At 38.8% G+C, this 254,465-nt stretch overlaps 2 protein-coding genes, 1 non-coding gene and 1 pseudogene across 4 annotated transcripts; 1 reads left to right on the forward strand and 3 right to left on the reverse strand.

Moving 5' to 3' along the window:
* Positions 1-7,318: 7,318 nt before the first annotated feature.
* Positions 7,319-148,113, reverse strand: JADE3 (jade family PHD finger 3). Of its 2 annotated transcripts, none has more exons than XM_016218482.2 (11): positions 148,098-148,113; positions 77,945-78,001; positions 77,320-77,396; positions 58,870-59,027; positions 41,876-42,066; positions 38,263-38,474; positions 33,099-33,266; positions 30,294-30,410; positions 13,807-14,277; positions 12,204-12,321; positions 7,319-9,914 (listed from the first exon to the last, which is right to left on the reverse strand). In XM_016218482.2, exons 2-11 carry the CDS (start codon positions 77,988-77,990, stop codon positions 9,007-9,009), a joined length of 2,466 nt encoding a protein of 821 aa, XP_016073968.1. In that variant the 5' UTR covers positions 77,991-78,001; positions 148,098-148,113; the 3' UTR covers positions 7,319-9,006. The 2 variants fall into 2 exon arrangements, with proteins under 2 accessions (XP_016073968.1, XP_087685644.1); XM_087829518.1 differs by lacking the exon at positions 148,098-148,113 and adding an exon at positions 147,693-147,795.
* On the forward strand, positions 81,497-81,623 carry LOC148090581 (small nucleolar RNA SNORA27). The gene has a single exon (XR_015713771.1). It is a non-coding gene; the product is annotated as a small nucleolar RNA SNORA27 (small nucleolar RNA).
* LOC107541443 (14-3-3 protein theta pseudogene) lies at positions 93,032-93,882 on the reverse strand (annotated as a pseudogene).
* A 24,082-nt stretch (positions 148,114-172,195) lies between the features above and the next one.
* Positions 172,196-210,678, reverse strand: RP2 (RP2 activator of ARL3 GTPase). The gene is made up of 5 exons (XM_016218504.2): positions 210,404-210,678; positions 194,174-194,839; positions 189,082-189,196; positions 180,101-180,186; positions 172,196-176,770 (listed from the first exon to the last, which is right to left on the reverse strand). Exons 1-5 carry the CDS (start codon positions 210,503-210,505, stop codon positions 176,687-176,689), a joined length of 1,053 nt encoding a protein of 350 aa, XP_016073990.1. The 5' UTR covers positions 210,506-210,678; the 3' UTR covers positions 172,196-176,686.
* Positions 210,679-254,465: the final 43,787 nt, after the last annotated feature.

The following is a 254,465-nucleotide window of genomic DNA, read 5'->3' on the forward strand; positions in this document are numbered from 1 at the left end:
AGACTCCATTAGGTGTATAAATATTTTGCATGAGCTAATTATATGTCCCTCAAAATTGGCAGATACCATGAGTGGAGTTCAACAGTTCCAATGCAGTGTGTCTCTGGGGAAACAAACAATTGTAGCCGGGCATAGCTCCAATATTAGTTTTCATTCTTTATGGACTATGTTTTGCTGAAAGGGTTGTAATGACCTCAGTAGCAGCATTTTCTTGATGTGAGGTCAATTTCTAAACAACCAAAGTTTGGGGTTAGTAATGTGAGGGAAACTTAAGAACCAGAAGGGGCCTATCAATGGAACAGTTCCTTCTAAAGCAGGGATTTTCAACCGGTGAGCCGCAGGAAGTTTTAGAACATGCACTACCTGACTATTTAGTCAGGGGCACTGACCCCTTTTCCCGTAGATTGTCAAATAAAAAAATGACAATAGCCAACACAGCAATAGCCATCCAGTGTGAAGGAATCAAAATTATACCTATTTTTTGTCAGATCGGCAAAAAATATTTTTTGGTGTGCCGCAGAAAGTTAGTAGTTTATGTGCACCATGAGATGGAAAACGTTGAAAATTGCTGTTCTAAAGTGTTTAAAGGAAAAATGACTTTTACCATCAGTTAAATTCAGAGCGGTAGCTATGATCTCAGACAAATCTATCAGGTTTTGTTTTCTCTTAAGTGGGAGAAGCTCAGAGGGAGCCAATGGTCACAGGATGTATTAAGTAGTCTTTTAGTGGGTTACTGGAGAATGTAAAGTACAATATATAGGCAAGATGAGTGGCAGAGTAGAGACAGGAAAAGGCTGCAGAAGAATCAGAAAATTAACCTTGGGCAGAAGCTGTCCACTTCTGTAGTCAGCAGTTTCTGAAGGGTTCCTAAGAATCCTGTTTAGTGTCCCAATGGAATGGCTGTCCAGGAGTCAGGATAAGGTGATATATCTCTTTTGAGTTGGGAAACATGAACTTGAATATCAGTACCTTAGAGGGTTTTTTTGTTTTAAATATATTTTTATTGATTTCAGAGGGGAAGGGAGAGGGAGAGAGAGATAGAAACATTGATGATGAGAGAGTCATTGATCGGCTGCCTCCTGCACACCCGACTGGGGATCAAGCCCGCAACCCGGGCATGTGCCCTGACCGGGAATCAAACCACGATCTCCTGGATCCTAGGTTGATGCTCAGCTGCTGAGCCATGCTGGCTGGGGCGGTACCTTGGAGTTTCATTGCTGTGTCAGTTGCTAACAGTACCTGATGTCTTCTCCATGGTTTGAGATCATACAGAGGCAGCTTAGGTCAGTGTTTTAAAAATGCACCTTGTACCTGTTGGTGATAAAGCTGGAGGTATTGTATGAGTTCCCTGTGGCAATTAGTAATATTAGCTTGTAATAGGGTAGCGTCTAGGATTGGAAGTGCTTTCCAAATGTGTCAGGTAACCCAGTATTCACTCACAAGGAGATAACTTGTGGATCTTAGATGGGACAGATCTTGTTGCCATCAAGGAAAATACTTAAGGCCATGGATGTTGAAGGGGCTTTTGAGAGCTTTGATAATTTTGGTTCCATTAGTTTTCTGCACTTTCCTGAATTTATGGATGACAAGGATGGTACCATTCTAAGAACTAAAAATAAAAAATTATGTTCAGTGACAGTGTTTTGCATCTTCTCTCTTACTTAGAAACTGTCCAGGCATCTAAATATTACTTATTAATTGACTTAATCATTTACATAAGGTCTTACAGTTATTCTAGTTATGAGAAAAGAAGAGCTTAAATCCACGATAAAGAGTTTTTGACAAGACTGAGAGTCTTTAAAAATTAGTTTACCACTAGGATCTGGAAATTTCAATTTTAGCTACCATGTTAAACCCTTGTGATTTGTAGCAATTTTAAGATTTCATAAAATTAAACTTTAAAAAAGGTGTCTGCCCAGCCGGCTGTGGCTCAGCGGTTGAGCGTCGACCTAGGATCCAGGCGATCAGGGTTCGATTCCCGGTCAGGGCACATGCCCGGGTTGCGGGCTCGATCAATGACTCTCTCATCATTGATGTTTCTATCTCTCTCTCTCCCTCTCCTTTTCTCTCTCTGAAATCAATAAAGATATATTTAAAAAAATAAATAAATAAAAAAGGCGTCTGTTATCATTCCATTTAGTTGTTTGTATATATTCATGCGCGCGCACACACACACGTGCGCGCGAAGTTAAGGAAACAATGGTGACTTGACTCAAAACCAGTGTGGGAAATTCAGAGTTTAAGTAATTTCACCCTGGTTTTGTATAAACCAAAATATCGTGTTGGCATTATTTTTAAATGGTAAACTAATTCTTAAAGACTCTCAGTCATATCAAAAGCTCTTTATCTTGGAATTAAGTTCTTTTATTCTTTTCTTATAACTGGAAAAACAAAAGCTATTATGTAAATATACTTTTCAGTGTTGTCAAAAAGAAACATTTAATAACATTTTTTTTCTTTAACACATTTTTGACAGTTTATCTGGACTAGATATTCCTATGTGCATATAACAATGGAATATTTTTGTGATTGGTTAATCTTTAGTTTCCCAAGGGGGTAAAAGAGAGAGGAACAAACAAATTAACAGGGAGCCAGCTTCAGACAAAGAGGAAATTATCATTGTAAGAGGCTAGTTGGAAAGGGAACAATGTATAGCTATAGAAAACCCATTTTGACAAACACGAGAAAGGTAGAGAGAAATAGGTGAAAGATAGATATTGAGAGTCTAGCTGGTATAGACAGCAATTCAGGCCACTGACAATTTACCAATCTAAATAATTTTAAAGATATCAGTCATTAATCCTTGAAATATGGAAACGAAGCTAACATAGTCTCCTATGTTTAAAAAAAAGGACTTTATACTTTATACAAAAACAATCTCCTCATGAGGGTTTCTTCCCTTTTAGTTCTAAGGTACCTCTTAAATTAACAATTTCATTCATGTCAAAAATTCTCCAATGTGGCCATGGTAATTTCAAGTTGACCCTAGAGAAACTATGCCAGGTAGAGAACACGAGAGCAGGAAAATACAAAGGAAGTAGGTGTTTCGTAGAGGAGAGTTGCAATTTTAGATTCAGTAAACCCTGTGAGAGCTTCCATGGTGCTTGTGCAATCTTGTCTCTAGAGCCTGGCTGAAGGCCAACCATTACCTATCAGAGGCTGCATAAAATCTCCTGATTCCGGGCTGATGAAACAAAGTTCTTAGGGACACGACGACATAACTGAAGTCATTTTAAGGTTTTATTTTAATAGCTTTATTGACTCATAATAGACATGAAATAAACCGACATACACAGAACAACAATGTAATAGTTTTGACATATGCACACATGCCTGAAACCATTACCACCTTCAAGATAATGAATATATCCATCAGTCCCCAGTTTCCTCCTGCCCTTTTATCCCTCCTTTTAGCCCCTCCATGCTCACTCTCAGGAGGGAGTCTGTCACTCCAGACTATTTTCATTTCCTAGATTTTTATATACATGGAATTATACAGCATGTATTATTTTGTCTGGCTTTCACTCAGCATAATTATTTTAAGATTCATTTATGTTGCTGTGTGTAGTTTATTTCTTTTTATTACTAAGAGGTATTCCACTTGTATGTAAATACCACAACTTGGAAGCAAATGTTCATATAAAGACTAGCACATGAATATTCATAATAGCTTTGTGATTGCAGAAACTGAAACAACTCAAATGTCCAACACTTGGATGTGATAAACAAGTTATGGTATGGTCTTTTAATTTTAGCTATTCTAATAGGTGTGTAGTGGTGTCTCACTGTGGTTTTAATATGCATTTCCCTAATGATATTGAGCATCTTTTCATGTATGTGCCATTCATGTCTTCACCAACATGCCTACTGAAATTGTTTGCTCATTTTTAAAGTTACTTTCTTGTTATAAAGTTGTGAGTTTTGACATATCTGGATACCAGTCTTTTATCAGATAAACTACTTGCAAATCTTTTCTCCCATTCTGTGACTTTTCATACCATTAGCAGTCTTCCAAAAAGTAGCAGTTTTTAATTTTGATGAAGTCCTCTTTATCAATGTGTGCTTTTATGGAAAGGGCTTTTGTGTCATATCTAAGAAATCTTTACCTAACCAACGTCCTAAATGCTTTCTTTGCTTTTGTCTAGAATCTTTATAGTTTTAGGTTTTAAATTTAGGTCTTTGATCCATTTTTCATTAATTTTATATATGGTGTGAGGTATGAATTGGTTTTATTTTTTTACACATGGGTATCCAATTGTTCCACCACACTTTTTGGGAGACAGTCTTCTTTTCACTAAATTGCACTTTTGTTGAAAATCAGTTGCCCATTTATGCGTGAACCTACTTCTGAATTCATTCTGTTCCATTGATCTGTGTGTCTTTACACCAATTCTAGTTTTTTTAAAAAATATTTAAAAAAAAAAATATCTTTATTGATTTCAGAGAGAGGAAGGGAGAGGGGGAGATAGAAACATCAATGATGAGTCATTGATCGGCTGCCTCCTGCACGCCCCCTACTGGGGATGGAGCATGCAACCCGGGCATATGCCCTGACCAGGAGTCAGACCTTGACCTCCTGGATCCTAGATCGATGCTCAACGGCTGAGCCACACCGGCCAGGCAAATTCTACACTGTTTTGATTACTGATTGTAGCTTTATAATGTCTTGAATTCATTCTCCTCATTCTAAGCAGTTTTGCCTATTTTAGGGCCGTTGCACTTTCATATGAATTTTAAAATCGGTTTGCCAATCAATCCTCTACCCCCCCCCCTCCATAAACCCGGTGTGACTGAAATTGCATTGAATTTATATAGACCAATGTGGGGATAAATGACTTCTTAATAATATTGAGTCTTCTGACCCATGGACATGGTATATTTTCCCATTCACTTAGGTCTTCTATTTATCTCAGTAATGTTTTAAAGATGTCACTGTACAGGCCTTTCACACCTCTCCTAAGAATTTCATGTTTTGGTAATATGATAAATAGTATTATTTAAAAAAAATTCAATTTGATTGCTACTTTCCAGTATAAAAATACAACAGACTTTTGGAAATTGACCTTTTATCCTGCAGCCTTGCTAGACTCATTTATTAGTTTTGGTAGCTTTTCTGTGTGGATTCCATCTGGTTTTCTACATTGACAATCATGTCATCTGAGAATAAATTAAGTTTATTTCTTCTTTTCTAATCAGGATGCATTTCATTTTTTCTTCTTGCCCATCAGACTGGCTAGAAATTCCAGTACAATGCTGAAGAAAAGTAGTAAGTGGGGACATTCTTGCCTTATTCCTGATCTTAGGGGGAAAGCATTATTTTTCACCATTAAATATAATGTTAGTTAGCTGCAGGTTTTCCATAGATGTCCTTTATTGAGTTCAGGAAGTTCTCTTCTAAGTTTGCTGAGCGTTGTTATCAGGAATGTATATTGAATTTTGTCAAATGCTTTTTATGTATCTATTGAGATACGGTGGAATTACACTGATTGTTTTTGAATGTTAAATCAACCATGCATTTCTGGGATAAATCTCACTTGGTTGTTATGGAGTGAATGTTTGTGTCCTTCCCAAAATTCATATGTTGAAACCATAGCCCCCCATACGATGGCATTTGGAGGGGGGTCCTTTGGGAGGTAGTCAGGTTTCAATTAGGCCATGAAGGTGGGACCTTCACAATGGGATTAGTGCCCTTATAAGAGGAAAAGATCTCTCTCTCTCTCCATGAGTACACACCTAGAAAAGGCCATGTGAGCACACAAGAAGGTGGCTCTCTACTTAGACAAGAAGCGGACCCTTAACAGATATGGAATCTGCCAGCATCTTGATTTTGAACTTCCCAGATTCCAGATTGTGAGAAATAAATTTCTGTTGTTTAAGCCAGCCAGTTTAAACAACTTCAGTTTCTAGAAGCCACCTGCATTCAATCAAAAGTTATCCAGCCTGGCTGGGCATAGCTCAGTGGTTGAGTGTTGACTTAGGATGCAGGAGATGGAGGTTCGACTTACAGTCAGGGCATATGCCTGGGTTTCGGGCTCGATTCCCAGTAGGGGTCGTGCAGGAGGCAGCCAATCAATGATGACTCATCATTGATGTTTCTCTCTCTCTCTCTCTCTCTCCCTTCCTCTCTCTGAAATCAATAAAGGTATATTTTTTTTTAAAAAAGGTTATCCATTAATGGGAGGGGGAGGGAGTGGAGGAGAAAAGGGGAGAGAAACACCTTTGTATTCTCTTCACTAGTTATTTGTCAAATGACCTTTAGCAAATACATTTTTTAAGCATAATGAAAATGTTTATAATGGCCTCAAAATCCCCCCATGATACTACATAACCCCTATAACATTAATATACTCACATGACTTCAAATAGAATGAATATTATAAAGATGTATATTTAAGTAATGCCTGATTTAAGCCTTCTGCACTTTGTGACTGTAGATAGGATCCACTTCCCTGGTGATTATTTATTTATTTTTATTTAAATTAATTTTATTAAAAACATTTATTTTTTCCATCACCATTTATCCCCTCTATGCCCTCTTCCACCTCCACCCGTTCCCTGGTGATTTTTAAATGATGATCCTAAGGTTTTGTCTTATCAGCCTAGTGAACCCATGATTTCTGGTAGAGTTCAAGTTCCCAGAATTCTCTTTGGTCCCTGATATTGATATTAACCATGAATTTGTGCTTAGAAATATTAAATTCCTCCTCTTTCCATTCCCCCTACCATTTGTTTTGTTTAATGAGTAAGATTTTTTAAATATAAAAAGCACATATGTAAGATTTTCTAAAACCCATACGCCAACATAAAAAATTACCACACAGACAGTAGTTAGCAGTTTTCATAATTTAATGAAAAAGTATTGGTAAAAAGGTGACATCTGAAAAAAGACTGAGTTTATCTTGGAAAACTGGACTACATAAGACAAAATGAAAAAAATTAACAAAGAAGGTTAAGAGGTAATACTTCAAACAACAGTGAAATGTAGCAAATACATTTTGGGGCAATGGAAATTTACACAACTGAAGGCTCCTTCATTTGCTTAGGAAAATCCTGTAAAAATATTACAACTATATTTCCCTGACTGAAATGATTTTAGTCAATACTCTCCCAATGGCATTACACATGGAATTTTGGCTGAAGCACTTTTTCAATGTTTGCTTTTCCTCCCACTCACTCATAATGAAAAGGCATGATGGGATATAGGCTGCTGTACTGGCCTCTAACAGGAGTTTATAACACAGCTCCATTATCATTTCATTGCCCTGAAAGTGTCAAATTCATATCCACCCCAGGAGAACTTAAAAAAAAAAAAAAAAAAAAAAAAAAAAAGCACAGAAACCTAGTGCATAAATAGGAGAAATTCTATTCCTCCTTTGGATAATTCATAGCTTTTTCCATTCAAACAAAATACAGGACACCTCTCATACATGCTAGGGCATGTTCACACATGTACACAGGCATAAAAGAAACATGTTGAAGGTATGGCCAATGGATAGGCAAAATATAGAAGTTTTCAGAAAATGAGGCAAAAACAAAAGCAAAGAAATCCATGAACAAGGCTACAAGAACAAAAGAGAGGAGAGGAAATTGCTGAGTTTCCCACATTGAGGGATCCCTGCCTTTACCTACTACAGCTGGGCTGTTTTACCAGCAAGCAACTTTAAAACTCTAAATGGCCTCTTTTGTCTGAAAATCCCCATTATACTTTGCCAAACTAGAAGAGAATATTAACTTAAGGCTAAGAAGAAAAGAGAGCAGAGAATTATAGTTGGTTTCACATTTTAAAAATTGTAATGTTTCCCTTTCTTTAAATGGGAAGCAGACCTGTTTATCACCCCCCCCCCCCCAAATGTAATCATTCTCCTTCTCCCAGAAATTAATCAAGGCTGATAGTTTGGGAACCGGGTATAAGCAACTTCTGAAAAATGGCTCCAGCCCTTTTGTTTGGAAAATTGCTTCGGATTCAAAGTTGGTACAAAGCTAAATTATATCCATGTGTTAAACACATGCTTTCAAATTCTGTTTGACAATAAAAATCTGTCTCAAAATTAAAGCAGGTAAGAATACTTAACCTCTGTGCATTTTATTATATTTTAATTATACCTCAATAAAATTTTATAAACATTAAAGCAGGTATACAAAAACTGTCAGCCAAACTTATTTAAGTCAAACTTATTTGAAAACAGTAACACAAAAACCCTGACCTGGTACATATCCCCCAGAAATGGTCTCACTTTGGGAAAGGCTCTGGGATCCTTCACAAATGCCTACACTGAAAGAATCAGAGCATTTTCCTTGGAAGTAGTACTTTTGTAAACACTATCCACAAGTTAGCCTTTTATGCTTGTTAGCTGGGTGAAAGAGTTACAAGTGTGTCCCCAACAAGCATGTCTAGGAACAGGCACTGGACACTTAGAAGTATTAGTAGTATTGAATTGGTAAATTAAGATCCTCTGAAAGGAACTCAACCTTGTGCAGAGCAAAGGAAGAGGGTACTGAGTTTGACAGTATCTGAGATGTTGGTCCCTGGTCTTTCCCTGAGGAGGGTTTCCAGATACCAGTGGAGTTAGAAACTTCCTACAGACAGGAGCTCTAGGAGTCACATGCTGTAGCTTCAAAAGTAGTTTTAGTGTCTGATAATCATGGTATCTTGCAAACTCATTAACAATGCAAAAATTCTTAATACATACGTGCATCAATGTGTTAATATAACTGGGAAGCTGCCCTAAAGTATTTACTGAATAAATACTCTGGGCCCAGCTGTTCTCAATAGTCTCTGGCAAGAAAAACTTTTGGACAATCAGCAATTCTTATAATGTGCTTATGAAAACTAGACTTGAAACCATTTCAGAAACTGCAAGTCAATTAACTGCAGTTTAAAAGAACAACATTTTATTCTTTTCACCAAAATTCCTCCCCAACACATGCCAGAATCCTTTTGGTGTATGGGTTTTCCACAACACATGAGGCAAAGGCAAAGACCGAGTTATTCATGGAAGTTGTTAATCACCTCTGCATTGAACTGTGGGAGAAAGGATATGTCTTGCTTTTACCATGGCAATCCCGTCTAGAGTCATGGGGAGGATTCTCCCTGTCTGAGCTCTCTCTCTTTACCCTGACTTTCTCTTTATTCCCATCACTTTCTGCTTCTGAATCACTCAGCTCCAAATCTGGGCAATACCCATCGTTTTCCTGATATGGAGCTTTCCCTGCAGAACGCCTGACCAGCTGCTTGCCCCAGAGCTGTTCCCTGGGCTTAGCATTCTTAGTTGGCTTCCCATAGCACTGGAGGCCCTCTGTGGTCCTCACCCACCTGTTGGTGGACTCCTTAAAGGACCTGCTGAAGTGTTCCACAGGTTTTCTAAAGCTGCCCTGACTGGCCAAGTGGGAGCTGAGCATGGAATCCTGGCCACATAACATCTCACTCGAGCTGTCTTTTGGGGTGATATCCCCAGACCAGCTGCCCTCCAGGCCATTGGATTTGGCAAACTTGGAGTTAGGCTGACTTTTCCCATTCCCAATTAAGGACTGTCCATGCAGGGCAGCCTGGAGGACCAGAGGTTTTCCCAGTGACTGCCCATGATAGAACTCCGGAGATGGAGTTGTCCAAGCAGGACTGGGATCCTTTGATTCACTCCTAGAAAGGCCCAGACTGGTCAGGAAACGGTTATTCTTGCTTTCTAATGGATGCCTCGGGTACGATTTCATTCTCATTTCTAATGATTCCTGAGGCACTTGCGTGCTCCCCATACTGTGAACAGGGGAGTTGCTGTCAGGAGAGAGGGGTCCATGATCAGGCTCTGTGGAGCTGTTTCTGCAGTCTTCCGGGGCTGATCTGGGCATTTTTAACTTTAAGGTAATTCTTGGTGGTGGGTAAAACAATGAGTTTTCTAGTGCACTTGTCAAAGGAAGTCCTGAGATCAAAAAGAAAGATTCATTTTAACAACTGATTTAAATAACGGTGTAGAGATGACGGCAGAGTGAGTTCACATATCCACTCTTCTAAATGTTGAACAAGCACCTGTTTTTGATATGTATACATATCGCAGTATAGCATGGAGTGAACTGAACTAGAGGTTGGGGCAGGGGAAAACTCAGCAATGCCACTGTTTGCTGTGTGACTCTCGACCTTTTCACCTCTGCTCTTCCAGTCTGTAAAATGATCACAAAGACTAGTGTGCTGCTCTATCTCTGCCCCTTCCATTTCTGAAAGAATGTCACTAGCAATGACACACAAACAGGGTCCCCCTATTCATGTATCTGTAAGTGTGTGCATGTGTACAGGTACTGCACAGAACTTAGGATGTACTTTAAACATAGACATTTCAGACCCCATCCTTCAGTCACTCCTAGCCATCCTGAAGCAAGTCAAATATAAACCCTCAGGAACTTAGCACAGGCTTTGGTGGGTGAAGAGTATGTGAGTATAGGTTTTAACCTGGCATTAATAGAAGTAGTAGTGGGTAGTTCCTACGTATTTTATGTCCTTAACTTAAAAAGATTTCCTCACTATGAATAACCATCATGGAGGTATGGGTCAGGTTTTATAGTAGCAAGGCTGGCAGAAAAGAATCATGACATTCCTGCCAATGGCCTGGAATAAGCTTAGCCTGGGGAGTGCTGGCAATAGGTTACCTGGTTATGTCAATCTACAGACATATTTAGAATAGGTACTCCTCTCTAATTTTGAGTATTCTGAAATTAAAAGAACACTACCAAACAATTCCTCCTTGTGTATGGATTTGACCTTTGCCTATTACAATCTTAATGTAGCCTCCCAAAAATGACAGAGAGGACAGCTATTAGGTGCCCCAATGGGCAGAATTTGTCTCCTAAGGGTCCATGTTGAACACTCACAGCCCCCTTCTCTACTAGGGGCTGCCACCTGCTGATGCCACAAGCAGTTATGGGGCTGGTTCCCACCAATCAGAAGCCATATGGTCTGAGGGCCAACAGCATGCAGGGGTTCCTCCCTGCTGTCTTTTGGTTCTTCTTGTCTGTCATGGTGCTCTTGTGGCTAAGCAGCCCTGCTGCCTCCTGCTACACCATTCTGTTGTGACCCATGATACTCAAAAACACCCCAGTCTTTGATGCCTCCCTGACACCTCATTTCTGGGTGTCTTTCTTGCTCTACGGCTGGCCCTTGGCAGGAGCTGGATGTTGCACACTCTGCTCAGTGACCCCTGATTGTCCAAGCTCTGCCACCAACTTCTGTGGTAAATGAGGCTCGGGGAGGTTACAAATGTCACTGAACATGACTCATCATTCCAGCCAAGCCCCCCATGTGTAGGGCCTTGTAATTATGCTCAACTGCCTCTCTCACTAATGGGCAGCATACCTTGCAGGCAGGTATTCTGTCTTACTGATTACTCTCTTCTAGCTCAGTTCTTAGTCCACAGTAGGTGCTCAACAAATACAGGGGTTGGCAAAAGTAGGTTTACAGTTGTGAGTATGCAAAACAGATTTTATTCTTGTATTATTAATTAATTATTATATCTATTATTATTATTATTACTTTTAAAATGTTTTTATTGATTTCCAAGAGAGGGAAGGGGGGGGGGAGAGAAAAATCAATGATGAGAGTCATTGATTAGCTGCCTCCTGCACGCCCCCTACTGGGGGTTGAGCCCACAACCAGGACAGGTGCCCTGACTGGGAATCATACTGTGACCTCATGGGTTGATGCTCAACCACTGAGCGACACGAGCTGGGCTTAATTATTGTATTATTTATTATTAACCTACTTTTGCCTACCCCTGTATTAGTAAATAAATAAAGAGATAGAGACCCAGATCTCCTGAGTTCTGGCTAAGGATTTAACAGATTATTGTTATGATGGCTAAGCCTGGAATGAAATGTTTTCTGGAAACTAGGATTAGATATTGCCCTCTTGATTTCTAAATAAATCTGATGATTACAAAATAATTTCATGGCTCCATCTAATGGCGTCTAATATCTGTCTGGGACCTAGATTACCTGCCTTAGATCCGCAACTCCTCCAACCACACCCTGGGATTTTTTGTCTCATGAGTTGGCAGTTAAATGGGAATGTTATATCAGGGTTGGACTGGAACAAATGAGATACTGGACAAGAATTTTAAAAGATTTTTTAAGTGGAACAATTGACATACAGTTTAAATTGTTAAAGTGGGATGTAACCAGAATCTGTGTATTTTCTAGAATATCTTTGATTTATAGGTTACCTTCAGCCATTTCCTGGTTAAGAAGCTGGACTTGCAAACCGAAGATCTGTTCCTGAACTTTGTTGTATGACAGCTTCAGCTTCTCTCGCCTGCTTATCATGTAGCACAGGTTTCGGACCTGAAAGCCCAACCCCCAGCAAATAGAGATTTTTGTCATGTTATGCAAATCTGATAATTAAAATTGTTTAGCTAAAATTTAGAAAACTAAAGCCAGGTGGGCTGGCAGCAGGGGGGGGCGGTGAGGAGAGAAGACGAAACCCAAAACCTGCATGAGAACCACTCCACAGCAATTCAAACAGCATGGTTAGTCATTGCGTCATGGTTCCCATGTCAATCAGCAGCACAAGCAAAATTTTCCAAATCCACACTGCAGTGTCCTGAGCTCGATATTTATCTGTACACCAAGCTGGGAAGGCTGAATGATGATTTAACATTTCAGCCTTCCTTTTAGATCCCTGAGTAAACAATGGCAATGCTGGATCCAGTACAATTTTCTAATGAGTGATGGACCAGCAGGATAAAGGTCTGCTGGGAGACTGGAAGTGACATTTTTGTTTACTCTTTCAGCTCAGTCAAGTCTCCACAGCTACAAGGGTGAAATCCTCATTCTCTCATGCTCCCAACTGAACAAATTACTCAACCTTTCTGCACCCCAACTTGTTCATCCGTAAGTAGGGATAATAATAACACTTTCTTCATAGACATGTTAGGATTAAATGACTTAATATTTATAAAATTCTTAGAACAGTGCTGCTGCATAATAAGTGCTATATATGTGACTTAAAATTTAAGTGAGCCAACTTAGTTTCCTCCCAAATTCTGGTAGCAGAGAAAAAAACCAAGCCATCTCTATAATTATATTTGATTATAAAATTCTCCAGGGTAAACACAGAGCCTAACTTATGTTTGAATCCAATTTAGTAGATACCTGATATATATATGTCATGAGTTAAATGGAATTATCCGGTGCAGAGGCTCTCAACCAAGGATGATTTTGACCCGTAGGGGGCATTTGGTATTCTGGAAACATTTTTGGTTGTCACAACTGGGTATGCGTGTGTGTGTGTGTGTGTGTGTGTGTGTGTGTATGTGCGCGTTTGCTACTAGCATCTAGTGGGTAGAGAGCAGGGATGCTGCTATGCATCTTACAGTGTCTCCTACAACAAAGGACAGTCCCCTGGAACAAAGAATTATCCAGCACAAATGTCAACAGGGCTGAGTTGGAGAAACTCTGATTTAGTGCTTTCCTGACCAAAATTCATTCTTTCTTCAGCCTGCAGTCTTCTTAAGTGTGTCAGTAAAATATAACCGAGCCAATTTAGACTCAATGGTGAATAAAAAGTGAACCAAATGAGAATTTATTTCAGATTTAAGTTCATAAAGGATATAAGTGAGGGCTCTCCAATTCCCTGAATGTGCCTGCCAAAATTTAAACAGAGTTCAATGTCTGGGGCCACAACGAAATCAGAATATAAGGACACAGAAGCCCACACTATAAGTGAGCTGACCTTAAAAAAAAAAAATAAAAAAAAAAAAATGGAAGTGGGACTTCCATTTCTATGCAGACTGAGACCTACACATTAGTCACAGCTGGTCACCTTACCCGCTCTAGGTCTTGCCGTAGATGCATAAACATTCTCATGCGAGTGTGAATATTTTCCACTTTTGGCTGCACTAAGCCTTTTTCTTCATCCTCCTTCGGAGGAAATAATGGCTTATTGAAGTTGCTTTTCCGCTTCAGTTTCCAGTAGTTATATATAAAGTCCACAGTTGGTTTGGGCAGCCCCAGCTCTGTGGCCACATCTTCCACACTGACCAGGGTATAGAACTCCTCCTCCAGCTCCAGAAGTTTCTGCGTTCGCAGGCTGGTCTTCTCACTTTTGGCCTGGCTCTGCTCTGCAGCCCAGTATAGGGGGTACTCGGTCTCCCCGAGTTTCTGCCTGTTATGGCTGTGCTTGAGGCAGAAAGACTTAAACTTCACTTCATCCCCATCATCTAGGATGGTCTTCATCTCTAGGCTGTGCTCAAAGGCACAGGTGACATGGAAGGCAGTGGTGCAACTTTTCACTGAGCACTGCAGGAAGAAAAGATGTGTTAGGGCAGCAGGGCTGGGGAGGAAGGGGGAAGCCCTATATCCCTGGGCCTAAATTGGGAGCTCATAGGAAGCAAAGACAAGACAGGGATAAAGTTGGTACTGAATTGATCATGACAGAGGCTTTATAATTAACCCAGGAAATCTGCTGTTATAGAAAACAGCAAAACAGAGGCAAAAAACCAACCCCCCCCAAATTTTGAACTTTTCTTTAAGGTTTTAACTCAAGCATTAAATTTGAGAAGTCTTCCTTGGCCCCTGTAAAGAGTCATGCTGGCCCTAGCTGATTTGGCTCAGTAGTTAAGAGCATCAGCCCTTGGACTGAAGGGTCCCGTGTTCGATTCCAGTCAAGAGCATGTACCTCAGTTGCAGGCTCATTCCTTGGCCCTGGTCAGGGCATGTGTGGGAGGCAACCAATCGATGTTTCTCTCCCACATTGATGTTTCCTTCTCTCTCTCTCTTTGAAAAGCAATGGAAAAAATATCCTCAGGTGAGGATTAAAAAAAAAAAAAAATGCTTCTGCACAAATGAAAGAAAAACACACACAAAAGTCAGTATTATTGTCAGAGCATCTACTAGTTCTAAAAAGGCCACAGGGACTCCAATATCTAAGTAACCTAACTTTCTGAAATTGTTCTTGTAGAGCTGTGCTGCCCAACGTGGCATCCAACTAGCCAAAAATAGCTATTTGAATTTAATTAAAATTACACACAATTAAAAATTCAATTCCTTAGTCATGCTAGCCACATTCCAATCATACTGGGCAGCACAGATTCCCATCACTGCAGAAAGTTCTATTGGACAGTATGGTTACAGACAATCTGAAATTCTGTTTATAATATTTTGCCATTCACAGATGCAACACATTTGTTAAGTGTCGCTGTATAGCACACACTGAAGATTCATAAGGAGGCAGAGGGGGGAGAATCTGGCCCATGATTGCTGCACTCCTCTGCTTTAGTAGACTGAGAAATTCAACACCTAAGAGAATTCTGGCAACTATCAAAGCTTTAATGGGGAAGATTCCATTTAAACTAATTTCATAGGATAAAGAATCCCAGGGAGGGAATACAATTCTAAGATCATCTCGTCCAGCATCACATTTATTACTGCTTGTAGTTTCTTTACAGTACATGCTTTCTACCTCCACTGCCCCCCTCCAAACTTCTCCCGCTTTTCAGTTAAGTAGTAATCTAGCCACTTACTTCATTTCCAAGACAACCCACCCAGTGTTGGACAGCTCTGTTGGAAAAGTCTGTTACATTACCTTGAAATCTGTACCCTTAAAATTTTTATGTATTTGAAAAGTCACATGAAAATGAGGATGATGAAAGCGTAAATGTATGTTTTTCTGGGTACCTTTTGTCATTACTTGGCTAAGAAACTAGTTAGTCATTTAAAAAACAAGGAGTAGGCACGGTCAGTGTGGCGCAGTTGGATGAGCATTGTCCTAGGCACCAGAAGGTTGCCAGTGGGATTTCCAGTCAGGGCACATACCTAGGTTCCAGGTTCAATCCCTGGTTGGAGTGTGTGTGGGAAGCAACCCATCAATGTTTCTCTCACATCAATATTTCTTTCTCTCGCTCTCTTGCCATCTCTCTCTCTCTCTAAAAAAAACAAACCAATAAACATATCCTTGGGTGAGGATTAAAAATAAAAAACAAAATGTCTTTAAGAAACTCTACCATAAAATCCATCTAATTGAAAAAAAAAGGTCATTTTATGATATTTATAGCTGGAGGTCTATATATTGTGCTGGCAAATGAGAAATGACAATCAAGTTTTGATGCCAGTCAAAAACCTACTTAACTTTTTCCCAAAAACATGTATTTGACACATTCTATTAAACAAAGTTCCTTTGCAGATATCTCATTTATTTCTACTGTAACCACTTTGAATGATAGGGGAGATATTATGTCCATTTAAAAAACACCTTTATTGAGATATAATTGACATATCATAAAACTCTCCAGTTTTAAGCATACCTTTCAACGGTTTGTAGTATATTTACAGAGTTGTGCAATCATTGCCACTATGTAATTCCAGTACATTTAAAAACTCTCCAAAATAAATCTTGTGCCTATATGCAGTCACTTCCTGTTCCCAACCCCAGCCCAACACGACCACTAATCTACTTTGAGTTTCTATAGGTAAGTCTATTCTGGAATTTCTTATAAGTGGAATTGTATGCTATGTGGCCATTTGTGTCTGGCTTCTTTCACTTAGCATGTTTTCAAGGTTTATCCACGTTGTAGCATGTATCAGAATTTCATTCTTTTTAAACTATGACCAAATAATATTCCATTGTAGGGATATAGCACATTTGTTTATTCATTCATCAGTTGATGGTCATTTGGGTTGTTTGCACTTTTTGGCTATCTTGAAATAATGCTGCTATGAACATTTGTGTACAAGTTTTTGTGTGAGCATACTTTTTCATTTCTCTCTGGCAATGTGCAGTAAAGAATTAACCTTGCCCAAAGATTTGATCCCTTGTCCCCAGCTCCTGAGAGGTAATGTCTAAGACCTTGGAGTGTCTTGCCTGATAAGAGTGCCTTTATTGACCTAGGGGCTTTGAGCCATGTCAGATAGTCTAAGCTAACAACAGAATCTCTGGTGGTGGCATTGGGCTACATGGTATCAGCCTGACCTCTGGAGGGACCATGTGGATGGTCAGTCATGTCTACTCGGCCAACTGCTAATCTCTGAACACCAAAGCTTGGGTGAGCTTCCCTGGTTGTCAATATACTCTGGGTGTATTATTGCACATCATTGCTAGGAGAAATAAGCACTGTCCACAAGATTCCACTTGGAGAGGACAACTGGAAGGTCCATGCCTGGTCTCTCCTGCACCCTGCCCTATGTGCCTCTTCCCTTTGATTTTAATTTGTATCCTTTCATTCTAATAGACTGTAACCATGAGTATAATGGCTCTTCTGAGTTCTAGTGAATTAGTGAACCTGAGGGTAGTCTTGGAACCTCTTGAACTAAAGGTGTATACTTAAAAGTAGAACTGCTGGGCCATAGGGTAACTCTATGTCTAACCTTTTAAGGAACTTTCAGGCTCTGTTCCACAGTAGCTGCACATTTTACATTCCTATCAGCAGTGCACGAGGGTTCCAATTTTCCACTTTTTCTTATTTTTTAAAAAATATGTCTTTATTGATTTCAGAGAGAGGAAGGGAGAGAAACATCAATGATGAGAGAGTTATCGACTATTTGCCTCCTGCACGCCCCCCACTGGGAATCAAGCCTGCAACCCGGGCGTGTGCCCTGACTGGGAATCAAACCTCGATGTCCTGGATCACAGGTCAATGCTCAACCACTGGGCCACACTGGCCAGGCTTCTCCATATTCTTGCAAATAATTGTTATTGTCTGACTTTTTGAGTATCACAACCCTAGTTAGTGTGAAGTGGTATCTCGATGTGGTTTATTTACTTTTAAAGAGGGGAAAGAAATAATTTTCTACATAGTCTTCAGAAATTATAGAAGAGGAACAAGTTTTTAAAATACTTTCATTAGCCCGGCTGGGTGTGGTTCAGCAGTTGAGCATCGACCTATGATCCAGGAGATCATGGTTTAATTCCCTGGGTTGTGGGCTCGATTCCCAGTGTGGGGCATGCAGGAGGCAGCCGATCAATGACTATCTCATCATTGATGTTTCTCTCTCTCTCTTCCTCTCCCTCTGAAATCAATAAAGATATATTAAAAAAAATAAAATACTTTCATTAGAGGGGGACATGTAAGGGGAGTTTCTGTGAGATGAGAATTGGATCAGATAGGGTGGCTGGAATAAAAATCTTGAAAACAGAATACTAAAGATTGATTTAGGAGTTAAGGTGCTTCTTGCCTCTTTCAAGAAATATTTTGTCATCCCCAAAAAGGAAATAGTGTGTCTTCCTGAAAAACAGATGATACCTGCCTGGAACACCAAGGGCCTGGTGCATATGTCCTCAGAAATCCTTCTCCTTAATCCCCAATAATCCACGAACAGACAAATGGGTGGTATCAGAGCAATTTTCTCAAAACCTGTTCACTGAAACAATGTCATAAACAGCCCGAGCCAGCCTATGAAACCTGTTTCAGCCACTGTGTACTTAAACTCTAGCACCAACAGCAGCTACCAGTTCTTTTAATCTCTCATCCCTAAGGGTCTTTGAGGTCTGAGGAGAGATGTTACTTCACTATTATTTAATTTTTCCCATGTTCATATCTGGCCTCTCTTAATAGATCATAAACTTCTGAAGGCAGGGACTAGAAATGTCTTAGAACAAAACAATTTACATCGACAAACAAAATTTGGAATATATAAAAAAATTAAGGTGCTTTTCCTCTTTATTTGGTGCCCTTTAACCTCAACATTTAATTTCCTTCTCTACTAATACCACCTTTAATAGTCGTTGAGTAGATGTACTTGCATTTACTCACTTGTTGAAGATTTTCATTTGTTTTTTAAGAGGTCACTTCCTTCATAGTAGCTTAATGGTAAACTCCTGGTGGCTCACTGATTTATTCTGACTTCAATATACTTGCATGTGATTTCACATCTGCTCATATCCCTCTACTGTCAAAAGGGGCACCTACATTAGCATTAAATGTTTGATAATTCTATTCAGTTTGACTGGATGAATGCTAGGGCTTTCCATCAGCAAATACAGGTAGACTCCAGGGAATAATAATATAAATAATAATAAGTACAACTACTAGTACCACTAACATTTACTGAGTATTTACTATCTGTTAAGCACCGTGCTAAGTTCTTTACCACCTTATAAGTAGGTACTATTATCATCTCCATTTATAGATGTGGAAACTGAGGCACAGATATGGTAGATAACTTCCTGAAGACTACATAACAAGCAAGAGGTGGAATCAGGATTTGAACTCCAGGAGTCTGGCTCCAAAGGTTATATATATATTTTAAAATTTATCTTTAGTGTTGAAAGTATTACAGATGTCCCCCTTTCCTCTCCATTGATCCCCTCCACCCTGTACCCACCCCACCCCCAGGCCTTCCCCATACCAATGTCTGTGTCCATAGATTATGCATATAAGCATATAAGTTCTTTGATTAATCTCTCCCCCACCCCTGCCTTCCCTCTGAGATCCCTCAGTCTGTTCCATGCTTCTATGTCTTTGGATCTATTTTGTTCATCAGTTTATTTTGTTTATTAGATTCCACATATGAGTGAGATCATGTGGTACTTGTCTTTCTCTGATTGGCTTATTTCACTTAGCATAATACTGTCTAGTTCCCTCCATACTGTCCCAAAGGATAAAAGATCCTTCTTTTTTACAGCTGCATAGTATTCCAGGGTGTAAATGTACCACTTTTTTATGCATTCATCTTCTGACAGGCATTTGGGTTGTTTCCAGATCTTAGCTATTGTAAACTCCGCTGCTATGAACACAGGGGTGCATAAGTCTTTCTGATTCGTGTTTCGGGTTTCTTAGGCTTCTGCACAGCAAAAGAAACCATCAACAAAACAAAAAGGGGGCCCAGTGTATGGGAGGACATATTTGCCATTGACACATCTGATAAAGGGTTAATATCCAAAATATATAAGGAACTCATAAAACTTAACAAAAGGAAGACAAACAATCCAATTTAAAAATGGGCAAAGGACCTAAACAGGCACTTCTCCAAAGAGGACATAAGATGGCCAAGAGACATGAAAAAATGCTCAAAGTCACTAATCATCAGAGAGATGCAAATTAAAACCACAATGTGGTATCACCTCACACCTGTCAGAATGGCTACCATCAACAAATCAACTAATGACAAATACTGGCGAGGATGTGGAGAAAAGGGAACCCTAGTACACTGCTGGTGGGAATGCAGACTGGTGCAGCCACTATGGAAAACAATATGGAGTTTCCTCAAAAAATTAAAAATTGAACTGCCAAAGGTCATATTCTTTTTTTTTTTTTTAAATATCTTTATTGACTTCAGAGAAAGGAAAGGAGAGGGGGGGAGAGAGAGAAACATCAACAATGAGAGAGTCATTGATCGGCTGCAGCCCGCAACCCGGGCATGTGCCCTGATCGGGAATCGAACCCTGATCGCCTGGATCCTAGGTCGAAAGGTCATATTCTTAATCACTGTTCTTTCTTTCTTCTCAGGAAGTGCCTAAAGCATCTGGATCTAGATTGAATGGGGCTTACACATAAGACATATAAGGGCCCTACAGGAATTCTGAAAAGCTGGCAGAGAGACTGTGTCCAAGGTCTAGGCAAAACCCAGAGATGTCTGAGCATCTGATTTGAACCCAGTCTTTAGTATCTGTTCCAGGATTATCAGAGGCCTTCATGCTCAGGAGAAAGGTTTTAGCTCCCAGATACAGAAGGTATAGATATTGGCTAGTCTAGACCCCAAACCCAGCAGAGTTAGATTCTATCCCTGACCAGTGAATATTCTGAAATCAAAAGAAGAGAGATGCAGGTATTCCCACTGTCGGGAGATAGGAAGAATAAACACAATTCACAGACAGTTAAGAAATTTCCATAGAGAGTTTATAAAGAAAAATATCCCAAATATTTCACTAATCACAAAGACTATTAAATAAACCTCTGAAGAACAATGATGCTAATAAAACTCGACCCTTAGTGAATTATTGTACACTTTACCCTTGAACAACAATGGGTCTGAACTGCACAGGTCCACTTATATGTGGATTTTCTGATTGATTCATGCAGTTCAAACCTTCGCTGTTTAAGGGTCAACTCTGAGGTTGGGAATCCATGGATGTGGAGAGCTGACTGTAGTTATATGTGCATTTCTGACTGTGCAGGAAGTTGGCGCCCCTAACTTCTGCATGGTTCAAGGGGCACCTGTATTTGTTTACTATCTTTTCATTTCCATACAGAGAGCAAGATGCTAAATTACTAATGGGTTTGGAATTAAATTTACTTAGTGGTGGTTTAAAAGGAAAAAATGGTTTTGGTCTGTTTTCCCACAGGAACACTAGGTGTGAATCATGAAAAGCAAAGAACACTCATTAGTATAAGCAGAATGTAGGTGGAGAAAAGTACAACCACACTTAAGGTCACCTGAAGTTCACGCTCCTTCACCAGGGCAGGATCTTTAATGAAGTCTGGCACTGACACTGCACTTCCCCAAACCATAAAACTATTTCACACTTCTTTTCTTCTCACACCTCTAGACCCACCCACACCCTCAATCTCACCTGATGATCCTGCTTCCTGCCTCACTGAGGAAATGAAAACATTCAAAAGCCCGGCTGGCACGACTCAGTGGTTGAACATCGCCTTATGATCCAGAAGATCGCAGTTCAATTCCCAGTCATGGCACATGCCTGGGTTGCGGGCTCGATCCCCAGTGGGGGGCATGCAGGAGGCGGCGTATCAATGACTCATCATTGATGTTTCTCTCTTTCTCTCTCTCTCCCTTCCTCTCTGAAATCAATAAAGACATATAAAACAAAACAAAACAATCAAGAGCACTTCTGAAGACTTCCACCAGCACATCTACCTAATACTGCACCTACACACACTGCCTTCAAGCCTGTTACCTGGGAAGGACTATCTGCTCTTGCCTAAAGCCACCCCTCCAAGGCACGCTTCATCTGTCTCTCAACTACTGAAAAACCTCACTCCAGTAGTTTTTCCTCTCTACTGGGTCACTTCATTTGCATGCATACTGCTATGTTTTATGTTAATAAGTATGCACATATATTTCTTATTTCTTCCATCTTAAAGAAAAAACCTCTTTCCCTCACTTTTTTTGGACAGTTCCTACCCCATTTCTTTGCCCTAACCCACAGCAATGTAGCTTTTGCTCTTACTACTCCACCTAAACCGCTCATACAGATTACCAATAATCACACTGCTAAATTCAGGGGTCAATATGTAGTCCTCTTCTTACTTCAGCAGCCTTTTTACACCACTGAACTTTTCTTTCTCCTTGAAATGTTTTCTTCCCTTGATTTCTAGGATGCTATAGGCTCTTGGTTTTCCTTTTGTCTCCCTGGCAGCTCTTCCCAGTCTCTTCTGCTAGTTCTTCCTATTCTCCTTGACTTCTTAACACTGGAATACTTCAAGACCCAGTGCTGGGTACTGTTCTAGCTACACTCCCTCCCCCCAGGCTAAAGTTATCTATATGCCAATGACTCCCACATTTATGTCTTCAGTCCAAAACATCCCCCCAAACTCCAAACTCACATAGACAACTGCCAGTTCAACAATTCTACTAGGATATGTGATAGACACCTCAAACTTAAATGTCTAAAAAGGAACTCATTATCTTTTCCCCAAAATCTGTTCTAAATCTGCAGATTTATGGCACCTTCACCTTTACCACTGTTTGGGTCAAAAAGCCTGGAGGCATCCCCAACTCTTACCTTTCTCTCAGCTCATATCTGATCCATACTCAATTCTGTTGGCTTTACCTTCAACAGCCATCCAGAATCCAGCCACTTGCTACCACCTCCCGGACTATATCACTCCAGTCAAAGTCACGACTATCTCTCATGGATTATTTTACTAGCCTCCTAATTACTTGTCCTGTTTCTAACCTTCTTTCCTCACAGTCTGCTCAATTCTTTTTTTTATTATTGATTTCAAAGAGAAGAAGGGAGAGGGAGAGAGAGAAACATCAATGGTGTGAGAATCATTGATTGGCTGCCTCCTGCATGCCACATACTGGGGATCGAGCCCCAAACCCAGGTATGTGCCCTGACCGGGAATTGAACAGTGATCTCCTGGTTCATAGGTCGACACTCAAGCACTGAGCCACACCAGCCAAGTTCTTATCATCTATTCTAAATACAGCAGCCAGAGTACTCATTTTTGTTTTAACCTTTTACTATGGAAATTTATAAACCTATATAATAGCATAGAGAATACTATAATAAATCCCATGTAACCATCATCCAGCTTCAATAATTATTAGTGTATGACCAATCTTGTTTTATTTTTAACCCCATACTACCCCATCCTCCAGATTATTTTGAAGAAAATCTTAGACATCAAGTCATTCCACATAATAATCCCTTAAAAACATAAGTCAAGCACGTCACTTGGCAACTCAAAACTTGCCAATGTACCTGCCCCCCCCATCCCCGTTAAACTCAGAGTAAACCCAAAAGATCTCATATAGGCCCTGAAAGTCCTACATTAGGGGCTTGCAAACTATGGCCCAGAGACCAAATGAAGTCAGCTGCTTGTTTTGTGTGGCCCAAGAGCTAAGGATGGGAGCTAAGGGTGGTTTTCACATTTTTAAATGGTGGAAAAAATAAAAATATTTCATGACATGAAATAATATGAAATTTTACAGTCTACAAATAAAGTTTTATTGGATCACAGCCATGTTCATTTGCTTAAGTATTGTCTATGGCTGCTTTCATAGAAGAGTTGAGTAGTTGTGACAGAGACTGTATGACCCGCAAAGCCTAAAATATTTACTATCTGGCCATTTATAGAAAAAAATGCCAACTCCTGACCCAACCAATCAAGTCCCCATGTAATTTCTCTGGTAATCTCTTCCTGCATACTCCATTCCAGCCTCAGTGGCTTCTTTCCTGGTGCTCAAACAGGCCAGACACACTCCTATCTCAGGGGCTTTTTTTATTGGCTGGTCTCTCTACCTGGAGCATTTTTAGCCCAAATATCTGCCTCATTTTCTCTCACCTTCAAGTCTTTCTTCAGATGTCACCTCTACAATGGGTCCTACTCTGATCACTCTTAATTGGCAACACATGCTCCCTGTCCACACTTCCCATCTACTTACAATACTCCATATATTTCCTCTCCATAGCACTTATCATTTGCTAATGTGCTGTTTAATATCCATTGCATAGTATCTATTTCTCCCAACTAAAATGTAAGTTCCATGGTACAAGGTTCTTTGTTGGTTCATTTATAAATCCAGTGCCTAGAACAGTGCCTGGCATACAATTAGGCACTCGAATATTTGTTGAATAAATTTAATTCTTTATAATCAAAATTTTAAGTCTTAAGTTGGTAAGATCTTTAAAAAATGCAGAATCTAAACTCTACGTAATAAAAATAAGAACCACTGTTCTACAAATGAAAAACTTACTCCAGGATGTTTCATCTATCCATGTATTTATCTGCCTGTCATCCATCCATCAATCTAATTTTTATTGTCTGTTTGCCTTGTCATGGGTATGGAGGATCTAAGAACGAAACAGTCTGAGCCTACAGTCTCCTATGGAAGATAAAACTCGCAGATAAACTACTGTAATAGTGGGTAGAATATGGTAATGTGGGGTTGTAATGCAAACTCAGGTCTGCTAAGGTCAAGGGCAGTATTTTCTCTTACCATAGTTATGCTGCCAGTTACTAACTGTTGTAAAATTATCCTTTGAAACAGCAAAAATAAAGGGAAAATGCAGGTATTGCAATAAGAAAAGTAAGTTAACAAATGGATATAAATTCAATGTGCTATTACAAAATGACTAATAATTATGAAAACATGAAAAATATTTTATTTTTCAGTGGGGAGAATGCATGTTACAAACTAATCTATGATACAATATATTTATTCAGTAAACATCAATTGAGCACTGACAATGGGCAGGCACTCTCTTCCGTGCTAGGGGAAATTCAAAGAATAATGTACAGAGACAGGGAAGACGGCGGTACTCTGACAAGAAGCGGTGTGCCTTTGCTCCCAGCCATGGACTGGATTTACAGCTAAAATACTGCATAACCAGCTTGGAAAAACAAGGGAAATATACCTGATTGGACCTATTTCGAGTAAGGAGCACTGAAGAAACATCATAGAGTCTGGTAAGGGGGGGCATAAAAAGGGGAGTCCCCCCCTTAAGTGAGTGCTTGGCTGCGAGTCCCGAGGGTTAGAGGTTGCAAAGCTCCCTCCTCTTGGGAATGTGGACTGGCACCCAAAATCTGGGGTTTCAAACCTGGGGCAGAGGAGAAGGGAAGGAGAGCCCATGCATGGTGGGCAGAGGGAGCCAGGGGAACAGTGTGCCTGTGAAGAGGGGACTGTGCCTTCCCAGTGAAACACCATGCCTAATGGCGGCAGATGGGGCAGGAGACTTTCACCCAGGTGCTGACCTCAGGATAGGCTGTCCCACAGGGTGTGGCTTCCGAATAGAAAGGGGCCAGAGGGCTGTACTTAGCAGCGAAGTAAAGGGACCCTCTGCTTTCCTGTAAGGCACTGTGTAGAACCCCAGAAAGCATTTGAATTGTGTGGCCTGGGGAAGGGGAAGAGAGTCCTCCTGCCGCCAGAGACAGATTAGAGCTGCCAGCAGGGTGGATAGGGTCTCTAGCCACCGAAGCAGCCAGTGGGACTCCTGCTGCCAGAGAGAGGGACTAGAACTGCCCATGCAGCGAATCGGGGATTTTTGACCTGCTCTGAAGAGAGCCGAGATAGTGTGCATGAACTTCCCCAGCTTTACTGAGATCAGCTGTGCAGGAGACCTGCATGGGGCTGACTTTGTATCACCTCCCACTTGTATCCGAGGTGCAGGGGGGCCAGGACCTAGCAGGGGGGGTTCTCTGCCTGTTTGTAGCTTTGTGCGTTTTTAATTGCTGAACAGATGTTCACCTTTCTGGCTTGCACTGGGGAGACAGACCAGCAAAAGCTGGGGTTTGTGCCTGCATTGTGGAGAGTTTGAACTGAGCGTCCCGTGAGATCAGCCAACCAGATCTGGGAAAGGAGAGGCAGAGCATGCCAACCTCTCCCGCAGGCTAGGAGCGCCACCCCCAACGGGAAAGGGGCTGGTTCAGCTCATTGAAGCCCAAGATATTCTCCACAGGGTACAGTCCTGAGGGGGAAGGGAGAAGAGCTCACAGGACAACAATACAAGAATAAGACTCTCAGGGACTATTGTTTGGGAACTGGAGGGAAAGCTTAAAACCCCTTCTGGGGGCTAGGGAGGCAACGTAATCATCAGAGTCTCTTTTGATAAAACCCACTGATCCCAGGCTGCTGAAACTGCCCATATAGAAAGGCAACAGACTGAATTCAATCTAAATCTGCAGCAGGCCATTGTATGGGGAACTAGAATTGGACGATTTGGTAGAAAGAGAGGAGTTGGCTTTGAAGCAGAGACTAACTTCCCCACAGTGAGTGCCTGACAGTGATATCTCTAAGTAAGAGAAGCAATAGCCCGAGCTACACTAGCTAGCCTGCACCCTAGACTCTCTTCAGAAGACTCTGGAGAAAGCCCAGGCAACCACAAGGGGGAGGCAAAATAGCTGACAAGAGGAGGTGGTCCACAGAGAGCCTCAGACCAATCAGCTACATAAGGACACCAGAACTAAACCTAGACAGCTTGTGACATTGGCTGACACACAAGTACCTCCCAAAAGACCCGAAATCAGCACACAAAACAGTGAGCCTCAGACAACATAAGCTGCCCAGATGAAACCCATCTGGTTAACTTTTTAAAAATTTTTAATTTTTATTCGTTTTTAGAAAAAGAAAAAAATTTAAAAATTTTAAATTGATTTTAATTAACTTTTTTTAAGGATTCGTTTTATCTTGCTTTGCTTATTATTACTATTTTTTTTGGTTTTGTTTTTTTGTTCTGTTATCAAGATTTTCTTGACATTCTCTGCTTTACTGCTGAGATATTATTATAACCAATAAGTTTACTGCTTTTCTATGTTGTTTTCCCCATATCTCTTATTGGCCTCCTTCCCTGCCCTTCCTTTACCTCTCTGTCTCTTCTTGTTCCATTGGTATAACTTTTTTTTCCCTTTTCTCCCCTTTTAGTCTCTGTCTTCCTGTCTTTTTGTTTGTTTGTCTTTTTCTTTTTCAACTATTTTCCTTTTCTATTCTAGACCCTTATTTTTTTGCTCACCCTTCTTTCCTTTCAGAATCTTTTCTCTGCCCCTTTTATCTCTCAGTAGCTTCTCTACTTTTAAAAATTTTATTTTATTTTATTTTTTACTAGTAGCAATAATATCCTTTTCTCTCTTTTTTGCTTGAGTATTTGTTTTCTCTCTTTGGTTTCCCAATTCTACTTTCTCTTGGGATATTTTCATTGTGATTGTCAGGATATTTTGTAAGTTCTTGTTTATTGCCTGGCAGTTTGGCTTGCCCTTTTAGCACCTGTACAACAACTCACACTATGTGGAGGTGGCTAAGCCTCATAGTTACTCCCATGAATGGGTCAACAACAATCTAGACATAATCACAACCGGAGAGCCCAAAGAACCCACAAAAGGGACACCCACGAAAGGGACATCCCTAGAGCATATAGCACAGAAGCATAAGGAAAACACACCTCTGGGTCCCACTGGACATACACTACAAAATCCCACCCCACAAGACTGGGAGACAGCAAATATATCTAACATAGATACAGGCACTGTCACTTCCCATATAGTGGAATTTTCACTGATACATCTCCTAGGGCAAGAGAAACAAAATAAAAAATAGACAAATAGGACTACATCAAACGAAAAAGTTTCTACACAGCAAAAGAAATCAGCCTCAAAATACAAATGAACCCCATGGTATGGGAGAATATATTTGCTAAGGATGCATCTGATAAGGGGCTAATTTCCAAAGTGTACACAGAACTCATATACTCAACAAGAGGAAGACAAACAATCCAATTAAAAAATGGGCAAAGGACCTGAATAGACACTTCTCCAAAGAGGACATACAGATGACCCAGAGACATATGAAAAAATGCTCAACATTGCTAATTGTTAGAGAGACGCAAATTGAAACCACAATGAGGTATCACTTCACACCTGTAAGAATGGCTACCATTAACAAATCAACTAATGATATGTGCTGGCGAGGATGTGGAGAAAGGGGCACCCTGGTACACCGCTGATGGGAATGCAGACTGGTACAGCCATTATGGAAAACAGTATGGAGTTTCCTCAAAAAATTAAAAATGGAACTCCCTCTTGACCCAGTGATCTCACTTCTAGGAATATATCCTAAGGATCCTGAAACGCTAATCAGAAAGAATATACACACTCCTATGTTCACAGCAGCACAATTTACAATAGCTAAGATCTGGAAATAGTTCAAGTGCCCATCAGTAGATGAGTGTATAAAAAAGCTGTGGGACATTTACACCATGGAATACTATGCAGCTCTAAAGAAGAAGGCTCTTGTACCCTTTGGGACAGTATGGATGGACCTGGAGAATATTATGCTAAGTGAAATAAGCCAGGCAGAGAAAGACAAATATCACATGATCGCACTTATATGTGGAATTTAAACACAATAATCTGGTGAACAAAATAGATTCAGTGACATAGAAACATGGAACAGATTGATGAATCTCAGAGGGAAGGTAGGGATTGGTGGGTGAGTGGGTGGGGAGAGATTAACCAAAGAATTTACATGCATATATGCATAACCCATGGACACAGACAATATTGTGGTGGAGGCTTGGGTTTGGGAGTGGGTGTGTGGTGGAAGGGGTCAATAGGGAAAAAAGGGGACATCTGTAATATTTTGAACAATAACAAAAAGAGGGAAAAACACACACACACCAAACACACAGAAAAAAGAGATGTTGCAGTTTGCATTTCCATAACCTCTTTCATGGACACATTAGCTTGGAATTGTATGTACAGTGCGGTATCGAGAAACACATGCAATGTTACGGAGAGATAAGCATATACTTATAACCATACATATGTATGTAAACACATTTGTATAAGTAGAGAGAAAAGTGAGAAAATATAAATATAGACAGGTTAGTTTTGGTTAACCCAGGGAGAAGAAACTGGAGAATGGTGGGGATAAATGATTCATTTTTTTCCTTCATGCATTGTATTTTTATTATTATATCTAGCTGTTTTGCTCTTATAATTAAAAAAATTAGTAAACTTAAAACTTAAAAATAAAACAAACAAACAAACAAAAAACAAAGAATAATATACAACCTTGGCCCTGAAGGGGCTTACATATGGGGAGCATCCAGGAAAGAACTTAGAAAAACATAAACAGGCAATGTGTTAAAGTAGTAGACCCTGTGAAAATAGTTTTCCTTTAAAATTTTTTCCTTTATAACTGCTAATGTGCTGTAGTTAAAATAAATTATATTAGTAGGAAAAAGTTTTTAAAAAGCAAGATGGAATATCTAATTCTGTCAGATGTAAAAATGCATTAAAAAATTTAAAAGGGCCTTTGGGGTCCAGATTGTGTTTGTTAAATACTATTATACTATTTTCCAGTAAAAGAACCAGCATTATTTGGAGGAGTGGCTGATCCCAGATCTGGCGCAAGAAATCTACAAGATGATCCAGACAGCAAGGAACCTTCATGAAACACCTAGAGCCACTCTCCCTAAGCTATATCAGATGGCTCCTTTTCTGTGGAGAAGGTCAACAGGCAAATCTAACTCCAATTAGCCTGTAGCTTCTGTGCAGGAAGTCTGTGGAGTGGAAGGGTCAATCTCCAGCCTTTGCCTCTCCCAGTCCCATCTACCACCCCTAAATACTGCTATTGGGTGCACAAACTACTACTTCTACTTCAAGCAGCTGAATTCCTGTGACCCAGATGTCTCAGAAAACTTTACCTGCACTACCATATGCAACAAGTGTGACTATGAGAATGACTTTCAAATCTATCCACCAGAATTTATCCAATTAGAGGCATCTTTCCCTACCAAAGTGAGTTGCACTTAGCCCGGCAACAGGGAAGCTGAGTCTATGCATAGTCAATGGGTGAGCTAAACAAGAACATGGGATTGGTTGTCTCAGAGTGATGGCTTGTTTCCACTCAGAGTGGTGTCATTTTGCTTCAGAACTCACCTAATTAATCAAAGCTGACAGCAAAGGATGAAAATTAATTACCACTATGGACACTGAAAAGAATAAGCTGAAGGATTCAGAGGCTGTATCAAAAAAAAAAAAAAAAAAGTTTCAGAAATGGTCTGTACAATGGCACAGCCCTGGGAGTGAGTGAGTGATCTCCTGAGTAACCTTTCAGTTGACAGGATGCTCGTACTGGGAAGGCAAGTCTGGCTGATATAGTGTTAGCCCACTCCACCACTTCTCATGGGGACTTACCTGAATGCAAGCCCCTGTCTTCACCTTGCACAGGTAGCAGACTAAGGCCCATCGACTGGGCGGGATGTGGGAGATCTTCGTGATTGGTTCCATCCTTTCAGGACAACCAATGCTGACCTACAAATAAAATACCATCATAAGGCAGAGACACCAAGGCATTCCCAAAGTGCTTTTCACAAACAGTAAAGGATGTAACATGAAGCTCAGAATGTCAAAACAATGAGGTGAACCATGTCTCTTAAGGTTACTATGGAATCAAGAATAAATAAAACTTGTCTCTAGCCACTGCTCAGACCTTCAATCATTTCCAGTAATGTAAATGATTCATATATAGGATGAAAGGGCAGGAGTGAAGACTAGGCAGGGTTACCTTAATAAATCAAATATATCTACACTTTACTTAGGAACCAAAGAAAGTTACTAAAGAAAGAAATTAAAATTCACAAAATATAGCACCTTTCATCTTAGAGATGGTATCACATGCTTTGTTTTTTCATTTAATCAACTAAGGATGAAAAACAGAGGCAGTGACAAGCCTTTCAGTTCAATTTACAAAGAAGCATGACATTGTTGGAAAGTAGCAGCAATCTGTATAATGAAGAGATTGCAGCACATAAGTGGAAAGGATGGGGATAATAACATTTGTGAACTACAGTCTTTATAATCACATATCTATCATTAGCTTACTTTACTCTCTCAGCCAGAGTAGCTTCAAAGGGAAATTGGTCTTTGGGAGAGTGCTAACAGGAGAAGAATGTTTTTAAAAGGATGGAAATTTTTTTTATATGAAAATAACGGATCAAGCAACTTCTAGTAAAAAGTGTTTTCTTCTTTTTAAGTGTCTAAGAAAGAAACAACTTTAAAAAGTGAAAGACTATTGAATAAGGATAGTTAAACTAGTACAAATTCTGCCCACATCAAGAAATCAACAGTAGGAAGATAGCCCAAAAGGTACTAGACACTGGGTACTAGAAACCATAAGAAAATATGAATAGGTGAGGGTTCTTTTACCTTTTTTTTTTGGATCCTCATCTTTTACTTTTCTATTGCTTTTCAATAGAGGGAGGGAGACACATCGACGGGTTGCCTCCCGCATGCACCTGGGACAGGGACAGGATCAAGCCTGCAACTGAGGTACCTGCCCTTGGCCGGAACTGAACCCAGGACCCTTCCGTCCATGGGCTGATGCTCTAACCACTGAGCAAAACAGGCTAGGATGGCTTCTTTTACTTTTAAAGAACTCTTCCTGAGTCATGTTCCAGACTTTTATATGCTGAGCCTGCTCTATTAGCTGGGGGATTTGCTGCTGAAAAATAGTCACCCTCAACCAGAAACCTGAGAGTTCATTTCACATGTCTATAAGTTGGATGTTCTTAGTAAGAAAAAGAAACCACTACTCAAATATTTTGGAAAATACTGACTTCTATATTCATAAGAATATTAATATACCTAGAACTTTCAGTTTAACTCTGAGCTCGATTGTTGAATAACTCCCCCTGGAACTGACATTAACAAGAATAAAGGCAGAAAAGTTTTAAAGGCGAATGAATCACTGATACAGTATCATCAGCTCCCCCATGAACTGAATTCTGCAGTCTATCTAGTCCTTCAGTTAAACTGCCTGGTAAATTTGCTGGCTTGAATAGGGGTTAGGGAAAGAGGATGTGAGTGGGATGCCCAAACAGGTTAATGAAAAGGGCAGTCATAAGAAGGAACAGTTATGCCTGGAAGCCCCTTTTAATCAACTTAGTGTGCACATAACCCATCAGGAAATATCAGAAACTGAAAAACCAGATTAAATGAGGGATGAAGTTTTGAATAAAGAAGGTCTTAAATGTTAAGTCCAAGTTCTGAAAAGAGCTTCAAAAATCAAAGGGCACCCATCACAATGGTAAAAAGAGCTGTTGCTCACTTTATTTGTAATAGCTTAAAACTAGAAACAACTGGTGTCCATCAAAGGAGAATGGATAAATAAATCATGGTATAGCCAGACAATGGAATACTACTTAGTAATAGAAAGGAATGAATGTTGATACACACTACAACACAGAGTGCTAGCCAGACAGAAAAAAGAGCATACTGTATGATTGTATTTATATGAAGTTTGGAAACAGACAAAACTAATATAGTGATAAAAATCAATCTTGGGTAACAGGAACTGAGAGAAGGCCTGGAAAGTGGGTATGATGGATCTTTCTGGGATGTTCCATATCTTGGTCTGGGTTATGGTTACAGATGCACACATGTACAAATTCATGAAACCCTGCACTTAAGATTTCATATTTTAAAGTAAGTTTTACTTTAAAAAATCTGCTGCTTGCCCAGCTGGGCGTGGCTCAGCAGTTGAGTGTCGACCTAGGATCCAGGAGGCCACGGTTTGATTCCCGGTCAGGGCACATGCCTGGGTTGCTGGCTCAATCCCCAGTCAGGGGCGTGCAGGAGGCAGCTGATCAATGACGACTTTCTCATCATTGATGTTTCTATTTCTCTCTCTCTCCCTTCCTCTCTCTGAAATCAATAAAGATATATTAAAAGGAAATCTGCTGCTTATACCCTGGTCTTTTACGCTTCTCTCATACAAATTTATCCAATACCACTGGTAGTATTACCTACAAATTAATCATCATGGGCTTACTTGCTCACTTGCATCCAAGAAGGATATGAGGGAGCTCAAGTGAAAGCATTATCACCTCAGAAACATGGACAGGCATGAAGCATCTCCATGAAGCCTGAATCAGTCTGAATGTTGTGGGAAATGGGGACACTCTGGAGCAAATGACCTCACAGGCCTGGATGAGTTCTTACCTCTGGAATCCACAGGGCACAGCTGACATGAGCCCATTTAGTTCCTGTCTTGGTGGTCTTCATGGCTCCACCTTTCTTTGGACATAACAGGCATTGAGGATGAATGCCCAGGACACAGGAGCGACAAAGCCAGCTGCCTTCTGGGACCTTGAGGATGCCATAGCAGGCCTGAAGACAGGAGGAGAGAAGAGAATGGTTAGCATCTTCTCACCAGGGTCTATGTCTGTCTCTGGTACAGACACCAAGTACCTTCCCACCTTTAGGAAAAAGAGGCAATAAGGCCAAACAAGCTCATATCCAGGATTTAGCAATTTTAAAATAGAAAAGAAGGCAACTTGTAACAACTGTTCTAAGATCAGCATGTTTGTCTATAAGAACTGACTTCAAATATAAGAGAATAAGACTAGAAGGAAATACATGCAAAGGCTAGCCTAACTGTTATCTGAGTTTGGGAATTATGTATTTTTTTCTTTTTTGCCTCAGTTTTCTAAAGCTTCTTCAATGATTATTATAATTAGTCAGTCATACACTTACAGAATAACTTCTAAATGTCATGCAGTGTTATGATCAAGAAAAAAGTATTAAAAATAAATATAATGAAAGTTCTGAGGAGCAAATGTGCTGATGTTTAAAGAGCCTAACAGTGCCTGGTACATAAAAAAACACTCAGCAAATTGTAGCAATTACTTGCTCGGGTTGAAGAAAAAGGGTCTTGTGAATAAATCCTGAATTGAATATAACATTAGACTAATCACAATATTCCATAATGAGTTCTGGAAGCTGCTTCAAATCCTTTATGAAATGAAGTTGGACAAACAGATGAATTACTGGGGAGAAGGGGGAGATTAGTTTGCAAATTCCAGGTTTCCCTTTTACTACCTCTAATTTTGCCCACCCTTCCCTACTTACTGTTCTAGTCTCATCATTAGAGATGAAATCTGGGGGCCACTTGGCTTCCCATGTGGTCTAGCACAACCTTTACCACTGACTGATTCACCATGGCAGCTTCAAAATCTGTGCCTGACCCAGGAGGTTCACCCACAGCTCAGATTCAAGTCACAACAGTTACCATCATGTCACCCTCCCCTCAAAATGGCCCCCTTTCTGGACTCTCTATCCATATCACCATCATGTTTCCCAGCTTCCAGATCCAAATTCCTGGACTAATATTATCCACTTTCCTTCATCTATTGTCCCTGGGGTTTGCTAGGCCTCCCTACAGAGTGACCTCTAGAGTCTGACTCTCCTTCCCATCCCCACTACAATTGCTCCATCCAAGTCCTCATCATATCATGTATGCCTAGATTGATTTATTTCTGAATTCTCTTCCTCCCACTTCACACCTTCAATCCTTCCTCTGTTTGTCTGCCATATTCTTATTAAAACAATGATTTCATACCATGGCACAGAAATAAACCCTCTAGAAATTCCTCTGCTCTTACCCCCACTCCCATCTAAACCAGGAGTTGGCAGACTACTCAAGACCTGTTTTGTAAGGCCAACAAGCTGAGAATAGCTTTCATATTTTAAAAGGGATGTTGAAAATATGCAACAGGGACTATATGTGGCCCTCAAAGTCTAAAATATTTACTATTTGGTCCTTCAAAGAAAACGTTTGCTGGCCCCTGCTCTGAAGTCTGCTGCTCTTCACCTCACTTCTCAGGTAACTGCAGCCCCTCATGTCTGCTTTACTTCTTGATCCCCACCCTGTACTCAGTGTAGTTTCCCTCACCAGGTACGTAGTCCGCATCATGTAGTTTTCTCCACTTTGGCTGTTATGTTTCATCTCCTCAGTGAGATTAAAAAAAAAATTTTTTTTTAAATGGATATTTTTTCATTGCTTTTCAGAGAGTGGAAGGGAGAAAGGGAGGGAGGGAGGGAGAGAGAGAAACACTGATGTAAGAGAGACACATTGATTGGTTGCCTCCAGCACGCACCCCAACCAGGGCTGGGGATTGAGCCTGCAACCGAGGTATGTGCCCTTGGCTGGAATTGAACCTGGGGCCCTTCAGTCCTCAGGCTGATGTTCTAACCACAGAGCCAAACTGGCCAGGGCCCAATTTTCATATTTTTAAATGAAAAATTTTAAGTTCACTGTTAAAATCTGAAGTCTATTGATGTAAAACTCTCTTCTAAAGAACTGACTATAAGTATATTATAGGTAGAGAAGAAAAAACATTTGACCTAATATGGTGGCAGTAAAGAAGCAAAATCATGCTATCTTAATACAGATGTCAACATGTTCCCGATTCTGTTAAGGAGTAAACCAAATCTTCCAAATAATTTTAAGTCACTTTTCAGTCAACAGAGGGAGCTCTAACCTAAGTAGCTCTTTATCCTCACTTTGGAGGATCTTTTTTATATGAAACTTTATGTGGCACAACATCCAGTGTCAATACATACCAGCCTACATTCTGCAAGGCCTGGTGAGGTGTTATAGTCATCTTTTTCTACGTGATAAAAGGGCATCACTTACAGTCATTACAGAATATGTTTTCAAAACAAACAAAATACTCTTGAGGAGAATTATGATGCTACATTTCATTGCTAGTCAAAGAACCTGAAAATAATTCCTTAATATTTTGTCCCAACTGTCAAGGACAAATACAGAAAATACATACAGATGACCTTTGTACTATTCCTTTTAAGCTTTCTACAGATCCACAATCATTTATCTGAAAACCCTAAGGTGAGAAACATTAGGAAATTCAGGATTGCTCAGATCTTAGGAAAGTAATATAGTAATAAAGTAATATATGGTATATTACCTAACTCCCCAATGGGATGAGGGGTAGTACCACATAGCCAAATACATTAGCATTTCTCTAAAAATATATGGCTACAAAAAATGGTTTAAAGACTATAAATAGCCTCATACTGAGTGACTTCTAGTATTGCCCCTAAATCAGTTTTGGTGCCAAACTCAAGCAAAAATTCAGTTTTCAGAGCTTTAAAATTTTGGAATTGCAGAGAAGGGACTGTGGAACTGTATGGTGAGATACTTAAGTTCATACTTATATGGTAAAGATTTTCTAAGAGTGTAATATAAATAACAATAACCGGTAAAGATAAATTTTTGAAATTCAAAGTCCAGAGTGCTAACCATTACACCAGGGGCCACAAATTTTTGAAATTAAATCTTTCAAAGGACACAAGTAAAATGAAGAAAAAGACCCAATTGGTCACAAAATAATCTTGAGTACCTTCTAACACAGAACACTGTTAGGTGAGGTGACCCAGGTAATCAGTCTTAAGCCCTGGTTTCTATCACCTGTTATATAATCATTTTAGTCATTTTGTAGCCAGAATGATCTAAAATACAAATCTTACCCTTCAGCGTTGATGGGACAAAACTGAGGCTGCTTAATTTGTGAGATAAGGCCCTTTATATGTGTCCTTTATATCCCTCTCTACCCTCACTCTCCATGCCTTTCCTGCTCCACCTACCACTCTACGCAGTTCTGAACTGCTCAGAGTTGCCTCCAACATGCTTTGCCCACTCTTACTACCCTGTCTGGACATGTCTCCTCTCTGCCTGAACACATGCTGCTGTTTTATTTGGCATCTCCTTTTGACCAATAAGATTCAGCTTGGATGCTACCACCTGGAAGCCGTCCCTGACTCCCATCCTTCTCATGCACTTCCACAGCAGCATAGACTTCTAGCTACAAAAACACTTGGCATACTATGCTAAAGAGGCAGTTTCCTTATAGTCCCTACACCAGACTTTGATCTCCCTGGGGGCAAAGACCATGTCTGCCTCTACATCACTGACTATGTCTTCAATATGCAGCACAGTTCTGGTACATGGATGGTGCTATGTTCCTATTTGCTAGATAAGTTAATGAAACACACAACAGGTTCAGTAGAGTGAAAAATCACTAGGTAGAGTTCAAGAAAGAATTTGAACTGGATCTTGGAAGATATGTAGATCTTTCTGACAGCTGGAAGTGGGAGAAGGCATTTTAAATTGGGGTGTGGTTGAAACAGGAAGACAGGACAGTGTCAGGAATAAGGTGCTCCATTGAGTCACCTTATTTCAATGGAGCACAGGGCTCATGGGGGAAGAAAAGGAAAAAGCTGAAAATAATATTATCATCATAATTAATTAAAAAGGCAATGTAGTAGAAAGAATGACAAATAACTAGCTATAGGAACTTGGGTAAAGTCACTTCCGTCTCCTGGTATTACCTGTAAAACTGAGGTGTGGGACAGTCTTTTTTTTTCTCTTTAATATATCTTTATTGATTTCAGAGAGAGGAAAGGAGAGGGAGAGAGACAGACAGAAATATCAATGATGAAAGAGTCATTGACCGAGCCCACAACCCGGGCATGTGCCCTGACCAGGAATCGAACCCTGATCGCCTGGATCCTGGGTCGATGCTCAACCTCTGAGCCACACCCGGCCAGGTGGGACAGTCTTTTATAGTCCTCAGATTCTATGTTTCCTTTTAATCCTCACTTGAGGATATTTTTTCCATTGCTTTTCAGAGATAGTAGAAGGGAGAGAAAAGAGAAACATCAATGTGAGAGACACACTGATTGGTTGCCTCCCTCATGAGCTCTGACAAGGGCCAGGATCGAGCCTGCAATCAAGGTACGTGCCTCTGTTCAGAATTGAACCCGGGACCGGTCAGTCAGTGGGTCGGCTCTAACCACTGAGCCAAACCGGCTAGGGCAGATTCTATGGTTTTTAAAAGTGGAGTGGACCTAGCTTCCTGGGAGTGGTATATTTGGGGAGAGGTCTGGGTTCTAAGATAAGGGGTCTGGATTTCTAACTCCAGGAAGTATAAGTTCCCAAAATTACTGACCATGAGTGTAACCTGATGATGTAGTAGGGATTTGAAGGTAGAGGAGAGGCTCCAAGGCAGGCAGCAAGAAGACTGACTCCCCATGGGACTGTAAAAGTATCGAACAAGGCAATCTCAATGGCATGGGCATGAAGCAACATAATAATGACCTGGGTTTTACCCCTGGGGTAAATTCAGTAAGTCACCTTGGGATCTTAATAAGTATTGTTTCTAAAGGAATTAATGAACAGCCAGGCCAAATCTTTATTTTCTCCTTTAAATGCAAGCTGTTACCCAGATATAGATGCTGGAGACCATCACTGACCTTCAGCAAGGCTGACCGTGGGGAGGTGGCAGTCTCCACTCTCACTAACCTGATGCACACAGATGTTACACTTATCACAGAATACCATATCATTCCCTTCTTCACTGTCTGGAGACCGGCACACATCACAGATCACATCTTCATCATACTCTATGCCTAGCCCTTCCTCTGTCGCAATAGCATGGTTCATATTTTCATGGCATTGGCGTTCCAGGACTTCTACTGTCTTTTCCATAAGATTCTCATCAATTGGCTCACAGCCTGCACAGAAATACAAACAATTAACCCATCAGTCAGCTGTCATTCCCAAATCACCTCCTGTGAGCCCGGTGCAGGAGTGAGGAGATTTCAAAGAAACATTTACTAGAGCTACTCATAATATTTACCTATCATCGCATATTAGTGTTTGACACATGAAGGAGAAATATATTTCACCATATTCCTTGTAAGATATATTACTGACCCTTTCAATTTTCTGTTTAAATCCTAGCCAGTCTCTTCCTAAATCTGTTTTCTTTTATTTCTAGTGAGGGAGGACTTACACTGAGCTTAGTAATTTTGAATACTTTGTAATTTTGAACTCATAGCATAACAAAATAATTAGAATCACATAACTATTTGGATATAAATAATTCAGTATTAGCAAATTAGTCCCAATGAGAACATCTAATGGTTAAGCAAGGACATTTTCATACAAAAAGGTATTAAGTCATAAAAGAAAATTCTAGGTACTGTGTATGTGATTATACATATGAAATATTTTGTTTTTCAAACCTGACTAAAAAAATCCAGTATTTTCCAATGGCAAACGCCAATATGAAATAAACCTATTAGCATTTACAAAGATCTAACTGCACATTCTGATGTTATTTTTTTGCCTCCTGATTCCATTTCCTTCTGTACTTCTAATTTTTCTTAGTCTTCCATACTTAATAACCCAATATAAAAGATTCGTGGGGTGGATACTGATAAAAACAAAATATTTTTCTGCTGGGGGAGGAACTAATGATTTTGTGAGAACACCTTTGTATTTAACAGCTTATAAACTAGAAATAATTTTCAAAATGATCCAAAACAAATTTACCCAAGTATTGTACTTCATTTGTAGTATAAAATATCCTATGAAACTTTTGAAAATTCCACATAAACTACCTTTTAATGTTGTAGCCACTTATAAAATAAAAAAACTACCCAGATAATGTGTTTCATTTTTTTTCAGTCAAGACAAATTATACATTTTTTTTTCTCTCTCAGAGTGAAGGAGTTATAGTGTCTGGTTATAAGAGCACTTGAATTTACATTCCAACTTGACCTCATATTGGTTATGTAAACTTTGACAAGTTATTTATCCTCTTTAGGGCTTAGTTTCCTTATCTGTAGAATAAAGATAATGCCAAACTCACTGATCTCTTGTGAGGCGGAGATGAGGTAATAGTCATACACTGCTCACTATAGTGCCTGGTAATGTAGTAAGCACTCAATTTTTAAAATTCCTTAATCTGAGTAAAAAAATGCTTAATTTAATGTTGCTTTTATTTTAAGCTCTTAGAAGCCTCAGTATAATATCATTCACCCTAAAAGAATGCTTGAGATAAGGCAATCCTCTTTGAAAACACATCCAAGCCTAAATGTAATGTGGTATCCTGGATGGGATCCTGGAACAGAAAAAGGTCATTAGTAAAAAAAATTTAAAAAATGATGGAATTCCAACAAAGCCTGGAATTTAGTTAACAGTAATGTACCTGTGTTAGTTTCTTAGCTTTGACAAATGTACCATGGTAAAGTGAGACTTAAACATTAGGGGAAATGGAAACTGTGTGAGGGGTATACAGTAACTGTATTAAATGTGCAACTTTTCTGTAAATTTAAAACTATTCCTAAGTAAAAAAGTTTATTTAAAAAACTCATCCAAAGGGAATTAACTGAAAATTACCAAAGGGACCTTGTTATAAGGTGATGTCATGTCAAAGGCAGCGCTGTAATGACTGTAATGTATATGGATGTTATATGGTTCATAAACATCGCCCATTGAGCCATCAATCCACTTGATTATGCCCCCACACTCTGATTTTCCCTGTCAGTCTTTTATTCTCTTTTCTTTGTGGTTTCCACCCTAAATTAACCTCCCCTTCTCTTAGAAGACAGAGTAAGATCTTGAAGACATATAACGAAAAGTTTTAAGAAGCAAGTAGTAAGTATTGGTTACTGGAAGAATAAGTAACACCATTACGGCAAACTGGGTTTAATACAATTTTAATTTTTTTTCATATGCATTTAGATATCAATCTTGAAAGAAAGAAAGAAAGAAAGAGAGAGAGAGAGAGAAAGAGAGAGAGAGAGAGAGAGAGAAAGAAAGGAAGGAAGGAAGGAAGGAAGGAAGGAAGGAAGGAAGGAAGGAAGGAAGGAAGGAAGGAAGGAAAGAAAGAAAGAAAGAAAGAAAGAAAGAAAGAAAGAAAGAAAGAAAGAAAGAAAGAAAGAAAGAAAGAAAGAAAGGAAAGAAAGGAAAGGAAGAAAGGAAAGGAAGGAAGGAAGGAAGGAAGGAAGGAAGGAAGGAAGGAAGGAAGGAAGGAAGGAAGGAAGGAAGGAAAGAAAGAAAGAAAGAAAGAAAGAAAGAAAGAAAGAAAGAAAGAAAGAAAGAAAGAAGAAAGAAAGAAAGAAAGGGAGGGAGGGAGGGAGGGGGGAGGGAGGGAGGGAGAGAGAGAGAGAGAGAGAGAGAGAGGAGGGAGGGAAGAAAAGGAAAACCACTGATCCTTGTTATACTAACAATGAACAAATGTGATTCAAACAAAAATGCAATCAAATGTATCCTTCACTGTATCTCATATGGAGAATTAAAAACCACCCACAGTTCCACAGGACCAGTTGGACCTAAGCACTGCTCAGATTGAAGGCAGGTCAAAAAGAGCTGTGTGTTAAGTATGAAGTGAGTTTCCTCTCAGCCTAGGATTTCCCAGAATTGCTGATATGGTACTGTATGGCATACATTCTCTTTAAAATTATTTTTATGTTTACTTCTAAGTTTTTTTGTGTGTTTTTTTTTTTTTTTTTCCTTCATTTTATTTTTGAGAATTTCATGACAACTGTAGAACTCACTGGAGGTAGCTAATGACTGCTCTGGGGATGTTTTGCCCCAAGACTGTCATTCTTATTCTGAGCAGCAAAATTATAAGTCTTATATTAAGGTGTCCTAGTCACATCAAACTGTCAACTGTAGTGATGCTAATGCTAAAGTTGGAGCTTCTCTCCATCAGGAGGAGATGGTAGAGGGGCCACTACCCCTAGCCTCCTTCACTGATCTGAGTGCTTTGCAGGGCTGAGTGAGGAACCAGTCTCAGAATCCTTCTCAAACCAGAAGTCCAATCAGCCTCAATCACTCAGAATTGGGAAACAGCCTCATGAAACCTACATGCCATCCCTGATCTGTGCTATTCACCATGAATAAGGGAAGAAAAGGCCCGATTTAAATGTTAATGCTCTATTTCAATATGTTTATGCATTTCAAGATATGCCTCATTAAGATAAAATCAAAGAGAAAAATAAACAAAAAGGCCAGAAAAGGAAGGAAGCCACAAGATGAAAGCAAATGAAACGGTCCGGACAACTTAAAAAAAAAATTCACATGCCGAGTCAAGGAATAGCTTACTTGTGAGAAAACAACTTACCCATTTCTGCAAGATCTTCATTGAGTGACTGGAGCCAGAAGATGTCCATGTCGTCTAGGTCATAGCGGCATACAGATGCCGCCTGCTCCTTGATGTTGACATAGCCAGGCTCTGAGGTCCCTGGGTCGGAGCACTGGATGTACTTCCGGGGGCGGGTAAACAGAACATCCTTTACCTTATCAGCTACAATCCTAGAAAAGCAAAAGAAAGACACTAATAACAATCAACAAATGACAGATTGCAGGCCCTGACTGGATGGGCCCAACAGCACTCAGGCCATACAGTGGAGTTGAATGCTCTCCCTTTCTACCCTGTAGAAATCTCCTGCTCTGCCAACTGGGAGATATGATAGATTGCGTTCTAGAAAGCAAATGGTTCTACAGAATCAGTTTTGTCATCTCTGAACACTGACTGCTAGTGAAATGCTTCATTTACCCTCACGGCTCCCAGTTCCCTAAAACCATTTGTTCTAATAAAATGTTGCATTCTGTGTTCTTGGTGCAATGGCCACCAAGTTTATTTAGAGGGGGAAACCAAGGAAGGGGTGATATCTGCACAAAGGCACAGCCAGGTTCCATACCAAAGATATAGTTCAGCTCATGCTTTTCTGCCATGGAGGCAATACTGGATGGTGGTAAAGACTGCAGCCTACAGATTCACACAAGCCTGTTTTTTTCTGCCACTCGCTTATATGGTAATCTTGGGCAATTACTTAATTTCTATATGATTCAGTTTTCTTAGCTAAAAAATAAGGGTGATAATAAATTATAATAAAAAAGTATCAAACTTATATGAAATAATATAAAGTGCTTAGTATACAGTAAAAAATAAATGTTCAATGTCAGTGTCCACCACCCCAAGTCAAGTCTCCTTCCATCATCATTTATCCCCCCATACCCTCTTCTACCATGCCCCACCCCCCTTCACTTCTGGTAATCACCGTTCTGTTGTCTGTGTCTACGAATTTTTAAAATTTACTTAATTCTTTCACCTTTTTCACCCAGTCTTTTAACCCCCCTCCCCTCTGACAGCTGTCAGCCTGTTCTTTATCTATGTCTATTTTATTTGTTAGTTTATTTTGTTAATTAGATTCCACATATGAGTGAAATCACATGGTACTTGTCTTTTTCTGACTGGCTTATTTCCATTAGCATAATGCTCTCCAGATGCTGTATTATAGAATTGTACACCTGAAACCTATATAATTTTATTAACCAATGTCACCCCAATAAATTCAATAGAAATGCCATTGTTATTGCTGTTATATTTAGTATCTTCACTATTTATGTAGATGAGTTAAAGCCAAGAGGCACGGATTTACACAAACTTAACGCATTTCCCAACCATAAGTGATAGTGATCATAAGTCTGAGCCAGGGCTACATGATGGGAGTAAAGAGTCCCATTCTTCCATCAACTTCTCCAGTAGGCTGGAGCAAATCCATATTTCCCCTCACCCTTTCTGACACTTAAAAGCACAAGGCAAGGAAATCAAGCCAGGGAAGAAATTGAAGTTTCTCATACCAATGACCTATTCTACAACTGATGTTTTAGGTACTGTGTGAAGCATCAGAAAATATAACCAAGAGGAAATCTGGATTATTATTCCCTGGCAATTTTAAAGAACAGGGTAGGCCATCTAAAAAAAGAGAGAAAGAAATAGATATATATGGCATCATAAAATAATGAAAATTGTTTCTCTGGAAGGCTTCTGGAGCCAGTTTCTTTACTCTAGAGTTACTATATATGTAGAAGGATTCATAAAAACAAATGTATTCATATGAATACATATAAATATATAGGCCAAGTCCACTCTGTAAATACAGAGTAAATATCTCCTCCTAAGCATTCTTCCAAAAGCTTATGATTCCAAATAATATGTGATGAATAAAGTTACTAACTATACACATTTGCACATGTTCATTTTTCTACCATGTGGAGGTATTAAAGCCAAAGGGAACAAATATTTGAGGAAAAGAGCAGAACCCTAAAATATTAATTGAAGCTAAAAACTTGGGAACTGCTGTCAAAGGCCTGCTTCCAACTGAAATCAACCCAACTGAAAAGGGCAAGATAAGCATATGAATTCTCCAGAGACTATGAGATTAAATATGCTGTGCTTTTTTGGTGCATGGCATACAAGGAAATTATAGAATATCTAATTTTTTTAAGATTCATCTTTTTCTAAGAGGAAGAATATTTGATAACTACTCACATTTTATGTGGAACAAAGTAGACTAGAAGTGTTTTGTTTTTTTAAAATATACCGTTACTGATTTCAGAGAGAGGAAAGGAGAGAGAGAGAAAGAGAAAGGGAAAGAGAGAGAGAGAGAGAGAGAGACAGAAACATCAATGATGAGTCATTGGGGATCGAGCCTGCAACCCAGGCATGTGCCCTGACCAGGAATCAAACCCCAATCACCTGGATCCTAGGTCGACGCTCAACTGCTGAGCCACGCCTGGCCGGGCACTATAAGTGTTTTAAAATTTAATATTTATTAAGCTTCTGGAAGAAAATAAAGGAGAATATCTTTATAACCTTGGGACAGGGCAAAGATACTTTAAATAAGACAAAAGCCATTAACCATAAAGGAAGAGACTGAAAAACTTCTGTTTATCAACTATACAGAGTGGGGCAAAAGTTGTCTGTATGAAAATACAATAATAAATAAATAATAATAATAATACAAGAATAAACTCTGTTTTGCATACTCACAACTATTGCCCCACCCTGTATGTAACAAACTCCTACAAAACAACTAGAAAAAGACAGCTGCATTAAAAACTGGGCAAAAAACTTGAATAGACACTTGACAAATAAAGCTATCCAGATGGCAAGAAAACTTTTAAAAGGTTCTCAACCTCATTAGTTATCACAAAAATACAAATTGAAATCAATCACTATTACCTACCAGAATGGTTACACTTGAAGACTGACCAAAAATTGACAATACTAAGTGTTCACAAGGAATCTGAGCAAACAGACCTCTCATGCACTGCTGGTGGGAGTGTGAATTGGGACAATCACTTTGGTAAACTATTTGGCGGCTGATATTATAGCTGAACATATACATACCCTATGACCTTGCAAACTCATTCCTAAGAATATACTTAACAAACAAAAAAGTACACATATGTCTACCAAAAGATGAAGAAAAATGTCCATATTGGCATTTTTCATAAGTGAAAACTGGAAGCAACCCAATATCTATCAGGAGCAGAATGGATAAATAAAATGTGGTATATTCACACAATGGAATATGACACAGAAGTGAAACTTAATGATCTATTACATGCAATAGCATGGATTAATCTCACACTCACTGTGATGAACAATATGAAGTTCAAAAGTGGCAAAACGATCACCTATGGTGATGGAGGTCAGTTAGTGAGCAGGAACAGAAGGAGGGCTTTTAGGGTGTTGGTAATGTTCTATTTTTTAAAAAAATATATCTTTATTGATTTCAGAGAGAGGAAGGGAGAGGGGGAGAGAGAAACATCAATGATGATAGAATCAATGATTGGCTGCCTCCTGCATGCCCCCTAACAGGAATCGAGCCCGCAACCCTGGGGGCATGTGCCCTGACTAGGAATCGAACCATGATCTCCTGGATCATAGGTCAATGCTCAACCGCTGAGCCATGTCGGCTGGGCGGTGATGTTCTATTTCTTGATCTGGGTGGCAGTTAAATGAGTGTATTTAATTAATGAAAATTCATTGAGTTATACAGTTATACTTTGGTTACTTTTCTGTGTATATATTATACTTCAGTGTAAAATTTATAATAATGATAACAAATGATGTTATCTCATTTGTCTTTTCATATGTAACTAAAAAGGTCTGAATCTAAGGATTGAGTATATGACAATAAAAAGATTATAGACCAAACCAGTAAAACCAAAGGCAAGGAAACCCATGAGTAAAATGTAAAGTTAATACACGCTCACAAGGAGAAATTCTTGTATTTATAATGATAGAGAAGGTCTGTGAGAATTAGTGAAAAAAATATTACTTTGGAATTTTAAAAATGGAACTTTAATATCAAGTACATGTAACATTGCTGTAGCTGGAAGAAATCTCAGGATTATAACCTGGGTGATTTTCTTCTCTGGCCACTATACACTAGGTACTAGAGACATTGTTTTTTAAGAAAATTTATCTTTATTGTTGAAAGTATTACAGGTGTCCTCTTTTCTCTCTCCCATTGATCCCCTCCACCTGCATCCACTCCACCCCCACTCCTTCCCCATACCAATGTAGAGATACTCTTTGAATGGTCACCAAACCACTGACCAAATCAGCAAATGCTCTTAAGACTAGAAGTCTGAGTAATTTTGTTAGAATGATGTAGTAAGTGCAGTTTTCAATTTGGATGCTTGAGTGTAAAGGAATATTTTAGTAACCCTCTTGATGACTGACCTTTGGTGAAAAGATCCACAACCACACCTGCTTAGCCCCATAAGATGAAGGCCTATCCACCTGCTGTTCCTCAGGGATAGCTGGCCTACCTTTGGCTGCTACCTTTGGCCCATGTGAACACTGCTATGCCACTGAGGAGGCAAAAGGAAGCTGCAATCACTCTAACCTGACCTATGGTCTCTTCTGGTGTCTTATGCACAGTGAGTCCTCATTGTGGTTTCAGTTGATCTAAGTATTTTGTATTTAGAGACTATGCTTCATTTCCTAATGAGCGAATTAGAATCATTTGTGAATAGCACAGATATTGCACAAATACCATGTTTTTTTTGAAGCCTGGAAATAAAAGTTTTAAAAGCTAACCAAATCCTTGCAGTAATATCTCCAGTAGTAGTTTCCCAAGATGCCCCTTGTTAATCTTGCCACTCTGGGCTGACTGCTTCTTATCAGACTTCATGCCTCATCTATGAAACAGGACAATTACAACCTCTGTGACAGATCATATTTTCAAAATCCCACATGCTCTCCTACAATGTGATTTTGCCACTCCCGCATCAAGTGGTTAACACTACTTCCTCCCACTTTTGAATCTGGGAGGGCTTGTGACTGTTTTCACCAACAGAATATGGCAGAAGTGATGCTATGAGAATTGCAAGGCTGGGTGTTAAAGTGAATACAGACAGCTTTCACCTTGTTTGCTGAAACACATGTATGTGGAGCCCTGTGCCTTAGGCCTGTAAAAAGTCTGCCTATGCTGAGGTTGTCATGCTGTGAGGAAGCCAAAATCATATGGAGAAGCCACATGCAAACTTTCCATTATTCCAGCCCAGGTGACAGACATGTTAGTGAATAAGCCTGCAGATGATTCCAGTCCCCAGCTGCTGAGTCACCCTCAAACTTCAAGTCTTCCTAAGATGAGGTCATAAATGTTGTAGAACAGAGACAAACCATCCCCACTGTGCCCTGTCTGCATTCCCAACCCATAGAATCCATGAGTATGGTAACATAGTTGCTTGATGCTACTAAGTTTGGGGGCAACAGTAACCGGAAAAATAAGTTATACAGCAATAGTACTGGAAAAACTGTCAAAGCATAGTTTTAAACTTTAAATAAGATAAATGTGTGTATGAAAGTGCTCTGTACACTGTACTGCTTCTCATAATGGAAAGCAAGAATGGCAGACTGCTGCTGCCTAAAATGGAATGAGAAAGGAGCTGTGTGAAGAGTGGGGCAAGGAAAGTAGGGGAAGGGGAGGAACGATGACAAAATACAGTAGTGTAGTGGGAGGCAGGCAGGCTTGAGCTCCTTTTTTCACTAGGAGCTGTTCTTCCTTTGACTTACTATATGAAACGCAAATTATCTTTTGAAAGTAAAACTAAGATGATCGCCTTTAGTATTGAATATGGGTTGTCAGGCAATGAAGAATCAAAGACGACTGTAAGAATTTTGGCCTGAAAGACTGAAAACGCAGTCTTTCTTAAAGGATGGATGTACCATCAGTTAAATGTGTAAAACTACAGGACTAGTTTGGGAAGATCAGCAGTTCAGTTTGGGACATTTTAAGTCTGAGATGTCTACTGGACATGGAAATGGAAATGTTGAACTGGTGGTTATATAGTTGAGTTTAGTGAAAAAAGTATTGCTGTCCATAGCTCAGTTAGTACAACTTTTACACTCCAAGAAGAAATAAGGGCCTGTCTGAAAGTCAAATCATTCCCTTTTTCAGTATCATTAAAGACTCAGAGGTAGATGATGATACATTGTTAAGTGAAAAAAATCAAGCCCAGCTGGTGTGGCTCAGCAGCTGAGTGTCAACCTATACACCAGGAGGTTCCGGTTTGATTCCCGGTCAGGGCACATGCCTAGGTTGCGAGCTTGATCCCTAGCAGGGGGAGTGTAGGAGGTAGCCAATCGATGTTGATGTTGATGTTTCTATCTCTCTCTCCCTGTCCCTTTCTCTCTTAAAAAAAAAAAAAAAAAAAAAAAAAAAAAAAAAAAAAAATCAATAAAAAATTAAAAAAAAATCAAGAACGTTGCCATTTATTTACATATATGTATGAGTGTATAAGTATATATACTATACAGTTAATATTTTGTATTCTGATTATTTTTCTTTTTACAATAAATCAATAACTCTATAATTTTAAAAACATGCAAACACATACATGGTAAATACATCATTAGCCACTTGTGTGTCATACAACTTATAATGCATGCATCCTTTCAACCAAATATGAAACATTGTTTTCCTTCCATTAGAACCTTACTGCAATAGAAACTAATTTAAACATACAAATGAAAACCAACCCCCCCCCCGCCAAAAAAACCCTATCTTCAGCTTGTTTGTTAATAACTAGCATCAAAATCATCCAGCCTATCTAAAAACATGTAATGGGGGTCAATACCTTCTTTATTTGTTGAACTTACTTTCAAAAAATTCCTCATGGTAGTGAACAGACTTATCTAAGCAGCTGTAACTTACAGGGCAAGCTGGTTCCATAATTCTCTGTACTCCCTCATGCCCTCAGTCACCACATATACACACTACACTACACTGTGAGAGAAGAAAACTGCAGAAACAACAATGGCAAAGAGGAAAAAACCTAGTCCGAAAGCCAGAACAAAGATTCTGAAAGGATCTGTTCCACCTGCTCTATCGCATCTTTCACCTTCCCACCTTTTCAGTCATTTTTAGCAGCAATAGAGTAATTCTAGAACCCAAGGATAAGGTTTATGAATTTACATATGTCCAAAATTTCTTTTGTAAGCCCATTAGGAAATAAAATTCTTTTTTTATTTTTTAATTTTTAAATTGGTATTTTTTTTTTTTAATATATCTTTATTGATTTCAGAGAGAGGAAAGGAGAGGGGGAGAGAGATAGAAACATCAATGATGAGAGAGTCATTGATCAAGCCCGCAACTGGACATGTGCCCTGACCGGGAATCGAACCCTGATCGCCTGGATCCTAGGTCGATGCTCAACCGCTGAGCCACGCCCGGCCGGGCAAGGAAAGAAAATTCTGAAGTATTTTGACAATCTTGTAGATTAGGTAATAAATAAAAAGCAAGTGTTTAGTTTTATTAGTATTTAAGTTTCTTTAGTTGATTAATGTCTGTAGGCAGTAAGACAAGTAACTCAAATACAAACATTAAAAATATTACTATTGTGATGGATTAAAGATGATCACATATCCTTTGACAGTCTTTCTGTTGAGAGGTAGGGTCTATCTCCCTCTTGTTCAGTCTGGGCTCTCTGCAACTGCCCTAATAAAATATTGTGGGATGCTGTGTCAGTTCCTGAGCCCAGGCCTTGACACTAGTAGCTTCCACTTATCTCTTGGAATACCTCACTCTTGGAGCCCAGAGCTGCCATGTAAGAAGTGAGACTAACCTGCTGAGAGACATGTGAAGAGGTCCTAAGACCATATGGGATCTGGGCAGTGCAGATCATAGCATCAACTACCATCAGCGTTACAGTGCTAAATAAAATCAACAAGGCACCTGTGCCCACATAGCTTTGAGTTTGTAATGCCACTATCAACGAGTAGCAGAGAAATGCTATGTGATCATCAAACACTGTTTCCTTTTTCATCTAGGCCGGGGTGGGGAACCTTTTTTCTGCCAGGGGCAATTTGGATATTTATAACATCATTTGTGGGCCATACAAAATCATCAACCTAAAAATTAGCTATGAAAATAGCTCCTAGATTTATTGAATTTTGAGTCCCACCTGCAGTTGCCTTAGCAGGGCCAGACCAAGTGATTTTGTTGGCTGTACGTTCCCCACCCCTGATCTAGGCACACAGCAAGACTGCATTCCCCAGCCAACTTTGCAATTAGGTGGGCTATGTGAGTGAGTTCTGGCTTATGGCATATGGGTGGATAAGCCACTTTAAAGCCCAAATCTACCTGCATAACCCTCCACACTGTCTTTTCTTTTCCTGCAGACTGGATTTAGAAATTTGGGGGTAGAGAAGGGAGGGGGAAAGAACCTGGCAGATAGAGGAGCCACTCATAACAAAAAGTCTGAGTCCCTGAATGACTACATGTGGTAGAGGTGACTCACATCACAAACCCACATTGAATGGAGATGTACAAGAAATAAAACCTTCATTGTGTTAAGATGGTGAGACTTTTGGGGATGCTTGTCATAGCAAGTGGCCTATGTTGACTAATACATAATGGTAGAGAATTGTTTCCCAATATTTTTAGATATATTTTAACTTAACTATTGTATTACATTAGATTCATTCTTAAATTTCTCTAACAGATTTATACTAAGAATACTTGCTCCAAAGAAGTGAGATTTCCATCAGTAGAAAATAAAATAACTAACCAATAATGTTTTAATTTTAACAAACTAACATGGAGGAGTAAACTCAAAATAATTAAAATATTTTGTTTTTACACTTTTCATATGGTATTGTAAACTGTGATAATGTTCTGTATTAAAAATCTTTAGCACAGAAATAAGAAATGTCATCACACTTTCAATACACACTGATTCACAATTTTTAGAGCTTGGAAGGCAGGAAGACTTTTTAAATTGAATAATTATTAACATTTCTTCTTTATATGAAAGTAATACATGATCACTGAAGATATTGGTTTTAAATCTAAAAGCAATCACCATAAGGGTTTATTATGAAACATTTACATTAGTTTAGATTTGGCAGTTATGTTAGAAGAAAACACTTTAATATGTGGCTTTGAGAATAAAGGTATCTCTTTTTTTTAATAAGAGTTTTTGAGCCAACCTGATGATGTATGCTGGGGAGAAAGATCTCAAATGCTCCCAAAGCATATAATTTTAAAATGTCTATCTTTTAATTTTTATCTTTTAATTTCAAAAAATGTTTAAGTACTCTCTCAATAGTATAAATAACCAGTTACCAGACACCTTCTTAACTTCTAGGAGTTTTGCAACCTATGAAAAAAACAACAACAAAGACATACAGAAAGAAACAGTAACATAAAAAGTTATAAGAACATAAATGGTGTTTATTTCATATAGTGTGAGAAAAAAGTGACATATTTGGACAGAGCAAAGCATAAAGTAGAAAAATTAGCATCTCAGTTCAAGGTAGAAAAAAGTTTAAAAAGTCACCTAGATAGAAAGAGGAGATTAAAAAAAATAGAACGGGGATTTCTTGGTGATTCAAGAACTGTTTTCTTCCACAGTAGCCTGGATTATAAGGAACTCATGGAACCAAATGGTGAGTGGGGTTGAGGTATACAGTGTCTATCACTTTAAAAAAGTAAGCTGCTCAACAAATGAAGCTGGGACACCTGGATATCCACATGCAAAAGAATGAAGTTGAACCCTGAACACCTCACACCACATACAGAAATTAACTCAAATGGATCAAAGATCCAAATGTAAGAGACACAACTATAAAAATCTTAAAAAAATTGGTATAAAATTTCATGATCTTGGTTTAGGCAATGATTTCTTAGATCTGACACCAAAAAGACAAGTAACCAAAGGAAAAAATAGATAAACTGAACATCAAAATTAAAAACTTTGCCTTAGAGGACACCACAAAGAAACTGAAGACAACCCATAGAATGGAAGAAAATATTTGCAAATAAAAGACTTGTTTCTAGAATATGTAAATAAATTTTACAACTCAACAATAAAAAGACAAATACTCCAATTTTAAAATGGGGAAAAGATCTGAATAATTTCTCCGAAGATATACAGGGAGGGGAAAAAGTAGGTTTACAGTTGTGAGCACACAAAACACAGAGTTTATACTTGTATTATTTGCCCCACCCTGTATATAGGAACTATGCAGGGATGCACTATATAAAAATGAGACATTCTAGAACTGCTGATCTGGGGACTTTGTCTCCCTGTTCACTAAAGGGTCAGATTTTTAGTAGCCAAGGGCATCCATTCCAAAGCGAATGGGATGGAACATGAAGAGAACTGAGGATTCACTTTGGTTGTTTAAATAGCAGCATTTTTTCAGGAAGAGAAAAAAAGATCAATCTTGTATTTTTGGACTACATAAAGGCTTCTTCTTTTTGTAATAAAGTAGAAAAGCTCTCTTCCAAAAAGAATATACAACTGGCTAATAAACATATGAAGAATTGATGCTCAATATCCTTAGCCATCAGGCAAATAAAGATAGACAATAACAAGTATTGGTGAGGACATGGAGAAAATGGAACCCTCATACATGGCTGGTACGAATGTAAAATGTTGCAGATGCTGTGGAAAACAGTTTGATGGTTCCTCAAAGTGGTAAGGATCTGGTTACCACATAATCTAGTGATTCTAATCGTAGGTATATACCCAAGAGGAATGAAAACCTATGTCCACTCAAAAACTTGTATAAGAATGTTCATAGCAGCATTATTCATAATAGCCAAAACATGGAAACAACCCAAACATCTAACAATTGATTAACAGATGAACAAAATGTGATATATCCATATAATGAAATATTATTTGGCCATAGAAAGTAACAAAATACTGACATGCATTACAACATGGATGAACCTTGAAAATATTATGCTGAGTGCCCAGCTGGCGTGGCTCATTAGTTGAGCATGGAGGTTCGATTCCTGGTCAGGGCACATGCCCGGGTTGCAGGCTTGATCCCCAGCAGTGGGCATGCAGGAGGCAGCCGATCATTGATTCTCTCATATCACTGATGGTTCTTTCTCTCTCTCCCTCTGAAATCAATAAAAAGTAATATATATATTTAAAATATATCTTTATTGATTTCAGAGAGAGGAAGGAAGAGAGGGAGAGAGAGACAGAAACATCAATGATGAGAGAGTCATTGATCGGCTGCCTCCTGCACGCCCACGACTGGGGATTGAGCCCACAACCTAGGCATGTGCCCTGACAAGGAATCGAACCCCAATCGCCTGGATCCTAGGTTGACACTCAAGCGCTGAGCCAAGCCCGACTGGGCAATAAAAATGTATTTAAAAAAAGAAAATATTACGCTGAGTAAAAGTCATCAGACTAAAAGGCCACAGACTGAATGATTCCACTTATATGAGATGTCCAGAATAGGCAAATCTGTAGAGACAGAAAGTAGATTAGTGGTTTTTATGGACTGAATTGTGTCCTCCCCAAATTCATATGTTGAAGCCCTAACTCCCAGTGTGACTGAATTTGGAGATGGGGCCTACATGGAGATAAGGGTTAAGTGAGGTCACAAGGGTGGGGACCTAATCTGACAGGGTTGTCCTTATAAGAGGAGGAAGAAAAAAAAGAAGAGGAAGAGATACCAGATATCCTTCTCTCTTTCTCTCTGTGTGTGTGTGTGTGTGTGTGAACACAGAGGAAAGGCCATGTGAGGATACAGAGAGAAGGCAGCTGTATACAAGCAGGATGAGAGGCTTCACTGGACACCAACCCTGAAGGCAACTTGATCTTGGACTTCCTGCCTTCAAACTGGAATTACATAATGGTGATAGTTTCATAACTCTGTAAATACACTAAAAACCATCATACAACTTAAAAGGGTAAATTTTATGGTATGTGAATCCTATCTCGATAAAAAAATATATAAATTATATCTCAATTTTGAAAAATCTTACAAAAAAAAAAAGCAAGCAGCACATTTATAAAAGCCCATGGTGGTCATATGACAAACTTGGAACTTGACCTGATTGAGGAACTTAGTGAAATCCTCCTAGCTCCTACTTTTCTATTTTGATTTACAATGTTACTCATTAGTTGTAATGCATGCTTACTTACACTAAACTTTTCAATCAAGTGCTTGAGAAAGTGAAAAAATCTACTTACATTTAGTATAGGAATGGCAGGTGGTTAAAATGGAAGGTTCAGCCCTTCTTATTTGCTATTATTCCTTAATCTTACTTGTTTTTATGTCCTTCCCTTCCTATCTTCATCTTTGTTTTTCTTTAAAAATATATCTTTATTGATTTCAGAGAGAGGACGAGAGAGATATAGAAACATCAATGATGAGAGAGTCATAATTGATCATGCATGCCCTCCTGCATGCCCCCAACTGGGGATCGAGCCCCCAACCTGGGTATGTGCCCTGACTGGGAATAGAACCCCAATCTCCTGGATCCTAGGTCGATGCTCAACTGCTGAGCCACACCCAGCCAGGCCATCTTTGTTTTTCTTACCATATTATCTTTTGGTTCTTCACTAATTTTCTTTCCTAACATCCACCCATTTCCTCTTTGCTTCCTTTGTCTTACTCTCCTTATAATAATAAATGTGTCTTGAAAACCTACTACAGTGGTACCTCGGTTTTCTAATGTAATCTGTTCTGGAAGACCGTTCGAGTTCTGAAACATTCGAAAACTGAGGGATCAATAGCCGACAGCTAGGCCTCAGGATCTTGCCCTCAGCAGAAGCCATGTGGCATGTTCAACTTCCGAGGGATGTTGGAAATCGAAGCATTTACTTCTGGGTTTATAGCATTTGTAACCCAATATGTTCATTAATGGAGACGTTTGAAAACCGAGGTACCACTACTGTATTTGACAGTAGGGGTTCTGCTGTTAGGTACCCTGTAGTCACATCTTATCTTTCTTCCTTTTCTCTTCTAATCACACACCATTATGCCTCTCTTTATGTGCCCACTACCACACTTTCTTACCCATCTATATACTCCTCTATTTGTAATTACAGTACATATACATATACACATACATATATATATAAAATGAGTGTGTGAGTGTATATATATGTATATGATTTTTTATTAACATTATTGGGGTATAAGTGATATATATGAAACTGTATATCTTTTAAATGTACAAATTAATAAGTTCTGGCACACATATATATACATCTGTGCAACCAACATTACAACCAAGATAATGAATATATCCATCACCTCCAAGTTTCTTTGTGCCCTCCTGCTTAACTGTTCCCTTCCAAAAAACTACTGATCTGCTGTCATTACAGATTACAGGTAGTCCCTTGCTTTTGCACAGTGGTATGGTACTGTAAAAATGTGCAAGCAGAAACCGTGAAAAACAATCTTAATAATCAATGGGGAAAATTATGATTGTTCAGTGACCCTTAAAATTTTTGTCCAAACATTAAAAACTTATTGTTGGCTATAAATATATAGGGAAATAAAAAACAGTAAAACAAATGTGTATTAATAGACTATAATTTGAAACATTGAGAATTTAAAGTCTTCTTTATAAAAACTTAACAAGAGTAGCGTGTTTAGCCCGGCCGGGAGTGACTCAGCGGTTGAGCGTCGACCTACGATCCAGGCAATCAGGGTTCGATTCTGAGTCAGGGCACATGCCTGGGCTTGATCCCCAGTCGGGGGCATGCAGGAGGCAGCGGATCAATGACGATTCTCTCATCATTGATGGTTCTCTCTCTCTCCCTCTCCTTTCCTCTCTCTGAAATCAATAAAGATATATTTTTTTAAAAAAGAGTAGAGTGTTTGACTTCTTTTCATTGCATAACTTATGATACAGAGCAAGAGCCTTTTTTATGCCTTGACAAATTGTCACACTCCCTTCTAAATTTAGATCAGTTTCTAACATTTGGTCCTTTGTGCTTTCAACGTTGTAAAATATTTCTCAGAGTTCTTTTAATGTGCAGTTTTTGCTGGCACCATTTTCTCTGGGATATCTTTATTCTTTTCACCACAATCACTTTATTTATGTCCATAAGTTCACCTTCACTAATTCCTCTGGCTGCATATCTAGAGCCTCTCAACAACAGTGTATCCACATTCCCACAGTCAGCTATTTATTCTATAACTACATTTCATTTAATTCAAATTTCTCTTCCAGTGTTGTCACTTTTTATTTCTTTAACTGTTTGTTGGAACTCTCCAGGAAAATCCTCTGGGCCTGGAGGTATTTTTAGGGAGAGTTGTTAATTAAAAATTCAATTTCAGCCCAGTCGGGCGTGGCTCAGTGGTTGAGCGTCGACCTGGGATCCAGGCGATCAGGGTTCGATTCCCGGTCAGGGCACATGCCCGGGTTGCGGGCTCGATCAATGACTCTCTCATCATTGATGTCTCTATCTCTCTCTCTCCCTCTCCTTTCCTCTCTCTGAAACCAATAAAGATATATTTAAAAAAAAAATTCAATTTCATTAATAGTTATAGACTATTCAAATGATCTATTTCAGAGTGGGTCAGTTGTGGTAATTTGCTCAGGTAACCCTCAGGATGGCAGAAAAAAGATAACAGAGAAATAAAATACAGAATAAACACACAATAAAATAAAATAAAAATAAAATAGACTGGCCGGGCGTGGCTCAGAAGTTGACTTAGGATTCAGGCGGTCAGGGTTCGATTCCCAGTCAGGGCACATGCCCGGGTTGTGGGCTCGATCCCCAGTCGAGGGTGTGCAGAAGGCAGCCAATCAATGACTCTCTTATCACTGATGTTTCTATCTCTCTCTCTCCCTCTCCTTTCCTCTCTCTAAAGTCAATAAAGATATATTTAAAATAAATAAATAAAATGGCAGACTTAAGCCCTAGTCAATAATTACAGTAAGTGTTAATGGTCTAAACCCCTTAAGAGACAGAGATAGGCAGAGTGGATTAAAAAACATGACCTAGCCCGGCCGGGTGTGGCTCAGCGGTTGAGCGTCGACCTAGGATCCAGGCGATTGGGGTTCGATTCCCGGTCAGGGCACATGCCCAGGTTGCGGGCTGCAGCCGATCAATGACTCTCTCATCACTGATGTTTCTATCTCTCTCTCTCCCTCTCCTTTCCTCTCTCTGAAATCAATAAAGATATATCTAAAAAAAACAAAAAAAACATGACCTAAATATATGCTGTCTACAAAATCACACTTAAACTATAAGCATATAAGTAAGTAGAAAGTAAAATAAAGGAGAAAGATATATAATGCAAACATTATTCCAAAAAATGAAGGAGTGACTATATTAATTTCAGATTATCTGGTTCCTTATATGAATGTTTTTTTTACTGAAACTTGCACATTTTGGGTCTTATGCTATGAGACTCTGGATCTTTAAAGCTTCTGCTGTGACTGGCTTCCTCTGACACTGCTCTGGCTGGAGATCAGGTTAGGGGGGGATATCACCTCATTACTACTAGGTGGTTACAGAAGTTCTGATTCACCATTTGGCCTCTGTTGACATCCAAGGGGCAGGGACTCTCTGTTACGGCTGGGTGAGGCTGGGAGTTCTGGTTCTCCATTAAGCCTCCACTGATACCTCTCTCACTGGAATTGGAAAAAGCACCTTACTCCTGCTCCATATGTGGCCTCCTCCATTGACATCAAGGGAGGAGGAGGTGCTTTCATTAAAACTGGGAAGTGGTGAAAGTCCTGACTTTCTATTAAGTCTCCTCTAATGCTACCCTAGATGGGAAGGAGAGGGATGCATCATCACTGCCAGGTTGAGGTGGAAGTCTAGGCTCCCCACTGTTACTACTATGGTATATAAAAATACTGACAACAGGACATAAAAATGCCTGACTCTTGTATTCATTCATGATGCTGTTCTAATTTTTAGGAGGCAGGAAATGGTGTAGATGATGATGAGCTAGTAAGGCTCAGGATGTGTGTTGGGAAAGACTGGAGTTTTCCTTAACAGAGACAGTCTCTCTGTCGGTGGGACAGCCTAGGCTTGGGTTTCTAGAAGTGATTCAACAAGCATTTTTTCTGGACCATGACCAGGACCTAAGAACCTGGTGCTAGGGAAAGAGAATTCAAGGATGTGACCTCTGCCCTTTATGAACCTAATATGTACTAGAAATAGATGTACAATGAGATGTATAATTTCTCATAGTAAGCTGTCCCACCAGCCCCTTTATCTGTTGCTATCCTATCCCTTCCCTTCGCTTCCCTTCCTCTGCCCTCCCCTCTCTTACGTCACTCACTCACTCACTCACTCACATACTAAGCATTTTATTTCATACCAGCCTTTGTGAGAAGCACTGGAAACACAAAGATCAGTAACAAAAAATGGCTTCCAAAACCAGTCATTACTCTTGAGATGAACTTACTACTTCCTCTGGCAGAAAAGTCCTCTCCCCTTTCCACAAAACCCAAATCCTCTTCTACTTAAACTTTCTTCTCAAGTCTTTGCAACTGAAGGTTATGTGCTTGTAGTCAACTCAATTATTACAGTTATCCCCTTCCATCTGTGTTTATGCATTTTGCAAACTCTAAATGTTTTGGCCTTCTATTAATAGATGCTATCACTATAAGGTCCCAATTATAAGGAAACGACTTCTCATGGGGTTATGTATTAATAGGGTTATTATGGGGTTATATAATTAATGCTCTGTTTTTCCTCAAAGACTAATAAATGCTATTGATTATTGAGTCAGATCTGGAAATCCTGGTCTCCATAATCTTATCACATTTCAGGTTGGACCTCAAACAGTTTTATCCTATAAATAGACACATATTTTTTTCCCTAAATAAATGAGCTTGGCTTTCATTACTAACCTATCCTAGCCTGGTATACTCTGCCACTGGTCTGAGTGAACTGGTGAATGTGGCATATGATTTTGTATTATAAATGTGTAATTAGCCACTGAAAGTCTCTCCCCAAGCAGCACACAGATAACCATAAGAACATTCATTCCCTAAGTCAAAGATGCAAGCATGCAAATACCTGAGGGAAGGCTGTGGAAGAGTGTCTGGATTGGCTGGTACCTGGACTCCCTTTTCCCATTCTTCTTTCCACGTATCCGTAAAGAGGTAATAGCTGTCAGGATTAATGTGGTGAGAATCTGAAAGTTTCATGGCACTGATGAGATCCTTTCGGAATACCTGGGAAGACATTGCACACATCACAAAGGAACTAAAACCATTTAATGTTATTTTAAAAAGATCATCCCCACCAAATCTATACTTCAACAAGAGAGACATCTCTAACTTCTTATATGGCCAGATCAACTCTTATTTGGAAAGGGTTTGAAGTGTTGACAGGGAAGCCAGCTAGTTCTGGATTTAATAAAGAGTAAAGGGGTTCTTACTGAATTATTTTCTTGTGTTCCTTGAATTTAAATTAACAATACAGGTAACTCTAAAACAGTTTGTATAAAACAAGCAAGCCTTAACCCTCTAAAATTAAGCAACAAGTATCCCCTGATAAACTTATAATTGTTTATCTAGCCATCACCTTATTTTTGATTATTTATGCAGAAATAATTTTAGACTTACAAAATGTTACAAAAATAGTACAGAGCTCCCATACACTTTTCACATAGTTTCCTTTAATGTTAACATTGTATATAACCAGTATACAATTACCTAAACCAGAAAATTAACATTGTTACAATACTATTAATTAATTTACATACCTTATTCAAATTTTACTAGTTTCCCCCCTAGTGTCCTTCTGTTCCAGAATTCAATCCAGGACCCCACATTGCAATTAGTTGTTATGCCTCTTTAGTATCCTCCAATTTGTGACAGTTTTTCAGTCTTTCCAGACCTTGACACTACTGAAGATTTCTGTTCATGTATTTGATAGACTGTCCCTACAATTTCAGTTTGTGTGATGTTTTCTTATGATTAGACTGAGGTTACTTATTTTTTGGCAAAATACACAGAAATGACGCTGTGCCCTTCTCATTACATTATATTAGGGATATGTGATGCCATGATCACTGGGTTAAGGTAGATCTTGCTGGTTACTTCCACTGTTAAGATTACTGCATTTCCCTTTGTAATTAATAAATATCTTAGAGGAGATACTTTGAGATTATAAAAATATCCTGTTTCCAGATCAGGACCAGAAGCATGGATACATGGAACAGACTGACAGATCTCACAGGGGAGGGGGTGGAGGGGACTGGAAGAGATTAATCAAAAACATAGATGCACAGCGCCATGGACACAGACAATAGGGTGGTGAAGGCCTGGGGTGGGGTGGGGGCTGGGTGGAGGGGGGCAAAGGAGGGGAAAATGGGGGACATCTGGAATACTGTCAACAATAAACAAAACAAAAATCCTGTTTTTTCTCAAACTGTCATTGGCTAATTTTAGTATCCACTGTCCTTTCTCCCCATTTATCTTTTTATTTATATAATTATAGACTCATAGATATCTATTTTATTCTTTGGGTTATAATTCAGTATGTTATTGTTATTTATTTTGTTGCTGAAATAGTTCCACCTTTGGTAATGGGGAGCACTTTCAGATTGGCTCTCAATATATCCCATTAATTTGGGAGTATTTCCTATATTCCCATTATGTCCCAGGAATGTTTATATCCTCTACCTGGTTATAAAAGCTATTACTTGAGAGATTAAAGATGGCAGCAGACTGAGTGGAAGCTACACAGACCAAACTGGAATAACAACTAAAATATAGAAAAACCATCCTGAAAAATCAACTGCAACTGAAGATGATCTCGAGAGCACCCTCATAATCAAGGAGGAAAAGTGGAGACCACACAGAGGCTGGTAGGAAGTGTAGAGGCACGAGAGGGCTGGCTGGGTTCCCACAGGCAGCAGCTGAAGGTCCAGAGGGATATCTCAGCTGTGGGGGGTTTCCACTGAGGACTCAGGGGCCTAAACCTCAGGTGGGGCTTCCCAGCCGAGAGCACCAGAACGGAGAAAGGTACCCACATAACGTGTGGCTGTGAAAAGCAGCAGGGTTTCTCTCTGCTAGGAAGAGACAAGACAGCTGGAAATGCAGGCAATCCCCTTAAAGGGCCAACACACAAAGTTTTGTGTGCAGCCACTCACTTGGGCTCTATGAGAGGGAGGGCAGACTGGACTGGAGCTGTGTGAGGAGAATCTAGGGTTGTGGGCTCTGGTGATAGAGATCACAAGGCACCCATTTAGATTCCTGTGCTGAGTCATTTGCCCATACTGCAGAGGACATCTCTCTCAGGCAGACATTTTGCTGCTTTTGCCTGGGGGAGGGTGGGAAGCAATTGCCCCACCCTGCTAGAAAACCTCTCCCCTTACCTAGTGGAGTTTCTGCAGCCTGAGGCTCATTAAGAGACTGATAACAATCAGCCACCCCACCCTGCAGGCAAAGGCTGGCATCAGAGTGCTTTGAGTCTCTGCCTGATCTGCTTCTGGACCTGGGCCTTGAAAAAGCAGACTTTGGTGTGCATCCTGGTCCTGCCCAAATGCACCCAGCCCCAGCAGAGGAGACTTCAAGTCATGGGTTGTTGACAGCTCCAAACAGGGTGCTCAGGGCCAGTCACAAACTGTGTCTGACACTGGCCTGCACCAGAGACCCTCCAAAAAGACAGAGTCCTAGCAGATCCACCTAATACATTGAAACAAACCCTACAGGCAGTCAAAATGGGGAGACCAAAAAACAAGCCCCAAATGAAAGAACAGAAGTCTCCAGAAAAAGAGCTAAATGAAATAGAGATAAGCAATCTATCAGATATAGAGTTCAGAATGATGATTGTAAGGATGCTCAACAGCATGAAAAAAGATATGGAAACTACGAAGGAAATTAAGAATGACATAGCAGAAATAAAGAATACACTGGAAGGAATAAACAGCAGATTAAAGGAAGCTGAGGACAGGATCAGTGAATTAAAAGACAGTGTAGAAAAATGACTCAATCAGAGATCCAAAAAGAAAAAACAATTAAAAACAGGACAGTATAAGGGAGCTGTGGGACAACATGAAACGTAACAATAGTCACATCATAGGAGTGCCAGAAGAGGTCGAAAGTAAGCAGGAGTTAGAGAACCTGTTTGAAGAAATAATGGCAGAAAACCCCTAACCTGGTAAAGGAAAAAAGTCACACAAGTTCAGGAGGCACGGAGAGTCCCAAGCAAGAATCCAAAGAGGCACATGATCAGACACATCATAACTAAAATGTCAAAAAATCTTAAAGGCAGCAAGAGAAAAGCAATCTGTTACCTACAAAGGAGCTCCCATAAGGTTATCGGCTGACTTCTCATCAGAAACTCTACAGGCCAGAAGGAAATGGCATGAAATACTCAAGGTAATGCAAAACAAGGATCTGAAACCAAGGCTACTCTACCCAGCAAGGCTATCATTCAAAATAGATGGTGAAAGAAAGAGCTTCCCAGACAAAAAAAAGCTAAAAGGAGTTTATCTCCACCAAACCAGCATTGCAGGAAATGTCAAACGGACTGCTGTAATAATAAGAAGAAATACAGAGAGAAACACAGGCATAAAGAATTAAAATGGCAATAAATAAGGACCTATATAACCTTAAGGACTTTAAGGGAGAGATTAAGAGTAATTCAGTCATAGTTGTGGACTTTAACACCCCACTGACTTCACTGGATAGATCTTCCAGACAAAAAGTCAACACAGAAACAGTGACTCTAAATGCCACACTAGATCAGATGGATTTTATCAATATTTACAGAACATTTCACTCCAAAGCTGCAGAATATACATTCCTCTCAAGTGCACAGGGGTCACGCTCAAAGATCAACACTTTAGAAAACAAAACAAGTCTCTACAACTTCAAGATTGAAATCATATCAAGCATCTCAGATCACAAGGACATGAAATTAGAAGTCAACTACAGTAAAAACACTCAAAAACATTCAAGCACATGGGGGCTAAATAACATGTTATTATAAAATGAATGGGTTACCAATAAGATCAAGAAAGAAATCAAAAACTTCCTGGAAACAAGTAAAAATGAACACACAACAACCCCAAATCTATGGGACACAGTGAAAGCAGTCCTGAGAGGGAAGTTCACAGCACTACAGGCCTACCTCAAAAAGCAAGAAAAATGTTTAGTAAACTAACCCTACAACTTAAAGAATTAGAAAGCTCCCTTGTGAAGCTGTCAGGACCAGGGCTTTTGCTTGCTGGGAGTTTTTTTTATTACTGCTTCAATTTCATCAGTTATTAGCCTCTTCAGGTTTTCTGAGGCTTCCTGATTCAGTTTTACATGATTTCACTCATATGAGGAATCTAAGAAACAAAATAGACTGAGGAACAAAACAGATCCAGAGACATAGAAGCATGGAACAGACTGATGAATCTCAGTGGAAAGGCAGGGGTGGGGGAGTAGGTGGGGAGAGATTAATCAAAAAACTTATATGCATATATACATAACCCATGGTCACAGACAATAGGGTGGTGAAGACCTGGAGGGGGAGGGGCGGACATGGGGTGGAGGGGATCAACAGGGGGGGAAAAAGGGGGATATCTCATACTTTCAAGAATAAAGATAATTTTTTAAAAAAATCTATTACTTTTATATGTTAACTTCATATTCTGCTATCTTACTAAATTTTTTCATTGCCCGAGTTAGTTTTATCATTGATTTTCCTACCGTTTCCCAGATATACTATCATATCATCTGCAAACAGAGAAAGTTTTACATCTTCTTTACCTAGTCTTATGTTTCTAATTGGTTTCTCTTGTTTAATTGCATTGGCTAATACTTATATTAATATTTGGAATAGTAATGGGGATAGGGCATATTTGTCTTCCTGAAATTAGTGAAAATGTCTCTAGTGTTTCCTCATTAAATAAGATACTAGGTTGAAGACTATGGTATATATATATTTCATAATGTTAACAAAGTATCTTACAGTTCCTATTTTTTGCATGTTTTATACTGACTGGGTATTGAATTTTGTTAAAGGCTTCTTCAGTATATATGGAAATAAGTATATAATTTTTCCTTAGAGATATTAATATGCTATATGATAATACTGGATTCTTTAATACTGAAACTTTCATTTCTAGAATGAATGTCATTTGGTAGTGATATATTATTTTCTTAATATGGTATTATATGCTGTTTTCTAGTATTTTATTTAACGTGGAGTTAAATTATCCATGGAGTGATATTTATCTGCAGTTACTGTTTTTTTGTATTGTATTTAAGGTTTAGGTATCAGTGTTATGCATGCTTCATAAAAAATTAGGACATTTTCTTTCTGTTATAATGCTCTAGAATAATCAGAATTATTGGGACTATCTGGTCCCTATGAAACCATCTGGACTTGGTGCTTTTGTGGGGCAGTTCCTTAATAATTTCTTTTTTTTGAAATTTACCTCTTTAAGCTTTCTACATCTAATGGAGTCAATTTTGGTAATTTGTATTTCCATAGGAAGTTATCTATCTTATCCAGGTTTTCAAATTTATTTCTACAGACGCTTGCAAAGTATAGGCAGTTTCACTTTCTCCAGCAGTGTGGGATCATAAAAATGACAGTGAGCTCAGAAACGGAAACGTTATCTTAATAATTAATGAGAAAATTATAATTTTTCTATATCTTTAAATATTTTGGTTAAAATATTAGAAAATCTCTTACTATTGGCTATAAATGTATAGAGAAATGAAAACTAGAACTACTGTAATATTTTTAGTATATTGTTAATTGAACATTAGAAATGTTAAGCTTTCTTTTTTTGTAGAAAAGCTTATCAGGAGTAGGTGAAACAATGCTTGCCACCTTTTTCTCATTATGGAGAAAGAATCTGAAATGGAATGTTTCCATTATCATTATTTTTAAAGAAACTATAATTTCATCAGTTTGTATTTCCCCTTTTCACCCAAGAGTTATTTAATGGGTTTAAAATTTCCACAGGGAAGAGCCTTTCCGTTTTTGTTAGTAATTCCAGAGTTTACTGCATTGTGATCAGAGGGTTGTTTATAATATTTCTACTTAACTGAAACTACTGACGTTTTATTTATGACTTAATACTTGATCATATTTTGTGTATGTACCACAGACAGTTGAGATGGTGTATTCTCTATTATCTCTAATATCACGGTGTAGAATTTGATATATATTCATCAAGATGTACCTTACTGCTTATGCTATTTAGATCTTCTATCTCCTCACTTATTTTTCTGTTCACTTAGCCTGTATGATATTGAGAACAGTATTTGAAAGTCTCTTATGATTAGTATGTTTCTATCTATGTCTCCTTGCATCTCCTAGAGTTTTTGCTCCATAAAGGTGACTGCTGTGTTATTCAGTGTATAACTATTCACAAGTATTGTATCTTCATGGTGAACTGTACCTTTCAGCATTAAAAAGTCTTCTTTGTTTGGGGGGCTTGATTTTTACTTTTTCTGATATCAGGATTGCTACTCCTGCTGTTTTTGTTTCCGTTTTCCTGGTATACCTTTGTCAGTATCTTTATTTTTATCCTTTCTGAATAGGTGCTTTAGGTATACTCTTATATGCAGCATATAGTTGGGTCTTACTTTGTGAGCCAAAAAATATTTTTATTTAACAGATATTAAGCCCATTCATATTTATTGGCATGACTCATATATTTAGTCTCCACTCTCATATTTAATAATTATGTGTATATTTCCTGTGCTTCTGTCTTTCTCTACCAGATGCATATTCTTTGCTTTTTTAACTATAACTTTTTGTATTTAAGAAAGTTTGCAGTTATATTGTAGTTATCTCTGTACTTAGATCTTTAAAAGATATCCTTAGCCTCATTTTCTTTTTTAACCTTTTACTATCTGGCTTATTAGTTTTTATCACTTTCCGTGAACTCCTCACGAGTGAGAAGGATAAGAATATATGTCCACTGTGGCAGCCAAGAGGCTCCTAGTGCTAGCCTTAACCCTTCCCCTGTCAAGGGACCCCAAGTTCGGTGGAAAGTTCAAAGGTCAGAGGTAGGGGATGATAATATGGGTACAATTATAACCTGGACTTGTAGAAACAAAGAGATTCCCTACAGTTCATTTTCTGGACCCTAAGCACGATTAGGTACTGACAATATGGGAATGGGGATCCATCTAAACTTTGATATACTATTATTCTTTGGTTGAAAGGGCCCCTGGGTGACTAAGGGGCACAGAAATGTGCTCACCAGCCTGGAAACATGACTTCAGTGGCTGTGGAAGCCTAAGCTTTGTGATTTTGCCTTTTCAACAACAGAAAAAAAAGTATGGCATGCGTTCTTAAGTATGCCATGAATCCTGGCAACAATTTCACTAATGAGTTCCATTTAACATCTAAGCAACAAGGAAATACACTTTCACATAAAGCATGCATACACTGGTCTACACCTCACCTACTAATTTCTAATTCTGAAAAAAAATCAAATAACTACCTGCAGGGTGAAGATAAATGTGCCCCACATTTCTGGAAGATCAAAGGAAGAGATGCTATCAAGCAAACATTTTAGTCTTTAATGCTAATAAAGGTTCTTGGAGGAGAAACACTGTGCAGATTATGTGTAACATGAAAGTAGAGGCACAGAGCATTATCCAATAAAGCAATTAATTCTCAGTTGGTGCAGTTCTGTTTAAACTGCCAACATTTCAGAGTATAGGACTGAATTATCACATAACCAAATGATGCCATTTAAATAAGGACTCATTCCATTTGCTACTTTCCAGGGACAACTCTGGGAATGCTTGTTGGTTTCACTTAGGGAAGATTTAGAATTGATAACATGACCTGAGCAAAGTAGAGGAGGACACCAACCTTAAACATGCTCGTGGCCAGGTGGCAAGAATGACCTTCCTACCAAGAATCCTAGCCAATGAAGGTGCTGTGCAGGGAAGAAACTAAGTCTACAGTAAATAAAAACTGATGGTTTATTGTGTAATGTTTTATATAAGGGGGTAAGAGAGGATCACAGACATATCCATTTAACGTTTAGCACAGAGCTCAGTGCTCTGGGTGGCTAGTGGGAGAAAGAGAATCACCATTTTGCTGAACACTCTGATCTATTTCTATAAATTACTAAAGTGCCTGTAATGAGTCAGTGGTTAAATTACAACTGTGTTAAACTACTGTCTTTGGAAAAGACAGTGGTGTGGGAAATCCTACCTTAGATCTGTAAAGAATACTAGAGTCAAGTATTTCTCAACCTCCTAAAATATTTCATTATTTTCTATATGACATACTTCACAATATAAATCGATTGCAAAATCATGTCTTGGGCTTAATAATGCCACAGTATCTAATTACATAGCACAAGCCATGTCTTCATATTTGATATAACTGCTTTATGAAAATCTGTCCCATATAGTTTCCTAGGTAACCTGGAAATATATTGTACTGGGTTGAATGGTGCCCCCCCCCCAAAAGATATGTCTACGTTCTAATTTCTGGAACCTGTGTATGTCACCTTATTTGGAAAAGAGATCTTTGCAGATGTAAATATGAAGATTTCTGAGATGATGAGATCATCCTGGAATACTGGCAGGGGAGGGGGGGGCTACAAGAGAAAGGAAAAGGGAGATCTGAGGCAGAAGAGGAGGAAGCAGTGTAATCATGGAGCAGAGATTAGAGTGACTCATTGCTCTACAAGTCAATAAATGCTGGCAGTCACCAGAACCTGGAAGAGGCAAAAAAGAGAATTTTTCCAAAAATCTCTAGAGGGAGTGCAGCCTGGCAGATTTTGGATTTCTGGCCTCCGGAATTGTGAAAAATAATTTCTTGTTGTTTTAAGGCTCCCAGTATGTGGTAATTTGTTACAGCAGCCCTAGGAAACTCATACACATATTTACCAAACAGAAGAATAACTTAAAGACTCTAGACGAAGAGATAGAAAAGCAGAGGCCAATGAAATCTGGCCCTTGTCCCTGGCTCCAGAAATACCAAACCTCCAGGAACAGGCACTCTGTCAAGTCTGGGAAACCTCAGACTATAAGAACACCAATCAACTCATACCTATTTCTCTTAAGCAAATGAAGACTAAATCCAATGACTATTATAATTTTCCCTCCTGCCTTTAGAGAAATAAAGCAGATTTATAAGCCTAATTTCAATTCTATAAGCTAGCCAGATTAAACAGCATCAGATCCAAGGTTTCTAGAGAAGCATTTTTACTCAAGGCAGAGTGCAAGTCTGCCTTATCTTGCTATAGAAGTCAAGTATCTCAAGCATGATGCAGAACATAAAATGTTAAAGAGAGGATAGGAATGTAAGCTCAGTACTCAGGCAGATATCTGGAAAGTGATATGAAATATACAGGGTGGGGCAAAAGTAGGTTTACAGTTGTTTGCATGGAAAATAATACAATAAATAATAATACAAGAATAAGCTATGTTTTGTGTACTCACAACTGTAAACTACTTTTGCTCCACCTTGTATTTACCAGACTGGTCTCATGAATCTGCTTCTGATAAGAAAAGGCATATTTTAGGTTTTGAAAATGAATACAGACAAATAAAATAGCTATAGTGTATCCTGGGTAGCAGTGTTTTATACATACAGTGGCGCGCATACACGCGTGCGTGCGCACACACACACACACACACGTTTATTTTCATAAGGAAATTACAAAAGGATAAACTTAAAACTTAAAAAAAAAAGTTAACTCTGGTTGGAGCATTGTCCCATACACCAAAAAGTTGTAGGTTTGATTCCCAGTCAGGGCACATACCTAGGCTTTGGGTTTGAACCCCTGGTCAGGGTACATACGGGGGGCAAAGTGATTGATGTTTCCCTCTCTCTCCCCCTTCCTTTTTCTCTAAAATCAATAAGAACATATCCTTGGGTGAGGATTAAAAAAAATTCTTTAAAAAAATGAAAACGGGCCCGGCCGGGCTTGGCTCAGCGGTTGAGCGTCGACCTAGGATCCAGGCAATCGGGGTTAGATTCCCGGTCAGGGAACATGCCCAGTTGCGGGCTTGATCAATGACCCTCTCATCATTGATGTTTCTATCCCTCCCTCTCCCTCTCCTTTCCTCTCTCTGAAATCAATAAAGATATATTAAAAAAAAAAAAAAAAATGAAAACGGGTCCCAGGACAGACTACCTGGATTCATCTACTGGTTTCACCATTTAATAGTTTGGGGAAAGTTATCTAAATTCTGTCTGTTACTCATCTGTAAAATGGGGATAATAATCACACCTCAGAGGGGTTATTATTAAGGATTAAATGAGTGAATTTATATAAATGGCTTAGCATGGTACTGAGTTCATGCTAATTGCTAAATAAATTCTAGCTGCAGTTATTTTATTATCGTTATAGTCTCAGCTTTACTTCTAAAAGCAGAAAAAAATGTATACAGCAGAGTTCTCCTACCTAGTCCATAAAGTACATGTTGATGGGGTAAAGGAGATGTGAGTTCATGGCTCAACTAAAACATGCATGCCCTGGTCAGTGTGGCACAGTGGTTAGAGTGTTGGTCTGCACAATGAAGGGTTGTGGGTTCAATTTCCAGTCTAGGGCACATACCTGGGTTGCAGGTTCGATCTCCAGCCTCGTGCAGGTGGCAACCAATCGATGTGTCTCTCTCACATCGATGTTTCTCTCTCTCTCCCTCCCTCTCTTCTACTCTCTCTAAAAATCAATGGGAAATAAAATATCCTTGGGTAAGGATTAACAAAAAAACACACACACAACACCCCAAAAAGAGCATGGTTTGGCTCCCAAAGACAGGGTTCCCATGCAAGAACCCCATCAAGTAATGCAGAAACTTCACAAAATAAAACATGACCATCTGCTACTAAATTAAAGATTATGAATAAGGGACCTGGATATTGACATTGACCTAGGTAATGAAGTTGAGAAGTTTTACACATTCTTAATTGTGTGCCTATTTTATATGCACTGGTGGTTTCCCCCAAAGTTCCAGAAACAAAAAGACTTTATACTTATCAGATATCTGCTTATTTATGGTCAAAGAGGGGATTCACAGTCTAACATACAGCCCAGAAACTGTGCCAAGTCTAACAGTGCATACACATCTTGGCCTTTCAGATGCTTGCAGAAACAAAGGAGGCCTCACTATGAATTCAATTAGAATATCAATGCTTAACCTGCTAGAGCTACAAAATGAAAATGCCCTTTTACTGCTTTCATTAACATCTTTCAGTGGGCAGTTTCTTAAAGCACAGCTAGTCTGAACATTTCTGTGACATTTTTTAGAGAAAAAGCCAAACATTTACTTCCTGTATGACACAAAGGGGAACACTGTCTGGTCCATGTGAACGAAGGAGAAAGAGATTGATCAGTTTTGGTTCACAGTCTGAAACTTAAATCTGAAACTATACATAACTGACCACAAACAGGTGTGTCACCCCAAAAGCGTGCATGTGTGCACACGCACACGCACACACACGCACACAAATAGCTGCACACACAGTTACTATATTTAACTAAAGAGAGTTAACTGTAAGTGATTTTCTTAGAATTATATAATCTTAAGGCAAAAAAAGATTTTTGGGTTATCTAGAAGGATCAACCACTTAGAGCAGAGAAAACCTAGAAAAGAATACAAGCTTGTTCTTATATGATAACAAAGGTACCCAGTATTGTCAAGACATTATACCGCACACTTATTTTTCCAATGAAGCAAAGCTTATGCAATTTCTATCTTTAAAACTTTAAAAGTCACCCTGGCTGGTGTTGCTCAGTGGTTACAGAGTTGGCCCTCGAAATGAAGGGCCGAGGGTTCAATTCCCAGTCAAGGGCATGTACCGGGTTGCAGGTTTGATCCCCAGCCTCGGTCATGGAGCGTGTGTGGGAGGCAACCAATCCAGGTGTCTCACATCAATATTTCTTCTCTCTCTCTTTCCCCCCTCCCCTGCCTCCCTTCCACTCTCTCTAAAAATCAATAGAAAAAAAATGTCCTCAGGTGAGGATTAACAAAAAAACAAAACACACCCTGGCCCCCCAAAACCCCTTTACAAATCATGGAAATAGTTTTCAAACAGTTTGAAATAATTCTCAAGTCTCTTATGAAATATAAATGGGACATTTTTGATGGCTATGGGCTGACATTAACTGGAACATCAGTTGCCATAAAGCAATATACTTTGGGGCTGCGTAGGTAGGTTAGATTATTCCTCTTACCCTGTACCAAACAGAGGTAATATGCATCCTGGTAATGGAGGAGAGGGAGCAATTGAGTCTGACTTGGAGATCTGGGCAGTTTTCACACAAGAGATGACACATGAGGTTTTCTTTGCAAGTTTTTCTCCCATCCCTCAATGTCCCTTTTTGTGCAATAAGTGTATGTTTGCAAGCTTGGTGCTTTTTATCTGCTGTGGGCCAGAAAACAAAATAATCAAGCTTGTTAGAAAAACAGATAAAGAGATGTAAACAGGCTCTATTTGAGGGTATTGCAGTGTTCTCTGCCGAGTTAAAATATATGAGCTTTCACTCTGTTGTTATGAAAGTCTGGGACATAATAAATGACACTCTGGGCCTACAGATGATATGCAGTCAATCCTTTAAGATAGGTTGATATGTTTTATAGACCAGTCAGACTAATAAGTTAAAATATCCTAGCTTCTGAGAAAGAATGGAAGACTTCTTAATAAATTCAAATTGGTCATCTAGTACTATGTGTGTTTTTTTAGGGCAATTGACTTTTTAAAAACATCTTTAAGAGCATGGGCCCTTTTGAGAATCAGATGAAGACTACTAGCTCAAAAAAAACACAACAGATAAAAACATACCCTTAAAAGTCTGCATACAATTTTTAGAAGGTACTGAAGCTCCTGGACCCTACATGGGATTCACACACCCCTAGGAAACTCTTCTCTAGAGGATAAATCAGGCAGAGGCATGTACAGGAATCTCACCAAAGCACTAATCATCAAAGAAAATATGTATCTATTAATGCAGTCAATTAAGGCCCAGCAAAATTGATTATTTATATTGCATTTCAATAACTAACTCCCAGTAAACAGATAAGGTTTTATCTTGGACCTGAAGAGGGTCAAAAAGAAGAAACTCCTATCCTTACAAGAAGAAAAAGGCAGAGCAGGCAGCAAATTAATTTTTTTGGTGAACCCATTAGAGAGATGAGTCACAGGACAAATGGCCCACTCAAAGAGAGACAGGTATGCCTGCAGGGAGACACAGGACAGGAACATTTGTTTACCTAGGGCAGAAACCACAGTAGGAACATTAAACTAGAAATTTTGATGAACTGCTGGGGCCAAATGGGGACTACTATGAGTATGGAGTTCCTGGGGATTGTACTTACAGGGGGTTTCCACCCTCTTGTAAGCTTCTCTAGACACACAACTCAGCTCATAGGGAAGATGGGGGAAACCTGGAGAAAAGCTCCTCTAGTAGTGCTGCCTGGGGCCCTGGTGTTCAGTGTCCTGGCTCCATTACTGAACAAAAGGCTTCATCTTCAGGGAAAGGATATCAAGTGAGGGTACTGGTATAATTTCATTAGTGCTGGGGGGAAGGAAAAGTACCCAGCCTCAGCCTCCATGCTTTATCTAAAGGAGAAGAAAGTATTAATCTACAGAAGGAAGAACCTCAAGGACATAGACTGAGAATACCAGAGGATACCTGCTACAGGTAGACAGGGGAAAATGGGGCAGGGGCGAAAAAGCCCTATCCCTTAAGTCCACCTCCCCTATTCCACCACCAGACTCAGGACCACTATGCCACCCAAAGACTAAGATGTAATCAGAAGATCAAAGACCACCGTCCCTCCCCCATGCCCTACATCACCATGCTAATGCGTCCAGTGATAACAACAGTGGTTTACAGCTGGGAGAACTGCAAAAGACAATCTCTCTGAGGACAAGCACAAAGGGACCTAAGTCAAGGTCACTAGAGGAATCGTCTCTGGTACCCATAGCAATAACAAATTTCAAACACCTTCATACGTTGCTAATGGGAATGTAAACTGATGAAGCCACTTTGGAAAAAAATCTGGAATTCTCTCATATGGTTAAATAGAGTTACCATATGACCCAGTTACCATATTCCACACCTAGGTGTTACTCAAGACAACTGAAAACATAATGTCCACATAAAAACTTGTACATGAATTGTTAATGTGCCAGGTACAGAAACCCAGGTACAGAAAACTCGGGTACAGAAGCTTACCAGGGTAGAAAGCCCCAGATGCCTACCTAGCAAGGGGCAAAATTGGGAAAACAGGAAACTTGTCCTCTGAATAACCTATCCTCCCCCAGCGTATCGCTGGTCATGCGGTTTAGACCCCTGAGCATTTCCTCCCTAAAGATAGTATATCTAAACCTCAGTTGTATTTCAGCTCCAGGCTCAGAAAAGCAGCAAAACCAGACAAGTGGCGCCATAGTGGCTGCCTCAGAACCGCCTACATTGATTTATAACCCCCTGCCCTGGCACCAACCAATCAGTGGAGACCACAACCCTGAAAGAGCACATCTGGAAAGCTGATGAATATTCTATTGCGAATCTCCCCTAAGATTTCCACCTATAAGAGATAAATGCACTTAGGACAAAGGACCTAGTGCACGCCCCCCACTAGGGGAGCAACCAGGGGAGCAATAGGCAGTGGCAGCTTGTCCCAGGTTTACTTCCTGAACCTGTCTCCAAGGTCCCCTTCTCTCTCTGACTTCTTTCTCAGTGAGCTGAAGCAGCCCAACCTAGGTTCTCTTGTTGCCTCTTCTATGCTCTTCCTTGTTTCACTGTCCCAGGTATACTTTTGCTGCCATCATGGACCTAATACCCTTTGGCTCAGTGCTGTGTAGCCCTGCCCTCTAGATATCCCCCATCCCCTACCCTCTTTCCTTAAATAAATTCAATTTTTCTTTATTCACTGTCTGAAATGGCTATTTAGCCTGCCCGCGCACCACCGACCTTAACCTTTCATGAATGTTCATAACAGCATTATTTATAATACTCTAAAAATGGAGACAACCCAATTGTTCATCAACTAATGAATGGATAAACAAAATGTGATATATCCATACAATGGAATATGATTTAGTCATAAAAAGATGAAGTACTGATAGATGCTAAAACATGGATGAACCCAAAAATGTTATGCTATGTGAAAGAAGCCAGACACTAAAGGCTGTATATTATGATTCCATTTATATGAAATATCCAGAATAGGCAAATATAAAGAGACAGAAATTAGATTAATGGGTGGTAGGGGCTGGGAATAGGGGGATTGGAGTATAACTGCTAATGGGTAAGAGGTTTTCTTTCTATGGTGATGAAAAGGTTCTAAATTTAGATTGTGGTAATGGTTATGTGACTCTGTGAATGTACTAAAACCCACTGAATTACACACTTTAAATGGATAAATTGTATGGTGTGAGAATTATATTTCAAAAAAGATGTTTAAAATGTTTTATTTAAAAAGGAGATTGTTTCAGTGGACATTACCTGAGAGACATCCACTCCTACCCAGTAATAACAAGGTGTGCCTCCTCCTCAATGTGGTATCAGCAGAGACTGGGGAGAGAGCCTGAATTGTCACTACAGCCCATCAGTAATGTGGTACCCCTTACCACCATCACTTCCCCTGCTATCAGGGAGGCAACAGGGTGGGGATTTCCACCAGCATCAAGTAGTAAGGAGAGTAAAGAGTAACTCCTCCCCTTCTTAGAGAGATAACAGAACTATTTTCCTGGAGAGATAACAGAACTAGGATAACAGTCTAGGAATCCTGCAACTGGTGGTCAAGAGCCAGCACCCTCTTCCCCACTAGCCTGGTTACTATGGAGGCCTGATAAAACAGATTTAAACAAGACTTAGTGTTGGATGACATAATACCAAAAAAGTCCAGGATACAATGGAAAATCATCATACTAAGAACTGGGAATGAGAAGAGACAGTAGACACTAACACCAAGATGACACAGATGTTAGAATTATCTGTCAAGAATTTTAAACCATCCATCACAAAAATGCTTCAGCAAGAAATTATACTTTTGTGAAATGAGTAAATTGAAAGTTTCAGCAAAGATATGGATGATATAAAGAATAACCAAGTAAAAATATTGAAATGGAATAATACAATAACTGAAATAAACTCAGAGGATAGGCTCAATAGAAAAATGGAATTAACAGAATAAAAAATAAGGGAACCATGGAAAATTTCTTAATCTGATCAACAGAAAGAATATACATTGAAAAAAAGAGAAGCATCTGAGGGACCTGTGGGAAAATAACAAAAGAGCTAACATTCATGAAATTGAAGTTCCAAGAAGAGGAAGAGAAAGAAGGTGGAGCTGAAAAAATAGTTGAAGAAATAATAGCTGAAAATTTCCTAAACTTTATATAAGATATAAATCTAGATTTAAGGAGCTGATCAAACCCCAAAAAGGATAAACCAAAAGAAATTCATGCCCAGGAACATCACAATCTAACTTTGGAAAACAAAAGACAAAGACAAATCTTGAAAGCAACTGGAAAAGATATGACTAATTACCCACAAGGGAGCAACTATTTGAATGACAGCAGATTTCTCAAGTACTGAAAGAAAAGTGTTGTCAAAGCAGAATTCTATCAAGTAAAAATATCCTTCAGGAATGGAGGTGAAACCAAGACATTCTCAAATAAAGGAAGACTAAAAGAATTCATCACCGGAAGACTTACCCTAAAAGAATGGCTAAAGGAAGTTCTTCAAGCAGAAGATAAATGAACAAAAGGAAAGTTGGAATATCAGGGATAAAATAATAGCCTATCCTCCTCTGGAGTTTTAGAAGTGATGTTTGATGGTTGGAAGCAAATACTCTAACATTGTCTAATGTAGTTCTCAATGTATGTACAGAAAATACTTAGGACAATTATATAATAAAGGCGGGTGGGGGTGTAAACAAACCTAAATGGTGGTAAGGTTTCTATATTGTTGTATAATATCAGGTTCTCTCTTTTATAACATCATGTAAAATATAAGTGAAAAAATTTGCTGCCAGGTGCTCAGTTCTCCTTACGCTTTGCAACGAAAGACTGCTACTCTCACTGACCTAGAGGCAACAGGTCTTAAGAACCAAAGCTCTTGAGTCACTATATTCTAGGACTAGCTGTCCTGAATAAGAAAGTGGCAAGGTTTCTTTCTCACCATTCTGTAGTGAAGGCCTCCTTTGCATAGATAGGAAATTTGTTCTCCTGTTTATGTGCATTTTATTCCACAAGTTTTTCTTGACACAGACACATAAATATACTCTGATATTCTACCTAGCCCAGAAAGATTCCCAGCAAAAGATGGGAATGAAAAGTGACCTCTGAGAAAGAGAGATGCTCACTCTGGCTGACACCCTAAAGTAATGCCCCATTCCCCCCTTGTGGGGGCAGGTAGAACCTGTGACATGCTTCTAACTAACAGAAGTCTGTATAAAAATGTGATGGGACGTCACTTCCATGATTATGCTATGTTAATATAAGACTAAGTCTTAGACTAGAGTAAAACACTTTCCCCTTACTGACTTTGAAAAAGTAAGCTGCCATGTTTTGAGAGGATATATGGAGAAGGCCACATGGCAAGGAACTATAAACAGCCCTTAGGAGTGGAGGGTGGTCCTCCTCCAAAACCCAGCAAAAAAAAGAGGGACCTCAGTCCTCCAGCTGCAAGGAGATTAATTCTGCTGACAACCTGACGGAAGCCAATTCTTCCCTAATGAAACCTCCAGATAAGAACACAGCCCAGCTAGCACACTGATTGCAGCTTTGAAAGACCTGGAGAAGAGAACCTAGTCACAATGTGGCTAGACTCCTGACCCACAGAAACTGAGAGAATACATGTGTACTACTTTAAGCAACTAGTTTTGTGATAATTTGTAATGCAGCAATAGTTAACAAATAAACTCTTTTCCTTTGTAGCCAAGAAAGTCTACTCATAGTAGAAGTGAACACATACAGGTCAATTTCTCCTTATTTAATTATCACAGAAAAAAAGTCTACAGGATCCACTAAACCATTACCAAGTGCCACTCTGGCACTTTGCTGCCATTAGGGCAGAATATGACCAGTCTCATCAGGAATGACACATTCTTCTTGGGCTGTCAGTGTTCTGAAGGCTGTGAGGACCCACCACAGCCCAGATCTCGAACCTGGTCCTTCCCTTCTCCATCCACAACCTCCTCATCCACCCTTTCCTGCACTGCCTCCCACCTAACCAACTTAGCTTTTTACAATCATAGGCCAGATCTTTGGGTCCTTCCCAATCCCCCAAGTCTAGCTCCCTTTGACTTCTTGGCTAAAGGGCGGCTTTATATTCTAAAGCCAGGCATTTAAGTGTAATTGCCAAAATGAAATCACATTGTGAAGGTTACTGTTTTCCCAAAGGGAAAAGAAAGTGCAATCTTTCTTGAAAAACAAAATAAAAACTCATCAGAAACAAGCCTATCCATTGGCACATAGTTTACTCCCTTGCATCTCCAAAATCTGGATATTGCAGATATGTAGGCAGAAGGCAGCTGTCTATTTTTTTCAATCTAAAAATTGAATATCTGATCTCACCTCAGCAGATTTCTTGTGTTCATTTGGAATTTTTGACTTGCTCCTATACATTGAGCCAGTAAGAGAAGTGGAAGCACCTGCAAAAGATAATTAGAAAAAAAATACTGAGACTTATTACCTGCTAATATAACTAAATGTCATATAACTAAATGTCATCCAAGAGAATATGAAAGACATGATGGAGAAGAACACAGCGATCTCATATATAACACTGAAGAAAGTGAAATTATAACCAAGAAAGCCTCATAATGGAGTTTAAGAACATTTCAAACATTTAGTACCTGAGCTACAATTAGAATTATAGGACCTATGGTTTATGCCCTCATACTTATCTTCCTTTCTAGAAAAGCACTATTAAATCATTAGATTTGGCATTTGTTGTTTACATAAGTGAAAAGTGAAAAACAAGTGCTATATGCTATAGAAACCCAATTTCCCCACCTATCTTATCAATTTCTAATGAAATTTAAGTGAATAAGAAAAATGATATCCCAAGCTTTCTTTCCTAAAATCATTATTTTTTAATCATTGAAGGAAGCATGAAACAACCTGTCCTCAAGTCAAAGAAGAAATCCTTAAGGAGTATAGATACAGAGGTTACCAGCTGTTGGCTGGTTCTACTCACTCTCATCTGAACTGTCACTGGTGCTGAAAGTTCTATGACGTTTCATTTTGGAGCATCCTGGGAAAGAGAACAACACTGAATGAAACAGTCAACACACACACACACACACACACACACACACACACACACACACACCCCCATCCCAGAGGGCGGTCAACACTTTCCTACAGATCCCAAGCAGCAGCAGCAGGCCAATCATACAAATCAAATGATTTATGTCAAGAATATTCTCAAATGATCTAGAGTGATGAAAGAAGAATACCACCAAATTTTCCAATACAGAGCGTGTCAAAGACTGGGTAAGGCCACATATTAGCCTTAGGAGGAAGTCCACTCAGCTGAGGATGAACAGTACACGATTGGCTGGAGTTTCAGATGTGGCCATATTACCAATGTCCACCCAAACAAAGGGGGTAGGCATGGGGCCCTCACCAGCCAGGGAGGAGCAGGAAAGGAAAAAACAGTAGCAAAGGCACAACTGTCAAGAACCAAGGTTGAAAGGCATGAGACATGGTTGGCTGAAGAAAGAAGTGAGGCATGTCCCACCTTGAAGAGTACAACCACATTGCTTTTCAGCCTGCTTTCTCCCTCTTTCTCACTTTATCTCTGTCCCCATCCCCAAAACAACTAGCCAAATTCAAAATTATATCTATATATACACTGCAAGGAATATTATAGAAAGCTCTCCTATATTGTCAATATACATAATGCTTTTGACTAAAACTTCAAATGGGTCAAGTGTCCTTCCTTGTGTGTGTGTGTAACCAATGGCAGATAAAAAAGAGGCCCCGCCTTTCTGGGAATACTCCAGCACTAGAGTGTAGGGAAAAAGGAGGGCACAGTTAGATACTTCAAGTCACAAAAGAAAGTGATATAGTCAGTAACTGATATTCTGTATGTGCCACAGTATACAAAATGCTACTAGGGCCAACCATGATTCCACAAGGGATAACGGTCATGGCTACTGCCTTCTAGCCACTCACAATCTACTATGGAGATAGACTGCTAACAAGGCCACTGTGAGCAATTAGGAGTAACAGAAACAAAACTGCATGTTAAAAAGCTAAGAGTTCCACTCCTGGCATGACAATGTGAAGAGCAACATGAACCTACTCCTCAGTGAAACTGAGGGTGAAAATTTTAAACAAAGAAACAAAAAAGCACTTATTTAAAATCTCTGGAAATGTCTTAAGATCATACAGCAAATGAAGAAGCATTTATTAAAGGAAACCTACTAAAACTCAGTAAGTATCTATAGTATTTGGGCCTAGACACACTCCCTTCATCCTGTCCCAGCACAGATGTCACTCACACCAGACTGGTACAGCCAAGAACACAGAGCTCCTTCTGCCCCAGCTCCCAGCTGCTAGGCTTTCTTGCTGTGAGGGACGGGACATCAGCATTTCTCACCCTGTCCCCAGCTACCTGTTGCTGAGGCTAAGTTCCAGAAAAGTATGGCTGAGAGGTGAGGGCTCCCTTCTTCCAGGTGGCCCCCTTCCAGGGATGGAGGCTATGCCTTGGGTATGGTGCCACCAAGAACACTGAAGCCCCAAATGCCCTGGCCCCAGCTCGTGGAATGGGGGTTCTACATTAGCACAGGCAAACCTAGGAGGCTTGGGGATGCCACTCAGAGGGAAGTACATCATTGTCCCCACCCACTGTACTAGAGCTGTGGCTGAGAGATTTTGCCTTGTGGGAGAAGCAGGCCACAGAATAAGGCCATAGAATAGAGGGCTCCAAATCTCTCCACTTCATTTGCAACAGTGTGGAAAAGTTGAGGTCTAGGTTGGCTAGCATGCTGGAGAGAATCAAGGAAATAAGACAGCTGGAAGGAACCATTCTGGGTTCTGAAGAAATCTCAAATATGGATTGGATCGTGGGAACTATCCCTTCAAAGGAGCTCTAATTTGAGTGGATCAGTTTGTGGAGCAATTTATGCCCCAGGACATTATTAAAAACAACAGAGCAATCAGCCAGCAATTAGTGGAAACTTAATAGCTGGGTGTGGTCAGAGAAAGAGACAAAAAGAGCCCTGCCAAAACTACTATCACCCTAGGATGACTGCGGGCATACCAAAGACTGCACCCCTAAGAAGCAACATCAACACTTCACACTGCAGAGCAAAAGGGGGGAGTAAATAGACTTCAATAAAACAATCCAGACAGACACTAAAGTAAAGAAGGAAATAACAATAAAGAACCCATGGTGGGGGTGCCAATACTCAGAGCTGCTACATTATCTAAAATGTCCAGTTTCCAACAAAAAAAAAATGAGACATGCAAATAGCAAAGTATGACTGATACACTAGCCAAAGAGCAAGTGACAGAAACTGCTTATGAGAGCAATTAGATGCCAGATTTAATAGGCAGACTTCAAATTAGCCATATAAATATGTTCAGAGATCTAAAGAAAACTATGATTATAGAAGTTAAGGAAGGTAAGAATACCAATAAAGAGATAGAAAGCATTAAAAAGAACCAAATGGTAACTCTGGCATTGAAAAGTAAAATAACTAAAATAAAAAATTCACTAAAGGGGTTCAACAGTAGATTTGAACTGGTGGAAGAAAGAATTAGTGAACTTGAAGTAGATCAATATAGATTATGCAAGCAAAAGAACAAAGAAAAAGATGAAGAAAATGAACAAAGCTTCACAGAAATGTGGGACACTATTAAGTGTACCAACATATATGTAATGGGAGTACTGGAAGGAAAGGAGAAAAAGCAGCAGAAAAAATAATGGCTGAAAGATTCCCAAATTTACTGGAAAACATTAATTTGCACATCCAGGAAACTTGACAAACTCCAAGTAGTTTATACTACTACTACTACACGCCCCCCCCCCCCCCCCCATGCAAAGAGATTCACTGATATATTATGGTAAAATTACTGAAAGCCAGACAGGGGAAAATCTTGAAAGCAGCAAGGGAAAAATGACTCGTTACTTATAACAGAACCCCAGTAAGATTAACAGCTAACTACCCATCAGAAACAATGGAAGTCAGAAGGCAATGAGATTAAGACATTCAAAGTACTCTTGTAGTAATGTTTGTACATAGTGAATATACTAAGAATCATGGAATTGTGTGCTTTAAATGGGTGAAATGTATGGTATGTACATTATATCTCAATAATGCTATGGGGAAAAAAGGGGACATAAGACTTTCAACAATAAAGATAAATTTAAATAAATAAATAAATAAATAAATAAAATTTAAAAAAGAAAAACTAATAGGATTAGCACAAGTATCAAAATCATTAATCAAAGGTCCATCTGTCCTAGTGTTAAAGTCAATTGAATATTGGGTAAAGGAGGTCAAAAATATGGTGATGGAAGGAGATTTGACGGGTGGTAAACGCACACTACAATATACAGATGATGCATTACAGAATCGTACACTTGAAACCTATATAATTTTATTAATCAATGTCACCCCAGTAAATTTAATAAAAAAAGGAAAAAAAAGAATTGAAACAGGAAAAAGAAATTGAGATGTAATTCACATATGACACTATATTAGTTTCAGGTGTACAACATGATTCAATATTTGTATATCCCCTTTTCACTTTGCCAGTTGGACCTATGTTTTTACTGGTCATTCAAGTGGAGCAAAGGAAATATCCTTTTAAAACTCAAGAAAACCAGGTGTCTGTCTTGAATCCTGTCAGAGGAAACAAATTGAAAAAAAATTGTATATATTGCAAAATGAAGAATATTTCTTTAAATAAAATGTTAACTTCCCATCACATAAAGTTTTCGTGCTACACTTGGCTCCTTGGCGCAAAACTTAAGCCATTCAAACACTCTTCTGAAATGCAAACAACAAAATACGTTTTATCAAAAAGTAATGTATAATTTAAAGTCACAATGAATGAGACAGTGGACAGTCACCATGGGAAAGGAGAAGAGGTGATGTGGTCAAGAACAGATGAATTGATAACAGAAGATGACCAGAGGAGAAACTACGGAGGAGTGTATATTGGTCTCCCTCTCATCATTGATGTTTCTCTCTCTCCCTCTCCCTTCCTCTCTCTGAAATCAATAAAAATATATTTTAAAAAATAGGTAAAAGACTTGAACAGACATTTCATCAAAAAGCAATACCAACCCTGGCTGGGTGGCTCAGTTGGTTGGAGTGTCTTCCCATGCACCAAAAGGTTATGGGTTCAATTCCTGGTCAGGATGCATACAGGAGGCAACCAATCGATATTTCTCACATCAATGTTTCTCTCTCTCTCTCTCTCTCTCTCTCTCCCCCCCCCTTCCTCTCTTTCTAAAAATCAATAAACATATCCTTGGGTGAGGATAAAAGAAAAGAAAAGCAATACCAATGGCAAATGAACACACAAAAAGATGTTTGATATCATTAGCCATTAGGAAAATGCAAATTAAAAGCACAATGGCTAAAGTAATAGTGAAAATTCAAATGGTTTTTGAGAAGATGTGAAGAAACTATATCACTTATACATATAAAATGGAACAGCTACTGTAGAAAACATTTTCGTTATTTCTATAAAATTCAAACAGGCAACTACAACTGCACTCCTGGGCATTTATTCTAGAGAAATAAAAATTTATGTTCACACAAAAACCTGTACATAAATGTTTATAGCAGCTTTATTCATAATAGCCAAAAACTGGAAACAACCCAGATGTCTTTCAACAGGTAAATAACTAAACCATCTGTGGTATATCCATACCATGGAATGCCACTCAGCAATAAAAAGGAACAAAGTACTGATACAGGCTATAACATGTAAAACAAAAATAAAACATGTAAAAAAACTTAGCAAAAACATTATACTTTGTTAAAGAAGTCATAAATACAAAATCACTTTTTTAAAATGATTCCATTTATATGAAATGTCCACAGTCCTCATATCTACAGAGAAGAAGTAGATTAGTGGTTGCCTAGGGTGGAAGTGGGAATGTGAACTGATTGCAAATGGGCACAAAGCTTCTTCTGGGGTGACAGAAATGTTCTAAAATTGGACAGTAGTGATGGGTGCAAAACCCTGTCAAATATAGTAAAATTTAATGAACTGTATACTCAAAATGAATTTTATAGTATGTACATTATATTTCAATAAAGCTTAAAAACACTTTAAATTATTGTAACATTTTACTAATGAGAAATTTTAAGGTAAAGTTAAGAAGAGTAGCACCCTGCTGGGCGTGGCTCAGCGGCTGAGCATCGACCTAGGATCCAGGAGATCGCAGTTTGATTCCAGGTCAGGGCACATGCCCAGGTTGCAGGCTTGATCTCCGGTGGGGGGCGTGCCGGAGGCACCCGATCAATGATCACTCTGTAATCGTTGATGTTTTAATTCTCTCTCTCCCTCTCCCTTCCTCTCTCTGAAATCAACAGAGATATATTAAAAAAGAGTAGCAACAGAAAAATTGTGTCTATTGAACATAACCTCCATATGGATAACTCAAGCTGGGATCAAAGGCAGCAAATGCCATAGAGGAAATATTTTTATTCTCCAAAAACACTCAGTAAAAGAAAGTCAACTGAGCATGGACCCTCTCTTCTCAGTTCTCTGAAAAGTTTGAGGAGACCCAAGACTTCTGGTGAGATATATAGTCCTTCTCACCTGAAGTTCTGGTCTTATGAACTTTGGCCAGAACAGTGTCTCCATTTTCTATAATATTCTGATCTTTAAGTGAGTTACCAAACTGTTCATGACTGAGGGAGGTGTAGATTTTTAAGAATCTGCAAAATTTGGTGTTTTTAAAACTATTATAGTAACAATCATTTCCTAATTATAGATGGCAACGAGAAATATTGTATTATCAGTAAAGAGCCAAGGAAACAGATTATATAACACCAGTAACACCAGCTTTGGAAAATAAGGAACTGGACTGCTAATGATTTTTAGCAAAGAAAACAAAGCAAGCACATTTTTGGGTCTGGGCTGTTAGAGTACATTGATCTCTCTGCCCATTTCTGTGACAGCACTGCCATTTTATTTACTGTAAGAAAAAGACAAAGGACAGTAAATATCAACAGAATTACTGTATGATGGTAAGTCTTTAGATCTGTCTTTATTATTTTTAATCACCACAACAGTCCTATAAATGTCATCACCAGTCATTTTAAAAACGAGGAACATCTTTTCATATATCTGTTGGCTGTTCGTATGTCTTCTTGGGAGAGGTGTCTGTTCTGGTCCTCTGTCTACTTTTTGATTGGGTTGTTTGGTGTTGAGTTTTATGAGTTCTTTATATATTTTGGAAATTAAACCTTTGTCAAAATTACTGTTTGCAGATACCATCTCCTACCTGGTTGGCTGGCTCTTTGTTTTGTTGTCAGTTTCTTTTGCTGTGCAGAAGCTTTTTACTTTGATATAGTCCCATTCATTTATTTTTGCCTTTACTTCCCTTGCCTTTGGGGTCAAGTTCATAAAATGTTCTCTATGACCAAGGTCCGTAAGTTTGGTACCTGTTTTCTTCTATGTAACTTATTGTTTCGGGTCTCATATTTAGGTCTTTGATCCATTTTGAGTTAATTTTTATACATGGGGAAAAACTGTAATCCAGTTTCATTCTTTTTTTTTTTTTTTTTTAAATATCTTTATTGATTTCAGAGAGAGGAAGGGAGAGGGAGAGACAGAGATAGAAACATCAATGATGAGAGTGTCACTGATCGAGTCTGCAACCTGGGCATGTGCCCTGACCGGGAATCGAACCCCGATCACCAGGATCCTAGGTCGATGCTCAACCGCTGAGCCACGCCTGGCCGGGCCAGTTTCATTCTTTTATATGTAGCTTTCCAGTTTTCCCAGCACCATTTATTGAAGAGACTATCTTTACTGCATTATACATGTGAACAACCAATAGATACATGAAAAGATGGTCAACCTCACTAGCAATTAGGGAAATGCAAATCAAAACTACAATGAGATACTACCTCACACCTGTCTGAGTGGCTATTATCAACAAGACAACAATAAATGTTGGAGAGCTTGTGGAGAAAAGGAAACCCTCATTCACTGCTGGTGGGAATGTAGACTGGTACAACCACTATGGAAAGCAGTCTGGCAGTTTCTCAAAAAATTAAGAATAGAGCTACCATATGACCCAGCGATCCCTCTACTGGGTATACACCTGAAACACTTGAAAACATGTATTTGCAAAGATATATGTGCCCCTATGTCCATTGCAGCATTATTTATGGTCGCCAAGACATGGAAACCACCAAAGTGTCCTGCGATAGAGGACTGGATAAAGGAGATGTAGTGCATGTACACAATGGAATACTACTCAGCCATAAGAAAGGAGGAAATACTGCCATTTGCAACAACGTGGATAGACCTTGAGAATATTATGCCAACTGAAATAGGTCAGTTAGAAAAAGCTAAGAACCATGATTTCACTCATATGTGGGATATAAAACTAAAACTCATGGACACAAACAGCAGTGTAGTGGTTGCCAGATGAAAGGGGGTAGGGGGTGAAGGGGGTCCTAATATATGGTGACAGAAGAAGAAATGTCTTTGGATGGTGGGCACACAGTATAATATACAGACCTTGCAACATAGAAACCCACACCTGAAACCCATATGTTCATATTAGCTATTGTCACCCCAATAAATTTAATTTAAAAAAAGAGGAAATTGGGGCTCAGAAATGTTCAAGTGGTATGCTTAGAGTCACATGGCCACCAGAGGGCAGAGCTGGCAGGTATATTGGGAATGGGCACTCCAAGATGGCCCTGAGCCCTGAGGTACACTGGCGGGATGACAGCAGGAAAGTTGCCTCTTCTAAGCCCAGACTCCTCTGCATGACCTTCCAGGCCCACAGTACTCTGGCTCCAATCTGTCATGCCTCATCAGTTACTGCTCCCCTGCCTCCTGCACATGCTCTGCCCTATGTGATTCCTGAACACATCATCTTGTTTCATACCTGCCAGCCTTGGCACGGGGCTCTTCCCTCTGTCTACAGTTCCCTCCATGTTTATCCTGGCCAGCCCATTCCCCCCTAACCCGGTCCTACCAATTTGTGGGATTTCCTCAGTGAAGCTCCCTAGATGCCCCTCTCACACAATCATTCACTCTTTTGCTTTCTACCAAAGTCTCTGACCGTGTAAGAAGCACTTGACATGCACTGTAAATATTCTTTACATGGTCAGCCCTGCCACTAGACCAGAAACTTCTTGAAAGCAGGGACTATGCCATGTTCATCTCTTACCTCCAGGTCTTAGCACAGTGTCCTGCATAGAGTAAACATGCAAAAGAGTAATAGACACTGTGGTGCCCCACCTAAGTCCCCTCTACCTAGCTAGCATATCCATCTCCCAGCTACTACCTGTTGGCTGCTAATGGCTCACAGCTGTCCCTCTCCCTAAGCGCTGGAGTCCTGCCAGGGAGATTTTACTCTCCCTGTCTTCTTCCCAGGAGCATCCAGCACCCCATAATTGTTCTACACTCCCTCAAACCAAAGAGGCTAAGGCTAGACTTTCCTAAGACCATATCCTTACTTTAGCTCCTTCCTCTTCCCTACCCTGTTGTCCTCATTCCCTTATAGGTTTCACCTGAGAGCACTCCCCCACTATATCAAGTAGGTTCAAATACTGTTTCAGGTTCTGCTTCTAGGCACCCCTACTTAAGAAAACATGTTAATCATCATTAAGTGGTACATTTTAAAAAGTAGAATAACATCTTTTGTTATGTAAAATCATAAATAAGTACAGTGTGATCTTGGAGTAACTTCATGATGTGCCATGATGTCTTACATTTGGATATACAATATTATTCAGCTGTTTATTTTCTAGTTCTCTATTCAGGGTACAGACTTTATGAAGGCTTTCTTTTCTTCCTTACCTCCCACAATGAGTTTTGGCAGAAATAAAATGTGCATCGGCCCTCACTTTGCACCCTTGGGGACAGTAATTTGATAGCAGTTTTCAGCTCTTATTCTTACTATAATCTCAATCAAAATGATTAACAGCAGGCTGATTAATTTTAACAGTGACTGCAAGCCAGGCAAAATACAAATGTATAAAGTAGATGCCTTTCTTGGGTGAAACTCCCTTTTAAAGGAGCATTGTCTGGAATTCAACCCAATGGGGTTATTTGGGACTGGAATCTAAGTCTGTTTTTTGTGGCTACTTGACTCTCCATTAATATTCCTACAGAAGAGTAGGCAGGCAAGGAAAAGTGATTAACTCCAACACAGCCCTTTCCTTTCCTTGTCTATGCCCCATGAGACATACTTCTGAAACTCACGGCCATTCAAGAGTCCCTATTCACTGCTCTCTATGGGACCATGCAGCAGCTTAAAAATAATTTAAGGCTCTACTTTAAACATAATTATACCCTTTGACCCAGGAATTGTACTTCCAACATTCATCTTTGAAAATAAATACAAAACACAGACAATAATTTGTGAACAAAAATGTGCATTAGACCTCCATAATAAAAATAATAAATGAAACCTAGCTATCAAACAAAAGAGGAATAAAGTATATTAATATTATAGCATTTCACTCAATCATTTAATCATGGGTATACACGGACACATTTATGTTAAAATGTTAAGTGGGTAAAACAGTATAAAAATGATTTTATAGTGACATTGCATCTATGAAATAAAATATACAGAAAATAGATGAAGGCCATAAACCAATTTACTAACATCAGTTACATTAGTAATACTGAAGTAGTGGATTTCTGGGGGATAAAAACATTCTCCAATTTTTTCCATCCTCCACATTTTTACAGTACACATATAGAGCATTTATAATTAGAAAAAATACTTCTAAGATTTTGAGGTACCTGTTCTTCTCAGTACCCACAAATGATGCAGTTGACCTGAAAAACTGAAACTGTAAAAGTAAGTGTCACTGTCATTCAAGATGGGCATTCACCAGAGCTTAAAAAAAATCCAGAAAAGCACAATACAATCAATCAGAGAAGCCTCCATATTATAAAGATAGTCCAAAAAGCACAAAATTTGCAGTTTGGAAAAGACAAATACCTAAAGCAGTGGTTCCCAATTGAAGGCAACTTTGTCCCCCAGGAGACACATTGCAATATCTGAAGACATTTTTGGTTCTCACGACTGGGAAGGGAGGTATTACTAGCATCTAGGAGGTAGAGACCAGGGAGGCTGGTAAACATCCTACAAGGCAAAGGACAGTCCCTTACTACGCACAGGCTTATTTGGCCCAAAATATTAATGCTGCCGAGGTTGAGAAATCTTGCTTTAAAAAAATGAAGCAAAAAATGACTGACTTGAGTTTATTCACCCAATCAGAGTTAAAGTAACAAAGGGGCACTCTCTAAAACCTAAAGGCAATTTTATCAAAAAGAAAGCAGGACTTTGAGCAATGCTTAGGGAACTTAGAGAACTCATCAGCTCAGGAAGTGGAACAGAATGAAAATGTAAACAAGGTCAAGAAGGACTAAGATAAAATCAGGGAGGATAATTCCAGGATGGTATTTGGAAGTAATCCTTAAGTAAAGAAGTATCTTAAAGTCCAGCTCCCTTAGGCTTTCAGGAAAATTTACTTCAGAGCCATTAACAGAGACAGATGTTGTCCACTGGTCAGACCAGAGCAGCAAACTTATATCCTTTAGGGTCAATTCTTGCCATGTGGGGAAAAAAACCCTCCCAGAAATCATAAATACTATAAATGTGTTTCTTGAGCTGATTACCTCTGCTTTGGGGTAAACAATACTAACCCTCTCCACGCTGAGACCATTTTAGTCCATGGCCTATGCTTTAATTCAGAATTCACCCCTCTCTACAAAACAATTCAATCTGCTTCAATATTATAGAAACAAAACTTCTCTTCAAGCCTGTTGGCCTCGACTATCTTTCATCTCTACCACATTTCAACAGTCCAGTGACTAAAGCCATAAATATCTACCTAGGGACTGAGTAAACAAAAAATAATCAGAAGAAAAAGAACATATCATACATATTTTACTGCTTTTCCTCACCCCTAACCAATATTTGTCTTTAAAAAAGAGATACCAGAAGTTGGAGTAGATACACTTTTCTGTACTTTCTAAAATACCTTCATCTCAGTCATCTTAAAGTTTTGTTTTTTAAAAAATTAAGACTTGTTATATGACTCATCAGTCCCCTGTGACGAGATGAGTATGGAGGTCAATTCTTCTCCAAAAGTCCTCAAGGAGCATTTAAGAAAAAAGAAGAAAATAAGAATTTACCTAGGTAGGTTCCTGCCACTGAGACAAGTATTTCTATGTCAACCACAGATGCCTGTTGCCAGGAAGCAGGCTTACCCCTTTAATATACAGACTTGTTAACAAATTATTTGGGAAATTCAAACCCCCTGAGGAGAAATCATCTTACATGAGAAGGCCAGCATAGGAAGTGAATTAAAATCAGGGTCTGGCAAACTTTTTCTGTAACAGACCAGATACCAAATATTTTTGGCTTTCTGGGCCATACGGTCTCTGTTGCAATTACTCAAATCTGCTGTTGTAGCATGAAAACAGCCATAAACAGTACATAAACAAATGAGCATGGCTCTGTTCCAATAAAACTTTATTGTATTGAAATTTGAATTTCATATAATTTTTTACATGTCATGAAATATTACTCTTCATATATCGACCATTTTAAAATGTAAAAACCATTCTTAGCTTGAAGGCCATACAGAGATGGCAGGCTAGATTTGGCTCACAGGCCATAGCTTGTCAACCTCTGGTCTAAACTGTAAGAAACCTTTTTTTTGGTTTTGTTTTGTTAATCCTCACCTGAGGATATTTTTTTCATTGTTTTTCATAGAGAGTGGAGGGGAAGGAGGGAGGGAAGGAGATAGAAACGTCAATGTGAGAGAGACACACGTCAATTGGTTGCCTCCAGGGGATGGGAAGCAAACCTGTGACCCAGGTACACGTCCTTGACCGGGAATTTAACCCTAAGCCCTTTCGTGTTGCAGGCTGATGCTCTAACCACTGAGACACACCAGCCAGGGCAAGAAACCTTACTTTTAACAAAATAATATTGCAAATTGGAAGCATACAATTGAATTACCACTCTCCTGATACCACCCCTTCCTTCCCAATCTCTCAGCCCACTGTTTGGCCCATACAAACCTCACTGGAAGGCTTTAGCCTGGATGGCCTATTCTGTGACGTTATCTTTTTTAAAAAATAATTTTTTAATTGATTTCAGAGACAGGAAAGGAGAGGGAGAGAGGGATAGAAACATCAATGATGAGAGAGAATCACTGATTGGCTGCCTCCTGCATGACCCCTATTGGGGATCGAGCTGGGGGATGTGCCCTGACCAGGAATTGAACCGTGACTTCCTGGTTCATGGGTTGACGCTCAACCATTGAGCAACACTGGCCAGGCTGTGACGTTATCTTGACAGATTTTAATGGTCCTAGCCCCTACTAAATTAAATCTGTTCTATGTCTTTTAAGGAAAAAGGCCCTAGTTCCAATAACTTTTAAAACATTAGCAGTATATAAGTGAAATAAGTCAGTCAGAGAAAGACAAGTACCATATGATTTCACTTACATGTGGAATCTAAAGAACAAAATAAATGAACAAACAAAACTGAAACAGACTCATAGACACAGAGAACAGACTGGTGGTTGCCAGAGGGGATGGGGTTGGGGAACTGGGTGAAAGAGGTAAAGGGAATAAGAAGTACAAATTGATAGTTACAAAATAATCACCCAGATGTAAAAGTACAGCAAAGAGAATATAGTCAATAATATTATAATAACTATGTAGGTGTCAGGTGGGTACTGAAAATATCGGGGGAAACACTGTGAAGTATGTGATTGTCTAACTACTATGCTGTACACCTGAAACCAATACAAAATAGTATTGAAAGTAAACTGTAATTGAAAAATAAAAAAATAAGGTACATATATTGAAACTAAAAAAGCATTAAAAATTAGCAGTACATTCTTTTTAGTTTATGTACATATATTCAACAATTTCAACTGTCCAGATAAATAAGTAGGTTTGGCACGTTAAGAATAAAAAGAGAGATTTTACAAAACATAAATCCTTTTAAGATAAAATATTTGCAAATTAAGACCTCTTAAGAATAAAGTAAATCAACAAGAATAGCTTTTACTATAGAACACATAAATCTTTCTCCAATGGAAATAAATTTATCTGCTGCTGTGCATTGCTTCTATAGTGAACTATTTACTCACATGTCTACCTGATTTAAAATGATCATGAAAATTTATTAGGAGAAAAAATAATCTTTATCCCAGGTTTTAGTAACAACAACAGGCATGTAAGCCTCACATATAAGGTCAAACAAACAGAAACAATCCCAAACTTACTGAGCAAGTTCAAATCCACCGCACACCAACTGTTAATACTGTGCTAACAGAGGGCAGGCACTACACTGGCCACCAGAGCTGAGAAATCAAGTCTTCCTTTGGCTCCCTCCCACAGAGCTAGGGCCACAGGACCAGGTGCACTAGACACGTCGTCACTATGGCTTGGGTGATCACAGCGTAAAACTGGTAACCAATGATGTGTTGCAAACCAAGAGAGGGGGGTTTCAGAGTTAATCCCAAAATCAATCAAGGTTGTGTGGATGTGAAGTGGAGGGGCGTTGCTGTTAAATGCTCACTTCCAGTCAGACACGGAAGCTAACATACAAAGGGAAATAGTCAGGACTGACTTTGAGGACAACAGAAAGTGAGAGAAAATAAAATGGCTACAAATTTTCCTCAGGAAAAATGAAAGGGGCAGGGCCATAGATGCCAATACAAGTTAACCCCCAAGAAAATATATCTAGTATCCTCAGCAGAGGTTTTCAATCCCCATTACACATTGGACTCATCTAGGGAGCTTGTAAAAATCCCAATGCTCAACCTGCACCCATTACCAATTTAGTCAGAATCTCTGTTCAAAGACCAGCTTTCAGATTCATTGTTTTTCTCTATTGTTTTTGTTTTCAGTTACATTAACTTCTTTATTTCCTTCCTCGAGACTTCCTCCTTGATCCATGGATTAACGAGAAGTGTGTTGTTTAGTTTCCAAGCGTTTGGAGACTTTATTGTAGTCTTTTTTTATCGCTAATTTGATTTCATTATGATCAGAGAACATACTTTGATTTCAATTCTTTCATATTTGTTGAGGTTTGTTTTAAGACCTGGGATATAGTCTATCTTGGTTAATGTTACATGTGTACTTGAAAAGTAAATATATTATGATGTTGTTAAGAGAAGCTTTCTATGTCAATTAGATCGGTTGATTGGTGGTACTTTTTTAATATCCTTGCTGATTTTGTCTACTGGTTCTATCAATTACTGAAAGAGGGGCATTAAAGTTCACAACTATAATTGTGGATTTGTCTATTTCTCAATTCAGTCATGTTGCGTTTTACTTCATGTGCTTTGAAGCTCTGTTATTTGGTGCATACACCTTTAAGATTGCTGTGTCTTCTGCATGGGCTGACCCTTTGAATAGTTATGTAGTGCTAGTCTTTGTCCCTGGTAATTTTCTTTGCTGTGATGTCTAATTTAGCAACAGTATTCTTTTGATATTTGCATGGTATATCTTTTCCCACCCATTTACTTTTTTTTTTTTTTTTTTTTTTGCAGGAGGTATAAGTGAATTTTTATTAGGAAGGGAAGTTGTCAAATGAAACAGCAGCAAATGAAGAGTGAATAGGAAACTCCCTGTTGTCACAGACACACAAGACCCCTGCCAGGTGACCCAGGAGGCATTTCAATTTGTGACCTGCAGCCCAGAATTATCAAATGCTTTCCCACTCAATGTAATACTCCAGATTCCCACCACAAAGGAACACATTAAGAACATGGAACCTTGCTAACCAAAAGGAAATCCCCAAAGAAAAGTAAGGGAGGGAATGTAGAAATTAAAAAGTTAGGTAAAACACTCTTTAAATTGTAATGAACTACATTTTCATATCTTCACAGTAATACAAAACACAGTCACTCAGAGAACTGGTTCAGATTATTTAAATACCAGGCACATTTTTAGTCCTCTATGTGTTGGAAGTTACTTGTTTACGTGAAATGAAGCTATTAATACTTTTCTACAGCAGTAACTGCACACCAGGAGGCAAGACAAATCAGGGACTGGAGCTTTCCCACAGCTGCAGTGTGAACAGACTATAAACAGCTGATTCCATACACATGAATGATAGCTTTGCTCTAGGAAATCCAGATGGAGTGGGGAATGGAGGTATGTACAAAGGTTTCTGGAGGGAAGGGGGTGGCGCCGTCTGCATTAGTTCTCAGCCCCCTCCACCACGTTGCATTCTTCCTCTGCACTGTCTGATGTCCATGTGAGGTTGTCCCTAAGCAGCTGCATGATGAGGGTGCTGTCTTTGTACGAGTCTTCAGTGTATTGCACTCTGCAACTGCCTTGTCAAAAGCTGTTTTAGCCAGTGTGAGGGCAAGTTTGGGGTTATTAAGGATCTCATAGTAAAATACAGAAAAGTTAAGAGCCAGTCCCAGACGAATTAGGTGTGTGGGCTGCATCTTTTTCTCAAAAGCCTCCTGGTAAGCGCCTTGGGAATTATCTATTGTTTGTTTTCGATCATCACCACATGCGACTTCAGCAAGGTACCAGAAGTAATCTCCCTTCATTTTCAGATAGAAGACCTTACTCTCTGGATTAGTTGTGTTGGCTATTAAATACTTATCCAACAACTCCAGGACTGTGGTGCAGATGGATCTCAGCTTCGATTCCACCTTCTCCCGGTAGTCCTTGATCAGCTGCAACTTCTTGTTGGAGGTGTCGGTCTTCTGCTCGATGCTGGAGATGACCCTCCAGGCGGACCTGCCGGTCCCCGACCATGTTCTTGTAGACCACCAAGAGCAGGTTGTGGTCCTTGTTGGAGAGCTCAGTGCCCTGCTCCGTCAGGGCCTTCATGCAGGTGGCCATGTTGTCATAGCGCTCAGCCTACTTCGCCAGCTTCACCGTCTGGATCAGCTCCGTTTTCTCCATGGGGACCAGAGGGCAGCAAGGGCGAGCACCAACTGGATGGGAGGAGGCGTGCGGAGGGCCTTCACGTCTCTGAGGCCACGGGAGTCCCACCACTTTGATCCGCTCCTGGCTTCAGCGGAGGACCCTGGTCCCCCCTCCCCATTTACTTTTAAGCTACCTATATCATTACATTTAATTGGTATAGAGTGAAATGTGTCTACTCCATCTTATCTGGAACAGGAAGTTTGCTCTCTGTACTATTTCTGCAATCCTCTCTACATTTATACATCTCAAAATCTCTTATTTTAAAACAAAAATTATCTCAAAAATAATTTACTGTTAAAAAGCATATGATATAAAGGGCATTTAATTCATGTTCCTAACATATATGGGAAGTATTAAATTGAGAAAGGAAAAGGATCAACCTGTGGACTTCAGATGCTCACTTGCTGCACTCTACTAGATCAAGGAAACAAACAGGCTAAGAAATAGGTAAAACTTACAGGCCTGGGGGTAATTGGAAGGCTGACCACCTATCTGTGGGCTGTTAGAAGGAAAGTCAGTTGGTAACAAGGATGTATCTATTTTTCCTTAGAAGAAAAATATTATCATACCTGGTGCTCCTGCTTTTTCTTTGAGGGTAAGGAGCTGTTTTTCCAGTATACTTGTATTTTCTAGTTTCCCTGTCTGAATTTTAGTTATTTAACTACACATTGGCATTTTCAAAAGGTTAACAGAGAGAATTTAAAACGTGTAACTTGAGAAAGAATAAAACTAATTAGTTATACCACTTGTCAGTTCTGCAAAAGAAATGATCGTGAGAAATTTGGAAAGTACTGACTAAAACGTGGCTTTCTGAGAATTAGTTGAGCTCAGTCACTTACACTGTTCACACTTCAGTACCCCAGGGAAGCCAAGTTTGGATACACACAAGTAGTCATTTAAGACAAAACAGCAAAAGGTTACAGCTGAATTGTTTTAAATGCTAACTGAAGGGATCACTAGAAGATCTAAGATGAGGACTAGAGAGCACAGATGGAAACTAATTATCTCCTATTGGTATAAGGAAACCATACTTCTACGTAAACTAAAAGCATCCCTACAGGAATATGAATCACAGAGTAAAGGAAACAGATTTTTCTTCTCTATCCATTTCTCCTATCATCTCACTGCTATTTTAATTATTCCAAGAAATAGAGTTTTACAAAAATGATGGATAAAAATAAAACTCTCAAAAATTTGAATTAAAGACTCATTGTTGCTTTGTGTGGAAAGTGACTACCTTGTAAAAAATACCTGTGAGCACAGACCACAGTTGACTGTCAGAGCAATGAAACTTCCCTGGATACTAAGCCTCAATATTTTCTTATCTGAGAACCTGCAGCTTAAATTCAGCCTTCGCGATCAAAGGCACATAAATTCACTTGGCCCAATGACTTGATGAATCTATGGAGAGCTGTCAGGCAAAGCAGATCAGGTCCACAGAATAACTCATTCATCTGTAATACTTAAAACTGTGGGCAAACTGTTGAGAATTGAACAAGGGACTAAAACACCCAAAGACACTCACTAAAGTATCTTTCTACACAATTGACTAGAAGACATCTAAACTCTACCTGACAGTGACAGGGAGCTCATTATCTAACAAGGCAACCCGTTCCAATTTTTAGACAGCTATAAATGAAGAAATAATTTCTTTTTTAAAATACTTTTTGTGCCTTTCTTTTTCTTCCTTTAACATTTTTTGTATTGATATTAGAAAGAGGAAGAGGGGGAGAGGGAGAAAGAGAGATCAGTTGCCTCTGACACTTGCCCTAACTGGGGATTGAACCTGACACCTTTTTGGTGTAGAGGACAATGCTCCAACCAACTAAGCCACACTGGCCAGGGCTCTTTCTTCCTTTTTTAAAATTGACATACATTTTCTCACTCTAACTCATTTTTTTAAAATTAAAAAACATTTTTCAATTAGTTCACATTCACTATTATTTTGTATTAGTTTCAGGTGTAGAGCATATTGGTTGGACAATCAAATACTTTACAAGGTGTTCCCTCCGATATTTCCAGTACCCAACTGGCACCATAGATAGTTATAGTATTATTGACTATATTGCCTATGCTGTGCTTTATATCCCCCTGCCTATTTTGTAAGTACCAATCTGTAGTTCTCAATCCCTTTACCTTTTGAACCCAGTCCCCGAACCGCACTCCCCTCTGGCAACCATCAGTTTGTTCTCTGTATCTATGCATCTGTTTCTGTTTTGTTTGTTCGTTTATATTGTTCTTTAGATTCCACATGTAAGTGAAATCATATGGCATTTGTCTGTCTCTGACTGCTTTATTTCACTTAGCATAATACCCGCTAGGTTCATTCATGCTATAGCAAATGGTAAAATTTCGTTCTTTTTTTATGACTGAGTAGTATTCCATTGTATATATGTACCTCAGCCTGTTTATCGACTCATCTATTGATGGGCACTTGGGCTGCTTCCATAGCTTGGCTATTGTAAATAATACTGCAATGAATGTAGGGGTGCATACACTCTTTCAAATGAGTGTTTTGGGTTTGAAGAAATAATTTTCTATGAACAGAAAAAAAAATCTGCCTTTTGACTTCCTGATTCTACCTCTATACTAGATTTGTACCTGTTAACAGGTTCAAAACTCTTCCTACCTTTATCCACAAACTATCTCTTGACCTTACATTATTTTTCTCTATTTAAAACTTAATTTCTTTCTTTCTCTTCTCTTGCAAACTCCTCAAAAAATAGTCTGTGGCTCGGCCAGGCATGGCTGAGCGGTGGAGCATATACCTAGGATCCAGGAGATCGAGGTTAGATTCCCGGTCAGGGCACATGCCTGGGCTGCAGACTTGATCCCCAGTTGGGGGCATGCAGGAGGCAGCTGACCCCCCTCCTCTCTCTTTCTCCTTCCTCTCTCTGAAATCAAAAGATATATTTAAAAAAAAAGTCTATGGTCTGTCTTCTCTTTCTTGCTCTCACTCACTCCTCAACTGGCTTCAACTACACCAGAACTGTGGGAAAAGTCTCCAGTCTGTGCATATTTTCCAACCCTCATCTCTAAGTACCTGTATGCTGCATTTGACATGCTGATCACTCCCTCCACTGTTCCTCTTCAAAAAACCACCTGGGTTTCCAAAGTTTTTTTCTGGGTTTCCTGTGTTGCTCCCTAATATCCTTTTCTTCCTCTAACCATCTTGTAAGTGATGTGTATTCCCAAAGTGCCCGACTGTATTACACACATTTATAGCTCCCAGAAGAGGTGGGGGGAATGAGAGAAAATAAAAGAAAAAAAATCTAAACCCACCAACCAGATACATCAACCTGGAGGATGATCAACACCCAGGCCACTATCTTCTCTCCTCCACTGGCTCTTCTTCCCTTCTACTGGTCTCAGTTGGCACCCTCCTCTATGCAGTCACGAAATCTAGAAAAACCTAACTCTTGTCTTTCTCTCACCCTGGAACATCCAATCAGTCATGAAATCCTGCCAAGGTAACATCTGAAATTATCTTCTAATTCTTATCCCATTTTAGCCTTCATTTTCCTAGTCTAGAACCTAATAATTTCCTGAAACAGAGATTACAACAGCAGCTTCCTAACTGGTCTTAGTACTCTTGGTCTTGTTGCCCTCAAATTCATCCTCCACCTAACTGCAAGAGACTTATCTGAAACACATACTGGACCATGTCTCTTCACTGCTGAGAGACTTCGATGGCTTCCCTTTGCTCCTGGGTCTTTATTAAGGTCTTCATCAAGGTCAACAAGGTTCTCTACAATGGAGCTGCACCTACTTCTGCAATTTTATCCTTCACCACACTCTGCCAGCTTTTATGCTCTAACATCTAACAATGCTGAACCTCTGTAGTTTCAACCCCCATGCTTTACAAAATCATACCACCTCTTCTGCCTGGAAGGCCCTCTTCTTACTTTCTCACTTCAAAAACATATACATTTATTCTTATAAGGCTTAGAAAACATATCACCTCTTCTAGAAAGCCTGCCTTTTCTGATTCAGACACAACTTGACAATCCCAACAGCAGTATGCTCTCAGAGTGACGTGTGTATAGCATCATCACTAACTTAAACTATTTTGTAACCACTGATATTAAAAACTCTCTAACTCAAATATGAGTTCCTACCAGATATGGGCTAGATTTTTAAAGGATTTATAATGGATGCTATTCTTCCTTTATCAGTTTGAAATCTTAAGCTTTAAAGTCATTCTAAAATGGTTCTCATTGGGGGTGAATTTATCTTCTAAATTGCTGGTTGTTAATTTGGACAACTGTCATGACTTTGAAATTTTTGTTTGCAGACTAACCTTGGAGAAAATTCATTTTCTTCCTTCTCCATTCACCCTCTTTCCATTGAGAGCTGCTTCCTCCCAGGATTCTCAGTCCCATCCCACCAACAGGGAGAAAAGTTCAGATTTAGGCAGTAAGCCAATAATACATTTGCCTCTGGCCCTGAGCCTCTCTTCTCTGCTCTCCTGTTTGCCACTCTGAATAGGAGTAGTATCTTTTTCTGTCTCTGTCCATGGGCAATCCTTGATTTCACACAGTCAGGGATCATTTCTTCCATTTACTGAATGTTTTGATCCTCATTATCTACAGAAATATAATTCCCAGCCATCCCTACCCTTTTCTGGATCTCGATTCCAGCATGCCAGTAACTAGGAGCCCATGACTAAAAATCTCCACTTTACTGTTTGATCTGTTTCAGGTCCAGAAATTTATCTTCTTGATCACAGATATGTCTAATTTTTAATTTCATCAATTATCACTTTGTTTAGAAAGGAGATATAAGTTTAAAGTATGAAATCAGAGCCATCTTGACCAGAACAGGTATAAATTTTACAAGTTCTATATAATCTTTTAGATCAGGGGTCAGCTAACTATGGCCCCTAAGCCAAATCTAGCTCACTGCTTGTTTTGGTATAGTCCATGAACCACAAATGGCTTTTACATTTTTAAATGGTTGAAAAAAAGCAAAATAATATTTTGTGATATATAAAAATCTTATTTCAGTGTCCACAGTTTTATTAGAATATAGCCATGCCTATTCATTCATGCTGTTCCAGATATCAACTGCTGTGTAACAAACCACTGTAAAACATAGTGGCATAAAGCAATCACCATTTTATCATCTCACAAATTCTTTGGGTCAAGAATTCAGATAGGATGGATTTTTTCTACTTCAAGATGTCTGGGGCCACAGCTGGGAAGAACAGCTGGAATTATCTGGAGGCTTCTTCATTTATCTGGCACCTTTGACAGAGATGACTGGGCTTAGCAGAGACTATCTCTGGAATGCACACATGAGGCCTCTTCAGCACAAGCGGCTTCAGGGTAGTCAGACTTCCTACATGGCAGCTCAGGGGCCCCAGCATGAATGTTCTAACAAACAAGGAAGAAGCTGCACTGTGTTTTATGACTTAGCCTCAGATGTCAATATTGAAGTAGTTACAAGCCCACTTACATTTAAGTGGAAGGAGACATAGGCCCTACCTCCTGATGAGAGTAGTGTAAAAGAATCTGCAGCTACATTTTAAACCTCCATTTATGTTCTTCATATCACCTAGTAGCAAGGATCCAGAATTAATGACTGACTTAAAATGTGAGGCACATTCAGTATCAGAGTATCCAAGTTCCAGAAAAATTGAGTTTCACAAAAGGACTGCCATCAAGGCCCTGAGTTGTGAACAATTTTAATACTTTCCTATTTGTTTCTGATCAGTCTAACTCTGAACATAAAAAACACATGAGTTTTTATATGTTAAAGGAGTAACTGAAGCCTTTAAGAAGAGTAATCCATATTTGTGTGATAGACAGTAAAAATGGCCCTAATTCTCTACCCTTACTTAATGACCTTTCAAAGTGACTTTGAAAGCTTCTTCCCACTCCTTGAATCTGTACTGGCTTTGTGAATTGCTTAGGGCAACAGAAAGTAGCAGAGGTGATTGTGTATTCATTCACACACTTCTGGGCCTAGGCCTCAAGAGACCTTGCTGCTTCTACTCAGTCTTAGAAACCTATTCAGCTACCATGAAAACAAGCCTGGGCTAGCCTGCTGCAGGATAAGAGATGTATAGCCTGGTGCTCCAACCCACTACCCGTGCCCCAGGTGACAGCCAGCTATCTTCCAAAGCAGAGCTCCCTGATGACGTATAGATGACCACAGGCATAAGGGAGACTGAAGAGCAGAACCACTCAGCTGAACCTAGCCCAAATGGTCAACTTGCAGAATAATGAACTAACTAAATAATTACTATTTTGAGCCACTAACTTTATTTTATTTATTTTTTTAAATTTTAAATTTTAATTTTTGTTTAAAACATTACAGATGTCCCCTTTTCTCTCCAATGACCCGTTCCACCCTGTCCTACCCCCCTTCCCAGTCCCTCTCCCCACCACTGTCCATGTCCTTGGGTTGTGCATATATGCATATAAATTCTTTGGTTACTCTCTCCCCCTCTACCCACCTGCCCTCCTCCATCCCTCTGACATTCGTTAGTCTCATCTATGCTTCCATGTCATTGAATCTATTCTGTTTATCAGTTTACTAAGTTCTTTAGATTCGATCTGGAAACAGCCCAAGTGCTCATCAGTAGATGAGTGGATAAAAAAGCTGTGGGACATTTACACCATGGAATACTACGCAGCTGTAAAGAATCTCGTACCCTTTGGGACAGTATGGATGGACCTGGAGAAAATTATGCTAAGTGAAATAAGCCAGGCAAAGAAAGACAAACATCACATCATCTCGCTTATACGAGGTGCCACTAACTTTTGAAGTGGCTAGGTATACAGCAATAGTTAACTGACAGAATTTAGAAGGCAGTTTTTAACTATAGAATGGAAATTTCATCACACACCGCAGTCCTACTACACTGAATCACTTTAGAGATTGCATTATTCTCCAAAGCAGGCACTACTGCTGGGCTCCACTGAGAGGGCACTCTAGCTAAAACCAAGATTACAGAGGGGTCAAACACCTGATCCCAAAGAAGAAAACTGTAACCGGCAGCCATACAGATAGCAAATGTCACTCCCTCTGCAAGTTTCTCATCCTACCTGATGAGAACATAGCTGTAGGTACCTTCTCACACAAGAGGTGAGTGGCACCTGCAATCAGAAGTTAACTAGTTGCCCTGGCCAGTGTTGCTCAATGGTTAGAGTGTCAACCCATGTGCCAAAGAATCTCGGGTTGAATTCCTAGTCAAGGGCAGGTTCCATGGGGTGGTGCAGGAGGCAACCAATCAATGTGTCTCTCTCACATTGATGTTTCTCTCTCTCTTCCCCTCCCCTCTTCCTCTCCCTCTCTCTCTAAAAAATCAATGGAAAAAATATCCTCCCGTGAGGGGGAGGGAGAGGGAGAGGGGAACATGGATGTGAGAGAGACACATCAATAGGTTACTCCCGCATGCACCCCGACCAGGGCAGGGATTGAACCTGCAACTGAGGTACATGCCCTTCGCTGGAAAGAGAGGGAAACAGGCAACTGTCATTCAATAAGTATAAAATTTCAGTTATGCAAGATGAATAAGTTCTAGAGAATTGCTGTATAACATCCTGCCTATTAATGATACTGTATTGTGCACTTAAAAACATAAGAGGGTAGATCTCATGTTAAGTGTTCTTATAAAAAAAAAAAAAAAAGAGGCACAAGGAAACTTGGAAGTGATGGATATGTCTATTACCTTGATTGTGGTGATGGTTTTACAGATATATGCATGTTTTTGTATACCAATTATACCTCAAGGTGATAAGAATACATTAGTTTGATAAGTGATGGATATATCATAAATTATTATTATTTTTAAAATATATTTTTATTGATTTCAGAGAGAGGAAGAGAGAGGGAGAGAGATAGAAACATCAATGATGAGAGGGTCATTGATTGGCTGCCTCCTGCACACCCCCGACTGGGGATCGAGCCCACAACCTGGACATGTGACCTGACCGGGAATTGAACCCCGATCGCCTGGATCCTAGGTCGACGCTCAACCTCTGAGCCACGCCCAGCAGGGCTATCATAAATTATTATAAAAATAAAGACTTTCTAAGAATTAATGATATCCTTCCCCCTCTGATAAAGTTAAACCCAATATAATAATAAACTGAGAATATTTTCAAAGTATTTGTATGGTAAATAATTTATATTAGGTTAAACCATATGAAATTGCCATTGTTGTAGTTCAAGATATCAGAGCTTCAGCAATTTCATATAGTTCAACCTAATGCTGCAGGATTTTGCTGACAAACAAAATACTTTGCTTCTTTCCCGTTGTCTCCAAAGCCCTCACACACTCTGGAGAACCTTAATTCCTATACACTTTTGAGGACTTAGAATAAACAAAGAAAGACATGAAGCCTTGCTTCTATATACATTATTTCTTAGTTCAAAACACCTAGCTTCCTTTAGGAGTTGTATTCTACTCACTAAACTCAAGGTAATTGTCCTCTGATTCCCCAATGGGGTATTAGATCTCTCCACCTACATCTCAAATTTCTAGGTCAGATCTGAGCACCTTCTGCCCATGTTCCATTTGCACACTGCAAATAGGCCATCACACTCAGGATTCCTAAATGTTGTTTAATGCAAGAGGAAGTTGTTGACAAAAAGGTGTCTGATAATTATTATCAGCATGGGCTTGGCTTGGGGGTGTGTGTGCTTGATTTTATTCTCACTTCCTCTACTTTTCTTGCTCCAGAGTTGCAGCCAACTGGCTAGACTATCATCTCTGGGTCTCTTGTTGGTCAGAGCAGGAGAAACCCCATAGGCAGGATTTCTAGCCCTGTATGTGTGGCTGGAGTGGTGAGGCAGTTTCCCTCTGTCTTCCTGGGTCACACCAACAAGACCCTATGAGGAGGTGCAGGTGCTGCGGCTAACTGGCACACTCCCAGGCCACAGTCAATACCATGTGCTCGGAACAGAGGATCAATTTTAATCCTCCAGAGACACCATTTCAGGGATCGGCCAATATACAGACATGTAATCAATGTAATGCTTTTTGTGTGCCTGTGTGGGTCTTGAACTGGTGAGTTTTCCTCATTACAATTTTTAGAATTTTCTGCATAAAATTTTTTAGAATTACCCAAGACAAGTATAAATGTAATCTTTTTTATGGTAAATGTTATTTCATGAGAAACACTGAATACATAATTTCAGCTTCAATGGTCAGAAGATCCTGTGCTTTCAAGTTTACTGTTAGAAATGCAAAACGGCAACAGCAAAGCCCTATCATCCCACCTCTGTTCCCTCAGTACAGGATGCTTTCCTCTTTCAAAGGTTTTTAAAATAAGATCTTTCATCCAGTGTGATTTATTTATTTATTTAATCCACTCGAAAACATTTTTTCCACTGTTTTTCAGAGAGAGTGGAAGGAGAGACAGAGAGAGAAACATTGATGTGAGAGGGACACATCAATTGGTTGCCTCCCACACGCACTCTGACCAGGGCTGGGGGTTGAATCTACAACCGAGTTATGTGCCCTTGACTGGAATAGATCCAGAGACCCTTCAGTACACAGGCCAACGCTTTAACCATTGAGCCAAACCGGCTAGGGATCATCCAGTGTGTTTTAAATAACTGATTTTTTCTTTTCCCCAAGAAGACTACTGAATGGTCTAATTAAGTTTTCCCTTAGGAAACATCACCCTGACATACAAAGAAAGACAAAACAATGGTAGCAAATTGTGGAAACAGGAATATTTCATTTTTACCAAATGAAAAACTATAAAAATTAAGTGTCAGAATTACCCCTAAGCTATTAATATGCAGTGATTTAAAATACCAGCAATCCACAGTAGACTGGTTAAAAATTTCTATTTACTGTTTTTCCTGGGTTCTGAATTCAGAACCCCACATTCCTACTTTGACAGTTGACAACATCATAACCATGTAAAAAAATTCAGAGGGGGCCTGGATGGTCTGGCTCAGTGGTTGGAACGTCAGACCACAGACAAAGTGTGCTGGGTTTGATCCCTGGTCAAGGGCACATACCTGGCTTGGAGGTTCAATCACTGCACCAGTAGAGGCACATTCAGGAGGTAACCAACTGATGTGTCTCTCTCACATCAATGTTGTTGTTTTTCTCTCTCTCCCTCCCTCCCTTTCTCCCTTTCAGTCTCTCTGAAAATCAATGGAAAAAAATATCCTGCCCTGGCTGGTGTGCTCAGTGATTAGTGCATCAGCCCATGCACTAAAGGTCTTGGGTTTGATTTGCAGTCAAGGGCACATACCAGGGTTGCAAGTTCGATCCCTGGCCCTGGTGGGGCATGTGTGGGAGGCAACGGGAGGCAACTGATTGATGTGTCTCTCTCATATTGATGTTTCCCTCTCTCTCCCCCCCCCTTCTACTCTCTAAAAATCAATGGAAAAAATGTCCTCGGGTGAGGATTAACAACAACAAAAAATTCAGAGGCTTCTACCGCAGATGGTGTAAGTGACCTGTGTTTTTGCATGGCCTGTCTCAGAAGTAAAGCTGAGGAGGAACTGAGCCTCACATGTTCACTCTTACAGGACCCATGAAAAAACTAAATAAAGGTTTGATGAAGGAACTTGGACTGAAATTTGGAAAATCTGTGTTAACAAATTTCTCGTCTGTTACCACACTATTTTTATTATAGTAGCTTTGTAGTAAGTTTTAATCTCGTAAAGCAAACTCTGCCCACAAATTTTCCTGATTGTGATACTCCTTAGTGTAAAATCCTTCCATTGCTCCTCAGTGCTTACAGAGTCCCTTGTGGGTCCCTGCAGGACTGTAGTTTAGTCGAGTGAAGAATACAGTTTAGGGCCAAAGCTGACTGCTCAAAAGGAGAGTCAGTGCCAACACCAGAGTCCCTTTCTCTGCTCTGGTCCCTCACCAGGTTCACACTCTCCTTTGAATAAGTGTTGTACAAATATTTAACAATGGTTATGCAAAGGTGCTGTGTCAGAGGTCCCCAAGACCACCCCAAGTTCTGTGATTCACTGTGACTCACATAACTCAGCATATAATCATACTCATGGCTACGATTTATTACAGTCAAAACATACAAAGCAAAATGAGCGAAGGGAAAAGGCGCATGGGGTGAAATATAGGGAGACCAGGCACAAGCTTCCAAGAGACCTCTCCCAGTGGAGTTATACAGGATGCACTTAATTTCCCTAGCAACGAGTTTCGACAACAAATGTGAATGTGATCTATTAGGGAAGCTTATTAGGGACTCAGTGCACAAGGTTTTCAATTAGAGGCTGGTCACATAGGTACCTTCTGATTAGCAAATACCAAAATTCCAGACTCCAAGAAGGAAAGCAGGTGTTTAGCAGAAACCATACTGTTTGTATAAACAGTTCAGGCACAGTGAGCTACCCTTATCAGTTCTTGGAATGGTGGGAACCCTCCTGAAAACCAAGTTCCCAGATTCCAGCCAAGGGACAACCTTGTAAGCAGACCTTTCAAAATCAGGCCTGCTATGATAACACTTTTTTGCACAGATGCCAATCATTAGCTTGGCTAGGCACCAACAAGTCCTGCCCAGACCTGGATGGGGTAAACAAAACCATGAGCATTCTCTGAGCAGGGTAGTAAGGGAGCAGGAAAGGAGGAAACCCCCCGACCCCCTCCCAGTGGCAGGAAGAAAGGGGCAATGAAGCCTGTTTCTTGGGAGAGAGGCAATGCCTGAGCCAGGTCTGGACACGTGACAGATATTGTGGTGCCTAGATTTAAATTCCAACTAGGTGGGTGGTTTTGGCTACATAATTAACTAGACTAAGCTGTATCTCAGGAAATGAGTTACCCACATGGACCAGGGCTGTTCATCACTTTGATTTCCTGCTTAAACTTTGTGTGGCTCCCAAGCCTCTGACAAACCATGTGGCCTTGCTAGAGGTGGTGCCAATCTACTTCTCCATCCCCACCTGTGCCTCTCTGCCCCTTCAGTCTCTGTGATCCAACCATCCTGGTCTCCTTTCAGTGCCTGGAATATGCTCCTCTCTACCTGCCTCCAAGGCTCTGTATGTATTATTCCACCCCCACCCTGGCTCCCGATTGCTCATCATCACTCTTCCTACTTCACATAGCTAACTACTTACGTCAGATTTCAATCCAAACAATACCTCCTCAGGGCAGCCTTCCCTCATCTGCCCCAGAGTAGGTCAGAACCCCTGTCATTTGCTTTTCAGCATCAGTAACTTCTCCTTTATCACTGTGAGCACCTTCAAGTCCATTTTTTCAAACTTATACATTTTAAGAAGGCAGCAACTATGCCTGTTCACGAGATAGCCCATGAGCCTAACACGGTACCTACCACATAGCAAGCACTCAGCAAATATATAGAAGAGGAATGAATGAGGGCTCACTCTCAGTCCATGTGGTCTGGGTGAGGGCAATCTCTGCCTCCCCAACACTTACACACCTCCTGGCTCTAAGGCACATGACCCAGGCTAGATCAACAAGTCATCCAAGGATTTTGACAGTATTGAAAAAGAGGCATTGCATCTGCTGCATATATCCCAACTGAGAACGAAACTAACTCAAAGGAAAGCAGAGATGAGAGGAGATTTAGGGCTGCAATGTATGTGAGGATGCAGCCATTCCTAAAGGTAGCAGTCCATGGGATACTGATTTACCAGTAAACTTTCTTTTTGTTTTTCAGGATAATTTGAGTTGGAATTCTGACACATGTAATTAAGAATCCAAATACAAAAATAGTAACTAAAATTAGACATGTAGTTGGTCTCAAAGAACAAGAGAAAGACCACCAGCAAGCCTAACTTGTAATGACTCGAGATCCTGGCCTAGGGAGTCCTTACAGTTCCTGAAAGTATGAACAGGTTTGGTACGGTGCAATGAGAAAAGATACCCTGGCTGGGGAGGAGAGCACAGGCGTCATGGCTGGTCATAATTCTAAAAACCATCCTGTTCCTCTCCTCAGGACTAAAAGACTATCTGCATCTATGACAGCAGAATCACTATGTCTCATCTATGAAAACTCATAGAAACTAGACCTCCCCATAAGACTGGAAAGAGGCAAAAATCTCCCTTATTTTCAAAGGAGCAAATTAAAATCATTACAAATAAAAAGCTTGGCTCTCACTCCAAACTAAATTATAGACCAGATTAATAAAGCATTGGTCGGATAAGTACTCGAAAAAGAAAAAAAGAGATTAACCAAAGAACATATATTCATATATGCATAACCCATGTACACAGACAATAATGTGGGGAAAGCCTGGGGTGGGGTGGCGACTGGGTGGAGGGGAGCAAAGTGAGGGGGAAATGAGGAACATCTGTAATACTGTCAACAATAAATAAAAGAAAAAGAAAAAAAATAGTCACCAGCAGCCAGTACAGGCTCTCTAAAATCACACCCAACTTATCCTAGACTCCTTTCTGTTATAGTCATTTGAATCATTTATTGAGATAATTCTTTATAGGTACAGTATATGTGGAGGCAGATGACAAAGGCTATCAGGATTTTCCAGTTGATAAGATGAAGAATTCAGGCTTCAGAAAGGTAAACCTGAAAGGTGTCTTGTGGTGGGACATGGAGCTCTATGCCCTTGGCCCTGTGCTGATCAAAACTTTGATGAATAACATAAACTTAGGGTTATTACCTAGGAATAACATTCATCAGAGGAAAGGGGGAGAATTCAAAAGTTAATATGATAAGCAAAAACAGGAGGAAATTTAACTAGAACATATGTAAAGCCACTGCAATTTTCAAAGCCCTGTTTCCTAAATAAAGGATGATAGCAGTTCAGTTTTTGATGCCAGCAAACACCACAGCATGATATAGCTACTCAACCTGGGCTGAATTTGGAAACATATGTACCTCAGTTGGATAACAACTGGAAAACTAAGTTCCATTCGGAGTATCACTGAGAAACAAAAGGGAATTCGGGAAGGGGAACCAAGATTAGAAAAAGGTTTGGGAATCATTTCACACAAATGACAGTTGAAAGGGTGGGAATGTAAACTCGTAGAGCCACTTTGGATAATAAAGACAGAATCCTATAAAACTGAAAATAACCATATCCTGTGACCCAGCAATTCTATTTCTAGATATTCTGGAGAAATTCTCACAAATTTACATAATTACCAAAAAAGAATTGTTTATAAAATAAAAATTCAGGAAGTATTTAGGCTTCTGTAAATAGGAGAATGGCAAGGCAGAATAAGATCTATTCACACTCTGGGATACTTTGCAGCAGCTAAAAACAATGTTGTAGGCCTACTTATCAATCAGGATGGGTTAAGTTTGCCAAAGTAACAAAAGGAACCTAAAATCTGAGTGGCTTAATGCAACCAAAGTCTATTTATTCCTTATGTTACATATTTAAAGCGAGTTGGCACAAAAGCTCAATGTACCTATTCTTAGACCCAGGCTGACAAAGGCCCCATCTCTATTTGCTAGGGGAATGAAATGAGGTAAATCTCAGACTGGCTCTTAAAACTTCCATTTGGCCTGGCTGGAGTGGCCCAGTTTTCTTGTGCACCGAAAGGTTACTGGTTCGATTCCTGGTCAGGGCACATACCTGGGTTTTGGGCTCAATCCCTGGTTGGGGCATGTATGGCAGGCAACCAATAGATGTTTCTCTCACTTTGACGTTTCTCTCTTTCTCTGCCTTCCTCTAAGAATGTCCTCGGGTAAGGATTAAAAAACAAACAAACACCTTCCATTGGAAGTACACTCATTACTTTTGCTGACATTTCACTGACCAAAGCAAGTCACATGGCCACACCTAACTTCAAAAGGGGAAACGACTAGGTACAATCCAACCATAGACCCAGACAGCAAACAGCCAACAACATTAGTTATATGTCATGACTAACACAATATATAGTATAGAAAGATTAATATGAAACATATGCAAAGATCTAAGACATTTTGCTGTGTGGACAAAACACATACACATATTTATAATACCATCATTTATGTAAATTAAAGCAGAGATCCAAAACAAATTTATATGTTGTTTATACATACCTATAAAGCATAAAACTGAGGAGGAAGGAAGATGACACTAGAAGAGGTGATCAAGGGGGAATAACTATTTCTGTAAAGTTTTAATTCCTTTATTTAAGAAAAATATGACAAAATCTTAATTGTTGATAATCCTGGCTAGTGAAGAATCTGAGTATTCATTATATTATTCTTTGAATTTTTCCACTCTATTAAAATCACTGAAAGAAGAAGCTGTTGAAAAAAATAGAGATTTTTTAGCTTGAGAAGACTACACGTGGGAGAACAGGGAATGGAAAGTACAAAAACAGATAGCTTTAACTACTTGGGACAAAGGAGACTTGCTATGTGAGACTATGGAGGGGAGAGCTGGGAACAATGGTGAGAGTTCCAGGAAGGCAGATCTCGGCATGGAAAGTGAGCAGCCTTAAAAATGTGTGGAGGAAAAAAAATTCTTTGGGGGGAAAAGTGGTCAAGAATCTGACAACAAGAGTCTGACAAAATACTGTGATGAGGATTCCGGCACTGGGAAGGTACCTGAATTTTGTGATCTCCAAGGTCCAATTCTCAGGTTCCATCAACACTGGACTAGAACCTCTAAGTTTAGAGCTCACAGGTTCTGAGAAATGCAAGTTATCTCAGGACAAATTTTAAAAAATAATGCAAAAATATGAATTCAATACAGCCTTTAGTGGTGTTACCTGGGAATATTTCACAGTAAGGAACAATTCATTTAATTGGGTCTGAAAATTATTATAGTCAGAGGGTTACAAGTATTATACTGGCCTTGAATAAAGTTGCTTTAATCCTCAGGCATTGGTCAACCTTATGCACATAATTAAATCAGTATTATTTGTAAAACTGTTGCCAATTTAATCACTATTTCTGTGACTTGTTAAGTTATTCTCCTGATACCAAAGTCAAATTGCTCCCATAGCTAAAGAGATCGCCACAGAAACATTCCACTGAAATGAAGATTACTTTGTAAAATAAAGAGTAAGAATAATGAGTGTGTTTTCTTTTTAACTAGTCACTTTGCTACTGCCAAAAGAAAAAATAAAAGTCTTAGCAGTGGAAAATGAATATCATTAACCTGTCCTTGTGCAAGGAGGGCCAGTCTGGCATAGAAACAGTAGGGTCAGAACTCAAGCAGCTCCTTGCTGCTGCCATGCTCCAGCCAAGAAGATAACAGATTTTAGTGGTAGTAAATGAGACAACATGCTGTACCTGAGGTTTTTCTTTCCCAAGGTACCATATCTTTTGTACCAACAAGTTTTTATCTGTACATAGTTATATGCCCAGACAATTATGAGTTGAGCAGCCTTTATGTACCTGAAACCTGATGTATCTCAACAGACACCCTGGGAAACCCACTGTGGGTTTTAAGGAATGTATGTTTCCACCATAAAAATAGTGAAAGCACGCTGCAACATAAAAACATGTGCTCTGCCCAGGTGTTTTTGCCCATTTAGGACTTCCTTCCGGCAGTGATTCTGCACCACGTAACTAACAATAGGAAATATTTGCATAAAAGCAACTGTTATTTAGTAGTTTCCTCCAATTAAATTTCAAGATTAACAATAAAACCAAACCAAAAAACAGCTTAGAAGGCTCTGATATATCCCCAAGTTAATGAGGTTAATGTGGCTTGAATACTTTCTTTCTTTCTAGACCCATATTCCTGGCTGTGCTGGAGCTTCATGTGGCCTGGCCCCACAATCACCAGAAATACTGTAAGAGAGAAAAAGCTCTAATATCCTGGAAAAGCAACCAGCTAGACCACCACAATGCCTTGCAGAGACTCAGGCCTGGCCCTAATCTATGAGCAAAAGCTGATTACTCGCCCCCACCTCTCCAGCCTAACTGCAAGCAAGCATCTACATCCTAAGAGGTCACAGGGCAGTGTATTTATCCTTGGAAAACAGTCTGGTGATAAAATTCAAGACTGTAATGTTAGGAAGGAGAGCGTGTAGAGGAAACCAGAGACAGAGAAGGGAGGAGGAGAAAAGGGTTGATGAATGAAGTCCTGGAGGGCAAAGGTTACTGGAAAACAGCAGGATAGAAGAAAATGTGACAGCAGGATAGAAGTAAGAGAAGTAAGAGACAGGGCCAAGGAAAACAACAAGGTCAATGATATGCTGCATGAGGACAAAGAGCTGTGCTTCCAGACCGGATTACCACCCAGGCCTTCAGAAAAGTGGCTTTGTTTTTCAGGCGGTCATTATGTATTCTGCCAATAATGTAGCTCCTCTGCTTACTCTTAGAAACTTATGTCCACTTAACTATGCCAAACAGTGCATCTTTGAAACTATTATTTCCAAGATATAAAAACTTTGGGTAGGGGGAGAATCCAAAACATCACTTAAAATATCAGTTAAGACTTCTGGTTCCAGGTAAGATGGAACTAAAACACCAACTAACACACCAACCTTTCTGTCTACCACATGCAACTATAAAATCTGTACAAAATGTATGAGCAGCTACTAGAAAACTGTTTAAAGTATCTATCAGCAGGCGGGTCAGGGAAGAATACCAAAAGGCCCAGTACGACTGAACTGGTGGTGACTTCACTACTTTTTTTCCTCTTGTATTTTCTGGCCTGAACTCAACACAACAAAACCTGAAAGTGAGCACTGTGGTTAGAGCACATGTTCTGGCTCAAGGTGCTGTTTTTGGAAACGGGAACCACTAAAACTCAAAGAAATTGGGGGGGGGAAATCCCCTGGGTTTTTCTCTCCTTTTTCTCTCTTCTCTTATGCCCAGAAAAATCCCATGATTGAGGCTGTGGCAGGAGCGATGAAATTGACAGACAGAGGGAGATTACAGAAGTTAAAACTCTGGAGGGAGAGGAACCTTCCATTCTATTCGGTGGAGCTATAGCTCCAAAAGGACAAAGCCAAATCCCATTATTTGTTTGTTTTTTACTTTCTCTATCTGTCTGCCTGCCCCTTGTGCTCCAGAGGTAGTGCATCATGAAAGTGCGTGGTTTTTGACTAGAGGACCGAAAAGGAAAGCTCTAGGAAACCAGAAAGTACCATGAAAATAACAAAGAGGGAAGAGCTCAGGAAAGCAAACTCATGAAGCTGATTAAGAACAACTCGGATCACCCCCCCCCAACCTGTGCATGTGTGGATTTGATCCTAATTAGCATGTCAAATACTTTGAGAACTGAGCTAACAGACTCTCAGGTCCCAGACTGACCAATGGGTGTCACATGGGGCAGATCTGAGTAGCACTGCAAAGGCATTGAATACTGAACTGACATTGCAACTATAGCCCACAGAAAGTGAATTGGAACTTGCAGTCTGAACCTAACCAGGTCAATTGAATGTTAAAACAAATACAGGGTATGCCAAAAAAATGTATACAAACACTCTGAATAATCATAAAGGCAGTGTTTATTTTTTTACAAAATATTTCAAACATATAGATTCATATATACATAGAATATGTGTATATATAAGACATAAAAGGACATAAAATGAACAACCATAAACTCATCACTGAGCGTAAGAAACACATGACCAATGATGTTCTTGCTAAGGCGGTGTTTATTAAAATACATTTCATTTTCAAAATTAAGCTATCAGCTGTTAAAGTGCGTATACATTTTTTTGGGGACACCCTGTATATCAACATTCTCCATTAAATTGAAACAAGATTCAGAGTCTAATAACATAATATTTAAAATGTCCAGGATAAAATCCAAAATTACTCAGTATATAAAGCAGCACAAAAATGCCAACTCACATGGGAAAAGACAATCAACAGATACCAACAATGAGATAACACAAATGTTTTAATTATCTAATAAGTATGTTTAAAAAGCTATTATAAAAATGCTCAAAAGAGCAATCACCAAACTTGAACACCCTTGAAAGTAAGTTAAAATAGTAAGTATTGACAAAGTAAAGAGAAGATATAAAGGATAATCAAACTGAAACTTCAGAATTGGAAAATAAAAAATAACCAAAATTAAAAATCCACTGAAAGAATGCAATAGCACAATGGAGGAGGCAGTAAACTTGAAAACAGATAAGCAAACTAGCCCATCTAAATAACAGAAAGAAAAAAGTTGGGGGAAAAAAGAACAAAGCCTCAGGGACCTGCAGGGTAACAATAAAGAAGCTAATATTTGTGTAACTGGAATGCAATACAGAGAAGAAAAAGAATGTAATGCTAAAAAATATTTGAAGAAAAAAATAGCTGAGAACTGTCAAGAAGCTGAGAACACCAAAAATAATAAATACAAAGAAATCCACATCCAGACATATCATAATCAAACCACTGAAAACTAAAGACAAAGAAACACTAAGAGTTCAACATGCCACTATTTACAATAGATGGAACATCTAGAAAGAAAATCAGCAAGAATATAGAAAACCTATAAAGCACCACCCCCAAAATTGACCGAGCTGGCATTTATAAAACATTTCTCACAAGATTAGCAACATACACATGCTGTTCAAGTACATATAGATCAGTCTCCAGGAATTGCTGGTGGGACTATAAAATGGTTCAGCCACCTTGGAAAACCGATGGACAGTTTCTTTGCCCAGCCGGCATGGTTTGGTGGTTGAGCGTTGACCCATGAGCCAGGAGATCACAGTTCAATTCCTGGTCAGGGCACATGCCTGGGTTTCAGGCTCGATTCTCCAGTAGGGGGCATGCAGGAGGTAGCTGATCAATGACCCTCATCATTGATGTTTCAATCTCTCTCTCCCTCTCTTTTCCTCTCTCTGAAATCTATAAAAAAAATTTATTAAAAAAAGTTAAGCATAAATTTACCATATAACCCAGCAATTCTACTCCTAGGAATCTATCCAAGAGAAATAAAAACATAAGTCTACACAAGGACATATACTTGAATGTTCACAGCATTATTTATGAGAACCAAAAACTTGAAACACTCCAAATGTTCATCCATAGCAAACAGATAATCATAATGTGGTATATACATATAATGTGATACTAAGAAATGAATTATTGATACGTGGCACAACCATAAATGAGCCTCAAAAGACCATATAATGTATGATTCTATTTATATGAAATGTCCACAAAATACAAATCTATAGAGACACAAAGTAGATTAGTGGTTGCCAAGGGCTGGGAGAGGAGGATGGAATGACAGCAAATGGGCACAAGGAATTTTATTGGAGTGATGGAAATACTCTAAAACTGGATTATGGAGATGGTTACATAACTTGGTAAATTTACTAAAAAGCACTGAATTGTATATTTAAATGTGAACTTTGTGGTATATAAATTATACCTCAATAAAGTTGTCATATTCAGAATGTTATATAAATGAAATAATACAGTATATAAAGTTTTGAGATTGGCCTTTTTTCATTCAGCATAATGCTCCTAAGATCCACCCAAGTTGTTACATGTATAAATAATTCATTGCTTTTATTCTATTATACGGATGTACCACAGTTTAACCATTCATCCACTGGAGGACATTTGGGCTATTTCTAACTTATGGTTACTAAAAATAAAGCTGCTTCCCGGCCGGGTGTGGCTCACCAGTTGAGCATTGACCTAGGATCCAGGAGATCATGGTTCGATACCTGGTCAGGGCACATGCCTGGGTTGCGGCGGGCTCGATTCCCCAGTCGGCGGCGTGCAGGAGGCAGCCTATCAATGATGACTCTCTCATCATTGATGTTTCAACTCTCTCTCCCTCTTCCTTCCTCTCCCTGAACCAACAAAGGTACATTTAAAATAAATAAATAGATAAATAAGTAAATAAAAATAAAGCTGCTGCCTGGCTGGCGTGGCTCAGAGGTTGAGCATCGACCTATATGATCCAGGAGATCGAGGTTCGATTCCTGGTCAGGGCACATGCCTGGGCTGCTGGCTCAATACCCAGTAGGGGGCATGCAGGAGGCAGCCGATCATTGACTCTCATTATTGATATTTCTATCTTTCTCTCCCCTCTCCCTTCCTTCTCTCTGAAATAAATAAATTAATATTTAAAAAAATAAAGCTGCTATGAACATTAGTGAACAGGTTTTTGTATGAAAGGATACACTTAGGAGTGAAAATGGACTCTCAGACTAGAATAAACTTATATCCAGGCTATATAAAGAACACTAATAAGTTAATAAGAAAGACAACTCAATAGAAAAATGACAAAACCTTTTAAAAAATATTTTTAATTTTTCAATTATAGTTGACATACAATATTATTAGTTTCAGGTGTACAACATAATGACTAGACATTTATATAACTTATGAAGTGATCACCCTGATAAGTCTAATACCCATCTGACACCATACATAGTTATCCAATATTACTGACTATATTCCCTATGCTATACTTTATATACCTGTGACTGTTTGTAACTGGCATTTTGTACATCATAAATCACTTTCCCTTTTTCACCCATCCCTCCGACCACTCTTCTATCTGGCAAACATCAATTTGTTCTCTGTACCCATGAGTTTGCTTTTGTCTTATTTATTTTGTGTTTTTAAGATTCCACATATAAGTGAAATCACACAGTAGTTGTCTTTGTCTGACTTATTTCACTTACCATAATACTCTCTAGGTCCATCCATGTTGTTGCAAATGGCAAGATTTCATTCTTTTTTATGGCTGAGTAATATTCCATTGTATACATGTACTTTTGAAAATCAACTGTTAGAGAGAGGAAGAGAGGAAGAGAGAGAAACACACAGACAGACATTGATCAGTTACCTCCCACACGTGCCCCGAATGGGGATCAAACTCACAAGTTGGATGTGTGCCCTGACTGGGAATCAAACTGACACCTTTTAGTGTATGGATGATGCTCCAAACAACTGAGCCATTCCAGCCAGGGATATATCCTTCTTTTTTATCCATTTATCCACTGATGGACACTTAGGTTGCTTCCATATTTTGGCTACTGTAAATAATGCTGTAATGAACACAGGGAAGTATAGGTCTTTTCAAATTAGTGTTTTGGGTTTCTATAGATACATACCCAGAAGTGGAATTTCTGGGCCCTCCTTTGTCTGGTTATAGCCATTCAGCCACCCTGTGTCTTTTGATTAGCATTTATTTCACTTACATTTAAAGTAATTATTGATAGGTATGTAGTTACTGCCATTTTATTATTCATGCTTTTGATCTTTTTTTCTTTTTCTTCTTAAAGTCCTTTTCACATTTCTTGTTAACTGGTTAGATGGTGATGAACTCCTTTAGCTTTTTCTTCTCTGGGAAGCTCTTTATCTATCCTTCGATTTTTAAATGATAGCCTTGATGGGTAGGGTAATGTTGGTTGTAGGTCTTGCTTTTCATCACTTAGAAAATTTTGTACCAATCACTTCTGGCCTGCAACATTTCTGTAGAGAAATTAGTCGAGAGTCTCATGGGAGCTCCCTTGTAGGTAACTGTTTCTCTCATGCTGCTTTTAAGATTCTCTCTTTCTCTTTAACCTTTGGCATTTTAATTATGATGTGTCTTGGTGTGAGCCTCTTTGGGTTCATCTTGTTTGGGACTCTCTGTGCTTCCCGAACATCTTATCTTTTCTTCTCTCCCTTCCCTTCCCTTCCCCTCCCTTCCCTTTCCTTCCCCTTCCCCTTTCCTTTCCCTCCCCTCCCCTCTTTTCTTCTTCTCTTCTTCTCTTCTTCTCTTCTTCTCCTCTTCTCCTCCTCTCCTCCTCTCCTCCTCTCCTCCTCTCCTCCTCTCCTCCTCTCCTCCTCCCCTCTCCTCCCCTCCCCTCCCCTCCCCTCCTCTTTCTTTCTTTCTTTCTTTCTTTCTTTCTTTCTTTCTTTCTTTCTTTCTTTCTTTCTTTCTTTCTTTCTTTCTTTCTTTCTTTCTTTCTTTCAGAAAAATGGCAAAAGTCTTGAACAGGCTCTTCACAAGGGGGTATTCAAATGGCAATAAATTATGAAAAGATGTTCAACAGTTTTAGTTACTAGAAAAATACAAATTAAAACCACAATAAGAATTCTAAAAAACACCCAAAATGTCCATCAACAGGAGAACAGATAAATGAATTTTGGTACAGTCATACAATGAAATACTCAGCAATAAAAGAGGATGGACTATTGATACATACAACATCATGGGTGAATCTTAAAATCATTATGTTGAGCAAAATAAACCAAAAACAAGCCAGACACAAAAAAATACAGGGTGAAGCAAAAGTAGGCTTACAATTGTGAGTACACAAAACAGAGTTTATTGCTGTATTATTATTTATTAATTATATATATACACACATGCATATATAGGGTGTCCCAAGAATGTATACACACATTTTAAAGGCAATGTTTATTAAAATATATTTTATTTTCAAAACTGAGCTATCAGCTATTAAAGTGTATATACATTTTTTGGGGGGTCACCCTGTATATATAACCTGGGAGTGGCATGGTTGCAAAAAAAAGTGAGTCTGACCTCATTTCAGGGAAGCAGGATTGGAATATTACTACAATTTGGTAAAAACAAACATTAGCTGAAGGACAGGAATACCACTGTTTCAGAAAAGGACCAAGAGGAGCTCTTATGCTGATAACATCAAATGTGAGAATCATATCACTAAAGTCCCTGATCCAAGTCCACACATGTGATATAATTTTGTGAAGATGGCTTGGCCTCCCACACAACTCACCCAAAGAGACAGAAAGAGTATCAATGGTGTGCTGATAAATATTTAACATCAGGCTCTTGGTAGAAGGGGAGCTCTGACTTGCAGTTTTCACATTTCTGTGATGTAGAGACTCTGTTCATGGTCAGTTTTAAGCTATTAAGGTGGTATCAGTCACCGTGGAGTTTGGAAGTCGTGTGCACAATCAGCTCTTGCAATCTGGTGTGAGGTGGCTAAATCCCACGAAAATGCAATCAGGTTGAATTTTCACTACATATCAAAAATTGCCATCTTGGCTTATACAAACCAGATCTCAAAAACTAGGTGACCTGAAGTCCATCTTTAAGTAGGCGTTCATCCTCAGTATGAACAAGATTGGGTTTCAGTGTCCACCAAGTGTAAGGCCAGCCCTGGACCAAAGTGAAGGGCATAACAAACATGACAGCATGAAAAGAAACAACATACTTAAAACAGACAGACATAAAATCCCTGTACGTAATTCTGTATGATTAGACTATAGAGTGGTATGAAAGACTGATAAGCAGTGAGTTTGGGGAGCCAAGCCAAGGGAAAACTGTAAAGAGGGGTATGGAGGACTATACTCATGGGACACCCTTTGCTATCATAGATGCTACACATATTTTAATTCATTTAATCATACCTATTACATAATGTTATCCATTTTTACAAGAGCTTCAATGAGAGATCAGAGAGCTGAGTCTTGAACCCATGGATTGATTCACGAAGCCATATTCCCCCACTACATCATGCTACTTCCATGGGTGATGATATAAGAACGTCTCCTTCCTAATTCTGCTCACTGCCCCTTAAGTCCTTTACATTTACCTAAACCCCAAAAGGAAGACTACAACACTTTTTTTCTTCAGGCTCAGCTAGAAAATTCTATTATATCCCTTTGGGGTCCATTTCAACATTTCAACAGTTATTAGAAATACACTGTACCTCAGTTTTCAAAAGTTTCAGAACTCCAAAGGTCTTCAAGAATGGATTACATTAGAAAACCAAGGGATCAACAGCCAACAGCTAGGCCTCAGGATCTTGCACTGAGCAGAAGCCATGTGGCATGTTCGACTTCCGAGGTGTGTTGGAAACTGAAGCATTTACTTCCGGGTTTATGGTGTTTATAAACCAAAATGTTCATCAACGGAGACGTTTGAAAACCGAGGTACCACTGTACTTCCTTCTTTTCCTGAACCCCTCATAGCAATGAAGTCCTTATATTATTTTTAGTACTCATAATTATAACTGGCCATTACCAAATTTTGTTTAAAATTGCCCATATGCTGAAGGTGCCCCTTCTTAATCTTCTCTTTTGCAGACTTAGTGATCATAATTCTTTACTTGCTATTCTGAAGTCTTGCTTTCCAACTTTTTATCATCCTCCATGTTTTCCCAAGCAAGACACGCTTTTCTAAAAGGCATGGCCACTGGTGAATACCATGAGGAGGTTACCCAGTAGTTCCTGTATTCTATACCACCATGTGTTCATTCAATTATTAGAAAAATTGTACACAGTGGAAAAGTAATTCTCAAAAAAGGAGTAGGAATGATTAAAGTGGTTAAAAAACTTTACAAAAATTATTTTATCCTTATCAATAAATACAAACGTGGTTTGAAGAAGAGGGAAACAAATACTATAAAATTTACCACATGCAAAAGACACCATTAGGGTAAATATAGGAATTAGAAATGTGACAAAAATCAAGTATACATTTAACAGTCTTTTGAACCCTTTCGCCACCCTTCCCTACTGCCTACCCTAAGCACCTACTTTATAAATGATTTGCACAGAAGAAAGGTGACTATAATTGATACTGATTTATAAATACATGTGACATACCCCATGATGACTTAAAGACCTAACCATGAACATTTTATTGGAGGATGAAAGTCTAGCAGGAGCCAGTGAAACTTGGAACCATGAAATATGGGTATAAATAGACCCACAGGATACCAAGGCCTGAAGGCATCTAGATTAAACAATATTAAATATGTGTGTCTGGGCTTGGGGGGGGGGGTGTTTCTTGACTGGATTGCCCATCTCTCTTTATTTTATTTACTTACTTACTTACTTATTTATTTAAAATATACCTTTATCGATTTCAGAGAGAGGAAAGGAGAGGGAGAGAGAGAGAGAAACATCAATGATGAGAGAGTCATTGATCGGCCACCTCCTGCATGCCCCCAAATGGGGATCAAGCCCGCAACCCGGGCATGTGCCCTGACCGGGAATCGAACCCCGATCGCCTGGATCCTAGGTTGATGCTCAACCTAGGCTGAGCCACGCCTGGCCGGGGTGCCCATCTCTCTTTAAATACGAGGAAACAAAAATTCAAAAACGTTCAAAAATTTTCTTTCTGTGCTCCCTTTTACCTGGTCAACCTCTATTAGTCATGTAAAACTCAGTACAGCCATCACTTTTTTTTTTTTCCTTTCTAATCTTTATGATTTCTTTTAAACATTAAAAGAAACCTTTCAATTATGCTAAGCCATCACTTCTTATTGGAGGCCTTACTTAACCTTCCTTCCCAGAGCATTTAGGACAGTTTTGTTTCATGGTGGTAACAGATCCATATATAGTAAAAAGATTTGTTTTCCTGCCATATAAAAGGAAGTTTTCAAATCAAGCGAATATTTTTTTTACCCTAAAAATTAATGTGTATTGTGCATTTAAAATTAGTTGTTTCTAGGAACTCTATGATAGGTGACCCATCTAAGAAGCTTAAGTTTCAATGAGTAACAGAAATTAACTTAGGGCTTACAACATCCTTAAATGCATGAATAGTATAGATGTGGCTCATTTGGTCCTTGAGATGAAGGGAAGAGGCTGGGAGAAAGAGTTCATGGACATCTCAATGGATTTCTGATGCTAGTGGGCAAGGAAAGGCCCACTATAGGGTTAGGGATTAGGGCAATGGCAGGTTCAGTTCCTGGTCAGAGTTGAGCTTTCCTCATTTAAAAGTGACCAACTATTTCCTCTCACTAGTCACAGAAAAACAGACTCACAAAAGAAGTTTATTGACAGAAAGTCAATTAGGTAGTTAGCCTTATAAAAAAGCCCAACTCAGAAGCAGGAAAACAAAATTTAAATGATGGCCTTTATCTCTTCTAGCCAAGAAAACTTCCCTAAGCTCCTGACACTTGGGCTTCAAGTGCTCCCAATTAACATTCTTCTTCAAATAACTAGGTAACAGTTCTGGCTTTTCATCCACTCAATTTCTCCTGATCTGAAGGGCTAATTTTATTTATTTCCCTTTATTCATTTAATTTTTCCTCAGCTTTATTGAGGTATAATTGACAAATAAAATTTTAATATATTTAAAAGTGTACAATGTGAGAATTTGATATACATATACATTGTGAAAGGATTCCCACCACTGAGTTAATAACACATCCATCCCATCACCTCACATTCTTCTTTTTCTTTTTGTGGTGGGAACACTTAAGATCTATTCTCTTTGCAACGTTCAAGTATACAATACAGTATTGTTAACTATAGTCTCCATGCTATACATTAGATCCCCAGAACTTATTCATCTAATAACTGAAAGTTTGTACCCTTTAACCAACCTCCCCCTATTTCCTCATCTTCTAGTCCCTGATAACCACAATTCTATACTGTTTCTATGAGTTTGACTTATTTTTTTAAAGATTGTGCATATAAGTGATACCATGCAGTATTTATCTTTCTGTCTGGTTTATTTAATTTAGCATAATGCCCTCCAGGTTCATCCATGTTGTCACAAAAGGCAGGATATCTTGAAGGGCTAATTTTAAAAGTAGAGACAATATGGAATATTGTTGCAGAACTTAAAATATTTAAACATGTTAATAGACTAGTACTGTAATCAGTTAATAATTCTTATTTCTACTTCTCTTATACCTAAGAGCAAAATTTGAATTCTAGCTACACTTTTCACACAGTTCAGATCATTGGCATTCTAACTCAATTCACTGAATATTATTCTAAACCAGGAGTTAGCAAACTTTTTCTGTAAAGGGCTAGACAGACAGTAAATATTTTTTGCTTTGCAGGCCACTTGGTCTCTGTGTTAACTATTCAACTCTGGCACAGCAGCATAAAAGAAATCACAGATAATATGTAAACAAGTGGACATGGCTGTGATCCAATAAAATTTCATTCATAGACACTTAAATTTGAATTTCATATAATTTTCACATGCCATGAAATATATTATTCTCCTTTTGACTTTTTCCAACCATTTAAAAACAAAAAGTCCATTCTTAGCTTGTGGGCTGTACAAAAACAGGTAGTGAGCCAGGTTTGGCTGGCAGGCTGTAGTGTACCAATTTCTGCTCAAACCAAGACTTGATGTTTCCCTGAAAGAATTAAAATTTCAGACTTTTCCTGATAAAAAAAAGTAGACATTTCAAATCAGCATCTCACCATAAACTTATATTAAAAGTTTCAGCATGGGGAGAGGGGAAAATTCTATAAGTCCATAGCAACAATATTATAGTGAAATCAGCACTTGAAAACTAACTTATAGACCTGCAACTTACTAGGTGTGTAAAGCTGCAAAACACTCATTCTCTCTAGGGTGCAATTCCCTCCATTCTAGTCCATTTGCAATAATCTTCTAGATCACCGAAAGGGAGCAGAGTTACAACTAAAATTGACTACTACTGTTAAATTCTGTCTAGGATATATAGCAAACATTTCTATTTCTACTGCATGCAGGTCCCTATGAAACAAAGAGACTTTCAAAAGAAGTCTTTTATCATTATTATATCAGCCTATTCTGAAATCTAAAGCCTACTTATGATACTTTGAATAGCCTGAGCAAAGAAAATTCCCAAACAGAGCAAATCCGAAGATTCCATGTTCAGGTATATACATATCAAACTGCTGAACATAAACACAAAGAAAAAAAATCATGAAAGCACCAACAGAAAAACAACACATTACCTCATAGGGGTACAACAATTTGAATTATTGTGGCTTTTTCATTGGAAACCATGGAAGTCAGAAGGAGATGGAACAACATAATTGAAGTATGTGTGTGGAGAAAAAGAACTGTCAACACATAATTTTATACCCAGCAAAAATATCCTTTGAGGATGAGAATTTATAGCCAACAACCTGCTCAAAAAGAATTGCTACAGGAAGCTCTTTAGATAGCTGGGAAATTATAGCAGAAAGAAAATTAGAACATAGGAATGAAGAAACAGCAACATAAATGGTAAATATTTGGGTAAACATAATAGACTCTACTTCTCTTGAGTTTTTTAAAATATATTTGACAGCTGACAACAAATATGATAACAATGTGTGAAGGGATTTACAATAGGTGTACATGTAATATATATAAAAGACAGCTATAACATAAAGAGGGGAGGGTAAAGGGACCTATAGGGTGGTAAGGTTTCTGCATTCCTCCTGAAGTGGTAAAGTACTGGTTCTAAGTAGACTGTGCAAAACTAAATATATATATTAAAATCCCTATAGCAACCACAAAAAATATGCAGATATAAACTAAAAAAAAAATAAAATCACAGCAGATGAATTAAATGGAACACTATAAATAAAGTTCAACTGACCCAAAAGAAGGCAGGAAAGTGAAAAAAAAAAAAGAGGAAATAATAACAGTGGTAACACAAAGAAAAGAAATCATAAAATAGTAGGCCTAAACTGAGCATATCATTAATTACATTAAGTGTAGTGGTCTAAATTGTCAGAACAGATTTTAAAAACATGACCCAACTACACACTATCTATAAGAAAATGACTTCAGCCTGGCCAGCACGGCTCAGTGGTTGAGTGTTGACCTATGAACCAGGAGGTCATGGTTTGATTTCTGGTCAGGGCACATGCCTGGGTTGCTGGATCAATCCAAAGTAGGGGCTGTGCAGGAGGGAGCCAATCAATGACTCTCTCTCATCACTGATCTGTCTCTCTCTTTCTCTCTCTGAAATCAATAAAAACATTAAAATTTTTTTTTAAAAAATAGAAAGAAAATAACTCCAAATATAATATTGGTAGGTGAAAAGTGAAAGGATAAAAAAAGATGTGATACAAACAATGATCAAAAGAAAGAATTCAGAGCAAAGAAAATCATAAGAATAAAGTGGGACATAGAGGAATATGACATAATGCTAAATGGTTTATTAGCTCACTCAAAAGACTTAAAATCCTAAACGTGTAAACACCTAACAGCGCTTCAAAATCTGTGAAGAAAATACTGTCAGACCTAAACTTAGACATAGAAAAATCCACAATTATAGCTGGAGGCTTTAACACTCCTCTGTAATTAATATATAGAACTAGTAGACAGAAAATCAGCAATATATAAGAACTGAACACCATTATCAACTTTGTAGAATTAGCTGACATGAACAGAACACTATACCTGACAGTAGCAAGACAGACAATATCCTGGGTCAAAAACAAACCTCAAATATAAAGGAACTGAAATAATAAAGAATATGCTCCCTGACCATAAAGAAATTAAAATAGGAATCAACAGCAGAGAGATAAAAGGCAAAGCTCCAAACACTTTAATATAATGTGGCATACATCTAAATAATCCATAAATCAAAGACAAACTTCTAAGGGAAATTAGGAAATATTTTGAATTAAAGAAAAATGAAAATACAGCCTAACCCAATTTGTGGGCTGCAGCTGAAGCAGTGCTTACAGGGAAATTTATAGCATTAAATGCTCTTGTAGGGGGGAAAAAGGGCCTCAAATAAATAATCTATACTCCACCTAAATGGACTGAAGAAAAAAGCAAAATAAATCCAAAGCAAGCAGAAGAAAGAAATAATCAAGATAAAGCTGAAAAACAGCAGAGAAACAGAAAAAGAAGAGAAAATCAATGAAAACAAAAGCTGGCTCTTTGAAAACATCAATAAAATGGATAAACCTGTAGCACAACTGAGTAGGAAAAAAAAAAAAGAACACTCAAATTACCAGTACCAGGAATGAAAGGGGATTATCACTCTAGACTCCTCAGACAGTAAAAGGATAAGGCGATACTACGAATAACTCTACACACATTAATTAGACAACTTAAATGAAATGGAGAGATTGTTCAAAAACCACAAACTAGCAAAACTCAGTGGAGATGAAATAGATAACCTGAATAATGCCATATCTATCAAATAAGTTAAATTCACAGCTAGACGTGTGTTTTTTTTGTTTTTTTTAAAGAAATACCCAGGCCCAGATGGTTTTACTGGCAAATTCCAACAAACATTTAAAGAAAAAATAACACCAATTCTGCAAGATCTCTTCCAGAAAACAGGAGAAGAGGGAATACTTCTCAACTCATTTTATCATGCCCTGATATCAAACCCAGACAAACATAGTACAAAAAGAAAACTACAGACCAATATCCCTCATGAATATAGAAGCAAACATTCCCAGCAAAATATTAGCAAATCAAACAGAAATATATAAAATCCTACAACTGCCCTGGTCGGTTTGGCTCAGTACTTATTAGAGCATTGCCCCTTGGACTGAAGGGTCTCTGGTTGGATTCTGGTCAAGGGCATGTACTCCGCTGCAGGCTCAATCCCTGGCCTGGGTCGGGGTGCACGAGGGAGGCAACCAATTAATGTGTGTCTCTCACATTGATGTTTCCATCTCTCTTTCTCTCTCCCTTCCATTCTCTCTGAAAAGCAATGGAAAACATATCCTTGGGTGAGAATTAAAAAAATAATAAATAAATAAAATCCTACAACCAAGTGGGGTTTATCCCAGGAATGCAAGGCTGGTTCAACGTTCAAAATCAAACAATGCAATTGACAATATTAAGTGTAAAAAAGAAAAAACACATGATTATATCAGCTGATAACAACAAAAGCATTTGCCAAAATTCAGCATGCATTCACAACAGAAACTCTCAACAAACTAGAAATAGAAAGGAACTTCCTTAACTTAATAAAAAACTTAAAGTTGAAAGACAAAGGTTAAACAAGAAAAAGATGTCTTTTCTCACTCCTATTAAACATCATACTAGAAATCTAAGCCTGTGCAATAAGGGACCAAAAAAAGGCATACAGATAGAAAGAAATTAAACTCTCCCTATTCGTCAACAACATGATTGTTTGCTTAGAACATATCAGGGAATCTTTTTTTTTTTTTTTTAAATCCCTATAACTAAGGGATTTAGGAAGGGAACAGGATATAAGGGCAGTACAAAACCAATCATATAGTAAAACCTCTATATGACGGACTAATTTGGGCGAGGGGGTGTCAGTTAAAGTCCGTTAAATAATAAATTAAGTTTTCCGAATGCATATTTTAAAAAACTGACAAATTAGTTTACCTGTTTTTACTTATGTAGACATGTTTGTGTAATTAAAATTATGTATGAAAAGTTTAATTTCACAGAAAAGTTTTCTATATTTATTACTGTAATTTTAAATTTATACGGAATAGGTCTAGTAAATGCATGCATTCACTGGTCACCTCGAGTAAACAAATGAACAAGGCTGGGTGTGACTTAGCATATGTCAGAACATGGGCTGGAACATGTTAAAACTGCTAATGCTGCAGAAAGTCATGCCAAGGGACAACAGAACCAATTACCATGCACGATGTGGTGTGATCACGTGCTAATCATTTGAAGAACATTGTTTACGAGTGGTGACTCTTGGATTTAAAAATGCAGACTATAGTTGTAGGTATGTAATATCTATTTACGTCAGCAAAATTACTGGTGTTTTCCCCCCAGCATAGAGCCTATTTGCTAAAATTTGTTAAAAATAACAGTGAATTAATAACAAAAAAATAACCTGTTTAACTATAAGCAAATTTTGGTTAAAAGCATTTTAAAATTAACAGGGTGTTAATTTTCACATATGGCATACAGACTGGAAATTCTGTCTGTTAAATCCAAAGTTCATTAAATTGAGGTCCAAAAAATTGAGGGTTTATTGTATTTCTATATGGTGGCAATAAACAATTGGAAACTTAAGTTTTAAAAACAGTATCATTTCAATAGCTCAAAAGAAATGAAATATTTAAGTATAAATCTAACAAAACATGTACAGAATCCATATGCTGAAAATTACAAAACACTTATGGGAAGAAGTTAAAGAACATCTAAATAAATGGAGAACTATACTATAATCATGTAGTGGAAGATTCACCATATTAAAGATGTCAATTACCCCTAAATTGATCAAATTCACCATTAGATTCAACCTAATTCCAATAAAAATCCCAGCAGGTTCTGTAAATATAGACAAGCTTGATTCTAAAATTTATAAAGAACAGCAAAAGATCTAGAATAGCTAAAACAAATTTTAAAAAGAATAAAGTTGGGGAAATCACACTCATTGATTTTAAGGCTTACTCTAAAGCTACCGTAATCAAGACAGTGGTATTGGTGAAGTGATAAAAACAGATCAATGGAACAAAAGGAGAGTCCAGATATTGACCCACATAAATATAGGTAACTGATTTTTGCCAAGGGTGCAAAAGCAATGTAAAGGAGGAAGGAGAGTCTTTTAGACAAATGGTCCTTGAACAGTTAAGACATTCATGTGCAGGAAAAAAAAAAGCCTCCACCTAAACCTCACATCATATATAAAGAGCACCTCGAAATGGGCATAGACCTAAATGTAAAACTATAACTGCAAAACTTTTAGAAGATAGGAGAAAATCTTCATGACCCAGGGTTTAATAAAAGAGCCCTTAGAAATGAATCCTTTAAAAAATGATGTTAGATTTCACCAAAATTAAAATCTAGCTTAGTGAATGACACTGTTAAGAGAACGAAAAGCGAAGCCACAGAGAAAATATTTATTGACAAATCATATAATCAGCAAAGGATTTCTATCCAGAATATTTTTTTAAACTTGAAACTCAACAGTAAGAAAACTACCAGATTTAAAAATGAGCAAAATATTTAAATACTCCTCTCAACAAATACCTGAGCAAAATACTTCTCTGATGGGTTCAATAAAAGCCATGGATTTGAAGTTAACCTGGCTTTTTTTTAAATTGTAAGGATGGGAGATATGCTCCTTCCAGCTCCCTACATTCCAGGGCAGAAGCTGGTCCAACTGATTATTTTTTCAAAAACACTTTATGTTGGCACTTAGGTTGTTTTTTTGTTGTTGTTGGGTTTTTTTGGTATGAATGGGCACCACGCTTGTATTATTTCTGAGTTTGAGTTTTTACTGCAAGATACTTGTTTTATGCCTCTTTCAATCAAGTTCTCAAGCTGATTCAGAATATTTATATATACCAGTTGTTAGTGAACCATGTTTTCACCTGTCCTTCCTTTTTCTCAGGGTGTTTCAAATTTGTATGTATTTAATACTCAGTGGTCTTGTAGATAACTAAGTCTTTATTAATGTAAAAAAGATCCACTCTTTTGCTTGAATCCATTTTAAATCCTTTGGGCAGTGGCTGACATGGCAGAGTGCAACCCTCCATTTGAGCTCTATTCTCCATTTTCATTCTGTACAACTGCAAATCAATGATTGACAATGAGTACTAGGGCAGCCAGCTTGGGGCAGCATGGAGTGAGGAGTTAGGGCAGAGAAATGCCTAGTGCCTGGAACACACTGCCCATTTGCTGAATTTGTTGATTTGATTATGCTGTTTACTAGTGTACAAAGGAAAGTGTTAAAATAAAACCTGTTAGGGAAAAGGAGGCTCTATCACAATGAGCTGCAGTATATTTTGCCAAAGCTATTAAATTTCTGAGGCAGTTGGTAGTCTATCAATGTTTGTTGCTCCAATATAGTTAATTTTATAGCCATTACTAGCAAAAGCAGATTACAGAAACAGTGTTTATCAGAAAAGACAGGCCCAGTGTGAGTCTGTCTGCTGTGAATCTCCTAAAGGGTTTTTAATGTCATCGTTATAGAAAGAACAATAATATGATAGAAGGAACATCAGTTTCTCATTTTGTGAGAGTAGCTCTAGAAAATCTTTCTGCAGTGTTCTTGAGCACCCACCCACCCGCAGAAGTATCCAGTTTTTTTCCTGTGAAGACGTCTTTAGGTACTAGTATGATCACAAAGGTATTTCAAGGTGCTGATACAGCATTAAAGCCAGCAATCAATAGTGAATTTCAGGGACTTTGTGTAGGATGGGGCATGATCCATAGGCAATGTTGTAGAGTGTTTGGGGTGTCAAAACATAATTTCCAAAATTAAATCATGACTCACATACACATACAGAATGAACACATGGCAGAGACTAATTTATTAGTGAGGGAACAAGCAGAATGTAAGGCTGATTAAAATAATATTTGAGAGATTCAGTATATATAGGAACTGAAAGTAAAATGTGAGGATAGCTAAATTAGATAGAAAAGTGGTTAATGCCCTATAGGACAGTTAATCTAAGTCCTTGGGATTATTTCATCTACCAAACAGAAAGTTTTACAACTTTACCAGACAAAGACATGTAACTTAACACGTCACTTCAAGAAGTCTGGACCCTAATCATTAGTAAATAATGAGCCAAGCAAAGATGCAATCCCCTAGAGAACTAAATAATCCTTGGGTGGGCCTCTCAGTCAATGCTCCAGTATAACAAAGAAAGGACCTCTGATCATCCTTTTGTATTCTTTTAAAGTTTTAAATAATTTCTATTAACAAGAGGGCTAATGGTTAATTTATACCCAAGTCTAAGCATTTGGAAGTAAAAGGTTCTAGGAGGCCAGCCTTTAGAATACTGTGGTAGCACTTATATATTTTACTTTATGCAAACATTCCAAAATAGTCATTTATTTCAAACCAATCATAGGATCTTAGAAATCATCTGAGATCCAGCCATCTCCTAGGGCAGGAATTCTTTCTTCAGCAGCCTTGACAGGTGATCAGGAAGCATTTGTTTAAGGAAGAAGGAAACTAACATTACTGAGTGTGTATTATGTGCAAATTTATTTTCAAAGGGTCAAATTTCTTTTCTTACAGTAGCACACTAACTATACATTTAGCCACATTTGTCAAATAAATGAATTTCATCAGCAAAATTGATGACTTATACCTTAAAAATTTATACACAGTATATTTACTTTAATGTATAGTTCAAGTTTTGACAGATGTGTACAAATGTAATTACCACCACAAACAAGATACAGAACAGTTCCAAGCATAACAGCTTTTTAAATGTCAATTAATCAATATATATTTATTTACAAATAACAACCATTTTATTTGCTCACAATTCTGTGGGTCAGCAACTTGAGCTAGAATCAGTTGGTTCGTTCTTCTGCTAGTCTTTCCTACAGTCCCTCATATGGTCACAAAGTCATCTGGCAATGTGACTGGGGCTGAATATTCTAAGATGGCCTCACTCATATATCTGATGATTGATTGGCTGTTGACTGGACTCTCTCTCCACATAATCTCTCTTCTTCCAGCAGGCTAGCTGGGGATCTTCCCATGGGTGCAGGGTTCCCAGGGTACAAGAGGTAAGCTACAAGACTTCTTGTGACCTAGGCTCAGAAATCATCCAGGGTTACTCCTGCTGCATTTTATTGGCCAAAGCAAGTTATAAGTACAGCCCAAATTAAAGGAATAGAGAAACAGACTCTACCTCTTGACAGGATGAGCTGTAAAATCACACAGTTAAAGGGATGCACACACAGAGATGAAAGAACTTTGTGGCCATTAAGCACTCTATCACACCATCCCATTTTGAAAAATGAGTGTTGAGCACATTTAGATCTGTGGGCCTTCAGAGATGGAATGAATCACTGAGGTGAAAATAAAAATGAGCTTTTTCAGCAGTGGGTCCTGAGGAACGTGCAGATGGAACAAACCCAGGGGAATGTGGAGAACTTCAAGCAGAGGCAGTACAGACAGTGGCAGGATGACTTATGGTATGTTTAGACTCCAGTGAATGTATGTTTGGATGGAGTGGGCAGAGAAGAGGATTTGAGAAGAGGTAAGAATGGTGGGAAAGGTTAGGATTGGGTGTGGAGGACATTAACTACTAGGCTCTCAGGAGTACAGATACCACCTACTATGCAGTAAGCTCCAGGGGTAAGTGGTGGCCTAGTGACAGGAGTGGAGATGGTGGTACAGGGAAGAGGCCTTTAGAACCTGTGTCTTTATGGACAGCAGTCTGAAAGGAACTTGAGTTGGACCTGGCTTGTAGTGACATACAGATCATGACAAGACAGCAGCCTAGAGACAGTTTCCCTAAAGGCAAGTGACTACATGGATTCTCCTAAAGGGCATAATTGGAGCTTTTACAGGTAGGTTTACTTAGAAGTATAAAAAATGTTTCTTCTGGATTTAAATTGGTTATCCTACAGAGCTTAATTTAGGCTCATAATACACACATACACATACACACACACATCCTTCTCCTATATAAGATGTGAGTTTCATGAGACAAGTAGGATACAACTCTTTATAGTCAAAGTTTTTTATGAAAAAAATTTTTCTGAAAAAAAATTCCTAGTGCTCTTTAACATTATAAGTGGACGAGGAATCATGGGGAAGGGTAGAAACCATGATGGAGCCAAGGAAAAGCTGCCTGCAGCTTTGACTGCAACCTACACTGTGAAGCCATGCTCTGCCAAGGCAGACTGTATAGCCACAATTTTCACAGTAGCAGCATGGCAAAGCACCACTTTTCTTTTGGAAATGCACGTTTCTTTTATAAACTATGGCTTTCCACAGGACTTATATGGCCATTAGAACATGTTACATGTAATTTTTGAACACAAAATGAGAACTGATGTTTAGTTTGTTAATTAAATATCAGGCAGCAATTCTTTCAGGTATTTGTGGGAGATAGGATGGAGAGAATTTAAGGGTGTCCTACCAATCAGGGAGTGGCAGTCTAGTTGTAAACCTTCAGGCCATGTATATACAAAATAGGCCACAGAGTGAGGAAGTACAGCATTAGGTGCCAAAGTTGACTAGAAAAGAAAGGACTTAATGAGGTAATATGAGTAGGAGATGGTGTCCAAATGAGTGGGGTTTGGGAGAAGAGGAGTCTTTTACTGGGCTAGAATTTGCAAGAACTGAATCAGGTAGGGTTAGCAGGGCAAAAGAAGGATGTTCCAATTGTGAGAAAAGGCTTCAGGTAAACCTGAGTGTTGGATTGTTGGTGGTACTGGGGGAGAGGAGGCTGTAAGAAAACAGTTCAAAGATGACATCCCATATTGTGTGCTCATGACTTCTAGTTCCATCCAGTTTCCCCTGGAATCCCAGGTGAAGGATTGTCCTCAGCTGATGGACTGTGTCATGTGAAAACATTATAAAACAACTGAACTAACAACAGACAAGAAAAGAACGAATATTTAGGTTCCTCTTTCCACATAAAGGGTTTCATACATTGTCTAGTAGGCAAAGAGGTAGCCCTTTGTGCATTACCTCATAGGATAGGGATATGGTCTCCAGGAGAAAATGCATCCCTTGATACTTGCTCAGACAGACCCAGACCATAATATACAGCAGTTATGCAAGAAAGGGACCTCTGTTGCATTTTCTAATGACATAGTACTCTAGGGAGAGACTTGACTTGGCATGCTGAACTTTTGCAATTCTCTCTTCAATGTGCTCCTCAAAACTGGGGTTTCCTGTAAAAAGATGTGTTTTAAGATAGGATCTGAGAAACCATAGATGGTTCACATCATGGGGGCTCCAAGAAATCATGCCTCATCAATTGTCCGTAACAGTTAGTTTTTAAAAAGTATAAAAACAACATTTAGTGATTATCCAAATTACTTATTTTGTGGAAAGGTGCTCAGGTTTATACACTTGAGTGCCAAGCCTGGCACTTGGTAAAGTGTTAGTTGTTTCTGAGCTACTTTTTGCAGTTTCTTTATGAAATATAGCACTATACTAACTTTTGGTGAACATGACTCTTTAATGTTGGGAGGGCAAGTAAAACCATCAAAATTGGAAATCTGGTCCAACCTTTAGATGTTATATAGGACTCCCATACATCTATGTCCCTAAACTTTTTCACCTCCGAGGACAATTTCTGAAATTTCTCCCCCACACAGCATGCTTTGAAGGCTTGTCTACCGAACACATCACACTTATGGATTATTTAATTTCTCCATTTTAATTAATCAAAGATGAATGTTCCTGACAAGAAAAGGTTCTATTAAACATGGCATAATAATAATAATAATAATAATAATAATAATAATAATAATAATAATTGGTATGTCAGACATTGCTCAGCATTTCATCCTTAATATGCCATTAATTCAACACAACAATCCCAGTGGTTAGTATTAACTTCATTCTACAAATGAGGAAACTGAGGCACAAAGAGGTTAAACTTACTCAGGGTTGCACAGCTAATAAGCAGCAAAAGCAGCATTCAAGTAACTTTGATCTCTGCTACTCTATCCATTCTAGCATTCAAACTCTAGCTAACTAGTTTTACCATAAGCGGTAGTGTAATTCTGTCAATCTCACTCTCAGGTATTTACCCTAGAGAAGCAAATTTATGTACACTCACACACGAATTTTTATAGCAGCCGTTTATAATTACCAAAAACTGGTAACAACCCAAATGTGGTACACTCATATAATGGAATACAACTCAACAATAAAAAAGGAACAAAATATTGATATACACAACTTGGATGACTCTCAAAAGTATTATGCTGAGTGAAAAAAAGCAATACTAAAAAGATTACACATAGCCTGACTCCATTTATCTGACGTCCTCAGAGTGACAAAACTATAGTGATGGAGCACAGATCAGTGACTGCCAAGGTTTGAGGTAGGAAGATAGTGTGACTAGAGGTAGCACAAAGGAGTTTTGTGGAGTGATGGAAGTGCTCTGTATCGTAACTGTGGTGGTGGTTACACTGATCTATACATGTATCAAAATCCAGAGAACTATACACCCCCCCAAAAGTCAATTTTACTGCATAATAATTTTAAAAAGAGGCAATAGTTCATCTTTTTAGTCAGAATTCATTGCTGTACTTTCCATTTACTCGCAGTAGACTTTTACAGTTCTACCTACTACTAACAATAGTTTTCAGATTTAAAAATTAAGAGTTACACTATAATGTGAAGCAAAAAGTAATTATCAGGCTATATTTCAACGATGACACTTATCTCCTTAAATAAATACTCCTTAGCTTTTTCACAACAGGTTTGCTTCCAGAATACAGGTGTTGTGAAAACCACCACTAAATCTAAGCCAAATGCGAGAAGAAAAGACTCATATTAACATCATGGTCACTGAACATACAGATTTGGGCAAGTCCACCACTAGTGGCCATTTGATCTACAAATGTGGTAGGAGTGACAAAAGAATCACTGAAAAATTTGAGGAGGCTGCTGAGATGGGAAAGGGCTCCTTCAAGTATGCCTGGGTCTTGGATAAACTTAAAACTGAATGTGAGCATGGTATCACCACTGATATCTCCCTGTGGAAATTGGAGACCAGCAAGTATTGTGGGACCATCACTGATGCCCCCAGGACAGAGACTAAATACAAAAACATGATTACATGATTACAGGAACATCTCAGTCCAACTGTGCTGTCCTGATTGTTGCTGCTGGTGTTGCTAAATTTGAAGTAGGTGTCTCCAAGAATGGAGCAGACCCTTCTGGCTTACACAATGGGTGTGAAACTGATTGTTGGTGTTAACAAAATGGATTCCACTGAGCCGCCCTACAGCCAGAAGAGATATAATTGTTAAGAGTCAGCACCTACATTAAAAAAATTGGCTACAACCCTGAGATAGTAGTATTTGTGCCAATTTCTGGTTGAAATAGTGACAATACTAACATGTTTTGGTTCCAGGGATGGGAAGTTACCTGTAAAGATGGCAATGCCACTGGAACCATGCTGCTTGAAGCTATTTCATACTGCCACCAACTCATCTGACTGACAAGCCCTGTGTCTGCTCCTCCAGGACATCTACAAAACTGGTGGTATTGGTACTGTTCCTGTGGGCTGAATGGAGACTGGTGTCTAGTTTACCCTAGAGATGCAAACTCAGCATGGTTTTTGCTCCAGTGTTACAACTGAAGTAAAGTCTGTTGAGATGCACCATGAACTTTTGAGTGAAGCTCTTCCTGGGCACAATGTGGGCTTCAATGTCAAAAATGTGTCTGTTAAAGATGGTCATCATGGCAATGTGGCTGGTGACAGCAAAAAGGATCCACCAATGGAAGCAGCTGGCTTCATGACTCGGGTAATTATCCTGAACCATCCAGGCCAAACAAGTGCCGGATATACACCTGTGCTGGATTGTCATAAAGCTCATATAGCTTGTAAACTTGCTCAGCTGAAGGTGACTGATTATCGTTCTGGGTAAAAGCTGGAAGAAGACCCGAGGTTTTTTGAATCTGGTGATATTGCCATTGTCTATACTAGGGGTGGGGGCCATATACAGCCCACAAAATCATTTGGTCTGGCCCTGCCAAGGCAACTACAGGCAGGACTGGAAATTCAATAAATCTAGGAGCTTTTTTCATAGCTAATTTTTAAGTTGATAATTTTATCCAAATGGCCCTTAGCAGAAACAAGGTTCCCCACCCCTGGCATATGGTTCCCGGTAAGACCATGTGTGTTTAGAGTTTCTCTGAGTATTCTCCTTTGGGCTGTTTTGCTGTTTGTGACATGAGACAGTTGCTGTGGGTGTCATCAAAGCAGTGGACAAGAAGGCAGCTGGAGCTGGCAAAGTCACCAAGTCTTCCCAGAAAGCTCAGAAAGCTAAATGAATATTACCCCCCCAATACCGTCACCCTATCTTAATCAATGGTGGAACAACTATCTCAGAACTGTTCTGTCTCAATTGGCCATTTAAGATTAACAGTAAAAGACTGTTTAATGATCACAATGAATTGTAAAACCTTCAGAAGGAAAGGAGAATGTTTTGTGGATCATTTCTTTTTGTGTGTGTGTGTAGCAGTTTTTAAGTTATTAGTTTTTAAAACCAGTACTTTTTAATGGAAAAAACTTGACCAAAAAAATCTGTCACAACACCTTGATCTTGGACTTCTGGCCTCCAGAACTTTGAGAAAATAAATTTCTGTTGTTTTAAGCCAAAAAAATAAATAAATAAATAAATCTGTCACAGAAATTTGAGACCCATTTAAACAAAGTTTAATGAGAAAATAAATAAATATACAAATAATCCTTACAAGTTCAATGAATTTGGGTGCTTATCCTCTGAAAAATAAAACTATTTCAGGAAACTATTAGATGGCATGATATCTGACATAGCAATTTGCATTGCAAACCAAAAATAAGTAATCAGAATTAATCCTGGGATGAAGAATGTGATGGAATGAGGATGTCATAAGAGTGACATGGAAAACCATGGTTCTTTCTATGATTTTTCAATTTTTACTAGAATACATTCCTGTATCTCTTGTATATTTAAAAATATAGTAATTTTTTTTAATCCTTCTAAGTTGAAATGGAGATATTTCCCAAGTTGCAATATCCTTACATCTACAGAATTTCCATTGCCCTTGGGAAACCCTTGGTTACTCCATTACCAGGTCAGGTCTGTATTCTACTCAACACCTAGTGCCTCACACATAGTATAGTGGGCATTCAACAAGTATTTTCTAAACTGAATTGCATCTGGAAATGTGAGGAATAAAAATGACAAACACGTGGCCACTAACAAAACCTATAATCTAGAAAAACTAATTCATACTCTAATTTTGAATGAGGCAAATTATTACTGAGCTCTAACAATGTAAATAATTACAAAGGCATACACAGAATTTTGGAAGAAAGCAAGGCAAACATAACATACTGCCAGTGGTGTAGAAGTTATTAAAGCCTAAAATAGGCAGGACCCAAACCAGAATCAATTATTCCTGGCTTTTCAGCCATAATATCATAACATTCAAGGGGATGGGGAAAAGAAAAATAGGGGGGAAAACTAACCTGTACTTTTTATGGGCCTTGCATTGCATTAGACATTTATGTAGGTTAAAACTTACTTCAGGACTCAGGTTTCAGCTCTGATATGTGAAGCACTGGGAAGCCATCATTCCCACTCTTCCAAGATAAAAGCTAGACAAATTTCTTGGACCTATTAGGGAACTGAGGTCACAGGGCAAACCACCATCTCCATACTGAAGAGCCAGGTGCTTGCACACATGATCTGAACATGTAAATTGGTAGGAAGATTAAACTAGAAATTCTGATAAATTACTGAAGGCCAAAGTATAGGATGTTATGAGAGTATGAAGATCCTGGGCTTCACAACAGAGAGGGAGAGCACTTCCATCTTCTTATAAGTTTTTCCTACAGGAACCCCACCAGGTTCTTACAGGGAGGATGGGGAAAACCCCAGAGAAAGCTTTCACTGTTATGCTGGTTGGCTGAGGAAAACAGACCCTTTCCTTTATCTGCAGTACAGAACAAAAGGCTTAATCTGTAGGGGAAATTGCTTAAAACCCGTGGTCTGAGGATACTGGTATCCTCATTGCAGCTGGGGAAAAGAAAAGAGGGGGAAAAAGCTCACCTCTGGAGGAAGGGCAGGACATCTTACAGAGGACACACTCAAGACCCAGGTTCTGGTACCTGCCTAAGTCTTAGGCTTAATCAAATCATCAGAAAACTCCTTACTCTTCCACCAACCACCTGGAAAATCAGCTACATGGTTAGTAACAGTGGAATACAACTGGGAGTGCTGTAAGAGACAACTCTTGGGAAGCAGCACAAAGGAAAAACCCAAAGCCAAGCGAGAGACATAAAAAAGGTATCACTAGAGGAATCAGAAATCTCTGGTGCCCCTAGCAAAAATAAACATCAAACACAAGCCAATTCCTGCCTAGATTAACTCAAGTCCCCACACTAAAGGCCTAGCAGAAACCTGTGTTCTTCTCCAAAAATATCAATTATTTACTTCTATTTCTTGCCCATGTTCAGCTTTCAACATGCTTTTGAAGAATAAAAGGCAAGAAAATATTCCAAGTGACAAAGCAATCATCAGATCCAGGCTCAGTATGACACAGATGTTGGGGCTATTAGAAATGAAATTTAAAATTACGATTAATATGCTAAAGACTAATGAAAAAAGTAGACAAATGCAAAACCAGATGGACAATTTCATAGAGACAGAAACTGTAAGAAGGAATCAAATGGAAATGCAGGCACATACCTAGGTTGCAGGTTCGATTCCTGGTAGGGATGCATACATACAGGAGGTAACCAATCAATGTTTCTCTCTCTCAAAAAAACACACAAAAAAACAGCGGGGGAGAACATGCTAAAGAGCAGACTTGACACAGCCAAGGAAAGAATCAGTGAACACAAAGATCAAGTTTATTGATCAGGGCAATGAAAATTAAAACAAAAAGAGACAAAAAGTGGGGGAGAAAAAAAAGAACACAGCCTATCAGAACTGTGGGAAAATATCAAACAGCATAACATACTTGTAATTGGAATCCCAGAAGGAGGGAAAAAATGAGGCATAAGAATTATAGGAAGAAATAATGGCTGAGAACTTTCCAAAATTAGTCACAGACAATAAGCCATAAATACAAGAAGCTCAGAGAATACCAAGCAGGATAAACATAAAAAAATTTTAAAAGCCACACTTAGCCCTGGCCAGTGTGGCTCAGTTGGCTGAGCGTTGTACCATGTACCAAAAGGTAGCTGGTTCGATTCTTGGTCAGGGCACATGCTTGGGTTTCAGGCTTGATCCCCAGTGAGGGGTGTGCAGAAGGGAACCGATTGATGTTTCTCTCAGTGTTTCTATCTCTCTCCCTTCCTCTCTCTGAAATCAATAAAGACATTTTTTTAAAAAATCAATAAAAACTTACTTTAAAAATTTTTTTAAATTAAAAGAAAGCCACACCCAGGCAAAGATGGACCTTAAAGGCGGCCAGAGGAAAAAAGACACATTAACTATAGAGGAACAAGGATAAGAATTACAGTAGACTTATCAGAAACCCTGTAAACAAGGCAACAGTAGAGTCACATGTTGAAAGAGGAAAAAAATCATCAACTCAGAATTCCATATCCCATGAAAATGTCCTTCAAAAGTGAAGGAAAAAATGGAGGCTTTCTCATACAAACAAAACCCAAAAATTTACTGCCAGCAGACCTGGTACAAATGTTAAAGGAAAATTCTTCAGGTAGAAAGATTATGGTTAAAGTGGGAATTATGATTAAGATTAGATTAGCATAAAGAAATGAAGAGCATTAGAAAAAGAATAAATGGAGGTTGAATATTTTATTTTCAAAATGTTTGAAAAGCCAATTTCCCAGACACTAACCAAGGGACAATCTTGCAAGCAGGCCTTGTAAAGATAGCAAACAGTCTCAGGCCTGCTATGATTTTAGCCTTTTCAGCACAATAGAGTATATACTTTTAAAAACCTACAGCTAACATCATACTTAATTAGAGATGGAATGCTTTCCAAGATTGGAACAAGTTAAGCATGTTCTTTCCCACCACTACAATTCTGTTAAAGAAAAAAAAAAAAGAGTATTCCTATTACCTGATTTCAAGGCTTACTATAAAGCTATAGTAATCAATACTTTGTGCTAATGGTAAAATGATAGACACAAAGGTCAATGCAACAGAATAGAGAGCCTAGGAATAGACCCACGCAAGCAAACTCAGTTTTAAAAATATATATTTTTATTGATTTTAGAGAGAGAGGAAGGGAGAGACAAAAACATTGATGATGAGAGAGTCATCGACTGGCTGCTTCCTGCACGCCCCCTGCTGGGTATTGAGACCGAAACCAGGGCATGTGCCCTGACTGGGAATTGAACCATGATCTCCTGGTTGACGCTCAACCACTGAGCCACGTCGACCAGGTGCAGTCGCATTTTTGACCACAGTGAAAAACCAATTCAATGGAGAAAGAAAAATCTTTTCAACAAATGATTCTGAAACTACTGGACAAGCATATGTAGGAAAATGAACCTGGACACACACTTCACATTCATGGCTGCTGGGAATGCAAAATGGTAGAACCAAGTTGGAAGTCTGGCAGTTTCTTATAAAAACTCAGCAATCCCACTCCTAGGTACTTACCCAAATGAACTGAAAACGGATGTTCACACAAAAACCTGTATACTGATGTGTACTGTAGTTTTATTCATAATCACCAAGAACATAGAAGCAGCCAAGTTGTCCTTCAACAGGTGAATTGAACAAATAGTGATACACCCATACAATGGAATATTATTCAATGATGAAAGGAACAGACTATTAATTCACACAATATGGATGAATCAAGTAAAAGAAGCCAGACCAAAAAGATTACATATTGTATGAGTACACTCATATGACATTTTGGAAAAGGCAGGACTATAGTTAAAAATTCAGAAGTACTGTACACTATTCTGAGGCATTTATAGGAAATAAAACTGACAGGATATATATATATTTTTAACAGGAATAGCTCTGACCAGGTCGACTTGGGTGGGAGTCCATGGAAGTTCACATCACCATCACCATTAACGTATTTAATTTTTAAATGTAAAAGCAGTAAATTTATTTAATTTTTAAAATAGGGTATTCACATGGCTTAAAATTTAAAAAGTATATATAAAATTTATGCAGTGAAAAGTCTTCCTCCATCCCTCTACCTCGGCCATGAATAGTCCCAAATTATCAGTGTCTTGAATATCCTTCTGGAAACATTTTATGTTTATGTTAGCAAAAATTTATTATTGTCCGCACTACCTATTTTACACAGATGGTAGCATACAATACACACTGTTGTGTTTCTTGCTTCTTTTCATTTTGTAAATGTTAGAGATCATACAATATCATTGTAATTTCTAATGTACAATCAAGCCTTGACTGATACTTAGGATATTCCCAATCTTTTGCTATTATAAGCAGTACTCCAAGTAATATGCAAATATTTGTTGAATGAATTCCTAGAAGTGTTTGCTGGGTCAAATGATACATACATTTATAATTTTGATTTTATTCTGATATATTTCTAATTCACTGACTTTAAAATGTCCAGGATTTTTCAGTTTTTTAAATTTTTATCCTAGGTGAAAAGAAGGGAAGCTGAGATTTTTATCACCAGGCCATTTTTTGGAAGAATGTACACTCTAAGATGTACAACATGAACCTTCTACTCAGTTTCCTATACATGCTTCCTAGGATTCAGTTGCATTTTCATGTAATACATTTCAGACCACAAGCTGGCTGTAAAGCCTATTTCAGTTATGTGAAAGGTGTTACTTCTGAAATTTTCAGTCAAGGCCAAAGGCTGATGCCTCAAATTGCTGGTCACTAGACACTCACTTCACAGCACAATACTGGATACTTCCCCGCAACCACAGGGAGATTTTAAAATCTTGACCAAATAAAACATATCTATAGAGAATCCTCTGTCCTTTTTACAATGCCCAAATAAGAATTTCTTCTTTTAGAAAAAACTATAAATCACATAAAGGTTATTAGGAAAAGCTGCAAATGTTTCTCTCATGTTTCAGGTAGTGATGGATTCCCAATTAACTGTCTTTTTCTTGACTACAAAATCTAGTATAGCCTACCTAGTACACTATAGTTTTTGTGATAAAGCTTGAACAGTCAGAGAAAGACAAACACCATATGATTTCACTTATATGTGCAATCTAAAGAACAAAATAAATGAACAAACAAAATTGACAGAGACTCATAAACACAGAGCATGAACTAGAGGTTGCCAGAGGGAGGAGAGTTGGGGGACTGGGTGAAAGAGGTGAAGGGATTAAGCAGCACAAATTGGTAGTTACCAAATAGTCATGGGGATGTAAGAAAAGCATAGGAAATATAGTCAATAATACTGTGATAACTATGCATGGTGCCATTTGGGGTACTGGAAATATGGAGGGGAACACTATGTAAAGTATATGATTGCTTAACCACTGAACTGTACACCTGAAACCAATACAAAATAGATTGAAAGAAAAAAAGGCTTGAACAGGAGGGTTAAAGAAACCCGGGGGGTGGGGGTGTCCTTTGATAATAGCCACACAAGATCTGTTAGCAGTCAAGCCACTTACGAGAATATCTATGTCAAGCCACACTCTCTCCCTCTGATTTCCTCCTAGAAAAACCATCACTCAGCTTGATGCTCAGTAAAGGAGAAGAAGGAAGGTGGCACAATCATATTAACTTAGTCTCAAGAACACACTATATTTAGAAATGAGTGTTTAGCAAGATTTATCATAGGAAAAGAGGTTACATTCATTAATAATTATTATGCATTACTACAGTAATGACCTCCTCCCCAATTTTTCACATCTCCTTGTATCTGTACCTTTGGATGGTCCGGATACAATGACTCTGGGCTTGACCACAGAAGCACGCCTGTGCTTTGGCTGATGGGACGATATCAAATGTGACACAGAAGACACTTTAAAAGTGCTTGGGCACTGATGTTTGCTTTTGCTTGCTACTCTTTGTGTCTTTGAGACCACCATGTTAACAAGTCCAGACTACTGAGCTGGAGGAGAGACCATTTGGAGTGGAGATGAGCCATCCCAGCTTAGGTAGCCTCCTAGACCAACCAGCCTGCCAATCACCAGATTACCCACACCCAAATCTAACTGACAGGCTATTTTAAAGTAAATATGTTTATGGTCCAATACACATGGAAAGGGGGAATAGCACAGTGGTTTTCCCCATGAAGTTCAGTTTGCACATAAGAAATAGTCTCAAACAGAAAAACCTACAGTACCTGGATTAGAATAAATAAATATATAAAGTATTGAAAAATGCCTAAATCTTCCCAGATTCTCACAAATGTGCTGTCTGCCATCACAGATGGCATATACCAAAAAAACAAAAAACACAAAAAATTTCCATTCAGTCACTGAAGCATCTTTATCACGATATATTTAAACCAAAGTCTTATACTCAACAGTTCCATTTCTAACACTGAACAACTCAGGTTTCCAGGAATTACTTTTTCTCCCAATTCTACTTTTTCCCCCCATTTGACAGGCTTGGTGAAAGCTGAAAGAGCTCCCTTAATGCAGCCTAAAAAGCCTCAGATATATGAGACTAGTTAAACCTCCTTCTAGAAAGTCTGCAGGACTAGCTTCTTCAAACAACACAGCAACTCTTTTTAAAACTATGTTAATTGTGGGCAGTAAAAACTGTTTAATATCTATACATTGGGTTAAAAACATCACAAAGTGGGGCACTGAAGGGGAAATGACTTTCTTAAGCCGCTTTTGTTTAGGCCTCACTACTTTTCTGGATTAAAAACACACACACGCTGTAAGAAAAAGTGAAAAACACCTTCCAGCAGCTTCCCATTGTCCTTGGAATAAAACACAAGCTCCTTAATAAGGTCCCATAAGGCCCTGTAAACCTTTCCCTGCCTACCTCATACCTCATCTCCCTTTCCCCAGGTCCTAGCCAAACCTCTGAGGATCCTTTCCACATCTCTCTCCTACCTCAGTGCCCTCACAACACCTGCTGTTCCCTCTTCCTGGCAATCCATTTTCTCTGATTTGTACTTTGCTTATTCCTGCTCATCCTTCAGGCCCCAGGGCACCCTGCTGTTCTCCCTCACAGAAGAATTCTTCCTCTAACTTGCTGTGTGACCTTGGGCAAGTTACCTTTTTTGTTTTTCTGTTAATCCTCGCCAGAGGATATTTTTCCCATTGATTTTTAGAGCGAGTGGAAGGGAGGGAGGAGGGAGGGGGGAGGGGGAGGGGGAGGGGGAGAGGGGGAAGGGGAGAGGGAGAGGGAGAGGGAGAGGGAGAGGAATACCCATTGGTTGCCTCCTGCAAGTGCCCCAACTGGGGTGGGGATCGATCCTGCAACCCAGGTACCTGCCCGTGACCGGGAATCGAACCTGAGACCCTTTGGTGTGCAGGCTGATGCTCTAACCACTGAGCCACAGCGGGCAGGGCTGGGCAAGTTACCTTTCCTTCACCTGAGCCTCACACCTCAGAAAGATGTCCTAAGTTAAGCATTTAGCACAATGCTCAGCACACAGGAAATAGTTAACAAGTCACTGCTGCTGTTACGGTTATTATTACATACAGTAATTTCCATCATAGCACTTAGTACAATTAGTAATTATTTATTTGTAGAAAAAATAGAAACACTCCCTTGGATCCCACCTTACTACCTAATACCTTTCATGCTATTTCCCCACATACTGCACTTTTGGAAGGGAAGATGAAATTAGTGTTTACAGAGCAATTGCTACCTCAATTAATTATTACCTCGGAGATGCGGTTTGAAGATAAAAAAAACTGAGGCCAAGATCAAGTGGTAGATTAAAATCCAAATTGGCCTGACCCCATAGCCTGTGCTGGGTGCATGGCACCAAAGGCTTCCCTAACTCATGAACCTTGTCATCTAAGAGCATCAAGCCTCAGAGAAGATGGATCTTCACATTCACATACATCCCAAGCAACTCCCAGGTTTCTACTCTTCAGATCCTTAACCAGAATGGTGTTCCAACCCACTGCCAGCCTGCCCCCCCGCAAACACCTCTGCCTTCAGCAAAATACTCTTTCTCTGACTGTGATGGTAGTTTTCCTTATTTCCTTTCCACCGGATGTTGAGCTCATAAGGGGGATTAATATCTTTCCTCTCTTGCACCCATAGCAAATAAGAGGCACTCAATGCATGTTTACTGACTGAATTAATTAAATGTTGGAGAATATATATAGCTGCAAAGTTGAGGGGGGTGGATTTTCATAACAATATTAAAGTTTGGCATAGTTAGGAACAAACTTGACGTTAATGATGACAAAAAAGGAGTTTATCTTAACCACTTTACAGTTGATAATGATGTCTATATCCAGCACCAGAGATTCCATGTGATTTACAAACGTGTTTTATGGCTATAGGTAGATTTCACTCTATCTCTGGGGCCCTACATCACTACCAGTGTTCTGTTGTACCCCGTGGCTGCACATCAGCCATCCTTCATGATAGGACGCCCTTGACAAGTATCAGTCTCTCAATGGTTACCCTTGAATTGTTCATAAAAAGAAACAGAAAGAGCAAATGATAAAGTAAGTGGGAACAAACTGTTAATAACTGGCGACCTTGGGTAAAGAGAATACAGGAGTTCTTTGTACTATTCTTGTAACTTTTTTGTAATTATATTATATCAAAATAAAAAGGTTTAAAAAATTTTAAAACAATGATTATTAACTTTCCCAGGAGATTCCAACACACAAGGTCTAGTGTACTGGTCATGCTGGTACCACATTCTCTCATCAGCTATTCCAAAAACACACTCTAGGCTTCTGTTTCCTTGCCTATAAGTCAATATCAAGGGACAAGGAGCTCCTTGGGTAGTAGGGTTCAGACATGGCTTCTGGGTTGTGACAAGAGATTAAATTATATACTGCTTGAAGCATATTAATGAATGCACTGGTACCTCCTATTGGTCAAAGCCCCAGTACTATTTCTCCACACTAGCCCCTGTACTTTCTTCAGTCAAATGTCCTCTGAGTCCTTACTTTCCTTTTCCCAGACTTAGCTATGGGGTCAGGCATTCTGCCCAGGACCCTTCTTTCTCCCTGTTCCCTTGGAGAAGCACAGAGACAGTTCTGATGGTGAGAGCTTTGCTACTGTCTATGGAGAAACCTATAGAGAGGAGGCAAAAATAACCATGGGGGAGTCACAAATAATCCAGAAAACAGAGAACTCAAAGCAGTAGTTACTTGGTCTGTAATGATGACTTGCTAGCATTCTTTTATTCTTCACTTCTACCCACTCATCCTAGATCCTCCCCACCCCACAAACCAGAATGCTTCTTTCCCAGCCACTGTAACTGGAACAACAGGTAGAAACTTGTAAATCCTTCAAGTGTCCCCATATTAGCCATTTTAGGAGTGCCAGATGGGTGTCACCCAACACCTACCCCTCACCTATAAGGTGAGGTAAGAAAAGATCATATGTAAGCCAGTATATGATCTCTACCTTCCTCAGTTCCCGTTTTGTGTAAGCTCCATGAAGAGGGAGGTGCATTATGTCCTAGGATAACGTTCAACCTCTGTCCCTGATCAAGGCTTATAAGAGCCCTCTGTAATGCCATGTCTTCAGGAACACCCAATGACTCCTGCTTCCCCAACTTCCCCCCAAACAGTTGTCTACTTCTAGCCAGACGGTTAAGCAGTGGGGGAAAAAAGAAGGCTTTGTGCAGCTTAGGGGAGAAATGCGTTCTATAGTTGTTGGAATACAAGGGAGGGAAAAGACAAGCATTATCAAAGATGAGGTTTATACCCAACCTACATGTCTCAACTCTGATGAGCGCCCTGTACCATCACCTGTCCTGCTCCTGAGAGCCTCCTCTACAGGCCATATGGTGGGTCACAGGTGCCCCTAAGCTGCTTCTAAGTTACTCTTGGCTCCCAGTTGATCACAAATACTTCAGGAAGGAGTGGGAGGCCCTTATCCACTTTCCCTTACCTTTAACCAAGATTCACAGGCTCCCAAAGGTGAGAAGGCCACTGTGTACCAAGATGGCTCAGAAAAGAGGGAGACAGAAAGTGTGGGTTCTAGAACCAAACCTGTTTCACAGTATTCTAGAATTGTCTGAACAAAGAATATGAGGAATTTTAAAGCAACAGTACTGGGTTAAAAGCTTTTTCCTAGCAAACAAAACTGTAGAGAATAACACAGTTAAAGAAAAGGGGAAAATGATGGTAGGTCACACTAACTGAGCACTTCCCAAAGATCTCATGTAATCCCTTCACCCCTTTTACAGTTCAAGTATTTAAGCTCAGACCTCACTTTAAATGAGAAAAAAAATGTTATGAAGGTAAAATACTCCTAGGATAAACAAAAAAAGAATAAAACATTTATTTCTACTTATCTGGAGAGAAATTATACAACACGCTAAAAGTATGAGAACTACACTATTCAAAGGATACAGATCCACATTCTCATTGTTTATAGATGTTATGAAAGTATTAAATTAAATAAAAACACAATGATTTGTTCAGGCCTACTCCTTTCTCACCCCCCTCTACCCTCCAGGACAAAAAGAAGTGGCTGCAGGGAAGGTATTTAAGAGGAGAACTACTCCGGGAAAGTGGATTCTAGGTTGCTTAAAGTAAGCCAAGATGTTGTACAACCAATCTTTACCTAAATTATTTTAGAGTTTAGAGAGAAGCAGACAGTTATCTTTTTCAGGTTGAATACAGGCAATGAGGTCGTCTTACCCTCCAGGCCACTGCAATCACCATCAACACGGTTTTGATTTCTCATACAATCAGACGGCGGAAGGGGGGCGGAGGGCGCCGTGATCTCCTCCTCAGCTTTACAGTTAAATGGAACTCACATAAAAAAATCTAGCGCACATCTGAGGCCATGGGTTTCCTTGCAACTCGGAAAGACAGAGAAGTGGCCAAACAAGTTTCTTGCCAAATACCTAGAAGGTACATATGTCCCAGGGCTACACAATGATACCAACTTTTAAACATGCCTTCACATACCACCATTTCGGTCACTCACTTGAGATCCCGCCCCCCTTCCCTCCTCCCAAATAATAAACGCAGGTTGCCTTCTGCAATTTAAAGCCCGACTTCTTCGAAGTAGAGGCACTGAAAAGCGAGAGAAAAAGATTAAAAGCAGGCTATCTTTTTTTCTTTTCAATCGATTGCCCCACAGCGAGGGAATAAAACCAACTCGATTGCTGGAGAAAAGTTAACTTTGCTAAGCCCAGCGGTGGGAAATTTTCCCCAGAAGACTCGCAAAGCCCTCCCGCTTTTCCCACCCTCTGGACCGCCCGGCGCTCAGTGGCCCGCGGCCCCAGATCTGCATCGCCCGAACAATAACGCGAGGGGGAGGGAAAGTTAGTCAGCCCGCGGAGCGGCGGGGCTCACCGGGGACCTCATCGCTCCCCGCACCACCCGGCCCCTCTTTGGGCACTTGGTTCTTCCAGCGCCCCAACATGGAAATAGCCAGGGCGCGCCCTCGCTCCCTGGAGCATCCGGCCCCAGGCAGCCCGCAGAGCAGGTCCTCCCGCCGCGGGTCTGACCCCGAGAGCCCAGAGATCAGGCAAGAGGACAGGGAACGAGGGGGCGTCGGCAGGAGGCAGCGGAGGGAACCGCCGCAACAGTTATGGCGCTCCACGCCTGCCCGAATGTGGCTGCAGCGGAGCTCAGGCGCCGGCCCCCGCCCCCTGCGCCGGCCACCGCCGGCCACTTTACCTCAGCGAACACTCGCTCTCAGTCCTCTAGCGCGAGGGACACCGGAGCGCCCCGGAGCGCCGCGAGGCTGGGCCGGGACGCTGCGCTCCACACCGCCCGCTTCGGCTCCCTGAGGCCGCCCCTCCTGTGCCCACCCGGCGCGCCGCCCCCCAACCCGCTCGCGCCGCGTCTGGCCACAGTGGCGCCTACCTTCGCGCAGCCAGTCGCGGTTCCCTACCGGCTCCACGCTCATTCCCGGCGGAGTGCCGGGCGAGTCCAGTAGGAGTGGTAACCGCCCCCCGAACTGCTCGCTTTCTTCTCTCCCCTCCCTCGCACCTGCCCCTAATCTCCTCCCCTCCCCCGCCCCCCGCCCAGCCGCTTGTTCCGCTGGGGCCGCCCCCTGCGCCTCAGCTCCCGCCCTCGGCCTTCGTCCGCCTGGCCCGTCAGGCCTCAGCGCCGGGCAGGCGGTTGGGCGGCGGCAGCGCGGTGGCGGCTGAAGCAGCGCGGATCACTATTGTATTCCTGACACTGTGCGCTCCCACGCTCCGCCTCTTCCCCTTCCTTCCTCCCTCTTCTGCACCCCCCCACTCCCACCGCCGGCCGCGCTCGCCTTACCCGACTGACTCCCCGCCGTCCGCCAGCCGCGCGCACTTCTGGCGGGCTGGGCGCCGTCTGCACCACCAGCGCGCCTCGAGGCTCCGCCCACTCCGTGCTCCCGCACTCGCCGCTCCTCGCTCCAGGTGGGTTCCTCTGCTTCTGCTGCGGGGAGCCTCGGTTCCGCAGAGTGTCTGGGACGGTCATGGGAAGGTGCTTTGGCTGTGTTCAAAAACAAACTAAGCTTTTCATGACCCCTTTCAACTCCAAAGTTCTGTAAGTGGACTCTCATGTAGAAAACTTGGCAACTATTGATTTAAATCGTTTGCGCTTGGATTACCTATAATGATATAGCCAAGGTGGCTATTAACAGAATACACTTATTCATTTGCAAGCACAAATGGTTTATGATGTTGTGTGACTTTTTGGTGTGTCGACTTGGTTAGGCTACATCCCAGTTATTCAATCAAACATTAATTTACGTGTTGCTGTGAAGATATTTTGATGTAATTAAAGCTCCAGATCAATTGATTTAAAGTAAGGGAGATTATCCTAGATAATCTGGATGGGCCCCATCATTCCTTTCTGACTGTGTGCCCTAAAGATTTTGGATTTGCTTAGCCAGCCTCACAGTTATGTAAGCCAATATCTTCCAATGAATGAATGAATAAATTATATAGATAGGTAGATATAGATAAAATGTCCTATAAGCCTGCTTCTCTGGTGGAATCCTGACTCATAAAGATGCTTAAGCAAAAAACCCTTTTTGATTTACCTATCTGGATTTGGCTATGTACCATGTGCAATTACCATGAACTCATATTGTCATTTTCATTTACATTTCTAGGCTAAACACAAACATAGTCTCTTTTATATTTTGTATGTTTTCCACATTTAACATGTAGTTCTATTTTATAATATGCAAATGTGTGAGTTCTAAAATTTTCATAGTCATTCAGACTTACCTCATTTTATTATACTTTCTTTGAAATAATTATAGATTCACAGGCTTTATAAAAATATTGCAGAGCAGTCCCATATACTCTTTACCCAGTTTCCCCCAATGGTAATATCTTACATAACCAAGATACTGACTTTGGTACAATCCACGGACCTTATTCAGATTTCACCAGTTTTACATGCACTCATTTCTGTGTCTGTGTTTCTATGTCTGTGTATATAGTGCTATGCAATTTCACCACGTGTAGATTTGGGTAACCACCACAATCAACTGTTCCTCCACAACAAAGATTCTTCCTGCTACCCACTATAGTCACTATCATCTCCTTCCCCTACTCTAACCCACCCCCTGGCAACCCCTAACATATTCTTCATTTCTATAATTTTGTTATTTCAAGAATATTATGTAAATGGAATCACACCTTTTGAAATTGGCTTTTCTACACTCAGCAGAATTTCCTTGAGATCTACCCAAGTTGTTGCACATGTAAATAATAGTTCATTCCTTTTTATTGCTTAGCAGTAATATTGCCATAGTATGGATGTACTACAGTTTATTCACCCATTGAAGGACATTTGGGTTGTTTCCAATTTTTGCCTATTAAGAATAAAACTGCTATGAACATTTATGTAGAGTTTTTTGGTGTATACACATGTTTTCATTTCTCTGTGACAAATGCCCAAGAGTCTAATGGCTGGGTTAGATAGTAAGTGTAAATTTAATGTTATAAGAAACTGCCAAAATTTTCCAGACTGTCTGTACCACTTTACATTCCCACCAGCAATGTATGAGAGACATCCAGTTTCTCCACATTTTTGCTAGCATTAGGTATTGTCACTGTATTTTTATTTTAGACATTCTAATAGGTGTGTAATGATAAATGTTTTAAATTGCATTTCCCTAATAGTTAATGATGTTTAACATTTTTTCATGTGCTTATTTGCTATCTGTATGTCTTTTTCGGTGAAATGTCTGTTCATGTCTTTTGCCCATTTTCTAACTGTATTGTTTGCTTCTTACTGTTAAACTTTGAGAATTTTTTATATATTCTAGATACAAGTTCTCTGTCAGATACATGGTCTGCAAATATTTTTCCCAGCCTGTAGCTGATCTTTTCATCCTCTTAAGAGATTTTGCAAACCAAAATTTTTAATTTTGGTGAACTCCAACTTATCAATGTCTGCAGTTATGTAGCATCCCTTTGGTGTCACCTAGCCTTAAGTCCTGCAAACTTTCTCTTATATTTTCTTCTAAAAGTTTTATATTTTACATTTAAATCCATGATTTGCTTTGAATTAATTTTTGCATAAAATGTGAACTTAAGGTTTGATGACTTAAACATAATTTGTTAAAAATGACTCTCTTTCTTCCATTGATTGCTTTTGTATCTTTGTCAAAATCAATTGGGCATATTTGTGTTGGCTATTTGTATGGGGCTATTTCTGGGTTTCTATTTTGTTCTGTTGTTCTATGTGTCTATCCTTTTGTGAATACCGGTCTTGATTTCTAGAGCTATATAGTAAACCTTAACATTGGGTGGAGTAATTCCTCCCACTTCATTCTTCTTTAAAATTGTTTTTAGCTATTCAGGGTCCTTTGCCTTTCCATATAAATTTTGGAATGAGCTTGTCTATATCTACAGATACCTTGCTGGGATTTTTATAGGAATTGTGTTAAACCTATAAATCAATTTTAGGAAAATTGACATCTTTACTATATTGAGTATTCCAATCCATGAACACAACATATGTGTCTGTCCATTTATTTTTATCTTCTTTGATCTCTTTAATCAGTATTTTGGAATTTTCAACATACAGATCCTGTACATATTTTGTTAAGTGTATACCATATTTCATTTTCTTTGGAGTGATCATAAATAGTATTGTGTTTTAAATTTCAGCTTCCTCATTCATTATTCATTATTAGTATATAGAAATGCAATTATTTTTGTGTGTGTTGATCTGGTATCCTTTGACTTTGCTGAACCCAATTATTATTTCTAGGAGTTTTGTGGTAGGTTCTTTGGAATTTTCTATATAGACAGTCATGTCGTCTATGAATATGGACAGTTTTATTTCTTCCTTTTCAATCTGTATGCCTTTTATTTCCTTTTCTTGCCTTATTGTTCAGGCTAGAACTTTTTTTTTTTTTAATCCTGACCTGAGGATATTTTTTCCATTGCTTTTCAGAGAGAGTGGAAAGGGAGAGGGGGAGAGAGAGAGAGAGAGAAACATCGATGTGAGGGAGACATATCAACTGGTTGCCTCCCGCACATACCCCAGAGGCGGGGTATTGAGCCTGGGATTGAGCCTGCAACTGAGGTATGTACCGTTGTCCGGAATCTAACCCAGGACCCTTCAGTTTATGGGAAGATGTTCTAACTACTTAGCCAAACCGGCTAGGGCTAGAACTTTCAGTATTATGTCAGATAAGAGTAGTGTGAGTGGATATCCTTCCCTGTTCCCTTTCTAGATGGGAAACATTCCATTTTTCACAATTAAGAAAACTGTTTGCCTCGCCGGGCGTGGCTCAGCAGTTGAGCGTCGACCTAGGATCCAGGCAATCAGGGTTCGATTCCCGGTTGGGGCATATGCCTGGGTTGTGGGCTGAATCCCCAGTTAGGGGCGTGCAGGAGGCAGCCCATCAGTGACTCTCTCATCATTGATGTTTCTATCTCTCTCCCTCACCTTTCCTCTCTCTGAAATCAATAAAGATATATTTAAAAAAAAAAAAAAGAAAGAAAGAATACTGTTTGGGGTTTTTTCAGATGCTCTTTACCAAGTTGGAAAAAGTACCCTTCTATTCCTAGTTTCTGAGAGTTTTTATCATGAATGAATGCTGAATTTTCTCAAATGATTTTTTTTGCATCAATTGACATGATCATATAACTTTTCTTCTTTAGCCTGTGGATATGGTAGATTACACTCATTGAATATTGATTTTTGAACTAACCTTACATAGTTAGAATAAGCCCCACTTGGCCATGGTATAATTCTTTTTATATCTTTCTAGATTCTATATCACTAATATTTTGTTGCAGATTTTTGTGTCAAAGTTCATGAGATAATTTTTGAGGGTTTTCTTTCATACTGTCTTTGTCTGGTTTTGGTATAATACTAGCTCCAAAAAATGAGTTGGGAAGTTGTGCAGAAAAGAGTTAACATAACAGGCTCTTGGATGGCATCTGGAAACTTGGATTTAGGGTGAGTTCCCACCATTCCCAGGACTGATAAGAGTGGCTCACAGTGCTTAAGCTGTTTGTACAAACTGTGGTTTGTGTTGAGCATCTGCTTTCTTTCTGGGAGTCTGGAATTTTGGTAAGTGTTAGGGAGAGGGTGCCTACATGACCAACCCCCAATAAATGCCCTGGGAACTGAGTTTCTAATGAGCTTCCCTGATAGAACACATTTCACATGTGTTGTCATAACTCTTTGCTGGAGGACTTAAGTACATCCTGTGTGACTCCACTGGGAGAGTATTCTTGCAAGATTGTACCTGGCTTTCTCTAGACTTCAACCATTTGCCTTTTCCCTTTGCTGATTTTTGTCTGTATTCTCTTGCTGTAATAAATCATAGCCACGAGTCTGACTGTACGCTGAGTTCCTAGTGAATCACTGAGCTTGGGAATGGTCCCAGGGACCCCTGACACAGAAATGTTCCCTCCTGTTTGGTATTCTGGAAGACACTGTAAAATTGGTGTTAATTTTTTAAATGTTTGGTTGAATTCTCCAGTGAAACCATGTGGACCTGGTGCTTTCTTTTTTTAAGAAATGGGGGACATCTGTAATACTCGCAACAATAAAATAAATTTTAAAAAATTAGAAATCACCCAACTGGGCTGGGCGTGGCTCAGCGGTTGAGTATCAACCTAAGATCCAGGAGATTGCGGTTAGATTCCCGGTCAGGGCACGTGCCCAGGTTCCAGCTTGATCCCCAGTAGGGGGCGTGCAGGAGGCAGCCGATCAATGACTCTCTCATATTGATGTTTCTCTCTCTCTCTCCCTCTCCCTTCCTCTCTCTGAAATCAATAAAGATACATTTTTTTAAAAAAAGAAAAAAATACAAATTTTTTAAATAGTTATTGATCTATTCAGATTATAAATTCTATATTGGTTGAGTTTTGGTAATGTGTTGTTTTCAAGGAATTGGTCCATTTTATCTAAGTTGTTGAATTTATGTGTATAGGGATCTTCATAGTATTCCATTTTATTAAACACATGCTTCACCTCATGTATTTACACACACTTACCTTTTTGGTGAGAACATTTAAGTTCTACACTCTTAGGAAATTTCTATTATACAGTATAGTGTTATCAACTATAGTCATCATGTTATATACACTAGATTCTCAGACCTTATTTATCTTGTAGCTAAAAGTTTGTACTCTTTCACCAACCTCTCTATTTACCCCACCTCTCAGCCCCTGGCGACCACTATTCTACTTTGTTTCTATGAGTTCAACTTTATTTATTTTTTAGATTCCACATATAAGTGATACCATGCAGTATGTGTCTTTCTCCTCCTGACTTGCTTCACTTAGCATAATGCCCTCCAGGTTCATCTATATCTCACAATTACTTGATTTGTTGACAACACTTAGGCTGTTTCCATACCTCGGCTATTGTGAATAATGCTGCAGTAAACCTGGGAGTGCAGATAGCTCTTTTTTTGTTAATCTTCACCTGAGGATATTTGTTCTATTGATTTTTAGAGAAAGCGGAAGGGAGAGAGGGGCATGGAGAGAGAGAGAGAGAGAGAGAGAGAGAGAGAGGGAGAGAGGGAGAGAGAGAGATGTGAGAGAGACACATCAGTTGGTTGCCTCCCGAATGGGCCCCTACCAGGCGGAGGATCAAACTTGCAACCCAGGTACATGCCCTTGACCAGGACTCGAACCCATGACCCTTTGGTTCACAGGTGACACTCTAACCTGAGTGAGCAGCACTGGTCAGGGCCAGATAACTTTTTGAAATAAGTTGTTTCCTTTGGCTATATACCCAGAAGCAGGATTGCTGAATCATATGGTAGTTCTTTTTTTGGTGGGGGCATTCCTAATATCAAAGAAATTTAATAATTTGCAAGTTACTTTTCCAAATAGTGACAGATTTTTATGAACATTTTTTTCATGGATTGACTATATATTTGCTATGAACAGGCATTCACATAGCCTCTTTATTCCAATGAATGTGGGTACTGGGTTGAGAATTTTATTTTCCAGTCAATGGCTGCAGGATCTGTAGTAAGATCATTTGTGATATTAGTGATTTGTGTCTTCTCTCTTGTTATATTAGTCAATATAAAAGCTGTTTGAAGTAGCAGCTTTTTGTTTAATTGATTTTCTGTATTATTTTTCTATTTTCAATTTCATTGACTTCTACTCTTTATTATTTTCTTCCTTCTGCTTACTCTGAGTTAGTTTTACTTTGCTCCTCTTTTTCTAGTCTCTTGAGGTGAGAGCTTACATGATTGACTTGAGACCTTGCCTCTTTTCTAATGGAGGCATTTAGAATTCTAAATTCCCATGTTAGCACTGCTTTAGCTACATTCCACAAATTTTGATATGTTGTATTTTCATTTAGTTCATTATATTTTTTAAAATTTCCCTTGAGAGTTCCTTTTTGAACTATGGATTAATGAGAAATGTATTGTTTAGCTTCCAAGGTTTGGATATTTTCCTGTTGACTTTGGTATTATTTTCTAGTTTGATTCTATTATGGTCAGAGAATATACTATGTATAATTTCAGTTCTTTTACATTTGTTGAAGTTTGTCCTATGACCCAGAATATGAGCTATCTTGGTGAATATTCCATGGGTATTTGAAAAGAATGTGAGTTATGCTATTGTTGGGTGGAGTGTCCTTTAAATTAGATCCTGTTGCTTTATGATGTTGTTAAATTGTATAATCTTGCTGATTTTATGTCTAGCAGTTCTGTTGCTGAGAGGTGGTATTGAAGTTTCCAACTATAACTGTGGATGTGTCTGTTTCTCCTTTCAGTTCTATCAGATTTTGCTTCATGTATTCTGAAGCTCTGTTGTTTGGTGTATTCACACTTTGGATCGCTCTGTCTTGTGGTGGATTGATCCTTTTATCATTATGTAATGTCCCTCTTTGTCCCTGGTAATTTTGATATCTGATACTAATATAACCACTCCTGCTTTTATAAATTAATGTTTGAGTAGTATATTGTTTTCCACCCTTTTACTTTCTACCAACCTATGTTGTTATATTTGAAGTGAGTTTCTGGTAGACAGCATACAGTTGGGTTATTTAAAAAAGCCATCTGTGACTCTCTGTATTTTAATTCATGTACTTAGACCATTCTAAAATATAATTTTCTTACCTATTTCCTCTACATACATTGAACCCAATATCATATGGAGTTATACTTTTTGCTTCAACAATCCATGAAGAAAAGGATAATCTATTATATTTATCCCTATTTTTACACATTTCATTATTTTCCTTCCTTTCTGAAGTTCTAAGATTCCTTCTATTGTCATTTCCATTCTGTTTGAAGAACTTCCTTTAGCCATTCATTAATGGTAAGTCCGCTAGTGAAAATTTGTAAGTTTTCTGTCATCTGAGAATGTCTTTATTTCCCCGTCATTCCTGAAGGACATTTTTGCTGAACATGGAATTCAAAGTTGGCAATCCTTTTCTTTCATCATTTGAAAAATGTACCATTTCCTTCCAGCCTTTATGATTTCAGATGAGAAATTTGCTATCATCTGAGTCAAATGTTCCTTTTCGTGTAATGCATTTTTTTCTCTCTAGCTGCTTTCAGGATTTTTTTCTTTATCTTTAGTTTTCATAAGTCATTTATAGTGTGTATTGGTGTGGATATTTTTGGGTTTTTTGTTTGGGTCTCACTGAGCTTCTTGAATCTGTAGGTTTATGTATTTTGCCAAATTTGGGCCATTTTCAGCCATTATTTCTTGAATTCATTTTCAGTCCCATTCTCTCCTTTACTTTAAGGACTTCAATGATATGAATATTAGCACTTGTTATTGTTAAACAGGTCCCTGAGACTCTGGGATAGTTTTTCCTCATCTATTTTCTCTTTTATTCAGATTGAAGAAATTCTGTTCTATCCTCAAGTTCACTGATTCTATCCTCTGTCATCTTCATACTTTTGAGCCCATCCAGTTAGTGTTTAACTCTGATTATTGCATTTTTCATGTCTGCAATTTCCATTTGGTCCTTTTTTGTAACTTCTATTTCTTTACTGAAATTCCATATTTTTCTCCATTTGTTTCAGTAGAATTTATAATTGCTCATTGAAACATTTTTTATGATGGCTGCTCTAAATTCCTTGTAAGACAATTCCAACATGTGACTTATCTCAGTGGTATGTCTGTTAAACATCTTGCTGACCAACTATTTTGAGTCAGAACTTGCCTGTGTGGCAGGCTACTTTTCCGCACTTGAATGTTAAACGAAAGCATCTGAATAAATTTAAATGTACTTTATTTTGTCATATCTTACATTTATATTACCATATGTCGAAATTAAACATATTGCATACATTTTAATATTTTTAAATATTTTATTTTTTTATATTTTATTTTTAAAATATTTTTTGACTGTGAAATATTGTATAACATGTATCTACATGCAATGGTACTAAACAAGTTTTACATACATATTGTTTCACTACACTTTCCCTTAGAAGAACATACTTTATATACTTTAGTGGGATTTTTTTTACCGCTGGTTACTGTTTTTGGTAAAACATGATCTTTTAATTTTCCTTATAATCTGAATGGCAAATCTTTATTTGGCATGCATAATGAAGAGGAAAACTAGGAATGGCTGAAATAAGTGCCGAGCATTGAAGTACAGACACGAGTTATTTTGTGACCAGTCAATGACATTTGGGAATGGAAACACGGGTTAACTTGTGACTGGTCAGCAGCGTTTCGACACAGAAACACGTGTATACTCGTGACCGGTCAGCATTCAAGTTGTGATCTTACTAGCTCGGGATATGATGAGCACTTTTCCATTATCTCCTGGACATTTTGGATGTTAGGAGACCGGATCCTACATACACTTTTCTGTTTTAGCTGACAGTTATTTAGGTTTAGTGCACAGACAGGTTCTGGCCTACTTTTGTGGTCTGTGGTTGTAATGACAATTTAGGTTTTAGAACCCTTGTGGTGCTATTCTGTTCTTTGTGTTCTACTTGAAGCCACCTTGAAAACTTAGGTGGTATTCCACACTGTACTTCAGTTCTCATACCTTCAGGCATGTTGATGTAGTCAGTTTTACCTTTGGATCAGTTAGGTGTCTTGCCCAGGACTTCACATGCAGATTTAAAGAATCACTTCCTGATATATTTTACAAAGTGTTCCCCTAGATATTTCCAGTACCTACCTAGCACCATACATAGTTATTGCAATATTATTGACTATATTCCCTGAGCTGTACTTTATATCCCCATGACTGTTTTGTAACTAACAATTTGTACTTCTTAATCCCTTCACCTCTTTCACCCAGTCCCACAACCCACCCCCCTCTGGCAACCACCAGTTTGCTTTCTATGTCTGTGAGTCTGTTTCAGTTTTGTTTGTCCATTTATCTTGTTCTTTAGATTCCACAAAAAAGTGAGATCATATGGTATTTGTCTTTCTCTGACTTGTTTCGCTTCGCATAATACCCTCTAGGCCTATCCATGCTGTTGCAAATGCTAAGATTTCATTCTTTTTTATGGCTGAGTAATATTCCATTGTATATATGTACCACAGCTTTTTTATCCACTCATCTATTGATGGGCATTTGGGCTGTTTCCATATTTTGGCTATTGTAAATAATGCTGCAGTGAACATAGGGGTGTACTAACCACTATGCTGTACAAATACAAAACATAATTGAAACCAATACAAAACATAATTGAAAGTAAACTATGTGCCCTGGCCGGTTTGCTCAGTGGTTAGAGCATTGGCCCATGGACGAAAGGGTCGCAGGTTCAATTCCTGGTCAAGGGCACGTACCTGGGCTGCAGGCTCTCCCCGCCCCGTCGGGGTGAGTGCAGGAGGCAACCAATTGATGTGTCTTTCTCTCTCTCCCCCTCCCCTCTCCCTTTCACTCTATCTAAAAAAATAAAAGGAAAAGAAAATAAACTGTAAAAAACAACAACAATCTCTTTCTCTAGCTTCTTCCTCTCTTAGATACTTCCTTCACTCTCTAATTGGAAGAGTGAGGGGCACCAGCTGCCACTGGCAGACCAGGGTGAAAGTCCAGACTCCTCATTCTGTCTCCACTGACATGGCAACACTGGGTAGGGGAGCATCTCTTTGGATCCTTTGCTGATGCCCCGTGGCAGGAGAGTGACAGATGTTTAAACTCCCACAGGAGCTCTCAGCTGCCACCACTGGCAGGAGAGGAAAGTGCCTCCCTCGACACCGGCTACTTGGTGGGGGGTCAAGAGATCCTGTGCCTCCCTGGGCCATCCGGTGTCACCAGGTGGGGTTTGAATGATGCCAGGCCTGCTGAGGCTGAACGTTCTAGCCCTGGGTAGCTGCTGCTGCTAGGTGGGGCATGGTGCTAGGTATGGTGCTGGGTATCCACTGATTCTGCCAGTGGGGGCAGAGCATGCCACCCCTGGCTGCCTGGTGTGGTTGGGCTTTAGCAAGCTCTCTGCAGCGGGGGAGGAAAATCCTTCCCCAGGCTGTCTGGTGCTGCTGGAACTCCCACTCAGTCTTGGCTTGTGCTCCAGGAGGCAGAGGAAAGCAGTCCCCCAGCTGCCTGAGGCTACTGAATGGGGGACCCAAGACTATCTAGTCCCTGCTCAGTCTCTTCTGATACCACGGGCAGGGATAGTATTATCGAACAGAAAGAGTTTGTCCACCTGGCTCTAGCAGAGCCAGACACTAAGCACTGAGAATTGCAGTGGAGAAATGTCGACTATTTTATTGTTATGAATAGTGCCCCCCAGGAGAATGGGAAGCTAGTGCTTAAAAGCCTGGATGCCCCTGTGGTGTGTAGGTTACAGATTGTATAGGGCAATATCATAAGACACCATGGCTTAGGGGTTCAGGGTTGAGTTGGGAGCTGATTGGTTGGAGGCAAGGTAAGGGTAATAAATCATTTCTTCAGGTCCTGAGGACTGTTCCTGTTTGTTCTGAGGCCTGTTCCTGTGTCCCTCTATGAGGTTTCATGGGAAAGTAGCCAGGGGGGTATTCCACCTTAGGGCTCAGGAGCTGAATCATAACTTAGGTCAAGATGTTATCTTTAGCTTGCCAGAGGTCCAGATCTTATGATCATCAGTCAGGTCTGGGCTATTGTCTTCTGCTGCCTCCGGGGTTGCTAATGATCAGGGGGAAAGGCTAGGTCTCTGAGGGATATGCTATATACTATACTACACACACACACATAGAGAGAGAGATGATTTCTAGAGCTAGGATTTAAAGCTAAAGTTAATCAAAGTCAATAAGGACCCATGGTTTCAGTAGGGTGGGTTTCCTCAAAAGGTTTCTCTCCTACTAGACTGGGCTTTTCTCCCTTCCAGGTCCTTTGGCCAGAAACAACTGGTTTTTCTTTTGTTTTATTATTTTTTGTCTGCTCTGATTGAAGATTCTAGGTTGTAGGCTTCTCTAGCACCCAGTCTGGGATATTGAAAAACCAGGAAGTTCACTGCCATGTTTCCTCAAGTCCTGAGGGCTCCAGCCCACCCACATTCCTCTTTATACCACCCGAATCTCTTTATGATAGATTTTGGTATTATTTCCAGGGATTTTAGTTTTACTTAGCAAGTAAACAAGGAGCAAGGAGAAATGAGTCTACGCCATCTTTTGTGGAACTTGAAGCCACCTCATATTTTAAAAGAAATTAATGAAATAGCCCAGCTGGCGTGGCTCAGTGGTTGAGCATCGACCTATGATCTAGGAGATTGAGGTTTGATTCCCAGCCAGGGCACATGCCCGGGTTGCGGGCTCAAACCCCAGTAGGGGGCGTGCAGGAGGCAGCTTATCAATATCTCTCATTATTGGGGACTGTGTATCTCTATTTGTTGAACCACCCATTGATGAAACTGGATGCAAGATCTTTGAACTGCTTGTGCTATTGTGCAGACACTACGGTGGTATAACTTGGCAGCAAAGGGCTCAGGGGACCAAAAGTGAAAAGGCCAAAGAAATATAGAGAAACAAGTGATCTCTCTTGGCAAGACCTCCCTTCTTTCTTCTCTTTTCTTTCCAATCTCTCACTCATCACATCAAATTTCACATGATTAAACATAATGGGCCCCATTTTCCATAGATAAGTAAAATAGCTACTTTCCACGAAAGTTCATCTGTCTGTGCACTATAATATATATGTAAATCCATAGACAAATGGTCTGTAAGAATACAGACCAAATTGATAATGGTAGTTACCAATGCAGAGTAAGGATCAAAGAGGATTTTAGATTTATCTCTAATTTTTTCAGGGGAAATAACATAGTATTATTTGTGCAATTAACTATAATAATGAAAAACAACCAGTGCATCTGCCAAGCCATGAGAGTTTGATGCTGAAGAGAATTTAAGATATGCTCGCTTTTTCATCAAAGTTGTTTCAAACTTGTGAAATCTGGCGATACCTAACTGTTCACCACTGACTCACAGGAACATTTTCACATAAAATTTGGAAAATTGCTGACTTTTCAAACAAAAGAGCAATTGTAAACACGTGGCAATTTTATCTGCACTCATAGTTGAAATGATAACATGTAAAAAGGCACGTAAGCAAATACAAAGGAAACTACAGTGAGGGAGTAAGTCAGTGTGGTTAAGTTCATGAGCACTGGTAAACTCAGTTGGTTCTTTGCTACATATTTAGATCCAAAATAATGCTATCAAATAGAGACAATTTGCCAAAAAAAAAACCTGCAGAGAACTCTAAAAAATTATTTTCACTGTTTTATTTTAAAAATATTTATTACTTTTCTTTATTTTTTAAATTACAGTTTATACTCTATTTTGTATTGATTTCAGGTGTACAGCATAGTGGTTAGACAGTCATATACTTTATCAAATGTTCCCCCTTCCCCCAGATATTTCTAGTACCCATGGGGCACCATACATAGTTATTGCAGTATTATTGACTATATTCCCTATGCTGTACTTTACATCCCCATGACTTTTTTTTTTTTTAATATATCTTTATTGATTTCAGAGAGAGGAAGGGAGAGGGAGAGAGAGAGATAGAAACATCAGTGATGAGAGAGTCATTGGTTGAGCCCGCAACCCGGGCATGTGCCCTGACCGGGAATCAAACCCCGGTCACCTGGATCCTAGGTTGACGCTCAACCGCTGAGCCACACCCGGCCAGGCCCCATGACTATTTTGTAAAGACCAATTTGTACTTCTTTATCCCTTCATTTCTTTCATCCAGTCCCACAACCTCCCTCCACTCTGGTAACCACCAGTCTGCTCTCTGTGTCTATGAGTCTGTTTCAATTTTGTTTATTTTGTTCTTTAGATTTCACATATAAATGAAATCATATGTTATTTGTCTTTCTCTGACTTATTTCACTTAGCATAATATGTTCTAGGTCTATCCATGCTATTGCAAACAGTAAATTTTCATTCTATTTTATTTTTTTTAATCCTCACCTGAAGATATTTTTTCCATTGCTTTTCAGAGAGAATGGAAGGGAGAGAGACACATCAATTGCTTGCCTCCCGCATGTGCCCTGGATTAAGCCTGCAACCAACGAGGTACTTGCCCTTGGCTGGAATTGAACCCAGGACCCTTCAGTCCACAGTCCAAAGCTCTAACCACCGAGCCAAGCCAGCTAGGGCAAAATTTTCATTCTTTTTAATCGCTGAGTAATATTCCATTGTATATATGTACCACCACTTTTTAATCCACTCTTCTATTGATGAGCACTTGGGTTGCTTCCATATCTTGGATATTGTAAATAGCATTGCAATGAACATAGGGGTGTATATATATTTTTGAATTAGTGATTTGGATTTCTTTGGATAAATACCCAGAAGTGGAATCGCCGGGTCATAAGGCAGCTGCATTTTTAATTTTTTGAGGAACCTCCATATTGTTTTCCATAGTGGCTGCACCAGTCTGCACTCCCACCAAGAGTACATGAGGGTTCCCTCTTCTTCATACCTTTGCCAACATTTGTCCTTTGTGGATTTATTGATGGTAGCCATTCTGACAGGTGTGAGGTGATATCTCATTGTGGTTTTAATTTGCATTTCTCTGACGATTAGTGACTGTTGAGCATCTTTTCATACGTCTATTGACCATCTGTATGTCCGCTTTGGAGAAGTGTCCTTTCCTCTGCCCATTTTTTAAACTGGATTTTTTTTGGGGTGTATTTTGTGTGTTGAGTAGTATTTTTTAAAAAATATGTCTTTATTGATTTCAGAGAGGGAGAGAGAGAGAGAGAGAGAGAAACATCAGTGTTGAGTCATTGATCGGCTGCCTCCTGCACACCCCCCTCTGGAGATCGAGCCTGCAACCCGGGCATGTGCCCTGACCAGGAATCGAACCTCGATATCCTAGATCATAGGTTGATGCTCAACCACTGAGCCATGCTGGCCGGGCAGTAGTATGAGTTTTTTAAAATAAATTTTGGTTAATCCCTTATCAGATGTATCATTGGCAAATATCTTCTCGAATTCAGTAGGTTGTCTTTTCATTTTGTTGATGGTTCCCTTTGCTGTGCAAAATCTTTTTAGTTTGATATTTAGTTTGTTTATGTTATCTTTTGTTTCCCTTATCCAAGAAGAGAAATTAGAAAACAACATTGCTAAGGGAAATGTCAGAGATTTTACTGCTATGTTTTCTTCTAGGAGTTTTATAGTTTCAAGTCTTACATTTAAGTCCTTAATCCATTTTGAGTTTATTCTTGTATATTGTGTAAGAAGATGGTCCAGTTTCATTTTTTGCATCATTTATTGAATATACTTGTCTTTACCCCATTGTATATTCTTGCCTCCTGGATCAAATATTAATTTACCATATAGTCATGGGTTTATTTCCAAACTCTCTATTCTCTTCCGTTGATCTCTGTGTCTGTTTTTATGCCTGTACCATGCTGATATGATTACTATGGCCTTGTAGTATAGTTTGATATCAGGTAGTGTGAGTCCTCCAACTTTGTTCTTCTTTCACAAGATTGCTGCGGCTTTTTGGGGTCTTTTGTGGTTTCATATAAGTTTTTGGATTATTCGTACTAATTCTGTGAAATACACCTTTGGTGTTTTAATAGGAATTGCATTGAATCTATAGATTGCTTTGGGTAGTATGGACATTTTAATGATGTTAGTTCTTCCTATCCATGAACACATTGGAGAGAACTTTTAATTCACAAGACTTCACTTATGAAAATTATATTCATGGAAGGGGACAGAAAATCAATATTTGTAGAGCCGTGTTCCAAGTGTTTAACTTAAATTTTCTCCTGTAACCCAAATCCTCAAGATAGTAATCATTCCCATTTTACAAGTAAACAAACTGAGGCTCAGAGAGAAAATATCTTTCTCCATATCATTAGTAGATAGTAGGTACGCTTTCAAAACAAAATGGTTTCTTCTTTGTTTTGTAGGCTTCAGTATTTAAAGTAACCACCATTTTTATCCCAAGGGGGAGTACAAATAGCCAACTAACCAAGCCCAGTACTCATTAAATATTGGTGGCACAAGGCAATAATTTACAAATGAAGTAATAAACATCTGTTTCTTTAAGTGCTTCCTTCCTTTTAAAGTGTTAACTAAAATTGAACTGGAGAACTAATTTTCTTACCAAAAAACTCAAAACATTTAGTGGAATCAGGCAATAGCTTACACTCAGTGATGAGTTGTAAGCAATGAAACTTCTTTTTATCAGATGGTTAATGACCATAAATCAAATACAGGGTGGGGTGACAGTAGGTTTACAGTTGTTTGTGTGGAAAAATAATATAAGAATTAAAAATAATAATGTAAGAATACACTGTGTTTCTGTACTCACAACTGTAAGTCTACTTTTGTACCACCCAGTATGTATTAATGCTGATGAAACAGTTTGATAATATTGACTCTCTCTCTTCTTGGAAGCCTGTCTGGGCTTGTGATTTATTTTCACAAGGAACAAAGTATTCACTGATGGAAATTAAAAACAAAACAAAACACCAACCATTACTGTAATGATCAGTTTTATGTGTCAGCATGGCTAGGCTATAGTCCCCAGTTATGTAATCAAACACTAATTTCAGTTGGGGTCTTTTGTAGATATGATTCAAGTCTATAATCAGTTGACTTTAAGTAAGAAAGATTATCCTAGATAATCTGGGTGGGCCTGGTTTAATCAGTTGAAGGCCTTAAGAGCAGAAGTGAGGCTTCCCTGAAGAAGAAATTCTACCTGTGGATGGCACCATCAGCTTGTGTCTAAGAATTCCAGCCTGCCCATCCTGATTCTCCTCTCTATAGATTTCAGATTTTGGAATTGTCTAGCCAGCTACCACAATCTCCTAAAACAATTCATTGCAATAAAATTCATATATATGGTGTGGGCAAAAGTAGGTTTACAGTGGTGAGTATGCAAAACAGAGTTTATTCTTGTATTATTATTTATTAATTATTGTATTATTTGTATTACAATGGTAAATCTACATTTGCCCACCTGTGTGTGTGTGTGTATGTGTATCTCCTAATGATTCTGTTTCTCTGGTGGAATCCTGAATACTATCCCTGTCTTTACTTTTTATTTATTATTATTTTTAAAAATTAGATAGATAGATAGATGATGATAGATGATAGATAGATAGATAGATAGATAGATAGATGATAGATAGATAGATAGATAGATAGATAGATAGATAGATAGATAGATAGATAGATTTTAGAGAGAAAGAGAGAGGGAGAGAGAGATAGAAAGAAACATCAATGATGAGAGTCATTGTTTGGCTGCCTCCTGCACGCCCCCTACTGGGGATTGAGCCCACAACCTGGGCATATGCCCTGAGCAGGAGTTGAACCCCGGCCTCCTGTTTCATGGGTTGATGCTCAACCACTGAGCTACGCTGGCCAGGCTTACTTTTATATATAAATCCAGAGTCTATATGCACTTAAGAAAAAAATTAAATTTCCTTGAACTTTTTATTCTTTCTACATTAAATTTTTCTAAATCGAAAATTTCAAAGGGCATTAAGAAAGTGTCTAAGTCCAGAGAATGCTCAGCTTTAGAGACTAATCACCATTTTCTGAGACTGTACCATGTGTGACTTAGGAGAGAATGGTTCCTCTTGGGAACCGTCATCTAAGTGAGTTCTCAGAAATCTCTGTGTTCAGCTTTCTGAAGTTAGAAGCACCATGACCTTGTGGGACAGAAGCCTATGAAAAGTGTTCCAGGCCTTCAAGTCTCTATCCAAGCCCATCCATAAATCCTGCACATGTGATAGGATGCAAGAACCAGTTGTTTGCGTGTTTTAATCACAATAGCAACAATTTTGTTCCTGATGTTCTACACAGATTTCTTGGGAATTTTTAACTTTTCTGGGAGACTTTACCCAAAGGATCTTACCACTCTGAAGAAACTTTTGGGTTCCATATGTTCTTAAACTTTTCCCTTCCCATCCATTTATGGTGTATTCTAAACCAAACAGATTGTAAACTTCACGTGGCAAATACTGATCACTGCTTACCTAATATCCACTATTTTCATCTTTACTGTTAGAACCTCAATTTTTCAGGGAGACAATGTGACCAGTAAGAATACTTATCTCCCTAGACTAGAAGGTAGGATGGCCATGTGATACAACTCTGGCAAATGAAATATAAGTAGAAGTCTACTGAGTGAGGCTGCTGGAAAGTTATTGTTTTCCTGACAAAAAGGGACTTAGCTGGCCCTTTGCCATTCATGTTCCCCATTCTTTCTACATACAATGCAGTCATAATACTTATAGGTATGAGAGCCATCTTACTGGTGCAAAGAGAAAGCTACATGTTTAGGATGGCAGATCAGGAAGATGGAAAGAACATAGGACCTTAAAGACATTGTGGAGTTGCTATGTTGCCTAGCTTCCTACCTCAAGACTTTGTTATAGCCCTGGCCAGTTTGGCTCTGTGGTTAGAGCATCGGCCCGAGGACTGAAGGGTTCAGTTCGATTCCGGCCAAGGACATGTACCATGGTTGCAGGCTCGATCCCTGGCCCAGGTAGGGGCTTATGCAGGAGGCAACCAATTGATGTGTCTCTCTCACATCCATGTTTCTCTCCCCCCCTCCCCCCTCCCTCCCTCCCTCCCTCCCTCCCTCCCTCCCTCCCTCCCTCCCTCTCTTTCTGCAAAAAACAATGGAAAAAATATCCTTGGGTGAGGATTAAAGAAAAAAAGACTTTGTTACATGAGACCCAGCATTGTTCTTGTTCCTTTTTCTTCTGCTGCTGCTTCTTTTTTTAAATCCTCACCCAAGGATATTTTTTCCATTGCTTTTCAGAGAGAGTGGAAGGGAGGGAGAGAGAAACATCAATTGGTTGCCTCCTGCATGGGGACTTTTGTACCTGCCCTCTCTTGGTCTCAGGGAACCAAATACTGCCTAAAGCAAATAAATACTGGTTGAATGAATACAAATATAAACATGATTGTGAGGGCTCTAATCCCTCCACAATCTAGACTTTCCAGCCATCTCTGCACATTAACTTTTTGCTTTCCCTGAATCCCATCCCAAGTAGAAAAAAAAAAATCACCAATGAGTCTGGAAAAGGAGTCCCATGATTTTTTCCTACTTGTTCTTATTCTTTGTCATTTTTTTTTTTAAACTCTCTTTACCCCATTTTTTTCCTGCTGTTTTTTACCAACTTTTATTTAAAAACAGATATGTTTACAGAGTTGAGAAATCAAAACTGTAAAAAGGTATACGTTTAGAAGTCTCATTCCCACTTCTGACCCCACCCCCCTCATTTCCTCTTGCCTCCTGTGAGTAGCTTTTATTGGTTTCTTATTTGTCCTGTCAATGGTCCTTTATACATAAGATAACATAGTGGGTACACTGTTCTAGACCTTGGTTTTGTAACCTCAAAGTAACATTTCTCCTTATAAGTACACAGACATAGATCTTTGGTGTTTTGTTTCTACTTCATGCTATTTGAATGTTTCTCTGCCCAAATTTGATCTCCGCCCCACCCCCCCTTACCTTTAGTGTTTTGTACAGTTACCTTGTTTAGGCTTTCTAATTGCCTGGAGAGTTGTATGTATTTTGAAAAATACCTATAATGAATTTTGATATGCCCCTCCCTCTGGAATAGTGGTTAAGACAGATACCAGTTTAAACCCAAGCTCTACCACTTACTTGCTATGGTAATGCTGGTCTTTAGGTGAAAGGAAGCTCAGGGTTAGTCTTTTCCTCCTCCACTCCCACCTCAGCCCCTCAAAAGGAGTGCTGATCTGGATTGGGAAGATTCTGGGCAGTAGGCTGAACCATTCACAGTTGGTGGCACTTTCAGAGGAGTCTTTAAAGAGGTAAGTGGTTCTTGCAGGCTGTCTTTGGAAAAGGAGTCCCATCTTTTGTTAGTGCCTTTTTGCTCACCCTCCCTTTGCAACAGCCATGTTCTAGGGGCAGAGGCTCCCAGGCATCAAGACAAATGGTATTTCTTTCCCTCTAGCACCCCTAGGTAGGGGGCTTTGTCACATTGGTGAAGAGCCGCGACTAGAAATGTGGGCTTTGGGGCCCTCAGGCCTACCTAGCATAGCAAAATTGCCGTGAGCCAGCCCCACTCCTTGCAGTGGTACACTGGAATTTGGGGCCAAAGCCCCTGCTAATATAAGAGTCACTTTGCTTCATTTTATACTCCAGATAGAGGTTTCCCTCAGAGACTTCCTGGAACCAAGTAATTTGGGCAGGACTCAGATTCTGCTCTACCTTGGCAAAATACATCCTTAGCCATATTGATCTTATCCTTTGATAGATTCCCACTTACCAATCTCAAACATGTAACCCTAAACAAATGAGGTACTAGATGTAAGTTTCAATTTCTTCATTGTCAAAATGGGAACAATGAGACGATCTTCATACATTTGATGTGAAGGTTAAATGGCCTAAAGTATGCAAAGTATTTAATAAAGTGCCTGGCTATTATAGCCCGTGCTCAATAAACAGTTGCTATTATTTTTACTAGTGTTATTACTGCTGAGCAGTATAGTGTAGTGGTTAAGAGTATGGATTTTGGAGTTAAACTGCTCTTTCTGGCCTTGGGTCCAGACTCTGCATTCAGCATCTGTTTAACCATAGGCAAATTGGCTAAACTCTGTAAGCTTCAATTTCCTCAATCATAAAAATAGGGACAGTAGTAGTAACTTTTTCTTAGGGTTGCTGAGAGGATCAAATGAGATTGTATATGTAAGGTGCTTAACAAAGACCTGAGATATCAGTAGCTGCTTAAATGAGATTTTATATGTAAAGTGCTTAACACAGAGCCTGACATATAATAAGTAGCTGCCCTATTTAACAGCATTTAAAAACCCAAGCCCAACTACACTTAAATGCTTTCTGCCACTTCAGATGAGTTGGGAGGTACTTCCTCTGAGGTGTGGGGGGAGGAATGGAACATTTTCCCATAAAAATGCACTCATTTAAAATTTAACAGGGTAGATGAAGAATACACTATAGGTCTCAAATGCTGCCCTATTGCCATAGCCTTTGGTCATTTCCTTTGTTTTACAAGTAGGTGTTAGCACTAAAGGGTCTGCAATGCTATATACTTGAATGAAGATCCGTAAAGGAGGTCAGCATTTTTTTAATTTCAAGAAGCCGAGCCCGGGTTCAAGTCAGAAATGTCTTACTCTTAAAACCTAAGCACCACATTTATGCACATTTCTCTCTCTCTCTCTCTCTTTTTTCCTGTTATGTTTTCTTTAAAATAGTAATGGAAAGGGAGTGATCATATGCCACCTGAATCTTGGTTTAGTGCTACCATTATTACTATTTAGAAGGCAAAGAAGTACCTTCTAAATAAGAAATTACAATGAAGTCTCATATGAAGACATCAATATATTTATACAGAGGAAACCAAAAGAAAAACCATTTAAAATAAATAAAGGGTATAGTGTGCATTTAGGATATTACTTTTCTTCCAAATTTTAGATTTACAATTAAGTCTTTGTTCCAGTAAAAAAATAAAAGCCATTGTTGCCATATTTCCCCCCAAATTTGGAGCAACACTGAACACTTCCCTGGACAATCCTGTACATGTTTTATTGATGACGGCCAAGCTCACCCCTGAACATTAGAAGTGGGAAGTTGTCAAGAGTCTTTATAAAGAGGGTGGATAAGCAAAGAAATAAAAACTCTCATAGACACAGAGAACAGTATGGTGATTACCACAGGGAAAGGGGGATGGAGGGAAGTAGAAGAGTTTAGGTAAAGGGGGATTAATGTTGATGGAAGGAGACTTGACTGTGGGTGGTGAACACACAACACAATATACAGATGACATATTATAGAATTGTACACCTGAAACCTATATAATTTTATTAACCAATGTCACCCCAATAAATTCAATAATTTCTTTTAGAAAGAAGGAGGCTAACAGATGTGAGAGTGACTAACTTTCCCCACAAGCCCAAAACAAGTAGCTGACTGCTCTTGAACTTTAACTCAGCCCAAGCATCAACAAATCAGCACTTGGGATTTATGCAATGTTTCCTAATTGAATAAAAAAAAACTTGAATACAAAAACACACCAGAAGAAAATTTAAGTCGGAAACTGCCCTGCTCTTATTTCTGTTTTCATTGAATACTGCTGATGTTCTTAAAGCTTCCTAGGAGAGCCTCGGTGGGTGGAGACTGCTGTTATTATTTCAACACAAAATGGGGTGGGGGTGGGCAGTAAATATTGTAGAATGTGTTTTATTCCAAAGCCAATCAAGGAGAGTACATTAAGAAAGGAATTACAGAAAAGACCAAAATCAGCTAGAGTAGAATGAAGCACTAAATTGTGTCATTCAATCAAAAATATTTAAATATAGATCACATTGCTGGCCCCTAAACTACTCTCTAGGATTAAGATTTCTAAACCTTAATTCTAGCATTTGAGGAACTAATGGTCTAGGTTCAACAACTTTAATATGCATATGAATCCCCTACCTTGTTAAAATGTAGATTTTTTAACAGATCCGGAGTGAGGCCTGAGATTCTAATGAGATCTAGGTGCTGCTGCTGCTGCTGGTCCACAGACCACACTTTGAGTCTAAAGGGCAGCATGTATAAAGAAATGGAATAAAGCATTACAGATACTTGGAAATCTACAGAGTACTGTGTGAGCACCAAGGAGGGAATGCATCGTTCTACCTGAGAGTGTTAGAAAAGGCTTTATATATGAGGGGCAGGATGAGATAAGTCTTGTTCTCCTGGTGACTGCAGGGGGAAAGTCAAAAGGTCTCACTGTAGTGCGGTGATTATGGTGTGAGTTGGACAGCCCATCTATACTTTCTGACCCTCAATGTTCACATCTGTAAAATGAAGGATTGAAAAGGTCCAGACCCTTCGAAGCCCTAAAACTAGATGAACTCTAATGAGATACAATTTAAAATCACTAAACATATGACTTGTTTAGAAGTTTGGGTGAAATAGATTTTATCAGTGAGCCTAAGAAACTGATCTACATTTGACAAATGAAAGTACACCAAGCAATAAGAAAACAGCACTTAACAACTTATACTTCTTTTCTCCTATTCAGTTGCCTATTTGTAGGTGGTGTATGGCTGCACAGCTGAATTACTTCAAAAGAACACCACACTTACTTGACTGTTCACAATAATACTTAACATTCATAAAGTACCTTTCATCTTCAAGGCAATTTACAAACATCAGTTAATTACTTGTCACAACACTTGCAAGTGACTTTTCATTAGTCCCATTACAAATGGACCAGATTAAAATGAAATGGGGAGGGCAGGCCCCAGAGGGAGGATGAGAGCAGAGGTGAGAATGCCAGGGCTCTCAGCTACCTGTGCTCCTGTTCTCTCGCTGTCTATTTATAGGTGAGAATCCACCCTCACCAGGAAAACACCAAAACACTAGAAGAGGAAGAAACTGTTATTTCTGAAAATCTTGCTGAAATTTGACACTAAAAGCCAAAATATCAAAGGAGAGAGATGAAGTTATTTAAAGGCTTCTTGTCTTCCCACCTAAGACTGATTGCCACCTCCCCCAACACTCTTCAGGCAGACCTCATTTATTGTGTTTCGTTTTATAGTGCTCCACACGTGTTGTTTTTTACAAAATGAAGGCAAGACTCCCCACCAGCAAAAAGATTATGACTCACTTTATTGTGATACTCACTTTATTATCGTGGTCTGGAACCCAGTCCCACAATATCCCCCAGGTATGCCTGTATTTACCAAAAAGGAAAACCAATTCAACAGTGAATGATTCCATTTTCGCAAAAAAATGTCTCCATTATTAAAATTCAAATGAAGTTTGGCTCATTTAGCATTATACTTTTAAAGGATAAAGTCTTTTCTAGAATGGACTTCAAAGCACTAATCACACCCTAATTACAGTATCTTCTCGTAGCGAACAAAGTTAAATGTACCTCTTTAAAGTGAGAATAGCAAATTTTAAAATCAGCAAAGCAAGAATTATCCAATAAATACAAAGTAATTTTAGTTATTGTCTTGTGCACTTGTTTTTCCCCCAAATGCTCTAAATGTACATGTAGAAGCTTTAGACACAGAAATAATGATAATAAATGTTATTTTAAAACTAACCAATCTGCAGTTTCAGTACTTCTGATTTATGGGCTAGGAGAGGAAGAAGGTATGTACAATAGGCTGGTAAATTTGGTAGTGATTTAAAAATAAGATCCATTTGTATAAACCCAAAAAAAGTTTATCACAGAGGAGGTAGAAGAGGGTAAAGGGGGGATAAATGGTGGAAGGAGACTTGACTTGGGGTGGTGAACGCACAATACTTAAAAAAAAAAAGTATATTAGAAACAATTCATTATTTTCTTAAATATAAAAGAGAAAGTTGTCTAATCTTAGTAAGTATTCAATCATAATAAAATGTATCTTTTAACAAAGGAAGACTTATATTGAAAAGTCATTAGATTAAAACAGGTTTTCTACTTTGCATTTCTCCAAAGTGCTTTGTGTACACACACACACACACACACACACACACACACACACACACACACACACACACGGCATACAGCTCACTTCTCATTCCATTGAGACAGAGATTAGAACATTTTATTTTACTTTTATCATTAAAAAATTGTGTCATGATCAAATTTTGGCACATGTATGAGTAAATGTATGTTATAGAAATGCTCTTCAAAAATTAGTGTTAAGCCATTTTCATTTTAACAACATTTATTACAAATCACATTTTAAAAACACTAGATAAATTACATATAAAAGTTACACATAAATATACAGAAGCAAAAACAGTACTAAACCATAAGCAGTACTATCAACACGAGAAATAAGCTAATATAATGCTTACACACGTATAACTTAAAAATTACTAATTTTTCATGAATTCAAAAGCTATTCAGAAAGGAAATGTAGTATACCATAATTGTTAGCAAAGTTTAGAATTATAGAATCAACGACCATAATACTAATTTTTAAAAATCTTTTCAAACATTCAGAAGCCAAATGACTGTCCTTAAAGACAAATTAGACTTGGGTAGTATCTCTTATCTAACTGAAGAAGATAAAAATTTGGGCTTTGGTTAAAAATACTAAATTTAGTGGAAATTTTAAATTAACATCTCCCTTATATGTTATATTCCTGAGTTTTTAATAATGTAATCATGACTAGAAGGAACGTGTTTAATTTAGCTTAACTATGGGAAAAATTAATGCCCTTTGACCACTACCTGCAAAGCTCATTTGTAAATTATGATCAAAATTATATTAAACCTGTTGCCCCTTTGTTTTTGCATCTTATGAAGTCACTTTGATTTAAAGGAGAGGTTGATTATGTAGTAAATGTAGAGTGCTCTTAAAGAAGATTGAAAGGAGGAATTGAAACTGTCATTATTCACAGATAACATGATATTATATATAGAAAACCCTAAAGACCCCACCAAAAAACTACTAGATTTAAAAAATGAATTCAGCAAAGTAGCAGGATACAAAATTAACATGCAGATATTGATGACATTTTTATACACCAATAATGAAGAACTCTAAGAAAGAGAAACTAAAAATAACCGAAAACAATCCCATTTACAATTTCAACAACAACAAAAGAAACCTTGGAATAAAACTTAACCGAAGAGGTAAAAGGCCTGTACTTGGAAAACTACAGGATGTTGAAAAAAGAAATAAAGGAAGATACAAACAAGTGGAAGAATATACTGTTTATGGATTGGAAGAATTAACATCATTAAAATGTCTGCACTACCCAAAGCAATCTATAGATTCAACACAATCCCTTATTAAAATACCAATAATGTATTTCACACATCTAGAACAAATACTCCAAAAATGTACATGGAACCAAAAAAGACCCCGAATAGCCACAGCAATCTTGAGAAAGAAGAACAAAGTTGGAGGGATCACAATAGCGGATATCAAATTATATTACAAAGCCACTGTAATCAAAACAGCCTGGTACTGGCACAAGTACAGGCATTTAGACCAATGGAACAGAACAGAGAACCCAGAAATCAACCCAAGCTTTTACGTTCAATTAATATTTGACAAAGGAGGCAAGAGCACACAATGGAGTAAAGACAGTCTCTTCAATAAATGGTGCTGGGAAAATGGACAGGTACATGCAAAAAAATGAAACTAAACCACCAACTTACACCATTCACAAGAATAAATTCAAAATAGATAAAAGACTTAAATGTAAGTCATGAAACCATAAAAATCCTAGAAGAAACCATAGGCAGCAAAATCTCAGGCATCTCTCATAGCAATGTTTGCCAATATATCTCCTAGGGCAAGGGAAACAAAGGAGAAAATTAAACAAATGGGACTACATCAAAATAAAAAGCTGCGGCACAACAAAAGAAACCATCAACAAAATGGAAAGGAATCCCATTGTATGGGAGATCATATTTGCCAATGATACATCTGATAAGAGGTTACTATCCAAAATATATAAGGAACTCATACAACTTAACAAAAGGAAGACAAACAATCCAATTAAAAAATGGGCAAAGGACCAAAATAGACTCTTCTCTAAAGAGGACATACAGATGGCCAAGAGATATATGGAAAAATGCTCAGTCAATAATCATCAGAGAGATGCAAATTAAAATGACAATGAGGTATCACCTCACACCTGTCAGAATGGCCACCATCAACAAATCAAATAAGTGTTAGTGAGCATGCGGAGAAAAGGGAACCCTAGTTCACTGCTGGTGAGAATGAAGACTGGTGCAGCCACTATGGAAAACTATATGAAGATTCCTCAAAAAACTAAAAATGGAACTGCCATTTGACCCAGTGATCCCACTTCTAGGAATATATCCTAAGAATCCCGAAACACTAATCAGAAAGAATATATGCACCCCTATGTTCACAGCAGCACTATTTACAATAATTAAGATTTGGAAACAGATCTTAACAAGTGCCCATCAGTAGATGAGTGGATAAAAAAACTGTGGTACAGAAGGATCTCTTGCCCTTTGAGACAGCATGGATGATGGATCTGGAGAGCATTATGCTAAGTGAAATAAGCCAATCAGAGAAAGGCAAGTATCACATGATCTAACTTACATGTGGAACCTAATGAACAAAATAATCTGATGAACAAAACAGATCTAGAGACATGGAAGCATGGAACAGACTGATGAATCTCAGAGGGAAGGGGGAGGGGGTGTGGGGAGAGATTAACCAAAGAATTTATATGCATATGTGCATAACCCATGGATACAGGCAATAGTGCAGTAGGCCTGGGGGGTGGAGATCAATGAGGGAAAAAAGGGACATCTGTAAGTACTTTCAACAATAAAGATAAATTTTAAAAAAAGATTGAAATAATGCAATGCTAATGGTTAGCATAAGGCCAGGCACAGGATAAGTGCTCAATATTACTAATTTCAAGTGAAAAGTATATATACATATATATATGTATTATATATATATTATAAATTATTGATTTCAGAGAGAGGAAGGAAGAGGGAGAGAGAGAGAGAGAAACATCAATGATGAGAGTCATTGATAGACTACCTCCTGCAACCCACCTTCGGGGGATTGAGCCCGCAACCTGGGCATGTGCCCCGACTGGGGATCGAACCTCGATCTTCTGGATCCTAGGTCGATGCTCAACCGCTGAGCCATGCTGGCCAGGCGAAAAGTCTTTTAATGTATTACTTCTGGACATCAACACAATTCAGTGTAGTAGTTATAAATTAATATGAAAATATCCAAAAAACAGTTTAAACATGAAAATACATTTTTAGTAACAATCATAAGAGGAATTTTTACAAGTGGCTATTTTCAGTCTTGGTTTTATCAAAATAGAATTAAATTTAAGGTTCTTTTAAAAAATAGACCTATAAAAGCTTATTTCCTATTAGCTGCTATATGAGAAGTAGATGGTAGGTACAGTTACTTTACACAAGATCAGCCTCTCAATGTCTTCTGAACCGATTACTTCAGATTACAATAAACCCCTTAAAACAGAGTTTTCCCTGGAGGCTGAATTGGTGCATCTGGGAACTGGGTCCCTTATTGGACTTTTAAACAAGTAGCTGTCCCTTGCCTCCTGGTAAATTATTATGGTAGGCTGATTTGGAAAATAATGCTTTAAAGTAACCAAAATAATTTTTATCATGGTTGAAAATTACTTGATATGAATGGCATATCTAATGAAAATAAAATTTATCTAGCTTTTTAATCTGCATAGTTTATCATCATGCCTAAGTATTTCTTACCTAAACATCACAAGGTTTTATTCTGATTCTCCTAGTATCCCACAAGAGTTGATAAAACAGTAATCACCTTTTTGAAAACTGCTGGTGATTGGGCCTCTATAGTTTTAGTGTTACATATACTTTTTCTTACCAGGAAACAGAAGAGTCACCTAGCAGTTGTATTAAAAAACTAAAGAGGGTAGAAATTATTCAAATAATCATACTACTCAAAAAGTAGTCTTTAAACAGCTATACAAACATCAGTTAGTAGAGCTACTTGCAAAACCAGTTATCAAATACCTATTAACTTAAAAATTCAATTTACAAAGTATTATGTCAAGTATGTGTACAAAATCTCATTTGCCATAGTATGCAACTAGGAAGCAATTCTTTGATTGGATGTGTGTACATGAAAGAATGCATATAGGTTCATTCCAATTGATCAACTAGTAACAAATCCCTCTAAGTTAAAAAAGAAAATAAGCAATGGAATATATTCTCAAACAAATATTATGGAGCACTGAGGAAAGTTTAAATTATTAGACATTTGAAAGAACATTTAATTAGGATTAAAATCATGAACTGTTAGCCACTTCTATTTTCTAATAACAGTATCATATGCAGAGAATCAAAATGCAAGTTTATCGAAGTGGGTTAAATAGTTTTTAAGCTGATTAAAACTACTTAATTTAAAATGGACTATTTTTTTCTCTCAAGTAAATGATGCAATATTTAAGAATTTATTGAAGAATTAGCTTTAACAATATTAGCCTTAGTAAAAGCCATTGCTAATACACAAATTGAGAAGGGCTTTAATACCAAGTCCCTGGTTCCATGATGCACTTCATATTCCCATCTGTATATCGGCAAAGTTGTAGAAGCCGTCTATATCTTTAGACGCTGTCTCCTTGTTTTGTGATACAAATGTCTATTTTAAATATAAAAGAAACAAAAATAAATACTAGTAATCCCCAAATTCCAAAGCCCAAGTTCTCCACAGAACAAAGTCACAAGCTTGCTATTTAAAAGAAATACAAATACATCGTTTATAATATTTAATGTGTAGATTTTCTGTAGAATCCATGCAATATAGTTTCAATAGGTATAATGTAAATTGAGCTCCTTTAAAAGTACTTACTTATGATTTAATTAAGGTCTTTGCTTTCATAATACTTCATTTGTATTTTATTACACCTGGAATTTTACTGTTTTTAAATATACAGCACTCAATATTATGAAAGCTACTGAATAAAGAGTTGTATTTAAAAAACTCTTAGTTTCTTCTGTTTTCTAGAAACAACTTCAGTAGGCTGAGAAGTAAAACTTGAGATTATCTTTTTAAAAAGCTGCTAAAGATATATTACTAATTTAAAATGAACTATTTTCTGAACAACAATAAAGCAGTACTCAATAGGACCATTCAAAAATAGCATTTACAAATAGGAAACAGAGGAGATCTGAGTTCCATTCTAGCTTTATAATAAACTAGCTGTATGATGCAGAAAATTAAATAAACCTCTCCTAGGCTCAGTTTCCACGTCTGTAAAATGAGAAAGATGGATTAGATAATCTTTAACTCATTCAGACCTAAAAACATAACATATAACCATTTTCTCTCTGTTTCCTTTTCTATTCAATCTGATTATATTTTCCCTCAACCTTAATAGTATGTGATGATAAAATGAGATAAAAGACAAAATACTTTAAATTATGCAAATTCAAGGAACCATAAGCCAAATTAGACTATAAAAAACAAAAATTTCCTCTCATTTATGAAAAATCATATATATATATATATATATATATATATATATACACACACACACACACATTTAATCTTCTTATATGTTTGGTTTTTGAGTTATATTAAGTCTGAAATTCTTAAATATGCAACCTCATCAACATATGTAGAAAATACCTATATGTAATGATTTATAGATAAAGCTCCAGTTCAATTTTTGAGGAAGCATTACTGAAACAAATAAAAGCAAACATGGCAATGGGATCCTCTGTCTAAAGTATATAATCTTAGAAATACAGATAAACCCATCATAAGTTAAAAATATAAGTTGAAAATGCATTTTATACACCTAACCTACTGAACATCATAGCTTAGCCTAGCCTACCTTAAACATGCTCAGAACACTTACATTAGCCTACAGTTGGGCAAAATCACCTAACACAGTGAATACACCCTGTAGAGTATTGGTTGTTCACCCTCTTAATGGCTGGGCTGACTGGGGCTGTGGCTCCCTGCAGCTGTCCAGCTTATGAGAGAGTAAGGTAAAGCATATTGCTAGAAGTATGGTTCCTACTAAATGCCTGTCACTTAAAGTCGAAAAATCATTAAGTCAAACCATCCATATAACATTTTTAATATATCATTCACTATTTTTAAAAAAGTACTTGACGAAACATTTGGTGAGACTTTTTACTTTAGAAACTTAAGTATTATTGAAAGTTTTTAAGAAGTACAGTGGTACCTCGGTTTTCGAAGGTCTCCTTTGACAAACATTTAGGGTTACGAATGCTGTAAACCTGGAAGTAAATGCTTCGGTTTCCAACACGCCTCGGAAGTCGAACATGCCACACGGCTTCCGCTGAGGGCAAGATCCTGAGGCCCAGCTGTCAGCTGTTGATCCTTTGGTTTTTGAATGTTTCAGAACTTAAACGGTCTTCCGGAACGGATCACATTTGAAAACTGAGGTACCACTGTACATTCTTATTTTATAAATTTGTAAGCCATTAATATTTTAGTTTGGCGAGGAAAAAACAAAGCTTAGCTTCCAATTATTTATCGTAGGTTCTAAAAGTCATGATCTGCCTTTTTAAAAAAATTCCATGCAACACTAGGGCTAAAAAGTACCATTTGATTGTAAGGAAAAGGAAATGAAAAGTTTTGATTGAAATATAAATACTAGTTGGTCCCAGAACCCTGCCCAGGACGTGGGGAAGTCACGTGCAGCTCGCCTGGTCTGTAGCTCCAGGCAGTTGTGAAATGGGAAATTCAGGGGTGGGGGTTTTGAGGGATGCAAGGGTCTGGAGCTGATTTGGGGTACTTAAGGGATTCTGGGGGTTCTCTCTGGCAGGTGGAAGATTAATGGGGATGCTGGGTGTCCTACAAAATGATGATCCTAGGGTCCTGGAGGTATCTCAGGAGTAAGTTGGATTCTGAGGTTGTCCCTGAGAGCATGGACTTTTATGGACCCCTGGGGTTTCCTCAGAGGTGAAGAGGCCTCTAGATTACTGGGGTTTGCTTTGGGAGATGAGGTATCCCCAGATCATTGGGAAGTTTGGAAGACAGATATTTCTGGAACCTTGGGGATCTCTCTGGAAAATGGGTTGGAGGGGAGCCCTGGCATTTGCTCAAAGGTGGGGGCATTTTTATAGCCTTACTGTTCACAGTACAAGTCCCTATTTTTCTGGAAACTTCCTGAGGGAGGTCTTTAGGTCCTTGGGGTGATTTGTAAGATTAAAAGGAGAGTTGTTCTAGAGTCTTGGGGTTCACCCCTAGGAATGGGGGAGAGGGATGTTTCCAGAAGCCTACTAGGAGCTTTTCACAGAGGTAGAGGGTCTTGGAGAGCCCTTGAGAAAGAGTCTGGGATCCTTGGAATACCTTGGGGTTATTCAGGGGCCCGGTGCTTTTCTCAGAGATGATATTGGGAGATGTGAGATGACACACATGAGCTTTAGGGGGTCTATGAGGCTGAATTTCCTGGAGACTGATTTGAAGGTAGCCAGAGATGCTGGAAATTCTCTCTGGCTCTGAAGCAGTCTATCCGAAGTTGTCCCTGCCTTGCCTGACATGTGCTCCTTCTAGGTCACGAAAAGAAGCCCTGGATTCTGGGGACCTGTGGATAGGGTGTCTGTTTTCGACCAAAGCACATTTTTTAAAGAGTGCCACGCCCAGGCTGGGGTTTGGGAGGTGGAGCTGGCTCAAACCAGGGCAGTCTTCAAGGAGAACCCTGTTATTGTGGGGAGCAAAGGACAGGACCTTGACCCTATGTAAGTGCCCGAATAGAGGCTGCCAGCAGGTTGGAGTGTCAGGGGAGAGGTCAGGGCCTGCTTTGCAGTAGAGCTACTCCAAGCAGCCCAGGCAGGGTGCCCTCTCACCAGGAGAATGCGGTCCCAGGAGAATACCTGGGGTCTTCAAGGAATGTCTGGGCCAGTGGCCAGGAGAGCAGCAGTGCTGAGCCATGCTGAACTCAGTTCAAAAAGGGGCTAAAAAAGAAGAAATACAGTCAATGAAATCTTGTACCTTGGTACTCTTGAATATCTCGTTGACAACAATTTGACATTCTTCTACAACACCATCTCCATTAAACTCCAAGGCAATAACAGGACCTATAAGCAAACCGAAGAAGTGCTGTCTTATCAAGAATACAAATCTATTCTGAAATTAATCTTTTTGTTTTTCTCTGAAGAATCTCTAGCCTCTTTGGAAGTAAAAGAAAAGGATGAAGGAAGTAGATAGACGGGACACAGCATTTCAGCTATGAGAGGGAGGGAGAGGGAGAGGGAGAGAAAGAGAGAGAGATGAGAGAGGCACATAGATTGGTTGCCTTCTGAATGAGCCCCGACTGGGGATCAACCCTGTAACCTAGGTATGTTCCCTGACCGGGAATCCAACCTGCAAGCTTTTGGTGCATGGGACAATGCTCCAACCAACTGAGCCATACCAACCAGGGTGACTATCACATTTTTAAGTGTTATAAATAGTCTGGCTTTTCTGGTTTTCATTCATCTATAAAAACCATAAAAAGCCCACCCATTTAGCATTACAAAAAACAGTTGACAAAATGACAAAAAAGGTCAAAAGCAATTCAACATAAGTAGATTTTGCCAGGCAGCCAGCCTTACTTCCAACTCTCCTACTTACCAGCCAAGTTCTGGGCTACCAATAATGAAGCTAAGCCAAGTAGGAATTGAGGCCAGGCACCAAAAGTAATGACTATGTGAAGTATTTTTCTCGAGTGTGCCTTAAAACTATATTCTAGATCCAATGACCAAATGTTTTATTTGTTTTCATTCTCTGAATAGAATATTTATGCTTCCTTTCCCATACATTAATTTGTATACTTTTAAACCACCTGCACTTTAAGTTCTGGATTTAAATGTAGCACTGACACTACCAATGTCAAATTGGTGACAAACATAAGTCAGCCAGGCAAAATATGCCCTTCAATTCAATTAATATTTATTCAGCTATCACTGTATTCTTAATAGATTTGCTTTTTGTCTCCTACAGTAATGGAGAAGTCCTGACCTCCATGAAATTACAAATTTCTTGAAAAAAGACATAAACCCATTAAACAAATACAGAACAACAGAGAATGATGAAGTACTAAGTAATGAAATACTAAGGTGAATGTAGTCATGTGCCACAGGGCAAGGTACAAGAATGAGAGAAAAGATCACACTACACTGGGCACCAAAATAACTGAGGGTCTGTGATTTAGTACAGGCAACAAATACAGAGAAGATAGGATATATCAACAGTCGACTATACAATTAGATACAGAGAACAAAATAAAGTGTGAGTTTCAGCATCACAGTGTGTAAATCAAGACAGGTGCTGAATAAAGAAAAGAAGGTAACTGGGGAACCTTTTCTCAGAAAAATGAATGATTCTGTGTCTAAGGCAAGAAATGGGTAAGATCAACGTGGAATACCTTGTTGAAACAAAAAGCAATGAGGCTGCCAAAGGCCAATGGGGTTGTATCAAAAGGACACAGGAGCCAGCTTCAAGGAGCTCCCAATGGCCAAAGATGAGACTCAATGAGATCAGAATAGTGACAGCTAAAATTTATTAAAACATACTGAATATATGAAAAGTCATGAGCTCATAAGGGTATTTAGAAAAGAGAGTAACAAACAAAATTCACTGGATACCAATGTAGGTTGCTAGGGCACCAAATCATTACTCTGAAAATTGATGCTTAATCATTTCCCTTTATTTATTTTTCTTTTCTGATATGAAGCATATTTCAAATTAGCCAAACAGTTCTGGTGCACAAGAAGTTCTAACATCCATTAATAAATACAGAGGTAGTGACACCATTAGAAAATGATCAGTTTGCAACTCCCAATAAAATAATTGGCTCAGGCAACAATCATCAATGTTTTTAGCATCCCACAGGGAACACTGACAGGAAATTTCAACAAGAAGATTGTCACCATTGGAACTTAATCAATTTTAGTATCACTAAAAGCGCAATAATCAAACGTTATGTGCCCTCTCATGTAATGATATAGGAAATAGTACCACCTGTGAAATATTCTTGCCAAAAAAACCCCTAAGAGTGAGTGTAAACAAGGCTTTGATCTAAGTTGTAGTTTACAAGAAAGGTAGAGGAACAAATTAAACAAACCCATGCACACTACAGGACAACTGACCAGGTTTTTTGTTTTTTTTTTTTTTTTTTTTTTTTTTTACAAGACAAGGGCATGAAACAAAAAGGGGTAGAGGAACACCTGTTTCTGGTTAAGAGAAATACAAGATACAAAACAATGAGTGGGACAATTTTAGATCTGGATCAAATTAACTGTAAACATACATAAAGAATGTTTTTAGACAGGGAAATTTGAATATGGACTGGGTATGAGATTAAGGAATTGTTAATCATGATAGATGTGATAATATATTGTGGTTACTTAAAACATCTATTTTTAATTTTGTTTCATTAAGAAGACACTCATTGTAATATTTAGGGGTGAAATGACAAGACATGTTAAAATTTGATTAAAATATTTCAGCAAAAGGAGAGTACAAAACTTTTAAAGCAGGGCAAAAGTTGATAAAATGGGGATGGATACACATGGGGTCATTGTACTCTATACTTTTGAATAGAGATAGTATATTTGGAAATTTGCAAAAGAGTTTAAAAAGCACTTTAAACCACATAAATACTGAACTAAAAAGAAAACGTTGATAATAAATGTAGGGTTTCCAGCTTTGCAGAAAGTGGAAAATTTGAATTAAGGTAGAATTTGGTATGCTTTTAGTCGGGATCAGTACAAGGATATACAGTAGACATATTTTTTTAAGTTAGACATTTATTACTGAAAGTTCCTGTATTCTACAAAGACAACAGAGTTCAGAATTCAGAAATCCAATTTTGGTAGAATTACCCAAGTATGTAACTTGGTTGATATTTTTTTAATAGAATATTATGAACTTCTGATAAGTGACCTAATAATTTGCCAAAAAACAATCACTAACAAAAAAGGTAGATACATGCATCAATTTTGATTAACATGTATGGATAATCCTAAATTAAAAAAACTACAATGCTGACTGTACTTTTTAAGCAGACCTATTTGTCTTTCTATCTAATAATAATGACTACAATTACTGTGATTATTTCAAACTGAGCTATGAGGTCAACAAGGATCATTAGTCATGTTTTTAGTGTTTTAATGTGAACGTCTTATCAAATAGTTCGCAGGAGCTTTAAATCTAAATATTTGAACTATCATAAAAGATTGTGAGACTTTGAAGTAAAAAAGATTCCTGAGTGTCCTATCTAATAAACTCTTCTGTGTAATCTAACATGGCCTTGGAACAAGCCTCTATCATGTCTCAATTAGATTACAGAAAAAGCCTCCCAGATGGTTCTCTGCTTCCCCCTTAGAGCAACCAGAATGATAAAAGTTACATTTTAAAGGGATCATGACATTCTTCTGCTCTAAAGCCTCCAGTAAAATATTATCTATATTTTTATTATTTTTAAAGTAATAACATTGACAACATATTAAATATTTATAGCATATGCAACAGTAAAATATAGGGTGTCCCCCAAAAATGTATACACGCTTTGAATGATTATGAAGTCAATGTTAATTAACATACAGTTCATTTTCAGACTGATGACCGTTCTGGTCCAGGCACTGCTGATAATGTGAAGCAACGGAATTGCAAACATCAAGAATCATTTTGTTCGGTATTTGCGTGCCCTCAATTTGTCAACTGTTGCTGGTTTTGTACAGTAAACTTTATCTTTTATGTATCCCCATTTAAAAAAAGTCTAGTGTATAAATTTTCTTTGTTTAAAGCTTAGTCTGACTTCACCCATTATTTCAAATCAGTCAAACCTGAAAAGGAGTGAAAAGTAAGCATCCCCCCCAAAAATGTATACACACTTTGAATAATTATAAAAGCAGGGTTTGTACTTCAACTGTGTTTTCAAACTTCCAGTAGCATTTTAGGATGAATTTCCTTTGTTCAAAGCTTAGTCTGACTGAAAAGAAAGAAATATCAACTGAGCTATCAGCTGTTAAAGTGAGTATACATGTTTTTGGGACACCCTGTATATAATAATGACAGGAATGAGAGGGAAGATTTGAGTATATAATGTTATTAGGACCCTATATACTATAAATGAAGTGGTATAATATTACTATAAGGTAGACTCAAATGATTTAAATATATATACTGTAAGACCTAAGGCAACCATCACATAAAAGGTCAATAGAGAAGATGGAATTATTAAAAAAGCAGCCAACTAAACAAAAAGAGGCAACAAGAAACAAAGAACAAATGGAACAGAAAGCAGCTAGCAAGATGGTAGATGTTGACCCAACTATATCAATACCTTTCAATGTGAATGGTCTAAACACACCAGTTAAAAGACAGAGATTGGCAGATAGAATTGAAAAGCAAGAACCAACTATATGCTGTTTACAAAAAATTCACTTTAGGTATATAGAGTTCGATAAGTTAAAAGAAAAGAGATAAAGATATATGATGAAACACTAACAACCAAACAAAAGTTGGAGTAGCTATATATCAGACAAAGTAGATTTCAGAACAAGGAAGATTATGAGAGACAAAAAAGGACATTACATAATCATTAAGGACTCTCCAAGAAGACATAACAATCCTAAATGTGTATGCATCTAACAACCAAGTTTCAAAATAACAAAGCAAAACCTGATAGGATCTGAAAAGAGAAACAGACAAATCCACAATTATAGTTAGATATATATTTTGTAAATCCTCACCTGAGGCTATTGTTTCCATTGTTGTTGTTTTTTAGAGTAAGTGGAAGGCAGGGAGGGAGGCAGAGAGAGAGAAACATCAATGTGAGAAAGACACATCCATTGGTTGCCTCCCGCATGCACCCTTACCGGGGCCAGGGATCAAACTGGCAACCCAGGTATGTGCCCTTGATCAGGAATCGAACCTGCGACCCTTTGGTGGATGGGCCAATGCTTCAACCACTGAGCTACACCGGCCAGGGCTATAGTTGGAGATTTTGACACTCCTCTCTCTCTAATTCATAGAACAAGTAGGCAGACAATGAGTAAGGATATAGATGACCTGAATAGAACTATCAACCAAATTGACCTAGTGGACATCTATAGAACATTATACCAAACAAAACCAGATTATATATTTTTACATGTATATAGAATATTCACCAAGATACACTATATTCTGTGCCACAAAACAAACTTTGAATAAAGAAAATAGAAATTATACAATGTATATTTTCGGACCATAATAGCATTAATCTATAAATCTATTACAGAAACACATCTGGACAATCTCCAAATGTTTGGAAATTAAACAATATATTTCTAGATAATCCATGGATCAAGTGAAAAGTCTCAAGGGAAACTAAAAAAATATTCTGAACTACATCGGGGGGTCAACAACATACGTTTTCTGTAAAGGGCCAGATAGGAAATCTGCAGAACAATTGATACGATAATGATTGTGGCTGTGCTCCAAATAAAACTTCATTTATAAAACATACAGTAGGCCATATTTGCCAAACCCTGAATTAAATGAAAATGCATCATATCAAAACTTGCAGGATGCTTAAAGGAAAAATTTTAACATGAAATACATATACAGTTGATCCTCATTATTTGTGGATTCTTTATTTGCGAATCTGCCTACTTGGCAAAATTTACTTGTAACCCTCAAATTGATACTTGCAGTTTTTTCATGGTCATTTGTGGACACACACAGAATGGCAAAAAAATCTGAGTTGCCTGACATGCATGTTCCCAGGTGAAGATGAACAAAGTGATGTTCTGCCTTTTTGTTTCAGCATTCATTCTGTAAACAAGTGTCCTTTTCACAGTGATTTTGCCATTTAAAATGGCCCACAAATGTAGTGCTGAAGTGCTGTATAATGTTCCTAAGCTTAGGAAGGCTGTGATATGCCTTACCGAGAAAATATCTGTTAGGTAAGCTTCATTTATGCCTGAATTATAGTGCTACTGGCTCTAAATTCAATGTTAATGAATCCATTATATACACTAAAAAGGTGTCTTTCAATCAGGGATGGGGAACGTCTGGCGAAATCATTTGGTCTGTCCCTGCCAAGGCAACCGCAGACGGGACTTGAACGTCAATAAATCTAGGAGCTTTTTCACAGCTAATTTTTAAGTTGATAATTTTATATGGCCCTTGAATGATGTTATAAATATCCAAGTGGCCCTTGGCAGAATAAAGGTTCCCCACCCCTGCTTTAAATAGACACACATAGGACAAGGTTATATACTGATTTGCTTTATCATATGCTACATGTGCGCATATGCACACTTCGTTTAGCTTTTGCTGAGCCATTGGAAAACAGCAGACCTTACTCTTCAGCATGCATCTCCTATATAACCACACCACCATTATCATACTTAAGGATACTGATAATAATTCCATGATATCATCTTCAAACTTCCTCAGTTTTCCCCAAAATGTATTTTACAGCTTTATAGCTCACCCTACTCCAATCCAAGATCAATCAAGTTTCATTCCTTGCATTTGGTTGTTATATTTCTTTTATTACGGAATTAACCTCTTATTTTTGTTTGCTTTCCAGGATGTTGTCTGAAGAGGCCTAGCCAGTTGTCTTGTAGAATGTCTTCTATTTTGGATTTGTCTCATTGTTTCTTCATGGTGTCATTTAACATTTCCCTAGATTTCCTTTCTTTCCTATAAACTGTAAGTTAAGTCTTGGCTCGATAAGATTCAGGTTAAATATTTTTGGCAAGAATACTTCATGGGTAATGTTACATATTTTTTACTGTGTCACATCACAAGAAATACAATGTCAGGCTGCCCTACCATCAGTAATGCCAAGTTTGATCACTGGGTTAATGTGGTGATCCCCAAATCTCTGCTGTAAAGGTATACTTCCCCTTTGAATTAGAATATATAAATGTCCTATTTCTTATCACCTTTTACCCCCATAATTTTAACATCTACTGATAATCTTTGTCTGAATTAATCATTATACTGGGGGTTGGAAAATGGTGATTTCCAAAGTCTATCATTTCTTCTACTTTTATTAGCTCACAGTATTCTGTAAAGAGCAGAAGAGCTTTCCTGTATTCCCTCCCTCCTTTTTAAAAAATATGTTTTTATTGATTTCAGAAGGAGAGGGAGAGAGAGATAGAAACATCCATGAGAGAGAAACATTAATCAGCTGCCTTCTGCACGCCCCTATTGGGGACTGAGCCCAAAACCCACCCAGGCGTGTGCCCTGACCAAGAATTGAACCTGCGACTTCCTGGTGCATGGGACGACGCTCAACCGAGTCACACTGGCAACCCCCCCTTTTTATTATCACTATGGATGTATGGGTTTCTGTTGTTAAATCAGTTCCCTTCACTATTCTTTTTGATGCTCAAATTGTCCCAAATTTGGCCAGTGGAAACTCCTTCAAGCTGGCTCCTATGATCTTTAGACATTGACTTCATTAGTGTTTGAGTACTTCCTATGGGCATCTCTGGTTTTAAGAGCTGTTTGTAGGATACTTATTTGCTGAAATTCCTATAACATCTGCCTACTGGTTTTAGTTGTACTTTGTTTTTAATGTTTTCATTGATTTCAGATAGAAGAAGGGAAAGAGATAGAGATATCAATGATGAGAGAGTTATTGATTGGCTGCCTCCTGCACACCCCTCACTGGGAATTGAGCCTGCAACCCAGGCATGTGCCCTGACCAGGAATCTAACCATGACTTCCTGGTTCACAGTTCAATGCTCAACCACTGAGCCATACCGGCCGGGCTAGTTCTACCTTTTGCGGGTACAGAACATTGTAGTTTTTCCATCTGGAATGTTGTGTTACTTAAACGCAGACATTGTATTTGGGTTAGGGCAATTTGATGAAACCACTTCACTAACATTTATGTGAGTATATAAATCATTAATGTAGACCTACTCATATGCTCAATTCATCCCTGATACTCACATTTTAGGAAACCCATTACACTTATTACTTGATTAAATTTCTGAAAGCTGCTGAAAGTTTAAAGGTTCATTTTCAAGGTTCAATCAGAATGCTCCCATGTCAAAAGGGTTGCATCAAAGGAGCTAGGTCTTAATTTCGTACATATAATCTAGTAGATATTCATGCTCTGGCTTGGAGCAAGTTCTTGATACTATTACAGTAACCACAAAAGTATATGAAATACTGTATTAACACTTAAGGGCTGAGTCACACCCAGCATTAGTTATTAAAATTATCTTAACAATCCTCCAACATTTTCATACAAGGTTTTGTAGTTTATTAAACTTATTTATACATAAAGAACATATTAATGCAGGTGTGCTGTCTTTATAGGGTATACCCAATCAGTATTGCATATTATTCTACATATTTGCTCAGCCCACTCAAGAAGTCTGAAGGGCCTTAAGCAAACAATGTTCCCACTCAAAGAAAAGCAGTACTCTGTCCACCTTCAATACAGAAGGGCACACCAACTCTAGTTCCTCTGTTTGGAGACATATTTCCAGTATCTGAAATTTATTGGTAGCATTTGCCCACTGGGAAAAACAATCCTAATTATGCATGGCAAGTTAATCAATCATATCAAATACATAAATATGATAGCATTTTATTTATAGTTCTTACTTTTCATGTATGTTCAAAGCACACCAAAGACAGAAATAATCCTTATCAAGTGCTTTGTAATCCTGGGCAGGGAGGATGAAATGGCCACTCAGTATAGTACAACAATACAACAATAATAAAATAATTAAAAATAATAATAATAAAGCGCATAAATGTGACTTTTCAGTACTAAGACAATAGAATAAAGGAAAGACAATAGGAAAAAAATGTAATGTCTGATTTCGAACATTTCTGAATAGTAGTAGGAAGAAAACATAAAACAAATGAGAAAGAGAAGGCAATGTAAGAGAAAAGCTAAAGGCCAGAGTAAATCAAATCAGCACGTCAAGAGGACAACCACAGAAATATACCAGTCATCCAGAAGGTACCTTTGTTCAGAAGATGAAGGAATTCAGGTGCTCTTTCCTGAAAAACCCTTTGAGCATCCTCAGCTTTCATTGATACTTCCTTTGTCTGAATCAGGAAAAAGCCTGAACGAACCATCTGTGGAAAATAGAATTTCACTTAGATTTTAAAAAGACCTTCTGAGATTAAAACAATATTTCCTAGTATTTTTCTGTATAAAATGTGACACAGCACACTGATTTTTGTTTTAGTTATAACTCTAATTCAGAGTGTTTGCTGTAACATGTTTTCACATATATAACATTCTTTCTTCCAGATGGGTGGTTCTGGTTAAGAACTAGTACTACAATGCCTATGCTAAGATAAAGAGTCAAACAAATGTTAATGATCCCTCGAAATTTTAAACATAATTAAAAATTTTTTGACTGAAACTAACAGATGGAAACCTTAGTTTGGTGATACAACAAAATGTCCAATGAAAGGAGAATGGTTAAGCAAATTATGTTACATTGTCATTAAACATAAATAATAAAATGGAGAAAAGCTTACGTAACAATGATAATTTTTAAAAGCATGATACAAACTTATAGAGTATAGCACAATAATGATAGATTACATTTATGGAGTACTTACTTTGTACCAGGCAGTTTTATGCACTTTAGGTGTATAATACACTTAACCCTCTCACGAAGTAGGTACTATTATTATCCTCATTTTACAGATAAGAAAACTAAGGCACATAGTGGTTAGGAAACCTGCCCAAGGTTACACAACTATTAAGTAACAGAGTTGTGATTAAAATCCAATTAATCAAATACTACGCAGCTGTATAAAAGAAGGATCTCTTACCCTTTGCAACAGCATGGATGGGCCTGGAGATTATTATGCAAAGTGAAATAAGCCAATCAGAGAAAGACAAATATCACACGATCTCACTTATTTGTGGAATCTAATGAACAAAACTGACCAACAAAATAAGTCCCGAGACATGGGGGCGTGGAACAGACTGACATATCTCCGGGGGTGGTAGTGGGGGGAGAGGTTAACCAAAGAACTTATATGCTTGTATGCATAGCCCATTGACACAGACAATAGTGTGGTGAAGGCCTGGGGTGGGGTGTAGGGGTTAGGTAAAGGGGAGGGGACGGGAATGGGAGACATCTATAGTATTGTCAATAATAAAAACATTTATTTAAAAAAATACAATCTGATTACAGACTAAATAAATAAAAAATTATTCCTAAAAAGATCATTCAGCCCTAGCCGGTTTGGCTCAGTGGCTAAGTGTCGGCCAGCCGAATGAAGGGTCACAGGTTTGATTCTGGCCACGGGCATGTACCTTGGTTGCAGGCTTATTCCCCAGCCCTGGCCGGGGCACGTGTGGGAGGCAACCAGTCGATGTGTCTCTCTCACATCGATGTCTCTCTCTCTCTCCCCCCTCCCTTCCACTCTCTCTGAAAAGCAATGGAAAAAATATCCTCAGATGAGGATTAAAAAAAAAAAGATTATTCAAAGTACAGTACATTATGATTTTTAAACTTATTTCTATAGTTTCCTACAATGAGTACATATTAATTTTTAAAATATTAGTTTTTAAAAATGCAGTCATTCAAGCACTTAATTTTTTAGCAAAGTCTACTGGGTTTTTAATATGAAAGTAACATATATGCACAATACAGAACATTTGAAAAACGAAAAATAGAAAAAGAAATATCAACCAAGGTGCACACTTAAAGGTGTCACTGCCATATAGGTATACTTCCTTTTACCCTCCCAGTTTACTTTCCACTCATTATAGAAATAATACATGTTCATTGTAAAATCCATAGAACTACAAAAAAGAATACCTTTCTCTTAAGTCACTTCCTAAGAATAACCATAACTGTTAACATTTTAGTTTATATAACTTTCCAGACTTATCTACTTAAAAAAGATCAGATACTTATATAATCTACAAATGTTCACATACTTAACTGTGAACATTTTTCAGTTATTCTACTATAAAGTCAGTTTTAATGGTTAATAGTATTTCATCCTATGACTACATTATTCCAGACCATTCCATCAACTTGGATTCAAACTCAAATTTTTTTTCACAGCCCTCAATGCAACTCAGAAAAAAAGAAACAAATTAAAAAGTAGCAGAAAATTACAGGGACATCACTGCCAGATGATGACTGCAAAGTTACTTAAAATATTAGAAACAATCCTACATCTGTTTCTAATTTCCAGGCTGCTCGTCACCTCTCATTTTATAGTCAGACACATAAATTGACAAAAGTAAGATGACTAATTCACAATACCATTACCTAAAAACAAATAATGAACTATGAAACTTTATTTTGATATTTCACTGTAGATATTTGAAAAGACTCTTTTTCATGAAAATTCTTCTACTTTTAAAGACTTTAAAGTAGTGGTAACTGCCCAACTTGAATTATGTAACACTTCTAAAAATTCAAACTACTTTTTTCCTAATTTATCTGGTACATATCTGTGATCTAAGTAACATCAAGCAATAAATCTGATTTTTAGGTAACTAGGCCCAGGAACTTCTCTTGACTCCGTATGGAATGTGCTTTTTGCTTTACCCAGCTTTTCTGGACTTTCTACCCTCTCAAGTTTTATACTTCCTATCTCAAAAAAAAACTACATTGTAATATGTTTAATTTGTAGAAATAAGTTAAACAAAATTCTGTGATACTCCTAGAGTATCACAAGAGTTAGTAATCACAGTTCCAGTCTAAGATTGTTCTAAGATATTTGTGTTATAATTCAAGAAAGACTCAAGTTTTATTATTTTCCATCTCAGAATTAACTAGCTTCTACATATATTTTCCTAAGAACTCAAGCTTCCTTAAAAAAAAAAAAGAGCAATCTCTTAGGTCACTGGTTTTCAGCACTTTTTGATACCCTCTTCACATGTACTTGACATTTTCTTCTTTTTGTTCTCCTTTCATTTCTTAATTTTGTGATTTCAGAATTAGGTAGGACAACTAGCCAAAAAGTCCCAGGGCTTTTCCTTCTAGGCTGGATGACAGTATCTGTCTTGACTCCATGCACTTTTGGTCACATTCCTGCTCCACCAGGGATTTAGCAACTTTCCTTTACCACTGAGGCAGCATAGGTTAAGATGCAGCCTACAAAGCCACATTACCTGAATTTAAGTCATGGCTCTGCATTTACCAGCTGAGTGACCTTTTGCAAGTTACTTACCCTCCCTGTGGCTCATTTCCCTTATCTGTAAAAAGAGGAACAATGACACCTATTTCATAGGTTATTCTGAATTAAGTGAGTTAAATTCCTTACGACAGTGCCTGGTATATAGTAAACACTATATAAATGTTAGCTATTATCATTATTATTAGATTTCTGTTTGTTTTAATTATTTTGTATTCCAGAAGGGCATCTAAACAACCTTACTCTTCCTGGTCATATTTCTTGCAAGGGCACACAACACTGTCATTTTATACATCAGATACAGAGGTTAAGAACACCTGATGACTTATGAAGACAATGTTTGTTTTGATGGCTTTTTTATTTAAACATACTATATATTCTTTATGTCTACTCCTCATTACCTACCAAAAAGGAGTTTAACCTGAATAATTACATCTTTAGAAAACTGTATGAAGCATTTTTTAAATCTCCATACAATATAATGAAAATATTTTCCTTTCAGGTGTTGAATTAACATATTATTAGCTCAAAGGCTAGAAACACTTTTTTCCATATCTTACCAGATTCATAGCATGTTTTCATCAGATTGGTATAATAAAACAATAAAATATCAGTCTTAAAATTATATTTTGGCTTCTTCTGTTTTGAAAACTAGAACTCAGGCCCGGCCGGGCGTGGCTCAGCGGTTGACCTGGGATCCAGGCGATCAGGGTTCGATTCCTGGTCAGGGCATATGCCCGGGTTGCGGGCTCGATCAATGACTCTCTCATCATTGATGTTTCTCTCTCTCTCTCTCTCCTCTCTCTCTCTCTCTCTCTCTCTCTCTCTCTCTCTCCCTTTCCTCTCTCTGAAATCAATAAAGATATATTTTAAAAAAAAAGAAAAAGAAAACTAGAACTCAGATATACTTTGCAGATTTCAGACATGGGTTTTCTACATTGTCTGCATATCTACAAGAGGTAGTCATTTTAGTATTCCCACCCCCCTAAGATTGTTCCTCTTGACATAACTGTTACAACTCTTTAAAAGTCCATTCAAAAGAGACTTGCTGAGTTTTCCATTTACTTCTCCATTTCTGTAAGTTTGATTTTTTAAATTCAAACAGGCTCCTCCTGAAGAACATCTGATTAATGGATAATCAGATATCCTACCGCTGCCTCCCCACCGGAGCACCCACCAAACAGGAACTGCTGCTTCTGGAGCCCCTAACCTCTACACCCCCAGTTATTTTTCAAGTGGAAGCTGCTACCCAAAGAACTTTTCTCTATTCACAAACTCACCCAAAGCCCCTCTTCATGAGCCCATGACCTCTGCTATCCCAGCTCCCACCTCATTCTTCTGCAAGAGGGCAAAGGACAATAAGGAGAGTTATGTGAAGGTTGCTCTCACGGTCACAACAGGGTCCAAAAGTTGCATTCCTAAATGACTTTCCTGTCTCCTAACCAATTAAAACACCAAATAAATTTCCCCACTAAATAATTATAAAAGGACATGCTTTACTATGCAGTACTACACTTTCATGAGCTTCCATGGAAATTATTTATTACAAAGAATAGAAGTTCTTTGAGGGCAGAGAATTTTGTCAATGTATCTCCAAACCCAGCATATACTACATTTCAACAGCTCTAAGTTGCTATCAATTGTAAGATGTGTATCAGGTAACAAAAGTGTACAAAAACAAATGGGCATACTATAATCAACGAAATACAGTAACAGAGTAACTTGCACGTAATAAGTGCTTACTGAATCAAATAATATTTTTAAAATTTTTCTTTGGGAAGGTGTTTTGAGGCCTAAACAACCAGCTTACAGACAATCCTATAACTTAAGGATTATCTGTATTTCTAATAGCCAATTTGAAAAGAATGAAAGTTCTCTGGAAAGCAGAGTGTTTTTATCCAGGTGTATTTCTGTTTCTCTTCTCTCTCTCCTTACCTCATCAATTAGTTTCATGGCATTTGCAATAGTATAATCACCAGCAAATAATATCACTAAGCATGATTCATCACTGTTCTTCTGTCTCTGACCCTGGGTTACGGGAACGATACTTCTATTGGCTTCTGTGGAAATGCGGACAGCGCTGAGCTCTTTGGTAGTAGGCAGAGGAACATGGCTCTGAATAGTAGCATCTTCTGGAAGAAGGCTCCAGTTGAGTTCTCCTGATACAGGTGTAAAGTCATGGATATTACTCCAGTTATTATTGAAGATACTTAGCCCTGCATCTTTGAACTGGAAAGCTAATTCAGGGTAGTACCATTGAAAACAGCCAAACTTGATATTTGTGGAGGACTCAATAATGGGTTGAGTGGCACAGCACAAAAAGACTTCCAGCTTTCTACAGTCTCGCACACGAAACTGTTGGCAGGCTAGTGCGCACTTGCAATCTCTGCAGTTGCGGAAAAAGACGCTGCCTTTCACGGGTCCCAGGAAAATGATGCAGTTAGTACAGTCATCAATAGTAATTGTAGCAGAGTGATCAAAAATATAGATGTTACAGTTCTCACAGTCTTGAATGAGAAATTGTTGGCCTGCCACCTTCCCAGGTAAGCGACCCGCTGTTTCATTCTTCAGTCCACTGAACATGTAGTCTTTTGGATCAACCTGCAGGGACAAAGACAGACCTTGAGTATTATTAACATTATTCAACAAATATTAATTGTCTATTGGGTGCCAGGCACAATTCTTAGTGCTGAAATTCTTAATACTTCCTACTCTCTCTGACTTTGCAGCATAGTTAGAAAATGAATAGGACAATTTTTTTTCCAATAAGTAAAAACCATGAGGGAAAAACAGGAGAGGAAACTGTTATAGATAAAGGAAGACTCAAGGACATATCAACATTGTTGTGTGGACATTGTTTGGATCCTATTTCAACATACCAACTGTAAAAACACTTTTTTGAAACAGGGAAATTCTCACACATACACACAGAATACTGGATGATATTAAGGAATATTTCAGCTCTGATCCTTTTTCTGATGCTTCACTTTTAAAATTTCTGCTTCTTTAAACACTTCTGAAATTGGAAATATACTCAAATTGAAATATATTTATCTATCCTTCCATAAATTGATGAATGGGTCTTAGTTTCTAAACCCTGACTGAGTTCTGCAATATGCTCCAGAAAATGGAAGAACCTGAAGGTATAAGAATCACGGTATGTCAGAACTTTCATGTACAAGTTTGAGTCAAACATTTATTGAGCTATTCCCTACTATGTAATTTTTTAAATTTCAGCATTTCCACCCTTACATATTCTAACCTGAAGCTCACATAATTTTGTAAACAGTATGCCTGGAATCTTTTAGATTACTTTTTAACAGTAAATTTTAAAATTTTGACCTATCAAAATACAGTCACTAAAAGGCCATTTTGATTTTTCCAAATTACTTGAATGTACTTGCACTGTTTTACCTCTCTGTGGGTATATAAATTTTATGCAAAACTATTAGTGTACCAGAAACAGGTTCCCATAGATACAGTCTGTAAAAAATTCAATACTTTAATCACCTTAATCATTATCAAACTAGCTTAAAGTGATTTACTTAATATTGCACAATAAATATGGTACTTATCCAGTTTTACATAATGCATTAGAAGGAGCACTGGTCTCTAGCATGATGCAACAAAAGAGTTACTTATTTTCCAGTCTCAATTTTGTCACCAATGAGCAACATGATCTTGAAAAAGTCACTTTAATTTTCTAGATCTTTAGTCATTCAACCATTTGAACACCTAATATGCGCCAAACATTGTTTTAGACACGAAAATGAATATGACCAGCTCTTTCCATAAGAGAAGTAAACACTAACCTAAACAGATTTTTAAAAACCTACCTGACTGTATAATGAGAAATGCCCAGAATATTCTGGAAACACAGAGGAGAGACACCTGGGGCAGGGGATGTAGGGGTGTAAGACTCCCTGTACAAAGAGAGAATGAATAAGCTGGAGTTCACCAGGTAAAAGGGGTGGGAGTAAAGGATCCTTTCTCCACACCAGGTAAAAGTGAAAGAATGAACAAAATAAAACTCATAGGCAGTATGAGGAAAACTGAAAGTGGTTTAGAGTTACCAGTGATACTGGAATGGGAGTGGATAAAGTTAGAGAGGTAGGCAGGGTCCATATTATAAATCTTAGAAGTTATTCCCGGACATTAGGGTACCACAGAAGGATTTACGTAAGCAACATTTATATTTCAGGAAGATTATTCTGGTAAGAATAAGGTAAAGTGGACCATGGATCTCAGAGGCCGTTGCAGTAATCCAGAAAGGGCTGGAACTAGAGCAGTGGTAGAGAAGAGCAAGATGGGATGAATCAAAATCTTAAAATATTTAGAATTAAATGTTAAGACACCACATACGGGATGCAGCAAAAATGATGCTTTGAGGGAGATCTATAATCATAAATAGCCACAATAAAGACTCAAAATTAATGAGTTAAATGTCCATCTTAAGAAATTAGAAAATAACAGAATAAATCTAAGAAATTAGAAAATAACAACAGAATAAATCTAGAGAAAGTAGAAGGAGAACGCCCAGCTGGGCGTGGCTCAGCGGTTGAGCTTGGACCTAGGATCCAGGTGATCGGGGTTCAATTCCCAGTCAGGGCACATGCCCAGGTTGCAGGTTTGATCCCAGTCGGGGGTGTGCAGGAGGCAGCCGGTCAGTGACTCTCTCATCATTGATGTTTCTCTCTCTCTATCCCTCTCCTTTCCTCTCTCTGAAATCAATAAAGGTATATTAAAAAAAAAAAAAGTAGAAGAAAAAAAGATGAAAATAATCAGAGATTAATGGTTTAGAAATAGAATATATAAGAGAAAACATCAGCAAAGCCAAAAATAGTTTTTTGTGGAGAAAAAAACTAAAAAGTAGGCAAACTTCTGGCAAAAATGATCAAGAAAAGAACGAAAACAGAAACAGTAGAGTAATATAACTATGAATAAAGTAGAAGTTAAAAAGAATAATATCACCAGCTATATACCAACAATTTAAAAAAGATTTTGTTCATGAAATGAACTCTCTTCAAAACAACTTACTACAACTAATTCAAGAAGTTAAAAGCTTAAGTAAAAAGCTATTACTACTGCCTTGGCCGGTGTGGCTCAGTTGGTTAGAGCATCCTCCCATATGCAGTAAGGTCTCGGGTAGATTCCTGGTCAGGGCACATACCTAGGTTTAGGGTTCAGTTGGACTGGAGGTAACCGATTGATGTTTCTCTTTCACATCTCTCTCTCTCTCTCTCTCTCTCTCTCTCTCTCTCTCTCTTCCCCCCCTCTCTTTCCCCTCTCAAAAAATCAATGAAAATGTTCTTGGGTGAGGAATTTTTAAAAAAAGCTGTTACTACTAAAGAAATAGAAGTAGTGGGTAAAGTGTTTCCACAAAGAATACATCAGGCCCTGATGGTTTTATAAGCAGATTCCAATTTTGTTCATCCCAGTTTTATGCAGACTCTTAAAGACAACAGAAAAAGAAGGAACAGTCCTAACTCATTACTAACCTGCCCAGCAAGACCCTAGTAAGAAAATCAGACATAACAATAGAAGAAAAGTATAGGTCCATTTCATGCATGCCTATAGATGTAAAAAAATTGCAAATTAAACCAATCTTATAAAAAGAGAAAGCACTTCAACCAAGTTGGATTTATCCCAGGATGTGTGAAAATGATTCAGTATTAGAAAATCTTTCATTGTAAGTCACCACTATATAATATCAACTTACATTTTAGTCCTAACTCCTGTCACCCGCCTATGGAAACTTGATTCTTCAGTAGATCTGAAGCCCTTGCTGTGGTTTGTCTGTGCCCTCTGGTTCTCTTTTGTCCAGAAGGCTCTCTCCTAGTTCTACTTGCCTACCTGTCCAACTTTTCTGTGAAGCTTTCCAGTTCCCTCAACCGGGAGCCTGCTCTCCTTTTCTGAGTACCTACATTATATTAAATACCAGCCCATGTCCCCTACTACATTGTATGTAAGCCCTGGGCCGGAATCCTGTAACCAATCTATTTAAAACTGAAACACCTCCTCCAAAACTACCTTTTCACCCATCTTTATTTTTCTCCAAAACACAGCTTCCTTTAACATACATATATGAGTTATATTTATTGTTTGTCATCCCCCTTCCCTCCATTAGAACATAAGCACCATGAGGGAAGGGATTATCTGGTTTGCTCACCCGTTTCCTCCTCACACCTAGAACAGTGCCTGGTACCACACATCCTTGTTGAATCCATTTTAATGACTTAATCTTCATTACTTTAGAGTATAACCTAAGGAAAGTGGTCCCCAGGTGTCTCTTGAATAAACAAAAGTGAAAGATAACTGAGTCTGATGATCACACACTTCTTCGCATCCCATTTCCATTCCATTCCCCAAAAAAGACTCTCATATTAATCAACAACAACATGGGATTCCTCAGGACATTCACTTATGTTACTGTTCAAGCTGGCCAACTTCTGAGTAGGAAGAGAAGATAATTATACACAAAGCCAAGCAGAGGCACTCCTTTTAATGCCAATCCTGGGTCTTTCCTGTTTACATTTGGATAGTAAAAGGAAGGTGAGGCATAGAAGAGCCAGTTGAAGGGGATGGGAGTGTGGACATGGAGCAGGCTAATGGGACTTTTATCTAGTCCAGGTCTTAAGGTGGGAAAAGGGAACATGCAAAAGTGGCTTAAGTCAGCCCTGATTTAAGCCTTAAGTAAGGTAAAAACATTCTCTGGTCTTCTTCAGCTTATTTTCTTGGCATCAATCCACCTTCCACAGTAGGGGTGAGAAGATCAAAAGTGCCACCAATAGGTGTAAGGAAAAGTAGTCCAGGAGTTGGCCCATTTCTACCAAGGCCTCAAACTCCATGGGCAAGAGGAGTCTTTAAGCTTCAGTTTATGGTTTATCTCATTGTATCAGAAACTCCTTAAAACTTGTAGGTAAAGTTTTGCGTGGATTTTCCTGGGAAATTAATTTGGGGTTCAAGATTCTGGCCAAATCATCCTTGTCTAAGACACAGATAACAAGTTCAAACATTTGTAAGCATATTTATGAAAATGAACTAGGTAACAAACCAATGTTTGGATAAAAATTTAAAAATAAAACAGTTAAAACCTGTTACTTAAAGGAACTTAGCTAATATTTTTTGCATGGGAAATGATTTTTGAATATTATAAGATTTATAGTATTTAACAGAAATTTCAACTATATTAATTATAATATATTATAGTTAGTACTATATCAGTAGTTGTAGCTGCTGTCTTAGTCTGCTTGGGCTGTGTTATGGACTGAATATTTGTGTCCTCTCAAAATTCACATGTTGAAGGCTTAACCCCACAGTGGTAGTATTTGGAGGTGGGGTCTTTTGGAGCTAATTAGGTTTATATGAGATCATGAGGATGGGGGCCTCATGAGGAGAAAGGAGATTTTCTCTTTCTCGGCAAGCACCCAGGAAAGGCCAGTGAGCACACAGCAAGAAGGTGGCTAACTACAGGAAGTAGGCCTTCACCAGCGAGGACTGCAGAACTCTTGGCACATGGCAACTCTGTACAAAGCCCTGCACTAAGAGACTTGACCAAACTCTAGCATAGCTTCTAGCAGCACAAAACCATGTCCCTAGGATGACCCCAGCCCCTCATTAAAATGGCTGCCTGAGAAAGCTCAACTTTGCCAGGAAAATTTACTATTTGTTGTAGCCAACACCTGAAGATAGGCCCCTGACCTTCCTTTCTTAGAGCATTTACTAAAAAGGACTTACAATTGTGAATATGTATCTCTTACAACTCAGAAATATCTTTTTCAAGGATCTAAGAGCCATTCCTTTGAAATTCATTATCTGGAAGGACAGGGCTTCTGTCTGCCAGTCTCTGTGGGAGTGTAGAACCCTAACTTTGGTAGTGGCCAGTTAACACACGCAGCTGGCCTACTAGCGCTTACACTGACCAACCGTGTAATTTTCATTTCTCTGACTCTACTAAGCCTGTTTCCCCCTCCCCATTATTGTTCCTTTAAATCGCCCCAATCAGAACAGAGCTCAGCTCTTTCCCCCACTGTCAGTAGTTACTGAATAAAATGTTTTCACGTCTTTACCTAATGTCCGGATGTGTTTAATCTTTGACTCCAGACACTTGATCTATTGGCATCTTGATCCTGGACTTCACAGCCTCTAGAACTGTGAGAAATAACTTTCTGTTGTTTAAGCCACCCAGTCTATGGTATTTTGTTTTAGCAGCCCAAGCAGACTAAGACTGGTTGCCATAGCAAAATAACACAGACTGGGTAGTTGAGATGACAGAAATTTATTTCTCACATTTTTGGAGGCTGGAAGTCCAAGGTCAAGGTACCATCAGGGTTGGTTTCTGGTAAGGACTCTCTTCCTGTCTTGGAGATGACTGCCTTCCTTCTATATCCTCACACGGCCTTTCCTTGGTGGGTACAGGGCAAGTTTTCTAATTCCTCTTCTTATAAGGATACTAATCCTGTCAGATTAGGACTCTACCCTTCGGACCTCATTTAACCTTAATTATTTCCTCATCTACAAATACAGCCACATTGGGAGTTAGGGTTTCTAAATATGAATTTGGGGGTGGGGCACAAACAGTCAGTCTGTAACAGCTGCCAATGCAGAGGAGTTCAATGTAATTTACTATTCTTCTAAGTATTTCCTCTGGACACCTCAGTTCTCTTAGTTCATGGACAGAAATTAATCCTATAGCTGAAGATCCTATAGCTAAAAAATTCTATAGTATAAAATTATCTGGACTGTCAATATGGTCTACAAAGAAGAAACTTAGGACTTATGTTGCTGTACTTTCTGAACAATTCCTCAAAGTTCTTTAAAACAAAAATAATAAACAATCTTAAGCTTAGTACCATAATAATTTTGCATAAGTTACTAGTTCTCAAATGAAGTGCCTAAAATCATAAACATGGAAAGGTCACGTTTTAAATTACCTTTTTCATGAGAGTCACTTATGAAGTGAGCTTAGTTTGGGCTGTATTTCTTACTACAACATGTAAAAGGTGATGGATATACTTTCAAAATCAAAGAAATGTTTCAGAAGTTGGAATTCACCTGATACACCTAATAAACTAAGTTAAACATTATTTTCCTAACAGAAAACAAAAGTGAACATCTTAGTCTTTTACTGAGCAGGGATGTAAAATTTTCATTAAAATTTATCTCCACAGCCCTGGATGGCATTGCTCAGTGGTTAGAGCATCAGTCTGCCACACACTGAAGGGATTCGGGTTTGATTCCTGGTCAAGGGCAAGTACCTGGGTTGTAGGTTTGATCTCTGGCCCCAGTCTGGGGTGTGTGCAGGAGGCAACCAATCAATGTGTTTCTCTCACATCGATGTTTCTCTCTTCCCTCTCTTTCCCTCCCCCCTCTCTTCCACTCTCTCTAAAAAGCAATGGAAAAAATATCCTTGGGTGAGGATTAACAGCAACAACAAAAAATTCATCTCCACAGTTAAACTTCCATAATGATAACCTGAGATGAAATAATGGGATTTGTTAATTTCAATGGAAATCCAGTCTGGATAGAAGTTCAAAATAAGATGGAATATAAGAAGCACTATATGTGTTCCAGCCACCATTCTATATGCTTTATAATTATTCACTCAATCCTCATAAAACCCCTATGAGGGTTGTGTACTATAATTATCTCTGTTTTATAGATGAGAAAATTGAGGTCCCCAGAGGCTAAATAACTTGCCCAAGGTCACGGGGTAAGTGTTTGAGCTCAGTCTCAGACCTAGGCAGTCTGGCTCCTAAGTACACAATCATATTCAAACAGAAACCAATGTTTACTAGGTACATAAATCAATGGAACAGAATAGAGAGTTGACAAAGGTGCAAAGGCAATTCAGTAGAGAAAGGATAATCTTTTCAACAAATGGTGCTGGAACAATTGAACATCTATATGTAAAAACTAAAACGTATCTCCCATACCTTGCACCATATAGAACAATGAACTCAAAACGGATCACAGGACATACATATAAAACCAAGAACTGTAAAACTTCTAGAAGAAAACAGAGGAGAAAAAAATCTTTGTAATCTTAGGCAAAGATTTCCTAGATGTGAAACCAAAAACACAATCCAAAAAGGAAAAAATTGTACTTTTCTCAAAATTAAAAACTTATGTTCTTTGAAAGATACTGTTAAGAGAATACAAGTCATTAATTGGAAAAAATTTTTTTGCAAAACACATATATGACAAGGGGCTTGTATCTAGGATACATCAAGAACTCTCAAAACTCAACAACAAGAGAACAAATAACCCAGTAAAAATGGTAAAAGATTTTAATAAACACTTCACCAATGAAAATATATGGATAGAAAATAAGTACATGGAAAAAATGCTCAAAATCACTAGTCACTGGGAAATGCAAATTAAACCACAGAATGCAAATTAAACTACACTCCTATTAGAATGGCTAAAAGTTTTTGAAAAACTGGCCATACCAAATGCAGATGAGGATAAAGAGCAACTGAATCTCTCATCCATTGCTGGTGGGGATGCAAAATGGCACCATTAGTTTGGACAATAGTTTGGCACTTTCTTATAAAGGTTTAATATACAATTTCCATATGACTCAGCAATCCCAATTCTAGGTATTCACCCAAGTGAAATGAAAACTTATGTTCACTCAAAAGCCTGTATGCAAAGGTTTATGGCAACTTTATTTATAATTACTAAAATTGGAAATAGCTGAAATGTCCTTCAACTGGTGAATGGATAAACAAATGTGGTACCATTCACATAATGGAATACTACTCAGCAATAAAAAGGAACTCCTGCCCAGCCAGTGTGGCTCAGCAGTTAAGTGTTGACCTATGATTCAGATGATCACAGTTCGATTCCCGGTCAGGGCACATGCCTGGGTTGTGGGCTCCATCCTTGGGGGGGGGGGGGGCGTGCAGGAGGCAGCTGATCCATGACTCTCATCATTGATGTTTCTATCTCTCTCTCCCCTCCTCCCTTCCTCTCTCTGAAATTAATAAAAACATATTTAGAAAAAAAGTAAGATTCATGACATGCATGAATCTTAAAAGCATCATGCTAAGTGAAAAGGTTATATATTATATGATTCCATTTATATGACATTCTAAAAAGGACAAAACTTATAGGGATAAAAAGACTGATCAAAGGCTGGAGGCAGGGTTGACTACAAAGGAGCATGAGGAAATCTGGGGGGGAGGATGGAAATGTTCTATATCTTTTTTTTTTTTAAATATATCTTTATTGATTTCAGAGAGAGGAAGGGAGAGAGAGAGAGATAGAAACATCAATGATGAGAGAGTCATTGATAGGCTGCTTCCTGCACACCCCCGACTGGGGATCGAGCCCGCAACCCGGGCATGTGCCCTGACCGGGAATCGAACCCTGATTGTCTGAATCCTAGGTCGACACTCAACCGCTGAGCCATGCCCGGCCAGGCTGTTCTATATCTTGATTGTGGTGGTAATTACTGACTGTATTCATTTATCAAAATTCAAAGAACTGTGCAATTAAAAGGATAAATTTTACAGTATGTAAATTATGCTTTAATTAAAATAAATTATTTAAAATTTAAACATTAAGTCAGTTTCAGGGTCACATAGCTATGTAGCTAAAAGGTTATTTCACAAATGAAAATGGCAGTGCCATGTAATTACAGAAATAATAAATACCAGTACCTTGTCCTTTATACACTGATGATGAGAGAAGGTGAAGTATTATATTTATATTAGCTCACCATGTTACTAAATACATAAACACATAGAATTATAAAATTTTAGAATTGGAAAGGATTCTCCACTATCATCTTATCTAACCTTAATTTAATTTTACATCTTATCACATTCCCCTTTTCACCAAAATTTGCCTGAATGCTTCTAGCAATGCTTACCTCCCCTCATGAAATGCTCAAAGAATGAGAGCTGGAAGGAATCTTAGGAAACTGGGGGCTAGAAAAGCTAAATTACTTTATCAGTGAGGTGTAGTGGAGTGTAGAATACAAATTAAAACCTAGTCCCACACACTTTCTACTCCCCGTGCTTTTCCCCTTTGTCAAAACTTTATGAGTGAAGAAACTGGAGCCCTCGTACACTGCTGGTGGAAATGCAAAATCGTGCAGACACTCTGAAAAACAGTTTGGCCAGGCCCATGTAGCTCAGTTGTATAGGTGTCATCCTGTGCACCGAAGGTTGCAGGTTTGATCCCCAGTCGGGCACATACAGAAAGCAATCAATTGATGTTTCTCTCTCCTCTCCCTCCCCCTACCCTAAAATGAATAATTTTTTTAAAAAGGAAAAAAAAAACAGTTTGGCAGATCCTCAAAAAGTTAAACATAGTGTTACTGTATGACCCAAGAATTCCACTCTTAGGTATATATACCCAAGAGAAATTAAAACATGTCTACACAAAAACTTGTAAACAAATATTCATAGTTTATAATGGTTAAAAAGTAGAAACAGCCCTGGCCGGCATGGGTCAGTAGTTAGAGCATTGGCCCTCACACCAAGGGTTGTGTGTTTGATTTCAGGTCAAGGGCATGTACCTGGGTTGTAGGTTCAATCCCCTCCCCCAGTCAGTGCACGTGCAGGAGGCAACCTATTGATGTGTCTTTCTCATGATGTCTGTGTGCCTGCCTCTCTCTCTCTCTCTCTCTCTCTCTCTTCCCCCCCCTTTCTCTCTCCCTCCTTCTTTCCCTCCCTCCCTCTCTCTCTCTCTCTAAAAATCAGTGGAAAATATACCCTCAGCTTAGGATTAATAATAATAATAATGATAACAAAGTAGAAATAACCTGAATGCCTATCAACTGGTCAATGGATAAGAATGGATAAGTGAATATCTATTCTATAGAATGATAATCAGCAATGAAAAGGAATAAAGTGCTGATACATGCTTATAGTATGATGAGTCTCAAAAAACATGCTAAGTGAAAGACGCCAATAACAAAAGACCACATATTGTATTATTCCATTGATAAATGTTCAAAATAGGCAAAGCTATAGAGTTAGAAAGTAAAAGCCTGGTTTCCAGGGGCAGGAGAGAAGGGAAGTAGGTATGGGTTTCTTTGGTGGGGGATAAAAATGTTCTAAAATTAGAGCATAGTGATGCTAACATAACCCTGTGAACTTATTAAAACTATTGAATTGTACACATTAAATGAGTGAATTGTATGGTATATGAATTATCTCTCTCTCTTAATAAAACTATTTTTAAATGAATAAACAAAGAACTATCGATTTCCTTTAAAAAAACAACTTTATGTAAAGGATTTAAAATATGTTGACAAATTCTCTGACACTCTTCCGATCAAGAAGTCTCTTCCCCTTGGATGTGGGTGGACATTTGAGATTGCCTCAACCAACAGAATGTGGCAGAATTAATGCTACATCACTTAAGAGGCTAGTTAGAAAAAGCCATGCAGCTTTTATCAGTTTCTCTTAGGACACTTACTCTTGAAACCCAGCCATCAGCCTGGCCGGGCGTGGCTCAGCGGTTGAGCGTGGACCTAGGATCCCAGAGATTGTGGTTTGGTTCCCGGTCAGGGCATATGCCTAAGCTGTGGGTTCAATACCCCCCAGTTGGGGGCGTGCAGGAGGCAGCCGATCAATGACTCTTTCATCATTGATGTTTCTATCTCTCCTTCTCCCTTCCTCTCTCTGAAATCAATAAAAGATATATTTAAAAAAAAAAAGAAAAAAGAAAGAAACCCAGCCATCATTCTGTGTGGAAGCCCAGGGTACCTGAAGAGATCTCTGGCCCTTAGCCCCAGCTGAGCTCCCAGATGAAAGCCAGAATCAACTTGCCAGCTAGCTCTGTGATTAAGTCATATTGAAAGCAGATCCTCCAGCCCCTAGTCAAGCTGACCCAGCTGATGCCACATATAGCATAGGTCCAAACCTAATAAGCCCTACACAAATTGCAGAGTTGTGAAAAAAATAAGTACTTGCCATTATTCTAAGCCATTAAGTTTCGAGGTGGTTTGGTACGCAGCAATGGATAACCAGAATACCTTATGTACTTAAAAGGCTAAAACAGCATCTAGCCCCCAATCAATGCAGACACTTCTTTCACTTCTGAATGTTTTCACTCACGTGGAGATCAGTTTCTCACAAAGCCACACTTCCACTGATGAACAACTAGGGGAATTATGACCTGTCTTATGTTAAGATCAATTCTGTCCTTCCTAACCTCTGGTCTATTTCTATCCTCTGAGGTGACCATTACTATCTAACCCCTCTTCCTCAGACAGGCCTTTACCTTGTTAAACAGTGGAGAAATCTTTAGCACTGTCCCATGTTATAGCCGAGGAAACTGAAATGCACAAATTGGCTGCTTTATCCAAAGTTCCACAACAGACACTGAATAAAATGCAGTTACTTGAATCTCTGGTATAAGGTTTTTGCTTAGTATGATTCCTTTAGAATATGAGGCAGATGTAACGGATACAGGATGTGCTGTCTATACTCAAAAATCATAGTTTTCATATTTATTCTATCATTTATTTCTACCATCTAGGAGGAGTACTGGTATGACTAACAGGAAAATGAAATCTACTTTTCTGTACCACTCCACTCATCTTCCCTCTGTACTTAAAGATTTCAACTAAAAAAAAAGCCAGTCAGCTCTTCAAGGGCAGGGATAATTCTTATCATTTTGATTCTTCCTTGGTGTTTGAGTACATATACATATTGAATAATTCGCCTAGCTATGAGAGGCAGCATATAGATAACAAGGATAAAAGCATTTCTAAATGATTTAAACACAGATCTTACAATCCAAAAATATTTCTCATCATGTCAATGTAGTAATTGTACAGTAAGCTATTTTTTTTTCTTTTTTTAAAGTCAACAGCAACAGAAAATGAACTTACACTCTTGATTACAGTATCAGTCACCATGACAACACTTAGTCCCCAAGCATTCTTTCTAATTGAGACAATTTCTCCTAGCTCCTGTCCCCTAAGACTGACCCAATTACACAGCTCAAAACCCAAAACCCAGAGGATGCCTCTCAATAAAGATACTCTGATTACACAACCTAAGGAAAAATTTAAACATGATTTTTCCAAGTTGTGAGGAAACTTTTCAGGCAACACATTTTGTTTTTACACCTAAAGTCTTACAAGCTGAATAGTAATTGTCTGATATAATTTTAAAACTGTATATGCTATATACTCCATGATCATGTTATAGAAGCCTTTTAATACAAACAATTCTGTTAATATATATGCAACATATCTCATTTATGTTTTGTGCTCTGTATTTGCAGTCTATTGCTTTTAAGATACAGTTACAATCTTCTGAGAGCAAGGAAGACCATGTTAACCTCGGTAAAAGCATAATTAGACTAATACAGAACATTTGCATACTAGCCCAAATAGGCCTCATGAGAGGTAAGAAACTAGAAAAAAAAATCTTTAAATCATATAAAATGTAGCAGGTTATCATAAATGAGGTACCCCAGAGTGAATTCCTAGTAATTCCAAAAGAAAGAAAACTCCAAAAAGAAAAAGCAATGATGAGAAATGTGGTGTCTCCATTATCTTGAAATGTAAGCTGGTAATTCTCTTTCTCTAATAGTCCAAAAGATTTAAAAATTGGGCTGTGTTTCAGAATCTAATGCTCATTTAGAAAAATTTTGATTAGTTGAGTTGATTAAGATTTTAACTTTTATTATACACATACCCAGAAACATGAGCTTATTTAACATACCCAGGAACATCTCTTACATCTCTACAACTAAAGTACCTAGTAGTGTTCCCAAAGAATGTTCCCTGTAAACTCAAAATAATGTCGACAATTGAAAGTTTACTATAAGCTCATTTGGGGGGAAAGCTTAGATGTTGGCGTCCCTTCTTCTATTTTTCAACGAATTTACTTTCTTAGCCAAAAATCAAAAGGAAAAAAATCACAGAACACACCCATTTACCTAAAAGGAGCAAGATTAACTAACATGAGATTCCAAGAAACCCAAACATCATATTAATTATGATTAATTATAAAACAATTTATTATAAAGTAATGACTTAGAGGGCAACCAAGATTACTCTAAATAAAAAACAAAAGCACTTTAGTTTTGGCCTATGATTTCAAAACAAAAAGCTAAAATAAAAATAAATACACAGCCCTCTCTATGGCAGACAGTTGAAGCTTAAACATCATTGTTAGAAATACTAAGGCTGAGGAAATAAGTCTTTTAAAAAGTACCCACCATGCCCGGCCGGGTGTGGCTCATCGGTTGAGCGTCGACCTGGGATCCAGGCAATTGGGGTTCGATTCCCAGTCAGGGCACATGCCCAGGTTGCGGGCTAGGCAGCCGATCAATGACTCTCTCATCATTGATGTTTCAGTCTCTCTCTCTCCCTCTTCTTTCCTCTCTCTGAAATCAATAAAGATATATATTTTTTTTAAAAAGTGCCCACCAAGTAATTTTAAACCATAAGTACAATCTTCTTGTATGACAGAAAGCACAATACTTTCCATTCCTACATTATAAACCCTGCTACAAGTAGGGATAAGAGAGAATAAATACACCAGGAATGATCTGAGAAACAGGGGCAGAAATATGGGGCTGAGCAGTCTGCAAAAAGCATCCACTTTCTTAAATCTGACACTTGGAGAACCAAGTTCACATGAATAAATTCTTCTGGGGATTGGAAACCACACAGGCAGGTCTGTGAAATCAAAACATTAACAAGAAAAGTACCATAAAGCATTCATGGATAAAGATACATCACATTCACAAAACAAGTCTATAAAAGTTTAAGAAGACTGAAATCATATCAAGCATCTTTTCAGACATTTGTGCCATGGAATACTATGCAGCTGTAAAAAAGGATCCCTCACCCTATGAGACAACATGGTGGGACCTGGAGAGTATTATGCTAAGTGAAATAAGCCAGTCAGAGAAAGAAGTAGCACATGATCTTAATATGTGGAATCTAATGAACAAAATAAACCGATGAACAAAATAGATCCAGAGATACAGAAGCATGGAACAGACTGACGAATCTCAGAGGGAAGGCAGGAGTGGGTGGGGAGAGATTCACCTAAGAACTTATATGCATATATGCATAACTCATGGCCACAGACAATAGTACGGTGAAGGCCTGGGGGAGGGGTATAGGGTGGAGGGGGTCAATGGGGGGGGGAAAGGGGGACATGTGTAATACTTTCAACAATAAAGATAAATAAAATTTAAAAAAAGATATGTAACATTAACCAAGGAGTTAACTTCACAATACCCATTTAAAAAATGTCTCATTTTGTTTGGAAGAAAAAAATTGATAAATGTATTCAAAGTATTTTACTAAACACCAATGGAGAACTATGTAGAAATAGGAAGCATTATGAAATTTATGACTAAGTGTGTTTTGTGCAAGCGTAGTGGACATTTTCAAATCTTTTTAATTTCTGGCTATATGTTAAAGTAAAAATTAGAGTTTATTCATTCATTTAAAACAGTAAATACTGCCTGGTTTCTGCTGGTTATTTTCACCATTCAGTCTTAACACACATTCCAAGACTGATTATATTTTCATTATTCCTTTAGGATAACTGGAAGAGTAGGGGAAGCAGAGCTGTAAGCTGAACAGTCCACTTGTGTAAGAAAATTCAGCAGTGGAATATACCATTAGGTACCAAAGAGATTTACTGGCTAGGGTAGACAAAAGAGAAAACAGCCCCAGAAAGAACATAAGCCGCGAAAGAGATGAGAATCAGTCCCATGTGTAACTCGAGGACTGGACAAAACCCCGCTCAGCGCTGCGGGAGAAATGAGCAGATTTGAGATTCCGGCATTGCCGGCTCTCCTTCCCTCTCTGGAGGCCATCCTGGGACCGCAGGTCAGGGTGTGGAGCCGCGGCAAAGCCTCCAGGGGTTTAACTTGGGCATCTACCTGCACAAAGTCTAAGCCTCCTTTCAGCGCTTCCGTAGCGCCCTCTCTAGCGCTTTATTTCGTGGTTCCTCCAAAAGTCATTCATCTTGACTTCAAATACGAGAGGGAGGGAGTGGGAAGAGGGGGAGAAACGGAGGCAGAGAGGGAGGGAGAGAGAGAAGGCGAGAGGGGGGGAGAGAGAGAGCCAGCTGTTGGGCCGATCCCCTCATCCCTCCCGGGCCACAAGGGACCCCTTGCGGAGTGGCTCTGGAGGACTGAGACCGGAGGCTACAGGACTCTGGTTACCTTCTCGCGCTGGTCCCAGCTGTACTGCTTCGGTGGCTCCTCCTCGCCCTTGGGCTGCGACTCTTTTTCAGAATTCCGCCTCTTGGAGAAGAAGCAGCCCATGGTCCCGGCCCGTGGGTCTCCCGGCCGCTACTCTTGGCCAGCCTGCTCGTTCAGGCACCTCCTGGAGTGTGGCGTGAACCCCAGGCGCCTGGTCCCCGCGGATCTCTGGACACCGCCCAGCAGCCAGGAGCCTCAGTTCGCCCGCTAGGCCTAACACCACTACTCTCTTTTTCCTCTCTGTCTCCCCGACGACCCGCCACAGGCTATGTCCGCTCAGCGCCCAGTGAGCCAATCAAAGCCCTGCGATCAGCCCTACGCGGCCTATCATAAGAGGTCGATTCACGCGCACAACCAACCAACGCCGTACTCCTGGGCCAGCCCCCAGTGGCGGGCGGGGCCCAGCCCGCTCTAGTGCACCCATTGTCCGCCCCGCCTCCAGCTCTGCCCCGCCCTCCTAGGACTCAGTGAGGCTCTCTAGGGGCTGGGAGCCTTGGCTCCTTAGCCCAGTCTTTTTGCCCTTGGTTCTCAGTTTCCGAGTTTGAGGTATGGGAGGGATCCCTAGTCTAACGTTGAACTTCAGTTTTATCATGCAAGTGGTGAGGGAACAGAAATTGCTGCTGACACAGGAAGGGACCCTGAAATTCGTATTCCTCACTCCTCTTCTCCCCTTGTCCTCTGCCCATGCACGGTCCGGCCAGTGTCACCTCCCTCAGGAAACTTCCCTCAACAACCTCCTGACTCTCTTTGCCCTCTCTTCTGTGCTCTCTTAATACTTCCACGTATCACTCTAAAATTGCACAAGTACTTAGTAAAATAATTATTCGTGTATCAGATCTGTGAATTTCTTGAGAAAAAAAAGACCTGTCTTAAGGGCATGTACCTTTGAATTCCCTAGGCCTTACCCAACTCCATACTAGGAGTGCAATAAAACGTTTGTCAAATGAATGTATGAATGAATACATGCTAATGAAGGAAGCATTTATAACCTTTCCCATATTCCCTCCCAAAGAAACTGACTGAAGTGGGGGAGGTAGAGTTATGGTAAAGGGGTTTTCCTCATGGAGTTTATAGCCTAATTGAGGACATAAGCACTGCCACATAAACAGTCAGATCTCTTCTGAGTGGTATAGGGTTTGTCTGAAGATATTAAATCTATATACACTAAATATTAACATTAGTTACACTTGGGCCGAATTTATTACAATACACATGTATTGTTTATGTAATAGAAAAGGTGAGTTGTTGGTTTAATTTTCTGAGGACAATATTTTGACATCTTGGTAGGACATCTAATACGGATCAGTTCAGGTTCAAATTTGGTGATCATTTTACTTTCCCACACTTATTTGTATCTGGTATATATACTAAAAGAGTCTCTGACTTAACTTGAGCATTAAGAATGTTCCCTTTTTCACTTCCTGTCCTTTATTGCACAATCAGGAAGAAAAGTGCATGTGCTCAAGTATTAGAAATTACAGCAAATTTAAGTTCCAGATCTTAGGCAATAGGGTCTTTACCCAATGCATACATTTTCTCCTTCAGAATGAGATGAGAGGTCTATGTGAGGATGTTTTGGTTAAGATCCTTAGATATTTTATATCCACAGAATGTAAAAATTTTGACCACCACGTAGTACAGTGAAGGAAAGGGAGGTTCCAACAGTGATCTCTTCAGGGACCTTTCAACAAAAGTGAACATAAAAATCTCCTTTGTGTTAAATGCCATCCTACCATCACCCCTGCCTTACCAAAACTAAAATAAAGGAAAATTAAGTTACTAAATACAAGGGGTCCCAAAAAATGTATACACACTGTGAATAATTATAAAAGCAGTATTTATTAAAATACATTTCATTTTCAAAATGTAAAAGAATCTATAGACATTGTGTGTATGCATTTTTTGGGCCACCCTGTATTAAAAACTGGGAACTAGAAAGCCAATGAACAGAGCTAGTGCTAGAGATCTCTCATGCTCTTTCTTTCTCTCTTTCTTACTTTCCTTCTTTTCTCCACCCTTCTCTCTGATGGATTCTCACCACCACTATTTTTTTGCAGACTAGCTCTCTTTATTTACTCATTGGCATATACTTGGCTAATAGCCATGTCACCCTGATTTTTATAGCCTTTCTGTCCAAGTGCTTGCTACAATCTCTTTATATCTTAATCCAGATTTTCAAGGGAGATAACCAGATAAATTACTGGCTAATCAATAATAGAATGGTTACCTATCAGTCAAGTATATACTCCTGCAGCTGCAGGATGAGTTTCATATTACAGACACGGATAGAGAGGTGCTGAAAAGGGAACATGTGCTGGTAGCTCTAGCTCTGCAGAGTCCAGACAGAAGTTGGTTACTCCTTCTGCTTGTACCTCTCTTGCTACTTATACTTCTGTGACTTTTTAAAAAATATGTTTTTATCTTCACCAGAAGATATTTTTCCCATTGCTTTTTCAAAGAGAGTGGAAGGGGGAGGGGGGGGCAGAGAGAGAGAGAGAGAGAAGCAACCATGTGAGAGGGACACATCAATTGGTTGCCTCCCGCACGCGCCCCAACCTCGGCCAGGGATTGAGCCTGCAACCGAGGTATGTACCCTTGGCCGGAATTGAACCTGGGACCCTTCAGTCCTCCAGCTGAGGCTCTAACCACTGAGCCAAACCAGCTAGGGTGTGACTTCTTTTTCTTTAGAAAGCTACCCTTCATGTTCAGCTTAACAGAAATATTTATGTATGTTAAACAGTTCTGCTGTGGGTTTGCACCTGGCCATAGGCTCCGGAGATGGACTGGGTCCCCTGTGTGTCTTGACTACAAAAGTGACATAGTTACCTCTTAGAAAGCAGTCTTCAAGAGGCATGTCTCCGCAGCATAAATAAGTCAACTGCCCAGCAACAACAGCTGGAAAAGTCCCTATTCTTGAGTTGACCTGACACATACTTGCTCATTCTGCACTCACCTAAGGAAGCACTTTACAAGTGAAGGAAAGGGAGGAGAAGAGCGTTTCCATTATCTATTGTTGCATAAGAAACCACTCAAAACTTAATGGTTTAAAATGATGTTTATTCATTTTGCTCATGAAACTGCAATTTAGGCAGGACTCAGTGGGGACAACTCTGTTTCATGCTATGTCCAGAGCCTCAGCTGGGATGTCTCAAATGGTTGGGGAACTGGCCAGAATTCATTCTATATGAAATCTCAAGGTCTCTCCATGTGATCTCTCCAGCAAGGTGGTCTTAGGGTAGTAGGGCTTCACATATTGTGCTGAGGGCTTCAAGAATGAATGTTCCAAGTGACCAAGTCAGAAGCTGCAAGGCCTCTGATGTAGCCTCAGAAGTCACACAATATCACTTCCACTGGATTCCATTGGTCACAAAGGGTTGGCCCTGATTCACTAAGGGAGGGGACTAAATTAGGAAATGAATACTGGAAGGCGCAGAACTTTGGGGCGTCATCTCAGAGGCTGGTTGCCACAGCAGGAGTCAATTCTGCCAATAGCACTAACATATATATTGAAGAAAAGGATTGGAAGGTTAAAAACATTATACAGGCAGATAAACTTTTTCTTTTAACAGATTTTTGAGGCAACATCTCTTCTCGTACTCTAGCTTAAGTAGCTCTTACCAAATTTATTTTACCATCTTATTGACCAATTCCAATTATTTTAAAAAGCATCAAAAATTGTATGTAATCAGGTTATAACACTGTACATTTTTCCAACTGCTTTTAGCATAAAATATCTTACTCTTTGTTGGTAAAATTCTTAATGTAAGCCAAGTAAAAATATTTGGAAGTTGCTGCAGAAGAGGGGTACCAGGGGAAACAGACTTCTAACTCGGATGGAGGTGGAGAGAGTAGAAGAGTCAGGAAAGGCTTCTCAGAAGTGAATGGTTTTAGCAGCATAAATTAAAAAGGAATTCTAGCAACTTTTTTACAGTAAAGCAGTTCCAATGGAAACAGTCTCTGGACAAAAAAATATTTTCCTAGTGGAATTTCCACCTTCTAAATATTCATTTCAAGACTTTTCAGGAATGAGACAAACCGATTAAAACCACAGAGCTAATCGGAGTGTGTTTGTTCATAAAATTTGTTTTTATCCTTGAGAGTTTATTAATAAAAGACAGCTACTCCCATTTCACCCAAGCTAAATGAGAGATTGTATTTCTTAGTTTCCGTTATACATACAGACCACAGATAAGCTCTCAATCTGACATTGAGCAGATCCCAACCAGCGTTATTGTTATTCGTCAACATTTGCATGGTACAAAATTCCAAAACAGTAAAGAAGAAAGGTTTGGGTAAGATACTGATCCACAAGCCAAAGTTTTAGTAAAATGATATTTAATAACATTTCCTAAATCGTACACAAAAAAAATGGTTAATATCATAGAGATGGCAAACACCTAGGCAGGCCTGACAGTCCCTGGGAATTTTAAGAGTAGGATTTCTTCCCTATTCTTCCCTCTCGCCATCCTCCTATTCCTGACAAAAGTAAACAAAAGTCAGGGCTCATTCTAGACCAAATCTTCCCTAAGAGCTGCTCTGCTAGATTTTGTCTGATTCCACCTCCTTACCTCCCACCACAAACACCCAGATGCACAGTGCACAAGAAAATGAATCAGAAAGGAAAACATCTCTTTGGCGCTTCTTTCCTGCATTCACTAATTCTCAAGGTGCTAAGAATGGCATCTAATAATCGACAATTCACTCTAAGGGAGAAATATGAGATGTGTAGGGATTGCAGTTAATACAATTTGCGTTGGCTCCTTTTTAAGAAAAATAATCCAAATTACAAATACAAAATTGTTAGGGCTCCTCCTGGGGTGTGTACAGGACCTGTGCAAATGAGGGGCCCTATGGTTTATGTTTCATTAGCTATATTATAGCTTGTTCAAAGGTATTAGGGATTATTTCTTAGGGAGTCAGGATCTAAATTTACACATACTACATGTTTTTATATACTAATTGGCTTCAGAATGTATACACGACAGCACATTATATAGACAAAGGACTAAGAAGACCATATTTTTCTGACCATGTTGCAAATATGCGACAATTTATGGAAAACCTCTATGAGAACAGAGAAACCCATAGATGCAGGCTGATGAAAACCAATAAAAAATAAACTGCTAGATATGACTCTATAGGAAATACAATCTAGATATTGACTCTAGTACAAATTTGGTCAAACTCTTAAAAATGTTCCAATGAGAAAGATAAGTTAGAATCTCGAAATTTATATCCGGGTCCTGTATTTCAATTTTGAATTAATATGACTACAAATTTTTCTTTTTCTCAAGCTGTTTATAAAACTGATGGTTATATTTCCTGTTGAGACAGTGTAAGTTCTTATTGAACCCATTAGTTTGCTCTTCCTTGCTAGCAGAAATAAACTCAGTTCCTACATTTCTTGTCCAGCCTTTTATTTCAACAATGATAACACTCTATTTTGTAGTTACTCACCCTATTAGGTCCTAATTGATAATCTTTGCTTCAAAAGGGTGCTACCAAAGTAAAATTTTCAAAATACTAAAAGAAAAATTCATATACACATTGACACTGAACCAGTATCAAAAATTGATTTAATTCATTAATGAGGAAGTCAAAAGGTCTACAAGCTATTTCAAAGAGGATATGAGAAGTGAGACTTTATAAGGTCAGTAAAGAAAAAGGGATGTTGAAATAAGATTGCAACCATGGATACAAAACTGGTTAATGTCCAAAAGACAACAAAACCATAAGCTTTGGGACCTTTTCTACCGGGCAAAAAAGAAAATCATCGCACTTTACCAGTTTTCTATAAGTTGACCTCTAACTTTACAGATTTATAAAAGATCTGAGTCCTAATCAATAGTAAATTATATGGCCTGGCCGGTGTGACTCAGTGGTTGTGGGTCAACCCATGAACCAAGAGGTCACCTGATCAATTCCCAGTTAGGGCACATGCTCAAGTTTCAGGCTTGATCCTCAGTACGGGGTGAGCAAGAGGTAGCCAATCAATGTTTCTCTCTCTCTCATTGATGTTTCTATCTCTATCCTTCTTCTTTCCACTCTCTCTAAAATCAGTAAAAACACATTTTTTAAAAGATAGTAAATTTGAGAAGTGTCTGTTCAGGTCTTCTGCCCATTTTTTAATTGGATTTCCTTCCTTTTGTTGAGTTATATGAGTACTTTATATATTTTGGAAATGAACCCCTTCTCAGATGTATCGTTGGCAAATATGTCTTCCCATATGTGGGTTCCCTTTTCATTTTGATGCTGGTTTCCTTTGCTGTGTAGAAGCTTTTTAGTTTGCTGTAGTCTCATTTGCTTATTTTTTCCTTTGTGTCTCTTGGCCACCAAAAAATAAAATAAATAAAAATAAACAAAAATGTCTATTCCCTTTAATCTAGTAACTTCATTTATAGGAATCTGACTTGAGGAAATAACCAGAAATGAGGATAAAGATTATGAATAGAGATTCCTATTGTGATATTTTAAATAATAATTGAAAATGAATACACTAAATATTCATTACCTTGCTATCATTGGGAAATTAGCACAGAGCCATTTGACGAAATATTATATAGACATTTAAAATTATGCTGACAAAATTTTAAAAATATGTGATAATACTCATCATATATGATATGGTGAAAAATAGAACATAAATTGCATATTGATGTGAAAAAAATCAATGTAAAATTTATATAAACATTGAAAAATTTGCAAGGAACTATATCAAAATATTAATTGGTTGTGGATGATGGGAATATAGTAATTATTATTTTATTATTTGTATTGTCCAAATCAAAATGGGCATATATTATAGATATAACCTATTTCACCAAATTAAGTTTAAAAAAGAACACACCTTTTAAAGAATTTCCAGCTATTCTCTGTCCTTATAAGTATGAAATCCAATATCTTCCCCCATAGGTCTTCCTACTCCAGCTCTCACCCTTTCAAGAATTCTCAGGTTTACTCAGGTCAAAGTGCATCAGTCTTGTGTGTAAAAACCTAGGTAAAATAACAATTAAAAAAAAAATTGTTTTATTTTATTTTATTTTATTGTTGACAGTATTACAGATGTCCCCCAGTTTTCTCCTCCTTAACCTTCCTCCTCCCAGCCCCTGTCCCACCTCAGGCCTTCACCACACTATTGTCTGTGTCCATTGGTTATGCATATATGTATATGAGCTCTTTGATTAATCTCTTTCCTTTTCCCCACCCTTCCCTCTGAGATATGTCAGTCTGTTCCATGCCTCCATGTCTCTGGACATATGTTATTTGTCAGTTTATTTTGTTCATTAGATTCCACTTATAAGTGAGATCATGTTATGTTTGTCTCTCTCTGACTGGCCTATTTCACTCAGCATAATACTCTCCAGGTCCATTCACACTGTCCCAAAGGGTAAGCAATCCTTTGAAACTAGGTATAGAAATAATAAGAACTGTAATTTATTGAACTCATAATGTGCCAAACACAACTCCAACTTATTAAATCTTCCTCAAGATTCTATGAATAGAAGCTCTTATCCATGTTTTGCAGATAAAGTCATTGAAGCACAGAGAAGAACTTGCCCAAGGTTACATAGTAAGTGGCTCAGCTGAACTTTGAACCCTGGCAGGATGGCTCTGATCTTACTCTAAACCACTACATAGGATGCCTCCAGAAAGAATTGGAAAGCGAGGTCTGTTTCATGTTGCTCTTGTTTCCAAAGTCTCCCGGAGTGGCTTTTGAAATCTGGTCCTGCCTGGTCACGTGGACATTCATCCTCTCTGCAAGGATGCTCATGTTTTGAATGGGCATGGCCTCAGTAATGTTCCTTAAACAGGCTCAAAGGTTATGGCTCTATGGTTCACATTCACATGCTGAACAACTCTACTGTGCAGTGGAACAGCACGTCAGATGGCTTTTTCCTGGGAAGTCTCCAGCTTCAACCTCACCAACCCTTACCCTATAGTGTGGAGCCCAGGTTTCATCCCAATTTCTCCTTTCTTTCTAGTGAGTTTCTTCTTGGGATTATTGGTGTCTTTTCCCACTAGCAGTTATTTAAAAAAAATTTTTTAAAGACAATGATATATATATATATCTTTATTGATTTCAGAGAGAGGAAAGGAGAGGGAGAGAGAGAGAGAAACATCAGTGATGAGTCATCGATCAGTTGCCTCCTGGGGATCGAGCCCACAACCCGGGCATGTGCCCTGAGCAAGAATCAAACCCCAATTGCCTGGATCCTAGGTTGATGCTCAACCGCTGAGCCACGCCTGGCCGGGCTAAAACATTTTTTTAAAAGTATGTTTTTATTGATTTTAGAGAGAGACGAAGGGAGAGGGATAGAGAGATAGAAACATCGACGAAAGAGAGACTCCTGCACACCTCCTACTGGGGATTGAGCCCACAACCTGGGCATGTGTCCTGACCAGAAATCGAACCAAGGACCCCTTGACTCATGGGTCAACTCTCAACCAATGTTTCACTCAAGCTGGGCCCCCACAAATAGTTCTTTATTGTAGTCACCCACATCCAGAGTGGCAAGATTCTCTAACCATCATTGTCAGGGAGCCAAAGCAGACCTTAATCCACACACCAAGAAGAATTAATAGGGCTCAAATTTTGACAAGCCACAAAGAGGTCCCTCACACCCTTGTCTTAGGGTATTTGGCAGCTGGTGTGACCTCAACAATGGCATAATTTTGGGAGGCTGCTGGTCTCGAGTCAAGAAGGAGGTAACAGGAGATTTCTGACATCCTCTTACATAAAATATGTTCTCTGGCAAGGTGTTATGGGTTGAATTTTCCCCCCTCCCAAATTCACATATTAAACTCCTATCTCCTAGTACCTCAGAATTTGACTGTATTTGAAGATAGAGCTTTTAAAGATGTAATTAAGGTAAAATGAGGTTATATGAGTGGGACCTAACCCAATATAACTGGTGTCCATGTAATAAGAGGAGATTAGGAAACAGACATGTTCTGCACAGAGGAAAGACCATGTGAGGGCACAGTGAGAAGGTTGCAATCTGCAAACCAAGGAGAGAGACCTCAGAAGAAACCCAAAACCTTGCTCTTGGACTTCCAGTCCCCAGAACTGTGAGAAAATAAATTTCTGTAGTTTAAGCCACCCAGTGTGTAGTATTCTGTTACGGCAGCTCGAGCAAACTAATATCCAAGAGAAAAGAATAGATGATGGTACTATAAGCAGATGGCATACACTCCTGAGGGGCGGTATGAAAAGAAGTAGGGAGAGAGCGCTGGAGTTGGGTAGCCCACGCCTGTGTTGCCTCAGAAGCTTCCTTTCTCCCAACTTCCCTCTTTCCTGTCCTAGATCTCAGAGGTGGGAGGAGGCAATGGGAGGCCTGTGACAACAGCATAGACTTGAATTACCCCACAGATGCCTTTCTCCCACAGTGGTTTCATAGGCTGTGTGTGTGTGTGTGTGTGTATTTGTTGACAGTCCTGTCTTGTCTCTACCTCTGCCTTGCCAAGATTAGAGAATCCTAAATTTCTGGTGTTATTGATCCATTAGCTATTTCTATTTCACACTATTGCAGCACTCTCTAGTAGATACAAAATACAGAATTTGTCCTGCTCAGTTTTCTAAGCTGAGCTCTGAAAATGACATTGAACATATGAATCTTAGTAAATTTATTTTGAACATTGTCAAGGGGCAGAATATGTTGTTATTCAGAGTGGCAAGACCCAGAAGGCTTGGGTGGACCAGCTCAAGATTCATCACTGATTAATAGTCACGCCTGTTCCAACATCTCTGAAGTGCTTGCAGGAGGAAGGTTTGAGGGAAGAGGAGCCGAGTCAGCACAACCCAGCCCAGAGCCAGCTCTTCTGTGAATCACACAAAAGTGACTCTGCTTGGTCTCTAGGAAGTTGTCAAAGCAGATATGATGGTAGCCAGAGTTCTACCATGAGGTGCCCAGGAAAGCTCCACTCATAAAATCTAGGGAAAGGGTGTATTTTCTCCCTTTGTAGCTCTGTGGGGGTATTGTCACTGTAAGAGTCAGTAAAGAGGAAGAACTGAGTCAAGTATATGCAATTGCTTATAATCAAAATAATCTAAATTTATTTTCATCCCATATTTGTCCTTGTTGGCTTGAAGTTTAGGAGATCCAATCTGATTTGCACGTCCTTTCCTTATTCCTGGGAACTGTACCAAGGGGACAAGTTTTTTCCTTCCCTTCTTAATAGGGTTAGACAATCAGCAGAAAAGATCACTAGATTAAATATTACAGCCATAATAACAAAAAAGTTCCTTCATGCATTGCTTACGAACATAGAAAAAGCTCCTTCCATGCACAATATTGAAACATTTGCCTTGGGCTTCTATTGGGTGTTAGAGGGGAGGAATCTAAGATGGTAGGAGGAACAGCAGGAGTTTGTAGCCCTTTATCCTAGTGCTCTGCTCTTATTATGCTTAAGCTATTCTCCATATGTTTGCTTGTTTCTGACTCCCAGTTTATCTTCTCACTCTATATCTTTTCAGTGCTTCATAGCTTATTTTATTCATAGTTTGTGTTCTCTCATGATTTCTTATTACACAAGGGCCACTAATTTTCTAATTATTTTGGTATTTCCTGGTGGAGTATGATTGAGCTAATCTAGGCTAATTCCTAGATTGCTGGCTTGTATATGGATTTGTTGCTTTTGGGTCAGATGAATACCTGACCTTTAGTCTACATATCTGTGACTAGAGGGACATCATAGGGCTGAATAGTGCATACCCAAGGCTTCCCCTTGTGTGGGAGCTGTGGGTGGGACCAAGTACACTTGGCACATGGATACAAAATCCCATGCCTCTGGTCACTCAATGAACTGGCTGACTCAATTATTGTTTACCTATTGCCATACAAATAGTATATATATCTTTTTTTCTTGGCTTCAAGTAAGTGTCAGACATTTTGGGAGCTCTTGAAAGGTTAAGAAGAGGTAGGGACTGTAACTGGTTTATTTGCTAGGCTGGGTGAAAAGTCCCATTGACTCTGGATGTGACTGCTGAAGAGCAGGCTTATATAACAACCATGTAATATCCTAAAGCTTTGGCATGATCAACAGTGTGCTTCTTTCCAGTTTCAAGGACTTCTGAGGATTCCATCTCTATACTTCCTTTTGAGTTGTGAGTTTGTAATTAAAGATAGGTAGTAAAATGTTGGACCAGGTATCAACAGAGCTTAACAATGATAGTGATGGTAATTCAGGTTATTTTTTAAGTAGTCATCTAATTTTAGCTTTTGAACAGAATTTAATAAAAAAATTATTGAGTATCTATTATGTTCCAAGTACTGTTCTAGGCACTGGAGATATAATAGTGAACTAAACAGACAACCTCTTGATCTCATGGAGCTTACAGCCTAGTGGTGTAAACAAATAAGAATGTCAGGTGGTGATAAGTGCTGTGGTAAATTATCTTCAAAGATAGCCATGGCCATCATCCATTCCTTCCCTCCCTGTACCTGCATGCTGTTCTTCCCACCAAGTGGTGGAATTTATTTTCTCTCTCTTTCTGTCTGGGCTGGACTTGTTCTTTCCCTGACCAAGAGTTTGTTGCAAAAGTGTTGCCACATGAGTTCTGAGTCTAGCTTTTAAAAAGCCTGACAATTTCCACTTCACCTAAGGGAAAAGCCAGCCACCATGTAAGAAATCCAACTACCCTGAGAATCCAACTACTTGGCTGTGAGAAATCCAAAGCTGGCCACATGGCAAATCCATCTGGGAGGAGAGCTGAAGAACACAGGTAACAGTAAGAAGTGAGACCCAGTACATATGAGGTCAGCTCCAGCCATTAAATCCACCCTAGCTGAGACTCCAGAATACCTGAATTTCCATCTTTCAGAATTGTGAGTAAATAAAATGGTTGTTGTTTTAAGTCAGTATGTTTTGGGGATGGTTTGTTACATAGCAGTAGATTACTGGGTCAAATACTCAGAAGAAAAATAAACCAGGGCAAAGAGAAGGGGAGATGCAGGGGTATTATGTTAGAGAAGGTCATCAAGGAAAGATTCTGATAAGGAGTCATTTGAGCAGAAAGCTGAAGGCAGTGACGGATCAGACCATTTGGTTATCTAAGACAAGTGCATTCCAGGCAGAGGAAACAGCAAATGCTGGCACCAAAAGGCAGGAAATGCTTGGCATGTTCTAAGAACAGCACAAAGGCCAGTATGAGTAGAGCACGGTGAGCAAGAAGGAGATTGACAGGAAATCTAGGGAGCAAGAAAGCAGCACCAGGTCAGGTAGGGATAGGACAAGGACTCTGAGTTTGACACGATCTGATTTACACGTAAAAAAAGGGCACTTTGAAGTGGAGAACAGAATGTAGGGAAGGCAAGAATGGAAGCAGGGCAACCATTTAGAGGCCTATTCCAATAATCCAGGTAAAAGATGGTATGGGGTTGAACCAGGAAGATAGCTGTGGAAATGATGAGTTGGATTTTGGTTTTATTTTGAAGGTAAGGCCAACAAGATGCACTAATAGATTAGACTGGGGTAGAGAAAAAGAGAGGAATCAAAGGTGATCTTAAGCACCTGATAGAATAAAGTTACCATTTACTGAGATGGGGAAGGATGAGGAAGGAGCTAGTTCAGACAGAAAAATCATGAATTTGGTTCTGGAAGTATCTAGTTTGAAGTGTCTGTTAGACATCTAAGGTGGCTGAATAGGTGAGTCTGGGGTTCAGGAAAGTGCTCATGGCTGAAGGTATTTATTGAGGGCTACTTGTGATGGTACTTAAAGTCACTGCATTTGATGATATCAACTAAGCATGATTGTAGCCAGAGAAGAATAGAGATTTGAAGAGGGAACATGAAAAGATTTGACGAGGGAGCCTTGGGAACATGAAGAAGAACCAGCAATAAAAACTGGTAATGATCTTTCGGTTCCAGACAAGATGGAGTAAGCGTGTTCCACCCTATGAAACCTATTAATTAAAAAAAAGCTCTGGACAAAATTGATAAAGCAACAATTAGAAGACTCTGGAAGGTGGAGAAAAAAAGGTGGACTGGTTGAGGACCTGAAGACTTAAGGAGCAACCAGTGGTGTGTTCTATGTATTTTATTGTTTGTTTGTTTTGGTCTTTTATATATCATGGCCTGGGCACTAGAGAGTCCCAAAATCCAGAAATATCAATGGGCACAGACAAAAATGCCCTGAAGAAAGCTCCCTCTCTCTTGCCAAAGGACCAGGAAAGGGATGACTCAGAAGGACAGAAACATTTTGGTGACTGTAATACCTGCTCAATTCCAGGTGAATACCATAAATAAAGCCACACCCCATCCCCTCCCAACTAGAAAGTGGAAAGATAATTACTAAGAGAAGGAAGCTAAAGAAAATGATTTTTAAAATTATAAAACCCTGGGCAGACCTCTGAGTAGTCCATGTATATAGAGCAAGAGCAGAGTGGACCTTTTGGACACTGTTTGACAATCCAATACGGAGTCTGCGTCAGCCATGACAGTTATGTTAAGTGGCAATATGACCAAGACTGAGGTAATGGGGTGTAATGGAATGCCCTTGGGAGGGGCCCAGAAACTCTCAAACCACAAATCTGGACACTTGGATAAGGACTCCATCTGGACACTGATATAAGTGGGACTGCTGCCCATTGCAGGCTATAAGAACTCAGAGCTCTGACCATTTGATGCTGGAGCTTGGCTGTACAGAGCCCAATAGGACTTCCACACCGCTGGATACATGCCTCCTGGCCTGAGACTGACCCACGCCTCTACACTGCTGGCGACCGAGACTTTGCACCAGACACTTGCTCTGCTCGCTTTTATCCCTAAACTTCCCTCTCTGTGTGAAACCTGCATGTAACTCTATTGGCTTATTGGGGAGGGCTCCCTTAATAAGTCTGGCCCTGTGGTGGAAAGACACAAATGTGTGTGAATGGCTCCTTTCGGGAATGGTGCCTTGCTCACAACACCATGCATGAAACCGAATGGAAACAGTACAGGAAGATGTTTCAGAACTAAACACAGATCTGGAATACCACCCAGGATTCAGATTAACCTTTGGGTAACACACACATCCACATGAGCAGATCAAAACAGTGCTGCAAAGGCTTTGAAACTAAATGAATATTTGTATCACAGCCCACAAAAGTGGGCCAAATGTGTGTTCTTAACCTAAACAAGTTTACTGCTTGCTACAATAGAAGATTTGAATAGGAACCAGAATCCCATAATATAATACTCAAAATGTCTAGGATACAATAAATAAAAATTACTCATCATACCAAGAACTACAGAAATCTCAACTTGAATGAGAAAACACAATCAACAGTTGCTGACATTGAGATAATACAGATGTTAGAATCATTTGAAAACAGTTATGATAAAAGTACTCTAACAAGCAATCATGAACACTTTGAAACAAATAAAAAAATAGAAAGTCTGAACAAAGAAAAAAAACTATAAAAATGAACCTAGTGGAAAGTTTAGAACTGTAAAGTACAATAACTGAATTAAAAAAAAAACTCCCTTGATGGGCAAAATAGAATGGATATGCCAGAGAAATGAACCAGTGAATTGAAAGACAGTTCAAAGGAAATTATCCAGTATGAACAAAAGAGAGAGAACATAGATTGAAAAATAATGAACAGAGCCTTGAGGACTTGTAGGACCATAACAACATTTACTAAAACACATACATTCAAAAATTCAAGATGCAGAGCAAATCCTAACAGGAGAAACCCAAAGAAATCCACAATCAGACACATCATAATCACATTTCTAAAAACCGTAAGACAAAAAACAATATTGAAAGCAGCCAGAGAGATACGATGCATTACCTATAGGTAGTGTTCACAGCAGATTTATTTGTAATTGCTCAAAGCTCTAAACAGGCCAAATATCTTTTAATGAGTGAATAGATAAACAAAATAGTACATCCATACAATGGAATACTACTCAGCCAAAAGAAGGAGTGCACTCTTTTTTCCCCTCACAATGTTGTTTTTATTTTATATATATATATGTATATGTATATGTGTGTATTTAATTTTAGAGAGGAAAAGAGAGAGTGATAGAAGCATATATGAGAGAGAAATATCAACATCAATGAGCTGCCTCCTGCACATCCCCCACTTTGGATAGAGACCCCAACCCAGGCATGTGCCCTGACCTCTTGGTGCATGGGTCGATGCTCGACCACTGAGCCACACTGGCTTGGCAGGAGCGTACTCTTGATATACAAAACTTGAATTGTTTTTCTTTCTCTCATGTTATAAGGGTATTATGTTGAGTGAAAAAAAATCTCAAAAGATTTTATTTATATAATACTCTTGAAATGGCAAAATTTTAGTGATGAGAACAGATTAATGGCTGCCAGGGGCTAGGAATAAAGTATGACCAGAAGGAGGGAATTTATTTGTGGCAATGGAACAGTTCTGTGTCTGATTTTGGTGGTGGCTACATGAATCTCTACTATATACCTCCCCCCCTCCCCAATAAGCACATATAAAACTGGTGAAATCCAAATAAGGCCTGTAGTTTCATTGTATACCAATGTCAGTCTCCTGGTTTTGATTATATACTATGGTTATGTCAGATGCCATCTTTGGGGAAAGTGGGGTGAAGTGTACAGGGGACCTTTCTGGAGTATTTTTCCAACTTCTTGTGAATCCTAAATTATTTCAAAATTTTAAAAAATTAAGAAAATTAATAAAGAATAACCAGTGAGGTGGGAGAAGAGTCCAGAGGCCAAAAGGAGAAATTCTTTCATGTAGAATGAAGTGACTTCAGGATTTGGTTATACAGAAGTTGCTAGGGACTTAAGAGCAGTTTTCCTATAGAAGTAGGCACAAAAGCCTGACTGGAGAGTGTTCAAGAGAGACTGGAGGGAGAGGAAGTGGGAACAATGAGTACAGTGGGGGAAAAGTTAAGATTCTTTTAGTAAAAAAAATGAATTCAATAATTTCTCTCTCATAGGTTTTTTTTTTTTTTTTTTTTAATAATAGGTTGTAAGTCACCATTAACTTGTCATAGAATACCTGATTATTTAACTTTATCAGTAGGCTCTGGTGTTATAAAGTATGACATTTTCCTGCCTTGTTTTGTAATTCTGTTTTTGAAAATACAATTGTGTCACTCTGAGTGCCCCTGGGGGATAAATTATACTACTTGTTAATAACCAGGGTAGCAAGGGACTGCCCATGAAGAGAGGATGGAAAAATAATGCAGCAGATTAATTAATAATGTGACACATCTGAATGTTTTCAGCTCTCAGACTGCAGTAATGATCCCATCTCCTTGACTACCAGCAGTTGTTCATGCTTGTCATAAAAAACAAAAATGAAGAACTTTGCAGAAGCTTAAAGTGGAAATGGTAAACAGAAAATTGCCTTTCCTCTGCAAAAAACAAACAAAAAACCCCACTAAAATGCCTTTCTCCAATCACAACAATACAATTTATTGTCAACAGATAAATGATATGTGTTAAAAACAAAGCCCTTACAAATAAAATTAAGAGATTTATGTGGCCTTTTTAGAGGAAAACAACTGAGATCCCAAATATAACATCTATGTTGAAAGTAAAAAGTCAAAACAAAAAAAAAAAACCATAATCAAATATTCAGGTTCAACACTCTATAATCATATCCAATCAAGATCTTAAGGTAACTTCACCACATTTTTATAAGTGCAGCTTACAAATGCCTAAGGCTCTGTTCTTTCTTTTCTTTTCCTTTTTCCAGCTTTATCAAGGTATGTTGACATAGAACATTGTATATTTTTAAGGTGGAAAATGTATTCATTTGATACACTTATTTATTACAAAATGATTACCACTTAACATTAGCTAACACCTGAAGTTCTGTCCCTGAGGAAAAAGAGGACAACACCAATCCACACATGCTTAGAAGTTTTGTTTATTTGTATCATATCAAGAATAAATTTGTTTATTTACTCTCTTGTTGATTCATTCATTCACTCATACATCTAACAATTATTTATTGGCACTGGGGATACAAGAATTGCCAATCAGTGATTTGGAAGATAAGGTAGCAGAAAGCACCTAATCAAATAGCAGAAAGGAAAAATGAGGATAGTTTAAGGGGCCCCTGGGACAACATCAAGGGTACCAATATTTGCATCATGGGGGTGACAGAAAGAGAGGAGAGAGAGCAAGGAGTTGAAAATCTATTTGAAAAAATAATGACAGAAAATTTCCCCAACTTGGTGAAAGAAATAAACACACAAGTCCAGGAAGCTTAGGGAGTCACAAACAAGATGAACCCAGAGAGGCCCAAACAAGACACATCGTAATTAAAATGTCAAAGGTTAAAGACAAAGAGGAGATCTTTTGTTTTAATCAAAACTTTTTTCACTCATGGTTTACATTCAATATTATTTTGTATTAGTTTCAGGCGTATATCACAGTGACTAGATAATCATACACCTCACAAAGTGTTTCCCCTGATATCTCAAGTGTCCACCTGCCACCACATATAGCCACTACAATACTATTAACTATATTCCCAATGCTGCAGCCCACTTGTCTGTGACTATTTTGTAACTACCATTTTGTACTTATAAATCCCTTTGCCTTTTTCACAAAGTCCCTCAATCCCCCTCCCTTCATGGCTACCATCAGTCTGTTCCCTCTACCTATGATTCTGTTTCAATTTTGTTTGTTTACTCTGTTCTTTAGATTCCACATATAAGTGAAATCAATATGGTATTTGTCTTTCTCTAACTGACTTATTTCACTTAACATAATATTCTCTAAGTCCATCCATGCTGTTGCAAATGGTAAGATTTCATTCAAGACAGAGAGAATCTTAAAAACAACAAGAGAAAAGCAATTAGTTACCTACAAGGGAACTCCCATTAGACTGTCAGCTGATGTCTCAACAGAAACTTCACAGGCCAGAAGAGTTTGGCACAAAATATTCAAAGTGATGAAAAGCAAGGATCTCCAACCAAGATTGCTCTACCCAGCAAAGCTATCATTTAGAATTGAAGGACAGATAAAGAGCTTTCCAGACAATAAAAAGCTAAAGGAGTTCATCACCACCAAACCAGTATTACATGAAATGTTAAAGGGTCTTCTTCAAGAAGAAGAAGAAAAAAGATAAACAATATGAATAATAAAATGGCAATAAATACATATCTATCAATAATAACCTTAAATGCAAATGGATTAAATGCTCCAATCAAAAGACATAGGGTAGCTGAATGGATAAGAAAGCAAGGCCCTTACATATGTTGTCTACAAGAGACTCACCTTAGATTGAAAGGCACACACACATTGAAAGTATAGGAATGGAAAAATATTTCATGAAAATGAAAAAAAAACAAAAAACTGAGGTAGCAATACTTGTATCAGACAATACAGACTTTAAAACAAAAGTTCTAATAAGAGACAAAGAAGGACCCAGCAATTCCACTCCTGGGTATTTATCTGAAAAAACCCAAAACACTAATTCAAAAAGACATGTGCATCCATATGTCCATTGCAGCACTATTTTCAATAGCCAAGATATAGAAGCAACCAAAGTGCCCATCACTAGAAGAATGGATAGAGAAGAAGTGGTTCATAGTATATATAAATGGAGTATTACTTGGGCATAAAAAAGAATAAAATTTTGCCATTTTCAACAACATGGATAAACCTAGAGGGTATAGTACTGAGTGAAATAAGTCAGAGAAAGAAAAATACCATATGATTTCACTTATATGTGGAATCTAAAGAACAAAATAAATGAGCAGGCAAAACAGAAACAGACTCATAGATACAGAGAACAAACTGATAGTTGCCAGAGGGGAAGGGTGATTGTGGGGCTTCAGTTAAAAGGTAAAGGGATTAAGAAGCACAAATTGGTGGTTACAAAATAGTCCTGGGGTTGTTAGTAAAGTATAGCATAGGGAATATAATCAGTAATATTTTAATAGTTATGTATGGTGTCAGATGGGTACTAGATTTTTCAGGGTGATCACTTCATAAGTTATATAAATGTCGGATTGCTGGATTGTAAACCTGAAACTAATATAATATTGTATGTCAACTGCAGTTGAAAAATAAAAATCAATTTTTTAAAAAGGAGATGGGCCCATAGAAGCATTGATGACAAGAGCCAGAAGGGGGCAGCAGGGGACCACGTCAGGAGAATTTACTGGATTGGAAAGGCCCTGGATGGATCTTTGGGCCTAAGAACTAGCTTCTGTTGAGGAGTTGGTAGAGGGTATGATGTATTTCCAGGAAAGAAGGAAATGGTGACAAGGTCTTCCAAAAGCCCTAGGGTTAGAATCTAGTGTGTAAAATGAGGGGCCCACACAACATAGGGATTATAACCAATAATACTGTACTATAAATTTCAAAGTTGCTAAGACACTAGATCTTAATATTTCTCACCACACAAAAAATAATAATTATGTGGCATAATAGAGGTGTGGCTACTGTCATGGTGGTAATCATATTGCAATATATAAATTTATTGAATCAATACATTGTATACCTTAAACTTACACAATGTTATATGTCAGTTATATGTCAACAAAAATTAAAAATTAAAAAATAATAAAATGAAGGGCCCAGAAATTTGGGTGTTTGACAGGGAGCAGGGACATATACAAGATTAACAGGAGAAAGGTGCACAGGAGTGAAACCATCCCCAAGGCAAGGAGGAGAGCATAGGAGAGAGAGAGAAGGGTCAGCTTCTGATACACAGATGACAGTGCAGAATAGGAGGCAGGTCAGGAAGGGAAGGGGTCTTTTTTTTTTTCTGTGTCTGGTGGTGGCACTGATTTTAAAAGCTCTAAAGATATGTAGAATCAACTCAAATGTTCATCAATGGATGAATGGATAAACAAAATGTGGTATATACATGCAACAAAATATAAGAACATAACGCTAAGTGAAATAGGCCAGTCACAAAGTGACAAATATTGTATGGTTCCACTTACATAAAGTATCTAGAGTAGTCAAATTCATAGAGACAAGAAGTAGAATGGTGGTTGCCACGAGCAGGGGGAAGGAAGAACAGGGAGTTGTTTAATGGTTAGAGCATTTTGGTTTTGCAAGATAAAGTTCTGGAAATGGGTTGCACAACAAGGGTTGTACACTCCTTACTGTACACTTAAAAATGGTTAAGATGGTGAACAAGGTTCCATTTCTTCTGATCTTTAAGGAGTCATAGGCCATTCCAGGCATGGTGGTAGTATAGGATGTGACATTAAGTTAGTATAAATATAATAATACCTCACACTTAAATGGCACATTGTAATTTACACAGTTGTAATGTGAAAATATGTTCATTACCTTGTCAAATCTTCCCAGCAACAAGTATGGGGTGGAGTGGGTCTCTATGTTAAAGGTAAGTGGTTGGGTGCCAGACCGGTGTGGCTCAGTGGTTGAGCGCAGACCCATGAACCAGGAGGTCATGGTTTGGTTCCCAGTCAAGGGCCATGCCTAGGTTTCAGGCTCAATTCCCATTAGCGGGCATGCAGGAGGCAGCAAATCAATGACTCTCATCATTGCTATTTCTATGTCTCTCTTTTGCTCTCCCTTCCTCTCTCTGAAATCAATAAAAACATTTTTTTTTAAAGTCTGTGGGTTCCATGAAGGGTGAGTAGAAAAGCAGGGAGTGAATGGGTTAAGAGTAGAGGGACAAATGCTAGCATTGGTGGGCGGAAACAGGTGGAAAAGATGGAAGAGAAAGAGGCAGAGAACAAGCCCATGATCTTCTTGATTCCTCTGTTTATCCTCAGATGCCAATAGGTGGTAACCCTAGTCTTGTGTATTTAAATGCTTTCTAGCTCCATTTTTCATAAACTGTGTTCCAAGCAGCAGTACCACTTCATAATTAAAGGTGCCTGTGTTCAAAGTTTAGACCTGGTCCTACCTCATTATGTGATCTTATCTCTCTTGACTTTAGCTTTTTTCTCTGATAATAATAGTTCCTGTCACCTCTAAGCCTTTGGTACATATTTTCTATTTTTTTCAGTCCTGTGACCTCAGGAGGAAACACTACCACTGATTGAAGTGATAGGGAATACCCCTTTGAGATTTTTCTTCTTTCCATTTTCTTGCCACAATATTCTTGAGAAGAACTCCAATATCATCAGGTAGGAAAAGGAAGTATTTGCAATATATAAGTTTCATGTTTAGTAAAACTTGATGACTTCAAGGGTTTAGAAAAAAAAACAACAGTTGACCTGAGTGTGGAGTTGGCTGGTCCACAAAGCTTTTCAGAGGTTGGTGGAAACCTTGAGGGTTGTTTCTGGTAATTGATTGCCAATAATTTTTCTAAAGTATCTGATTAAAATAGCTGAGATGACATTCTGAGTAATACCAGATATTTTTATTAGTCCAGCCCATAGAATTTTAGCAGGATCCAACAACAGGAGAATTTGGCTCTGAAACTTCAAGAGGCTTTGCTTGTTATACTGGATACATTCTGACTTGTGGGTAGCGGTGGTTTTCAGTTCCTTCTACTGAATGAATTTTCACATTCTAATTAAAACCTAAAGTGGAATTACTTTTCTGTTTGTTAACAATATAAATTATCTTAGCTGCTATGAAAAGGAAAGAACTTTCATTTGTATTTCTCAAATACTGATATACACTGCTCACTTGAGGTTATCTGGAAACATTAACTAAAGGAGGCTATCTTACACAGAGAGAAAATTCTTAGCTTTAAAACTGTTTAGCTAAGATGACTTGATATATTTTTATGACTACACAACTGGACCAACTTGCACAGGTATACCTCGTCTTATTGTACTTTGCTTTATAGTGCTTTACAGGGTTGATGTTGTTATTGTTGTGTTTTTTAAATTTAAATTTAATTTTTTATTTTTTTTTTACAAATTGAAGGCAAGTCCCTCCACCAGGAAAAAGATTACGACTTGCTTTATTGCAATATTCACTTTACTGCAGTGATCTGGAACCAAACCCACAATATCTCTGAGGTATACCTGTATTTAATATTTGGTTGATGCAAAAATAAACACAAACCTAATACAAACCAGATTAAATTGCAAAACATTCACACAGTGTTTAGGATCGCGGACTAAACCTCTGTTGTTGATGCAGCGCAGTGGGAGTCATTTGTCTCTGCTCCACCATGTCTTGGGCTTCAGCTAAGAAGACTCAATCACTGGGGTGACTGAAAAGCTGGGGCTGGAATCATAGGGAAGCACCTTCATTCACATGTCTGCCTGTTTATGCCAGTTGACTGGGAACTCAGCCGAAGGTGTTGACCAGAACTCTGCTATGTGGCCTCTCCATGCAACCTGGGCTGTTTCACAATATGGTGGCCTCAGGACAGTAGGTATTTTTGCATGGCGAGCCTGGGCCTTAAGGTTAGTGTCCTAGGGAGCAAGGCAGAAGCTGCATCACTTTTTTCCTAACCTAGCTTCAGAAACAAGCAGCATCGCTTTTGCCTCATTCTATTGGTTACAAGTCAATCACAAGCTTACCTAATTCAAAGAAAGGGGACCTAGGCCATACCTCCCACTGAAACTGATGGTTAATTTTATGTTTCAACTTGACTGGATCATGGGGTGCGCAGATATTTGGCTAAACATTATTTCTGGGTGTGTCTGTGAGGATGTTTCCCTATGAAATTAGCATTTGAATCGGTGGGTGAACTCAGTAAAGTGGTTTGCCTTCTCCACTGTGGATAGGCATCACCTAATCCTTTGAGGGCCTGAGTAATACAAAAGGGTGGAGGAAGAAAGAATTAGACCGGTCCTGCCTGATTGAGCTGTAAAGTCAACCCTCTTTTCCCTCAATGCTCTTGGTTCTCAGGCCTTCGGAGTCAGACTGAATCACACCATTGGCTTTCCTGGGTTTCTAGCTTGCAGATAGCAAATTGTGGGACTTAGAATTGTGTGAATCAATTCCTTATAATAAATGTCTTTATATATTTATATGAAGAAATTTACATCTATTATCTATCATTTATCTATCATCTATCATCTATCTATTATCTATCTATCTATCATCTATCATCTATCTATCATCTATCATCTATCTATCTATCATCTATCTATCATCTATCTATCTATCTATCTATCTATCTATCTATCTATCTATCTATCATCTATCTATCTATTATCTATCTATCTATCTATCTATCATCTATCTATCATCTATATCTATCTATCATCTATCTATCTATCTATCTATCTATCTATCTATCTATCTATCTATCATCTATCATCTATCTATCTCTATCTATCTGTCTATCATCTATCTATCTATCATCTATCTATCTATCATCTATTTATCTATCTAATCTATCATCATCTATCTATCATCATCTATCATCTATCTATCTAATATCCTATTGGTTCTGTTTCTGTAGAGAATTCTGATTAATACAACATGTATTAATTAAAAAGTCCACAATAGCCCTAGCTGGTTTGGCTCAGTGGTTAGAACGTCAGCCTCCGGACTGAAAGGTCCCGGGTTCGATTTTGGCCAAGGGCACATACCTGGGTTGCAGGCTTGATCCCTGGCCCCAGTCCAGGCCTGTGCAGGAGGCAACCAATTGACGTGTCACTCTCACATCAATGTTTCTCTCTCTCCCTCCCTTCCACTCTCTCTGGAAAGCAATGGAAAAAATATCATCGGGTGAGGATTAAAATAAACAAACAAACAAATAAATAAATAAAATTGCCACAATATGTTAAGCTCTATATGTTTATTGCTGAATAACTACATCATGATTTTCAAACAATACATTAGACTGAATAAAAATAACAAAAACAAACTCTAATCCCAGAGATGAATAAAAGGAGCACAGTAGAACTGCAATAAAATACTGGGCTTGGAGGCTCTGTGTTTAAGATTGACTTGGGTAAATCCCTCTTAAAGGAATGTGGGGTCTATGAGTCACTATCTGTGGTGGGCACTGTCATGCGTTTCCCAGATCTCCCCCTAGGGAAGAACCGGTACGCCCAGTTGCAAGGTGGTAGGCAGCTTTCGGCTGTTAGCCCTCTCAGAGATTGCTTCAGTTGCAGAGCCACCTTGCCCGAGGTCATGCCCCTCCTGATGGCTCACATCTAATGTTATAATTAAATTCATCTCCCTCAAAAAAAATTTGGGTATTGTTTAAATCAAGGGGCCTGGCCAAAGCAAAATGTATCGAATAGAGGCGTGTTCACATAACATTTCTGTGAACAATATATTTCCTCTTGTTATAAAGATAGGACTCCATTATGGCACAAAGGCCTTATTGTGCATCATCAAGTATTTCCTTAAATGTACTTCCCTTTGCAAGCGTTCTTAGTCCCCTTTCTCCTCTTAAATGTGCTAACGATGCAAACATTTTAATGCAATGAGCAAGCTTGCTGAGCATTATTATCTCAACCACCATTTTTAGATCACTGATAAGACTATTCATTCAGCCTGGCTGGGTGTGACTCAGCGGTTGAGCATCGACCTAGGATCCAGGCGATCGGGGTTTGATTCCCTGTCAGGGCACATGCCCGGGTTGCGGGCTCGATCAATGACTCTCTCATCATTGATGTTTCTCTGTCTCTCTCTCTCGCTCTTCTTCCCTCTCTCTGAAATCAATAAAGATATATTAAAAAAAAAAAAAAAAGACTATTCATTCAGACACTGTAGTCAACTCAGGCCAGGTCTGGACTCATCCTTTTCCCTCAGAACTGTGCCTTTCCTGGGTTTGAGAACTTGAGAGTGCATATGTGTTGGGGATGCAAGGTGACAGATCAGAAATGAAGGTCTAATTGTTGTGGGTTTGGCTGCAGCTGTTGCCTGCAGATATTACCAACCCCACCCTAACACCACTTTGTGCTTCTAGGTCCTTCCTAGAGTCCTCTGTATGTCCTGGCCTCTGTTAGCCCCAATTCCATGCCAATGCTAAGTCTCAAGATAAAGGGTAGATGGCATCTAATGAGAATTGTTCCTTCACCATGGTCTTCCCATGTGCTCTAGTAATGTCTCCTTTACCCAAGTAAAAGGGCTACCCAGGGAGGGAGCTGTTCTGCATAAGAGAATTTCCCTTATAACTCAACTTACTCCCCTTTTAGTGCAAATTTTTTAAAAATAGAAAACTTCTTAAAATAAATTATAGAATTATCTGCTTTCTTTCAAATGTGCATTTAAATATAATTTGACCTTTCCTTGCTGTCCCATGGCTACCAAGATGTGTAGAACTGTTTGCCCTATGGTCCACACTAGTGTGCTTTTATAATTCTGCCAACTGGGGTTTTAAAGTAACATTTGCTTTTTCCCTTATATAAAAGTATTACCTCTTAGTTATAGAAAATTTGAAAAATAGAAAAAAAGAAAGAAAATTACTCTTCCAGATCTAGAAACATTGAGATGTGTTTTCTTCCAGTCTTTTTTTTTTTTTTTTCAACTTCCTTGGGAAATTTTTGTAGTTAATCCTCACCCAAGGATATTTTTTCCATTGATTTTTAGAGAGAGTGGAAAGGAGGGAGGCAGGAGAGAAAGAAATGCAGAGAGAAACATCGATGTGAGAGAGACACATCCATTGGTTGCCTCCCTCACCGTGAGCTGATGCTCTAACCACTAAACACACTGGCCAGGGCCCTTGGGACATTTTTCTATGTATAGCTTATTTATTCAACTTAGTTGAAGTCTCTTACCCCCTGTTAGTCATCCCTTCTCACTGCCTCTAAGGTCACACTGCCCACTCTCTTCTCCCTTCCATAATTAGTGACTTCTAAATTGTGAGCTGGGGAACAAGTTTACCATGATTATTAGAATTGTAGGTAAAGGTGATGAATGCGGTCTTTAGGAAAGCCTGCAGTTCATATCATGAGTCAGATATGTGGGCTTTGAGATGGCTACCCAAGCTTATCAGCAGAATTCTGGTTTTCCTGCTCCATTCCAGATATTTCCAGAAAGTCTACTCTTACCTTAAAGGTGTTGATATTAGTCCTGGCTGGTGTTGCTCAGTGGTTAATGTGTTGGCCCATGAACCGAAGGGTTGGGGGTTCGATTCCAGGTCAAGGGTGTGTACTTGGTTTGCAAGTTCAATCTCCGGCCTTGGTCAGGGCACGTGCTGGAGGCAACCAATGGATGTATCTCTCTCAGATTGATGTTTCTCTCCCTCCCTCTCTGCCTTCCACTCTCTCTAAAAAACAAACAAACAAAACAACAACAACAACAAAACAACAATGGAAAAAATATCCTCAGGTGAGAATTAACAACAACAACAAAAAAGGTGTGCCTCTTTTCATTGACTGAGTATATGTCCAATTAGATTTTAATCATCTTGAGGTTAGGGATTGTCTTCTAACAATACCTTATATTACTCTCTACACACAGTAGGCACTCCAAAATCCTTTTGGTGAAGGTAATTCAATTGAGCTATTCCTACTTTCAATCTAGACTTATATGTTTTATCTTTACCAAAGTTTAGATTTTACCAAGTTTTAATGTAAATTAAGATTAAGATTAAGAGTGACCCAAGGAATGATTGTGGGGGACATATTTAAGTATCTTTTTTTTCTATCTCTGGTCATATCCCCTGGCTTTCATATGGCAAATTATTCCTCTCCCACCCTCATGAAGCACGTGACCTAGGCCTAAACCAATCAGCATCATCTTCTCCCAGCCATAGCGATTGGTTAAGAGTTGGGCACATGACCCAGCTAGACCTAGTTAGTGTGAACTTTAGGACTTCTGGGAATGCTGGGATAAATAAAGATGATAACTTCTTTTTGCTGGGTGTGAAATTGGAAGGATATCACCCCAGGAGTTCCTGGCAGCCATCTTCCATTTATGAGGTTGCCTTTTATAAGTGGGTACGTGTATGGAGGTGAGCAGAGCTGTACTGAGGGATAGAAAGCAGGGTTTGATTACATCTTTGAGCCTCTGCATTCCTGTGTGTGGCCATGCCTGAAGTCAAATCTACCACTGGTCAGTTAAGTTACCGTTGCAGGTTGGGTTCTCCAGAAGCAGACACTGAGATGCAGTTTGGAATGTAAGATGTTTACAAGGGATCAACACCTGTGAAAGGAGGAGGAGGCAGGATTGTGCGGAGTGACAGTGAAACAGGTCTGACAAAGGCTCAGCCAATCTAGCAGTGATCTCTGGAACAAGTATTTCCTGTCAGAGTTCATGTCTGGGGGGTGGGGGGGGGCTTTTATACTTCTGTCTTGCTCTGCCATTGGATGTAGGCTCAGAAAGGTGTGACCTTTGGGAAAGTGGCTCTTTGCACCTCAGGCAGTCCTAGAAGGAGTTGACAACTGGAAACTATCTGGTGACTGTGTTCCCTGCAACTGCCCAGCAAATCCTTTAAGGGAGAAATGGGGGTGGGGGGGGGCGCATCTCTGTGTCTAGCAAGTTATAAGCATTATTATTGTTATTATTATTATTTTATGCTAAACTAGTTTGAGCTGAATTTTCTGCCACTTGCAACCAAAAGAGTTCAAATTAATAAAGTGATTATTTTGATATCTAAAACCTTACTGTGATTTGACAGTCAATTTTCTCAGACCCAGACAGTACTTGGATTTTAGTATCTTGGTTTGAGATGTTGGGCAGACATAAGCACTGAAGCTTGACCTGGCATTAGGATTTAGAAATTGATGAAATTGCTCTTGCTTAACTGGTCCCAATGCATCCTCTTATGCTTCTATGGCCACACCTGGCTTCAGAATGTTGAAAGTTGAGCCCTCTGTCAATATTCTTGATTATTTGGAATGGAGTCTATGTCTTCCATATAACTAAGGAATGAAGCAATGACTTTTTCAAGGACCCAGACAATCTTATGGTTGGGCAGTGTAGTATATCAAAGATGACCACAAATTCTTTGCCAGTTCTCCTACCCCTTGAAACTGGACTGGTCTTGTGACATAGACTAAAGTGAAAGTGATATTATGGAATTTTTGAGTCAAGGCCTTAAAAGAGAATGGCAGCTTCTGCTTTCTTCCTCTTAGAGCTGCCATGCGATAAATAAGTCTAGGCTAGACTACTGAATATATTAGAGGTCTGGAGGCGGAGAGACTATCTTAGAGGTTGCAGCCCCAGCTGCCCTTAAGAGATTAAAGGTCCCAGCTGAGCAAAGTTGCATAAGAGATCACAAGTAAGACCAGCAGAACTGCCTAGTTGAATTCCAGCCATCCACAGAATTGTGAGAAATAAATAAATAAAATAATAATAATTTTATTTTTAATTGTGGGAAGAAACAAGAACATACAATTTAGCATCTTAAACTATACAGTTCAGCAGTGTTAAGTATATTCAAATTGTTGTGAAACGATCTCCAGGACTTTTTCATTTTGCAAAACTGAAACTCTGTACCCATTAAACAGCATCTACACTTTCCCCCTCCTACCCAGATCTCAAAATCGCCGTTTTATGTTCTGTTTCTATGAATTTGACTACTCCAGATACCACATATAAATGGAATCATATAGTGTTTGTCTTTTGTGACTGGTTTATTTCACATAGCATAAAGTCAGCAAGTATTTATTGTTGAATAAATAATTATTTTAAGCCACACTGTTTTGGGATGGTTTGTTTCATCTCAACAGATAGCTGATACAGGCCCATCTGACAAGGTTTATTTCTCAAAAAGAATAAACATTTTTCTTTATTCATTTAAAGGGTGGGCTTATAGGAAAATTAAGAAAATCAGCTTATTTTGATGGTTTGTAGTATATTTCTTTAAAAAAAATAATTGGATTGCACACAGTCAGTGTGGCTCAGTGGTTGACCCATGCACCAAAAGGTCACGGGTTCAATTCCTGGTCAGGACACATGCTTGGGTTGTGGGCTCCATCCCCAGTGAGGGGTGTGCAGGAGGCAGCCAATTGATATTCTCTCTCATCAATGTTTCTCTCCCTTTCCTTTCTCTAAAAAAATCAATAAAAAATATGTTTAAAAAATAAATAACTGGATTGCATAATAGCATCTTGATTAGGAATCATTTCTCCTCAGCTTTATTGAGTTATAATTGATATTTAACATTGAGTAAGTTTGAAGTGTACAATGTGATGATTTGATACATCTACATATTGCAAAATGGTTACCATAATACGGTTAGTTGTCTCCATCACCTCACATAATTATCATTTGTATGTGTGTGGTGAGGACATTTAAGATCTATTCTCTCAGCAACTTTTAAGTATATGATACAGTATTGTTAACTATAGTCACCATGCTATACATTAGATCCTCCTAATACCATTGTTTTGGGGGATTAGGGTTTCAACATATAAACTTTGGGGCAACAAAACATTCAGACCATCGCACCTCCCAAGTCTTAATGGGAAGAAAGTAAAATAATTTGTGGGCATGTTTTAAAACCACTGCAGACTGTTACAGAGCAGTGGTTCTCAAACTTTAATGTGCATTTGAATCCCCTGGGGTTCCTGTTGAAATTCACATTTAGATTCAGGTCTGGATGGAGCAAAGATTCTATGTGGGGACACCAATGTTGCTGATCCTTGAACCACACTTTGAACAGCAAGCGTGTAAGAGGATAAAACTCAAGCTGGCTAGCTGTGTTTCTCTGACTGTCCCGCACCACTCAGAATCCAGTCCTCATTGCCTTGGTGAGTGTGTGTGTAATAAGGCTTGTAAAAGGAAGCTCTTGCCACCCCCCCCCCCCCAATAAAAAGATCAAAATATCAAATCAGGCTCAAGCAGTGAGCAAAGAAACACTAACCAAGTTTTCAGCAAGAACCTATGGTTTTCTTAAGAGGTTTCTATTGTTTAACTGAGTGCTTTTCTTGAATAGTTTGGGTCTTGGATCACAGTGAGATCTGGGTTCTGATTCTGACTTTACCACCAATTACCTGTGCGAGCATAGGTAAATTACCTTTATCCCTCAGTGTTCTTGCCTGTAAAATTAGGTAAATACAGATCTTCCCTAAGGTCTCTTCAAACTAGCTCCACCATACACAGTTTCAGAGTGGTTACCCTTGTTTCACTGAAAGTTAAGTTTGTCTCAAAAGTGTAACCAAAGAGACAAGATAACATATACTGAAGGAATTTTTTCTGGTTTGCCCTCCTGTTCCAGGTGTGCCCATTGCCTCAGTGCTGGCCAGAACCCTTCAAATCAGCCTTAATTTTCTCCCCTAGTTTCTCGCCATGATAGTACAGCTGTAGATCTCTCAGACACTGAATTAGGACACTGAATCTTTATAAGTACAACCATTGCTCCAATCAAAACAATTAACCTCTGTGACAGAATTGATATAATGGGTAATTAGGTTTCTGCTGTGATAATGTTGTGTAACAAACAATCCCAGAGTTCAGTGGCTTACACAAGTATTTATTTCTCACTCACAGGACTAAGGGTTGGTTTAGGCAGTTCTGCCTCAGGCTGCAGGTCAAATTCAGATCTGCTCTCTAATTCTGATAACAATAGCTTCACAGGTCATGTTCTTTAAATGGTAATGGCAGAGACACAGGATGTCAATCTAAACCAAGCAAGCACATTTAGAGCCTCTGCTCATGTCATGTCCACTATTGTCCCATTGACCAAAGCAAGTCGCATGACCAAGGCTGAAACCCATGGAGCAAGGAAATCTACTTTATCTACTTTACTGTGAGTATTTCAAAGTCACATAGCAAAGTGTGTGGAGATATAATTTTAATAAGGGTAGGAAGTAAAGAGTGGGGACAATAATCCAATCTGCTACAATGGGGAACAGCTCTTTTCTCCTCAGTGTTTTATTATGAAAAATTTCCAAACATAGAAAATTTGAAAGAATTTTAGTGATCACCCATATATTCACCTAGATTCCATAATTAATATTTTATTACCCTTGATTTATCACATTATCTATCTATCTTTTTAATCCATTTCATCAGTCAATATTTTTTATGCATTTCACCATAACTTGCATACATCAGTGACATTTTCTCTTAAATACATAAGCATACATAAATTAAATAGAGTTTAATATTGTTTATGGTTAATTTTTTTCCTTTGAGGTAATGTTTATATAGAAAGGATGTACAAATCTTAAGTGGATCACTCCATGAGGTGTTTTTTTTGAGTTTTGACAAATGCTTATACCTGTGTAACCCAAACTCTGCACAAAATACAGAACATTATTATCACCCCAGAAAGTTCCCTTGGGACATGGTTTTTTATTTGATATTGAAATTTATTATTATTATTATTGTTGTTGTTGTTGTTGGGACATGGTTATTTAAAAGTTTTCTTTTTCATCTTACAAATATATCAACTGCAGATCCACATAATGTCTAAAAATTGCCCCACCATTAAGCAGAATACATAGGAATGGGCAGAAACACAATGCTGAGAGGACACAATGCTGTTCTTCCTGGGGCAGCCTGAGGTTGTGGCCAGAATTAGAGAGTGTTCACAGAAGAAGAGCATTTATTTGTTTCATAATTATTTCTGAGAGTCCCCAGAGCTGCTGTCACTCTGCAAGGAACCTCAGTGTGAATTACAAAAATGCTCACCCTCTGGGTAGGTGTAGATCTTCTCACTCAGCGTGAGGAACCCAGAGGGCCTTTGTGCAAATTAGAAAAAAAATCCCCCTTTCCCAAATGGAAGCAGCCCCCATCAGGGTGCAGGGTTGGTGAGCAGGAAGGGCTGGATGTTAGTCCTGGCTAACCTGCTATCCTATTTGCATGCTTTCTTGAAAACCATCTGCATAACCAGATATGACTGCTAGATGACTGTTATGCACCAGGCCCTGTGTGTTAGGTGCTGGTGAGACTACAGTGAGAAAAGCAGACGTGATTTTTGACCTTAAAGATCTTACATTCAAGTGGGGCCAACTTATATTTCAGAGATGAATGATCTATTCAGCAACAACTGGGAATAACAGCATTTAGAAATATGGACACAGTTGATATATGAACTGTCTATAGTTGATAGAGACAACTGAAAACACTTGAAGTCCAGATATAAGAAAACACTGACTCTGACACTATTGTAACTGAAGTCCAATAGGATTATGACAGAAACACTTCCTTAATCACATCCTTCGGCTTTGTCTTATTGGAGAGAAATTAGAAATTAACATTTGAGCCACTGGTTATGTTGTTTATTGTCTGTTATCAATACATTCATATTTCGATTCATTGTTAGTGAATAATTTCATAGTGCAAGCTGAGATATTCTGGACTAATTCTCTCTACTTGCTTTATTTATGAAGGCCCAAGTTGAAAGAATCACTTCCAGGGGTAGTTCTCATTCAGGAGTCCAGTAGATTCTGTATACACTTGAAGCATTCAGTGTGAGAAAATACAGAGTAAGGGGATCATGGGAAAAGGAGAGTGCATGCCCCCTAAGTGTAATCAAGTATAATAAATTAATAATAAATAATAATGACAACAGTATTAATAATAAAATAAACAAATGTGTTGGCCAAACAAAACATGCTTATGTTATGGGTTTGGCCAATCTGTGACTTCTGAGGTCTGTTGATAGAAATGTGCACTTGGTGCACCCATCAGACAGTCCGGGTAAGGGGCAAGAAGCACTTGTTATGGACCAGGTTATAGCCCTGTATTAGGTCCATTCTTACTTTGGAGTGGAATATGTTACTCGTGTTCTGGGCTGAATTATCTTAAATAAGTTAAAGAATGAAGAATTATCTGAAGGTGGTTGTGCTGCTGTATCAGTTATAATTAAGTTTGGTTATAAACAACAACCTCCTCCCCCTAACAAATAACAAGAGAGAATTTTCTCTCCTATTTCTCTCAGCTGAAAGAAATCTGGAGATAGGCTGTCACCAATGGTATAGTATCTTTGGGTTGTCAATGAGGACTCAGCCTCTTGTCTTATCACCCTACCGTACTGAGTGCACGGCTTCCATCTTCAAGGTCACATCAAGGTCCAAGTTGGCTGGTCATCAAGTCTGTTCTTCAGGCTGGAAGGAAGAATAAAAGGGGAAAGACAAAAGGCCATACAGTTAAGAATCATACTGGAAAGACACACTCAATGCTTCCACTTACATTTCATTGAACAGAACTTAGTCCCATGGCTATACCTTGCTTCAAGGGAGGCTGGGAAGTATAGTTTTTGGTTTTGCTTTTTAGCTGGGTACATTGACCAGGTTTCAGCTACTAAAGAAAAAAAAGATAGCAGAAGGCAGTATTAAAGGATGACTAGTTATCTCTGCTTCGGTTGCAAATAAGTGGCACTTATCAAACTATTACTGCCAAGATGGGCTTATAGGACCTGAAGAATAAATGCTGTACAAAGATTATTTGCATGAGGCTGGTCTTAATTGTTTCAGAAGGCAAGGAAAATTCACATAACATAAAATTAAAATGAACCTTTTAAAAAAATCCTTATTCGAGGATACATTTTTTATTGATTCTAGGGAGAGGAAGGAAGAGGGAGAAACATTGTACGTGTCCCACCTGGGGATCAAACCCAAAACCCAGCTATGTGCCCTGACTGGGAATCAAACCCTTGACCCTTTGGTGCACGAGATGATGCTACAACCAACTGAACCACATTGGCCAGGGAAAAATTAACCATTTTAAAGGGAGAAATTCAGTGGCATTTAGTACATTTACAGTGTTGTGCAACTGTCATCCCTATTTAATTCCAAAATATTTTCATCACCCTAAAAGGAAACCCCAAATTCATTAAGCAGTTGCTCCCAATTGTCCCTTTCCCCCAGACCCTGGTAACCATCAATCTGTGTTCTGTCCCTACAGTTTAACCTATTCTGCATAATTCATATGAATGGAATCATATAATAGGTGATTTTTGTGTCTGGCTTCTTTCACTTAGCTAAAGTTTACAAAGTTCATCCACATTGTAGCGTGCATCAGTACAGTCATGAGCTGTATAATGACATTTCAGTTAATGACTGACTGCATATACACCAGTGGTCCCATAGGATTACAGTAGAGTGGAAAAATTCCTATTACCTAGTGATGTCATAGCTGTTGTGATGTCATAGTGCAACTCATTACTCACTTGTTTGTGATGATGCTAGTGTAAACAAACCTACTGTGCTGCCAGTTGAATAAAAGTATAGCACATATCATTATGCACAGTATATAATGCTTGATAATGATAATGACTATGTTATGGGTTTATGTATTTACTATACTGTACTTTGAACAATTGTTTTACTCTTTTATAAATAGAGTGTACTCTTTCTATTTATATAAAAGAGTTTGCTGTAAAATAGTATGACATGTTATCCTGGTAGCAGCCTCATACATCTTGATTGCATCATTTTCTCTTGTGCTTGATTTAATCTCATATTATTTTGTATAGCAAAATGCTGTACAGGCTTGTAGCCTAGGAGCAATAGGCTATACCATATAGCCTAGGTGTGTAATAGGCTATATCATCTAGGTTTGTGTAAGTGCACTCTATGCTGTTCGAACAACCATGGAGTTGCCTCATGGCGCATTTCTTTCTTTCTTTCTTTCTTTCTTTCTTTCTTTCTTTCTTTCTTTCTTTCTTTCTTTCTTTCTTTCTTTCTTTCTTTCTTTCTTTCTTTCTTTCTTTCTTTCTTCTTCCTTCCTTCCTTCCTTCCTTCCTTCCTTCCTTCCTTCCTTCCTTCCTTCCTTCCTTCCTTCCTTCCTTCCTTCCTTCCTTCCTTCTTCTCTCTCTCTCTCTCTCTCTCTCTCTCTCTCTCTCTCTCTCTCTCTCTCTCTCTCTCTCTTTCTTTCATCTTTATTGATTTCAGAGAGAGGAAGGGAGAGGGAGAGAGAGAGATAGAAACATCAATGATGAAAGAGTCATTGATCAGCTGCAGCCCGCAACCCGGGCATGTGCCCTGACTGGGAATCGAACCCAGATCTCCTGGATCCTAGGTTGATGCTCAAACACTGAGCCATGCACGGCTGGGCATGCATTTCTTTTTTTAAATTGAATTTATTGGGGTGACATTGGCTCACAAAATCATACAGGTTATAAGTGTACAACTCAACAAAACATCGCCTGCATACTGCATCATGCGCCCACTGCCCCAAGTAGTCTCCTTCTATCCCCATTCCACCTCCCCACACACATCCTTTGCCAACCTCCACCTAGTCCCTACCCTCTTTCCCTCTGGCTAGCACCATACTATTGCCTGTGTCTATGTGATATATGTGTGTGTGTGTGTGTGTGTTTGCTTAATCCCTTCACCTTCTTTCATATAGCCCCCAAATCTCCTCCCCTCCAAAAGCTGTCAGTGTTTTCCATGTATCCATACTGTTCCTATTTTGTTCTAACGACACATTTCTGAGAATATATCCCCATCCTTAAGTGGCTTGTGACAGAACTTTATTCCTTTTTTGTGTGACTGAATACAGGAGGAGAATCCTCTTAGCAAGTGCAGTACCAGCCCTCCATGCCACATTCTAAACAAAGACCAGCAAAAATCGGTGCCTTACAATTGGATATAATGTTCCTGAACAGTCTTGCCGAGGCAGAGGTTGGTGTAAGTACCAAGATTTTGGTATAAGTACCCTCTTCATAGCTAATCGACCATTGATTTTTTTTTAAAGCAGTAGGCTCACAACTGCACTAAAACACCATAAAAACCTGTTCCTTGTTTTCCCAGTCATTCTTCAGCCAGATATGGCCACTTAAGCTCTAGGCAATGAGACCCAAGCAGAAGTGTGCTGGGCTTCAGGGAGTTACGTCTAGAAAAGCTTTTGCTTTCTTGGTAAAAGTGGAGACGGCAAAAGAAAACAATTATAAATTAAAGTGTTAACAAAGTAATAAAAGGGGGGGATGATAGAGGTCTCAGGGGCCTTTCTCCCATCTTTCTGCTCTAAACCTAGATTTGATGGTCGGAGCTGCAGTACTTGTCTCAATCATAAAGACTTGGCTCCGTGGAGATGCAGGCCTTACATCCTTGAGGCATTGAACCTGCACTAACACTTCCTACGTGGAGAACTCTTGTTATATGAACAAGATAAACTCCTATTTGTTTCAAGCCATTGAGAGACCAGTATTCTGCTACTTATAGCAAAAGTGTTTCTAATAAACAACTGATTGGTTTTCTCATACATGTCAGAGGCAGCGGTTTACAGCTGCTATGCAAAGAAGGAATGTCTGCAGAAGGGACTCCTAAGGCATATTGTGGCTAACATGGTTACTGAATTATAAACATGTAAGTCTTTGTGGGTTTGTATAGGCACGAAGGCAACAGTACCTGGATCTTCCTTTGTCTTTCTGCCCCTCTTGCATTAAGAAAAGGATCATTTATTTATACCTGTGGTAGTCAACACATCCACAAAGGTTCCCCAGGGGCCTTTTGACCTTAGCTGTCATCAACTCACAGCGTGGTGCACTGCAGTGGAAGACCTGGATGAAAGCCCAAATTTGGAGGATGCCAAAAGGAGCTAAAACATGTAATACCTACACTCTGCTTAATGTAGTGAGATAGGAGCAGGCACAGAGAAGGGCCAAACCTGAATTGTTAATAAAAGCTTTAAGGAGTATCTTGAGCTCATAATAAGCTCTTTTTGATTTTAAAACGTCTTGCTAATAAGGACATTCTCTCCAGCATTTGCTTAAATATTTTTATATTACTTTAAGATAATTAAAAAAGAATCTGGAGATTTCCCAAGGCTTTGCTTAAATGACTCACATTTAGAGAAATCTCAATGTGTATAATGAGAAGCATAAAACAAAACTATGAGTGCCTAGAAATGACTAAGCTTTTGTTCTAGAGAATCTTAACTGAGATTATATTTTGAAATTGAGTAAGGAGGGATTTTGGTTTTTGGAGATAGAGTAAAGAATGAAGAGCTCTGATTTAGGGATGAGAAAATAGGTGAAAAATCCCAAACCTTTTCTTTATATTTTAGAAGTACCTTTTATCTAATTTGGAACAGGTTACAGGGGTATGATTGCAGTAAATATATAAAACACATTTAAATCCTTTCAGTTTCTTAGGTCTGCACTGAATTTTAACTATACATATTTACTAACACAGATCAAGTAAATGGATCTTGCCAGTTGATGTTCCATAGAAAGAGAGCAACAAAAGTAAGAAGGAGACAGAAAATATATTAGACAAAAGCAAATGATAACTAAAAAGGCATGAATTCTAAACAACGTAGATGATCAAGAATCCACATGTGGTGATTAAATGAAGGATCTTGAGATGAAGAGATTACCTGGGTTGTCTGAGCTGGCCCTAAGTCTAATCACCAGAGTCCTTAAAATGGGAGGCAAAAAGGTCAAAGGAGGAAGTAGGAGATGTGACAATGGAAGCAACATGCTACACTGCTGGCTTTGAAAATGGAAGGAGGGGCCGTGATGCATTTCATAAGCTGGAAACGGCAAGGAAATGGATTCTTCTCTAGATCCTCCAAAAGGAACCAGCCCTGCTGACACTTTGACTTCAGCCCAGTGAAACTGATTTCAGATTCTTTTCTATGTGCACTTAAAGACAATGTGTATTCTGCTATTGGGTGGAGTGTTTTAAAATATCAATTAGATCTAGTTGGTTGATGGTCTTGTTCAGATCTTCTATATCCTTGCTGGTTTTCAGTCTACTAGTTCTATCTTACTGAGAGAGGAGTATTGAAGTTTCCACCTCTAATTGTGGACATTTTTATTTCTGTTTCAGTTCTATCAGCTTTTGCTTCAGGTATTTTAAAGCTCTGGTATTAAATGATATATCTAGGATTGTGTAATGAGCAGTCCCTTAGAAGGTGAGTCCCAATGAACCAATCTCTTGATGTTCATACCTTTGTGTAATCCCCTCCCACTGAGTGGGGGCAGGAATTGGTGCTTGCTTCTAACCAGTAGAATATGGAAAAGGTGATGGGATGTCTCTCTCTTGATTAAGTTACGTTATGTGGTAGAGATGAAATGCCACTCCCATAATTATTTCACATTATGTAAGGCTCCATCTTAACAGATTGCAGTGAGATATCATTGTTGGATTGATGAAGTAAGTAGACATGTTGAGGAAACACTTGTGGCAAGGAACTTCCAGTCAGCCCCTAGCAACAGCAGGTGAACTCTCATGCCTGAGTGTAGCTGCCAGTGGATAGCCAGAAACAACTCTGAGCTCTTAGTCATACTGCTACAAGGAAATGAATTATGCCAAAAACCTGAATGAGTTTGGAAGTGGATCTTTCCCCAATCAAGTTTATGATGAGACTGCAACCTTAGCAGACACCTGGATTGCAGACACCCCGAAGTAGAGAACCCAGTTAAGCTATGCCCTGACTTCTGAACTACAGAAACTGTGAGATAATAAATGTACATTGTTTTAAGTCACTCAGTTTGTGGTAATTTGTTATGCAGCAATAGAAAACTAATACAGATTGTAATATCTTCTTGGTGGATAGATCAGTTATTATGATGTAATGGCTCTCTTCATTCTTTATGATTTTCTTTCCTGGGGTGTTTAACCTGTTTGATGTTAATAAAGCCACTCCAGCTCTCTATTATTAATATTTACATGGTATATATGTTTCCATGATTTTATTTTAAACCTACCTATGTCAGAATATTTGAAGTGAGTTTCTTGTAGGCACTCATTTTGGGATCCTGTTGTTTTTTTTTATCCATTATGACAATCTCTCTTTCAATTGATTTATTTAGACCATTTACATTTAATGTAGTTATTGATATGTTTGGATTTAGGTCTACCATTTTATTATTTGTTTTCTCTTTGTTCCCTCTGTGTTTTGTTCCTCCATTTCCCCTTTCCCACCTCTTTTTGAGTTTCTCTGAGCATTTTTAGTATTCCATTTAATTTATCTCTTTGTATATTCTCGGGAATACAGTAAACATACTCAGGTTTTTACAGTCTACCTAGAATCAATATTTACCAATTCAAGTAGAATATAGAAACCATACTAACATATAGGATCCTTTATTCTCCTCTTTATGTTGTGGTTATTTGTGTATTATATCTACATACTTTGAAATCCTATTAGACCATGTTATAACTTTTGTTTTCAACTAAAGAACATATTTTAAAGAACTGGTGAAGAGAAGAACTTCTCTCAGCCATCCTTTTATAGCAGATCTGCTGGCAATGGATTCTCTCATTTTTCCTTCCTTAGAGAATATCTTTATTTCCATGTCATTTCTGAAAGCTATTTTGTTTTTAATCCTCACCCAAGGATATTTTTTCCATTGATTTTTATAGAGAGTAGAAGGGAGGGAGGAGGGGAAGAGAGACACATCGATTGGTTGCCTCCTGCTCATGCCCCGGCTGGGACTGGGGATAGAACCTCAAACCCAGGTACATGCCCTTGACCGGGAGTCAAACCCAAGACCCTTCGGTCTGCAGGCTGATACTCTAATAACCACTGAGCCAAACCAGTCAGCGCTGAAAGCTATTTTTGCTGGACATATTATTTTGGGTTGACAGTTCTTTCAGCACTTTAAAGATGTGCACTTCTTTATGACTTCCTTGGTTTCTGATGAGAAATTAATAGTCATTTGGATTATTACCCTAAATGAAATGTATAATTTTTCTCTTTCTGCTTTAAATATGTTTTCTTTTTCTTTTCAATAGTTTAAATGTAATATGTATGGGCATTGATTCATATGATTTTCACCTGTTTGCTGAGGTTCTTGAATCTGCAGTTTTATGTCTTTCGAGAAATTTGGAATGTTTTCAGTTTTTATATATTCACATATTTTTTCTGCATTATACTCTTTCTCCTTTCCTGAGATTCCAAAGGTATGAATGTTAGACCTTTTGCTATTATCCTACAGGTCCTTGTGGCTATGTTCATTTAATTCTAAATCTTTCTTCTTTGTTGTTTAGGTTAGATAATTTCTCTACCTTCAGATTTACTGACTCTTTCATCTTCATTTTGCTATTGAGTACATCTAGCCACCTTTAAAATTTCAGTTATTATATTTTTCAGTTATAACATTTCAATTTGGTTCTTCTTTTATCTAACTCCTTTGCTGAGACTCTTTCTTTCTATTCATTTCAAGATTGTTTGCTCTCACTTGTTGAAACATTTTTTGTAATACCTGCTTTAAATTATTTTTTATTTTATTTGTTTTTAATTTATCTTTAACGTTGATAGTATTACAGATGTCCCCTTTCCCCCATTGACCTCCACACCCCCCACTCCTTCACCACACTATTGTCTGTGTCCAAGGGTTATGCATATATGTTTATAAATTCTTTGGATAATCTCTTCCCATCCACTCCATTCACTCATCCCTGCCTCCCCTCAATTTCTTTTTTAGATAATTCAAACATTTGTGTCATGTGTCATCTCAGCATTAGTGTCTATTGATTGCCTCTTTGATTGGCAATCAATAGTTGAGATTTTTATAGTTCTTCATGTGCTGAACATTTTTGGCTTGTATCCTGGACACGTTTAATACTATGCTGTGGGGTCCTATATCTTGTTTTAATCCTAAGGAGGAATATTCATATATTTGTTTTAATTTGTAGTCAACATGGTTGGGTCCAGATCACAGTTCTGACCTGCCTTTTGTGGACCATGGCTCCAAAGTCAGTTCAGTTTTCAAAACTTTGGCAGTTATTTAGATCTTTATCACAGGTGTTTTAACCAGTGTCTAGCCTAGGGCCTGGGTAATCTGTTTCTTAGTTCAATTATCACAGTCTTTGGTATGTTGTTTAGGATCAGATCCACATTCAGGTCAAGGTGAATCTAGGAGTTCTTAATAACGATAAGACTCTTTCCCCCAAACTCCTCCCTCTCTATGATCTCCCTAATACTTTGTAGTTTCTTGGAGTTCCCCATTTTGATCCTTTGGCAAGAAATCTGAGTCTTTGTTTACTCCTCTCTGCTTTGTACTTCCTGCAACTTTGCCCATGGCTGGGCCAGGCAGCAAGAGGACAGAGAGAGAAGAAATATCAATGGAGGTTTGAACCCACTATTTGGGAACCATAGCTACTTCAACTATAGAGGAAGGTTTCTCTGTCCCTTAGCATTTTAAGCATTTGATAGCACTGCTTCCTCCATTGTCACTGTCATAGGGAGATTGCCTATTGGCTAGGGTGCGAGAGAATTGAAAAAAAAATGGTGTACTTCACTATTTTCTATGAACTTTAGGAGATCTATTTCCTACTCTTACTGGTGCTCTCCTTCCATGTCAATGCCCCTTGCTGGGTTTTGGGCTGCCTTAAGTCCAGTCCAGTGGCTACTGGAGGGAAAAAATGGTAAACTCACTGCCAGTTGTTATACTTCAAATTCTGGTGTTTGTCCTTAATTTACCTGGTACAATTTATGTTTTAGAGTCCTTAAATAGTTGCTCCATGAATTTTGTTCAGGTTTATTGCTGCATTCAGTGGGAGAGAATGGGTTGAGTGTTATTATTCTGTGTTAACTGGAATCAGAACCTTTGTATCATATAGGTTAATTTTCATACATAAATATATATAGATAATGGAGTGTTTTCTTTGTTGTATATTTGTGTTTGGAATAATTTTTTCATACACTACCCGAGGCAACAACTTTATACTATAAAGTATAAACTTCTGGTTATCTATCACTATGGAAGAAACCACCCTCAAACTTAGTAGCTTAAAATAACATAACTCCTTTTATTATTATCTCATAGGTTCAGGCATTGATTAGGATCAGCAAGGTGGTTCTTCCTTGGGGGTCTCTCATATGTTTACAATAAGATGGTGGCTGGAAATGAAATAATTTGAAGGCTCACTCATTCATGTGTGTGGCATATGGGCTAGGAATACTGAAAAAGCTGGGGCTCCTGTGGTGTTTATTGCTTATGTGATTTCTCCAGCAAGCAGGTTCAAAGCAGATAGATTTCTTTTTTATTTTCTACATTTATTGAGATGTAATTGACATATAACATTGTGTAAGTTTAAGGTGTACAACATGTTGATTTCATACACTTATACACTATCATATGATTACCACCATAGTGTTAGCTAACATCTTCATCATGTCACAGAATTACCATTTCATTTTTGTGGTGAGAACATTTAAGATCTACTCTCTCAGCAATTTCCAAGTATACAGCATAGTATTGTTATCTACAATCACCATGCTATGCATTAGTTCCCCAGAACTTATTTATCTTATAAATGGAAGTTTGTACTCTTTGACCAACAGCTCCCCATTTCCCCCACCCCCGTGCCCTGGTAACCACCCTTCTACTCTCTGAGGTTATGCAGTATTTGTCTTTCTGTGTCTGACTTATTTCACTTAGAATAATGCCCTCAAGGTCCATCCATGTGTCACAAATGGCAGGGTTTCCTTCTTTCTCATGGCTGAACATTCCATTTTGTGTGTGTGTGTGTGTGTGTGTGTGTGTGTATCATATCTTCTTTATCCATTCAACTGATGGACACTTTCTGTATCTTGGCTACTGTGAGTAGTGCTGCAATAAACACAGGAGTGCAGATATCTCTTCGAGATACTGTTTTCATTTCCTTTGGATATATACCTAGAAGTGGGCTGCTGGATCATATGATAGTTATAATTTTAATTTTTTGAAGAACCCATACTGTTTTTCATAGTGGCTGTACCAATTTACATTCCCACCACCAGTGCACAAGGGTTCCTTTTTCTCCACATTCTCATAAGCATTTGTTAGCTCTTGTCTTGTTTATGATAGCCATTCTAACAGGTGTGAGGTGATATCTCATTATAGTCTAGATTTCTTACATGGACGCTCAGGGTTCCAAAGTGAGTGGAGAGCAAGAGCATGAGAGTGAGCCGGGTAGAAACTAGGTTGCATTTTATGACTTAGCTTCACAAGTTATGCAGTCTCCATTACCACATTCTATTCTTTGAGGCAATCAAAGGGTCCACTGAAGTTCAAGGGGTAGGAACATAGATGCCACTTATTGATGGGCGAGTGGCATGGTTCTGCAAGAGCATGTGGGATTGGAAATATGGTTGTGGGCATTTTTGGAGAATACTATAGAGAGCTATAGAGGGAAGTTCTGTTTTCGAATTTTGGCGACTCAAGCATGGTGTAATATTAAATATCATGATCAATATGGCCAGTTTTCAGCAAACATGGATTTTAACGAGTCTCTAGAAATTAGATCAAGTTTTCCCTTTGTTGTGTAGCTTTCTTTGTGACCATCCAGATTTTTAGTGTTTGCAATTACATTGGGAACCTGCATGGAACTTCAAGGTATATGCAGGGGCTGGGTGACAGTCTGGAGGAATAGGAAAGACTCTAGATAAAATCTAGATCAAGAGATTCTCCTGCTTAGAGAAGGTCCTAAGCAGGCTTGTCAGTGTTCACCTGGAGGGGAACCAGGAAGGCTGAAATACTCCAAATATCTTTCCTACCTAATGCCATCTCTACCCTATTATTACTCCCTTTAGGTAAGCATTGCTTTCTTCAACGAATTCTCTTAAAAGTGCAAATGCCTCTGAGAGAAATCTGGGCAGTTGGTAGGGATTTCAGAGTAGTTCAATAAACACTTTATGAGTACAGTGCTAGGCACTGGGAATTCAGTGATTAATAAGTTGGTCTCTGTTTTCTTCCTTGACCAGAAGAACAAGGTGGATTGAAAATTCTAGTTCCCGAGAATTTGTTCCAAGAGATTTTATCCCCCAGAGTCCACTTAATATTTTTTTCCAGAGGTGGGCCTGGTCCTAAGAATCATCCAAACACTTCCTGGGCTATCAAAAGGTCAACGTGAAAGAACCACCAGGTTAATGCCCCCCCCCCCCCCCCCCCCCCCCGCCGTTCATTTACCTGGAACGGCAAGTGTTCTGTTCCTTCAACCCTCTTCCCGGAATAAGAAGTCAGTCTATTTCCCAAGAGGTGAAGGATATATTTCAACGCTCTCCCCGCATTCCAACCCCTTGTGGGTCCTCACTTTGGGACAGACTAGAGCAGAGGTTTGAATGAAGCCTGGCAGATTCTGAGAAGCCCTGAGAGCTGGCAGGCACTGCGAGAGATGTGGAAAGAGAGGCCTAGGGGGAAATGTGGCCTCGCGGCTCCTCGCTTCTCCCAGGGCCCCCACTTTACTGGGCCCAGGGCGGTACACAGTGGTCTGAGATCAAACACTTCGCAGTGGCCCCAGAGACAGGACTCAAGACCACTCAATGCTGACTCCAAAATGATGCTCCAGCCAGGCACTGGCGACCTCTGGCGTCCGGTTTAGGAAGCGTGGCGGCAAGGGCTCGGGAACCTGACCCCACGACCCCAGATGGCCTGGCCAGGTACGCCAGGACCGGGGGAGG

This window comes from Miniopterus natalensis, chromosome X (assembly GCF_054644295.1).
Source record: "Miniopterus natalensis isolate mMinNat1 chromosome X, mMinNat1.hap1, whole genome shotgun sequence".
Classification (NCBI taxonomy): Eukaryota; Metazoa; Chordata; class Mammalia; order Chiroptera; family Miniopteridae; genus Miniopterus; species Miniopterus natalensis.

Bases quoted from the DNA above. Each gene is read 5' to 3' on its own strand.
- JADE3 (XM_087829518.1), bottom strand. From the start codon at position 147,735: ATGAGCGTGGAGCCGGTAGGGAACCGCGACTGGCTGCGCGAAG. The intron at 77,397-77,944 runs GTGAGTAGAACC...TATCTTTTGCAG, and splicing joins CAGTGACAGTTCAGATGAGA to GTGCTTCCACTTCTCTTACT. The intron at 30,411-33,098 runs GTAAGAACTCAT...TTTTATTTGTAG, and splicing joins GTGCCCTGTGGATTCCAGAG to GTCAGCATTGGTTGTCCTGA.
- RP2 (XM_016218504.2), bottom strand. From the start codon at position 210,505: ATGGGCTGCTTCTTCTCCAAGAGGCGGAATTCTGAAAAAGAGTCGCAG. The intron at 189,197-194,173 runs GTAAGGAGAGAG...TATTTTCCACAG, and splicing joins CCATGAAACTAATTGATGAG to ATGGTTCGTTCAGGCTTTTT. The intron at 176,771-180,100 runs GTACAAGATTTC...TATTTAAAATAG, and splicing joins AGATATTCAAGAGTACCAAG to ACATTTGTATCACAAAACAA.